The sequence below is a fragment of the Salmo salar genome, chromosome 05 (assembly GCF_965601325.2).
Source record: "Salmo salar chromosome 05, fSalSal1, whole genome shotgun sequence".
In the NCBI taxonomy this organism is placed as follows: domain Eukaryota; kingdom Metazoa; phylum Chordata; class Actinopteri; order Salmoniformes; family Salmonidae; genus Salmo; species Salmo salar.
Genome location: NC_138295.1, coordinates 52,635,786 through 52,847,379, shown reverse-complemented (window position 1 = coordinate 52,847,379; position 211,594 = coordinate 52,635,786). Strand labels below are relative to the sequence as shown.

General features: G+C 42.4%; 3 protein-coding genes across 13 annotated transcripts; 2 read left to right on the top strand and 1 right to left on the bottom strand.

Annotated features, from left to right (window-relative positions):
• Positions 1-11,347: 11,347 nt before the first annotated feature.
• Positions 11,348-107,143, top strand: LOC106605070 (zinc finger protein 236). 2 transcript variants are annotated; one of them, XM_014200335.3, is made up of 32 exons: positions 11,348-11,540; positions 15,533-15,666; positions 16,648-16,812; positions 17,291-17,469; positions 17,711-17,841; positions 28,461-28,633; positions 32,346-32,468; positions 32,932-33,105; positions 35,515-35,692; positions 37,556-37,828; positions 49,875-50,078; positions 50,176-50,308; positions 56,464-56,724; positions 57,037-57,293; positions 61,816-61,917; positions 65,195-65,334; positions 66,135-66,244; positions 72,523-72,674; positions 74,404-74,580; positions 76,042-76,330; positions 83,332-83,435; positions 84,519-84,920; positions 87,132-87,277; positions 87,527-87,749; positions 90,347-90,550; positions 91,980-92,123; positions 93,747-93,913; positions 94,217-94,345; positions 94,465-94,659; positions 96,850-96,979; positions 98,329-98,502; positions 104,906-107,143. In XM_014200335.3, the coding sequence occupies exons 1-32, from the start codon at positions 11,489-11,491 to the stop codon at positions 105,046-105,048; spliced, it is 5,568 nt and encodes a 1,855-aa protein (XP_014055810.1). In that variant the 5' UTR covers positions 11,348-11,488; the 3' UTR covers positions 105,049-107,143. The 2 variants fall into 2 exon arrangements, with proteins under 2 accessions (XP_014055810.1, XP_014055812.1); XM_014200337.3 differs by lacking the exon at positions 11,348-11,540 and adding an exon at positions 11,734-11,835.
• A 495-nt stretch (positions 107,144-107,638) lies between these two features.
• On the bottom strand, positions 107,639-176,931 carry LOC106605072 (myelin basic protein). Of its 10 annotated transcripts, none has more exons than XR_001328786.3 (9): positions 176,644-176,931; positions 165,510-165,568; positions 146,615-146,708; positions 123,964-124,488; positions 113,919-114,014; positions 113,569-113,595; positions 111,828-111,902; positions 111,614-111,632; positions 107,639-109,279 (listed from the first exon to the last, which is right to left on the bottom strand). XR_001328786.3 is itself a non-coding variant. In XM_045718338.2 (7 exons), the coding sequence occupies exons 1-6, from the start codon at positions 124,075-124,077 to the stop codon at positions 111,630-111,632; spliced, it is 354 nt and encodes a 117-aa protein (XP_045574294.1). In that variant the 5' UTR covers positions 124,078-124,330; the 3' UTR covers positions 107,639-109,279; positions 111,614-111,629. The 10 variants fall into 10 exon arrangements, 6 of the variants coding, with proteins under 6 accessions (XP_045574294.1, XP_045574297.1, XP_014055815.1 ...); XR_006769902.2 differs by lacking the exon at positions 176,644-176,931 and adding an exon at positions 149,994-150,068 and having other exon boundaries at positions 165,510-165,548; XR_006769901.2 differs by lacking the exons at positions 165,510-165,568; positions 176,644-176,931 and adding exons at positions 149,994-150,068; positions 150,193-150,210.
• Positions 176,932-188,828: 11,897 nt separating this feature from the next.
• On the top strand, positions 188,829-198,936 carry LOC106605071 (galanin receptor type 1). Its single transcript, XM_014200339.3, has 3 exons — positions 188,829-189,857; positions 190,114-190,179; positions 195,961-198,936. The coding sequence occupies exons 1-3, from the start codon at positions 189,183-189,185 to the stop codon at positions 196,276-196,278; spliced, it is 1,059 nt and encodes a 352-aa protein (XP_014055814.1). The 5' UTR covers positions 188,829-189,182; the 3' UTR covers positions 196,279-198,936.
• Positions 198,937-211,594: the final 12,658 nt, after the last annotated feature.

Below are 211,594 nucleotides of genomic sequence, written 5' to 3'. Positions count from 1 at the left end.
CACAATGAACATCGATCTCTTCTTCAGTCGGAGTCGAGAGTATGGCTTCAACTGGGAGCCACACTGCATTCCAATAACTATACATAACAGAGATGTAAAGTACATGTAAACACATAAAACCAAGTTATGTAGGGAGTTACTTTCATGTCCACATTTATAAATGCAGTTACATTTATAATGTAAGAGAATTGCCATGCAAACCCACAACATCATATTATCAACAAGCACTCAAAGGCTATGGAATACAAGTTTTTGAGTTTTCTTTTCACTCTCTCCCCATGCTTCCCCCTCTCCTTTGTGTTCATATGGCTGTGAGGCTCCTCTCGCTCCCTCTCTGCCAGCTCGGTTATAATGGGCTTGATTCCACAGAGCCACTGTGTTTGTCACACTGAATCAGAAACATCAATTCTCCCAACTTCCTGTCATTGTCAGTGTATGAAAGCGTTGTTATTAATACTCGTCACGGGTCATTCACTGCCAAGGACAAACATTTAACATTCAGGTGATTCTCCCTTTGAGCAGGAGTGACTAAGCAGAGGATTGTAATTGCCCGTTTCTCATTTAGATTTGCTCACCTCTGTCATCTCTCCTCCTTCCTCTCTGGCCTCCTTAAAAGGTCAAAGGTAATCGGGGAGAGGCAGCAAGAAGTGGACGAACATGCACTTGTATGAAATGATACTCTCATCCAATTGCGCGTTATCAGGCAAATGAAGTGTACAGGAATCCCAATGTAAATGTATAAAGTGATCAAAACAAATGTAGCTAGTTGTGCAAGTTTAGATAAAAGGATAAGTAACATATCGTTTTGAAATGTTTGCATGTTTTCCTCTTTCCAGAAAACAATAGCTGATTCTAAAGGGCTCTGGCAAATTTCAAAAGTCTTCTGTGAAGGACTCAGGTAGGATATACTTGTCCTTTCTTGCCAAAAGGAGACTATCGAGGAGGTGAGGACCGACAACTAATCATTTTTGCAAGATACAGGAAGTTGAGATTGCCTCTCTAGGCAGAACAACTGATCTCAATGGACCGTATTTTATTTTAGCAGCAATGGCAGCCTGTTGACAATTTCCAGATTATCCCTTCTGTAGCAACTATGGCAAAAATTCACAACTCACTGCTGTCCTCTACTGGTAGATATATTGACCTTTTTCACACACCAAAACCAATCCAAGATACTGTGTGTGTGTGTGTGTGTGTGTGTGTGTGTGTGTGTGTGTGTGTGTGTGTGTGTGTGTGTGTGTGTGTGTGTGTGTGTGTGTGTGTGTGTGTGTGTGTGTGTGTGAGGTTTATGCAATCTGGAGAGCATACATGCGTGTGTCCACCAGAAGTGCTTTGTTTTTGCCCAGTGATGGATATAGAGGTGCTGTGTGACCTCAGTGTGAGGGAAAGGGAAAGGGTCACATCAAAATAAAGGGTATTTTAGTGCTCCAGTACAAGCACAGCACGAAACATAGAGACTAATGACTCCAAGGGAATTGTACCCCTACTGAAAGTTTAATTAAATAATAAGTTACATTATATTTTGAAATGTAGGGTGGTAAATTCAAAATATATTTAAATATATTTGCAATATGTTCATAAAATACTGTATATACAGTAGCAGTCAAAAGTTTGGACACACCAACTCATTCCAGTTTTATTTATTTATTTATTTACTATTTTCTACATTGTAGAATAACAGTGAAGACATCAAAACTATTAAATAACACATGGAATCATGTAGTAACCAAAAAAGTGTTAAAGAACAAAAAATATATGTTATATTTGAGATTCTTCAAAGTAGCCACCCTTTGCCTTGATGACAGCTTTGCACATTCTTGGCACTATCTCAACCAGCTTCATTAGGAATGCTTTTCCAACAGTCTTGAAGGAGTTCCCACATATGCTAAGCACTTGTTGGCTGCTTTTCCTTCTCTCTGCGGTCCAACTCATCCCAAACCCTCTCAATTGGGTTGAGGTTGGGTGATTGTGGAGGCCAGGACATCTGATGCAGCACTCCATCACTTTTATTGGTCAAATAGCCCTTACACAGCCTGGAGGTGTGTTTTGGGTCATTGTCCTGTTGAAAAACAAATGATAGTTCCATTAAGTGCAAACCAGATGGGACGGCGTATTGCTGCAGAATGCTGCGGTAGCCATGTTGGTTAAGTGTGACTTGAATTCTAAATACATCACAGACAGTGTGTCCGAAGCAAAGCACCTCCACACCTCCTCCTCTATGCTTCACGGTGGGAAACACAAATGCAAAACAATTATCCGTTAACCTACTTTGCATCTCACAAAGACACTGCGGTTGAAACCAAAAATCGCAGATTTGGACACCAAAGGACAGATTTCCACCGGTCTAATGTCCATTGCTTGTGTTTCTTGGCCCAAGCAAGTCTCTTCTTCTTATTGGTGTCCTTTAGTAGTGGTTTATTTGCAGCAAAATTGACCATGAAGGCCTGATTCACAGTCTCTTCTGAACAATTGATGTTGAGATGTGTCTGTTACTTGAACTCTGTGAAGCATTTATTTGAGCTGCAACTTCTGAGCATGGTAACTCTAATGAACTTATCTTCTACAGCAGAAGGTAACTCTGGGTCTTCCTTTCCTGTGGCGGTCCTCATGAGAGCCAGTTTCATCATAGCACTTGATGGTTTTTGCGACTGCATTTGAAGAAACGTCAAAATGTCTTGAAATTTTACAGATTGACTGACCTTCATATCTTAAAGTAAATGATGGACTGTCGTTTCTCTTATTGGAGTTGTTCTTGCCATAAAATGGACTTGATCTTTTACCAAATAGGGCTATCTTCTGTATACCACCCCCACGTTGTCACAACACAACTGATTGGCTCAAACGCATTAAGAAGGAAATCAATTCCACATATTAACTTTTAACAAGGCACACCTGTTAATTGAAATGCAATCCAGGTGACTACCTCAAGAAGCTGGTTGAGAGAATGCCAAGTGTGTGCATAGCTGTCATCAAGGCAAAGGGTGGCTACTTTGAAGAATCTCAAATATAAAATATATTTTGATATGTTTAACACTTTTTTGATTACTACATGATTCCATATGTGTTATTTCATAGATTTGATGTCTTCACTATTATTATACAATGTAGAAAATAGTAAAAATAAAGAAAAACCCTTGAATGAGTGTGTCCAAACTTTTGACTGGTGCTGTATTTATTCTAAGCAATGTTGTGCTGCTTTTTTTATTGACTTGGCCAAAGCTTTTGATACAGTAGACAATTCCATTCTTGTCGGCCGGCTAAGGAGTATTGGTGTCTCTGAGCGGTCTTTGGCCTGGTTTGCTAATTCCTCTCTCAATGAGTGCAGTGTATAAAGTTAGAACATCTGCTGTCTCAGCCACTGCCTGTCACCGAGTGAGTACCCCAAGGCTCGATCCTAGGCCCCACGCTCATCTCAATTTACATCAACAACATAGCTCAAGCAGTAGGAAGCTTTCTCATCCATTTATATGCAGATGATACAGTCTTATACTCAACTGGCCTCTCCCTGGATTTTGTGTTAAACGCTCTACAACAAATCTTTCTTAGTGTCCAACAAGCTTTCTCTGCCCTTAACCTTGTTCTGAACACCTCCAAAACAAAAGTCATGTGGTTTGGTAAGAAGAATGCCCCTCTCCCCACCGGTGTGATTACTACCTCTGTAGTACTTGGGAGTATGGCTAGACGGTGCACTGTCCTTCTCTCAGCACATATCAAAGCTGCATGCTAAGGTTAAATCTAGACTTGTTTTCCTCTATTGTAATCGCTCCTCTTTCACCACAACCCTGATTCAGATGACGATCCTACTCATGCTAGATTACGGAGACATAATTTATAGATCGGCAGGTAAGGGTGCTCTCGAGCGGCTAGATGTTCTTTACCATTCGGCCATCAGATTTGCACCAATGCTCCCTATAGGACACATCACTGCACTCTATACTCCTCTGTAAACTGGTCATCTCTGTATACCCGTCGCAAGACCCACTGGTTGATGCTTATTTATAAAACCCTCTTAGGCCTCACTCCCCCCTATTTGAGATGTACTGCAGCCCTCATCCTCCACATACAACACTCGTTCTGCCAGTCACAGTCTGTTAAAGGTCCCTAAAGCACACACATCCCTGGGTCGCTCCTCTTTTCAGTTCACTGCAGCTAGCGACTGGAACGAGCTGCAACAAAACACACAAACTGGTCAGTTTTATCTCAATCTCTTCATTCAAAGACTCAATCATAGACACTCTTACTGACATTTGTGGCTGCTTTGTGTGATGTATTGTTGTCTCTACCTTCTTGCCTTTTGTGCTGTTGTCTGTGCCCAATAATGTTTGTACCATGTTTTGTGCAGCTAACATGTTGTGCTGCTGCCATATTGTGTTGCTACCTTGCTGTGTTTTCATGTGTTGCTGCATTGCTATGTTGTTGTCTTAGGTCTCTATTTATGTAGTGCTGTGGTGTCTCTCTTGTCGTGATGTGTGTTTTGTCCTATATTTCTTTAAAAAAATATATTTTGAATCTCAGCCGCAGGAGGTCTTTTGCCTTCTGGAAGGCCGTCATTGTAAATAACAATTTGTTCTTAACTGACTTGCCTAGTTAAATAAAGGTTAAACCCCAAAAAACGAGAAAAGAAATGTCAAATCAAATTTTGTGGCATCCCAATTTTAAATATTTCTGTTCCCAAGAACTTTGAGCCCCTGGTTGTAGATGTGTCCATAAACCAGAATACACATTTATTTGTTGCTGGGCTTTACCGCCCCCTACTGCCATGGCTGACGCTATCTCACTCAATATCAAAACCTACACGACTAACTGTGAAAAACCTTGTTAACTCTTCATTGATTGATTTAATTATTACTAATAACCCCCATAAATATTTGTCTAGTGGAGTATTTGCATATGATCTCAGTGATCATTGTCCTATAGTATGTATTAGAGATAGGAAACAGCAAAATACTAATCTTTGTTTAATTAAGATGAGCCATTTTTACATGACATGTTCTGCTCTGATTTAGCCACTGTCTCCTGTATTCCTGACCCTGAGTTAGCTCTAGAAAATGTATCCTCCATATTTATTTCTCTGGCAGATAAACACGCCCCATTTAAACAAATCAGTGTCAAAGATATCTGAGCTCATTCAGAGGAGAAATCAGGCCTGGGCCAAAGCAAAGACAACTGACTCTTTAGTGGACTGGCAATCTTTCAGACAATTGAAAAACAGATGTACAGTTGAAGTCGGAAGTTTACATACACCTTAGCCAATTACATTTAAACTCAGTTTTTCACAATTCCTGACATTAGATCCAAGTAAAAATCCCTGTCTTAGGTCAGTTAGGATCACCACTTTATTTTAAGAACGTGAAATGTCAGAATAATAGTAGAGAGAATGATTTATTTCAGCTTTTATTTCATTCGTCACATTCCCAGTGGCTCAGAAGTTTACATAGACTCAATTAGTATTTGGTAGCATTGCCTTTTAATTGTTTCACTTAGGTCAAATGTTTCAGGTAGCCTTCCACCACCTTCCCACAATAAGTTGGGTAATTTTGGCCCATTACTCCTGACATAGCTGGTGTAACTGAGTCAGGTTTTGTAGGCCTCCTTGCTCGCACACGCTTTTTCAGTTCTGCCCACAAATTTTCTATAGGATTGAGGTCAGGGCTTTGTGATGGCCACTCCAATACCTTGACTTTGTTGTCCTTAAGCCATTTTGCCACAACTTTGGAAGTATGCGTGGGGTCATTGTCCATTTGGAAGAGACATTTGAGACCAAGCTTTAACTTCTTGACTGATGTCTTGAGATGTTGCTTCAATATATCCAAGTAATTTTCCTCCCTCATGATGCCATCTATTTTGTGAAGTGCACCAGTCCCTCCTGCAGCAAAGCACCCCCACAACATGATGCTGCCACCCCCGTGCTTCACGGTTGGGATAGTGTCCTTCGGCTTGCAAGCTTCCCCCTTTTTCCTCCAAACATAACGATAGTCATTATGGCCAAACAGTTATTTTTTTTGTTTCAACAGACCAGAGGACATTTCTCAAAAAAGTATGATCTTTGTCCCCATGTGCAGTTGCAAACCGTAGTCTGGCTTTTTTATGGCTGTCTTGGAGCAGTGGCTTCTTCCTTGCTGAGCGGCCTTTCAGGTTATGTCGATATAGGACTCGTTTTACTGTGGATATAGATACCTGTACCTGTACCTGTTTCCTCCAGCATCTTCACAAGGTCCTTTGTTCTGGGATTGATTTGCACTTTTCACACCAAAGTATGTTCATCTCTAGGAGACAGAACGTGTCTCCTTCCTGAGCAATATGACGGCTGCGTGGTCCTATGGTGTTTATACTTGCGTACTATTGTTTATACAGATAAACGTGGTACCTTCAGGTGTTTGGAAATTGCTCCCAAGGATGAACCAGACTTGTGGAGGTCTACAATTTGTTTTCTGAGGTCTTGGCTGATTTCTTTTGATTTTCGATTGATGTCAAGCAAAGAGGCATTGGGTTTGAAGGTAGGCCTTGAAATACATCCACAGGTACAACTCCAATTGACTCAAATTATGTAAATTAGCCTATCAGAAGCTTCTAAAGCCATGACATCATTTTCTGGAATTTTCCAAGCTGTTTAAAGGTACAATCAACTTAGTGTATGTAAACTTCTTATCCACTGGACTTGTGATACAGTGAATCATAAGTGAAATAATCTGTCTGTAAACAATTGTTGGAAAAATTACTTGTTTCTTGCACAAAGTAGATGTCCTAACCGACTTGCCAAAACTATAGTTTGTTAACAAGAAATTTGTTGGGTGGTTGAAAAACTAGTTTTAATGACTCCAACCTAAGTGTATGTAAACTTCCGACTTCAACTGTACTATCTTGATTAAGAAAGCTAAATTAAGCTACTTTTTAATCTCTATTTCTCACTCTGCTGGTGATCCTTCTAAATTTTGAATAACAGTAAATGTACTGAAGTGTAGATTCCTCTTTTTCTCTGCCTAAGCAAGTCCTGACTGACTCTGACATCATAACTGAGAAGAATGGGATAAGTGATGCTTGCCCTCTGATTGCTGAATCATTAACCCATATTTGTAATTTGGGGATTATATCTGGTACTATCCTCAAGGTTGGAAGGTGGCCCATGTTCTCTCTCTTCACAAAGGTGGTGACCCTTGTGACCTAAATAATTATCGGTCTATTTCTAAACTTTCTTGCCTAGCTAAAATATTAGAATCCCTAATTACTTCTCAGCTAAGATCTTTCTTATCTTTGAAATGTATTCTAAATGTACATCAGTCTGGTTTTTGACCAGGTCATAGCACTACCTCTGCTGCATTCCTGGTTGTACATGATGTGGTTAACTTTATGGATAAAAGGCAACATTGTGCTGCCCTCTTCATTGACCTGTCAAAGGCTTTTGATACTGTTGATCATTCATTGCTAATTCAGAGGTTTTTGACAGACAGAACTCAATGTATTGCTACTGATGGTATTAAATCAGCTTTCCAGGATATTATGAAAGGTGTCCCTCAGGGGTTGATACTGTTCACATTAACAATATTGACTTGTCTGTAAAAATTTTAATCTGAGTACAGGTAAAACTAAGTATATGTTGTTCTCTAGAGCACCAAAAAATAAGTCTGATGATTTAAGCTTAAGTACTTTGGATGGTGTCCATATTGATTGTGTCCGTGATTACAAATATCTGGGCATCTGGATGGATGAAATGCTGTCTTTTAAAAAGCATATTGATAAGTTATTTAAGAAGCTGAGAATAAAAATGGGCTTCTTCTATAGAAATAGGTCCTGCCTCTCGCTAAATAGTAGAAAGGAGATTATTCAGTCCTATACTATGGCGACATCATCTATATGAACGCAGCTACCACTTCATTAAAGTCGTTAGATGCAGTTAATCATAGCGCACTGCACTTTATTACGGCAACAATTTGTAGTACTCATCACTGCATTCTCTAACAAAAAGTTGGTTGGCCCTCGTTGATGTCACTTAGGTTGATACGTTGCTGTGTTATAATTTATAAAGCCATTTTACAAAATCCCACTGTACCTAACATCATTACTAAACTTTGGACATACAGTAGGAGTTACCACACAAGGCCTCAGGGATGGCTAATTCTGGAAATTCCTTTGGTCTCTACTGAGTTAGGAAAATCAGCTTTTAGTTTTCTTGCACCTTATCTATGGAACAATCTTGAAAGTGTTTTTAAATTTAAAATTTGAGGACCTTGTTACTGATTAATGTGTTTTTTTTCCCCCATGACCATGATTTTCTTTCTGCTTGCATTTTGCATTGATATTTTGATGCATGTATTTTCTGTAATTTATTTAATTCAGTGCTCATCTGTAAAAGAGACCTTGATCTCAGTATGACTCCCTGATAAAATGAAGGTTAAATAATAAAAACAAATATTTCCTTTTTTTTTTGTGTTTGGAATGCCATAGTTGCTTTGGGAGATCATGCTGTCATAATGAGAACGCTGTAAGCATTTGTTGGCCAATTTTGAATCTGAAGTATTAGTACATTGTCCATAATGCTCATTGACTGGATATTGAAAATTGCCATGGCAACTACGCATCACAATAGTAAACCATGGCAATTATGCATCACAATAGTAATTATATTTATATTGTGTAGGGCAGAGTTTGGCGTTCGACAAACCACGTGCGACATGAGCGCCCAGTTACAAGCGGCAGGCTGACGAGCAATATTCCCCGTCGTAGAACAGATGAAGCCTGAGCGGGAATGTGAAGCTACATGAAGCTGGCTAGCTTTATAAACCCCTGAGGAAATCTAGCTTCTTTCGTAGTATACCTCTCTAACCAGTAACTTTTGAAACCTATTTTACTGTGCCAGGTCACATAGAGACCGTTGATTGATTGACTGAATTTATTTGACAATTTGTAAAATCCATACATAAGGGCGCTCCAGCTGGTGCCACCTCCACATACAATTTAAGAAAATCACCAAGGATAACACAATAAAGTTTAACAGCTTATTTCCATTGTGGTCCTTTTGAAGAGGGAAAGGGGAAGGGGGAATACAACAAGGTTAGTGTCACGTCCTGACCAGTATAGAGTATATTTGGTTATTGTAGTTTGGTAAGGACGTGGCAGAGGGTAGTTGATGTATGTATTATGGGGTTTGTCACTGGTCTATGTCTGTGTTTCTATGTCTAGTTGATTGGGGTTGGACTCTCAATTGAAGGCAGGTGTGTTGAGTTGCCTTTGATTGGGAGTCCTATATAGTAGGGTGTGTTTGTCTTTGTTTTTCGTGGGTAGTTGTTTGAGAGCACTGCTTTTTGTTGAGCCTGCTTTCACTGGTTCATGTCGTTAGTTTGTTTATTGTTTTCTTCCGTGGTGTTCGCATTATTTTATAAATAAATATGTTGAGCACGAAACCCGCTGCGCATTGGTCCCTTTCTCTCTACGACGACAAGCGTGACAGTTAGGCAGCGATCGTAATGACAACAGACAATGGCAGACACCATTTTTGTTTGTTTCACAGCATCCATAATTAACATAGTTTCTGTTCCTAATAAACAACTATGAACAGGTATATATTCCTTGTCACACATAACCTTAATATATGAACAATCAATCCCTAATATATATGTATATATATATAAACAATCAATCCCTATGTAAACTCAGCAACAACAAAATTTTTCTCCCTTTTTCAGGAACCTGTCTTTCAAAGGTAATTCGTAAAAATCCAAATAACTTCACAGATCTTCATTGTAAAGGGTTTAAACACTGTTTCCGATGCGTGTTCAATGAACCATAAACAATTAATGAACATGCACCTGTAAGACACTAACAGCTTACAGACGGTTGGCAATTAAGGTCACAGTTATAACAACTTAGGACACTACAGAGGCCTTCCAACTGACTCTGAAAAACACCAAAAGAAAGATGCCCAGGGTCCCTGCTCATCTGCGTGAACGTGCCTTAGGCATGCTGCAAGGAAGCATGAGGACTGCAGATATGGCCAGGGCAATAAATTGCAATGTCCGTACTGTGAGACGCCTAAGGGAGACAGGACGGACAGCTGATCGTCCTCGCAGTGGCAGACCATGTGTCGGTACATCCGAACATCACACCTGCGGGACAGGCACAGGATGGCAACAACAACTGCCCGAGTTACACCAGGAACGCACAATCCCTCCATGAGTGCTCAGACTGTCCGCAATAGGCTGAGAGAGGCTGGACTAAGGGCTTGTAGGCCTATTGTAAGGCAGGTCCTCACCAGACATCATCGGCAACAACGTCGCCTATGAGCACAAACCCACCATCACTGGACCAGACAGGACTGGCAAAAAGTGCTCTTCTCTGACGAGTCGCGGTTTTGTCTCACCAGAGGTGATGGACGGATTTGCGTTTATCGTCGAAGGAATGAGCGTTACACCGAGGCCTGTACTCTGGAGTGGGATCGATTTGGAGGTGGAGGGTCCGTCATGATCTTGGGCGGTGTGTCACAGCATTATCGGACTGAGCTTGTTGTCATTGCAAGCAATCTCAACGCTGTGCATTACAGGGAAGACATCCTCCTCCCTCATGTGGTACCCTTCCTGCAGGCTCATCCTGACATGACCCTCCAGCATGACAATGCCACCAGCCATACTGCTTGTTCTGTGCGTGATTTGCCATGGCCAACGAATAGCCTGGATCTCAATCCCATTGAGCACGTCTGTGACCTGTTGGATCGGAGGGTGAGCGCTAGGGCCATTCCCCCCAGAAATGTCCCGGAAACTTGCAGGTGCCTTGGTGGAAGAGTGGGGTAACATCTCACAGCAAGAACTGGCAACTCTGGTGCAGTCCACGAGGAGGAGATGCACTGCAGTACTTAATGCAGCTGGTGGCCACACCAGATACTGACAGTTTCTTTTGATTTTGACCAACTCTTTGTTCAGGGACACATTATTCCATTTATGTTAGTCACATGTCTGTGGAACTTGTTCAGTTTATGTCTCAGTTGTTGAATCTTATGTTCATACAAATATTTACACATGTTAAGTTTGCTGAAAATAAACGCAGTTGACAGTGAGGACATTTCTTTTTTTGCTGAGTTGACATCTTAATACATGTATTAATGCATCAATGTTGCTTTCCCCCCCATCCTATAGTAGCCCATTCTTGCTTTTTCTTGCATGATTTTGAAAAGGAATTGTGCCTACTTTATAAAAGTCCTAATTGTATGCTGCCATTGGACATGAAAAAAAAATCGAATAGACTTTATTTCCTATTCTTATTAAGAATTTGATGACACTCCTGCTCCTCCTTGAGGCAACGCACATACATATACGCTAGATGTCTCCCTCCTCCATGCATCGGAGCCTCACAACAACTAGCCTAGCTAGACGTGCACTACCACCGCACTGAAGAGTTCATGTGTTCGCTGATTACTGTGTCCGCGAGGTGTTCGTCGTGAGGCAGTCGCCATTTTGAAACCCAAATCGTTCACAGTACACCCGCCCTGAAACCTGGAACTATGCCGCGGGGCCGGCCTCGCAAACTGAGGGATAAAACCAACGACGGAACAGGTAATCAGTTCCAAAATGTCACGAATAAAAAAGGCAGTGACCATGCTGTTTACACAAGTTCATAATGAATGAACAAGTTGTTGCGTAGCTGAGATAAACTCACTTGAATATAGTGTATATAGTCCCCGGATATAGTATTGCGGGTGTCCATTGCTTTGTGCTGTAAAGTAGTGATTGAGGCGGAATGATATTAATAACATTTCGGTGGCTCTACTTATCCAGATTCAGTCTAATTTACACTTCAGTGAGGCAACAGCTCCTGTAGAGTCCTGTGAAATATAGGGCATTTGGCTAGGTAACGTCAGTGTTTTTCTGACTCATGTGTTAGCATGTTGATGCTTGGCAGTTGGCTAACAGGCTAGCCTTTGTTTTTAATTTGTGTGTGCGAGAAGACCGCTAGCTAGATGTCACTCTGCTAGCCAAACCATCAGGAAAGTAGTGTTTCACCATCCAGTCTCTCTCGGTTCGCTGCAGTTCGATACGATAGCCACATTTGCGAGTTAGTGAGTTAGCTAGTTAACGGTTCTAGTTATCTAACATTAGTTTAGCTAGTTAGCATCCAAGTCGAGTGATCAGACGATAATGGGGTTTCTGCATGTGGCTAAGTTAGTTTGTTGCTATCCTATAGCTAACTAACGCGTTGCTAGCTAGATAGCTTGCTAGCTCAGGTGTAACAGCACAGAGAAACAATGCACTCCAGCTGCAAATTGTCTTGGCTAGGTGTAATAAAAAAAAAACGAAGAATATCCCTATGCCAAAATTAAGTCAATTGGTAGTCAGCTAGCTAGTATCGTAAGTGTAGTAACGTTAGTTAGACAAGAGCTAGCTATAGTACAGATTATTTTGTCATGTTTAGTTTTATGACAGCCTACTAACTCGTCAAGGTAACTAGCTAGCGTAAAGTATTATATTATAAACCCAGGGTCGTCACAGTATGTTCAACCAGCTAGGCCATCAGGTGTGTAATCATTACTCCTAGAAAACTAGCGTTTATTGGTCATATTCAGGTAGGTCTATCCCTATTTGCTGACCGGTCCAATAGAAACGCTAGTTTTCGTTCAACAGTTTGATGATTACACCCCAGTAATATTCTGTGGGTTTGTTTGGTGTAGGCAGTTGTCACCAACCTTTTCTGTGTCACAATGCAAGGTGAGATCTATCGCTCAAATTTGTTTTGAACATGACTTTAAAAAAAGTAAGCCTATGCAACGTTAACGTTTTAGAAACAGTACTGTAGCAATGAGGTTTGTGCACTAGCCTATAGGCCCAATACATTATCACTACATTGCTTGAATTGCCCTGCCAATGCATGGTTGTTTGGACCATTTAAAAAATATATACTGCTCAAAAAAATGAAGGGAACACTTAAACAACACATCCTAGATCTGAATGAAAGAAATAATCTTATTAAATACTTTTTTCTTTACATTGTTGAATGTGCTGACAACAAAATCACACAAAAATAATCAATGGAAATCCAATTTATCAACCCATGAAGGTCTGGATTTGGAGTCACACTCAAAATTAAAGTTGAAAACCACACTACAGGCTGATCCAACTTTGATGTAATGTCCTTAAAACAAGTCAAAATGAGGCTTAGTAGTGTGTGTGGCCTCCACGTGCCTGTATGACCTCCCTACTTTCACAGAAGTGTGATTGACTTGGAGTTACATTGTGTTGTTTAAGTGTTCCCTTTATTTTTTTGAGCAGTATATATATATAAAATCTCGTGATAAGTTAAAGGATCACACCGGTAATAGTCAGTTGTTGTATTACTTGTGAGGTACAGCTGAGTGAGCATACATTTCAATAATTTGCATTTTATTTTACTGGGCTGATGGTGCCTGCTTCTGGTCAGTCTCAGTGGAGAGAGAGGGCAGAAGACTTAGGGTCTGCCTCTTAACATCCCTACACTCTCCCTTTCCTCCTATGACACTGACCAAAAAGTGACTATCTTCTAGTTGATGCTGAAACTCGAGTCACACCGCATTGTCTGCTTCATGCACAAATTCATGTTACTCCTATGAACAGAGTGAAATATTCCTTGATATAAAAAAATAATTAAAGACCTATGCTGCTAATAGTAATGTAAGCCTATCGATACACTTTCCTACTCATTCATTACAACTTAGTGCTGGTTGTAGCGCAAGTGGAAGTAGGAAGAACCCACATTTTATGGCTTTTAAAAGTGTTGAATAAAAGGTGTTGATAGTGCGGTGTCAAAACAAGAACTCACTCATAAAAACATCAGCTCTTTGATGTATTCGTTGACACTCTCTAGTAATGGCTTTAAAAGTTTTGAAATCTCACAGTATCGACTTTTCTGTAGCTTTTACGCCTGCTATGTTACTGCAGACACTGTAATCTTAGCCATCCGATTGGTTAGTGTTAGGCCTGTAGTGCACTTGATTTGCTCTCCGGGCACACCAGGAAGGCAGAGTTCATATCTTCAGACACATGAAATGGTACAAAATCAATGTTGACAAAACAAAATACGCTAGACAAGGTGGGATATTTTTGGGTCAATTGCGGTGGAAACCCTTTTATGTGCAAATATGGATAGAAAAACCATCATGTCACGTGATATTGTAGCCTACTACCACCACGACATATGACCTGCCCATATGATCATTACATGCAACATGCGCAATGGCTGTAGATATAATTACAGTGACCTATTTCAAAAATAACTTGTGTACCTCTAATTTTATATCAATGAGCTGGGCACATGTAGTAGTTCCAGAAAATATACAGGCCTATACATGTACAAAATGACCAAGTTGAGTGCAATTATGAGAGTGCAACAGTTGTCATAAAAAGTAGGCCCAATCAAGAAAGAACTCTTAGTCCCCCTGATATTCATATTTGGCCCCTGACATTTCATGTGGTGTTCACTAATTTCATAGACTTAAATAAATCATTTTGAGCATTGTGCATACTGTTGAAACTGAACTCCATATTTGCTCCCTAGCCTGTGCCCCTGGCCCTAATCCTTCAATGTTTGCAGATCTGTAAGGTCAGCCTGACCTGGTCAGGTGTATCAATATGGTGGTAGCATCACCACTGCACTGCGTAGGCTACCTATCCAGACCTTTCAGATTTGCAAACGTTGAAAGATTAGGCTAGTACCAAGGGGAAGGGGTTGGTAGTGATTTGGGACAGGCTCATATCTGTTACCCTAGGTAGGCCTGCCCATTACCTGATTTGGCTACCAGATAAAGACCAAAACATATTGGTGGATGCTCTGTTTATTTTACCTTTTATTTAACTAGGCAAGTCAGTTAAGATCAAATTCTTATTTTCAATGACGGCCTAGGAACAGTGGGTTAACTGCCTTGTTCAGGGGCAGAATGACAGATTTTTACCTTGTCGGCTCAGAGATTCGATCTTGCAACCTTTCGTTTACTAGTCCAACGCTCTAACCACTAGGCTACCTACCGCCCCTACCGTCTTGTATTAACCTTCTTTTTAGTTTAGGTATAACAATTACAATGAATGTGATTATTAGGCTATTACTTTGCTTGGCTGTTTGTTATTTGGATTAGTTTAGTTCGAAATATCTCCTTTCCACACATCAATCAGACTGAAAAATGCATACAAACCCAGGGTCTTCCCCAAAGAATGTAAGTGGCGCTGTGCCACCTTGTGGACTGGCTGCACCACTATGTGAATATATATGTATATATTTTTAAACTGTGATATCATATAAGGCCATTATTTTCTCTAGATTACATGAAATGGCAGTTGCAGGTGTTCAAAAGCTGCCCCCCTCTGGGTCTCCCGTTACCAGACTTAGCAGCACCACCCTGTTAAAGAAATCCTGGGGAGAACCCTGCAAATCCTAAACCTAATATTTTACTGTCTGGAATCTGCTGGGAAATAGGCTGGTGGACCAAAACATTAGGGAAATTGCAGGTACCGTTTAAGTAACCTAATTATGAACACCATGGTAATATGAGTGTCTTTGTCTCCCTCTCTCTTTTTGTCAACAGAGGGTATATCTGGAGCCAAGCAGGACAACAGCCATGGGGATTCCAAGGAAAACAAGTGCACTGTCTGCTCCCAGAGCTTCACCACTGAGAGCCAGCTACAGAGGCACCAGCGCGACCATGAGGCCAACGACAAGGCAAGCAAAGGGCCAGACCAGGCTGTTTGACACAACATAGGCTGGACAGACCTAGCCTGGGTGCCAGTCTCTTTCGCCAACTCCTTATGGAATTGTCATGCCAATGTTTAGCTTGACAATGACAATGGAGTAAGCAAAAGCATAAACCCATCTGGGACCGGGCTAGTACAGACCTACCTTAATGATCTCATTTGATATGGATAGAAATGTCCTTTTGTATATGATTGATTTTGTATATGTATGAATGGTGTGCCGGATGTGAAAACATTAGATATACGTTACATCCATTGTTGATTAAGGTGAAGAACCCCAAAAAGTACCAGCATATAGGCCTAGTTCTTTTACTGATGTTTCTGCCTGACACACGGATGAGTTGTCCTCAGATGACAGTTGTAGCTTGTCCACAGAGATGCAGTATGAGTGGATTTAAGTTTGTGTATACTATTCATTATTCAGCTGTCAGAGTGGGAGAGCCTCTTTGCTGGCCAGTGAACGAACGGACAGACAGACAGACAGACAGACAGAGAGGGAACATCCTCTTCAGACAAATAGCCCAGTGTATGAGGGAAATGTAGTGGCACTAGAGGGCAAATGCAAATGAGTTATTGAATAAATAAATATATTACAAATATACCCAGGAAATAAGACCTTCAGCCAAACAGACCAACTGGCATTTGACTGAAAATTATAACAGGAGAGAAAATGTACTGGCTGGACTGTTATTGTAGGACTCAACTTTTAAGTCATTTAGCAGACGGTCCTATCCAGATTGACTTACAGGATCAATAAGGGTTAACCTTGCAAGTGCACGTCGGCAGATTTTTCACCCAGTCTGCTTGGTGATTAGAATCAGCGACCTTTCGGTTACTGGCCCAACACTCTTAACCACTAGGCGACCTGCAGCCCACACAGTCACTCACTTGCGTACACTCGCTCACTTACTCACTCATGAACTGTCTTTTCTCTCTTGCTCCCTTCCAGCTTCACCGGTGCGACCAGTGTGCCCAGACGTTTAACGTGGAGTTCAACCTCATGCTCCACAAGTCCACACACGCCACCTCGAACCCCACCTGCCCGGTGTGCCACAAGAAGTTCTCCCGCGTGGCCAGTCTCAAGTCCCATATCATGCTGCATGAGAAGGAGGAGGTCTGCCAATCATTGATATGATTAAACCCATTCAAACATATTAAAAAAATGTGATTGTCTTGAATCTGCTGGGAAATATGGTTTATCGAAGCTAAAAATGTAATTCGTAGCTGGTGGATTAGCCTACTACTTTTATCTTATTAATTCAACTAATCAATAAACATCTGGACTTTTTCACATCAGGTCACAGCCATTCTCATAATAATAATGATAATCTTGTTATTATTATTATGATAATCTAGTTTTTCTGGATCTATGTCAAGTAATGCAAGTGGAAGAAATGGCACAGCAGCCATTTTGGGAGGAGGTGTGGATGACCACACACCATAGCAGTCACCTTTTTTATAAACCGCAAAGACGCTTATATGATCGACTCATGCGTGTCTTCTGAATTGTGGTCCTTCTCCATCCTCCTCTCGTCTGTGACCTCATCTTCTCATTTCTTTCCCCCCCTCTGTTCTTTCCCTCTCGCCTCTAGAATCTGATCTGTACAGAGTGTGGCGACGAGTTCATTCTCCACAGTCAGCTCATGCTGCATCTGGAGGAGCATCGCAAAGAGCTGTCTGGGGCCAAGGTGTACACCTGCAAGACCTGCAGCAAGGAGTTCAAGATGGCGGGCCAGCTCAAGGAGCACATCAAGACCCACGTCAAGATGAGGTTAGAGAGCGAGGGGACAGTAGCAGAGGGTCTCGGGTTGATTGATACTTTTGTCCAAAGTGCTTGTTTAGCAACACATTACTACGTGTATTGAGTGCTCTTATCTCCCTGTGTCTTTCTGTTTCCTATTTTTCATTTGGAGGACCAGCAGTTAAATTGTGTTTCAAAAGAACAACCTGACCAAAGACTGTTTCCACATTTGGGTTGATTTCTGTTTCTCTACATTTGTTTTTTCCGTTAGGCCACTCAGTTCAAATTCCAGAAACTACAAGAAGAATATCGATCGGAGTGGATTCACCAACAGCTGTCAGCACTGTGGCAAGACGTTTAAAAAGCCCAGCCAGCTTGTTCGACACACACGAATACACACAGGTAAGCAAAAGACAGCTGGGTCATGTTCATTATGGCACACATCAAAAAACATTTTGCAACTGAATATGAATCCCTCCTTGTTTCAGTTTGTTTACTTCCGTTTCATGCCTAATGAACACGACCGAGGCTTGTTCTGCTTCATACAAGATTTTGATTTGGAGTTGTTGATTTTGAAAGGGAATTAAATGAAGAACATGAAATATAATAATGGCCTCAGTCAGTGTGGTGTATCACTGTTGGACACCAGGGGTCTCCACCATGATTGGGAATGATCCTTGCCTCTCATCAAGATATCCAAGATAGCGTAGCAGTAAGACGTGTTTGTTTTTGTCCCGTGTAAATATTCCGTATTTTTCCCCCATTTTTTTTTGTATACATTTCAATATATTTCAATCGTTTTTTCCCATTTTCTGATTAAATATACCTTCCTGCAACCCGCCTCACGCAATGTGGTACGGATCTGCTATTTTTTTTTATACCTTATAACTGGAACCTCCATGAGAAGCTAGCCAGCTAATTAGCTACTAGCTATTTAGTCATTGTTAGCCACTGCTAACGGTATTTACCTTTAGCTCAGACACCAGCTGCTTTAGCCCGGATAGCCTGGATAATACCTGCCAGTCTGCACAGCGCGATATCAGCCCTGAGCATATGGGACTGCTTTTTTTCCCACTACATCACCGGATTCCTGTCGCAAGCTCTGGACCATTACACCGGATCTTCGCAGCTAGCTAGCTGCTACCGAGTGGCTATTTTGGCTATTGCCCTTGTCCAGAAGCAAGCACCAGTTAGCCTTGAGCGAGCCTCGAGCTAGGCCCATCTCTTGGCAAGCAAACGAAGTACACCAACTATAGAACCTCTCTTGCCATTCGGCCTGGACCCTTTGTTGACACGGGGCCCCGCCGAGCCATCACGACTGGTTTGCTGGTCTGCTGACGTAATCCGGCCGATGTGCTCTCAACCGACCTCTGCATCGTGGATGTCGGTGAAGACCCATCTGCTAGCCCCGGCAGCTAGCTTTTCTACGCTCGCCTAGCGTAGTAACGACTACTGACCCGCTCCCTGTTTCATCTATTGCTGCTCATTGGACCCTATGATCACTCGGCTACACTGCTGATGCCTGCTGGACTGTTCATTAACACAGTACTTTGTTTTCTTTATCTGTCGGCCCCAGTCTCAAACTCATGCCCTGTCTGTAGCTAACTGACCCTCTCTGCCCATTCATAGCCATTTACCTGTTGTTGTTGTTTACCCATTGCTGTCTTACCCGTTGTTGTCTTAGCTGTCCCAATCAACACGTGTGATTGCTTTATGCCTCTCTCTAATGCCTTGTATACTGTTGTTTAGGGTAGCTCTCATTGTTTTATTTTACTGCGGAGCCCCTAGTCCCGCTCAACATGCCTCAGATATCTCCGTTGTCCCAACCCCCACACATGCGGAGACTGCACCTAGCTTAACTGGTGCCTCCAGAGATGCAACTTCTCTCATCGTCACTCAATGCCTAGGTTTACCTCCACTGTACTCGCACCCTACCACACCCTTGTCTGTACATGATGCCCTGAATCTATCCTACCACGCCCAGAAATCTGTTCCTTTTATTCTCTGTTCCCAACGCTCTAAAAAAACAGTACTTATAGCCTTTAGCCGTACCCTCATCCTACTCCTCCTCTGTTCCTCTGGTGATGTAGAGGTTAACCCAGGCCCTGTGTGTCCCCAGGTGCTCTCATTTGTTGACTTCTTTAACCATAAAAGCCTTGGTTTCATGCATGTTAACATCAGAAGCCTCCTCCCTAAGTTTGCTTTATTCACTGCTTTAGCACACTCCGCCAACCCTGATGTCCTAGCCGTGTCTGAATCCTGGCTTAGGAAGGCCACCAGAAATTCTGACATTTTCCATCCCCAATTACAACATTTTCCGTCAAGATAGAACTGATAAAAGGGGCGGAGTTGCAATCTACTGTAGAGAGAGCCTGCAGAGTTCTGTCCTACTATCCAGGCCTATGCCCAAACAGTTCGAGCTACTACTTTTACAAATAGACCTATTTCCATCCTGCCCTGCCTTTCTTCGAAAGCCAAGTGAACAAACAGATCTCCGACCATTTCAAATCCCACCGTACCTTCTCCGCTATGCAATCCTGTTTCCGAGCTGGTCACTGGTGCACCTCAGCCACGCTCAAGGTCCTAAACGATATCATAACTGCCATCGATAAAAGACAGTACTGTGCAGCCATCTTCATCGACCTGGCCAAGGCTTTCGACTCTTGTCAATCACTGTATTCTTATCGGCAGACTCAACAACCTTGGTTTCTCTAATGACTGCCTGGCCTGGTACACTAACTACTTCTCAGAGTTCAGTGTGTCAAATCGGAGGGCCTGTTGTCCAGACCACTTGGCAGTCTCTATGGGGGTGCCACAGGGTTCAATTCTCAGGCAGACTTTTTTCTCTGTATGTATCAATGTCGCTCTTGCTGCGGGTGATTCTTTGATCCACCTCTATGCAGACGACACAATTCTGTATACATCTGGCCCTTCTTTGGACACTGTGTTAACAAACCTCCAAATGAGCTTCAATGCCATACAACACTCCTTCCACGGCCTCCAAATGCTCTTAAATGCTAGTAAAACGATCGCTGCCCACACCCGCCCGCCCTACTAGCATCACAACTCTGGACAGTTCTGACTTGGAATATGTGGACAACTATAAATACCTAGGTGTCTGGCTAGACTGTAAACTCTCCTTCCAGACTCATATTAAGCATTTCCAATCCAAAATTAAATCTAGAATCGGCTTCCTATTTTGCAATAAAGCCTCCTTCGCCCCTGCTGCCAAACATACTGTCGTAAAACTGACCATCCTACCAATCCTTGACTTCAGCAATGTCATTTACAAAATAGCCTCCAACACTCTACTCAAATTGAATGCAGTCTATCACAGTGCCATCCGTTTTTGTCACCAAAGCCCCATATACTACCCACCACTGCGACCTGTATGCTCTCGTTGGCTGGTCCTCGCTACATATTCGTCGCCAAACCCACTGGCTCCAGGTCATCTATAAGTCTTTGCTAGGTAAAGCTCCGGCCTTATCTCAGCTCACTGGTCACCATCGCAACACCCACCCGTAGCATGCGCTCCAGCAGGTATATTTCACTGGTCATCCCCAAAGCCAACACTTCTTTTGGTTGCCTCTACTGCCATTGACTGGAACGAATTGCAAAAATCGCTGAAGTTGGAGACTAATCTCTCCCTCACTAACTTTAAGCATCGGCTGTCAGAGCAGCTTACCGATTGCTGCAGCTGTACACAGCCCATCGGTAAATAGCCCGTTCAACCAACTACCTACCTCATCCCATATTTGTTTTTGTTTTTCTGCTCTTTTGCACACCAGTATTTCTACTTGCACATCCTTATCTGCACATCTATCACTCCAGTGTTAATTGCTAAATTGTAATTACTTCGCCACTATTGGCCTATTTATTGCCTTACCTCCTTACTTCATTTGCACTCACTGTATACAGATTTTTCTATTGTGTTATTGACTGTACGTTTGTTTATCCCATGTGTAACTCTGTTATTGTTTTTGTCGCATTGCTTTGCTTTATCTTGGCCAGGTCGCAGTTGTAAATGAGAACTTGTTCTCAACTGGCCTACCTGGTTAAATAAAGGTGAAATAAAAAAGAAATAAGTAAAAATAATCAACAAGGACTCCTTTTTCACTGTTGCACCAACTAAGGATTCTGTCACAGGAGACTGCTGAGGGGAGAATGGCTCATAATAATTGCCGGAACGGAGCGAATGGAATGGCATCAAACACCTAGAGGCTCTGTGTGGATTTATTTGATACCATTCCACCTATTCCGCTCCAGTCATTATTACTAGCCCGTTCTCCCCAATCAAGGTGCCACCAACCTAGTTAATACACAGGAGGCAAAGGCCATATTTGCCCTGAGAAATATAACAGGGCCATACAGTTGTCTCATACATGTTTCTACATTTTCCCCTTGTAAAATGTTTTGAAATAGATATGACATATATCCTTAAAAAAATTCCCCTGAAACATCCACTAAAATATAATAGTCATACGCTACATGCACGGGGGCATTGTCATGCTGAAACATCAAAAGGGCCTTCCCCAAACTGTTGCCACAAAGTTGGAAGTACAGAATCATCTAGACTATCATTGTATGCTGTGGCGTTGAGATTTCCGTTCACTGGAACTAATGGGCCTAGCCTGAACCATGAAAAATAGCCCCAGACCAATTATTCCTCCTCCACCAGACTTTACAGTTGGCACTATGCATTGGGGCAGGTAGCGTTCTTCTGGCATCCGCCAAACTCAGATTTGTCCGTCGGATTGCCAGATGGTGAAGCGTGATTCATCACTCCAGAGAACGCGTTTCCACTGCTCCAGAGTCCAATGGCGGCAAGTTTTACACCACTCCAGTCGATTCATGGCATTGCGCATGGTGAAATCAGGCTTGTGTGTGGCTGCTCGGCCATGGAAACCCATTTAATGAAGCTCTCGACGAACAGTTCTTGTGCTGACGTTGCTTCCAGAGGCAGTTTGGAACTCGGTAGTGAGTGTTGCAACCGAGGACAGATGATTTTAGACGTTTCCACTTCACAATAACAGCACTTATAGTTGACCGGGGCAGCTCTAGCAGGGTAAAAAATTGAAGAACTGACTTGTTGGAAAGGTGGCATCCATCCTCACTGAGCTCTTCAGTAAGGCCATGCTGATACCAATGTTTGTCTTTGGAGATATCATGGCTGTGTGCTCAATTGTATACACCTGTCATCAACGGGTGTAGCTGAAATAGCAAATCCACTAATTTGAAGGAGTGTCCACATACTTTTGTATATGTACAGTAGTGTAGCTTGCCAGTGGTGTGGAGAGTGACCCTGTTTAAACCCACAGCATCACACACAGCTACTGACAGCTGTGTTGACGCGCGCACACACACACACACACACACACTCGTATGATGCTAAGATGGCGCCGACAGAGATGGTCGCTTCGAGTCCTTAGGAAACTATTCGGTATTTAGTTTTTTTAATGTATTATTTCTTACATTGTCTGGGATAACAATCTTAAGTGTTATTTCATACAGCCGGGAATAACTATTGGATATAAGAGCAACGTCAACTTACCAACATTACGACCAGGAATAAGACTTTTCTAAAGCGGATCCTTTGTTCGGCCCACCACCCAGGACAGTGGATCTAATCCCAGAAGCCGACCCAAAACAGCGTCGCCGCAAAGGGAGTGGCCTCCTGGTCAGGCTCAGTAGGCGTGCACACCGCCCACTGCTTCCGAGCATACTACTCGCCAATGTCCAGTCTCTGGACAACAAGGCAGACGAAATTAGAGCAAGGGTTGCCTTCCAGAGACATCAGAGATTGTAACATTCTCTGTTTCATGGAAACATGGCTCTCTCGGGATACGTTGTCGGAGTCGGATCAGCCACAGGGCTTCGTCATGCGTCGGGCTGGGCTTCTTCATGCGTCGGGCTGACAGAGATAAACACCTTTCTGGAAAGAAGGGCGGGGGTGTATGCTTCATGATTAACGACTCATAGTGTAATCATAACAGTATACAGGAACTCAAGTTCTTCTGCTCAACCAACCTAGAATTCCTTACAATCAAATGCAGGCCATATTCTCTCCCAGGGGAATTCTCGTCAGTTATCGTCACAGCTGTGTATATACCCCCTCAAGCAGACACCACGGCGGCCCTCAAGGAACTTCACTGGAGTCGATGTATACTGGAAGCCATATATCCTGACGCTGCATTTATTGTAGCAGGGGATTTTAACAAAACAAATTTGAGAACAAGGCTACCTAAATTCTATCAGCATATTGATTGCAACACTCGCACGGGCAATACACATGATCACTGCTACTCTAACTTCCGCGATGCATACAAGGCCCTCCCTCGCCCTCCCTTCTGCAAATCCGACCAAAACTCCATCTTGCTCCTACCGTCTTATAGGCAAAAACTCAAGCAGGATGTATCTGTGACTTGAACCATTCAGCGCTGGTCTGACCAATCGGAATCCACGCTTCAAGATTGTTTTGATCACGCGGACTGGGAAATGTTCCGGTCAGCCTCTGAGAATAACATTGATCTATACGCTGACTCTGTGAGTGTATTTATAAGGAAGTGCATTGGAGATGTTGTACCTACTGTGACTATTAAAACCTACCCTAACCAGAAACCGTGGATGGATGGCGGCATTCGCGCAAAACTGAAAGCGTGAACCACTGCATTTTAACCATGGAAAGAGGACTGGGAATATGGCCGAAATATATAAACAGTGTAGTTATTCCCTCAGCAAGGCAATCAAACAAGCAAAATGTCGGTATAGGGACAAAGTGGAGTCGCAATTCAACGGCTCAGACACGAGACGTATGTGGCAGGGTCTACAGGAAATCACGGTCCACAATAAGAAAACCAGCCACGTTACGGACACCGACGTCTCGCTTCCAGACACACAAACACCATCTTTTCCCGCTTTGAGGATAATAGTGCGTCACTGTCGCGGCCCGCTACCAAGGACTGTGGGATCTCCTTCTCTGTGGCCGTTGTGAGTAAGACATTTAAACATGTTAACCCTCACAAGGCTGCAGACCAGCTGGCTGGTGTGTTTACGGACATATTCAATCGCTCTCTATCCCAGTCTGCTGTCCCCACATGCTTCAAGATGGCCACCATTGTTCCTGTACCCAAGAAGGTAACTGAATTAAATGACTACCGCCCCGTAGCACTCACTTCTGTCATCCTGAAGTGCTTTGAGAGACCTGTCAAGGATCATATCACCTCCACCTTACCTGCCACCCTAGACCCACTTCAGATTGCATACCGCCCCAACAGGTCCACAGACGATGCAATCGCCATCACACTGCACACTGCCCTATCCCATCTGGACGAGAGGAATACCTATGTAAGAATGCTTTTTATTGACTACAGCTCAGCATTCAACACCATAGTACCCTCCAAGCTCATCATTAAGCTGGAGGCCCTGGGTCTCAACCCTGCCCTATGCAATTGGGTCCTGGACTTTCTGATGGGCCACCCCCAGGTGGTGAAGGTAGGAAACATCTCTGCTTCGCTGATCCTCAACACTGGGCCCCCACAAGGGTGCGTGCTCAGCCCCCTTCTGTACTCCCTGTTCACCCATGACTGCGTGGCCATGCACTCTTCCAACTTAATCATCAAGTTTGCAGACAACACAACAGTAGTGGGCTTGATTACCAACAACGATGAGACTGCCTACAAGGAAGAGGTGAGGGCACTTGGAGTGTGGTGTCAGCAAAACAACCTCTCACTCAACGTCAACAAAACAAAGGAGATGATCGTGGACTTCAGGAAACAGCAGAGGGAGCAATCCCCTATCCACATCGACGGGACAGTAATGGAGAAGGTGGAAAGTTAAGTTTCTCGGTGTACACATCACAGACAAACTGAATGGTCCACCCACACAAGAACATTTCTAAGTGACCTCAAACTTTTGAACGGTAGTGTACATATCCTTATTCCTCCCTTTTAGATTTGTGTGTATTAGGTAGTTGTTGGGGAATTGTTAGATTACTTGTTAGATATTACTGCACTGTCGGAAATAGAAGCACAAGCATTTCGCTACACTCTTATTAATATCTGCTAACCATGTGTATGTGACCAATAAAATTTGATTTGAAATAATCTTAACATTTTCAGAAGTTGCCATTCTTGGCCAATACACCTACTGCTTTACTTTCGGACATATCACCTGAGATAAGTGCACATTAAGTGCAGACTCCCAGCCCAGACTCCTCTGAGTTCATTCAGATCTTCAGCTATCCTTCCTCACTGAGCCCCTCCATGCCACCTCATCTTAATGTTAATTTGTGGGCTAGATGGATGACTAATGCTGTGCTGGAGATGGTTGGCCTGTGCTTTGAATCTCAAACAGCACATTAAGGGGATGTGCTGAAGTGGAGCTATGGGGCTTCAAGCTCAGCCTGCAGGCTCTAGTCAGCTATCTGAAACTAAAGCCGGTATCCTCAGCTAAGTATCCACCTCTGCTCTGATTCTACATCCTCATTGTCTAAAGCAAGGCAGGTTAGTCCCTGTGGGCTTCTCAGTTTAGCTAAACTCAGATCTCCCTGAGCAGTCAGGCTTCAAGACAGGTTACTCAAACAAGACTGCTCTTCTCAGTGTCACGGAGGCTCTCCGCACTGCCAAAGCTGACTCTCTCTCCTCAGGTCTAGGAGGTTAAGAACAATCTCCTGCCTTTGACACCGTGAACCATCAGATCCTCCTCTCCACCCTCTCAGGGCTGGGCGTCTCATGCTCTGCACACTCTTGGATTGCATCCTACCTGGTAGGCCGCTCTTACCAGGTGACGTGGAGAGGATCTGTGGCTGCACCACATACTCTACTGGTGTCTCCCAGGGCTCAGTTCTAGGCCCTCTTCTCTCTATATACCAAATCACTTGGCTCCATCATATCCTCACATGGTCTCTCCTATTATTGCTATGCGAATGACACTCAACTACTTTTTTCCTTCACCATTTCTGACACCCAGGTGACGACATCTCTGCATGCCTGGCAGATATCTCAACTTGGATGTCGGCCCACCACCTCAAGCTCAACTTAGACAAGATGGAGCTGCTCTTTACATAGGAAGCGGCGCAGGTCCTAATCCAGCCATTGTCCTCTCCCGTCTGGTCTACTTCAACTCGCTGTTGGCTGGCCTCGGCTTGTGCCATCAAATCCCTGCCACATATCCAGAATGCTACAGCCCGCCTGGTTTTTAACCTTCCCTAGTGCTCTCATGTCACCCCGCTCCTCCACACACTCCACTGGCTTCCAGTCGAAGCTCGCATCCACTCCAAGACCATGGTGCTTACCTACGGAACAACAAGAGGAACTGCCCCTCCCTACCTTCAGGCTATGCTCAAGCCCTACACTCCAACCCGAGCACTCTGTTCTACCACCTTAGGTCTCTTGGCCCTCCCACCCCTATGGGAGGGCAGCGCCCACACAGCCCAGTCCAAGGTCTTCTCTGTCCTGGCACCCCAATGGTGGAACCAGCTTCCCACCTGAAGCCAGGACAACATCTGCCCATCTTCCGAAAACATCAAACTCTACCTCTTCAAACAGTATCTTAAATAATCCTGCTCCTCATCTCGGGACTAAAATGTAAATGTAAGCAGTGGTTTTCCTGCGGGATATAGACCCCTTTCTGTGTTTGCAAACATTGCCACACGAGGGCGATGTGTGCAAGTTGGTGGCAGAATAAGGGGGAGTTCTAATAGAATGCCAGCAACAAAAAAAAAGCCTCTATTTACATGTTGCTTATGAGTGCATTTCACAGTACTTTTGGATTATAATTGGATATTTAAGGCTCTTATGAATTTCCTGCTTAATATAATGTTTGGTCCTCGCAAATCAACTGCATTATATTAACACTTCAACTTCAACCAGTAAAATGTGTTGTGTGCTGGGAAAGGGTCTATTTACTGGTGTGTCCATCCTTTCCCTTTGTACCCGCCAGGTGTATCTCTACCCCCTCAGGTGTATTGAGCAGTGTGTGTTATCTCTTTACCATTATCTCCCTCTCTTTCTCTCCATACCAACGAGGTATACTTAAGCAATAAGGTCAGAGGAGGTGTGGTATATGGCCACGGTTAAGGGCTGTTCTTATGCCTTAGCCGTGGTATATTGGCCATATATCACCCCCCCCCCCCCCCCAAGGAGCCTTGTTGCTATTATAAACTGGTTACTAATGTAATTAGAGTAGTTAAACTAAATGTTTTGCCATACCTGTGGTATACGGTCTTTCAGAATTCAGGGCTCAAACCACCGAGTTTATATTGAGTTTTATACCATGGGATTGTTGAATACTTGTTTCTGATTGGCTTGAATGGCATTCTAGAGTGTGCATTTCCCTATAATGCACAGTATAATTGCACGGTATAATTCAATGGCAATGAAATTCATTCTTACATTTTTATAGCTGCTTTTGAAAGCAAAAGTTCAATTGAAAATATAATAGTAAACTTGCTAGCCACTTCAGTGGATGTTGTCATATCTCTACTGGCAAATATGTTAAATTATAGCCATGGTATAAAATAGATAATCACCTCAGGGCCCTATGCATTCTCTGCAAAATAATGCAATAACGCACAGCCCCTCATTGATTATCCCTTTCGAGTTCTTTCAGTTTTAAAGCAAATTTTCTTTGAATTCTATACAATTTGCAATGTCTAATGTGTATTCATGTGTTATTTGAGTGACTCAAACATTACAACAAAATCTATGGGCAAAAACACATTAGCTGACATTGGCTTGTTGATCTTGAAATTTCTTACAAGTTATAAATAGCTCTCTGAGGTATGCAATAACTGACATGACAACAGGAAAACTGATGATGCAATACCCAATTTCGAAATTGCACTTTTTCTTCTTCTACAATTACAACTTTCAAGAGTAAGTTGAAAGCCTGACTGAGTTCCTTAAAAATTCAGGCCCCCCCCCCACCTGCCGACCTAGAATTTGGGAACCACTGATCTATACCACCCAGGTGTATTGAGTTGTGTTCTCTCTCCCACTTATCCTCTCTCCTCTCCCACCCAGGCGAGCGGCCGTACAAGTGCAGCCACTGTAGCAAGGCTTTCAACCAGAAAGTGGTGCTGCAGACCCATATGGTGAGGCACACGGGAGAGAAGCCCCACCTCTGCATCTTTTGCCCCGCTTCCTTCTCGCAGAAGGGCAACCTGCACTCGCACGTCCAGAGAGTGCATTCTGAGGTAAACAACCAACTAACTACATCACCTGGCACATCTCTGTTGCCTTTGTCTTTAGTCAGTAGGCTGGATGGAATTCTTATTGTTATCGACAAATAACTTTCACCAATAATAGTGAAGACCCCAAAACTATGAAATAACTCATATGGAATCGTGTAGTAACCAAAAAAGTGTTAAATAAATCCAAGTACATTTTATATTTGAGATTCTTCAAAATAGCCACCCTTTTCCCACTCTTGGCATTCTCTCAACCAGCTTCATGAGGAATGTTTTTCCAACAGTCTTGAAGGAGTTCCCACAAATGCTGAGCACTTGTTATCTGCTTTTCCTTCACTCTGTGGTCCAACTCATCCCAATCCATCTCAATTGGGTTGAGGTTGGGTGATTGTGGAGGCCATGTCATCTGATGCGGCACTCCATCACTCTCATTGGTCAAATAGCCCTTACACAGCCTTGGTGTGTTTTTGGCCATAGTCCTGTTGAAAAACAAAGGATAGTCCCACTAAGCGCAAACCAGATGGGATGGTGTATCGCTGCAGAATGCTGTGGTAGCCATGCTGGTTAAATGTGCCTTGAATTCTAAATAATCATCCGTTCACCTACTCTGCGTCTCACAAAGACACCAAAACTCACAAATTTGGACTCATCAGACCAAAGGATAGATTTCCACCGATTTTAATGTCCATTGCTCGTGTTTCTTGGCCCAAGCAAGTCTCTTCTAATTGGTGTCCTTTAGTAGTGGTTTCTTTGTAGCAATTTGACCATGAAAGCCTGATTCACGCAGTCTCCTCTGAACAGTTGATGTTGAGATGTGTCAGTTCAAGTAACAATGTGAAGCATTTATTTGGGCTGCAATCTGAGGCTGGTAACTCTAATGAACTTGTCCTCTGCAGCAGAGGTAACTCTGGGTCTTCCTTTCCTGTGGCGGTCCTCAACAGAGCCAGTTTCATCATAGCACTTGATGGTTTTTGCGACTTCACTTTAAGAAACGTTCAAATTTTCCGGATTGACTGACCTTCATGTCTTAAAGGAATGATGGACACTCGTTTCTCTTTGCTTATTTGAGCTGTTCTTGCCATAATATGGACTTGGTCTTTTTCCAAATAGGGCTATCTTCTGTATACCACCCCAACCTTGTCACAACACAACTGATTGGCTCAAACACATTAAGAAGGAAAGACATTGCGCAAATTAACTTTTAACAAGGCACACCTGTTTATTTAAATGCATTCCAGGTGACTACCTCATGAAGGTGGTTGAGAGAATGCCAAGAGTGTGCAAAGCTGTAAAGGCAAAGGGTGGTTTCTTTGAAGAATCTAAAATATATTTTGATTTGTTTGACACTTTTCTTTGGTTACTACATGATTCCATATGTGTTATTTCGTAGTTTTGATGTTTTCACTATTATTCTACAATGTAGAAAATAGTAATAATAAAGAAAAACCCTGGAATGAGTAGGTGTGTCCTAACTTTTGACTGGTGCTGTATATTTTAGCGATTACACTTACTTTTGATACTTAAAGTACATTTTTAAACCAAATACTTTTTAGACTTTTACTCATTTGGTATTTTACTGAGTGACTTTTACTTGAGTCATTTTCTATTAAGTTATCTTTTACTCAAGTATGATAATTGGGTACTTTTTCCACCACTGATCTTTATCAAGGGTGTCCATAATTTCGGACCCCACTGTATATGCCATTTAGGGTAGAGTCTAAGGCTCTCTGGACTGACTTTACCACTCAGAAAAGAAGGCTTCCATTCTATTACACCGTCTGCAACAAAGCTTGTTCATTTAAAAAAGCCTCTGCATGCATTCTGATTACAGACAAAATCGTACATGGTCATTGGTTAGAAATGGATTTGATATGGGGTGGGTCTTGTGTCTTCAGACCTTTGACCCCCCCCCCGCAACAGTTAGACCCCCCCTTTGTCTTTTAATCAGTTAGATATACAGAAATAATATAGAACATTATTATGAAACAGAAGCTTCTATTTCTGATGTAGCAACGTTGCACACATCTGTGATATTTTCACATATTTGACGTTCCATGGGAAAATAATGAGCCTAAATGAAAAGCAGTCTCTGGGTAATTCTGTGTGATGATTGCAGTCGAGGAGTTGGTGTTTATAGGCAGAAGTTTTGAGTGGCTGGCTGTACGCTCTTCTGGACCTGACTGCTACTTTCATCGGATTTGTGTCCGCTAGTCACCATTACTTACATCTGTGCAAATGAGGACATGCAAATGTGAGGCTTTGTCCTTTTTATTGAGTGGCCAGCTCAATCAGCTAGCCTTTCAATTTTCCCCACCCCTCACAACAAATACATGTGATCATTTTATCAACCAAACATTTTTTTACGGAGCCCGTCAAATTATTATTTTGTTTAACAAATGGGGAAGAGATTCTAAAGAGCGCCCGTAGCGTTTTTTTGTGTCCGTCAGTGCTAACTGGCAATGACGCAGTGAGTTGATTAGAATCTCCCCCGAAGCCCCAAACCGCAGCTGTTCAACGTTTTTGAATAATGCATGTGATTCTCAGCATACTCTGGCAGTCAGGACCTCGGCTTTATGAACGGATTTTATGAATATATTAAAGTCAAATGTGAGTGGGAATACATTTCATAATATGGACAGGGAAGTGGGACTGTTTTTAGATTACCCCAAAGTTTTTGCATGAAATTGTTCTCTATCCTAATCGCTGCCTTATATTAGATTGCCCTTTTAAAATAATCAGAAGATGGATATTTGTAATATCTGTCTTGGCTGAAGATAAAATATGTATAATGTATACACTGATTGTACAAAACATTAGGAACACCTGCTCTTTCCATGGCATGGACTGACCAGGTGAATCCAGGTGAAAGCTATGATCCCTTATTGTCACTTGTTAAATCCACTTCAATCATTGTAGCTGAAGGGGAGGAGACAGGTTAAAGAAGGATTTTTAAGTCTTGTGACAATTGATTGTGTATGTGTGCCATTCAGAGGGTGAATGGGCAGGACAAAATGGGTGGCAGGTAGCCTAGTGGTTAGAGCGTTGGGCCAGTAACCGAAAGGTTGCTATATCGAATCCCAGAGCTGACAAGGTAAAAATCTATCGTTCTGCCCCTGAACAAAGCAGTTGTTCCTAGGCCGTCATTGTAAATAAGAATTTGTTCTTAACTGACTTGCCTAGTTAAATAAAGGTTAAATAAAAAAAGACTTCAGTGCCTTTTGAATGGGTTATGGTAATAGGTGCCAGGCGCACTGGTTTGAGTGTCAAACCCAGCAGTGTTGCAGTTATTTTCACAGTTTCCTGTGTGTATCAAGAACCCGCCCAAAGGAAATTCACAGGGATGCTGGCCTGCATTGGATTCAACATAGGCCAGCATCCCTGTGAAATGCTTTCGACACCTTGTAGAGTCCATGCCCCAATGAATTGTGGCTGTTCTGAGGGCAAAAGTGGGAGGTGTTCCTAATGTTTTGTACACTGTGTACTGCATATCTTAGTTGGTATTATAATGACATGGTATTAGGTAGTTTTGTATTGTTTTTACCTAATGTAAAATAATTTATTTTTAATATAAAAATTTACTGAGAATGTAGCCTTCAGTTAATTCCCAACGGCATCATATCCAATGAAAGCATTTAGGCCTTTAACAGCGCATTAATATTAATTGATAATCACAGTTGTATGTGTACTGACTTTGTTTCCTGTATATGTGTCTCTTCAGCTTACGGGAGTACCACTGTTCCCATGCATGGACTGTAGCTGTGTGTTCAAAAAGCTGGGCAGTCTCAACGCCCACATCAGCAAGATGCACATCTTGCTCATAGAGGAATCGGCCAACACACAGGTGAGTGAGTGCATGCAGATGATGTGAACTTCTAGAAGTTTCTCCTGATTCGGTTTCTGACCTCTGCATTCAGTTTGTTGCCTCACGCTGCAGCTAGCTTGATGTTGAGTGATCAGACACACACACCCACACTGGAACCTCCCTGTAGCTCTACCACTACATGCAGATTTCTATGTAATTATTTCAGAGTGGGTCTCAATATAAAAAGCCTCTCATTTTCATAATATGTCGTTGTGTTTTTGTAAGTAAATGGAACCTTGAAAATCAGGTGTTCAGGTACACTATTAATTAGGTGAACTAGGCTTCCATAAAAAAAATTGCTCATCTATGATGCACTGCAAAAAAACGAAACAAGATAGAAAATGCTCTACGCTGCTCAGATCAGCTCACCTCTGCCATTCTCAGTATTCCCTTTTCTCCTCTCATTCTCTCCACCTTCACACCTTCCCTCGCTGTCCCGTAGGAGGTGGAGGAGTCGGGTCAGGGCGTGGCGGGGTCAGAGGGCAGCGAGGTGGTGACTGACGTGATCCAGCAGCTCCTAGAGCTGTCAGAGCAGGTGACAGGGGAGGGGACCCAGTCACAGCCCCAAGAACAGACCATCACCATGGAGACGGCCCTCAACCAGGACATCCTACAGGTGGGAACCATAACACAGGAATACACGTAGATACACATGTGCAAAAGCGTACACGCACAGACACACAAACACACTCACTCACTCACTCACGCATACATGTACACACACATACGTCTTACTATACTTGAGAGGACTTTTTGGGGTCCAATTCAAAGTCCTATTTTCCCTAAACCTTACCCTTACCCTAACCTTAACCCTAATTGTAACCCTAACCTTAAACTTAACCCCTAAGCCTAAAATAGCCTTTTTACAAGTGAGGACTGGCAAAATGTTAGAATTTCTCTGAATTTTAGTCTACTAATTTTAGTCTACTATTCTTGTGAGGACTTCTGGTACCGATTTCTAGAAAACAGTAGGCTATATTGATATAAACTGGTGTTGAGAACAACTTGACAGAGGTGGACGGCAGCGGAGTGAGGAGACTGGGAAACAGCCATTGGGCCTAGAAAAAGCGCAGAGAGGAAAACTCACCTTAGTTATGATCAACTGAATGATGAAAATATTAGAATAAAGTAGGTTAATGCAATTGAAGGCATGTATCAAATTCTTGCTTGGACTGAAACTCCCGAAGTTATATCCAACCGTTATACTCATTTAAAGCAATAGTCGTGTGTGTGTGTGTGTGTGTGTGTGTGTGTGTGTGTGTGTGTGTGTGTGTGTGTGTGTGTGTGTGTGTGTGTGTGTGTGTGTGGTCACCTAGGTGATCATTTTAGCACTGTTTTGATTGGAACAAGCCATCGCACTGCTTTGAGACAAGCGTGGGGGATTTAATTTTTTCTCACTGAATCTCCGTTTGGATATTTGGTAACAATTAAGCTGGGGAAATGTTAGTTAAATTGAGGTGAGTGCTAATGATCATCTTTATACTAGTTTGCTCATTATATTAGCTGATCAGAACATTTTGCTAGCATGTTATACAAGTGGATTTTGCTCTTCACTTGCGTAGTAGCCTGTCTTACTCCCGTCCAAAAGCCTGGGACTTGTCTCATAATCAATCAATGTGATTTTGTCTGTCTGTATATTTGGTTAATTGATCTCTGGCTGGACAAGTGGAAGTGGTAGCTCATTTATTCGTTCACTGATCAGAAACATTTAGCATGAAATAATGTAGCCTAAATCAAGTGTGTTAGTTATCTATTGTCTTACATAGTAGCCTTATATAGAGCATAGGCTATTTTCGTATCATCCCAATTCCATTGAAACCCAAAATCCTGACTCCTGTCTCGTATGAAAAATCCGAACTTCATTATGTAATCCAGGGGTTGGATTATCAAAGCACATCTCGCCTATGGATGTCAAAATACCGCTATAACATTTCACCCACTTCTCTGCGCTGTCTCATATTGCTGCCCATGTGAGAGCTTCGCTAGAGAATGTGTGACCAACAAACGGTGGGAGTAGTTATGGATATTTCACTTTTAAACATAGATAAAAAATATAAGATACCTTGATATTTAAACAATTTCCTCTCTTCATCTAGCCGTTATTCATGAGCTGATCTGCGATCTGTATAATCATCAACTCGATTTAGCCAAATGGGAGATATTCTGTCATTCGTAGGAGGTTATCTAGAATGTTTTTGCAATTTTGCTCAATTGACTTTTGTTTGACTGCAATTACAACGTTGGTATTATTTGACAACGCTATAGCCCGCTCGGGGTTCAGTCTGTGTGTGCTGTGTGTCGAGATAGCCTATGCCTACTGCTGAAATGTGCTGAATTAATTGAGGAACCTGATTTTGCAATTCACAACAATGTCATTGGCAATCAAAGTTACTGTGTCATTACTAAACGTCAGTTTCACTTGCTGTGAAATCTTTAAATAGTGGCACAGTGACAATCTAATTTTGTGAGAACCCTGGCATATCTTGGTTTTAAACTTGGTTTTGAATGGGAATCGGTTTCTGGCTCATTTAAATGTCGGACCAGGCTTGGGCTTCAGCTCACCAGGTTTGGGCCGGACCGGGATCAAATTTTCAGTTCTGCTTCTGATGAGACCTCCATTTGGGTCTCGTGTGCAGTCTGGCAGTGTCAGTTATGCGTGTGCTTTGAATTTATGACGACTTTGTGTGAAGTAAATACGCTAGGCTAAAGGCTTCTATGCAACAACCTGTTTGGATAATGTGCTATTCTATTTTTTGCCAATCTGCTGCTGCGCATGTTGTGTATTTCGTGGAATTGCATTAGTGCGACATTGGGGGAAAGTGTTGTAATTTCCCTTTTTTGGGAAATGTGAAGAGTGGGCCCAGGGCAGACCCGGGATCCCGGTTACCGATGTTAATCCCTGGTGTCGTGTAGCCTAGCTCGGCATACAGCACAGTATTGCCCAATACTATGGATGGAAAAATGTACTCGTACATAGTATTAGTTACAGTTTTTGTTAAACCCTGTCACCTCTGAACCCACACAGCAAGCCCTGGAGAACAGTGGGTTGAGCGTGGTTCAGTCCCAGACCAACGGAGTGGCCAGACAGACTCCGAGCCATGCCTCCGAGGGGGCTCTACCTGACAGTAAGAAGTTACCAGGCCAGGACAAAACCACCAAGAAGGACAAGAGAAGTATCTTCAGAAAACCGGTACAGATGCCAGGTAGGGCATACCCCAAATAATGTCCATGTGTGCTTGTGTATGTCACCGTCTCTCAGTTCCATTTCAACTCCATCAATTTACTTGCTCGTTAAATGTCCCTTGACAATAAACAGATATATTGCATACAGTGCATTCGGAAAGTATTCAGACCCCTTCCCCTTTTCCACATTTTGAAGTTACAGCCTTATTCTAAAATGGGTTAAATAAATGTTTTTCCTTATCAATCTACACACAATACCCCATAATGACAAAGCAAAAAAAGGTTTTTAAAAGTCTTTGCAAATGTATTAAAATAAAAAACAGAAATACCTTATTTACATGTATTCAGACCCTTTGCTAGTAGACTTGAAATTGAGCTCAGGTGCATCCTGTTTCCGTTGGTCATCCTTGAGATGTTTCTACAACTTGATTGGAGTCCACCTGTGGTAAATTAAATTGATTGGAAATGATTTCGAAAGGCACACACCTGCCTATATAAGGTCCCACAGTTGACAGTGCATGTCAGAGCAAAAACCAAGCCATGAGGCTGAAGGAATTGTCCATAAAGACAGGATTGTGTTGAGGCACAGATCTGGGGAAGGTCTACCAAAAAATGTCTACAGCATTGAAGGTCCCCAAGAACACAGTGGCCTCCATTCTTAAATGGAAGAAGTTTAGAACCACCAACACTCTTCCTAAAGCTGGCAGTCTGGCCAGACTGAGAAATCGGGGGAGAAGGGCCTTGGTCAAGGAGGTGTCCAAGAACTTCATGGTCACTCTGACAGAGTTCCTCTGTGGAGATGGGATAACCTTCCAGAAGGACAACCATCTCTGCAGCACTCTACCAATCAGACCTTAGTGGTGGAGTGGCCTGACGGAAGCCATTCCTCATTAAAAGGCAAATGACAGCCCATTTAGTTTGCCAAAACGCACCTAAACGACTCTCAGACCATGAGAAACAAGATTCTCTGGTCTGATGAAACCATGATTGAACTACTTGGCCTGAATACCAAACGTCACGTCTGAAGGAAACCTGAAACCATCCCTGCGGGATCGAGGGAAAGATGAACGGAGCAAAGTACAGAGAGATCCTTGATGAAAACCTGCTCCATAGCACTCAGGACCTCAGACTGGGGTGAAGGTTCACCTTCAAACAGGACAACGACCCTGAGCACACAGCCAAGACAACGCACGAGTGGCTTTAGGACAAGTCTCTGAATATACCTAGAGTGGCCCAGCCGGACTTGAACCCAATCTAACATCTCTGGAGACACCTGAAAATAGCTGTGCAACGACGCTCCCCATCCAACCTGACCGAGCTTGAGACGATCTGCAGAGAAGATTGGGAGAACCTCCCCAAAACACAGGTGTGCCAAGCTTGTAGTGTCATACCCAAGAAGACTTAAGGCTGTAATTGCTGCCAAATGTGCTTCAACAAAGAATGGAGTAAAGGGTCTAAATACTTAAGTAAATGTGATATTTCAGTTTTACATTTTTTATACATTTGCAAACATTTGCTTTGTCATTATGGGGTACCAATAATTTAAATCATTGTTGAATAAGGTTGTAACATAACAAAATGTGGAAAAAGTCAAGGGGTCTGAATACTTTCCAAATGCACTATATATCGGGAGTTTCAATTGATTCCCTGAATTTAAGGAATTTAAGTGTATTTGGTCTCAGCTCTGTGCCTGCTCATCTCATGTGGGACCAGTGTCGTATCCATTAGGGCACCCTACAACAAAACGTTTTTAAACGTAACACGAAAAATAATGTTTATTGGACAGGTCCAGGCAGTCTCTCCCTGTTTCAGTCTGTTTTCTTCCATTTGGTGCCTAATAGAACACAACCCATGTCACCTCTTTCTGTCCCCCCTTCCCCTAGGCTCCATCAGGGAGGAGAACGGCGTGCGGTGGCACAGCTGCCCTTACTGCAACAAGGAGTTCAAGAAGCCCAGCGACCTGGTGCGCCACATCCGTATCCACACACACGAGAAGCCTTTCAAGTGCAAGCAGTGCTTTCGCGCCTTTGCCGTCAAGAGCACCCTTACTGCCCACATGAAGACGCACACAGGCATCAAGGCCTTCGAGTGCCAGTGCTGCATGAAGTGCTTCTCCACGTCGGGCAGCAGGAAGGTCCACATGCGCCTACATACAGGTGACTGATATTATGGCGTTGTTATTATGGAGTGATACTTTGATTGTATTCATAGATACACATTTAGTTATGGTTGGCACCTATATCACTCCATAATGGTCATCAAGATTTATTATGATTAACGTTGGTGTCATAATCTGGTTTTGACGATTTAACTTGATTAAGTTATCGATTTTTTTTATTTTTTTTTACTTTAGTTGTTCTACAAACGTTGGGCTATATGTGTTGATGTTTAATACATTGTAAGGCTGCATGATGCGACTCTAATGATGATTTGAAAAAAGTAGCTTGAAAGGAATGAGCTCTGCTTTGTTTTTTTGCGCAGGCCGTACACTTTACATCAGTCTCTCATTCAAAATTTGAGAAGCACTTGTTAATGTCTTTGTGTGGCCATAATTCACCCTAAAATAATCGATGCCTTTTGCGGCCCTTCTCCCTGAGTGCTGCCTGCTCCGAATCACCTCTCACTCACACGGCTCTCCATCACGTGATCGGGTCTTTCTCACAGGCTACAAGTGAAGACCGACACATCGGGGACACAACTGCACACGTCCTTATCCAATTCCGAGGTGCATATTGGAGATATTGGAAGAACTGTCCACATTTACAGTACCAGTCAAAAGTTTGAACACATTCAAGGGTTTTTCTTTAGTTTTTACTATTTTCAACATTGTATAATAATAGTGAAGACATCAAAACTATGAAATAACACATGGAATCATGTAGTAACCAAAAAAGTGTTAAACAAATCAAAATAGATTTTAGCTTCTTCAAAGTAGCCACCCTTTGCCTTGATGACAGCTCTGCACACGTTTGGCATTCTCTCAACCAGCTTCGCCTAGAATGCTTTTCCAACATTCTTGAAGGAGTTCCCACATATGCTGAGCACTTGTTGGCAGCTTTTCCTTCACTCTGCGGTCCAACTTCTCCTCCCAAACCATCTCAATTAGATTGAGGTTGTGTGATTGTGGAGGCCAAGTCATCTGATGCAGCACTCCATCACTCTCCTTCTTGGTCAAATAGCCCTTACACAGCCTGGAGGTGTGTTGGGTCATTGTCCTGTTGAAAAACAAATGATAGTCCCACTAAGCGCAAACCAAATGGGATGGCGTATCACTGCAGAATGCTGTTGTAGCCATGCTGGTTAAGTGTGCCGTGATTTTTAAATAAATCACCAACATTGTCACCAGCAAAGCACCCCCACACCACCACCTCCATGCTTCACGGTGGGAACCACACATGCGGAGATCATCTGTTCACCTACTCTGCGTCTCACAACGACACGGGAGGTTGGAACCAAAAATCTAATTTGTACTCGTAAGACCAAAGGACATATTTCCACTGGTCTAATGTCCATTGATTGTGTTTCTTGGCCCAAGCAAGTCTCTTCCTCCTATTGGTGTCCTTTAATAGTGGTTTCTTTGCACCAATTTGACCATGAAGGGCTGATTCACGTGGTCTCCTCTGAACAGTTGATGTTGAGATGTGTCTGTTATTGAACTCTGTGAAGCATTTATTAGGGCTTCAATTTCTGAGGCTGGTAACTCTAAAGAACTTATCCTCTGCAGCAGAGGTAACTCTGGGTCTTTCTTTCCTGTGGCGGTCCTCATGATAGCCAGTTTCATCATAGCGCTTGATGGTTTTTGCGACTTCACTTGAAGAAACGTTCAAAGTTCTTTAATTTTCCGGATTGACTGACCTTCATTACTTAAAGGAATGATGGACTGTCGTTTCTCTTTGCTTATTTGAGCTGTTCTTGCCATAATATGGACTTGGTCTTTCATCAAATAGGGCTATATTCTCTATACCACCCCTACCTTGTCACAACACAACAGATCAAACACATTAAGAAGGAAAGAAATTCCACAAATACATTTTTACAATGCATGAAGGTGGTTGAGAGAATGCCAAGAATGTGCAAAAACCTTTTTTAGTTACTACATGATTCCATATGTGTTATTTCATAGTTTCATAGTTTCTACAATGTAGAAAATAGTAAAAAATTAAGAAAAACCCTGGAATGAGTAGGTGTGTCCAAACTTTTGACTGGTACTGTACTTTTCGTCTGTCAACAAGATGAGTAGACCTAACGAACAGCAAAAGCACTAGCCTATGTCAATCTACTATCCCCCATAAGGCAAGTTGACCTATTCTGTGTGAGAAGTAAATATTCCATACATAGTCTGGGACAGTTGTGGGACACAATAGATCCCAAATTAATGCAATCACTAGCATAAAAAAACAGTTTTACTCAATGAGGCTGACGCAACAGATCAGAACGTTTAGCTTAAAATTTTGATAAACTATTTGGCTATTTCTTCACATTATAAGCGCAGCAATACGCACGCAGTTGTAGGCTATATGCGCAAATCTTCTATTAGTGGGGACAACACCATTATCAAAAGTGACCGCAAATGCAATTATGCATGTAATGCTTTTATTATAAAGGTGACATTTTTTATGGTGAAAAGGATCTTCCCCAAAGTTGAAACTCACGCTGCTTATGTAAGGTTCTACACCCCTTGCGAAGCGGATTAATGTGCTTCATTTTAAGAAGTTATTTGGCCAGTTTAGTTGTGATACAAACCTTATCAAAACATATAGGCCTATGGCCTGGGCTACATGAGGTGTGCGATTTTGATTAGAAAAGTAGTAAAAAAAAAAAGGCATTGCCTCTTGCCTTACGCTGGGGCATCATTCACAAGTGATAATATATAATTCACATGTGATATGCTAATATTGGCACCCATCAGACTATTCTTGATTTAATCTTGTATTTACATATACTAGATAATGTGTGGGAAATTTGATTTAGAAGAATGGATCATTATCTATTCTAAAAAAAATATCTCTACACTTAAATAACGAATGAAGGATGATTTTTCTTGTGGTTAATCTTCATGCCAGCCAGGTAGGCCTGTTGTAAAGATAAGCAATGTGCTTAATATTTGCTTAATATTAGGAAAGATGAGAAATAAATATAGTAGGCCTAGCCTATAGAAAGCTGATGGGATCCTCCTCTTTTAGTTTAGGCCGTCACTCTGTTTTCTCAATCAATTGCATAGCCTACAGAACTGTTGCGCAACATGAGCTCGTGGGCACTCATGAAGTGTTTGATTAGATTTTCGATTACATTTGCATTGATGTCAGAGTGATTAGAGGGACAATAGAGTGCTGAGTACCAGGCAGTTATCAAGTTTGGCAGGCTACTAATGACCATCAGCAGCATCAGAGTTTGGAGAAGCCTAATTACCGTGACTAAATGGTTATGTGGGATTTGACTGCCTTCATGACTCGTGACCACCGGTGTGGAGATAATACGGTCAACGCAACAGCCCTACTCTTAGTCGAGCAGTGAATATCAAAAACCAGATTCAGCCACAAAGACTTGGGAAGTTTTTCAATGCCTTGCAAAGAAGGGCACGTATTGGTCGATGGGTAAAAACAAAAAAACCATTTGATTATATAACCCTTTGAGCATGTTGAAGTTATTAATTACATGTTGGATGGTGTGTCAATACATCCAGTCACTACAAAGATAAAGGGATCAAATCAAACTTTATTTGTCATGCACTGAATACAACAAGTGTAGACCTTACCGTGAAATGATTACTTACAAGCCCTTAATCAACAGTGCAGTTCAAGAAGAGTTAAGAAAATATTTACCAAATAAACTAAAGTAAAAAATAATAAAAAGTAAGAGACTAAAATAACAATAACGAGGCTAAATACAGGGGGTACCGATACCGTGTCAGCGTGCGGGGGTACAGGTTAGTTTAGGTAATTTGTACATGTAGGGGTGAAGTGACTATGCATAGATAATAAAGAGCGAGTAGCAGCAGTGTACAAAACAAATGGAGGGGAAGGGGGGGTGTCAATGTAAATAGTCTGGTGGCCATTTGATTAATTGATCAGCAATCTTAAGGCTTGGGGTTAGAAGCTTTTAAGGAGCCTTTTGGTCCTAGACTTGACGCTCTGGTACCGCTTGCCATGGGGCAGCAGAGAAAACGGTCTATGACTTGGGTGACTGGCGTCTCTGACAATTTTATGGGCTTTCCGCTGACACCTCCTATTACAGTTGAAGTCGGAAGTTTACATACACCTTAGCCAAATACATTTAAACTCCGTTTTTCACAATTCCTGACATTTAATCCTATTAAAAATTCCCTGTCTTTGGTCAGTTAGGATCACCACTTTATTTTAAGAATGTGAAATGTCAGAATAATAGTAGAGAGAATTATTTATTTCAGCTTTTATTTCTTTCATCACATTCCCAGTGGGTCAGAAGTGTACATACTCAATTAGTATTTGGTACCATTGCCTTTAAATTGTTTAACTTGGGTTAAACGTTTCGGGTAGCCTTCCACAAGCTTCCCACAATAAGTTGGGTGAATTTTGGCCCATTCCTACTGACAGAGCTGGTGTAACTGAGTCAGGTTTTGTAGGCCTCCTTGCTCGACACGCTTTTTCAGTAGTGCCCACAAATATTCTATGGGATTGAGGTCAGGGCTTTGTGATGGCCACTCCAATACCTTGACATTGTTGTCCTTAAGCCATTTTGCCACAACTTTGGAAGTATGCTTGGGGTCATTGTCCATTTGGAAGACCCATTTGCGACCAAGCTTTAACTTCCTGACTGATGTCTTGAGATGTTGCTTCAATATATCCACATTATTTTCCCTCCGTCACGATGCCATCTATTTTGTGAAGTGCACCAGTCCCTCCTTCAGCAAAGCACCCCCACAACATGATGCTGCCACCCCCGTGCTTCACGGTTGGGGTGGTGTTCTTTGGCTTGCAAGCCTCCCCCTTTTTTCTCCAAACTTAACAATGGTCATTATGGCCAAACAGTTCTATTTTTTTTCCCATCAGACCAGAGGACATTTCTCCAAAAAGTATGATCTTTGTCCCCATGTGCAGTTGCAAACCATAGTCTGGCTTTTTTAATGGCGGTTTTGGAGCAGTGGCTTCTTCCTTGCTGAGCGGCCTTTCAGGTTATGTCGATATAGGACTCGTTTTACTGTGGATATAGATACTTTTGTACCTGTTTCCTCCAGCATCTTCACAAGGTCCTTTGCTGTTGTTCTGGGATTGATTTGCACTTTTCACACCAAAGTACGTTGATCTCTAGGAGACAGAACGTGTCTCCTTCCTGAGCGGTATGACGGCTTCGTGGTCCCATGGTGTTTATACTTGCGTACCATTGTTTGTACAGATGAACATGGTACCTTCAGGCATTTGGAAATTGCTCCCAAGGATGAACCAGACTTGTGGAGATCTACAATTCTTTTTCTGAGGTCTTTGCTGATTTCTTTTGATTTTCCCATGATGTCAAGCAAAGAGACACTGAGTTTGAAAGTAGGCCTTGAAATACATCCACAGGTACACCTCCAATTGACTCAAATGATGTCAATTAGCCTATCAGAAGCTTCTAAAGCCATGACATCATTTTCTGGAATTTTCCAAGCTGTTTAAAGGCACAGTCAACTTAGTGTATGTGAACTTCTGACCCACTGGAATTGTGATACAGCGAATTAGAAGTGATTTAATCTGTCTGTAAACAATTGTTGGAAAAATGACTTGTCATGCACAAAGTAGATGTCCTAACTGACTTGCCAAAACTATAGTTTGTAAACAAGAAATTTGTGGAGTGGTTGAAATACGAGTTTTAATGACTCCAACCTAGGTGTATGTAAACTTCCGACTTTAACTGCATGTAGGTCCTGGATGGCAGGAAGCTTGGCCACAGTGATGTACTGGGCCGTACGCACTACCCTCTGTAGCTCCTTACGGTCAGATGCCGAGCAGTTGCCATACCAGGCGGTGATGCAACTGGTCTGGATGCTCTCGATGGTGCAGCTGTAGAACCTTTTGAGGATCTGGGGACCCATGCCAAATCTTTTCCCTCCAAGGGGGAATAGGTTTTGTCGTGCCATCTTCACGACTGTCTTGGTGTGTTTGGACCATCATGATAGGTCGTTGGTGATGTGGACACCAAGGGACTTGAAACTCTCGACCCGCTTCACTACAGCCCCGTCGATTTTAATGTGGGCCTGTTCGGCCAGCCTGTAGTTCACAATCAGCTACTTTGTCTTGCTCAAGTTGAGGGAGAGGTTGTTGTCCTGGCACCACACTGCACGTTCTCTGACCTCCTCTCTATAGGATGTCTCGTCGTTGTCAGTGATGATGGTGTTGGAGTCGTGTTTGGCCACGCAGTCGTGGGTGAACAGGGAGTACAGGAGGGGACTGAGTACATACCCCTGAGAGGCCCCAGTTTTGAGGATTAGCGTGGCAGACGTGTTGTTGCCTACCCTTACCACCTGGGGGTGGCCCGTCAGGAAGTCCAGGATCCAGTTGCAGAGGGAGGTGTTTAGTCCCAGGGTCCTTAGCTTAGTGATGAGCTTCGTGGGCAATATGGTGTTGAACTCTGAGCTGTAGTCAATGAACAGTATTCTCACATAGGTGTTCCTTTTATCCAGGTGGGAAAGGGCCGTGTGGAGTGCGATTGAGATTGCGACATCTGTTTGGGCGTTATGGGAATTGGCGTGGGTCTAGGGTGTCCGTGATAATGCTGTTGATGTGAGCCATGACCAGCCTTTCAAAGCATTTCATGGCTACCGACGTGAGTGCTACGGGGTGGTAATCATTTACCTTTGCTTCTTTGGGCACAGGGACTATGGTGGTCTGCTTGAAACATGTAGGTATTACAGACTCGGTCTTGGAGAGGATGAAAATGTCAATCAAGACACTTGCCAGTTGGTCCGCGCATGTTTTGTGAACACGTCCTTGTAATCCGTCTGGCCCCGCGGCTTTGTGAATGTTGACCAGTTTAAAGGTCTTGCTCACATCGGCTATCGAGAGTGTTATCACACAGTCATCCAGGATCCTTCCTAACTCAGATGCAGGAGAGGAAGGAAACTGCTCAGGGTTTTCACCATAAGGCCAATAGTTGACTAAAACAGTTAGAGTTTAATGGCTGTGATAGGAGAAAACTGAGGATGGATCAACATTGTAGTTACTCCACAATACTAACCTTAATTACAGAGTAAAAAGAAGGAAGCCTGTACAGAATACACAAATCCTGTATAAGGCACTAAAGTAAAACTGCAAGAAATGTGGCAAAGAAATGTACTTTATGTTCTGAATACAGAGCGTTATGTTTGGGCAAATCCAACACAACACATTACTTAGCACCACTCTTCATATTTTCAAGCATGGTGGTGGCTGCATCATGTTATGGGTATGCTTGTCATCGGCAAGGACTAGGGAGTTTGTTTTTTAGGATAAAAAGAAACGGAATAGATCTAAGCACAGCCAAAATTTCCTCGAGGACAACCTGGTTTAGTCAGCTTTCCAACTGTCACCTAAAAGACAATAACAAATATACATTGGAGTTGCTTACCAAGACATTGAATGTTCCTGAGTGGCCTAGTTACAGTTTTGACTTAACTGGGCTTGAAAATCTATGGCAAGATTTGAAAATGTCTAGCAATGATCAACAACCAACTTGACAGCACTTGAAGAATTTTAAAAGAATACAAACAGAATGCAAATATTGTACAATTCAGGTGTGCAAAACTTAGAGACTCACCCAGAAAGACTCACACCTGTAAACGCTGCCTAAGGTGACTCTAACGTGTATTGACTCAGGTGTGTGAATACTTATGTAAATGAGATATTTTTGTATTTCATTTTTAATAAATGTGCAAAAATTATGGGATATTGTGTGTAGATGGGCGAGGGGAAGAAAATAATATATTTAATCAATTTTGAATTCAGCCTGTAACACAACAAAGTGTGGAATAAGTCAAGGGAATATAGTGAAAGCGCTGTATAACCTGTCAGAAATATCCAGTTGATCAACTACTAGCCCATGTTAGCTAGCTAGATAGGTCAGTTAGGCTAACCCGTTATCAAAATCCTGTAGTTATCATGGCCAGATTACGTTCCTAGAGGCCTCGCTCCCCTGGTGGGCCCAATTTTTATATTTTGATTTTGTTGAGTCAGTCCTATGAACACACAAGACATGGCAAAGGTGTAGAATTACTTTTAAATTAGCTTTAAAACATTAGCTTTAAAACATTTTCTCGCCGCCCCATTGCAAAAGGTGTAAAATTGCAGCAAATAAGATTTAAAATGGAAATATTTTCTCTATGCAAACGCAGTGTGTGAACAGTTTGAACAGTTTCGGGTCGTATGGGATGCGAGGTGGGGGTTTATTACTATGCTGATAAATATCCACCTAGGAAGACCAGACCTTTTCAAATAGTAGTTGAATACCCCTGTTTTAGATTGAATGCACAGTGGTGCACCAAAGCTATGATTAGCATTAATTAGCCTAGTGTTGCCGGTGAAAAGATAGTGTGATGTAAAGCTTTTGATACGCGGTTGTTTACAGAGGTGACGTTCGTGGTCCCCTTTCACTGATTGCAGTAGTTGGGATTTCGTGTCACAGCCAAGATTAAGATGTCTGGGTGAATTATGTGGTGCAATGTAACGCTTGGCCTTCCATAATTATTTAATTAACACACACACACACACACACACACACACACACACACACACACACACACACACACACACACACACACACACACACACACACACACACACACACAATTAATGCAGATGCCTCTAAACCCATGGCCTCATCTCTCATTTGCATGAAGATTTGATTACTGGTATTGCTTCGTCTTTTAGAATGTTGCCCTTAACCTTTTAGGGACAGACGTTCTGCTAGCGGAACGCCTCACCAATATCCAATGGTAGAGCGTGGCGCGAAATACAAATACCTCAGAAATGCTTTAACTTCAATTTCTCAAACATATGACTATTTTACACCATTTTAAAGACAATACTCTCGTTAATCTAACCACATTGTCTGATTTCAAAAAGGCTTTACAGCGAAAGCAAAACATTAGATTATGTCAGGAGAGTACCCTGCCAAAAATAATCACACAGCCATTTTCAAAGCAAGCATATATGTCACAAAAACCAAAACCACAGCTAAATGCAGCACTAACCTTTGATGATCTTCATCAGATGACACTCCTAGGACATTATGTTATACAATACATGCATGTTTTGTTCAAACAAGTTCATATTTATATCAAAAAACAGCTTTTTACATTAGCATGCGATGTTCAGAACTAGCATACCCACCGCAAACTTCTGGTGAATTTACTAAATTACTCATGATAAACGTTCACAAAAAACATAACAATTATTTTAAGAATTATAGATACAGAACTCCTTTATGCAATCGCGGTGTCAGATTTTAAAATAGCTTTTCGGCGAAAGCACATTTTGCAATATTCTGAGTAGATAGCTCGGCCATCACAGGCTAGCTATTTTGACACCCACCAAGTTTGGTGCTCACTAAACTCAGAATTACTATAAGAAAAATTGGATTACCTTTGCTGTTCTTCGTCAGAATGCACTCCCGGGACTTCTACTTCAACAACAAATGTTGTTTTGGTTCCAAATAATCCATAGTTATATCCAAATAGCGCCGTTTTGTTCGTGCGTTCAAGTCACTATCCGAAGGGTGACGCGCGAGCGCATTTCGTGACAAAAAAAATCGAAATATTCCATTACCGTACTTCGAAGCATGTCAAACGCTGTTTAAAATAAATTTTTATGCTATTTTTCTCGTAAAATAGCGATAATATTCCAACCGGGCAACGTTGTATTCATTCAAAGGCTGAAAGAAAAAAATGGAGTAGTCTCGTGGACGCGCATCTCCAGTGTCACTGTTCCCAGCCTGACCACTAACAAATACTCCTGCTGTTCTTCGCCCAGACACCCCATTACACTGCAGACACCCCATTACACTTTCTGGCGCCTTCTGAGAGCCAATGGAAGCCTTAGAATATGTCACGTTACAGCACAGATGCTGTATTTTCGATAGAGATGCTACAGAAGGACAATAAATTGTCAGACAGGGCACTTCCTGTATGGAATCTTCAGGTTTTGGCCTGCCATATGAGTTCTGTTATACTCACAGACACCATTCAAACAGTTTTAGAAACTTTAGAGTGTTTTCTATCCAAATCTAGTTTCTGGGCAGGAGTAGTAACCAGATTAAATCGGGTACGTTTTTTATCCGGCCGTGAAAATACTGCCCCCTATCCCAAACAGGTTAACGTATCCATCTGTTGGTGTTAGAGTTGATTGATGCAAAGTAGAGATCTTCACAGATCCACCTGTACCCAAATACCCGAGACCCGATCCGGGACCAGAGCGGGTCTGGATCCAGAAAACTAAATAATGACACAGGTTTGGGTCGGATCTGATATGATTATCACAAGTCTCGGGTATGTGTAATTTTAACTGACGTGTCCGAAAGGGCCCGTACCGATCCGAATGCAACTGCTGCAGTCGAGAGAGACATTGTATAATTTATGCTGCTGCTCTTGCTTTTCACGAGAGAGGATTGTGGCGCGTGTAGCTTGTTGTTGTAGGTAATCATAAGTCATTAAAGCCGCAATAGGCTACAGTCATAGAACCTCCGTGAGTGGCAAAGGTTAGGCGATATCTAATCAAAGGAAGATGGAATGAAAATGATGGAATTAAAAGTTAAAGGAGAAGGGTAGGCTACAACGACCAAGAGCCAACCGGTAGGGTGCTGCTTAATATTCCTCATGTAGTTGTTGTTATTTGGAACTCTAGACATGGGAGGAATATGTCTTCTGAAATATGATACTTGTTATTTGGCCATTGGGTAGTTTTATTGCAAGGAATTCTAGTTGGTCAACCACAGGCTAGGGCTGGGTTATAAAACTACATGCTGTCCCTTTTTCTGGGGAGTGAACCCCTGGAGTGAACCCCTGGAGAGAACCACTGGAGAGAGCATCACTGAGGACAGGGGAGAATGACCATCTACCTCCCAGTATGATTTGTCCTCTTCGAATAAACCTATTTTCCTCCCCCTGATTTGCTTTGGGGTCTGTGTTATTAAAGAATAACATAAATTGCTAACACTAGCTAACGTCAAGACAGGTACTACGTAATCATATTTGATGATAAATAACCTAGCTATGGCAGCTATTAGTCTACTATAGTGCGAGTCGGCTTGTTGGTTGGTTGCTGTCTCTTGTCTCTCCCTCCCTGCTCCCCGTGTCACTCACTCACAGTATGGCCCTTCCCCACCTGCTAGAGCTGCACCTCTCTTGTGCTTTATCAGCTTCGGTTAATCAAGTAGCTTAAAAATGACTTTTCTGCTGCTTCCATCACTCGGATCAGACCGTGTCTGGATCCGACCAGGTCTACACGGAATGGGTCATGAAAACACACTTGTTTTCATGTGTAGCTGAGCTGTTATGGGTGTTTGTGATTTAGTTCAAATTCAAGTTTATTTCATTTAATCACATGTCATATGATTAGATTCTGAATTACGTAATGCATGATTTAAAAAAGGATATTAATTTAAAAAAACAACAACAATGCAACATTTAGGTTACTGTGGTTTAGTCTGTTAAGGCGTCCTCATGTTTCCGAGTTTCTCCATATATTATGACGACATTTTGTTAGTTTTGGCAGTTGGAGTCAAGCCGAGTCTACGCCCCTTCGTCTGTGATTGGTCAACAGTAGGGATACTTCAATAAAGTCTTTGTCATTCAAAGAGAGACGACTTGTTTTCATGCAAAATAAAATTATTGGAAAATACTGCACCAAACATCTTAGTTTGATGTAAATTGCGCAACTAAGATCTCTTCGGCAAAAACATAAAAATGGATGACCGATTTCTTGAGTCATAATTAGATTAATTCTAGTTTGGTTCGGCTAGCTGAACTGAAGCATGCTGACAACTTTAGGGGTTGGCGTTCCACAGGTTTCTTTTGATTTTATCTAATCTCTCAGGAGACATTGGTACGTTAAATCGATTTCGGCCTACTCAATACGACACTGTTATAAGTTTATTTTCTCTAGCTTGTCTCTTGATTTAACTGACATGAATACATTTCCATTTCAAAACTGATGCAGTTCTCGTTATTGTCTGAATTTAATTCTACATGCTATTTGAGGTTTATGTTCTTGTTGTCAGGTGTGCGTCCGTTCCCATGCCCTCACTGTGACAAGATCTTCCGTACATCGGGCCACAGAAAAACACACATCGCCTCCCACTTCAAGAGCCTGCAGCAGAAGAAGCACAAGTTCCCACGCAAAGCCCATAAAACCAAGGTGTCCAAGAGCAACATACCTCTGCCTGATATCCCCCTGCAAGAGCCCATACTTATCACGGACCTCGGTAACGCATGCATGCTCACTCGCTCCCTCACAAGCACGCATGCACACACACACACACACACACACACACTTTGTTCATATTGTCCCCTCCTCCCCAGGTCTCATCCAGTCCCAGAACCCTCGCCTGGCCTTTCAGACGTACCTGGAGATGGTGGACAATGATCGGCCATACAAGTGTCCCTGCTGTAACAAGGCCTATAAGAAATCCAGCCACCTCAAGCAGCACGTTAGGTACAGCTATCCTCTACACGTGTCACACACACACACAAGCATTTCGCTACACTTGAAATAACATCTGCTAACCATGTGTATGTGACCAATAAAATGAGATTTGATGCACACAGCAAATGTTTTACAGTCCTTGTGGGGGCCTAAAATTGATTTCCATTGAAAATCCTGGTCTAACCATAACCCTAAATCTAACCCCTAAGCCTAAAATAGCCTTTGTCTTCGACGGAAATGTCCACACTAGGGAGAATTGTCCTTGTTTTACTATCCTAGTGGGGACTTTTGTGGATCTCCGGTACACACAAGGATAGTAATACAAGCCCCCCCCGCCCACACACACACACACACACACACACACACATTTAGTTTGTATTCCCATGTATTCCTTTCGAAATATCATCCTCTCTGAAGCAGCTGACAGTGAATGTATTTCTGATTGAGTGCATCGATATATAGTTGTGAGCGGAAGCTGTATATTTAGCCTCAGTTTAGATCCTCTTGTACTTTGTCATTTGGGCGGCAGGTAGCCTAGTGGTTAAAGCGTTGGGCCAGTAACCGAAAGGTTGCTAGATCGAATCCCCGAGCTGACAAGGTAAAAATCTGTTGTTCTGCCCCTGAACAAGGCACTGTTCCTAGGCCGTCATTGTAACTAAGAATTTGTTCTTAACTGACTTGCCTAGTTAAATAAAATAGAAATGTAAAAAGAAAAGTGGGATAAGCCTGCTATAGCATGTCAGAGAGCTGCTGCTGTTATCAGTGGCGTTAGAGTCCACCCCTGTGGCTTAGTGGCATTAGCTCCTCATTTGATGCTAGAGGGATGAGCTGGGCTGAGCAGAGCATGGGGATGGACAAGGAGGCAGGGGGAGGAAGGCTCAGCACATGGCAGACGGTTTGAGCCACTGGCAGACGGCTGGGTTCAAGTAGTATTTGTTTTCTTTCAAATACTTTGAGGGTTTTATTGAGCCTGCCTAGAGTGCCAGGCAAACTCGATCAAGCACAGCTAAAGTAAACTAGATATACAGTTGAAGTCGGAAGTTTACATACACTTAGGTTGGAGTCGTTAAAACTCTCGTTTTTCAACCACTCCACAAATTTCTTGTTAACAAACTATAGTTTTGGCAAGTCAGTTAGGACATCTACTTTGCATGACACAAGTCATTTTTCCAACAATTGTTTACAGACAGATTATTTAACTTATAATTCACTGTATCACAATTCCAGTGGGTCAGAAGTTTACATACACTAAGTTGACTGTGCCTTTAAACGGCTTGGAAAATTCCAGAAACTGATGTCATGGCTTTAGAAGCTTCTGATAGGCTAATTGACATCATTTGAGTCAATTGGAGGTGTACCTGTGGATGCATTTCAAGGCCTACCTTCAAACTCAGTGCCTCTTTGCTTGACATCATGGGAAAATCAAAAGAAATCAGCCAAGACCTCAGAAAAAAACCTCCACAAGTCTGGTTTATCCTTGGGAGCAATTTTCAAATGCCTGAAGGTACCACGTTCATCTGTACAAACAATGGTACGCAAGTATAAACACCATGGGACCACGTAGCCGTCATACCGCTCAGGAAGGAGACGTGTTCTGTCTCTTAGAGATGAACATACTTTGGTGTGAAAAGTGCAAATCAATCCCAGAAGAACAGCAAAGGACCTTGTGAAGATGCTGGAGGAAACAGGTACAAAAGTATATATATCCACAGTAAAACGAGTCCTATATCGACATAACCTGAAGGGCCGCTCAGCAAGGAAGAAGCCACTGCTCCAAAATCGCCATTAAAAAAGCCAGACTATGGTTTGCAACTGCACATGGGGACAAAGATTGTACTTTTTGGAGAAATGTCCTCTGGTCTGATGAAAAAAAATAGAACTGTTTGGCCATAATGACCATCGTTAAGTTTGGAGGAAAAGGGGGGAGGCTTACAAGCCGAAGAACGCCATCCCAACCGTGAAGCACGGGGGTGGCAGCATCATGTTGTGGGGGTGCTTTGCTGCAGGAGGGACTGGTGCACTTCACAAAATAGATGTCATCATGAGGGAGGGAAATTATGTGGTTATATTGAAGCAACATCTCAAGACATCAGTCAGGAAGTTAAAGCTTGGTCACAAATGGGTCTTCCAAATGGACAATGAACCCAAGCATACTTCCAAAGTTGTGGCAAAATGGCTTAAGGACAACAAAATAAAGGTATTGGAGTGGCCATCACAAAGCCCTGACCTCAATCCTATAGAACATTTGTGGGCACTACTGAAAAAGCATGTGCGAGCAAGGAGGCCTACAAACCTGACTCAGTTACACCATGTCAGTGAGGAGGAATGGGCCAAAATTCACCCAACTTATTGTGGGAAGCTTGTGGAAGGCTACCTGAAACGTTTGACCCAAGTTAAACAATTTAAAGGCAATGCTACCAAATACTAATTGAGTGTATGTAAACTTCTGACCCACTGGGAATGTGATGAAAGAAATAAAAGCTGAAATAAATAATTCTCTCTACTATTATTCTGACATTTCACATTCTTAAAATAAAGTGGTGATCCTAACTGACCAAGGACAGGGAATTTTTACTAGGATTAAATGTCAGGAATTGTGAAAAACTGAGTTTAAATGTATTTGGCTAAGGTGTATGTAAACTTCAGACTTCAAACATACTTGGACACCCCTTCATATCTGTGGATTCTGCGATTTTCCATTGCCCACGACTTTCAACGTGGCACCGTCATAGGATGCCACCTTTACAACAAGTCAGTTCGTCAAATTTCTACCCTGCTAGAGCTGACCCGGTCAACTGTGAGTGTGGTTATTGTGAAGTGGAAACGTCTAGTAGCTGCAAAGTGGTAGGCCACACAAGCTCACGGAACGAGAGTGCGGATTGCTGAAGCGTGTAGCGTGTAAAAATCGTCTGTCCTCGGTTGCAACACTCACAACATAGTTCCAAATTGCCTCTGGAACCAACGTCAGCACAATAATTGTTAGTCGGGAGCTTCATGAAATGGGTTTCTATGGCCGAGCAGCCTAAGATTAGCCTAAGATTACCTTGCGCAAAAACCAGAGCATCGGCTGGTGTGGTGTAAAGCTCGCCACCACTGGACTCTGGAGCAGTGGAAACGCGTTCTCTGGAGTGATGAATCACGCTTCGCAATCTTGAAGTACGACGGATGAATCTGGGTTTGGCGGATGCCAGGAGAACATTACCTGCCCCAATGCATAGTGCCATCTGTAAAATTTGGTGGAGGAGGAATAATGGTCTGGGCTAGGCCCCTTAGTTCCAGTAAAGGGAAATCTTAACGCTACAGCATACAATGACATTCTAGACGATTCTGTGCTTCCAACTTTGTGTCAACAGTTTGGGGAAGGCCTTTCCTGTTTTTGTATGACAATTCCCTCATGCACAAAGCGAGGTCCGTACAGAAATGGTTTGTCGAGATCGGTGTGGAAGAACTTGACTGGTCTGCAGAGCCCTAACCTCAACCCCATCGAACACCTTTGGGATGAATTGGAACGCCGACTGCGAGCCAGGCCTAATCGCCTAACATCAGTGCCCAACCTCACTAATGCTCTTGTGGCTGAATGGAAGCAAGTCCCCGCAGCAATGTTCCAACATCTAGTGGAAAGCCTTCCCAGAAGAGTGGAGTCTGTTATAGCAACAAAGGGGGGACCAACCCCATATGAATGCCTATTCTTTTGCAATTCGATGTTAAACGAGCAGGTGTCCACATACTTTTGATCATGTAGTGTATTTCAAGTATAGAAAACAAATACTATTTGAGCCCAGTTCTGGCTAACGTCTGTGCTGTCTTTGCCCTGCGGGCCTGGTTTATGATAAGACAGGCCAGGTAGAGAGGAAAAAATGTACAGAAGGAAGAGATCTGAGGGGATTTAGGTACAGAGAGTGGGAGAGAAAATGGATAAGAGCTAGTAACCATAACAGTAATTGCTCCTGTAAGTCACTCTGGATAAGAGCTTCTGCTAAATGACTAAAATGTGTGCTAGGCCATTTTATTTTTGTCTGGTTTAATCTCCAGGTTGTTGTCAGGAATAACGTGTAATGTCACAGTGGTGGATAGGTCTTATTTTTGTTTTCAGTAGCCTAAGTCATTATAGCTCCATTAACTAGCAAATGTATCTGGAAAATGTCACCCTGCCATTTACCGCATGAAAAAATCCCTCTAAAATGAGTATTGTATTCAGTTTCTGCCTTTTTTCTTAGGATGAGAAAAATGGGAGATTGAAGTTTAGGGCTCCAAGGAGTAATTTCCCGAGCGATATTCATTGATTCTCTCAAGATGTCTTTTTGCCCTTTGGGCTGACACATCGAATCATCCCCCTCTACTAAATATAAATATTTCTTCATTTTACAACTGTGAGGAAAAGTATAGTAACAGCCTATTTATTAAAGGTCACAGTCTCGATAAACGAGGAAACAAAAGTCAACCTTAATAACAACGTTGCCTTCGCTGCTCCACTCAGCATATCTGAGATTGATGTTCTGTATTCCCTAGTGTCTGTTTACCTCACACTATGACAGAGCCCAAGTCAAAACTCTGTCACATTATACTAATAAACGTGTTCCTCAGTCAGAGGGAATTTACTGCATACACCATGCACAACATATAATGCTTACTGTTTTTTTAGGATTTGCAAATTAGAGACCCTTGACATTTATAGAACTTCCTAATTTGAGCCATTTGACTCAGACCATAACACACCCAGTCATAGCATCACCTGTCATTACATTACATTACATTACATTCATAACATTCTACTACACTCAGGGTTGATATGCAAAGTGTTTGTGACATGACCTGAGGAAGATCCTTGTGGATTGAAACGTTGTCAGTAAAGGTGGTAATTGGGAGCATATTCAGTGTGCTGGCCTTTCTGTTCTTGTGTTGATACAGTGCAAGCTCTGTCAGGTTGGATGGAGAGCGTCGCTGCACAGCTATTTTCAGGTGTCTCCAGAGATGTTAGATTGGGTTTAAGCCCGGGCTCTGGCTGGGCAACTCAAGTACATTCAGAGACTTGTCCCGAAGCCACTCCCGCATTGTCTTGGCTGTGTGCCAAGGCGAACCTATGCTCTAGTCTGAGGTCCTGAACGCTCTGGAGCAGTTTTTCGCCAAGGATCTCTCTGTATTTTTGCTGTGTTCATCTTTCCTTCGATCCTGACTAGTCTCCCAGTCCCTGCCGTTGAAAAACATCCCCACGGCATAATGTTGCCGCCACCATGCTTCACAGTAGGGATGGTGCCAGGTTTCCTCCAGACAAAGACTACAATCTTGGTTTCATCAGACCAGAGAATCTTGTTTCTCGTGGTCAGAGTCCTTTAGGTGCCTTTTGGCAAAGTCCAAGTGGGCTGTCATGTGCCTTTTACTGAGGAGTGGCTTCCGTTTGGCCACTCCACCATAAAGCCTGATTGGTGGAGTGCTGCAGAGATGGTTGTCCTGGAATGTTCTCCCATCTCCACAGAGGAACTCTGGAGTTCTGTCAGAGTGACCATCAAGTTCTTGGTCACCTCGCTGACCAAGGTCCTTCTCATTTTGGCCGGGCGGCCAGCTCTAGGAAGATCTTGGTGGTTCCAAACTTCTTCCATTTAAGAATGATGGAGGCCGCTGTGTTCTTGGTGACCTTCAATGCTGCAGAAATGTTTTGGTACCCTTCCCCAGATCTGTGTCTCGACGCAATCCTGTCTCGGAGCTCTACTGACAATTCCTTCAACCTCATGGCTTGGTATTTGCTCTGACATGCACTGCCAACTGTGGGACCTTATATAGACAGGTGTGTGCCTTTCCAAATCATGTCCAATCAATTTAATTTACTGCAGGTGATCTCCAATAAAGTTGTAGAAACTTCTCAAGGATGATCAATGGAAACAGGATGCACCTGAGCTCAATTTCAAGTCACATAACAAAGGGTCTGAGTACTTGTGTTAATAAGGTTTTTCTGTTTTTTATTTGTAATAACTTTGCAAAAATATCTGCAACCTGTTATCGCTTTGTCATTATGGGGTAATGTGTGTAGATTGAGGAGATATATAATTCTTTTTTTTAATCCGTTTTAGAATAAGGCTGTAACGTAATAAAATGTGGAAAAGTCAAGGGGTCTGAATACTTTTCTTAATGTCTCATGATATTAACATTGTTAGGTCATCTTCCATCAGGTCTCACACGGGAGAGAGGCCGTACAAGTGTGTCCAGTGCAGTAAGGGCTTTGCCTCCTCGGGGGTGCTGAAGGCCCACATCCGGACCCACTCGGGCCTCAAGGCCTACAAGTGCCTGATTTGTGACACCACCTTCACCACCAGCGGCAGCCTGCGCCGCCATATGACCACCCACAGTGACATGCGGCCCTACATGTGCCCTTATTGTCAGAAGACCTTCAAGTCCTCACCCAACTGCAGGAAACACATGAAGACCCACAGGTTAGTAATGCGCATGTGTTGTCAGGCACAGAGTTGTTTTCGGTCATGTGATCTGACCAGGTGGAAAAAGCTAAAAACTACAGGCCCTAATTCAGGTCGAGTCATCAGGAATACTGGCTAGCTAAGTGGCTAGCGAGAGTGTCGCTCTCCCAATTTGGTTATTGTCATGTTGCTGACATTTGTGTGAAATTTTAACTTTCAACTCTAAATCTCTAGGTGTCAAATCTTTCCATAAAAAATGGCTGATTTCTGTTTGTTTTGTAGATCAAAGTAGTGAACAACCTGAATCCACCTCCCCATTCCCCCTCTCAGGTATGAGTTGGCCCAGCAGCTCCACCAACAGCTGAACCCAGAGCCCTCGACGCTGGACGACCCCATGGATGGCACCACCGTGACCCACAACCTGCAGGTGGAGCTGGAGGATGGCACCCTACAGCAGGAGGCTCCTCCCACGGTGGGCTCAGAGCAGCAGGGCATGCTGGGACTGGGCCAGGCGCAGGTGGTGGACGGCGGCCAACAGGTGTCGCTGGAGACCCAGCTAAGTGACCAGCCCCTGGGCCAGGAAGAGGGTAAGAGTGCCAGCGTGTTAGAGGGCATCAGTTTGGACAAGGCACAGACTCACTGGTCTTGAACACGTAGTACGTTGTTATTAGGGACGCATGGGGATTTGAGGATCAGTGATTCTGTGCAGTCTGATGGCGATATACTTTGTAGTTGATCTCAAACATAGTCTTTTAATGTCGATGCCAATCATTCCATAACGTTATAGGCCTGCTGCAACAGCCCTCTAACTTTCAATGGGGGATCCACGTAGTTCTATGTTGGATGTACAAAGGATGATGTGAACAAAGTGATCCACCCTTAGGTATCTGAACCCTTCCCAACATCAACAGACATTTCTACGGAGATACAGTCTTGCTCTCCACCCATCTCTCTTGATCTTAGATTGTATTTTTCATTTGGCCAGTCTACGCTGCAAGGTGTTTCATTTTCAGGGACAATGGTTGGCTCTAACTGCGTTAGCAAATAAAGCAAGGAACTGTTGAATATGGAATCTTATTAATATTTTGAATATCAAATCTTTCTAAATGGCACTCCTTTAAGATAGCAAAGGGCAAACATCTGGGTTTCTCATCTCGTCCGTCTGTATAACTCCTCCATCTCTATTCTTTCCTCCACTCCAAATAGTGTGTCCATTTATTTAACTCTTTCAAGACTTTTTATCTGTCCATTACTCAAACGCTATTTCCATCCAAATTCTGGATCTTCAAAAACCTATTTTCTTATTGATGGCTTTCTTGGAATTGTTATTTCAATGGGTTTTTCTATACAATGGGTTTCTGGATACATCTCATTAGGACTCATGGTGTGTGACTGACGTAACCACCTCCTTGACCTTGTAGCTTTAATTTTTAAAACAGTTCCAACGTATACTATATTTAACCTCAGAACAAAGAGAGAAGAGCATAGCACAACAAATGAAACCGGGCCAGAGGTCAAGCTTCAATCCTCATTAAAATTGCTACACTCACCTTTCAACCTCAAGAGTTCACGGTGAGTAAAAGAAAAGAGAACTGAAAGAGGGAAAAATAAAAAATAAACTTACCCTAGCTTTACGATCGTATGTGATTTAGATTAGTATTTGTCCCACCTACTCAACAGCCAGTGTAATCCCGTGGCGCGTTATTCAAATTCCTCAAAAATGCAAAAACTTCAATTTTTCAAACATATGACTATTTTACACCATTTTAAAGACAAGACTCGTTAATCTAACCACACTGTCCGATTTCAAAAAGGCTTTACAACGAAAGCAAAACATTAGATTATGTCAGCAGAGTACCCAGCCAGAAATAATCAGACACCCATTTTTCAAGCTAGCATATAATGTCACATAAACCCAAACTACAGCTAAATGTAGCACTAACCTTTGATGATCTTCATCAGATGACAACCCTAGGACATTATGTTATACAATACATGCATGTTTTGTTCAATCAAGTTCATATTTATATCAAAAACCAGCTTTTTACATTAGCATGTGACTAGCATGTGACTAGCATTCCCACCGAACACTGCCGGTGAATTTACTAAATTACTCACGATAAACGTTCACAAAAAGCATAACAATTATTTTAAGAATTATAGATACAGAACTCCTCTATGCACTCGATATGTCCGTTTTTAAAATAGCTTTTCGGTGAAAGCACATTTTGAAATATTCTCAGTAGATAGCCCGGCATCACAGGGCTAGCTATTTAGACACCCAGCAAGTTTAGCACTCACCAAAGTCAGATTTACTAAAAGAAAAATGTTCTTACCTTTGCTGTCTTCGTCAGAATGCACTCCCAGGACTTCTACTTCAATAACAAATGTTGGTTTGGTTCACAATAATCCATAGTTATATCCAAATAGCGGCGTTTTGTTCGTGCGTTCAAGACACTATCCGAAAGGGTAAATAAGGGTGATGAGCTTGGCGCAATTCGTGACAAAAAATGTCTAAATATTCCATTACCGTACTTCGAAGCATGTCAACCGCTGTTTAAAATCAATTTTTATGCAATTTTTCTCATAAAAAAGCGATAATATTCCGACCGGGAATCTGCTTTTAGGTAAACAGACGAAAGAAAATAAAGCATGGGGTCGACTCGGGCACGCGCCTAAGCCCATAGTACTCTGATCGGCCACTTGCCAAACGCGATAAAGTGTTTCAGCCAGAGGCTGCCTCGATATCGTTCAGCTTTTTCCCGGGCTCTGAGAGCCTATGGGAGCCGTAGGAAGTGTCACGTTATAGCAAAGATCCTAAATCTTCAATAAAAAGAGCCAAGATGAAACACAACTTGTCAGACAGGCCACTTCCTGCATGGAATCTTCTCAGGTTTTGGCCTGCCATATGAGTTCTGTTATACTCACAGACACCATTCAAACAGTTTTAGAAACTTTAGGGTGTTTTCTATCCAAAGCCAATAATTATATGCATATTCTAGTTACTGGGCAGGAGTAGTAACCAGATTTAATCGGATACGTTTTTTATCCGGCCGTGTCAATACTTCCCCCTAGCCCTAACAGGTTAAAAAAAAGGCTTAAATGCATGAGGTAACCCCCGACCCATTCACAGAGAGAACAGATAACCTCTTGATTTGATTCACTGATGCCTGTGGAGTGAATAAATATATATACACTACCGTTCAAAAGTTTGGGGTCACTTAGAAATGTCCTTGTTTTTGAAAGAAAAGCAAAAAAAATGTGTCCATTAAAATAACATAAAATTGATCAAAAATACAGTGTAGACATTGATAATGTTGTAAATTACTATTGTAGCTGGAAATTACAGTTTTAAAAAAAATCGCAATGTCTACATAGGTGTACAGGGGCCCATTATCAGCAACCATGACTCCTGTGTTCCAATGACATGTTGTGTTAGCTAATCCAAGTTTATCATTTTAAAAGGCTAATTGATCATTAGAAAACCTTTTTGGAGTTATGTTGGCACAGCTGAAAACTGTTGTCCTGATTAAAGAAGCAATAAACCTGGCCTTCTTTAGACTAGTTGAGTATCTGGAGCATCAGCATTTGTGGGTTCAATTACAGGCTCAAAATAGCCAGAAACAAATAACTTTCTTCTGAAACTCGTCAGTCTATTCTTGTTCTGAGAAATGAAGGCTATTCCATGCGAGAAATTGCCAAGAAACTGAAGATCTCGTGCAACGCTGTGTACTACTCCCTTCACAGAACAGCGCAAACTGGCTCTAACCAGAATAGAAAGAGGAATGGGAGGCCCCGGAGCACACATGAGCAAGAGGACAAGTACATTAGTCTCTAGTTTGAGAAACAGACGCCTCGCAAGTCCTCAACTGGCAGCTTCATTAAATAGTACCCACAGAACACCAGTCTCAACGTCAACAGTGAAGAGGCGACTCCGGGATGCTGGCCTTCTAGGCAGAGTTCCTCTGTCCAGTGTCTGTGTTATTTTGCCCATCTTAATCTTTTCTTTTTATTGCCTAGTCTGAGAGATGGCATTTTCTTTGCAACTCTGCCTAGAAGGCCAGCATCCCGGAGTCGCCTCTTCACTGTTGACGTTGAGACTGGTGTTCTGCTGGTACTATTTAATGAAGCTGCCAGTTTTCAGCTGTGCTAACATAATTTCAAAATGGTTTTCTAATGGTCAATTAGCCTTTTAAAATAATAAACTTGGATTAGCTAACACAACGTGCCATTGGAACACAGGAGTGATGGTTGCTGATAATGGGCCTCTGTAGGCCTATGTAGATATTCAGTAAAAAATCTGCCGTTTCCAGCTACAATAGTCATTGGGTCGGCAGGTAGCCTAGTGGTTAGAACATTGGACTAGTAACCGAAAGGTTGCAAGATTAAATCCCAGAGCTGACAAGGTAAAAATCTGTTTTTCTGCCCCTGAACAAGGCAGTTAGTCCACTATGCCGTCATTGAAAATAAGTATTTGTTTTTAACTGACTTGCCTAGTTAAATAAAAGTTATATATATATTTTTACGACATTAACAATGTCTACACTGTATTTCGGATCAATTTGATGTTATTTTAATAGACCAAAAATGTGCTGTTCTTTCAAAAACAAGGAAATGTCTGTGACCCCAAACTTTTGAACGGTAGTGTATATTTCCACTCTATGAGGTTGGAATAATAGTGTGAAGATGTGAAAGTGAAGATAATGCCCTGTTAGTGTAAGTGCTGTTTGAAAATACCATCATCATCCGTCATGACATCACCATTCAGTAAATGAGTTAATAGACCAATAAGAAAGAGTTCCAAACCTCTCTGCCTATAACTGCACATTTGTTTGTTTTCCCGTCCCCACTCAAATCATTCCCATACAAGTCCTAACCCCAAAAAATGTTTTTTTTTTTTTCTTGCTTGAGACATTTTTCTTTGCAAAGAAGCTACAGTATTTTTGGTTTTGTTTCTTTTTGACCATTTTAATTGGACAAAAATCCCAGTAATTGTCTGATATTGAGATAAAAACAGCTACATTGGACCTTTGGCCTTCATTTATACAGTTTAGCCAGACTAACCTGCTTTATTCCTCTGTCCTCTTATCTCTCCCCCTCTGAATCCAGACACCTTTGTGACTACCCAGCATGCTCTGCCTCAGAATATTAGCCAGTTTGAGACGCAGACACTCCCACAGCCTGGCTTTGACCAGCAAGCACTTACTCAAGGTAACGAATGCACGTACACACAAAAACACCCCCTGCATGGTGGTGGCACACAAACCTTTCTCTCAGAACATTTAACAATGTCTGTGAGTTAACCTGGGGTAAATTATGCACTGACAGACACACTCACACACACACACACACACACACACACACACACACACACACACACACACACACACACACACACACACACACACACACACACACACACACACACACACACACACACACACACGTTGGCAGCCCGCGACTGTCTGAATCCAGTGTAATGGATAACGCCATGGTTGTCTCTGACCTCTGGCTGAGAAGAGCCCATTTACAGCGAGGACTGTCAGAAAGCATCTGCTTGGCACATCAGATATTTAATTTTCACAATGGGTAGCTTAACCTTTTGTCTCCGTGATGATTGCATCCAGCCTCTATCGCCCACAGCAGTATGCTCTACTACAGAGGTGCATTAATCAGAAGAACACTTTGTTTTTCGACAGGTTTCCCACCTCATCCTAGGCCTCCTGTACTCTCTGTACAGTTTTGCTAAAGTAGAAAGTTTGATGTCATAAATAAACCATAGACCAACAGCAGGGCGGATATTGATGTCTGTGTCTGTATGCGTGTCTGTGTTTCTCATTAGCGTGGCACTCCACGAGATGGACTTCTATACATTTCCTCTCCTCTCTTGTTCTTTTCAAGAAGGAAAGTAAGGAGTTATTTGAAAATTCCTAGAACTTCTCTCTGCCGTCTGCCAGTATTTAATGAATCGTGGCCATTCATTAATATCAGTGAGTGGAGCTTTAATGAATGACTGTGTGGTTCAGAGAGTCCCCTAATTTACACCCTAAGACAATCCGACTGGTGGCGTAGGCACAGAAAGTTTCCTGCACAGTCTTTGTCCCCACACACACACGCACGCACGCACGCAGACTGGCGGCATGGGCTCTGGAAGCATCAGTCTGTTAATGGCGCGTTTTAGAAGGGTGAGCCGTAGCAATCCTTAATTAGCTTTGGTTTAACTTTTCCAATCACACTTTTAGTCATGTTTGCAGTAATTAATTAATGTCCTCCTCCGACTCTTCTAATTTGGCAAAGGCTCTAGCCTCTAGCCAAATATACAGGTATACAGGGTTAACTCATTTTGTGCTGTGGTGCTGAATGTGTGGTTTATCCATAATAGGCTTTTCAAATCCACTTCTGTGTAATCAATTCATCTATTCTAAGGTGCAATGTGTGTACCAGTGGAGGCTTGTTGGGGGGGAAAATCAGTGGACAGATTCCTGGAATTAAAATGAATGGAATGGTATCAAACACATTCATTCCCTTACAGCCATGACAGTGAGCCCGTCCTTCGATTTCAAGCCTCCACATGTGTATACAGTGCATTTGGAAAGTGTTCAGACCCCTTGACCTTTTCCACATTTTGTTACGCCTTATTCTAAAATTGATTAATAGTTTTTTTCCCTCATCAATCTACACACATACCCCGTAATGACAAAGCAAAAACGGGTTTTTAGAAATTTTTGCAAATGTATTAACAATAAAAACTGATATCACATTTACATAATATTCAGACCCTTCCCATTCTTCTCTGCAGATCCTCTCAAGCTCTGTCAGGTTGGATGGGGAGCGTCCCTGCACAGCTATTTTCAGGTCTTTCCAGAGATGTTCGATCGGGTTCAAGTCTGGGCTCTGGCTGGGCCACTCAAGGACATTCAGAGACTTGTCCCGAAGCCACTCCTGCATTGTTTGCTGTGTGCTTAGGGTCGTTGTCCTGTTGGAAGGTGAACCTTCATCCCAGTCTGTTTCTATCAAGGATCTCTCTGTATTTTGCTCCGTTCATTTTTCCCTCGATCCTGACTAGTCTCTCACTCCCTGCCTCTGAAAAACATCCTCACAGCATGATGCTGCCACCACCATGCTTCACTGTAGGGATGGTGCCAGGTTTCTTCCAGACGTGATGCTTGGCATTCAGGCAAGTAATTCAATCATGGTTGCATCAGACCAGAGAATCTTGTTTCTCATGGTCTGAGAGTCCTTTAGGTGCCTTTTGGCAAACTCCAAGCAGGCTGTCATGTAACTTTTACTGAGGAGTGGCTTCAGTTTGGCCAATCTACCATAAAGCTGCAAAGATGATTGTCCTTCTGGATGTTTTTCCCATTTCCACAGAGGAACTCTGGAGCTTTGTCAGATTGACCATCGGGTTCTTGGTCACCTCCCTGACCAAGGCCCTTCTGTTCCCCGGGCGCCGAAGACGTGGATGTCAAACAAGGCAGCCTCCCGCACCTTGTCGATTCAGAGGAGTTGGGTTAAATGCAGAAGACACATTTCAGTTGAAGGCATTCAGTTGTACAACTGACTAGGTTTTCCCCTTCCTCCTCCGATTGCTCAGTTTGGCCTTGGCGGCCAGCTCTAATTTTATTGTATTTTTTATTTAATCTTTATTTAACTGCACAAGTCAGTTAAGAACAAATTCTTATTTACAATGACGGCCTACCCCGGCCGAACCCTCCCCTAACCTGGACGACGCTGGGCCAATTCTGCGCCGCCCTTTGGGACTCCTGATCATGGCCAGTTATGATACAGCCCTGGATCGAACCCGGGTCTGTAGTGATGCCTCTAGCACTGCGATGCAGTGTCTTAGACCGCTGCGCCACTAGGTCCCCAAAAGAAGATTCTTGGTGGTTCTAAACTTCTTCCATTTAAGAATGATGGAGGACACTGTGTTCTTGGGGACTTTTAATACTGCAGAATTCTTTTGGTACCCTTCCTCAGATCTGTGTCTCAAAAAATGTATGTCTCTGAGCTCTACGGACAATTCCTTCGACCTCATGACTTGGTTTTTGCTCAGACATACACTGTCAACTGTGGGACCTTTATATAGACAGGTCCAATCAATTGAATTTACCACAGGTGGACTCCAATCAAGTTGTAGAAACATCTCAAGGATGATCAATGGAAACAGGACACGCTCAATTTTGAGTCTCATAGCAAAGGGTCTGAATGCTTATGTAAATTAGCAAACATTTAAAAAAATAAATGATTTTGCTTTGTCATTGTGGGAGTATTATGTGTAGATTGAGAATTTTTTTAATTAAATAAAATTAAAAAAGTTAATACATTGGAATAAGGCGTAGCAAAATGTGGAAAAATTCAAGTAGTCTGAATACTTTCCGAATGCACTGTACATCCTCCTTTAGAGTTGCTAGGGTTCCTTAAGTTCTCATACAGGGTTAACCCATTGTATGCTGTAGTGCTGACTGTACCCCTTTGTGTCCTCCTGCAGGTTTTACCATCACCGCAGAGGGCTATCCCCAGGCCCAGTTCTCCACGGTGCAGCAGCTACAGGACTCCAGCACGCTGGAGTCTCAGGCCCTGTCCTCCAGCTACCACCCCCAGAACCTGCTCCATGTGCCCAGCCAAGAGGTGGTGAATCCAGCACCGTCAGCCTCTACCTCCACACCTTCCAAACTTTTCCCAACGATGCAGAGTTTTTAAAAATTATAATAATAAATAAAATATTAACTAACACAAAATAAATAAAATACACAAGAATGGAGCTCTATACAGAAAGTACCAGTACCAGATCAATGTGGATCTATATACAGGGAGTACCAGTACCAGATCAATGTGGAGCTATATACAGGGAGTACCAGTACCAGATCAATGTGGAGCTATATACAGGGAGTAGCAGTACCAGGTCAATGTGCAGAGGTACGAGGTACTTGAGGTAGATATGTACATGAAGGCAGGGTAAAGTGACTATGCATCCAGATAGATAATAATGCGTGTAAAATAAAGAACAGTAGCAGCAGAAAATTGTGTGTCTAAAAGTCTGTGTTACGTGTGTGCGTATGTAGTGTTTGAGTGGGGGAGGGACAATGTAGTGTGTGTGTGTGTGTGTGTGTGTGTGTATATATAAAGTCTAGTGAGTGTGCGTAGGGTCAGTGCAAGATAAAGTCAGTGCAGATAGTTTGGGTAACATTAATGAACTATTTAGCATTCTGGCTATTAGCAGTCATATGGCTTGGGGGTAGAAGCCGTCTCAGAACCTGTTTGCCACCCTAATTTAGCGGGTGTTCTGTCAAGCCAAAAACGACAAAATTAAATGTAGCCTGAAGTAGTCAGTTCAAATAGACTGTATAGCATATTGTCAAGTAGTTCTTTTGTATTCGGTGATTTAATCACAATGTAGTTAATTAATGGTTGCGTATATTTCTGTTTAGACAAGTGGCCTGCTCCAGGAGACTAGCCAAGGAGACCTCCAGCTGTCTGACCAGACGCAAGACTACCAGGACCCAGAAGACAGCGAGGACAACAGCAAGAGGGCTTACAGGTGTGTGTGTGTGTGTTTGTCCAATGGCTGTGTCTGCGGTGTGTGTGTCTGTGTGGCTCAGTTGGTAGTGCATGGCGCTTGCAATGGTTGTGGGTTCGATTCCCCCCGGGGACCAGTACAAAAAGAACAAGTTTGAAAAATGTATGTACTCACTGCTGTAAGTCGTTTTGGATAAGAGCCTCTGCTAAATTACTAAAATGGAAATGTCTGTAAGTGACAGCGAGCCTATAATTTACGGCAAGTAATGGATGCATTTACTTTCTGTCATTGTTCCCGGCTCGTCAACAGATAACACTGTTATGCACCTTTATCAAAAGTTGTGCTCTAGGGCTGTAACAGCATTAGCAGTCGACACAGAGGAATGCAAAACTAAGTTAACACTATCAGAATCGCTCCTCCGTTGCTGTTATTGACCCCTGATAAAGTGACCATTTTGAGTGCGAGACATGTCAAATCAAATGTTTAGTCACATGCGCTGAAAACAACAGGTGTAGACCTTAGAGTGAAATGCTTACTTACAGGCCCTAACCAACAATGCAGTTAAAGAAATAAAATTAGAAATAAAAGTAACTAGTAATTAAAGAGCAGCAGTAAAAACAATAGCGAGACTATATACAGGAGGGTACCGGTACAGAGTCAATGTGAGGGGGCACCGGTTAGTTGAGGTAATATATACATGTAGGTAGAGTTATTAAAGTGACTATGCATAGATGATAATAACAGAGAGTAGCAGTGGTGTAAAGGGGGGGGGGGCAATGCAAATAGTCTGGGTAGCCAATTGATTAGATGTTCAAGAGTCGAATGGCTTGTGGGTAGAAGCTGTTTAGAAGCCTCATGGACCTAGACTTGGCGCTCCGGTACCGCTTGACTAGTGTGGCTGGAGTCTTTGACAATTTTTGGGCCTTCCTCTGACACCGCCTGGTATAGAGGTCCTGGATGGCAGGAAGCTTGGCCCCAGTGATGTACTGGGCCTTACGCACTACCCTCTGTGTAGTGCCTTGCGGTCGGAGGCAGAGCAGTTGCCATAGCTGGCAGTGATGCAACCAGTCAGGATGCTCTTGATGGTGCTGCTGTATAACCTTTTGAGGATCTGAGGACCCATTCCTGAGGGGGAATAGGCTTTGTCGTGCCCTCTTCACAACTGTCTTGGTGTGCTTGGACCATGTTAGTTTGTTGGTGATGTGGACACAAAGGAACTTGAAGCTCTCAACCTGCTCCACTACAGCCCCGTCGATGAGAATGGGGGCTTGCTTGGTCCTCTTTTTCCTGTAGTCCACAATCATCTCCTTTGTCTTGATCACGTTGAGAGAGAGATTGTTCTCCTGGCACCACACGGCCAGGTCTCTGACCTCCTCCATATAGGCTGTCTCGACGTTGTCGGTGATCAGGCCTACTACTGTGTCATCGGCAAACGTAAGGATAGTGTTGGAGTCGTACCTGGCCGTGCAGTCATGAGTGAACAGGGAGTACAGGAGGGGACTGAGCACGCACCCCTGAGGGGCCCCTGTGTTGAGGATCAGCGTGGCGGATGTGTTGTTACCTACCCTTACGACCTGGGGGTGGCCCGTCACGAACGAAGTCCAGGATCCAGTTGCAGAAGGAGGTGTTTAGTCCCAGGGTCCTTAGCTTATTGATGAGCTTTGAAGGCACTATGGTGTTGAACGCTGAGCTGTAGTCAATGAACTGCATTCTCACATAGGTGTTCCTTTTGTCCAGGTGGGAAAGGGCAGTGTGGAGTGCAATAGAGATTGCATCATCTGTGAATCTGTTAGGGCGGTATGCAAATTGGAGTGGGTCTAGGGTTTCTGGGATAATGGTGTTGTGAGCCATGACCAGCCTTTCAAGCACTTCATGGCTACAGACGTGAAGGCTACGGGGTGGTAGTCATTTAGGCACGTTACCTTAGTGTTCTTGGGCACAGGGACTATGGTGGTCTGCTTAAAACATGTTGGTATTACAGACTCGGACAGGGAGAGGTTTAAAGTGTCAGTGAAGTCACTTGCCAGTTGGTCAGCGCATGCTCGCAGTACACGTCCTGGTAATCCGTCTGGCCCTGTGGCCTTGTGAATGTTGACCTGTTTAAAGGTCTTACTCACATCGGCTGTGGAGAGCATGATCACAGTCTTCCGGAACAGCTGGTGCTCTCATGCATGTTTTTAGTATTATTTGCCTCGACGCGAGCATAGACGTAGTTTAGCTCGTCTGGTAGGCTCGTGTCACTGGGCAGCTCTCGGCTGTGCTTCCATTTGTAGTCTGTAATTGTTTGCATGCCCTGCCACATGCGACGAGCGTCAGAGCCGGTGTAGTACGATTCGATCTTAGTCCTGTATTGACTCTGCCTGTTTGATGGTTCGTCAGAGGGCATAGCGGGATTTCTTATATGCTTCCGGGTTAGAGTCCCGCTCCTTGAAAGCAGCAGCTCTAGCATTTAGCTCAGTGCAGATGTTGCCTGTAATCCATGGCTTCTGGTTGGGGTATGTACGTACGGTCAATGTGGGGATGACGTCAACGGTGCACTTATTGATGAAGCCAATAACTGGTGTAGTGTACTCCTCAATGCCATCGGTGGAATCCTGGAACATATTCCAGTCTGTGCTAGCAAAACAGTCCTGTAGCTTAGCATCTGCTTCATCCGACCACTTTTTTTATTGATCGAGTCACTGGTGCTTTCTGCTTTAATTTTTGCTTGTAAGCAGGAATCAGGAGGATAGAATTATGGTCAGATTTGCCAAATGGAGGGCGAGGTAGGGCTTTGTATGCGTCTCTGTGTGGTTAAAGGTGATCCAGAGTGTTTTTCCCTCTGGTTGCACATTTAACATGCTGATAGAAATTTGGCAAGATGGATTTAAGTTTCCCTGCATTGAAGTCCCCGGCTACTCGGAGCGCCGCCTCTGGGTGAGCTTGTTTGCTCTTGTTTGCATATGTTTGCTTACAGCTCATTCAGTGCGGTCTTAGTGCCAACACCGGTCTGTGGTGGTATGTAGACAGCTACGAAAAATACAGATGAAAACTCTCTAGGTAAATAGTGTGGTCTACAGCTTATCATAAGATACTCTACTTCAGGCGAGCAATAGCTCAAGACTTCCTTAGATATCGTGCACCAGCTGTTATTTACAAAAATACATAGTCCGCCGCCCCTTGTCTTACCAGACACCTCTGTTGTGTACTGACGATACAGCGGACAACCAGCGAGCTCTATGTTGATAATGTCGTCGTTCAGCCACGACTTCTTGAATCATAAGATATTACAGTTTTGAATGTCCCGTTGGTAGTTTAGTCTTCCGCGTAGGTCATTTTATTTTCCAAAGATTGCACGTTTCCTAGCAGAATGGAAGGAAGTGGGGTTTTATTCGATTGCCTACGAATTCTCAGAAGGCAGGCCGCCCTCTGGACCCTTTTTCTCTGCATTCTCTTCACGCAAATGACAAGGGTCTGGGCCTGTTCCGGGGGAAGGTGGTATGTCGTTCACATTGGGCTCGTCGGACTCGTAAAAACGCAAAGAAACGAACAAAAAAACACAATTTGGTTAGGAATGTGTCAAACGTCAGCCTTGTTCTCCAGTGCCATCTTGTGTGTATATGACACAATGTTTATTTAGAATTTGCTCAACTTAATAACTGTCCCAAATGGCACCCTATCCCCTATCTAGTGCACTACTTTTGACAATGGCCCATATGTTGCCATTTGGGAATCAGACAATGAGTTAACTCTGCTAGCTTCCTATCTGTGACGGTGACTGTGGCAGCTTGTGTTGCTCCAAGCTTTTTGTTTTGTGACTGACTTGTGCGTCAGATGTCTGGCGAGGTGACGGTGGCAGCTTGTGTTGCTTTTTGTTTTGTGACTGACTTGTGCGTCAGATGTCTGGCGAGGTGACGGTGGCAGCTTGTGTGTCAGATGTAGCGGAGGACACTAGCCACTGATGTTGTTGCGTTGTGGAAACAGAGTGGGACAGGAAGGGGACTGAGTAATGCGTCATGCTTTTATTCAGTTTTCCCTCAGTTGTTCACCATGGCACTCAGAACGGATGCAAAAATAAGACTTACAAAATCCCTACCACGTCAGCGCACAATGCATTGTTAATGCATGTCTAGGATGAAACGACTAGCGGTATAGACAAAACAAGAGAAAGGAGGACGTAGATAGATAAGGGGAATGTGTATTTGAGATTGTAAACTACTGAACTTTCTCCTTCACATACGACACAGATGTAATCAAGACCAAGGTTTTAACAGTGAGAAAAGAGTATAGTGTGTGGTATAGTGTGACTTCAGTTTGGGTGTAATGCTCTGTATGGAGTCCTGTATATGTATCAAAATTAGAATCCACATTCTGTTTAGATAAGTACACACATACACCTCATATATATATGGGGAGATTATCTCTCTCTGTCTCATTCTAAAGGCTGTGCAGACAGTGGTTGCTCCACTAAAGGTTTTGTGATTTATGCTGCGGGATTTAGAGGTAATTTGTGGTTTAGTACAGTACCCTGCGTCACCACTTCATTGCTCCAGACCAGCGCAAGTGGGGAGTTAGAGCACTGATTATGCTTTTGAGTCCTACTGTGTCTCTAACTGACAAGGAATGGGCAACATAAACCTAAATGGAAACTGATAATTGTGGACGACTTCAGTATTACTAAAACTGTTGTTACGCTAAGGTTTTTATTGTTTTATTTTGTTAGGATTATTTTGCTCTTACTGTAGTACTGTAGGCCACTCCCGACCGGTCATGTTAGACCGTTGCGCCACTCAGGCGCTGTATAAGACAGTATTATTAGCTGTGTTGCTACAGATGCTGGTTCAATACCCGTGCCGCCCTCTACTGGGAGACCCATGAGATGATTGTGGGTTTTTGGTTTCTCTCCCTCTAAAAACAGAAATAAATAATAAACTGGCTTTATTTACAAATTAGTAACAATGTCTCACCCCATGTTCAAGATCGCCTTTTTCTCGCTCATTTTACGTTATTTGAAAACAAAATCATCTCCAAAATATTGTTATTTTTTTAAACAATTTGATTATTATTATTAATTTAGAAGCAATAGCCTACAACTATTTTAGCACCGTTTCGCGCTGCTCTGAGACGGGGACTGGACTTGATAAATCAAGGAGATTTTTATTTTCACTGAATCTCTGTTTGGGTATTGGTTAGACTAGAATTCGAAAATTAGGGTGAAGAAATGTTATGCTCTTAGTGTAACCTTTATTTAACTAGGCAAGTCGGTTAAGAACAAATTCTTATTTACAAGGACAGCCTACTCCTTCCTCCTCGTCGGGGAATTGAACGCCGGTCTCCCGCGTGCCCGCATGGCACGGGGATTCTTTAGCTAAATAGCCCAGTAATGTACTCCCGACAGTCACGTTGTACATCGTGATGTTTTCCGTTCCATTCTAACGGAAACCCAGAGGGTTTTTCGTTTTTCTTGGAATAGAAACAACATAATATTAATCAAATTAAATAAGCAAGTACCAATCAAAAGTTTAGACACACCTTCTCATTCTATGGTTTTTCTTTATTTTGACTATTTTCTACGTTGTAGAATAATAGTGAAGACATTTATGAAACAACTATGAAATAACACATGGAATCAGTTATAAACAAATTCTTATTTACAAGGACAGCCTACTCCTTCCTCCCCATCGGGGAATTGAACCCCGGTCTCCCGCGTGCCTGCATTCTCTAGTACAGCCACTATTGAAGGCTATCAAATGCTTCTCAAAGATGCTCTCTGGTAGTCAAACGAGCGCTAACTAGAATCAATGATACCATTGGTTCACACTTAAATAACGTGCCATAGAATTTTGCTGCACCATGCATGCTGCGCCGCAGTACGCTGCAATTTTTAAAGCTTCAACCCACAACTCACACCTTCCAAACAGAAAGCACAAACAGATGCCATAGGGCTGAGTTAGTGATCTTTCCAAAGAAAGGTTTGGTTTTCAATTATTCCACTCTTCACAAAAAGTCTGATGTACTTTTACAAACCCCAACTTGCTTTGTGAATTGGTGGTGGAATTTTGAAATTATTCCTGTTGTCAGTATTGTTAACTGATGATTTGTGACTTTATAGGAGCTTTATTGATACACATCTCATTGACAAAAACAGACAGTCTCTATATAATGGTCGTGTTCATTAGGACACGCAATGGAAAGGGTTTTGCAACAGACCAAATAAGTGTTTCCTTTTGGTGGTCAGTTAATCCCTCGCTGTTTTAATCTGTTTTTTTTCTTCAGTTTTATTCCTAATGAACACGACCTGTGTGTTTGATTCTCCCCAGGTGCACCATGTGTAATAAACCTTTTAAGAAGTCCAGCCATCTGAAGCAACACGTGCGCTCCCACACCGGAGAGAAACCCTACTGCTGCAACATTTGTGGCCGATGCTTCGTCTCAGCAGGGGTCCTCAAGTCCCACCTCAACACACACACAGGTAAGAACAGTGTACCTCAGCACTGCCTGCATACAGTGGCAAGAAAAAGTATGTTAAGCCTTTGGAATTACCTGGACTTCTGCATAGATTGGTCATAAAATTTGATCTGATCTTCATCTAAGTCACAACAATAGACAAACACAGTCTGCTTAAACTAATAACGCACGTTTTTTTTATAGGGCAGGGCAGCACTAACAAAAATCTCCAATCTCGTCTCAATGATTGTACTCCAGGTTAGGTAACTCCTGACTCCAATAAACTTTTGGAGAAGTCATTAGCCTAGGGATTCACATACTTTTACCAACCTACACTGAGGTCTTTGCTGATTTCTTTAGTTTTCCCATGATGTCAAGCAAAGAGGCACTGAGTTTGAATGTAGGCCTTGAAATGTATCCACAGGTTCACCTCCAATTGACTCAAATGATGTCAATTAGCCTATCAGAAGCTTCAGAATCCATGACATCATTTTCTGGAATTTTCCAAGCTGTTTAAAGGCACAGTCAACTTAGTGTAAACTTCTGACCCACTGGAATTGTGATACAGGGAATTATAAGTGAAATAATCTATCTGTATACAATTGTTGGAAAAATGACTTGTGTCATGCACAAAGTAGATGTCCTAACCGACTTGCCAAAACTATAGTTTGTTAACAAGAAATTTGTGGAGTGTTTGAAAAACGAGTTTTAATGACTCCAACCTAAGTGTATGTAAACATTCGACTTCAACTGTTCTACTTAAGTAGTTTTTTGGGGGGGAATCTGTACTTTTTTCGACAATTTTGATCTTTCTCATCGCTGCAACTCCCCAATGGGCTCGGGATGCAAAGGTCGAGTCATGCGTCCTCCGAAACATGACCCACCAAACTGCGCTTCTTAACACCCGGAATCGCTTAACCGCTTAACCCGGAATCCAGCCGCACCAATGTGTCGGAGGAAACAACGTTCAACTGACGACCGAGGTCAGCCTGCAGGTGCCAGGCCCGCCACAAGGAATCACTAAAGCGCAATGAGCCAAATAAAGCCCCCCCGGCCAAACCCTCCCCTAACCCGGACAGCGCTGGGCCAATTGTGTGCTGCCCTATTGGACTCTCGATCACAGCTGATTGTGATACAGGCCGAGATAGAACCTGGGTCTGTAGTGATGCCTCTAGCACGGCGATGCAGTGTCTTAGACCGCTGCGCCACTCGGGTGACTAAAAGATTTTAACACTTTTACTTCATTACATTCCTAAAGAAAATAATGTAGCCTTTACTCCATATATTTTCCCTGACACCCAAAAGTACTCGTTACATTTTGTATGCTTAGCAACACAGGAAAATGGTCCAATTCACTTACTTGTCAAGAGAACATCCCTGGTATCCCTACTGCCTCTAATCTGGCAGACTCACTAAACACACATGCTTTGTTTGTAAAATTAGCCCCTGGCTATCCTTAAATAAATGAAAAAACAAGAAATCGTGCCGTTTGTTTGCTTAATATAAGGAATACTTTTGATACTTAAGTATATATTTTGCAATTACATTGACTTTTGATACTTAAGTATATTTAAAACCAAATACTTTTAGATTTTTACTCAACTAGTATTTTACTATGAAGGTATCTTCACTTTTACTCAAGTATGACAATTGGGTACTTTTTCCACCTCTGGGGAAACCCAAACCTTATTGGTCAACACACTGATGAAACATATGGTTATTTATATTTCCATCTCCTTTGCTCCCGCTCCTAGGAGTGAAGGCCTATAAGTGTAACATGTGTGACACTTCCTTCACCACCAACGGCAGTCTGAACCGTCACATGGTCGTCCACCTGAAGCCCTACAAGTGTCACATGTGTGAGGACAGCTTCCGCAACAACGTGCTGTATAGGAAGCACTTGAAGAAGGACCACGCCGAAGTGGACAGAGGTACAGACATAGGCTGCGTCCGAATAATATCTCCTTTCTCCTAAAGTATGCATTCGTTCACTACTTCCCACAAATCTAAAAGCATTGGATTGATGGAGGTATGGGCTAGTAGGAGTTTCTATGATATTTCTTATACCAGTCATGTCCTTCCAAATCAGTGAAGGGAAGTGAACAAGTGCACACTTAGGGAGGAAGGAGAGGAATTTGGGACATAGACATAAAGATATACACTAGACAAGCATTTCGCTACACCCACAATAACATCTGCTAAATATGTGTATGTGACCGATACATTTTTTATTTAGAGTGGCTAGTGTCATAGATCTGTTTTAGCTCTAGATTTGGCTGATAATGGCAGCCATATCGGTCAGTGTTCCATTTAATTATATAAGTACAGAGATGTAGTATATACCAAAGTATGTGAACACCCCTTCAAATTAGTGGATTTGGCTATTTCAGCCACACCCGTTGTTGACAGGTGTATAAAATTGAGCACAAAGTCATGCAATCTCCATAGACAAACATTATCATTAGAGTGGCCTTACTGAAGAGTTCAGTGACTTTCAACGTGGCACTGTCATAGGATGCCACCTTTCCAACAAGTCAGTTTGTCAAATTTCTGCCCTGCTAGAGCTGCCCCGGTGAACTGGAAGGGCTGTTATTGTGAAGTGGAAACGTCTAGGAGCAACAACGGCTCAGCCGTGAAGTGTTAGGCCACATCTGCTCACAGAACGGGACCGCTGAAGCGCGTAGCGCGTAAAAATAGTCTGTCCTCGGTTGGAACACTCACTACCGAGTTCCAAACGGCCTCTGAAAGCAACATCATGACAATGACTGTTTGTCGGGTGCTTCATGAAATGGATTTCCATGGCCGAGCAGCCGCGCACAAGCCTAAGATCACCATGCACAATGCCATGCGTAGGCTGGAGTGGTGTAAAGCTCACTGCCATTGGAGCAGTGGAAATGTGTTCTCTGGAGTGATGAATCATGCTTCACCATCAGGCAGAAAAGTGAGGATAAAATGAGATTCAGCTTTCGTGAAGTTTTTTGTGGATTTTGACACCAAGGCAATATACACCATTTTCATTTTGGACCTCCAGACCTCTGCAAAGAAAGAATTTGGCCTCCTGGGAAAAATGAGTTTGACACCCCTGGAAAAAGGCAATCAGCCATGATTACATAAAAGTTAAAGCAGACCTGGATCACATACGGTTTCCAAATATTTGAAATACTTGATTTTAGCTTGGTCTGCTTCCATATAGAGTGTGCACTTTTAGTAATATTCTATTTGATTCTATTCTGCCTGACAAGCTTACATTGACAGGCAGCAATTATTTGAAATGCATCTGAAATGGACCCAGGTCTGAGTTCGAGTTGTGGGCGTGATGTTGTGGGCGTGATGTTGAGTGACACTTAAGAAGCATGTGAATCCTTTCCTCCTATGTGTCTCTCCCCTCGCAGGGCTGGAGGATGAGGACGGCGAGGAGGAAGAGGAGGGCGAGCAGACCGTGATGAAAAGGAACCGGGCCAACATCATAACCTTCACGGAGGAGCAGGCGGAGGAGCTGGCCAAGAATGACCCTGGTGACGAGGCGTCAGTGTCAGAGAAGGTGCTGGCCCAGTCGGCGGCGGAGCGCGACCGCATCAGCGAGATCAAGGACAAGGCGGTGGAGCTGGAGACGGAGCCCAAGTTCGCCAACTGCTGTAACTTCTGCCCCAAGAGCTTCAAGAAGCCCAGTGACCTCGTCAGGTGAGCTGAGTGTCGGAGAACTGTCTCCCTCTGTCCTGTACACTCTTATATGCTCTTTCTCACTCTCTCTTCATCTACTTTCTGTCTCTCTTTCTCTGTCCTATTCAGGGCCTGAAACTAAGGTTTTGTTCCGCCAGCCATTCTGTGGCAGGTAGATTTAAAAATTGACCAGCCACTCATTTTAACTAGCCAAAATGTTTTTTCTCCATAACTACACCAAAACCTTCCCCCAAAAAACAGAGGAGCATGCTTCCAAAATAAGAAATGTATTACTAGTAAGAAGTGATGTGGTATATTGCCCAATGCTAATTCATTTTTTGTGACCTTAGTCTTTTAATCAAAAATATCACAGATGAGACAAAAAAATTCAGCTGCCCCTTTAAAGGAAAGATTCACCCATTTTGAGCGATGTTCTATCGATTCCCTGGGTCATTTCATGTTTACATGTGTCTGAGCTATCGCTGTTCAAGCAGGCAGAAATTCGGCTGGTATGAAGCATCTCACTACACTGGAAGTTAATAGGAATTTGACTTTTAGATCACAAAAACGTCTGTCAAACATGTCAGATTTTAAATACTGGCCGAGAGGGTTGTATTCGAATGAGCCATTGATCATATTTTTGCAAAATTCCTACCTGGAGAAATGTGTAATTTAAGAGAGGGTCTAGCACATTTCTCCTGTTTGTCTGCCTCTTCAGTCCAGGATGCATTGCATGGTGCTGTTGTGAATGTCAGACTGCAGGTTGAACATGGTGAGATTGTAGACTTCTAAATTGATAGTGCAGTTTGTTTAGGCAATTTTACAGCTAATTAGCTACTTCACATGGTGAACAGATTTCCATTTTTCCACATCAATTTTCATATGTTGGTACCAACCTTTTTATAATGATAAAATAAAACATTTGTTCACAAAAATATTGTTCTCACATAATATTGTTATTTAACACTATAAATTATAGGAATTAGTGGTTTTGGGTGGATTTTTCATTTAAGGGAGGGGGTTACCATGGCAACCAGGGCAGTCATGTCATTCTTTAAAAGTAATTTCCTCACCATCTTAAATAAGTATGCCTCAAAAAATTTAGAACTAAAACTGACCATCCTACCAATCCGCGATGTCATTTACAAAATAGCCTCCAATACCCTACTCAATAAACTGGATGTAGTCTATCACAGTGCCATCTGTTTTGTCACCAAAGCCCCATATACTACCCACCACTGCGACCTGTATGCTCTCGTTGGCTGGCCCTCGCTTCATACTCGTCGCCAAACCCACTGGCTCCAGGTCATCTACAAGACCCTGCTATTTAAAGTCCCCCCTTTTCTCAGCTCAGTGGTCACCATAGCAGCACCTACCTGTAGCACGTGCTCCAGCAGGTATATCTCTCTGGTCACCCCCAAAGCCAATTCCTCCTTTGGCTGTCTCTCCTTCCAGTTCTCTGCTGCCAATGACTGGAACGAACAAAAATCTCTGAAACTGGAAACACTTATCTCCATCACTAGTTTTAAGCACCAGCTGTCAGAGCAGCTCACAGATCACTGCACCTGTACATAGCCCATCTATAATTTAGCCCAAACAACTACCTCTTCCCCTACTGTATTTATTTATTTTGCTCCTTTGCACCCCATTATTTCTATTTCTACTTTGCGCTTTCTTCTACTATAAATCTCCCATTCCAGTGTTTACCTTGCTTTGTTGTATTTACTTTGCCACCATGGCCTTTTTTGCCTTTACCTCCCTTATCTCACCTCATTTGCTCACATTGTATATAGACTTATTTTTCTAGTGTATTATTGATTGTATGTTTGTTTTACTCCATGTGTAACTCTGTGTTGTTGTATGTGTCGAACTGCTTTGCTTTATCTTGGCCAGGTCGCAATTGTAAATGAGAACTTGTTCTCAAATTGCCTACCTGGTTAAATAAAGGTTAAATAAAAATAAGAACAGATATAGCCCTTGGTTCACTCCAGACCTGACTGCCTTCGACCAGCACAAAAACATCCTGTGACGTACTGCACTAGCATCGAATAGTCCCCACGATGGGCAACTTTTCAGGGAAGCCAGGAACCAATACACGCAGTCAGTCAGGAAAGCAAAGGCCAGCTTTTTCAAACAGAAATGTGCATCCTGTAGCTAACTCCGAAAAGTTTTGGGACACTGTAGAGTCCATGGAGAATAATAGTACCTCCTCTCAGCTGCCCACTGCACTGAGGCTAGGTAACACGGTCACCACGGTATATCCACGATAATCGAGAATTTCAATAAGCATTTCTCTACGGCTGGCCATGCTTTCCTCCTGGCTACCCCAACCCCGGCCAACAGCTCCGCACCCCCCGCAGCTACTTGCCCAAGCTTCCCCAGCTTCTCCTTCACCCAAATCCAGATAGCAGATGTTCTGAAAGAGCTGCAAAACTTGGACCCGTACAAATCAGCTGGGCTAGACAATCTGGACCCTCTCTTTCTAAAATTATCCGCCGCCATTGTTGCAACCCCTATTACCAGTCTGTTCAACCTCTTTTGTATCGTCCGAGATCCCTAAAGATTGGAAATCTGCCGCGGTCATCCCCCTCTTCAAAGGGGGTGACACTCTAGACCCAAACTGTTATAGACCTATATCCATCCTGCCCTGACTTTCTAAAGTCTTCGAAAGCCAAGTTAATAAACAGATCACTGACCATTTCGAATCCCACCGTACCTTCTCCGCTGTGCAATCTGGTTTTCGAGCTGGTCACGGGTGCACCTCAGCCACGCTCAAGGTACTAAACGATATCATAACCGCCATCGATAAAAGACAGTACTGTGCAGCCATCTTCATCGACCTGGCCAAGGCTTTCTACTCTGTCAATCACCATATTCTTAATGGCAGTCTCAACAGCCTTGGTTTGTCAAATGACTGCCTCACCTGGTTCACCAACTATTTCTCAGACAGAGTTCAGTGTGTCAAATCGGAGGGCCTGTTGTCCGGACCTCCAGCAGTCTCTATGGGGGTACCACAGGGTTCAATTCACGGGCTGACTCTTTTCTCTGTATACATCAACGATGTCACTCTTGCTGCGGGTGATTCCCTGATCCACCTCTACGCAGACGACACCATTCTGTATACATCTGGCCCTTCTTTGGACACTGTGTTAACTAACCTCCAAACGAGCTTCAATGCCATACAACACTCCTTCCGTGGCCTCCAACTGCTCTTAAATGCTAGGAAAACCAAATGCATGCTTTTCAACCGTTCGCTGCCTACACCCGCCCGCCCGACCTAGCATCACTGCTCTGGACGGTTCTGACTTAGAATATGTGGACAACTACAAATACCTAGGTGTCTGGCTAGACTATAAACTCTCCTTTCAGACTCATTAAACATCTCCAATTCAAAATGAAATCTAGAATAGGCTTCCTATTTCGCAAACAAAGCCTCCTTCACTCATGCCGCCAAACATACCCTCGTAAAACTGACTATCCTCGACTTCGGCGATGTCATTTACAAAATAGCCTCCATCACTCTACTCAGGATATTGGATGCAGTCTATCACAGTGCCATCCGTTTTGTCACCAAAGCCCCTTATACCACCCACCACTGCGACCTGTATGCTCTAGTCGGCTGGCCCTCGCTACATATTCGTCGCCAGACCTACTGGCTCCAGGTCAGCTATAAGTCTATGCTAGGTAAAGCTCCGCCTTATCTCAGCTCACTGGTCACGATAACAACACCCACCCGTAGCACGCGCTCCAGCAGGTGTATCTCACTGGTCATCCCCAAAGCCAACACCTCCTTTGGCTGCCTTTTCTTCCAGTTCTCTGCTGCCAATGACTGGATCAAATTGCAAAAATCGCTGAAGCTGGAGACTTATATTTCCCTCACTAACTTTAAACATCAGCTATCTGAGCAGCTAATGGATCGCTGCAGCTGTACATAGCCCATCTGTAAATAGCCCACCCAATCTACCTACCTCATCCCCATATTGTTTTTATTTACTTTTCTGCTCTTTTGCACACCAGTATTTCTACTTGCACATCATCATCTGCTCATCTATCACTCCAGTGTTAATTTACTAAATTGTAATTACTTTGCTACTATGGCCTATTTATTGCCTTACCACCTCATGCCATTTGCACACACTCAATATAGACTTTATTTTATTCTATTGTGTTATTGACTGTACATTTGTTTATTCCATGTGTAACTCTGTGATGTTGTTTGTGTCGCACTGCTTTGCTTTATCTTGGCCAGGTGGCAGTTGTAAATGAGAACTTGTTCTCAACTAGCTTACCTGGTGAAATATTTGTATTTATTTATTTTTTAAATGTGTCTTCGCTAGCAGTTGAAGCGAACTCTAGCATTGAAAAACAACCTAGTGTGTGAACAAAATAATGTAAATAGCCAAGAAACAAGCCTTACTTTAGTAGACTTCGTGTAAATTAGACCAACTTGTATGCTTGTGCACAGCACTTCTAAAAATGAGTCTTCAGCTCCCCAGCCGGGCAGTGTTGCGCGAGGTGGGACATTATAGGATTTGTAGTTCTTTGTGTGATTATCTACCAGCTATGAAACAAAATGACAGAAACACTTTGAAAACAGCTACTGCAGCGTTTATTTTGCTATAAATCTGATCATACTTGACTTCTAACTCTTTTTTTTTTTATTCACGAATGTGAGTGAAATGCTTGCACTGTTGAGCCCTGACTACCTGACAACGTGGCTGCTGAAATGGACATGGCAGGTGTTCGTTTAGGCCCTGGTCCTATTCCCCCTCATGCTCTGACTCTGAGCGACTCAGACTCTCTCTGTGTCTCTGAATATCTTGCTCTTGGGGTTGAAGTTTCCCCCACCTCTCTGAGCTCTATGGGAGGGGCTCCTCTCTGTAGTCATGTTCAGGTGCAGTCCAGCCCGTGAGTCCACCTCTACGTCCATCTCCACCTCTCTCTCTCTCTCTCCTTCTCATTATTCTGTCATGATTGTCTTTCCCAGCGGATGAAGAGTTACCTTGACGTTCCAGCCGCCCTCTCCTCCTGGACCTCTCAGAGAGCAATGCCCAGCTCATTTTTTCCCACCCACCCACGCCCATCCTATATCCCAGAAGAGCCCTCCACCACAGAGAGCCCAATTACAGGGCCCTGAACAGGCTCCAAACTGCAGCCCTGACCCAACCTCTTTCCCAGAAGAAGAGCCCTCCTCCCAGTCACTACAACAGTTTCCACTGCAGACCTCTGCTCTGAGAGAGGCTCCACAATAGACCCTACATGAAGTTATTAACACAGCCCACAGCACTCACAGGCTGGCTGACAGTGTTCGTGTTATTGGGGTGCTTATCACCTGCCAATACACACACACGTGTTTACTGGGGAGTTCATTCGTGAGATCACCGCCAAACAAGCTGTTAAACAGCCAATTTAATTTTTTTATCTCCCCTGTGAACGATTGTCATCGTCAGGCGCTGGAGAAATGAGTTGTTTCCCTCTTCATTTCCCTCTTGTTTGGCACTAGTGTTGCACCGGTGTGTGAACAGTGCGTGACAGGCGAAATGTTTCTTAAAGCGTCAATCTGCAGTTCAAACAATAACACAGCGGTCCCCCATCGCTGTTTGGGTAAGACGGCTGAGTGATGGGGCTGGAGAAATGTAACCACTCTCAAATTCAAAGAAAGATGTTTGGATGCAAGGACTGACCATTTATATTGCAAATGTTTTGAGGCTATACAGTGTTCTTTTTTACAACTATATTGTTTACAAACATTGGAGTAAAACAATGTTAGATTTTGCTTTCTGATGGGGTACGACAGTTGAACTAAGCTCATGAAGCATGTGATGTTCTTCAAAAATCAATGGGTATATATCATGGGCGTAGCAATCACAGATTGCCCCTTTTAAGGAATGATGCCTCCGCTTAACATGAGCGGAGCTGTGTGAGGAGAGGTAGGATCTAGTTTGACAGCTGGAATTGTCCCAGCGTTTTATGGAGTCATCTTGTCAGAAGAAGAAAAAATACTGCTATGAAATGGACAGAGGTGCCATATCAACTGCTAATTTCTTTAGTGCAGTGTTTTCGGGCAGTAACTTTTAGTTAGTGAAATTTTGGTCCATCATTCATTGCAATCCGAGCATAAACTGTTCTGCTACCAAGAGAAAAGGTTTTATTGGACCATAAAAGTTTGGTTGCAATTAATGGTGAGGAATATTAGATTGGGGTATTAAGATATTAAGTAATGAGCTTGTCAGATCTTAAGTAATGATCATTATGGCTTCATCAATCAGCACCCCCCCCGACCCCCCCCGACCAGCCCTAACTCAAGGCCATATTGAAGTATTTATGGGATAGGCTTAGCTTTTAATTTCGGAAGCTCTTCAAAAGTAGCCTAATATAGTTATCGAGTCACTAAGCCTACCGAAAACAAGGGGAAATGACAGCAACACCTCAGGGGGATGGCTGCAACAAAGATGTATTCACTTCATTTCATGGTGCTCTTTTATCAAAACAAGAAAGCTGACGTGTTTTTGACAAAGACAAGTTACCCTGACAAGCTACCCATTCTCATAGAAAACGTTCTGCTTTGTCAGCAAAAAAATGTCATCATATAAAAATAAACGTATCCCTGCTCAGGTTATGAGAGGGAGTAAACTAACCATTTTGCTGAGTCAGTGACCTTGTGCCTGAAACTTGCAGATTCAAATTCAGGAAAGAAGACATCCAGGTGTTATTTAATTTCCTGGGAGCCTTGGTAAGCACAAAGCATGCCAAATTAAAGTAGGAAAACATCAGAATGGCCACAGGTGAGAATTGCATTGTGTGTTGTACTGTATTTTTTTAATGAAAAGAATGTGAACCTTCTTTTTTTAATTAATCTTCTTTTAATTAATCTTCTTTTAATTTAACTTCTTTTAATTAATTCTTAGACTCTGAAACTTAACCGAAAGCGTTCCCTTGACACGCTCTCCATTCTAACAGGAATGTTCATGAGTAACTTGCTCGCTCGCTCTTTCTCTCCCTCCCTCCCTCGCTCTCTCTAGACATATCCGGATCCACACAGGAGAGCGTCCTTACAAGTGTGACGAGTGTGGGAAGAACTTCACCGTGAAGTCCACCCTGGACTGCCACGTAAAGACCCACACAGGTCAGCGTGTAGTGCACAGCGTGTACTTCCACTCCATCTGATCAGAGGGCTTGGGAGGGATCAGAGGAAACACAGTTGGAGGGGAACGTTAGTTCAAATGCCACCGTGGGAGTAGCGTAGGCTGATCTGTCCCTGTTAATTAGTTTAAGTGATGTTAGGGTTGTTACTACATTAGCTGCAATATGTTCTCAATATGGTCCAACTCTGTGGGTGTAGTGTACTTTGATCCATGATTTAAGAGTTACATTATGTAAATCAATCAGTAAATGCAGTGAAAGCGGGTCCGTACTCAAAAACAACAGTTTATAAATTCTTGGATACGTAGTCCTAATTTATTATAAACAAAATTTAAATCGGCCTCATTTGCATGTCTTATCGTCTAACGGCGCCGTGGGGAGTAATTGTGCCCGATGATTTATGGGACGGAGTTGTAGGTTTGATCGCCGGCGCAAGATGGCAGCAGAAAAGTTTTGTTATTCAAGGGATATTAGGAGATATCTCTTCACACCTTGTTCTCTTTCGGTAATTACTGTGGTTTGACACTCTGACCCTGGAGCAGACACACTCACTCTCCATGATTAATGAGAAGGCCCAGGCATTAGTTAAGTAGGTCTAATAATCCAAGTTATTGTTGAAGAGCTGTGGATTAGTATTCTCTGTAGGGACGGCTGAATTAACTTTAGGAACTGCAGTAATTAGAAAAGTGACTCGTTTTATTGGTACTCTCGGGGAGAAATCGGGGAAAAGGCGTCTTGTCAGCCAGTCAGAACGGAGGTGCGAAACGTTCTTCAATGGAACAATGACATTCAAACTCTCTGTTTCAGGACGTCATTGGCAAACGTTTATTGGTTCACATCAATCTAGAGTCACAATACACATTTTGGACCTAACACCCACTCCAAAAAAAACCTGGCGGCCCTCACTCGATCCCAGACCTCAGCCACATTATTGCCAAACCTACCACTATGTTAAATAATGAGAATTAGTGGTACACAGTAAAGCCCTGTTAGGGCTACATACTATAGGGGAAAACAAGAAGAAACCTACCGTTAACAATGCTATCATTCTGTTCTCTCCCTGCAGGTCAGAAGCTGTTCAACTGTCACATGTGCAACACATCCTTTTCCACCAAAGGGAGTCTGAAAGTCCACATGCGTCTCCACACGGGCTCCAAGCCCTTCAAATGCCCCTTCTGCGAGCTCCGCTTCCGCACCTCAGGCCACCGCAAGACCCACATCCAGTGTCACTACCGGCCCAGCTCAGAGGGTCGGAAGGCCAAGCGAGCGGCATCATCCAGAAGTAACCAGAACCAGCAGCAGCACCCGGCTGACCCAGAGACCCTGCACCCTGTGGGCCTGCTCCAGGCTACTACCACAGACCATAACATTTACCTCCCAGCCAATCAGGTCCTCGCAGGCCAGTTTGACCAGAACCTGCTGCAGCAAGGTCTAGTGGGCCAGGCTATCCTGCCTACCTCCATGTCCGGTAAGGGCCCACTCAGTCACTCCTTCACTCACTCACATCAGGGTTGGGGGTCAATTCCAATTCAATTAATATATTGAATTGCACATGGGTTCCTCTCCATAAAATGTATAAATACAATTCAATTCCTGACTTGAGTTTAGGTGGAATTCACCCCAACCCTGGCACACACACACATTCGCGCAACCGTTCACTGCCACAAACACATCATTATTTCATTCTTATTGCCAATACTTATTACCCTATGCAAGCCTAGCTCACCCCTTCCACTATTGACATGAAGCATGCACCCAAGGCTGCTAAGCACAGCAACCATATTTCACCTGAAGAGTCAGCCCTAGCCTAGTCTACATTCAAACCATAGTTTGAGACTGAGAGGAGAGGTTTGAAACCTGAGTCCAAGTACAGTCTGTTCTCAGTAGCCAGCCAGGAAGAGCTAATGACTGGTGTTTACAGCTACTGGGCTAGTGTCATATCACTAGGCCTGAGGCCTTGCATGCTTAGTGCTAAGGGGTGCTTCATCACTGCACACCACAACCTGCCTATTCTGCACTAGGTGTGTTTGGCTGTAGATGCACAGATACACTGGGAGAGGGAGGATGAGAGCTGGATATTGCGAGAAAATAGAGCTGGACATTGTGGGACATTACATCGAAATGACGTCATACTGTCGTCATTTCAACCAGTTTCAGGTTGCAACAGTGTCATTTCAACTGTTTTGCCTGCTCTGTCTCATTTCCAGGCAGAACTGTCACTGTTGTCATATTCTGGGATTTCAGGGAATTGAGAGTGAGGTCAAATAGTTTAGTCCAGTAAAATGGCAAAAGTATTCATACTTTAGGAGGACATGCTTGTCTTTCATAGCCTGATGACTCACACTAAATTATTCCACTGCTCTGTCGTTCACTACATACTTTAGTCTGAGACTGCCATCATTGAAATTGTTTGTGGTGAAGAGGGGCACGGAGGGGTGTTGTACAAAACAAAGTAATCAGCGATTGGATCATCTTTAACCAATCAGAGTATCAACGCCAATGACAATTTTCCAAACTGACGCTTTACCAACTTGTGTTCTGGCTCTGGCCCAACCCATTGGTTTCTGGACCAATAAGACGGCCCGAATGTGTTTGAATTCGGTGAGGGGTCGAGGAGGCACTCCGATCCAGACTCATTGTGGAGAAGAAACTAACGTCCATTGGCGTGGTGTAGTATTTGGCTGGAGCAAGGAGTCTGGGTAGCCAGGCAACGTCTTTCACGCCTGGTTCAAAAGCAAGACCAATGTTCTGCAAATATTGAAAGCACTTTTCCTGTAGTTTTCCTGGTGTGAGCCTCATGTCAAAGACAAGTTTCCATCTCATGGAAAATAAATATTTTTTCAGTCCAATTTATTAAGACATTCTAGGCTTCAGCTACAGTATGACGTATCTGTTGGTTAGCTCTACAGACTAGGACGGAATAAGGAGTCTGAAACAACAGTTGTGGAGTCTGAAAAGCATCAACACTTAAGAGTTGGAATGTTTTGACTGAACTCTGGCTCACTTCACCTCTAATCTGTCGTTTGTTCAAACTGGCGGCGAGGGGGAAGCCATCCAAAAAAGCAGCCATGAAATGAATTCCCCTCACAGCGCTGTTCGAGAATCTAGTAGGGATTCGAAATGACTTAGAAATGGCTTCCACACACCGTGCTCATTGCTGGCACACAACTCGGGGTGCTACTGGCAGCCTCTCTCGCTCTCCGCATGTAGCTCGAAGATGCCCCATTGGATGATAAGTTGCTTTGAGCCGCCACTCTTATCTGTTTGAGCAGACAGAAGGCACATTGAGCAAACACAGAAAAATCAGAATTATTACCATTCGTTTTTTATTACGTGAATCTGCATTAAATTAAATAATTAAAGTTATTTCTCAAAGTCCCACACCTTATATTTTGGTTTATGGTGGGTTTAGTCTAGACAGTTGAATTGGGCTCATCATGCATTTCTAAGTGCCATTCTTCCAGAATAGATGGGTGTTTGTCATTCATTTAAATGATAGAAAATGTCTATAAATATCACAGAATGGGAGTCTGCTTTTTATATGTTGTGTTGTGTATAAACTTGATGACATTTTGTGCCTTACTGATGTTGTGAAACTTAAAATGCAAATCGAATTATCCAAGCTTGGGGCAATAAAGGTCTTCTAATCTAATGGTGTGGTTTTGTGATTGTATTGTAGCGGGTGGTGACCTGACAGTGTCTCTGTCGGAGGGTCTGGCTACTCTGGAGGGCATCCACCTTCAGCTTACCTCTGCCAACCTAGTGTGTCCCAACGTCCAGATCTCTGGCATCGACTCCAGCAACATCAACAACATCACACTGCAGGTAATGAGGGGTGTGTGTGTGTGTGTGTCACTGCCAGTGTCACCTACTTCTCACCCTCTCTCTTTCCTCTCTCTCCTTTGCTCCACCTCTCCTTCTCCCTTTGTTCCCTCTTTTTCATCATCTGTCCTAACTCCTCTGCTCCCCTCTCGCTCTCTTTTCACCTCTCTCTTTGTCTCTCTCTCTCTCTCTCTCTCTCTACCCCCACCCCTCTCTTGTGTTGACTCATTGGTATTCTCCCATCCCCTCCAGATTGACCCAGCCATCCTCCAGCAGGGAGGTCTCCTCTCCCACGCCCTGACAGGAGACGGAGGCCTGACCAGCCACCCTGGTGCCCACCTCATGGCCACGGGAGACCCCTCGGCGTCCGGCTCCAATGTGGTCCTGCACCCGCTCACCAGCCTGGCCCTGCAGCCCCCCGCTATCGGCCCCGGCCACATCACCATGGGCAGCCTTGGCGAGCACGACATCACAGGTGCATGGTGGTCCCGTCTTCACCCCAGAATTTTGTATTTCTGTTCCTATACTAACATGATCACTCAGGAGAATTGAAGGGGTAGTTCCCTCGGAAAGTTCACTTGTGTTATCAAATCAAATTCAAATCAAATGTATTTATATAGCCCTTCCTACATCAGCTGATATCTCAAAGTGTTGTACAGAAAAACCCAGCCTAAAACCCCAAACAGCAAGCAATGCAGGTGTAGAAGCACGGTGGCTAGGAAAAACTCCCTAGAAAGGCCAAAACCAAGGAAGAAACCTAGAGAGGAACCAGGCTATGAGGGGTGGCCAGTCCTCTTATGGTTGTGCCGGGTGGAGATTATAACAGAACATGGCCAAGATGTTCAAATGTTCATAAATGACCAGCATGGTCAAATAATAATAATCACAGCAGTTGTCGAGGGTGCAACAGGTCAGCACCTCAAGAGTAAATGTCAGTTGGTTATGTTTATTAGTCCATTACAATCCCAAAGCATTGTGCATGTCAGCATTCACCTTTTTCAAGATGGAGCATTTTCTGTACAAAGCAAAAACTGTGGTGCCTTTTCGATTTACACATTTTCTCCCTCCTCAATGTACCTGTTCCTTCAGCGGATGCATACATTTTCTGTGACAACACAGGTGCATGGTACTCCCATCTTCTCCCCCATACCTCTCATATGCATTCCTATACTAACATTGGCCACGTTTACATGCGCACAGTATTCCAGATAGTAGTTCATATCCCGCTTAAGGTCTTATCCCTGTAACCATGAATAAACAGAATGTTTCTCATTTTAAGGTCATATGGGTTAAGTCGAATAGTAACTCAAACATTGACACTGACTTTGGCTTCTAACCTTTCACATGTAGGGTAATATCATTTTAAATGCTGCAGAATGTTGCATTTCTGGCAGTGAAATTATACAACAAATGTCAATTTTGTCTCGAACAGGAGTGGAGAAATTTGAATTCTTTCTTTCAGCATCTCTTGAGAAAATGTGACTGCGTGTGTAATGTGTTATATTTGACACTGTTATGCAAGCAGGACAAACAGAAGTCTTTTCATAAATGTGTTTCGTAATTTTCTCAGCTTTTAATTTCCTTAAAACCGGTCAAACTGATAACATTTGGACATTTTGCACAGGACTGTTTTGGAGTTATTGCGCTTTCTGCCCGGTCCCTAAACGAAACCGACAACTTTACAGGTGTTTACTACATTACTACTGCATTCATTCTATCGACGTAAGACATTATTCTGGTGAGCACTACTTTATTTCATCTTCTGGGGCACCAAGTTATGACAGAAGAGAAGCTGCATGTATCAAACTTTAGTTGACAAATGGACTACCAAATGTCGGGAATTATAATATGGCTTATCAAATGTCGGAAATTATAATATGGCTTATCAAATGTCGGAAATTATAATATGGCCTACCAAATGTCGGAAATTATAATATGGCTTACCAAATGTCGGGAATTATAATATGGCTTACCAAATGTCGGAAATTATAATATGGCTTACCAAATGTCGGGAATTATAATATGGCTTACCAAATGTCGGGAATTATAATATGGCTTACCAAATGTCGGGAATTATAATATGGCTTACCAAATGTCGGGAATTATAATATGGCTTACCAAATGTCGGAAATTATAATATGGCTTACCAAATGTCGGAAATTATAATATGGCTTACCAAATGTCGGAAATTATAAGCAGAATAAAAAAATATATATATTTATATATATATATATATTGTGGTGGATGGAACTGCACAGGGAGCCTACTTTTTGAAGTGATTTGTTTGACAATCAGATGAAAACATCACACAACAGCCATGAAAAGCAGAACTCAGCCTGCGCAGACCGCAAAAAGAACATTTAAACGGGCTAAGATTTTTACATGCCACAGTATCTCGTCTTCGATCTGCATATCCCAGGCATCTTTTTCCGGGTTTCTCATAACCGGGATGGAAGCTTTTTCGGGTTATTGTACACGGGATATGATGTTTATATGCATCAACTCAAAAACAGAATACTTGAGTATTGAGTATAATAACAGGATATTGGTGTGCATGTAAACGTGGTCATTATCACTCAGAATTATTCATGAAATTCTGGATTTTCCTCGAAGACACCGAATCCTTTTTGCTTCCTTGCAGCCAAACTCGATAGATGTTTCACTAAAGTGTTTCTTAAATAACTGTATGCAGCTGACGGTGTCTCTTCTACTCATATCCTCTCCTCTCCTTTGGGCTCCACAGCTTTCTGTTGTTGATATGAGTGGTATGTGATGTGTGGCCCCACCTTGAGGAAACTGTCACAATGAGTTTGTTCCACAGCCATGCTTTCACACCAGCTGGACCTACTTTGACGGCATAGGGTGTCAGCCTAAGCCATGGGAGAAGGAGGGAGGGACGGGGAGAGAGGAGAGGAGAGAATAGATGGAGGGAGTAAAAGAGGGATAAGGAGAGGAGGGATGAAAAGGGGAGAGGATAGGAGGGGAAAAAAGAGAGGAATGATAGAAGTGAAGAGAGTCAATTAGTTAATGATGGCTTCTGTATCTCCCTGTTTTCTCTCCTTCCCCCTTTAGGTTCTCATCAGGACCTGAGCCATGTGATGAGTGCTCCAGGCCTGGTGTCCAGTGGGGCTCATGGTGCTCAGGAGATCACCCTGACCATCAACAACTCCAGCCTCACCCAGGCTCTAGCTCATGCCCAGGCCCAGGCCAACGCTGCTGCTGGGGGCAACACTGCTGCAGGCAACCACCCCCAGGAGATCACACTCACCATATCAGGTAGACACCCACAAATGATCTGTCCATATTCTCCATACTTCTTCCAAAGTGTACACTTGCACGCTCCCCATCATGGATTTAACAAAGAAGGAAACTCTCCAGCTAATGCTTGCACCAATCCAATATGCTTTTAAAGATGCACTAGGCAGTAATTGCTCTGACATTTCCTGGTTGACTTAATGTCAGTTTATGCGACAAAACAAGCAAGTATAGTGTAGCAAATCATTGTATCATCTAAACCGCTGAGAAATATATTTTCCATAACCACTTTTTTTCTATTTTCATCTGTTTGAAGCTAGTGTGCAAAACCGAAAGTAAAAGACTCAAAAACTAAACTTAAGAAAGGGAACCATAGAAGAGGGGCACATAGAACAGATCTACCGCTTCTTAGGCTTGCTTTCAATGAGAATGACATATCTATAACACACATTCTTATGTGAATTTGGTCGGGTTGCCCAAAAAGTTACATATCGTACACAGTGCACACTTTGGGAAAACACACACACACGCAGCTACAGACAAACATGCTCACAAGCAGACACTCACCATAGGCACTCACTCGCTCATGCCCACACACACACACACACACACACGTGACAGCTAAACAAGCTGGCTCACAGGAGCACAATCATCTATTTTTCTCTTCACCTTAATTCAACAAAGTGATTGTACGGATAAAAAGGTCAGTAACACATCTTTTCATGAGACTATAATTGGTATACTGTACAGATGCGTCAACAGCGCTTCAAGGATACTTCGTCGTGATATACACAAAATATGTATGAATAGAATTCTCCTCTCCTATTCTCCCAAATATGTCATTGTGGCACTCACATTCCACAAAAATGTAAGTTAGGTGTTTGTGTGTCAGTTGACATACTGGACACACACACACAGTCACACACTCACAGGCACTCTGATGCATACACACTCAAACATCCTTCTACAATACCCAAAACTTAATCCGGGATACCTATATCCAGCTCAGAATCAGTTCCCCTCCACTCTGCCCGGGAATTAAATTTAAGTCGTAAAATGTCATTTAAAGTGCTTCATCACAGAGGGGCAATTTCACGGTAGCCGAGTGATGCTGAGACTAAAAAAAAGGTTTTATGCCAAACGAAAACCAATGATTTCAAAGTTAAACATACAACTCTATGCATAAGTGCTACTTTTAACAATTTCCACAGAAAAAAATCCCAAAACACATTTACTTGACGAACAGTGCAGATGCAAAGTTTGCTAACAGAATGCTGGTTTGTGCTTCTTATGCCGTCATTCTGTTACCAGAATTTGCATGAATGTAAACAAAGCCAAAAACGGAGAGATGAAGACTGCAGACATAGAAAGAGCAAAAAGGGGCGGGGGAAGATCATTTAGTCACGTCACTGTGGGCTGGAGATCAAATGTATTTTCTCTCTTCCTGAAGGTCAAGACCTCCTCCAGCAGCACAGCACCCATGGTGGCGGAGAGATGATTGGCGGGATCAGGCTGGGATCCCACCAAACCACAGGTGCCACCCTCACCATTGGCAATGACCACCTTCTACCTCAGAGCAACGCGGGCATGACTGGTAAGGATTGGCAGCAGCACTGACTGCTGTGTGTGTATGTTTGCATCTACTCACCCGTTGTGCGCACAGCGAAGGGCCTGTGACATAAAGTGTGTTGAGTGATTTGTTCAGCGGGAGAGATGGGTCAATTAACACACTGATTGCAGTACCTCTCAACGCTCATCACTTGTGGAGTTTCGTCAACTTCTCTGAGCCGTCGACATCGCTCTCCTCTCAACTCAAGCGGACAACGTTCTGTGACAAACAATGAATAGGCGTTGAGAGGAGTTTGGTCATTTTACAAATGTGTTCTTATTTAACAACGGTGAGTCATCTAATCGAGAGGATATTATGAAAGGATGAGACGATAGTAAAGCTTTGGTTGGGTGGAATTGTGTATTTGTATGCCAAGGCAGCAGCTATTCTTCCTGGGGTCCAAACACATTAAGGCACTTACGTCACGCATAAAACAAAAGATGGAACAGTACATCATATAACATTACACCACTACATATCTACAGATCAAAACGTATAATCCCACCGTACAACAATATACTTGTGTGCGTGTCTGTTCCCGTCTGTTTGTATCTCTTCACAGTCCCCGCTGTTCCATAAGGTGTATTTTTATCTGTTTTGAAAAAATCTGATTCTACTGCTTGTGTCAGTTACCTGATGTGGAATAGAGTTCCATGTAACCATCGCTCTATGTAGGACTGTGAGGATTGTGAAGAGACCTCCGGTGGCATGTCTTGTGGGGTATGCATGGGTGTCCTAGCTGTGTGCCAGTAGTTTAAACGGACACCTCGGTGCAATCAGCATGTCAACATTTCTTACAAAAACAAGTAGTGATGAAGTCAATCTCTCCTCCACTTTGAGCCATGAGAGATTGAAAGGCATATCATTGTTAGCTCTCTGTGTACATTTAAGGGCCAGCCGTGCTGCCCTGTTCTGAGCCAATTGTAATTTTCCAACGTCCCTCTTTGTGGCACTTGACCACACGACTGAACAGTAGTCCAGGTGCGACAAAACCAGGGCCTGTAGGACCTGCCTTGTTGATAGTGTTGTTAAGATTATAGACAGACTTCTCCCCATCTTAGCTACTGTTGTATCAACATGTTTTGACCACGACTGTTTTACAATCCAGAGTTACTCCAAGCAGTTTAGTCACCTCAACTTGCTCAATTTCCACATAATTCATTACAAGATTTAGTTGAGGTTTAGGCCTAAGGGGTTCTTGGCCTTTCACATTTTTTACACTGTGGAACATAGTTGCCAAGATTCCTTGTAGTGGTGAGTGTGGGAAAGCTGCTAGGCCTAATTTCCCTTGACACTGTCACATCACAATTTTAAATGATACCGCAGAGAAGAAGTAAATTATCTGATGACTTCTCATAAAATGTCCTTTTTTTTTTCACGTATTTGCTGTTCATGTGTCGTTTTCAGGCATCTGCCCAATCCACTCCCAGTCAATTTCCGCTGGCTTGCTCTCCTTGCGATTATCATATGCCACAGTGCATCATTCTACCCATTTGAAAATGCATTGCCAATTCATTTTCAATGTCATGGCACAAAAATGGCTTTTTAAAATCTCGCAAGTATTTCTGTCAAGTTAAATTCTCACCTACTTCCTGTCTCTCCTGTCAGTCACCAGCCTGCCGCCTAGCACCTCCCTATCGCAGACGGCTGGTTCCCAGAGCCTAGTGATGTCATCATCAAGCATGGCCAGCGACGGCAGCGTCACTCTCACACTGGCAGACACACAGGGTATGCTGGACGCTCAACCTCAATTCACGCTCAACTTCAACGCACAGGTAACGACTCTGAAACACACACACAATCATGCACATACACATTCGCACACACACACATACACAGGTAACCACTCTGAAAAACAATTGATTCCCATTCAAAATCACATTTTCCCTAAACACTAACCTTAACTCTAACCCTAAATCTAAACAAAAGTCTAAAATATACTTTTTACAAGTGAGGACCATTTCTCTGAATTTTGGTTGGTTTACTATTCTTGCGAGGACTTCTGGTACTCACAAGTATAGTAAAACGTGTTACACACGCACGCACACACAGTAACAGTGAGTATCTTCTCTCCATAGAGTCAGCAGTACCAAACTGTGCTCAGTGACCAGGATCTCTCAGGACAACAGGTCGGCTCCACCCAGCAGGTCATACTGATCAGTCATCACCCCCAGGCCGCTGAGGGACAACCTGACAATGTATACAGGGTCAGTCAGTCACTGTGCGTGTGTGTGCGCGTGTACCTGTACGTGTGTTGTGTTGTTAACCGATGTCTAAGAAGGACCGGGTGGTGGGTAGGATAATGTGTGTGTTGTGTTGAAACCAGTTGTCAGAGGAGGGCCAGGCGGTGGGGAAGGAGGACCAGAGGGAGAACCAGAAGCAGAACCAGTGTTTCTACTGCGATCAGGTGTGTCAGAGTGCCAACACGCTGCGGCGCCACTGCAGGCAGGCCCACGGCAAGGACCGGTGCCATGTCTGCAGAGTGTGTGGCAAGGCCTTCAAAAGAGCTACTCACTTAAAGGTAAGCACGGACAGACACACAGTCACCAACACACACTGGAGACTGGACTATAGCATGGAACACTGTCAAGTTTGCGGAGTGTGTGGCAAAAAAAAGCACCGTAGGCCTGGGCAGACACACACACACACACACACACTACAGCACATTTATATGTTGTATGTATTCCTTCCATTCCATGATAGTAGTTGCCCTGTCTTGCCCTCAGAGCAGTGTTAAACTCTGGATAATCGTTTCCTGTAGGGCCAGCTCTGAGTACTCTTGAGTGTGTTCTGGGCGGTGGGACGGGGTTAGGAGTGGGTTACAGGAGTCAAACGGCTGAGGGTTTCTCAGCATTCAGGGGAGTATAAACATAATCGCCTTAGAGGACCTGAGCACAATGACTGAAACCTTTTCTTCTGCTGCTTCAGTTTCTGACGGGGTCTCGTAAAAACGATACACCAACTGTCACTCTTCCCTCTGTGTCCCAAACGCCTTCTGCCTCCTGACAGAGTAATAAGCCCCGGAAGGAGCGAGAGGTAAAAGTGAGTGCACAGCTGAGTGCACACTTTTTCTCCTCTGACAATGCTGTCGTAATCTACTCATGAGGATAAGGCTGCAGAGAGGCTCTCCATTTAATAGCTCCACTCCAGCACGTAAACAGTGGGAAGCATTGAGGAGAGGCCGGAGCTTGACCTAATTTGTGGGTCAATATGCAGAGATCAGCCCCCTACAAGCTGCTCTCATCCAGCCTGAGAGCCATGCTGTTCTGCAACTCCTCAACGTCCTCCTCTATCTTTGGCTGTGTGTGTGTGTGTGGGCTGTGTGTGTGGGCTGTGCGTGTGTGCGGGCTGTGCGTGTGTGTCTGTCTTTACCTGATATGACACGTGTGATCCCCTGATGGTGTGTCTGTGTCCATGTGTATGAACAAGAGAGAGAGCATATTAGATGTGTGTTTGATTGTGCGTCATTCAGAGAGCGTTCGTGTGTGTTAAGATACTTCTATATCTTCTCTGGCTCAGTGACGCCCCCCTCATTTCTTGCTCATCCTGCTCCCAAAAGCTTTCCTCATCTCCTTTACGGAATTCAATGCTCCTTTGGGTCGGTGGAGCACGGCTAGAACCGTATCAAAGCCTGTTCCGTGCTAATCAGCAGTCCCATGTAACCCCAGAGGGGACATTTGGCCCATACACTTCCCTGAAACTGGCTTGAGTTTCCGTTTAGAGGGGTGGATGCTTTGTTAGTACATTAAGCTTATTAAGCATTTGATGCAATTACGCAACAGATTTTAGTTCTGGGTGTCCGAGATTAGAGAATGATTAATTCATGTTTTGTTTTATTTCTCCACTTTACAAACTGTTGCTGGGTTCATGATGTAATTTAGCGATGGAGAGAGACAAATGGCAACACTTTCAGCAATAGTTAAGCGGGAGATACCAGTACTTTCAGCAATAGTTAAGTGGGAGAGACCAGTACTTTCAGCAATAGTTAAGTGGGAGATACCAGTACTTTTAGCAATAATGTTAAGGAGTTGAGTAGCTTTTATTTAAAGGTCAATACCAGGGCTGCTCAAAGTGAGGCCCGCAGGCCAAACTTCACCCTGGACAACATTTGGCCCGCCAGACCAAAGGTTTGGGCGCATGTTCATACGCACACACACCCTCACACTTGTTTGTCTGTGTAGTTGGTTTGCTTGCTCAGACTTTCCTATGACTCTGGGGACATGCAGAGAAAGTTCTTTTAGAAACGTTCAGTTGCTGATAGCGTTTAAGATCAAGAAAAAAGTTATCGGGGCTACTATGCTATCCTTTTCATTCATCACACTATCCTATGACGAGACCGGCCTTCTTGTTTCTTTGTTCATGACTAGACAGGAGTTTTCTTCTGTCTTTTTCATTCGACTTCGGAGTTTCTTGATACTTCGTCATTTTGTCAAATATTGGAGTTTCTTGATGGTTTGTCAGTAGACTTTGGGGTTTCTGGATGGTTCATCATTAGAATCGGTGGTTTCTGGATGGTTCTGCATTAGATTTCTTTATTTTTGGGGGGATGGTTCGTCAATAGACTTTAGGGTTTCCGATGGTTTTAAGTGTACGCTGGCGCAATTGGCCGGCCAGTTCTCGTGCAAATTGTTTTTTTTTTTTTTTTTTTGTAACATATTTGCTCTGTTTCACATTTTCTGTCCCCGGGACCTCTGACCTCTTTCTCCTACAGGAGCACGAGCGTGTCCACCAGCGAGGACCCTCACTGGGCTCCCAAAGGCCCAAGTTCTTCAAATGCTCCTCCTGTGATAAAGCCTTCGCCAAGCCCAGCCAACTAGAGAGACACAACCGCACACACACAGGTAATCCCGCACGCGCCCGCACACAACGCTCACTCGAATAAATCTCTGACTAGTATTCTATTTAGAACTATTGTACAGCCCAGCCTCGAAGGAGCGAAAGTGAAAATGTAGCATATGAATGAAGTTGCCATCCGAGTCCTCGACTAGAATGACCTTCCATCAGGCATTTGGGACACTTCAAAGACCTTAGGGAAATGATTTAATGTATATGCCTCAATGGCAAAATGACAAATTCACTTCTTCAGAGCACATCAATCATGTTCTCTCCTAATGTGAATTTAACACAACCCGACACGACGAAGTGGGATGCGCCTTTGCTTCTTTTGAATTGTGGCCTTTTGTTCTGTAGAGGTAAGTATTAAGGTGAAGTGCGACTTGAACGTTTTGACTCGTTGGTACTTACTGCCTACTCTTATGGCCACCCACTCAATGGCTGTGTCAGTGGCAGGCCAGGGTGAGATTACTGTAATGGTGTGTGTTGAAGGGCCCACTGGGGCAGCTGAACCGGTGTGGGGGGGGGGGGGGGGGTCCTGTCTTACCACTTATCGTCCCCAGCAGGAGAGACTGTAAGGGAGCTTGTACACACGACATGTAATGACAGCCTAGCTTGCTAGTGTTACATCAGCAAGAGAAAAGCATCACAACCGTTGTTTTTAGCCCATCTTTAAGCTAACGGGGGGCCTCTTCGTACTGGAAATTGGTTTTACTCTCCATCGTCTTCAACAAATTGTGTGGCTGTTTTCTCACAGTGCAGTTTTTCATGGTTTAGATTGAGGCAGAGGTACTTAAGTAATGGCCATGGACTTAGTTGCAGACATAACAGGTCTCCTTAATTTCAGTCAAATAAGTCAGTGTATTTTCACTGTAATGGTCCCAATTATGGCAGGTCATTATGTTCCACGATTATTCTAAAGGACATATCCTTTTTAAATGGGAGGCATCTCCTGGCAACGCCATTATTCTGATTGGCACAGTAGGCTACAAGTTATATTGGTAAATCTGATTTACACTTTGCCAGCGGTTCACATCTTTCAGCAGATAATGTAAGCTGACAAGGCCTTTAATTTGTTATAAAAATGTTATTAAATTGGATGTAAATTGCTAATGCTTGCCGCAATATACTGCAACTCATCAATTACTGTAAGCGCATTCACTTTTTCGAAGTACTTCTGTTCCGTATTTCAAACTTATCTTAGTGTGAGACAACTTTTTATTGCCTTCACCGCACACAAGATTGAATTAGAATGTGTGTTTTGTATTCATCCGGCGAATTGCACCGCCATTTGCAAGCAAGTAACCTTTTGTACTCATTTAAAGTCTTGAGAAGGTGTCTATCTGTGTTTGTGCAGGTGAGCGTCCCTTTAAGTGTTCCCAGTGTGACAAGGCCTTCAACCAAAAGAGTGCCCTACAGGTACACACGGTCAAACACACAGGGGAGAAGCCCTACAAGTGTGAAATCTGCAGCGTCAGCTTCACACAGAAGAGCAACATGAAGCTGCACATGAAGAGGTCGCACGGCTATGGTGAGTCACAGACACTCAAACACTCAAAACACGCACAGTACTTCTGCTCTCTCTCTGAGGAGGCGATTCCATTATTGATGGGGACCGCAGCCCAAATTGGCACCCATTTCTCTAAATTCTTGCGGACTGAGATATGTTCTGGGTAGCTTCTGAGAATAATGTTGACGTATACACGGACACGGTGACTTGAGTTCATCGGGAAGTGTATAGGGGGTGTAGTTCCCACGGTGGCTATTAGCCTCTTCTGAATAGGACCCTTCATCTCAATTTCCGCCTAAAATGACATACCCAAATCTAACTGCCTGTAGCTCAGAACCTGAAGCAAGGATCAAATCAAATGTTATTGGTCACATCCGCCGAATAAAACAGGTGTAGACCTTATGGTGAAATTCTTACTTACAAGCACTTAACCAACATTACAGTTCAAGAAAATATTCACAAAATAAATTAAAATAATTTAAAAAATAAAAAGTATCACAATAAAATAACAATAACGAGGCTATATGCAGCGGGTACCGGTACCGAGTAAATATGCGGGGCTACAGGTTAGTCGAGGTAATTTGTACATGTAGGTAGGGGTAAAGTGACTATGCATAGATAATAAACAGTGAGTAGCAGCAGTGTAAAGACAAACGCTGGGGGGGTGTCAATGTAAATAGTCCGGGTGGCTATTTAATACATTTTTCAGCAGTCTTATGGATTCGGGGTAGAAGCTGTTAAGGAGCCTTTTGGACCTACACTTGGAGCTCTGGTTCCGCTTGCCGAGCAATAGCAGAAAGAACAGTCTATGACTTGGGTGACAGGAGCCTTCCTCTGACACCACCTAGTTTATAGGTCCTGGATGGCAGGAAGCTTGGCCCCAGTGATGTACTGGGCCGTACACACTATCCTCTGTAACGCCTTACGGTCGGATGCCGAGCAGTTGCCATACCATTTAAGTCATTTAGCAGACGCTCTTATCCAGAGCGACTTACAAATTGGTGGATTCACCTTATGATATCCAGTGGAACAACCACTTTACAATAGTGCATCTAAATCTTTTAAAGGGGAGTTAGAAGGATTACTTTATCCTATCCTAGGTATTCCTTAAAGAGGTGGGGTTTCAGGTGTCTCCGGAAGGTGGTGATTGACTCCGCTGTCCTGGCGTCGTGAGGGAGCTTGTTCCACCATTGGGGTGCCAGAGCAGCGAACAGTTTTGACTGGGCTGAGCGGGAACTGTGCTTCCTCAGAGGTAGGGGGGCCAGCAGGCCAGAGGTGGATGAAGGCAGTGCCCTTGTTTGGGTGTAGGGCCTGATCAGAGCCTGAAGGTATGGAGGTGCCGTTCCCCTCACAGCTCCGTAGGCAAGCACCATGGTCTTGTAGCGGATGCGCGCTTCAACAGGAAGCCAGTGGAGAGAGCGGAGGAGCGGGGTGACGTGAGAGAACTTGGGAAGGTTGAACACCAGACGGGCTGCGGCGTTCTGGATGAGTTGTAGGGGTTTAATGGCACAGGCAGGGAGCCCAGCCAACAGCGAGTTGCAGTAATCCAGACGGGAGATGACAAGTGCCTGGATTAGGACCTGCGCCGCTTCCTGTGTGAGGCAGGGTCGTACTCTGCGAATGTTGTAGAGCATGAACCTACAGGATCGGGTCACCGCCTTGATGTTAGTAGAGAACGACAGGGTGTTGTCCAGCAGTGATGCAACCGGTCAGGATGCTCTCGATGGTGCAGCTGTATAACCTTTTGAAGCAAAGAAACACGAGCAATGGACATTAGACCGGTGGAGTCCAAATTTGTGATTTTTGGTTCCAACCGCCGTGTCTTTGTGAGACGCAGAGTAGAGGTGAACAGATGATCTCCGCATGTGTGGTTCCCACCGTGAAGCATGGAGGAGGAAGTGTGATGTGTGGGGGTGCTTTGCTAGTGACCGTGATTTATTTAGAATTCAAGGCACACTTAACCAGCGTGGATACCACAGCATTCTGCAGCGATACGCCATCCCATCTGGTTTGCGCTTAGTGGGACTATCATTTGTTTTTCAGCAGGACAATGACACAACACACCTTCAGATGGCCTGGCCTCCACAATCACCCAACATCAACCCAATTGAGATGGTTTGGGATGAGTTGGACCGCAGAGTGAAGGAAAAGCAGCCAACAAGTGCTCGATATATGTGGGAACTCCTTCAAGACTGTTGGAAATGCATTCCAGGTGAAGCTGGTTGAGAGAATGCCAAGAGTGTGCAAAGCTGTCAAGGCAAAGGGTGGCTACTTTGAAGAATCAAAAAATATAAAATATATTTTGATTTGTTTAACAATTTTTTGGTTACTACAGGAGCAATACCTGTAGTACAAATGTGTTATTTCATAGTTTTGATGTCTTCACTATTATTCTCAATGTAGAAAATATTAAAAATAAAGAAAAACTCTTGAATGAGTAGGTGTCCAAACTCTTGACTGGTACTGTATATTTTATTCAGCTTTGTTCAATTGTATTCTTCATGCTATAAAATAATGCCACGGAATTCTAAGCTAAATGAACTATTGTAGCCCACAGCCATTTGGCATAGCCACATCAGGACCTAACATAAGGACAACTCAGAGTATGCTATTATTTTCTCCAGAAATAGACTACATATCATGCTTCTTTAGACCTGTCTAAAATTAAAAATGGATTTATTGGGAAGGTGTAGGCTATATTACATGGATTTATTAGACTTTTTCAAATGGCTTGTTGGCTATGTGTAGAAGCCAGGAGATGCTAATTGTTAATTAACAGTAAATTACCATGAGACCGACAGTTATTTGCTTGACAATCACCGGCCTGTTCACCCCACTATCATCCGTACAGGTGCATCAAAGCTGGGACCGAGAGACTGAAAAACAGCTTCTTTCTCAAGGCCATCAGACTGTTAAATAACCATGACTAGCCTGCTACCACCCGGTTACTCAACCCTGCACCTTAGAGGCTGCTGCCCTATATACATAGACATGGAATCGATGGCCACTTTAATAATGGAACACTAGTCACTTTAATAATGTTCTCATACTGTTTTACTCATCTCATACAGTACAGTGCCCTCAACTAATATTGGCACCCTTTGTAAATATGAGCAAAACAGGCTGTGAAAATGTATTCTTTGCGGGTTATACTCTTGGTCTTTTATTCAAAATATTCACAAAAATTGAACCTTTCATTTTTTTTTTTCAATAAATGTGAAAAAATACATAAATATTTTTCTACGAAACAACATGTGTGCCACAATTATTGGCACGCCTAGAAATTCTTATGAGTAAAATCTAACTGAAGTTTATTCCCATTCATTTTTTAATGTTTTTAAGTTTGCCTGAGTGATTAGGAACACTTAAGTGGTAAGCCATGACTTCCTGTTTCACTGGGGTATAAATACGATGTGACACACAGGCCAAGTTCCCATAGTTATCAATCACTATGGGAAAGACCCGAGAATACAGTAGTGATGTGCGACAAAAAGTTGTTGAGCTGCACAAATCAGGAAATGGCTATAAGAACATACCTCAACAGTTAAAAATGCCCATTTCCACTATCAGGGCAATAATTAAGAAGTTTAAAACAACTACAGATGTTAACAATCGGCCTGGAAAAGGACGTGTGTCTAGATTGACCCCACACACAGTGAGGAAGATGGTTCGAGTGGCCAAAAAATCTCCAACGATCACGGCTGGAGAATGGCAGACGTTAGTTGGGTCTTGGGGTCAGAAAGTCTCAAACTACGATCAGACGCCACCTACATAACCACAAGTTGTTTGAGAGGGTTGCCATAAAAAAGCCTTTGCTGTCATCAAACAACAAACTCAAGCGCCTACAGTATGCCAAACGTTACTGGAACTTTCAATGGGACCGGGTTCTATGGTCAGATGAGACCAAAATAGAGCTTTTTGGAAACAAACACCAGAGGTGGGTTTGGCGTAGACAGAAAGATATCCATGCAGAAAAGTACCTCATCCCCACTGTGAAGTATGGTGGTGGATCTTTGATGTTGTGGGGCTGTTTTGCTTCCAAAGGCCCTGGACTTGTTAGGATACATTGTATCATGGACTCCATCAAGTACCAGCAGATATAACTCAAAACCTGACTGCCTCTGCTAGGAAGCTTAAACTGGGCCGTGGTTGGATCTTCCAGCAGGACAATGATCCAAAGCACACCTCAACATCAACACACAAATGGTTCACTGACCACAGAATCAAGGTTTTGCCATGGCCATCCAAGTCCCCTGACCTAAACCCCATAGAAAATCGGTGGGATGAGCTGAAGAGGAGAGTCCACAAGCGTGGACCTCGGAATCTGATGGATTCTGAGAGATTCTGAATGGTCTCAGATCCCTTGCCATGTGTTCTCCAACCTCATTACGCATTATAGGAGAAGACTCAGAGCTGTTACCTTGGCAAAGGGAGGTTGCACTAAGTATTGGCTGAAGGGGTGCCAATAATTGTGGCACACATATATTCTATTCTATTGTATTTTAGTCAATGCCACTCCGACATTGCTCGTCCAAATATTTATATATTTCTTAATTCCATTCTTTTACTTTTAGGTTTGTGTATTGTTGTGAATTGTTAGATACTACTCCACTGATGGAGCTAGGAACACAAGCATTTCGCTACATCCGCAATCTGCTAAATATGTGTATGTGACCAATAAAATGTGATTTGATTTATGGACTACTTTTGACCAGGGCGCATAGGGATAAAGCACACTACTCAGGCTGATACTCCATCTCTCAATTCTGCTGCATTTCCTTGCCTGACAGGCCTTTTTGACAGAGAAGGTGTAACCGATGCGAAATGGCTAGTTAGTTAGAGGTGGTGCGCGCTAATAGCGTTTCAATCGGGTGACGTCACTCGCTCTGAGACCTGAAGTATTTGTTCCCCTTGTTGTTGATGTGTGCACAGGGTTCCCTGGTTCAAGCCCAGGTTGGGGCGAGGAGAGGGACGGAAGCTATACTGTTACAAAGGCAGCCAGACTTGTGATGACAGAACCTGTCCTTTTCGTTCTCATTCTAAGATGGATACGGAAGGCCTAAATATTTCAACAGCCACCGAGCTGATTGACTGGAGCTGTAAGTCAGTGCTCTATTAGTTGACTTTGAAACGGGGAGACCACACACAAACCAAGGGGATGTTGGTTTTAGGACTGTCTGGAATATGCAGTTCTTGTCACTAACTTTTTGTGACAAAACGGATATTACGGTGGCAAACGTTTGAAAATAATTTGGCATTTTCAATGGATTATTGTGTTGGTTGTTGGTGTTAGGACTGTCTGGAATATGCAACCCTGTCACTAACTTTGTGATATAAAGCACTTCTAATTCCATAGTAAATATGTGAATAGGGCTTTTTTTCAATGGATTATTATGCATTTCATTTGACATTCTAATTAATTAATCCTCATTATAAACTGGGTGGTTCGAGCCCTGAATGCTAATTGGCTGACAGCCTTGGTATACCAGCCCGTGTACCACGCGTATGACAAAACATGTATTTTTACTGCTCTAATTAAGTTGGTTACCCGTGTGTAATAGCAATAAGGCACCTTGGGGGTTTGTGGTATATGGCCAATATACCACAGCTAAGGGCTGTATCCAGGCACTGTTTGTGTGTGTGGGGGGTGAGTGCGAGCATCAGTCCTTGCCCGCTTATAGGGGAAGGCTAGCAACAAAGAAAATCCAAGGCGATTTCTAACAAACATTCACCTGCAGACATGTTTGGATGATTCACAATAGCTCTTTTATTGAGAGTGTCTGAGAGAGAGAGAGACAGTAAAATGAAGTGAGTTCATTCAATAGATAGAATGGGCTTAATTATGGACCCTTGCGGTGACGCACTCTCCCGTTCGTGCCTGTTTGGTTCTGTATACCTCCATTTAAACATTTGATGGTTAGTACAAAGGAAGTGTCCTCTGCTGAACTGACTCGAGGCTAACTCGCATGTCTATTGATGGATCCCAGACACAAAGGCTCTGTCTCGACTGCTTAAAACGTCTGTCCTCACCACCTCTTCATCTGCACTGATTGGGGAAAAACAATATGGCTGAAGGCAAGTCATCCTCCTCAGGCTGACTCATCATCACCTTGTCAATTCTTCCAGATCAATGCATCGAAGGAGAGGATTTTTTGGGGGGGACAATTGAGAAAAAGCTCTGGTTAACTTTCACCTGTCACTCACCCCTTCCTCTAACTTACTTCACAGGTGATAAATGTATTGCGTGTTGTACTGTATTTTTTCATTCTTAAACTCTCTCCAGTCTAACAGCAACGTTCATGAGTAACTATGTCCCTCTCACTCTGTCTTCTCTCTCTCTCTTTCATTCTCTTTTTCTTACTCTCTCTCCTTCTCTCTTTCTGTGTCTCTCTGTCTGTCTCGCCGTCTTTCTCTTGGGACACAGGTCCCGATCGGACCCAGGAGGTGACTTTGGAGCAGGGGACAGAGACGGAAGTGGATGTCCCTCCCGAGCTGAATGACATGGAAGAGGTTGTCCAGGAGTCTTCTGGAGACTGGCACTGTGGCATTCCCAACGTCTTCCCTTAGATCCCAACTCAGACTTGAATTGACCATCCCGGTTCATCCCAGCATAGACTCTTTACTAGCAGTTTGTGCACTGATGACACAAAGCACTGATTTTACCACTAAGTAGGTGTGGAAAAACATAGCACTCAGATCAACCCCCCCCCCGCCAAAAGCTTTTTAATTGAGTTGGACAGTTCTGCACTTTTTCTAAAGCATACCCACGTTAATGTTGCCAATCAAATACTGGAAACAGAAAGCGTGTGCGGCTGTACCTACACACATTGGGTCTTAGCAGCAGCTTTTAATGCCTGTTTCTCTTGTCCTCAGATATGCAGTAAAGTGGCAATCTGTGATTGCTACATCCATTTTTGAACTTTTAAATTCATGATATACACCCATTGATTATTGAAGACTATAACTTAAAAATTCCTCATGAGCTTAGTTCAGCTTGTTCCTCTTTTTTTGTAAAAAGCAATTGTAATCAAACATTTTATAGTCTCAACATGGTTAAAACTATCCTTTTGATACCATGGTTGTTCAGGCCTGGCATCCATAGCTCTGTCTCATGAATTTGAGAGTGGTTACAGTTTTCCAGCCCCATCCCTCAGCTATTTACCAAATCAGTGGCGGGGTGACCGCTTTTGTTATTGTTTGAACTGCAGATTGTCCCTTTAAAGGCAGAGAACTGGTCCTTCCATTGAACTAAATTGCTGAATCAGCCTGCGCTCTGATTCTCATTAGTACGAGTCCCTTATGAGACGTTTTCGTCAATAAGACGTTTAGTAATCAGCCGCTGACCTCCCAGTGCAATTCACCGGTCGGGGCTGTAGCAAGCTGAGGTAGGCTACCGGCGGTTTGTTCCTAGACTGTTGTTTACTCTGTTTGCCAATAAGAGGAGCAAACACTATAGATCTGCATGGCTGCACTGTCAGTCCTGCGGTACTGGTTCATGTCTCCCTGTAGAGTAGTATAACCACTCACAAGCCCCATCCACAAACAGCATCCTAGATCCTACCCTCCCTAGGCACCCCTGTAGATCCGCAGTCCGTAAGTCAATCAATATAATGTATTTTTTTAAGCCCTTTTTTACGTCCGCAGTAGTCAGTCACAAACGGCTTCATATTACCTATTTCGGACTGGACTAGGTATAAGCAATAGTGTGAGAACTCCACCTTGCCCGCGGAAAGGCTGGATGAAACGTTAGCCTTATTGCTTATTCCTATCCAATCATTTCAGATCTACGCTAGCGTATAACGGGCTGGGTGCAGGGTGTAGGGGTTGTTTCTAGACGAGGAACTCCATCTCTCCCGTGCTCCTGGGGCTGCTCCACAAACTGCAAACAGGCCCCACTATTAACTGTTTGACAATTGAGCTGTGCTTTAACAGACACACACATTGGAGTGCAGTTTACCAGAAAAATACATTTCTTTTTGCATATTTATGCTATACCCTTTTCTAAAAGGCAAGCTAAAGGTTTTGTTTTTGATGAATTTGTTGTAAAAAAAAAAATCTATAAAAATTTGCCATAAAGTTGAAGGTAGCCTTGAATGGTGAGACTATAAAGTGCTAAGGGTCATATGGATCAGACCTGGGTTCAAATACGCTACTCTTTGAAATCATTCGCTTTAGTCTGCCTGGTGTGCCAGGTGGGTGGGTTTCATTGTGCCAGGCAAGCTCGATCAAGCATAATGATTTTGAATAGTATTTAAACCTAGGTTTGGTGTGGATTTGAGCCCTCTCTTCTTAAATGTTATGCCTGTACTTTTGACAATGATGATGACCTGTGATACCACTGTTATTGGCTGCTGTAAGAGGGCTTCTGGGGTTGACTCTCCACATTCACAATGTGTTGCATGAAATTGTAATTTAGTTGTAAGCTTATGCACAGCCATTTTGTAATCTGATATTTTATTTTGCAATGTAAATAGTGTATGAAAGATTGCATATATTTTTGGATTCCTTATCAAATTGGTTGTGAACAAGAATTCATTTTTTTGTCAATTGCTGAACCAGTTTACAGACTTTAAGCTGTTAAGTGTTTTTGTTTTTTGGGGCAGGAATGTATTTTGTAATGTTGAAAAGTATTTAATTAATAAAACCAGTCATTTTTTACAGATTTAATGTGTGCCAATTGTTTTAGAAATTAATTGCATTTCATCTATGTTTGATTTTCTGTAATACGTGAAGATCTCAGTATGTCTCTGCGTCAAAACCTCGTATCTAGAAAAGGCAGGTGTTTAGCAAATGAAAAATCCATTGTCACATAGTCAAAATCCATTATTGTCCCTCTCTTTCATTAGTCCCAGAGTTAATAAACTTTCACAGCATATGGAATGACTACTTTCAACTTTTATTCATTCAAATGTCGCTTCCCCCACGTTGAGGCATTGATTATGCAATTATTGAGCAAACACAATTACTCTTGGAACCAGGAGTGAGATGCAGCTCTGTCATGAGTCTGCTTCAAACGGCACAATCACCTGACCTAAACAAAGATGGATACCGGTATAGTGTTGAATGTTTCATCACTTCTTGTACCCTACATTTGAAAGTTACTGCATGTGTGTACACTACTTTTAAACTTCTACCAAACAACACAACCAGAGACCCATAACGGTTTTATGATTTTTAATTCCTTTATTTTTTTTTTCTTCTAGTTATTAAGTGGCTGGTCGTACATCTTTTTATTACAGATACAACAATGAGGGTCTCAAGAGTTTCATTTACATTCATTCACAGGACCCATACAAAAACGCGCGCACACACATTAAGACATGGGGGGAGTGGAGACGGGGGCAGGCAGAGTATGCTACAGATTACACACGTTGGTTTTTAAACGAATGGAGGAAAGACACTTCGGTGTGGGGGTATTTGACAGTACAGTGGCAGTAATAAGCTGTTTATGCAAGTCGTCGCTCGTGCCTTGGTCGACAAACTCCGCGTCCTCTCTATCCATCTTCATCTTTTTTTTAAAATAACGTTTACACAGTTAAATAACGAGCACCTTTATGACAGTGTTGGTCTTTTAATATCCACACAGAGTAAACACAGCACATTGTTTTTGGCAGTCAGAAATGGCATTGCTTAGCTAGCTGTTTTGTATTCATATTTTGTGCAGTGCTTCGATAGATAGTATATAAAGCAAGAGATACTTAAGACAGAGAAGACTACACTAATGGGGGAAGGGTCTGAATCTGTCCTCCCGTTGGAAGTGCCATGCTTGTAGCAGGTCCAGCGTGAGCTTGGTTTCAGAGCAGTCAGTGTCTGCTTTTCAATGGTCAAAACAGTGCACTTCAGACGCATCTCAGTTAGATCTGGATGGGGAAACTCCCAATACCATACCCATTAGTGTCTTAAACAATCTACATGTACTGGAAATCAAATGAAAACAACATTAGAAATGATGACATCATCCATTGACTTCTACAATTCAGTGGATACTACAGACAGAGAATTTTAGTAGGTTAACCGCTTTCAGTAGCTCGATGTCATTTTGCCACCAAAGATCACAGCCAGCCATAGACCCTAATGCAAAAACATGGAAAGACAGCAACACTTAAGACAGGACACTTACACTGATGATACAGGAGGGTAGACATACAAACACATGACCAACTGGCCATCACAACAACCCATGCAAGCTTAGTAAGACAATGCTTAGCTATGAATTCATGTCAGGATGTACGGAAATGGGAGAGGGTGTGGGGGGGAAATGACAAAGACAAGCATGACAAGACAGATAATCACTCGTTTCTGAACCAGAACCAGACCTGGTCACACTTTCACAACCACAAGCGGTCAGGGCCAGGTCAATTGGACCTAAGCTACTTCAGCCAGGTCTGGTCCAGTTAGCCAGCCTTGTTAAACGACTCTATACAGACAGACAGAGAAATAGAAATGAAGACACAGGTACTGTAAAGCTATGACAGGGGTCCTTTAGGCTGTAAGAGGGGGTCCGGATGACTTCGGCAACAGTTCACATCCAAGATGGTTGCACAGGAGAGGCGGGAGGGAGGAGCAAGGGGCGGGGCGGGGGGGCACAGATTGTGTCGCTATATCTACCAGCCGGGTGCGGTGAGGGAGGCACTTGAGTTATAAAATGAAAGTGTTAGAAAAGCAGGGAGAGGTGTGTGAGTCGACAAAGATCTGTTCTTTGTTTTCCCCCCACTTGCGTCCCTTTTCTTGACATCTGCCTTTGTGCTCTTGAAAGGGGACTTCATTTTTTGGGTAGAGACCCAGTCCGGCTTGCGCCCTGCAAGAGAGTGAGAGACGAAACATAAATCAGGAAATGGACTGCTTTTGTCTTTCGCTAACGATGCTCACTGAAGGGACCTGCTGATTAGGACACAAATGTCCAGCTGTATATTGTCGTACAGTCTATGTGGCCTTGAGCATTGTGTACTATTGTTTTGTTAGAATAAGTGGGTGAGTTCTAGGTATTATCAGAATTATTTATTTTGTGAATTCTCGGCTATGCCCTAAAAAGAAACATCTCCAAGTTCAAATGTGCATGTTGTTCCCAAAACTGATCAATGACGTGTTGTACCAAGCTCATTCCCTAAGAATAGATTGGGGATATAAAAGTAGGAGAAAGAGGGAAGGATTGGAACGGAACAAAGATTATACAAATGAGACAATTCTTTACGGAGAACTATTGGAATGAATATAATCCATAACGTACAAAGCCTTTAAATCTCCTAAAACAAAAGGAGATGGGAGAAACGGGCCAAGCTCTGAGCCATTCTTACAGCAATTTCAGCTTCAAATCATTATCGGTTCGAAACAGACTAATTAGAATGCAGTAACAGAACTGGAGAATGGAAAACACCAAACAAATGAAAAGAAAACATTTTAAATAGAAGTCCGTCCCCAGATAATGATTCAAGATAGCGGAATCAGAAGCGCTAGAGATGGTGGCTTTAGGCAGAGAGATTGTGGGGAAACGAAGAAGAGAAGATTGGTGTACTATTTACCCACACATTCGTCATCTTTTAGTTATCGTAATGCCACATAGTCCAGCTAGCAAAGACACCATGTGAATATATACAGCGACTCTAAACATTTTTAAAAGTAGGCCTACTGTAGGGTATGCTGAAGATGACTGTGCTTGGTTGCCTTGCTAATCAACACACCCACTGTGAGTGCGCTGACTGTACCTATGGGAACAGAAGCTCCCTGTGCCTATTCTGCCTAATTAAAATAACTGTATCTGAAGCTTGGGACAGACTGGATAATTAAAACTGCCAGAGACCTCCAGAGCATGTCCTAGAGATTAGCATTCACCATGCCATGGATAACGCAAGGAGAGACAAACAACAGCCTCTCAGAATGCAGGAGCTCTCCGAATCAACACTCAGAGGAGAACTTGAGTTTATTGACAGAGTGAGCGGAGAGAAAGATAAGCGGAGAGCGTAAGAGAAGGAGAGAGACAGGCGGAGGCGGAGAGAAAGAGAGGCAGAGACCAAAAGAGAGAGGTAGAGAGAGACACAGTAGAGACAGAAGGTGGACAAAAAGAGACAAAGACAGGCAGAGACTGAGATGGAGAGAGACAGGCAGTGTGCCATTGCTCAACAATGGACATGTTCCCTCTCTACTGTTAGGGAGCGTGTCGGCTGTTGCTGACAGCTGATTACAGTAAGTGAATGCACTGCTTATGTATGTGCTCCAGTTCAGAGCCTGTCGCGTTACAGCGGAAGCAGAGGGAGAAACGTGGCCTGGAATAAACAGGGAGAGTCTGTCAATAGTGGCTGCTGCTGATTGTAGCAAAAAATATCTAAAATCTCATACGGAGGGTATACTCTCTGTTCAAACACCTCAGTCATCTGTTTGAGATGAACACATCGGGGTACTATGCTGCTCCTCGAAAAGTCCGGAAATGTTCACTCAAGTGCATGTAAGTGTGTCTGCCTTGCCTTTGTGTGTGGCCTACTGTGTCGGAGAAAAACCTCATGTATAAGTCTGTGTAGTAATACATCCCAGTATCGTATACAGTGTACTTGGTACACACGTGCATGAACCAGATGGTCAATGTAATGAAACGTGCAATGACCTAGTTGTAGAAAGAATGAACGGCACTGCTTCCATAACAGCTTGGCTTACCTTATGGTGTGTTTGCAGTCGCGTAAGCCATCGGCAAAGTGAGCAAAGCTACCACATGCCACAATTGTAATTGCTAAGCGTATCCCATTGCAGTTAGCACAGCTCCTAGAACAGCCATTAAGAGTAAGCAGGACTACTATCCCGAAAGCTTGTTTCTAATCCATTCATTTCACAGCCGGGTGTAGGCCCACAGGTGCAAGGTCACTGTCTGCGAGTAAGCAGCCAATTATGTTAGGCGCTACATGTCGGTATCAAGCCAAAAAATAGCACTACCTTTGACATCGAACTGCACTCTTTAATGCATGAAGCCTGTAGCATCAGCCAGACACTGTAATTATCACTGTCTAGAGGCTGTCTCAAGGTGCAGTTATTCTGCTGGTGGTATGATAGGCAATGGAAGGTGTCACCTTAGCCTATCAACGTTGAATAAATTCATAGCAAGTAAGAGTAAATATATATTGCCGCTCATGACTCATCCGTTACTCACTGAGTGCTGGGTATCATCACTGGGGTGAAAGAAGAAGAGAGAGACAGAAGGGAGGAATAAAAGAGAGAGATCCCATCTGTTTAATCAAGTGCACATTCTGGAATTAGTTTCAATAACATACAAAGGGGATTATATAATGAGATATTCCCTTTTTATGTTAATGTCAAAGGCAGATTAGAGGGTTTTTGTCACTTAAAAATTTGTTTTCGTTTACCATTTTGAAGATCTTGGACAGGGTTCCGCTGTCTCCTGCACCGGCCTTCTTCGCCTTAGCGGATCCTGTTGACTTCTGAGACCCCTGGAAGAGAGCAGGGGTGAGGTAAGACACCGGGAGACATTGTTGTTGTCACCTACCATGGTGGCCCAATCAGTGTGCTTTTGCCAGCTCATCTCTGGTTTTGTTCATCTAAATGATTTACTAATGGCTAAAAAGCGACATCATATGTCCATATCTTACGTGGGTACTGCATGGTCGTTTAGTACAAAACAAGATTTTCTGATAATATCATGTTGCATGAAAACAACAGAAGCGATAGCCTCGTCCCCGAGCTCAGTTGAAAGCCAGCAGGTGACGAGGTTATAGAAGAGATGGCTATTGAGTCAGTGACTCGCATCACGAAGTGAAATTTTACATGCAGTATTGAACCAGCCTCGATCAAAAAGGGGCTCCTTTGTGGTGGCATTGAAGCAGTGGAGCAAATCAATCTGAGTCAAAGTGGAAGTCTTTCACTTTCTAAATCAAATTCAATCTCAGTAACAGCTGAGCTGTGGCTGCTCTGACTCTCAAAAGGGGGATTAGACTGAGAACTGTTCACAATAAACATGCATGAGGATGAATTAAAGGTGGGGAGGAACACTTCAAAGTGTTATTTAAAGATCCCTTACCTCAGAGAAGAGCTTTAAAGGTCTCATCCCTTATCACGCTGTTATTTTACCCCCACACAGTGTTAGCTGTTATGTGTGGCCCATAACATCCACAACACACACACACACACACACACACCAGTGGAGGATGCTGAGGGGAGGCCGGCTCATAATAATAGCTGGAATGGTATCAAACGTGGTTTCCATGCAGTTGATACAATTCCATTGAATCCATTCCAGGCATTACTATTAGCCGTCCTCCCCTCAGCAGCCACCACTGACACATACACACACAGAGACATACAGAGACACACACAAAGACACAAACGCATGTGCGCACACACACACACACACACACACACACACACACACACACACACACACACACACACACCCACACACACACACACACACACACGGGCCAAGAGAAGAGGACAAGACTTCAAATTCAGCATGGCAAATAAGAAAAAGCAGGATTAAGTTGCTGGTTATCATACCGAAAAGGAAAAACGACTTCAGCAAATAAAGAACTGGATATTCAATTGAGCCGGAGGCGGAGAGCTTGCCAAACAAAACTACTCAAAACATGATTTAATAAAAGAGAGAAACGGATGAGGGCGTTATGCATGTACGCTTGGATTAGAACAAGCTCTCAAGCCTTAAAATGGCTACAGAATATACTGTTTAAGGAACGGCCTGGGATTTTTCCTCTTAGTTTTCTTTAGCTGTAGCGTTTAACCACGTACCAGGCCTAGTTTCGCAGTCATTGCCGTCCACTGGACAAGGACATGTAAGAGACAGAGACAGGGAACAGACAGGGGTGAGGGGAGGAAAGTTAAACACTCAGGTCTTACTCAGAGCAAAGGCAGTGCAGCAGGAAGAGATGGGTCCACATCCAGGGTCGAGCATAGCAGAGTAAGGCAGACGCTCGCGTCATCAGAGAGAGCACAGATTCAGTGACATACAGTACACGACATTCAGTGACATCATATGTTAACAAAGCCAAATACACAATCATATCCAAAGACTAAAACAACCTTCAACTCCTCAATTGGACAATATTGACAAAGAGTAATGTAAATGGGGCTCACCCTAGACTTAGGAGGGGCAGGGGACACCTGAGGGGAGAGAGTGACACAGACCTTTAGAAATACAATTACATTTTAGTCATTTAGCAGACACTCTTATCAAGAGCGATTTACAGGATCAATTAGGGTTAAGTTCCTTGCTCAAGGGCACATCAACAGATATTTCACCTAGTTGGGTCAGGGATTCGAACCAGTGACCTTTCATTTACTGGCCTAAAGTTATTTATACCACTAGGCTACCTGCTCTTAACCACTAGGCCACCTGCTCTAAACGGGTAGACTACCTGCCGCCCTCATATCAACAAGTCAAACGTCAACAGTAGTAGGCAAACTATGCAGATGTGGTGACTCACGATCGTTCTGAAGAGGCGTACAACAGCGTTCTCTCCTCCCTTAGGGGCTGCCTTGGCAGGTCTGGCAGGAGAGGAGGACAGGCCACGGAAGGAACCCTGGAAGGGAGGGAGGGAGGGATGGAAGAAGCAAGGGAGGGAGGGATGGAAGAAGGAAAGGAGGGGAGGGAGGGAGGGATTGAAGAAGGAAAGGAGGGAGGGAGGGATGGAAGAAGGAAAGGAGGGAGGGATGGAAGAAGGAAAGGAGGGAGGGATGGAAGAACATTATAAAAGGCACAGCGGGAATACATATAGCCCAACACAACCTAACAAGAAAGTGTGCTCCCTGAACCAGACCAGGCTCTACTCTGGCTCCACTCTCCAGCTCCTGAAAGGTGTTACCATTGGAAACAGCTGCTGACATATTGCCAAACACCAGGGATGCTGGAGCACATTTTCTGGGGCTGTAGAACGGCTTCTTCTTCAGCTGGATGGACTACCTGGGGAGCTCTTACATCACAGAGGACCTGAGATAAGCTCTCCGAGTCATTCACAGCAGACTCACGTAGGCGTACACAGATAACGCCCATCCAAAACTCATTCAAACTGAAAACAAGTGATTAAAAACTAACTGGATGAAGGAATTATAAATAAATGAATAAAGTCAGTAAGAAATGTTTTGGATCTTTGCAAAGTGTGATAAATATCGACACTAAATGCTGTTGAAGGGGAAGTTAAGTAGAGATCAATACAATTAACTACTTCAGACAAATAAACCTTTAGAGGATTGGATAGGGATGAATGCAAAATTAGCTCTATGTCTCATTCTCCTGAACTTGAATAAATAGCACCCCCCTCTCTCTCACAATAGGCTCTAACATGTCCCTTCCCGACACACACAACTGGGACCTTAATTAAAATGGTGTGAATCTGCAATGATTCATTGTCATTTTCTCAATAATAACCCTGATTATTTCCAGTCGGCTATTTAGGGGTATGTTTGTGAGTAACATCCTTTGATATAGCGAAACCCATTTCATCCTAATGAGTGCCTCTCTCTCTGTGGTATTTTGTGGAGTGAGAGCGAGGGGACCTTTATGCCCCCATTCAAGTCAGTGAGCGAAGAGACTGGAGAAGCTGAGGCTCTCACTGAATCACTGCGATTATCCCTATGAAAGAACTTTACCAAAATGAGAGGGCAAACTTTCACCCCTGTACATCGTTCACAATATAATAGTCATTAGTGCTTCCAATTGCATTTCATTCACTGTCTTTTCTGCCCATATATGGATGGATAGTTGGATGGATGGAAGCAGACTCAAGCAGACAATGACCTCAGGAAAGAAACACATTAACATAGAAAATGTGTTTGTTCTTAGGAGCGTTATCCTCTCCAATAAATAGGTATCTAACCCGTAGGACCAGAGGGAATTTAAAATCTATCAAACTATTGGAAGTGGATGATAATATCCAACACATTTATGAATACAGAAGGTGCTCAGTAGAATAGCCAGGTAGCATGGTTGTAGGTCGGTCAGTTTGTTCTCCATGAGAAAAAGATGTTGAAAAGACGTGGAAAATAAGTTATTTTCAACCAAACAAATGCTCATTGGGTTTGTGGTGGAGCCGGTACAGGTGAATTCATCTCACCACTTGTAGTTGTTGTGAAGAACTGATCTGCCTCACAGCTGCGACTGGATGACTCAACGGTTATTCTTTGTGTGTTCCAGCAGCTCTGTCACCAAGATGGAGACAACTGGGGATACGTCCCAAATGGCACCCTATTCCCTATATAGTGCACTACCTTTGACCTAGGCCCATCAAAAGTAGTGTACTATATAGGGAATAGGGTGTCATTTGGTATGCACCCTAGGGGTTCATTACTGATTGCCATTGCAGAATCCTGTCCGCAGTTGATTAGGAATGATTCATTTTGAACATCGACTTGACATCAGAAGTTCCACTTATGTTACCATTAAATACAGTTCCAGAGATTGAGCAGCCCGAGAGAGAGTTAGGAAGAGAAAGTTGAGTCAGAAAGTGGAAGGAGAGAAGTTAGAGCGAGAGAGACATTGAAAGATTAAATTCTGAATTTAGAATCCGTTTGATTTATTTGTAAAGAAGGATCACAATACTCAGTTATGAACTTCACATGTCCTTTACCGAACCATCTTGCATTGGATGTTGTCAGTATCGGTTTTCATTTTCCAACACAAGAGGAGTGTTCAAAGGACAACGTCATTCTGACGCAAGGAGGGTCCTTTCAGGATAGAGCAGAGCAGGGGATTATTGTGTAGGGAGGGAGGAAGGGATGTTCTCCTCTCTATGGTTGATGTTTGAAGAGTATGAGAGATAAGTGTGTGTTCCTGGCACGGAAGCGCATTGTTATTTACCCACAATTCAGATTTCACAAAAGTAGCTGTGCTCGTTCCACAGCGGAAAAGAAAAACAATAAAAATGCACCACACCGTCATCACACTTTCATAAAGCTACAAAGCCCGTTTCATCCTCAACATACACGATTGGATTTACATCACAGTGGACGTCCGTGCATCATTTCATAATTCAGCTAGCTGCTAGAGTGGCAGGCCAGCCGGCGTAGAGAAAGTTCGGTAACACGCAATTTGATACTTCGTTTCAACTCTGACACAGAGGCTGTTATCCAGGCGTGTTAGGCCAGCATAGTCATAATGCAAAACGTTACCTCTATCATGACAACAGTCATACGTTATAACTGCAGTCATGAACGGATTTGACACAAGATTACACCTTCGTGTTAATGTCATAGTGGCGTGTCAAATGAAGTGTAACCAAAAGTTTCCTGCAGTGAAGAACAAGGTCACCTAAAACCCAGGTAGAAAGAGTATTCAGGACTCATAGGACACCTTCTCCCTGAGGATTTAATTACTGTTAAAACTCTCTCCTCAGAGGTGCAGGAGGTCAAACCTGGACAGAAGCTGACTCCTTTAAATGGACCACGGTCAATAATTTATTCTGGAATAAATTAATTGAAATAATGTATTATTTATGAAGGAGCGGGAGGATATGAGGGCCACATAGTGATTACTACATCCTATCCTATTGAGACAGTGTGCGAGCTTATTGTGGACACACAAATCGCCCACTGTCAATTGAATAGATCTTACCCACAATAGGTGAAACATCCATGCGCCATACGTTACAATTATTCATATACAGTGCATGCTCCTTCTCAATCCATCACAGCTTTACATTTGACTTGGGTTTTGATTGATCACAAAGGTCAATGTCCGTCAGTGTCACAACAGACAACTCGGCGATTGATTAATAAGACTCACCGGGTGCAGATCCACCAGCCACTGACTGACTCCTTCTTTGGAGTGAAATCCACGTTCAACAGTTGGTATTCTCAGGAGGACAGACTTTTTTTTAAAGTACTTCCACTGCCAGATGACCTCTTCAGTTGTCTCTGTGCTGCAACTTCTCCAACTATTTAGGAGAAGCTAGCAGGAATTGGACGACTGCCTCAGGGGGGTTGACAGTTTACGACAAAGTGTCATATTAGAAAGCGGTGGAGCTCTAGGTCATTCCCTAACACTGACAACAATAAGACAAGGTTGTGGACTACAATCTACTAAACCATAGTTGAACTGGTTCTTTACCGTCCAAAGCCAGGGTACTGGACCGGACGTCTAGTAAGACCTAGCTCTTGACATTGGACAGTGCTTGTCTTACAGTGCCAGGTGGATGTAAGTTAATAGCAGCTATCCTCTACACTCCTCAGTTCTCATCAACTCTGAATAAATAAAAACGGCAACTATACCACTGTCTGACATCAATGTCAAATAAATGTAGTGCTCAGAGGAAGTTAAGGTTATTTTTCTTGTCCTTGTTTCACTCAAGTACGAACACTTTAGAAGAAATGCAAATGAGACTGCACTAACTTGACTCTGGCTATCGCTATTGATGTCTTACATTTTGTAAAATATGCACATAAAAAAAATTCTGAACAAGGTAGGCTTGACTCCTTGACTCTTTCATTTTTGACCATGAGGCACATCTAATGAATTCAATGACAAGTAGCATCTCATTGGCAATTCCAGTCCACTTATTCATATTCAGTTATGAATGAAAATACTTAACTGGAGGTCTCCAAAAAGTGAGATGGACAAAGTGAGACAGACTTTCTTATTTTGATTTTGTATTCAGGTTGATTTTTGAAAATAGCTGTCATTTGCCCCTTTGCTAACCTGAATACAAAATTAAAACAAGAAATAAACACTTGTTTTATCCTGATTTACCGGATCTCGATAAACTTTCCAAGATGTTCAATTAAAGACCAATTCAAAAAATACTTTCAATTATTGACAAAAGCATCAAATACAAAATGTGACTGAAATATAATTTTCAGTTGAATAAAAGTGATAAGGCAGACAGTACTAAAGATGAATTTCCCCCCAAAAAATTCAGCAAATGAACCTGGTCCCAGATTTGTTAATGCCGTCTTGCCAAATCATACGGTCATTGTCATGCCAAACATGATTAACTTCTCACTGTGCCCATCAATGACAGAATGATCAGATATGGAGATTGAGGTGAGGCCAGACTGTTTGGCATGACAACAATCATTTTACATGGCCTCAAGCTACTTAATAAAAGCTGAGCTAAGAGTAAGCCTCATATTTCCATTAAGTCAACACAACACTTCTCCCAGCCTCATCTAGACAAGTATGCCATTACTGCAGAGTGTAGTCTTATCCACTCAAGAAGTGAAAGGACAAATCAATTGGGAATAGTTTGATGATGTACATTCCATTCCCTCTTCAACTGGGCCTGATTCTCCATTGGCTATTCCTAGCATAGACCACCTCAGCCCAGCATGAGAGGTTTCTCCTCAAACTAGACAGGATCGAAACGGAACTGTCAGCCAACGTCACTGATTGAGATAATACAATGTGAAAATCAGCAATAACCACTACGCTCAAATCAGTGTGATCGTGTCCAGTTGTGTTGTCGTTCCAAACATTCTGTGGCGTGACTGCACCTGTTGCATCAGAGGAGGGTTATTAAAAGTGACATTACATAATAAAAACAACAATACAAAAGCCAAAAAAAATGCTGCTCAGGGTGGGTGTTTAAGAGCGTTTAATCATGCCATTTATCCAAAAGCTCAGAACAGGATCAGGTTAGGAACAGATGTTGGTCATTACAATTCACAGGAAATACAAGCATCGCAAGCATTACAAAAGGGATCAGCGAATAGGATCAAACAGACTCCCACACACACACAGTTCCTGACAGGGTAAAGGAAAACCTGGGTTCAAATACTATTTGAACTCTTTCAAATACTTTTAACATTTGCTTTAGTCTGCCTAGACTTCCAGATGGCCAGGTTTTGCACATTGGCGACTATTCTATTGGTTCCATCGCGCCAGGCAAGCACAATCAAGTGCAGCTGAAGTATTTGAAATTATTTTAAATAGTATTTGAACCAGGTCTCAGAAAAAGACACCAGTGAACCTGAGAGGTGCTCCATCTAGCTGGCGAGAGGAGATCAGCTCTTAGAAGCTTTTAGCCAAGACACTGGGTTTTAGTTAGCCCGGGTATGAGTCTGCTTCTGTTATCATGCCACTCCTTGCCATGCAAACATTTTTTGACATGTTTGGCATGATGGCACAAACAGACTGGTACTCAGGCCAAGGACGAGTGCAAAACTTATTCTGAATCATAAACGGTTGTTGTACTCTAACATTCTTCAGGCTATCGGGTCCTAGTTCTGACAAAGTTACCCAATAGACCCCATATTTAAATGTGCTTATTTTCCTGTCATGGGGTTCAGTTCCATGGTGACTGCACATACTCATTTATCCATCAATTTAGTCTAATAAGGTTTTCCCCTTTTTGAATAATATGGATTATCAATTAGCTTTGACATGTATCAAATTGGCTTCAGTTCCTGAGGTTAAATCAGTTGTGTCTTCATTTTTTGGTGATATCTTAAAAATATATATATATAAATATGACATCACCATGCAGATTCCCATGAACTAGTTTCAAACCAAAATCAACTAATGAAAAGACAAAAAAAATACAGGTGAAACCAAGACAAGAATGTACAACAGAAAGCGCAAATTCCAGTTTGTAAAAGAATCAATGGCTCAATAGTGAACGTTCATATCTGTCAATAACAGCCCTTTCCTACAGTCAAATGACCTACAGTAGTGGCCTTATAGGTGGAATGTTATTCATATTTTCAGAATTAATAATAAATACAATTACGCGGCAAATCTCGTGTTTCTATGTCAAATGGTTTTGTTATGGAGTCTTCTGTGATGTATATACAATTTAATATTGGGACATAAACTCAAAATGTAATACATTTCAACTCTATATCTGACGTGGTACAGAGGTCTTCTTTTTTTTTTAAAGACCATAACCAGGTGTAGGCTTTTGTTTCAAAGAAGATTTGGTTAAGACTACCAAGAAACACTGTGACCCTGATTTAGCCACCGCAGTAAAAGGTTAAAGGGCAATTCTACCACTTTTCAACTTCATTTTCACTATCTCCAGCACACTACCAGTGTCTACATATGTAAAAACAGCTAATTTCAACGTTGTTTAGGAACAAATATAAAGTCAATAAGTTCTACCCAATGACATTTTAAAAACAGTGATTTTCAAACAGCATGAGATTCGCAGTGACATGGGGACATAGAAACTTGTTGCAGGTTTCGATAATCAGTTTTTTTATCCTACCCTGTGACCATGAGAAGCATTGCATATTTTTAGGACCTATCGTTTTATTTTTTAACCACAGATCATAGAAACACACTGTTTTTACATATGCAGACACTGGTTTGGTGCTGGAGATAATGAATACGAGGTTCCCATACCAGGTGAAAGCAACTATAAAGGTATGACTCAATCATGCTCAAGAGTACACAGCGACAACATTTGATACAGTGCTCTACATGGCATTCTTTCAACACTAATGGACATGGCCACTAATGCTGATTTTCTATGGAAAATATGCATTGAAAACGTCATAACTATTTTGTTTTGTTAAACTATTTTTATAAAACGTAATTCCCAGTGCAGTCAAAAATGTGATGTCCCTGTGTTTTATATACACTGAGTGTACAAAACATTACGAACACCTGCTCTTTCCATGACATACATTGACCAGGTGAATCCAGTTGAAAGCTATGACCCCTTATGTCACTAGTTAAATCCACTTCAAATCACTGCAGATGAAGGGGAGGTGACAGGTTAAAGAAGGATTTTAAAGCCTTGAGACAATTGAGACGTGGATTGTAGAATGTGTGCCATTCAGAGGGTGAATGGACAAAACAAATTGAAGTGCATTTGAACGGGATATGGTAGAAGGTGCCAGGCACACCGGTTTGAGTATGTCAGGAACTGCAACGCTGCTGGGGTTTTCACACTCAACAGCTTCCCGTGTGTATCGAGAATAGTCCACCCCCCAAAGGACGTGTTCCTAATTTCCACACTATAGGTTTGGAATAATACTGTGAAATGGTGAAAATGATGACAATTCCCTTTTAGTTTAAAAGCTGTTTGAAAAGACAGCCTGAAATTTAAGCCTGTTTTGGTGGGATTACCAGACGGTCAATTAGTTAATAGACCAATAAGAGTTCCAAACCTCTCTGCCAATAACAGCTAGTTTTCTCCCCACTCAAACCACTCCCACACAGTCCTAGCTAAATTCTTGCTTGAGAAATTACTCTTCGCTAAGAAGCAATTTTTGTTTCTTTTTACCATTTTAAATGAAAACAATCACAGTAAAGGTACTTGATTGTTACCCAGAAATGCTTTGATATTAGATTTTTAAAAAACGGCTACATTGGACCTTTAAGAATAAATAAAAATGTTTAACCTGTTTTATCCTTTTTCAAACTTTGATCAGTGCAGAAAAAAACTATTATGCTCGAGGCAACGGAGAGTTAGGTATCATATATTTGAAATACAAAACACTTATCACAAATCTGAAGGCAACCCCTTGGTAAAAAATATTTTTTATGTTTCTTTTAATCATAAACTAACTGCTCTGATGTAGAAAACTATTTCCTGAAAGAGCAGAGAGGTGACAATGACATTCAAAGAAATAGATCGAATAGATAAAAAAAACAAAAAGCTAATACTGCCTCTTTTTACAATAATTTTGTTCATTCAATTTTGACAGGCAAAAAAACACTGACATTTTCACTAGTGGCAGATGTTTCAGCAGTACATTTCAATGTCGTTTAAAATGTGAAAGAATCTGATCTACAATGCACACAACCAAATCACTCTGAAACTGAACAAAAAAAATTACTTCTAAAATTACTTTGAGTTGGGATTTAATTATATGCAAAAGTCATAAGATTTTTGTCCTTTCTGAAGTTGTTATAAGGCTTGGGAGAATGTATATTGTTGAGACTGTTCAGACCACATTCTGCAACCTATTGGATCATCATCTGAAACTACCATTCTCCTCTCTGAACCAATGAGGAACTAACTCCAAATCCCCAGAGTGGACTGAAACAGAGCTGGAAAACATAACAGCGTTGGACTTGAACTCTCTCTTCAATACACTGTACCAACTTCAACACATAACTGTTGAAATATACAGTACGTTTTGTGTTAGACTTTCCTCTGCTTCCAAAGTTGACAACTGATCCACAAACAGTGCCAAGCTGACTGAAATGTGCACTGCACTGGGTTGTTATATCAATTTATATCTACAGTACATCCCTTGTCACCAGCTCAAGGAGAGGCTTTGGGACTAAGCATTAGCACATCACAGAGAGACAGAGAGAGAGGGCGAGACAAACAAAGGCAATATGGGCTCAACTATTCTCACTGTACCACAACAGTTATCTCCACACCACACACACACACACACACACACACACACACACACACACACACACACACACACACACACACACACACACACACACATCTGGGTCCAGGTGGTGGCATGCTACGCCAGGATAGTGGGTTCAATTCCCGGGACCACCCATACTTAAAAATGTATGCACACATGACAGTAAATCGCTTTGGATGAAAGCGTCTGCTAAATTACATATATTATCTGAACCTGCTCTCCAACTACACAACGCAGCATCTTGAATTCTACACAAACCCATATCAGATAAGGATTAGCGTAGATAAATGTTTGTTTTCCTATTCTATGGTATATTATATTATTTATGTTGGATTATGTACAATATTATGGTCTAGAGTTGTCTTTGTAAAGAAGGAGTGAGAGAATCCTAGTCAAAGACACTCTGCACCCAATGGAGGTCCATGCAAGGCATTTAGGTTATAGTTCTCCACCATGGACTATCCACAGTTAAAATGGCTAACAACTAAAGACTCATAAATCAGGAAAATTGGTAGCCTAACAATCATAACAGTCTCTCCCAAAATACATCTAAGTAAGGGTGCTGACATTTATTCCAATTTCCCCATGAAATCGCCAGAATCATTATTCTCTCTTAAAAATACCTGATACACAACTTTAAAATGGCTCCACTTTTAGATATATTTATGAGTTAAGCATACAGTATATTTGGAATGAAAGCAAACACACATTTAAATGGTAACAATTCAATCATTCACTTGTACTATACCACAACTATGACCATATATGTACCGCATATGCTTTGAAGCTCTAACTGAAATAAAATGTAACATTTTAATGATAGTACCACGCTAAAATAACAATTACAAAACAATTATTCGAAAGACTAAGTCAAAGCCTCTTTGCGCTACACCAATCTCAAACCAGACCAAAATCAGTTATCCAGTTTCTAAATATAGTTTTCAATGCCATTAATTTGCAAATAAGCACATTTCAGGTGAATGTCTTAAACTTTGGCAGATCGCATGAATTTTATTTTTTTAAAGACATACATTCGAAGCAAATTGAAACAAAAACTTGTGACAAATTCTTCCAGCTCACAATCTGCCAAAACCACAAATCAGACATCAGTCCCTCAATTTAAGGCTGAACACAAAAATGAACCATGGTACATTAGAGGTGAATCTTTCAAAAAAAAATCAAACTCTCTCCTTTCCTCACCTTGCTCTTCCTCTTCTTGTCCCCTCCAAAGAAGTTCCCAATTTGATCCATAAGGCCAGGGGCCTTCTTTTTCCTTCCCAGGCTAGACAGTCCAGAGGAGCTTGCAGTTGCCATGTCAGTGGTTTTTGTTGGGTAGTGCAGCTAGTATCTCTGTAAGTGGGGTTCTGTCTCTCAGGTAAGAGCGAAGGGGGTATTAAGAGAGAGAAAGGAGAGCAAAGAAACAAACTTAGTCTAGATCCTGATCCTCTGAACCACACTCTGATCCCGCTCCGCTGTGCTCTTGGATGGTCTGTAGCTCATCTGATTCAGAAGGGCGGTCTTTGAAGGTGTTGTCCTCGCGGCCCGGGGCATCTCGGGAAAAGAGGCGGACCAGGTGGGGGCGTGGCACAGCGCTGTCGTCAGCATCAGCTGTGCTGGCCTCGTTCCAGGAGCTGCTGGGCCCCTCAGTGCCCGTGGAGTCAGTCACCGCCGCCGCCTTCTCAGAGGGGCAGCCATTGTTCGGGTTCACATCTGCCTCATCCAGGCCTGCGCAGAAACAAACAAGGGTTATCTATTGGACCATGGGCCTGCATGGCGCACAAGAGCCCTGCACAATGAGTCCCTTTGACAAGACCCTGCCCTTTCTGCCAGAGAAACTCAACAGAGAATGGATCCTGAGTGACATGCCCTGTAATAGATCTAGAACACAGATCAAATAAATAGCTAGGAGATTATTGCAACTGGGAAAACCATACATGGTTAGCAAGGGTCATTACCTACTATCAAAATAGTTTCACAATGTCTCCTCCTCAGTCCATGCCAAAAAGTTCCTTATAATACTGTATAAAAGTAACATAGCACACACATATCCTTCCCTTTACCCCCACCACAAGCCCAATAGTAGTACATGAATCATTTTACCAGGTACGTTGACTGAGAATACATTCTCATTTACAGCAATGACCTGGGGAATAGTTACAGGGGAGAGAAAGGGGGATGAATGAGCCAACTGGAGGCTTGTGATGATTAGGTGGCCATGATGGTATGAGGGCCAGATTGGGAATTTAGTCAGGACACCGGGGTTAACATCCAACCCGAAAGACGGCCCCCTTCACAGGGCAATGTCCTCAATCACTGCCCTGGTGCAATGGGAAATATATTTTTTTAGACCAGAGAAAAGGGTGCCTCCTACTGGCCCTCCAACACCACTTCCAGCAGCATCTGGTCTCCCATTCATAGACCGACCAGGAACAACCCTGCTTAGCTTCAGGCCAGCAGTGGGATGCAGGGTGGTACTCATATCCCTAGGTCAGTCATTTGTCAGTGAATGTCCAATGCTGACACGCTAATTCACAACTTTCTCCATTTGTTTTCCACATGTGCAAATGGACATTATGGCCATTAGTGTGATGCTGAGATCTACGGCATTAACTGTAACTTATCCCCTCTGACAGAAGCCACCATGCTAGCTAGCTCCCGGAGAACAGGGCATGGAGTGCAGCGCTCCCTGAAGAACAATGCAAACACTATACTGGACGAAATGGTGTAGAAAAAACAACAGTGGAATCTGCATGCTAATATTTCCTCAACAGTGGTCTATTGTCAGAGCCACATAGTTATTTATGTGGGACAAGGAGGCCAGTGTCACTAAAATAACTCCTATAAGTATGGATTTTCAACCCGATTCACAGTGACACTTATCTGATGCCTGAGCAACTGCTAGGCAGGCGTTGGTTTGAGCCGGTTTGAGCACATCATTGGGTTCGAGAAAGACCTCAACAGTATTTATATATTTAACCTTTAAATAGGCAAGTCAGCTAAGAACAAATTCTTATTTACAATGATGGCCTACCGGGGAACAGTGGGTTAACTGCCTTGTTCAGGGGCAGAACGACAGATTTTTACCTTGTCAGCTCAGGGATTCGATCCAGCAACCTTTCGGTTACTGACCCAACGCTCTAACCACCAGGCTACCTGCCGCCCCAGTAACTCAAAATGGATCAACAAGGCGTTCAGATGGAAGAATATCACTGCATTTTGAATAAAAAAAACGAAAACTTTGGAGAACCAAAGATCTGGATCTACTGACAAATGTTCCGATTCTATGATCAAAGAGACGTATTACATTCCTGATCAGCTATCTTCCAAAGGGCGGTCATGGATCCGAGTACAATTAAAGCACATAAGCCGAGACTGTTACAGTTGTGTGAATGATGTACATGGAGGTAGAGCCATACTGCTCGAGTCAGCTACAACGACAAATCACAGGCACTTGAACTGGCACAATGAAATGAAATATCTACCACGAAAGCAGGTTTACTGTAGCGGAAGCTATTTACTTGTTAAAACAAATTGCTCTTAGATATGATTGTGAAAGGATGGCTGGTCTCAACCAAAGCTCAAAGCCCATTGAGGAACCAGGACGCCACCAGCACATATTTTCTTATTTCTCTAGGAGTCACTAAGACCTTGATACTTCCCCAGTGAACAAATCACAGAACCAAACATCCCTTGTCACCTTGGTGAAAGGCAACTGTAATTGTGACCCTACACCTCACAACATGAAATATGAGAGACTAGAAGTGCAGGAAAGGGAAAAGAAAGGTCGAGAGAGAGAGAGAGAGAGAGAGAGAGAGACAATGGAGAAAAAAAAGAGGGAGAGGGATACATTGATATAGTATGAAAAGGAGGGAGAGATAGAATGAGAGAGAGGATGAGGGAGAGAGATATTTTCCCAGTAGATGTGATTGAGGTGTGTGCTGCTGTGACAGTGCTATAAAGACACAGTGATTTGATGTTAGAAAATGATGAAAGCAGTGCCTGTGCTCCGGTGCTCCAGCAGCTCCACAATATGAGCAAACTGTTCAGACTTATCTCCTCCCGGCAGTGGCCCTGTTATGTTACAGAGTCATCTCACACCACCACCTCCATCAACTGCCATCAAACCCACTACCTCAGCTAAACAAAACCCCTAGCATTGTTCTGTTAAGCACTTTCCACTGCACTTACAGTATGATGACAAGTCACTTTGCATCTTGTATGCTTGGCAAACACAAAAACACTGAATAATCTGTCTAACTCCCTTTCCTTCTCCCTCTCTCTGTGACTCTGAGAAAGGAACTGTATACCTATCTGTGTGTGCATAACCCAGTGTTTTGACATTGAAACGCCTCTGAAAATTAAACACCAACAAATGTACAAGTGTATAGTTTTGCATTGCCCATCTATTCCACGTGTGCATTGTTAGAAAATAATATAGTTATGAATAAAGTTTATAAAGATAGTCATCTTGACATTAGACTGCTTTAAAAAAAAAAAAAAAAGTCTAAAAACATCTGACTGACTTTGATTTTGAAGTGGAATACCCCTTTAATGCTTTGTCTTTGGTTCCCTGACAGCAATACTGTGACCGAGACCTGAACAGGACTCTGTCTCCATTAGGCTCGGCCACTACTTGCAGATACACTCAGAATACGTCTGCACCGGGCCACCGTCTCCACTTTAAACACATCAGTCATTCAATCAACAGGGCTGAATGCTGATTAAATAGTCTCCCTCACACACTCTCCCTGCCAAATAAGTTAAGAGCACTGTTCCCTCCACAGATAACAGAGCTTAATATAACTCCATTTTCTATTAGGAAATGCTGTTAGTCATATGCTCAGAGGGTGGAGCACGGCGACGACGCCTTTAAAAATTGTGGACGATTGCATTTCATTAACGCTCCCTATATTGCTGTGAGACACTGAGTTGTGTCAGAAACGTCGGCAAGAGATGAAAAGTGAGATACAGGGATCGAAAGAGAGTGAGAAAGAGGTGATTTATCCACAGTGTGCACCTTCATTGCATTAACAAAACCATGCTTACCCCTCTCCCCAAACAAAGATGCAGAGATAGCGGGGATGATAAAACACTGGTGCTTGTCAACAACATTCAGGGAAATGAATTTGCGGGCTGATGCATAACACTGAGGAGGGGGTAGAAGATAGAAGGGTCTCTACAGAGTTGCTCAGGGTTTGCAATGTAGCACACTGCGCTCACTTTTCTTGATCTCTTGGTCCCGCTCAATCAATTTCGTATTATTCATGTGCTTTTACGATGAGAACATTTAATGAGGCTCTCACGGCAACGTGTCCGTCACAGGGTAGGCTGAGGCAGGCACAGGGCCTGGCTGGAGAGAGATGATAGGCCTTGGTGAATGGATGAAAAGCACACAGCCACTCATCATGATACAGTACATATTCGCTGGGGAGACGGGCCACTTCAATCAGGCCCGTTAATGATCTCCGCTCTTAGAAAAAAAGTTGCCAAAAAGGGTTATTCGGCTGTCTCCATAGGAGGAACCCTTTAAAGTAGGAGAAGCCTTAAAGAATCCCATTTGGTTCCAGGTAGAACCCTTTCCACAGAGGGTTCTACCTGGAACTAAAAAGGGTTCTCCTTTGGGGACGGCCGCTGAACCCTTTTGGAATCCTTTTTTCTAAGAATGCACTTTAAATATGTTTATTTACCAAGCTATGACCGTTCCATAAAAAGAAGCTCTGTAGTGCCGAGTGAGAGGAGAAGAAGGAGAAGTGACAACCCACAGTGACAAACTCTTGACAAACAGACAAGACGAGGAGAGGAGGAATGCAGCGAGTGGGCCTTGGCTCTCTCCCTTTCTCAATCGCTCTCCTTAAGGCCCCTGTAGAGCAGAGGACGTTTGGCCTTCTGGTGGACCAGCGTCTGGAACAACAACAAGGAGCCAGCTAGGATCCACATACAGTGGTGGGACCCAGGCACGGGAAGTATTCCTCTCAGAAGCAGTGCAGTTATGTGGCCCTTGACCAGACCTCCCACCCAGGAGTAAAAAACTGCCACCGCCCACTCTGCCACAGCATTCATCATGGCTCACAGACCTTCACCCACAGGCCCCGGGTAGAATGACCCTCTGTCTTCAGACTCATCTGGCATTCATGGTCAGGCCATCCTCCGGAGATTTTTCAGCGGCAGATAGAGACGCTACAGCTAAACCCCTTATTTTTCGCCTCTGTCCTTGAAACCCCAAGCCCCTTGCATGACCTCTGTGACCTTCACTTCCTGCAACTGCTCAATCCAAATGGGGAATAATGTGTACGTCAGAGTTCAACAGTTCAACCAAACCTGCGTACACTCTTAAAGGAACCCTTTGAAGAACCCTTTTTGGTTCGAGTTACAACCCTTTTGGGTTCCATGTAGAACCTTTTCCACAGAGGATTCTACCTGGAACCAAAAAGGGTTCTCCTATGGGGACAATGAAAGAACCCTTCTGGAACTTTTTTTTTTTCTAAGCGTGTATGTGATATCAACTTTTACCCAGGACAAAAATCTATAAAAATGTGTCAGTGGTAGTGCCAATCTTTACTATTTCAGCATGCACTCATGCAAAACCACATCCAATTTGCTGGGTTACACTTCCTGTTCTTATTTAGCATCAGTGTTGAGGTTTACATCGTAATCTGATCTAGTCCCAGTGAGGCTGGCACCACTGCCAGCGATGATGGAACCTCAACTCTGTTCTGTCAACACCGCCCAACGCTTTTCGCACTAATCTGTTTACTGGCCAAGAGCATTCTCTCTCTCTCAGACTCCCTTTCCTTCAGTATTTTACTCTCTCCCACTCTGTCTTTTACTCTCTCTATTTCTCTCGCTCTCTCTCTCATGGGGTTTCTAGCCCATGATCTCTCCTCTCTCAGGTAAAAGGTGTTAGGTAACAACAGCACAGAACAGGCAGATACGGCATCAACAGGTTGCTATTGATCAATCCACAGTGTGTGTGTGTGTGTGTGTGTGTCTGTGTGCATGCATGCGGGCGTGCGTACAGGGACTTTGTCTCTAATGGGAAAGGGCAATTGCCTTGCCATCTCAACAGGACAGCCGTGAGCTGTGTGAACGTGAGCTAACGCAGCCTACATTTACAGTATGCCCAGAGAATACACTAGCTAGTTTCCTCTCCCACCACCACTGTCCTGGATCACTGGCACATTTAGACAGAAAAGGACTAAATCCAGTCGGTGACAATGGCTTTTGTTTACGCCCCGAGCACAATGCACCATTATTCTGCTTTAGATGAACATGCACTGTGGGCATTCGTCTAATTACTTCATTTCTTCTTGTTTAATGACATTTCCTCTTTACGTCATGTTTAATTCTTTAAAGTCTAAGACGTTGGGGGAGGAGGGGGTGCTAAGCTGACATATGGAATTGTTTTAAGATGGTCAAATTACATTTTTCAATTTTAGGACCTCTTTTAGGTATATATTTTTTATTTTATAAAAAAAGAAGCTATCATTGATAGAGCCGCCTCTTCACTGTTGACATTGAGACTGGTGTTTTGCTATTTAATGAAACTGCCAGTTGAGGGCTTGTGAGGCGTCTGTTTCTCAAACTAGACACTAATGTACTTGTCCTCTTGCTCAGTTGTACACCGGGACCTCCCACTCCTCTTTCTATTGTGGTTAGAGCCAGTGTGCGCTGTTCTGTGAAGGGAGTAGTACACAGCGTTGTATGAGATCTTCAGTTTCTTGGCAATTTCTCGAATGGAATAGCCTTCATTTCTCAGAACAAGAATAGACTGACGAGTTTCAGAAGAAAGGTCTTTGTTTCTGGCCATTTTGATCCTGTAATCAAACCCACAAATGCTGATGCTCCAGATACATAACTAGTCTAAAGAAGGCCAGTTTTATTTCTTCTTTAATCAGGACAACATTTTTCAGTTGTGCTAACATAATTGCAAAAGGGCTTTCTAATGATCAATTAGCCTTTTAAAATGATCAACTTGGATTAGCTAACAACATTCAATTGGAACACAGGAGTGATAGTTGCTGATAATGGCCCTCTGTACGCCTATGTAGATATTCCATAAAAATCTGCTGTGTGTGTGTATATATAAATATATGAGAAGAAATATACTTCCATTCGTTTTAAAATAAATCTGTACCGGTTACCTTCAGATGCATCCCGTGACAATTGTGGGGGTACTACAGCAAAACGGAGAACACCATCGTGTTCGTTAGAATCTCTCCTTTCCACAGTGGGGTCTCGTTAGTTTGTGTTCCGACACTACCAAATAGTAGGATTTTGATGTTATTTTTTTTTTAAATGTACTGTAACTTAGATTGATGCACCGGTGTGTCAATCGACTCTAGGGGGTTAATTTGATTCCTGTAATTGATTTCGCTTACAGGTTTTACAGATAGGGGTGTTACCAAGTTAGTGTTTTGCTCAAACATACCTTGGGGATATCTCAACCTGCAACTTGTCGATGGTAATTCACAAAATGGTGCAAAAAATTTTTGGTTAAGCTGTTTGTCCATATATCAAATATGGCTTGATAAGACTTGGAGTCTTTTTTTTAACTCAACATTACAAAAAAGATACATTCCATTGTATGAGCCACACCAGTTAACATAATTTGAATTAATATTCTACATTACCATGGAAATTGTTGCATCACCATACCAGGTAGCCATTATAAATGTAACCATGAGTTTACTAGTCAACTTGCTAGGGTAAGAGGTGCCAAGTCCATCCTATTCATTCTACTTCTATGTGTGCTGCTGTTGCAGGGAGGGGGGGGCGTTGCCGAGACAACCAAAGACTTGTTTGCTACAACGCCTTGCCTGATTTAGCAAGGCGCAACAAAGCTTCGTTACGTTGTTCAATACGCTATCTGACCACTGGCATAACTAACTCATCATCCTGAGTGCTTGTGTCAAGAGGAGAGTCAGAAGAAAAAAAAACACCATAAAAACAGACCATCTAGACACATCTATATCTACCATCAGCACTTGTGACTCGCTCAGAAGAAGCATCAGAAAACTGTACATTTTTTGGGGGAGGCATTTACAGTTCTATTTGTATGTCAATCATTTGAATCAATTTTGGGATAGGTCCAAATGCTTTCCCAGAATGATGGGTGACAGATGTCCAGTCCTTCCTCTACAATAGCCATCGTCCATCCATCACCAGCTATTCACACACTCCCTGATTGTCCAGCCAGATGGTCAAGGCAAGATGACGTGGACCCTGGGACTCTGGACCCACTAACTCACACACATGCAATGCACACACACAAACTCCCACCCAATGCATGTAGTCCCATTACAGAAAGAATGACTCTATGAGACATTGCTGACCATTCTCATGTATAGTGTACATTTCTCTAAAATCGGCCACTCTCTCGCTCTGTGGAAGCATTATGTGGACCCAGGTCCTATACTGCGCCTATTGACCAGTCCCTCCAGTGAAGCACACGGTTGGTCAGATGGATATTTACTTAGTATGCGTCCATAATGGTACTCTATTGCCTGATAGGAAACTCTGGCCAAAAGTAGTGCACCAACTATAGGGGTTAGTAAGTTCACTGTCGAACCACTTCTCACATTCGCTTCAGCTTTTCTCACACGCACACAGAGAGAGGGAGTGAGAATGAGAGAGGGAGTGAGAATGAGAGAGAGGGTGAGAGAAAAAAAAAGAAAAGACAGAGATAAAGACAGAGACAGTGAGAGAATCTGAACAATGGTGTCAAAGCAGAGAACACTGGCCCAGTGATGAATGGTGGCTCTCAACAATCAACGCTTTTGAGTGGTGAGGAGCTCTGCTGTGGCAGTGCCAGGGTCTAGTGCCCACTGTACCAGCTAGTGGTAGCCCCAGCCACCGAGACAAATGCCTGAGCCTTCAGCCTCTTTTATATACGGCCTGACATAAGGCACAGCGAAAGACTGTAGCTAAATGCAAATAGGGAGACAATACACATGCACAGACAGACAAACACGTACAGTAAATGGATGATCTACTTCTACTGATGAAAAAAAAAAAAATGTTTGAGATAGCTATAGCTAGCCTAATCTACCATATAGCTGTACAAAGATAGATTACATATTTTTATTTGTTCCCAATAAAGGCCAGGCATGAAGTATAAATTATTCCTACTGAATAGACATTGGACTAACAAAGAAAATATATTCAGTAAGTACAACAAAGACAATATTGAGCACACAGCCAAAGGAATCCTTATCATTTAATGGTTTTATATCCAATTCAACAGTTCTTCCATTTCAAAATAATAATATCACAAAATAAATGGAAACCTGTTAACAGATTATTAACGGACCTTTCCCCTGTGGTTGGAACTGAAAATAAAATGTCATTACAGTTATTATTTATTTTAATCTACAGTTTTTTGAGGTGAAACACAATGGATGTCAAGGAGCCAAAATGTTATGTCCAACACATTTGAAGGTGAAACGAAATAACTTACCGTAGAAAACTGACAGCCTGATGAAAGGCCCAGTAGAGCTGAGCGATTTACCGGAATGTTGTTTTTTAAATTTTTAAACTAATTGACCTACATCGGTTCAATTATTTGAACTCCATTTCATTTAGTTTTTTTCTGTAAGCTCATTGCGCTCATTGCACAGTTTCTCTAGAGATAAATCAGATCCAGCCTGAACTGTGCGATGTAGTAGGGAGTTGTAGTTTCCAACAGGCCAATATTCAACATTGTTTTATGCACTAAACTTTGTAAATAACTACAATGACTCGAATCCATTGCGCATCCACCTGTCCGGTCTGTGTTTCTTTTACACCTGCTACGGAAGAGGCGAAAGAATGCGCAATCACGAGGGGATATAGAGCAGCTGATGCGTCGTGATGCATCTCTACCTGAAAGTACATGGTCTAAGTGATTGATAGATGGTATTCAAATGTATGCCTTATTTACTTTGAAGAGCTACAAAATAGTGATTTTCTAAGACAGCAGCTCTATAGAGATGAGATGACTTGGAATTAAACAATAAAGTCATCAAATAAAACCAAAGTAATATACACAACTGAAATATTTGATTAAAGTAAAGAAATGTGAATAAATGATGGTTAATAAGTGATAAGCAGTAATGGGCAGTCACTACTATCATGTATTAATTGTTTTATTCTGTGTTGTTACAGCATTCAAACCACATAATCGAAACAGAAATCCAGGATTATTTTTTATAATCGAACAGAAACCGAACAGCTCAGCACTAAGGCCCAGTGCAGTCAAAAATGTAATTGTCCTGTGTTTACATTTCCACACTATGAGGTTGGAACAATACTGTGAAATTGTGAACATGACGATAATGCATTTTCAGTGTAAGAGCTGTTTGAAAAGAACCCCTGAAATCTCAGCTTGTTTGGCATGGGTGGAGTTTTGGCATATCGCCAGGCGGTATAAGTTAATAGACCAATAACAAAGAGTATCAAACCTCTCAGCTAATAATAGTTCGTTTTCAGGTCACATATCCCTCCCATTAGGCTCCTCCAATAAGGCCCCTCACTCAGACCACTCCCAGAAATTGCATTTTTGTTTATTTTTGTAAGGTACTTAATTGTTTTAAAGTGTTCATTTTTTTCAGGTGAACACTTCTGGACTGGAGGTGAAAATGCTTTCATAAATCACACTTCTATTCTAGTCTTGTTTCAGATAAGAGGTTGAGAATCCTTTAGCAGTCAAATGGGAAATGATGGATTTAACTCTCATTGAAAACGCATGCTGATGTAGCAGGCGCAGGAGATTACATACACAGCACACTGACCCAGCCCTGCAGTGTCCTCAGGTTTAAGTCCAAAAGACCTCGCAAGCTTCAACAACCCCCACAATAGCCATGTAATGGTGTAGATCCACACACCATACCATATGCCATATCTAATTTCCGCCACAGCTGCGTAAATGAAAATAAATATGCCATGGATCTACTATTGTAATAATGATAATAATGTATGCATCTACCAGCAACTCTGGTAACACAATCCTATAAGTACTGATACTCTGTCACTCCCGAGAGGGGGAGGGAGGAAGGGCAGAAAAGCGAGAGAAATGAAAGAAAAAAAGGGGAGGAATAGGGATGGAGGGCAAGTCTTATATACAGTACTAATGAAAAGTTTGGACACACCTACTCATTCAAGGATTTTTCTTTACTTTTACCATTTTCTACATTGCAGAATAACTATGAAATAACCCATATGGAATCATGTAGTAACCAAAACAGTGTTAAACAAATTCAAATATATTTTATATTTCAGATTCTTCAAAGTAGCACCCTTTGCCTTGATGACAGTTTTGCACACTTTTGGCATTCTCTCAACAAGCTTCATGAGATAGTCGCCTGGAATGCATTTCAATTAACAGGTGTGCCTTGTTAAAAAAAGTTGGAATTTCTTTCCTTCTTAATGCGTTTGAGCCAATCAGTTGTGTTGTGACAAGGTAGGGTGGTATACAGACGATATCCCTATTTGGTAAAAGACCCAGGAAAGGAAGACCCAGAGTTACCGTTACTGCAGAGGATAACTTCATTAGAGTTACCAGCCCAAATAAATGAATCAGAGTTCAAGTAACAGACACATCAACACCAACTGTTCAGAGGAGACTGCGTGAATCAGGCCTTCATGGTCAAATTGCTGCAAAGAAACCACTTCAAAAGGACACTAATAAGAAGAAGAGACTTGCTTGGGCCAAGAAACACAAACAATGGACATGAGACGGGTGGAAATCTGTCCAAATATGAGATTTTTGGTTCCAACCTGCCTTGTCTTTGTGAGATGCAGAGGGTGAAAGGATGATCTCCGCATGTGTGGTTCCCACCGTGAAGCATGGAGGAAGAGGTGTGATGGTGTGGGGGTGCTTTGCTGGTGACACTGTCAGTGATTTATTTAGAATTCAAGGCACACTTAACCAGCATGGCTACTACAGCATTCTGCAGCGATACACAATCCCATCTGGTTTGCACTTAGTGGGACTATCATTTGTTTTTCAACAGGACAATGACCCAACACACCTCCAGGCTGTGTAAGAGCTATTTGACCTAGAAGGAGAGTGATGGAGTGCTGCTTCAAATGACCTGGCCTCCACAATCACCCGACCTCAACCCAATTGAGATGGTTTGGGAGTTGGACTGCAGAGTGAAGAAAAAGCAGCCAACAGGAGCCCAGCATATGTGGGAACTACTTCAAGACTGTTGGAAAAGTATTCCAGGTCAAGCTGGTTGAGAGAATGCCAAGAGTGTGCAAAGCTGTCATCAAGGCAAAGGGTGGCTATTATGAAGAATCTAAAATATATTTTGATTTGTTTAACCTGTTAGGGCTAGGGGGCAGTATTGACACGGCTGGATAAAAAAACATACCCGATTTAATCTGGTTACCACTCCTACCCAGTAACTAGAATATGCATATACTTATTACATATGGATAGAAAACACCCTAAATTTTCTAAAACTGTTTGAATGGTGTCTGTGAGTATAACAGAACTCATTTGGCAGGCAAAACCCTGAGACATTTTCTGACAGGAAGTGGATACCTGATGTGTTGTATTACCTTTAAACCTATCCCATTGAAAAACACAGGGGCTGAGGAATATTTTGGCACTTCCTATTGCTTCCACTAGATGTCACCAGCCTTTACAAAGTGTTTTGAGTCTTCTGGAGGGAGATCTGACCGAACAAGAGCCATGGAACGATGATGGCCCATTAGACACCTGGCGCGCGAGTTCATGTTGGGTACCCTCGTTCCAATACGTTATAAAAGAGTATGCATTCGTCCACCTTGAATATTATTCATGTTCTGGTTAAAAAAGGCCCTAATGATTTATGCTATACAACGTTTGACATGTTTGAACGAACGTAAATATATTTTTTCCCCTCGTTCATGACGAGAAGTCCGGCTGGCTTAGATCATGTGCTAACAAGACGGAGATTTTTGGACATAAATGATGAGCTTTTTTGAACAAAACTACATTCGTTATGGACCTGTGATACCTGGAAGTGACATCTGATGAAGAGAATCAAAGGTAATGGATTATTTACATAGTATTTTCGATTTTAGATCTCCCCAACATGACGTCTAGTCTGTATCGCAACGCGTATTTTTCTGGGCGCAGTGCTCAGATTATTGCAAAGTGTGATTTCCCAGTAAGGTTATTTTTAAATCTGGCAAGTTGATTGCGTTCAAGAGATGTAAATCTATAATTCTTTAAATGACAATATAATATTTTACCAATGTTTTCTAATTTTAATTATTTAATTTGTGACGCTGACTTGACTGCCGGTTATTGGAGGGAAACGATTTCCTCAACATCAATGCCATAGTATGCATGCATTGTCTAACATAATGTCCTAGGAGTGTCATCTGATGGAGATTGTAAAAGGTTAGTGCATCATTTTAGCTGGTTTTATGGTTTTGGTGACCCTGTCTTTGAATTGACAAAACATTACACACAACTCTTGTAAATGTACTGTCCTAACATACTCTAAATTTATGCTTTCGCCGTAAAACCTTTTTGAAATCGTAAAACGTGGTTAGATTAAGGAGATGTTTATCTTTCAAAGGGTGTAAAATAGTTGTATGTTTGAAAAATTGGAATTTTGACATTTATTTGGATTCAAATTTGCCGCTCTTGAAATGCACCTGCTGTTGATGGAGTGCACCACGGGGGGGACGCTAGCGTCCCACCTAGCCCATAGAGGTTAACACCTTTTTGGTTACTAAAGTGAGGGAAAAAAGTATTTGATCCCCTGCTGATTTTGTACGTTTGCCCACTGACAAAGAAATTATCAGTCTATAATTTTAATTGTAGGTTTATTTGAACAGTGAGAGACAGAATAACAAAAAAAAAATCCAGAAAAACACATTACAAAAATGTTATAAACTGATTTGCATTTTAATGAGGGAAATAAATATTTGACCCCTCTGCAAACCATGACTACTTGGTGGCAAAACCCTTGTTGGCAATCACAGGAGGGATTTTGTCCCACTCCTCTAACTCATTAAGGTTTCGAGGCTGACGTTTGGCAACTCGAACCTTCAGCTCCCTCCACAGATTTTCTATGGGATTAAGGTCTGGAGACTGGCTAGGCCACTCCAGGACCTTAATGTGCTTCTTCTTGAGCCACTCCTTTGATGCCTTGGCCGTGTGTTTTGGGTCATTGTCATGCTGGAATACCCATCCACGACCCATTTTCAATGCTCTGGCTGAGGGAAGGAGGTTCTCACCCAAGATTTGACGGTACATGGCCCCGTCCATCGTCCCCTTGATGCGGTGAAGTTGTCCTGTCCCCTTAGCAGAAAAACACCCCCCAAAGCATAATGTTTCCACCTCCATGTTTGACGGTGGGGATGGTGTTCTTGGGGTCATAGGCAGCATTCCTCCTCCTCCAAACACGGCGAGTTGAGTTGATGCCAAAGAGCTCCATTTTGGTCTCATCTGACCACAACACTTTCACCCAGTTGTCCTCTGAATCATTCAGATGTTCATTGGCAAACTTCAGACGGGCATGAATATGTGCTTTCTTGAGCAGAGGGACCTTGCGGGTGCTGCAGGATTTCAGTCTTTCACGGCGTAGTGTGTTACCAATTGTTTTCTTGGTGAATATGGTCCCAGCTGCCTTGAGATCATTGACAAGATCCTCCCGTGTAGTTCTGGGCTGATTCCTCACCGTTCTCATGATCATTGCAACTCCATGAGGTGAGATCTTGCATGGAGCCCCAGGCCGAGGGAGATTGACAGTTCTTTTGTGTTTCTTCCATTTGCAAATAATCGCACCAACTGTTGTCACCTTCTCACCAAGCTGCTTGGCGAAAGTCTTGTAGCCCATTCCAGCCTTATGTAGGTCTACAATCTTGTCCCTGACATCCTTGGAGAGCTCTTTGGTCTTGGACATGGTGGAGAGTTTGGAATCTGATTGATTGCTTCTGTGGACAGGTGTCTTTTATACAGGTAACAAACTGAGATTAGGAGCACTCCCTTTAAGAGTGTGCTCCTAATCTCAGCTTGTTACCTGTATAAAAGACACCTGGGAGCCAGAAATCTTTCTGATTGAGAGGGGGGTCAAATACTTATTTCCCTCATTAAAATGCAAATCAATTTATAACATTTTTGACATGCGTTTTTCTGGATTTTTTTGTTGTTATTTCTGTCTCTCACTGTTCAAATAAACCTACCATTAAAATTATAGACTGATCATTTCTTTGTCAGTGGGCAAACGTACAAAATCAGCGGGGGATCAAATACTTTTTCCCCTCACTGTACATGATTCCATATGTGTTATTTCATAGTTTTGATGTCTTTACTATTACTCTACAATGTAGAAAATAAATAAAAACCCTTGAAATGAGTAGTTGTGTCCAAACCTTTGACTGGTACTATATATAGATAGATACATGTGAAATAAATAAAGGAAACACCAATCAAAATAAAGGAAACACCAACAAAGTTCCTTAATAGGGTGTTGGGTCACCATGATACACAATAGTTAAAAAAAAGAAAGAAAAAAGGTTTTATTTTAGGGTAAAATGACAGAGAACACATTCTCATTTACAGCAAAGACGTAAGAATAGTTACAGGGGAGAGGATGGGGTGGATGAATGCACCTTGCAGTGTCTGGAACTCTATTGTAGGGATTCGACACCATTCATCCATGAGAAATTCCATAATTTGGGGTTTTGTTGATGGTGGTGGAAAACGTCGTCTCGGGTGCCGCTCCAGAATCTCCCATAAGTGTTCATTTGGGTTGAGATCTGGTGACAGACGGCCATGGCATATGGCTTACATCGTTTTCATGCTCATCAAACCATTCAGTGACCACCACTCATGCCCTGTGGATGGGGGCATTGGTATCCTATGGGGGCATAGCCATGGTAGTCAAAATAATGGCCTGCCAAGCATTTCTATTATTGACCCTAAGCATGATGGATGTTAATTGATTAATTCACTCAGGAACCACACTTGTGTGGAAGCACCTGCTTTCAATATACTGTACTTATATACCTCAATATACCTCATTCACTCGTGTTTCCATAAAATTGTCAGTTACCTGTCGATATAAAAAGAGAAAGGAACAGAGGACGGGAGAGAAAAGGAGAGAGCGAGAGAGACAAAACTGAGGTATTCTCCCTCAGTCTGTTGTTAAAGTGCAAGCAGCAAACAATAAACTAATAAAATACACATTCCTCGCAGTCTTGTCTGAGACAAGACAACTTTTAACAGGCCCAGAAGAAAATCGAATTCCCCGGCATGTTGTGATTCACTTTTCATTTTACATCCTGACCCTTGGAGCTTTTCAATGGAGTTAGTAACGAACAGACAAACGAGCAAACGACGGATGAAGGGAAGGGAGCCAGGTTGAAAAACAGCAGCACCCACTCATATCCTTTTCTCCTTCAGCCAGAACAGAAGAGCATAGAGCTCTAACACAATCAGTCCTGGGACAGACTAATGCAGTCTGCTGCAGCATAGGCCAGGCAGCAGCACGCCCATTAGAAAGGCAAAGGACGGGCCACGTCCCAAATGCAATCAGAACCGAGACGCGAACATGAAATAAGTAATAATTGACTTATGGTGAAATCATTACATTTTCTTGGAAGAGGCAAGACGGTGGAGATCTTGAACAGGATTGGTCATTCATAAAAAAGGTATAAAACCAATGTCTATTCCGCTCTTTTTTCCCATTGGATTTGTATTTTCTCTGTATAATCTTTTATATCCAAGAACTTCAGCAATTCATTCCAGTTGCTTTTGAATTAAAATTGAATATCTGAATAGAGTCATTCTAGCTATTTTGACTTTCAAGGCTGACTAGAGAACACAGTTTTGGTTTCATAATGTCGGTCCCACAAACTTTGGCCAAACTTTCCTTGAGCCTAAAGAGCAAGTTCAAGTTGATAGAAAAATACACCCACATGGTCTGAAACCTTCTACAACATGAGAAAACATTTACCTGCAATGGGATGTGCTCAGAGAGCCTAGACCACCCTGTCCTCAGTGAAAGAGAACCACAGTGACAGCACCACGAGACATCCAGATTAGAATCTCCCAGTTGCTGTTTGTTTAATTCTATTCTGAGGAGAGTGGACGGGGGGGGAGTGACAGACTGAAAGGCAGGGGAGAGGGTCAGCTAAGGTAACCCAGACAGGTCAGGAGGATCTGGAGTCAGGGCGGACACAGACATACCAAGGGGACTGTGGCTACAGTCTGAGTGTAGGCCCCGGAGTAGACCTAGGTAATGGAGGCATAATGGCCTTTTAACAGCAGACAATGCTGACCGGGTGTGTTTGCTCAGGACTGGAAAACGAGCGCAAAGTCTGTTAACAGAAAGTGCAGCATGGATACGTTGGAGACCTTAACGCTTGAGAGGCCTCAGCGATCAGAGCGGTTCGCTGATGACAACTCAAACAGAACAGACCACTAAGCTGGCTCTCATAAACTACTTTAACCGTGGCAATTTGGTGGGAAATTCCATATTTTTTACTGTCTGTACCAAGCCGTCAAATGGTTTCGGTCAGCGTGCTTACTTCACAGGAAGTTGAGAGCAATAATGAATGTTCTTTCCTCTCTCGAAGTTGATGAGTTCTAGAAAGAGGTATTTTACAAAATAACAGAGTGCTAACAGCCTGTTAAGAATGGTTAATATTAACAACGCCTGATAAAATAGCACACAATAAAAAAAGAGCCTGGACTTCAGACTGACTCGAGATCAGCATACACCAAACCTGAACGTTACATACCTGTTGCATTATGCCCTAAGAAAGCCCTACACTTCTAAAAAATTATAATAAACAACAACAATAGTAATAATAATTTATCTCATTGACATAAAATCTCAAAGAGAGCTGTCAATGCAACAACAAAAAAGATCAAGCCTCAAAAGCTCTTCCTCTGTCCTTTGGCCGGTTTTTCTCATCTTAATGAATCAAAAAGCCAATCCAGTGATTTTCTCTATATAGGTTGCAGCCAGGTGGGTTGTATAAGAACAGCTTTGAAGTACATCCCTATAAAATTCTGATAAAGGGCTGCAAGGATAATAATTGTATTTGATGTGCCAGGTAAGTGTCCCTTTTCTTCATGAGATCAACGACATTCACTTGCATCGGAACTCTCTCAAATCCCTTAACACTTTATAGCAGAACCTGAGCCAGGCTAACGTTCCAATTAAAGGAAGAGTTTCCACATTTTCAACTTTGTACAGTATAAACAAAAGGGTATCATCCCCACCTAATCCCTTCTGCACCACCTTCATAATTTGTCACTGGCGTACCTTGCTGAACGTCACTGGTGAGCAATTTATGCCTTCCAAAATATGTTTTCCCTCTATCTCAGAATCAGCAAGGTACACCGACAGACAAACATTTATGTTTAATAAATGACAAGTTGTGTATAGGTTGTCTGTGTGTTATTCTAGGATCAGGTGATATTATATCTGATCTCGCCATGTTAAAACAGGGTTTTCTTTAGGTGGGGGTTTGAAACAACTGATTTTCAATTGGAGAGCCTAGGCCTACTCAGCATTGATCAATGGCAAGTGTTGATCTCATGGGACATGAATTGGCTGCAGGAGGATATCTAGTTATGGATCAATCTAAATTCTCTGCACTGTAACATCCACTGCTGATAACAAGGTGCATTATTGAGGATGAAAAAATACCTGCCCATAACAGAACATCTCACTGTCAGGTACATGCATACAGACTCACCCGCACAAATGTACACATATAAGCAAGAACGTGCAAGCACACAGACACACACACTAGATCAGTCAATAATCCCAGTTACATGCTTCTTAACCTGTAGTTAACCTTGTTCCCCAACCCTGAATCCCTCCCTCTGGCCATTACCTCTCCTCCACACACACCCCGACCAGATCACTCCATCGTGCAAACAGGCTGTGAGAGATGCAGAGAAAATGGCTTTTCTATTGATCTGGTGCTCATGGTAACCAAGGCACAGTGAGCTTTCATCTCTTGTTCTGCTACTTGGGGGCACTCTCTACCTTCCCCCATCCCCCTTCCCTCTCTCGCTCTCTGTTTCTCTCCTCCCTCCATCTCCCCGCTTTCTCGCTCTTCCTTCCCTTCCCTCATTCCTGGCCCCTCTCTCTCCCTTCCCTCTCTCGGTCTCCCTGCCCCATCTCCCTTCCCTCTCTAACATACAGCTCTCTCTTACCTGGTTCTCTTTCAGTGTTCTCTACCTTTCCTCTCACTTCCCCCTCTGTCTTCCCTCCCTCCCTTCCTTATCTTCCCTTCCCTTCCCCCTCTCAATGCAGACGTGACGAAAGTCCTAAGACCTTCCTTTGCTCTGTGCCACAAGATAAGCACCAGGGTCATCATTACCATTACAGAATAACAGGCAGCGGCCTTCTCCGCCCCCTCCCTGCCTCCCTCACACCGCTCCCCATTAATTAGTGTTGTCTTTGTGTCTCCATGTGCCTCCATGTGTATAGTGATCAGAGGCAGTGGTGCGCCACAGGGGTCGGCAATGAGCTGCTTGTTTGTTGTTCGGCTCCCAGTCGATACGGTGTTCCAGGGTTGTGCTCATGTGCAGGAACACAAAGAACATTACTCCAACGCCCCGGGTGCAACAGCCAGACCTCAGCTCTTTTAATCAAACCTGATAAAGGTGAAAAGGGGAGAGGATGACCGTTTGCTGTTCAATTCACAGAGTCTCTGGTGTGCTGTGACTAAGGCTTTTGATGTAGGATTGGTGAGACGATCAATTAGATGTTGATATTCTATATGAATGTGTCTGGTTAAACATATGCTCAAATACGTTGAGGCTACCTTAAATTGGCATTTCTGCTTTGATCGTTAGGCGCAGCCATTGTACGAGGGATAAAGAAGGGGGTTCTCAAAACATATTGTTTTGGCCATGTAGTGTAGGTTTCATCCATTACACATGGGATCTAATTACATATACAAAACAATTCAATTCAAGTATGCAAAGCACCATTGTTAATAACAAGCAGATAACGAGACGTCTTGTTTCTTCTCATTGAATAAAAACGTAATTACAGACAGATGTACAGTACCAGTCAAAAGTTGACACACTTACTCATTCCAGGGTTTTTCTTTATTTCTACTATATTCTACATTCTAGAATAATAGTGAAGATGTCAAAACTATGAATTAACACATGGAATCATGTAGTAACCAAAAAAGTGTTAACAAATCAAAATACATTTTATATTTGAGATTGTTCAAAATAGCCACCCTTTGCCTTGATGACAGCTTTGCACAATGTTGGCATTCTCTCAACCACCTTCATGAGGTAGTCACCTGGAATGCATTTCAATTAACAGGTGTGCCTTGTTAAAAGTTAATTTGTGGAATTTCTTTCCTTCTTAATGCGTTTGAGCCAATCAGTTGTGTTGTGACAAGGTAGGGTGGTATACAGAAAATAGCCCGATTTGGTAAAAGACCAAGTCCATATTATGGCAAGAACAGCTTCAAATAAGCAAAGAGAAATGACAGTCCATCATTACTTTAAGACATGAAAGTCAGTCAATCCGGAAAATGTCAAGAACTTTGAAAGTTTCTTCAAGTGCAATCGCAAAAACCATCAAGCGCTATGATGAAACTGGCACGCATGTGGACCGCTACAGGTAAGGAAGGCCCAGAGTTACCTCTCCTGCAGAGGATAATAAAGATGTAACCTTTATTTAACTAGGCAAGTCAGTTAAGAACAAATTCTTATTTACAATGACGCCCTACACCGGCCAAACCCGGACGACGCTGGGCCAATTGTGTACCGCCCTATGGTACTCCCAATCACGGCCGATTGTGACACAGCTTGAATCAAACCAGGGTGTCAGTAGTGATGCGTCTAGCACTGAGATGCAGTGCCTTAGACCACTGTGCCACTCGGGAGCCCAAATAAGGATAAGTTCATTACAGTTACCAGCCTCAGAAACCGCAGCCCAAATAAAAGTAACAGACACATCTCAGCATCAACTATTCAGAGGAGACTGTGAATCAGGCCTTCATGGTCAAATTGCTGCAAATAAACCACTACTAAAAGGACACCAATAAGAAGAAGATACTTGCTTGGACCAAGAAACATGAACAATGGACATTAGACAGGTGGAAATCTGTCCTTTGGTCTGATGAGTACAAATATGAGAGTTTTGGTTCCAACCGCCGTGTCTTTGTGAGACGCAGAGTAGGATGATCTCCGTATGTGTGGTTCCCACTGTGAAGCATGGAGGAGGTGGTGTGATGGTGCTTTGCTGGTAACACTGTCAGTGATTTATTTAGAATTCAAGGCACACTTAACCAGCATGGCTACCACATTATTCTGCAGTGATACGCCATCCCATCCTGTTTGCGCATTGTGGTACTATCATTTGTTTTTCAACAGGACAAAGACCCAACACACCTCCAGGTTGTGTAAGGGCTATTTGACCAAGAAGGAGAGTGATGGAGTGCTGCATCAGATGACCTGGCCTCCACAATCACCCGACCTCATCCAAATTGAGATGGTTTGAGATGAGTTGGACCGCAGAGCGAAGGAAAAACAGCCAACAAGTGCTCAGCATATATGGGAACTCCTTCAAGACTGTTGGAAAAGCATTCCAGGTGAATCTGGTTGAGAGAATACCAAGAGTGTGTAAAGAGGAAAAGGGTGGCTACTTTGAAGAATCTAAAATCTCAAATATATTTTGATTTGTTAAAAAATAAAAAATAAATAAAAATGTTTCTACATGATTCCATGTGTTATTTCATAGTTTTGATGTCTTCACTATTATTATACAATGTAGAAAATAGTAAAAATAAAGAAAAACCCTTGAATAAGTAGGTGTGTCCAAACTTTCGACTGGTACTGTATGTCCAAATAATTTGATTTAGAACACTTCATGGGAAACCTCAACTGCATGTAAAAAATGAAACTAACTCACATCAGCATTTCTAAAGTGCACCGTTTGCCTCCTTACTGGTAGCCATCTCCACCACTGTAGAGAAATCAGTGTAGTCAACCAGCTAGGACTCTGACAGCTTTCTGTGGTTCTGCTATAACACAATGGATTCTGCCCTCACCTGTTAGATTGGAGTACTACGTTTAGGGCACAATCATCTTTTTATACATTTCTTGTATTTCTATATTTCTTATTTGTCTAGTCATATCCTGGGATGCATCCGCAATGAATACAAAATGTGCAAAGCTCTCAATTTAATATTAGATCAAACAGTCCAAGTAGCCTAGAGGAATAGAGGTAGATGAAAAACAACCTCATTTTACAGGTTGACAGCGTGCGGAGGGAGGGAACAGGTGATGTATCACTCTTTCCATTCCCAGGTTGGGTCACACCCATCACCATTAGCAATGAATCCCTGGGCCACGGATACCTTGTCATCACCTGGCCCCTTAACTGAAAGATACCCCGCATTGAGAGATGGTCTGCATTTGTGTTAAGAAGCACCGTTTTTTTCCCTGCTGCTGAAAAGGTTCACGCTGTCTAAATCATTTAAGAGAACTGCTTGAAGTGGGACGTTGCTGACTGGTATAGAGTACCAGCAACTCAAATGTTCTACTTTAGTACCAGAAACCCCTGCAAAATATTGCCACCCTAGAGTACCGGCACCCAAAATGAGTACTGTCGCCTATTTTATTCCACTTGAAGCAATGTTTAAGACAGCTTTCGGGTGAGGGGCTTTCAAATAAGGAATTTAGGGAACACCTTTTACGACAACCTTTAATCATTATGAAGCAACAGTATTGTAGCATAGGAAAAATAATATTATTTAATCAAGACAACCCTTTCCATCTTTTGTAACTGTATGTATTAGGGCTGAATTTGCTTTATGTCTGCTTATGTTCTTTACCAAAAATTACAAAAATGACAAATAAAAAGAAACTCCTTACCAAAGACCTCGTCTTGTGATTCGGGTTCTACCATGGTCTCACCAATGGGGGCTGGTTCTATGGTCTGTTCTGCTTCTGGTTCTGCTGACAAAGGCTTTAAAAGAGAGAGAGCACAAAACAGAAAGAGGTGAGCTGAGATACCATGGCAACAGAACAGAGGCTTTTCATTATCAGCCACATGGAGCCGAATCTGATATTTGTTTAGAGCTTTACCCGAATTATCGCAGCACACAAAAGTCAGGCACATTTGCAGTATTTTGGGGACGTACATATTAGCATAAAAACATTGCTAAATGCATTAACCCCCCTCTCCTCTAGACACTTACACACCCACACGCCCTCACATACACTACTGTTCAGTTGTGCACCGGGGCCTCCCACTCTTTCTATTCTGGTTAGAGCCAGTTGTGCTGTTCTTTGAAGGGAGTAGTACACAGCGTTGTACAAGATATTCCGTTTCTTGGCAATTTCTCACATGGAATAGCCTTCATTTCTCAGAACAAGAATAGACTGATGAGTTTCAGAAGAAAGGTCTTTGCAAAAGGGTTTTCTAATGATCAATTAGCCTGTTAAATGATAAAGTTAGATTAGCTAACACAACGTGCCATTTGAACACAGAAGTGATGGTTGCTGATAATGGGCCTCTGTACACCTGTAGATATTCCATAAAAAAAAAAAAACATCTGCCGTTTCCAGCTACAATAGTAATTTACAACATTAACAATGTCTACACTGTATTTCTGATCAATTTGATGTTATTTTAAATGGACAAAAAAATTGTGCTTTTCTTTCAAAAACAAGGACCTTTCTAAGTGACCCCAAACTTTTGAACGGTAGTGTACAAAACATTAAGGACACCTTCCTAATATTGAGTTGCACCCCCCACTTCTGCCCTCAGAACAGCCTCAATTCGTTGGGGCATGGACTCTACAAGGTGTTGAAAGCACTCCACAGGGATGCTGGATGTTGACACCAATGCTTCCCACAGTTGTGCCAAGTTGGCTGGATGTCCTTCGGGTGGTGAAGCACTCTTGATACACAAGGGAAGCTGTTGAGTGTGAAAAAGCCAGCAGCATTGCAGTTCTTGACACACTCAAACCGGTGTGCTGGCACCTACTACTATACCCCGTTCAAAGGCACTTAAATATTGTGCCATGCCCATTCACCCTCTGAATGGCACACATACACAATCAATGTCTCAATTGTCTCAAAGCTTAAAAATCCTTATTTAACCTGTCTCCTCCCTTTCATCTACACTGATTGAAGTGGATTTATCAAGAGGCATCAATAAGGGAACATAAATAGCGTTCACCTGGATTCACGTGGTAAGTCTACGTCATGGAAAGAGCAGTTGTCCTTAATGTTTTGTACACCCAGTGTAAATGCGCACACAAACACAAAAACGCACGTGCAAACACACACATGCGCACACACGTCAACCAAAAAATATACATTAGAAATATAGAAAATTGGCCCTCTGAAGAAGCTGTTTCCTGGAACCAAGCTCATGGTGTGTTCAGGATATTATGGTGACTCAGCTGGACTGAAATTGTGTTCTTTTTAAGTATACCTTGAAGTCAATAGCGTCTTACGTAACCCGTTCAATAAAATCCTATTAAAATTTACCATTATCTGAGCACCGGTGGTACATTAACTTTACAATATACTGTATTAATTTCCCATTACTCACCATTCGAAACATTTTGAAATCCCCTTTCCAGTCACATTTCCCCATCTCCTTCCAAAAAGATAACACCCCAACTCGCTTCTCAGACTGCTTTTTATCACAAACCGTGGAGGACTTTGAAAACTTGGCTATTTCTACAAAGTGGGCTATGCAGCCACATGAGCAGCGGCCTAGCCTTCTTGTCACCATCCGCAGGTAGAAGCTGACGACGTGACTTTGCACCTGCTTATCATAATAGAGGGATAATATTTCCATCTTGTTGAGAAGAGCGTCCCAGGGGCAGAGGACTGACGGAGGGTAGCAGCACAGCAGTACGGGCCCCTGGGGCTTCGCTGCCTCTGCTACACAGCACGAGATAAGACCAGCCTCTCGCACCACAATGACAGGGGAATAAAATTCACCTTTTTGAGGAGGGCCGAGGCGGAGGTTAATGCCAAATCAAGCAGCATAATACCTACTCTTGCTGCAGAAACAGGTAGACTGGGAGAGAATGCAATCTCAACCGGAATCTGTCTGTTCTCTATATTCAAAGAGGTTCTTCATATAAAGCATGCCAATCTATTTCTCCAAGGTTAGGCCTATCAGTCTGATACTTCTTGAAATGCTACCTTTTGAAAATGTCTTTATCTGATATCAATTGGATGGGCTTTCGAATGGATGTATATAAAAGACGAGCTAGTTCTCCTTTTTTCCATTTGTAGTTTCCAAAAGCTTTCTAAGCTCTTATAGTCTGGGGGGGGATTTGGAGTGTAGTGATTGGAACCTCTCATGACTTGGAGGAATTTCTTAGAGAGTCAAAGGTCACGGTCTTATCCGTTTCCTCTCTGATAGCTGTGCCCTTAAGCGTTTGTGTTCATCCCCGAGAGGAATGGTGAATGGGGACTTGGAGACTCCATCCCACAGATTTCTTCTCAAACAGCAGGATGTGCTCACACTGCAAATGTTCACAATATCGCACAGACCTACTCACATGAAGTATGATTGCTCACAAGTCCCCCGCCTCAGGCTCCTCAAAGCCTCTAACTTGAAAAATATACTTATTTCAAACCACCCGCAAGCAAACTATAGGGTATAGGGTAATTAGCCAAAGGTCTTAAGCACCCATGACATGGCAAATAATGTGGCCACCTAGGAATTTGACATTGTTCTTAGAACAAGAAAACAACAATACTCTATTCCCAAGGGATACTTATAGCCTATAGCTCATCATTACCAAACAAAAAGCCTGGCCTCGACGAAAAGGATGTAGTCTTACTGAGGGATCGTACAACTTCTAATCCGCTTCCTGAGGAATATATTTCAAACAGAGAGTAAAGCAATATTGCTGGCCACAGATATAAAAATCAGTGTCAGGAAATAGACAAAGAAGGATCACATTGAACTTAAACTGTAAGGATGTTTTATCAGAGTACCAAAATGCAATTACTTGAGATAAGTGAAAATGATAGCCCTCAGCAAATTGTATAATTATTAATTGTAATATTAAAATTGTCAAAGAGCTGGTAATTTAACAGCATGTATCCCACTTTAATTATGAGCAAAACAAAATTAGTGGTCAAAAGTATATTCATGCACAAAATGTAATAGAATAAATGTCAGTGGTGCTGTGACATTAATGGTGAAAACAAGTATCAGCATCAAACAATACTCATCTGTACAACTCCAAGGCACCCTTAGTCTCATGAATATTACCTAGTCAAAGTCTTTCTGCTGTGCTTGTCTGCTGTGTTCGACAGGTCGTCGTTGCAAATAAGAATCTGTTCTTCTCTGTAAAAAATAAAAAAAGTGAAATCCGAAATAAATATATCTGATGTATTTGTCCCTACGTAGGTCTCCAAAATGTGGAATGTATTTGCGTTCTGACAGTAATATCCGGAGATACTCTCTTTACCTTAAAGGAATGTTGTGGGGAGTTTTACTTCCTTGTTTCGGAGAGCAGTGAACATGAATGTTACTATGGGGAATGATTGCGTAACATGGGGGAGAGCAAGTACAGGAAGGGTAGCGCTTCTGCTGCTACCCATGCATGAACGAACAGGTTTGGAACAAATGAGAAGGAGCTATTTACGACCCCCTTAGCTTTAGGGAAAGATACTGAACAAACCTGGGTTCAATACCATTTGAAATCATTTCAGATACTTTATCTGTGCTCGATTGCGCTAACCTGGCTTAATGAACCAATAAAAAAAATCCCAAAACTGCAAACCTCGCCCATTCGGCACTCCCAGGCAGACTAAAGCAAACACTCAAAGTATTTGAAAGCTTTCAAATAGTATTTCAACCCATATCAGCTACTGAACACAATTCCAGTCAGGCAGGAACATGAGTGTGTGTAAGTTACAGTACAACACAAAAATAAACTCCTCTCAGGGCGGAAATGCGTGGACAATAGCCTAACTTCAGGATCACTAACTGGGCCTCAGGCTCCCTCCACTGGAGACTGGATTTACATGCTGCCTCTCCTCTTAATCCACAATGCATTTACTCAATACAACATGACTCTTGAAACTGAGAAAAAGCCAATAAAGGTGGCTTTCAAAATGGCAGAACATGATCAACAGCTCTGGAAGTTGGACATGGATAAGGGTCTCCACAACAGTTCACAGGCTTATCAGACAGGAGATTGGATTCTACCACAGGCCTGATAATGCATTACATTTTCCTCAGACACAACCACGTTTCCCAAATCGGCTTTGTGAGAATGGATAAATAGTCCTATCCCCGATGTACGTGTGTCTCAGTGTATGCATAAGGTCTTATAGCCAGCACCATAGTGGTTGGCTTGGAATCAATGTTGTGTGGGGGGAGGGATATATCAGCGATGATACAAGCAGGCAGATTAGCCTATCAAATAGCAGTACTTGCATCATTTTTGATCCCCTTTCTTTTATTTCCTACCACGCCCTCCCCTGGTTGGATCACCTGGTGAAAAATATTACAACTCAACATACAAAACATTAGGAACACCTGATCTTTCCATGACATAGACTGACCAGGTGAATCCAGGTGAAAGTTTTGATCTCTTTATATTTAAGTGCCTTTGAACAGGGTATGGTGGTAGGTGCCAGGCGCACCAGTTTGAGTGTGTCACCACCCAAAGGATATCCAGCCAATTTGGACACAACTGTGGGAAGCATTGGCTTCAACATATGTGACCTCCACTGACTTCTCGAAACATTATGTGGTCCTCTCGCTTCCACTCAGCACTGTCACAATGTCGTGTTGACAAAACACCAAGTCGACGCTCTGATTAATGTGAAGACGACACTGCCAAAGTGAAAGACAGCCGTCAAATGAGCATGCATAATAGTAAATGCATACTACTAAATCATTTGATACGTGTAATACTCTAAATGTATTGTTTATATTGTATACTTTGTGTTTAGTCCATCCACTCCACTGAAAATGTAATTAAAAAGACGATAATTCTATTGTGCCATTCATTTTTAGCTAGGTTTCCATCCAATTGGCGACAGTTTATCATGTGAATATTAAAAAATCTGCATAAATAAAATACGCACATTTTCCCACCAGAGATGTGTTTCCATCAAATTAACTTGTTGTGGATAAAAAGTATGTGCGTGATGACATAGTCAACATAAAAATAACTTTTGCGGTTAAATTCCCATGTACTGAATAAAAATACAAGTTAAATGGGTTTCCATCGCCTTTTTCAACTCTACTGATGGTTTTGTCACTAACAATGTGTTATATAGCGAATGTTTCCCCTCTGGTACTGGCACGTGCGCCTTAGCCAACAGCTTGCAGATACATAGCCGACTTGCGGGCATAGCCTACATGAGATTATCAAGGACAAAATAGCAAGATTAGTTTAGTTTGTCAAATGGCAACCAAGCATCGATCATCATGTTACCAGAATAAGACCCTCTAAATTTATTGGAAAGGAGCATCAAGGTCATCACCTTTCACGTTCACCACCCGGTGAAGTTCAACATAATTTATTTCATCTGTAGCCTAATAATCTGCATGCTTTAGTAATGGGAGGACCACGCAACATGTCATCGAGTGACTCCAAGTTTACTTCAATATGATGGCTATTATAGAAATACACTGCTCAAAAAAATAAAGGGAACAATTAAACAACACAATGTAACTCCAAGTCAATCACACTTCTGTGAAATCAAACTGTCCACTTAGGAAGCAACACTGATTGACAATAAATTTCACATGCTGTTGTGCATATGGAATAGACAACAGGTGGAAATTATAAGCAATTAGCAAGACACCCCCAATACAGGAGTGGTTCTGCAGGTGGGGACCACAGACCAGTTCTCAGTTCCTATGCTTCCTGGCTGATGTTTTGGTCACTTTTGAATGCTGGCGGTGCTTTCACTCTAGTGGTAGCATGAGACGGAGTCTACAACCCACACAAGTGGCTCAGGTAGTGCAGCTCATCCAGGATGGCACATCAATGCAAGCTGTGCCAAGAAGGTTTGCTGTGTCTGTCAGCGTAGTGTCCAGAGCATGGAGGCGCTACCAGGAGACAGGCCAGTACATCAGGAGACGTGGAGGAGGCCGTAGGAGGGCAACAACCCAGCAGCAGGACCGCTACCTACGCCTTTGTGCAAGGAGGAGCAGGAGAAGCACTGCCAGAGCCCTGCAAAATGACCTCCAATAGGCCACAAATGTGCATGTGTCTGCTCAAACGGTCAGAAACAGACTCCATGAGGGTGGTATGAGGGCCCGACGTCCACAGGTGGGGGTTGTGCTTACAGCTCAACACCGTGCAGGACGTTTGGCATTTGCCAGAGAACACCAAGATTGGTAAATTCGCCACTGGCGCCCTGTGCTCTTCACAGATGAAAGCAGGTTCACACTGAGCACGTGACAGACTTGACAGAGTCTGGAGACGCCGTGGAGAACGTTCTGCTGCCTGCAACATCCTCCAGCATGACCGGTTTGGCGGTGGGTCAGTCATGGTGTGGGGTGGCATTTCTTTGGGGGGCCGCACAGCCCTCCATGTGCTCGCCAGAGGTAGCCTGACTGCCATTAGGTACCGAGATGAGATCCTCAGACCCCTTGTGAGACCATATGCTGGTGCGGTTGGCCCTGGGTTCCTCCTAATGCAAGACAATGCTAGACCTCATGTGGCTGGAGTGTGTCAGCAGTTCCTGCAAGAGGAAGGCATTGATGCTATGGACTGGCCCGCCCGTTCCCCAGACCTGAATCCAATTGAGCACATCGTGGACATCATGTCTCGCTCCATCCACCAACGCCACGTTGCACCACAGACTGTCCAGGAGTTGGCGGATGCTTTAGTCCAGGTCTGGGAGGAGATCCCTCAGGAGACCATCCGCCACCTCATCAGGAGCATGCCCAGGCATTGTAGGGAGGTCATACAGGCACGTGGAGGCCACACACACTACTGAGCCTCATTTTGACTTGTTTTAAGGACATTACATCAAAGTTGGATCAGCCTGTAGTGTGGTTTTCCACTTTAATTTTGAGTGTGACTCCAAATCAAGACCTCCATGGGTTGATAAATTGGATTTCCAATGATTATTTTTGTGGGATTTTGTTGTCAGCACATTCAACTATGTAAAGAAAAAGTATTTAATAAGATTATTTCTTTCATTCAGATCTAGGATGTGTTGTTTAAGTGTTCCCTTTATTTTTTTGAGCAGTATATTTGCACATAAAAGCATTTCTACCTCCATTTCACAATACATTTTAGACATAAAAAGACCCCACCTTGTCTAGCATATTTAGTTTTTTCGACAAATTTGCTGTTTCCATTAGGCCTGTCGTGACATGTTTTTATTATCCAACGTACTTTACGAGCATAAAAAGGTTGGATGCCAACCTGGATATTGTCTCTAAGCACATACTGACCTAAGGTAAAACAAAGGCAGCGACACAAATACATATTTTTTAAAAATGACATCAGTTTTTGATTTGACGCCTTATCTAGCAGTTGCTAACTCTCTTTATCCACTTTCCTCCTCCCCACTCTGGTCTCAGCTCTCTCAGAGTGTGCCTTGCAGAAAGGAGAACCAATTGAAATCTGTATTTGGTTGCCTGTCTTACCACTGTGAGCCTGCCTGGGCTGGGTTCTCCTGTTTTTTTCTGGTACCCCAGCAGGCCGGCTGATTCTGACAGAGCCCCATACATCATCAACCCCGGGACAGGTGGCCAGGACAGGCAGGCCCAGCCCGGGTTTCCCTGTCACTGTCCTGTTGTCTATGTAAGCCCATGCCAGGAACATTAAGGCTTCGTTATTCTGTGCTTCTGACACCGTTCAAAAAGGCTGTCTTCCCTTTTTCTCTCTTTTTTTTCTCCCTCTGTCTTTTCTAATACCATTATGCGATGGAGGAGGAGAAGAGCGGGGAAAAGTTGATTGCAGCCGCAGCTGAACTTTAATGGCGCGCCTATTTTCTCTGCTGTAATTTGAAAACCTGTGACAAATTGACTTCGGCAAGGCGGAGGTTAATTACCTGATGTCTTTAAAGTACTTTACTTGCCATTTAAAGCCCCCTCTTTCCTCCCCACCCACACCGCAACAGACAGGAGCAATAGGTGGGGTGCAATTTCGGGATTCGGAGAGCGAGACACAGAGAAAACAACTCACCTCTTAATCATCTTTGTTCTGTTCAATTGCGGCGGCATCGCATTCTGCTTTTCTTTTTTTTTTTCAGTAAAGTAGCAGCTCTCAGACCCAACCTGACTGAAAACAGTGGTGTGTTATTGTTAAATAAGCCTCTACTTGTCCTTATCGGTGGACCACACAGCATTAAGGCAACAACTGTATATGCAAAACACAGGTAAGTGTTCAACTAAAACCATGGAAACACCATGCACACATCCCCCATCGGGGATAGATCCAGAATCTCTCTCAGTGCAGACCATCTAAATTAGCCTACATTTATTTATGTGAATTCAACACTATGTTGGGGTACAAATCTAAGTATGAGGCTTGTTTGGATGTCAACCTCAATATATGTTAATTTCATAATCACCAATTCACGGCATTACAGTAAAAAATTACTTCAACTTCCACCACCGATTTCTATTTGGCTAGCTACCACCTTAACCAAGTGGGAGCTAACCATTAGCAAAAATAAATAAATGAAACCTGAAAAGGACAACTTCTAAATATTATGCATCGAAAACAACCAAATATACAGTATATGTAAATCAGATTTTAGTAACCACATTGTGGGCCTGTTAGGACACAAAAATAACTACGGATTTCACAAATATCCACTTTGTTAGATCCGTTTTTTATTTTTTGCCGCCAATGACGGCGTCCTTATGCTATCCCCCATGATCTCTGACCGCATGTATAGAGCAAATGGAATAACAGCAGATTAAACCTCCTCAGAAAACTGTTTCATGTATAGGTCTACCATCTATAAAAAGACAAAATATTTTGTTTGAGCATGGACCTCAAAACTATAAAATGTAGGCCTTTAAGTTAGACTTTTAACCATAGGTCATATTGACAATTCTTGAGATATAAATATGAAACTCAAATGAATCAAACAAAGATGAGAACGTTGTTTTTAATCATACGTGTTGTATTCACTACCTACAGTACAACGCCACCCAAGGCCTTACAGACATCAAACCATAGAAATAGAATAATTACTATTCTCTTTCTATGAGTCAAGCAACCTCACAGCCAAAGGTTTTATCTTCATGTTTATAAAACAACACGCCAGCCTATAGGCTAAGATGAATGAGTTCATCCCCAGTAGTCATCAACACTGATATAATGTCCAGTGTCTTTGAGAGCAAAAGTGTTTGACACTGTCCCATTTTGATTAGGTGTGTTATACAGCAAACGGTTAGAAGTCAAAATGGCTACGTCAAACAAATGTCATCCATCAGCGAGCACAAAGGCTCTCTAAGGCTTTGGCTTAATCCGGTTTATTCTACTGAGTGGACAGGACAAATCACAGAGGGCTAACCAGCATCAGAACGACCACCCAAACACTAGGTCTGGGAATTGCCAGGACCTCACAACACGACATTGTCACGTTACTTAGGTGTCGATATGATACATATAGAATGGCAATACATACTGTATCACAATTCTAGATGTTTTTTAAAATGTTATTTCACGTTTACTTAAGCAGGTAGGCCAGTTGAGAACAAGTTCTCAGTTACAACTGTGACCTGGCCAAGATGAAGCAAAGCAGTGCAACAAAAACAACAGAGTTACACATGGGATAAACAAACATACAATAGAAAAGTCTATATACAGTGTGTGCAAATGTAGTAAGATTAGGGAGGTAAGGCAATAAATAGGCCATAGTGGCGAAATAATTACGATTTAGCAATTAAACACTGGAGTGATAGATGTGCAGAAGATGAATGTGCAAGTAGAGGTGCAAAGGAACAATAAATAACAATATGGGGATGAGGTAGTTGGGTGGGCTATTTACAGATGGGCTGTGTACAGAAGCAAAGATCGGTAAGCTGCTCTGACAGCTGATGCTTAAAGTTAGTGAGGGAGATAAGACTCCAGCTTCAGTGATTTTTGCAATTCGTTCCTGTCATTGGCAGCAGAGAACTGGAAGGAAAGGTGGCCAAAGTAGGAGTTGGCTTTGGGGATGACCAGTGAAATATACCTGCTGGAGAGCGTGCTACGGGTGGGTACTGCTATGGTGACCAGTGAGTTGAGATAAGGCGGAGCTTTACCAAGCAAAGACTTATAGATGACCTGGATGCAGTGGGTTTGGCGACGAATATGAAGCGAGGGCCAGCCAACGAGAGCATACAGGTTGCAGTGGTGCGAAGTATATGGGGCTTTGATGACAAAACGGATGGCACTGTGATAGCGAATTGGATGTAGTCTGAGTAGAGTGCTCAAGGCTATTTTGAGAAACCAAGGCTGTTGAGTCTGCCGATAAGAATGCAGTGATTGACAGAGTCAAAAGCCTTGGCCAGGTCGATGAAGACGGCTGCACAGTATTGTCTTTTATTGATGGCGGTTATGATATCATCTAGGACCTTGAGCGTGGCTGAGGTGCACCCATGACCAGCTCGGAAACCAGATTGCATAGCGGAGAAAGTACGGTGTGATCCAAAATGGTCAGTGATCTGTTCATTCACTTGGCTTTCGAAGACATTAGAAAAGGCAGGGTGGGATAGATATAGGTCTGTAACAGTTTGGGTCTAGTGTCTCCCCCTTTGAAAGGGGGAATGACCGCGGCAGCTTTCCAATCTTTAGGGATCTCAGATGATACGAAAGAGGTTGAACAGGCTAATAATAGGGGTTGCAACAATTGCGCGGATCATTTTAGAAAGAGAGGGTCCAGATTTTCTAGCCCAGCTGATTTGTAGGGGTCCAGATTTTGCAGCTCTTTCAGAACATCAGCTGTCTGGATTTGGGTGAAGGAGAAATAGGGGAGGCTTGGGCAAGTTGTTGTGGGGGGTGCAGAGTTGTTGACCGGGGTTGGGGTAGCCAGGTGGAAAGCATGGCCAGTCGTAGAAAAATGCTTATTGAAATTTCGATTATCGTAGATTTATCGGTGGTGACAGTGTTTCCTAGCCTCAGTGCAGTGGGCAGCTGGGAGGACGCGCTCTTATTCTCCATGGACTTTACAGTGTCCCAAAACATTTTGGAGGTTGTGCTACAGGACGCAAATTTATGTTTGAAAAAGCTAGCCTTTGCTTTCCTCACTACCTGTGTATATTCGTTCCTAACTTCCCTGAAAAGTTGAATAGCGCGGGGGCTATTCGGTGCTAATGCAGTACGCCACAGGATGTTTTTGTGCTGGTCAAGGGCAGTCAAGTCTGGAGTGAACTAAGAGCTATATCTGTTCTTAGTTCTATATTTTTTGAATGGGGCATGCTCATTTAAGATGGGGAGGAAAGCACTCCACCCTCTTTGGCAGTTCTATCTTGGCGGAAAATGTTGTAGTTGGGGATGGAAATTTCAGAATTTTTGGTGGTCTTCCTAAGCCAGGATTCAGACACGGCTAGGACATCAGGGTTCGCGGAGTGTGCTAAAGCAGTGAATAAAGTAAACTTAGGGAGGAGGCTTCTGATGTTAACATGCATGAAACCAAGGCGTTGATTGCGCCTGGGGAATTGGACTGGATCTGGGGGCTACAGGGCCTGGGTTAACCTCTATATCACCAGAGGAACAGAGGAAGAGTAGGATAAGGGTACGGCTAAAGGCTATAAGAACTGGTCTTCTAGTGCGTTGTGGACAGAGTATAAAAGGAGTCGATTTCTGGGCGTGGTAGAATAGATTCAAGGCATGGTAGAATGTGAGTACAGTGGAGGTAAACCTAGGCGTTGAGTGACGATGAGAGAGGTTTCGTCTCTGGAGGCACCAGTTAAGCCAGTTGAGGTCTCCGCATGTGTGTGGGGTGGGACAAAAGAGCTATTTAAGGCATTTTGAGCAGGACTGAGGGCTCTACAGTGAAATAAAAAAATAAGAACTAGCCACGGCAGCAATAGACAAGGCATATTGACATTAGAAAGAGGCATAAAGCAATCACAGGTGTTGATCAGGAGAGCTAAGACAACGGGTAAATAGCGATGAAAGGGCAGAGCGGGACAGTTCGGTACATACAGGACCTGAGTTCGAGGCTGGGGCCGACAGGTAAACAAAATGAGGTACCGTGTTATTGAAACAGTCCAGGGGGCATCAGCTATGTAGCCGAGTGATCATAGGGTCAAAAGAGCAGCAATAGGTGAGTCAGGGTGCCGTTTGGTAGTCACTACTACGCTAGGCGAGCAGGGGACACAGCGTTCAGAAAAGCTAGCGGGCCCAGGACTAGTAGATGGTTCTTCGGCGACATCGTAACAGAATAGCCTGTTGAGACCACATCGGGCAATCACATCGGCAGTCCAGTCGTGATGGATCGGCGGGGCTCCGTGTCGACAATAAAGGGTCCAGTCCAATTGGCAAAGGAGGTATTGTAGCCTTAAAATTAGCTGGTATATGGGCCTAGCTCGGGGCTAGCTCAAGGCTAGCTGGTGCTTGCTTCGGGACAGAGGTGTTAGCTAACAGTAGCCATTTGTTTACAGCTAGCTAGCTGCGATGATCCGGTGTAATGATGCAGACAGGCAGGAATCCGGTGATATGGTAGAGAGAAGCAGTCCGATATGCCCTGGGTTGACATCGCGCTGTGCAGACTGGCAGGTGTTGTCTGAGCTAAGGCTGGCAGATGACCGGGAAAAAGGTGAAGACCGCTAGCCGTGGCTAACAAAGACTGGTAGCTAGTTAGCTGGCTAGCTCCTGATGGAAGTTCCATCATGTATTGCAATTTGAAACTGCAATTTTATTTTATCAATTCAAACATATTGCTCACTACATGTCTGAGGCAGAGGGACGAGAGATTTTTTTCAGTCATGGTAATAAAAAAATGCTGAAAATGTTGGCTAACCTTTTAAAAGGAAGATGGAGAAAAAGCTATAGAAGGAAAAACACCTGAGTTTTTGCACAGGAAAAGCTAACTAGCAGTAGCTTAATTTAACCTTCACCTAGAGAATTCATAGTTGGAGTCAGAGTCTATATTATTTTTTGCGATATTATATTGCGACACTCAACTGTATCGATTTATCTCCCCCATCCCTACCAAACACCCCCATTGACTGATTATACTTTTGACTTTTAAAAGCTCTTTAATTTAATCATTCATGTAGGCTAGTTCAACAGAAAAACATAACAAATTAACTGATGATGGAACTGACAGACTTTCCCCAAAAGGGTAAAAGCACCAGTGTTTGAGACATGATATCAACCATGACATCACTCACTGTGTAGGACGGTTGAGATGAGCTCAATGTTATTGGACAGCTGGGCTCTTTGGGTGGGACTGCTGAATGGGCTCTCGTGGAACGTTGGCCCTGAGCTAATGATAGTATGAAATTGACCATAAGCTGATTCATACGAAACAAAATATGAAAATGTATGCACTCCCTACAGTAAGTCTCTCTGGATGAGAGCATCTGCTAAATGACTAAAATGTCAAATGTAATTCATAATAATCTGCCCGATAGTCCATTCATCCTTACAGAAGGAAATGGGTCACTGATGCTTCTTTCGTCTCTGTGTATTGTGCGATGATGAAAGTAGCCGCTGACATTGAATGGCCTAACATAACGCATCAGCTATCACCACGGCAACATATATGCCTACCAAGAGTGAGAATTTCATTGGTGGGATGTCTAAACGACCATCTGTCAATAAACGCATCGTGCCATGGAGATACTGCTTTGTCCTTCCCATTTTGATGAACACATAACACACAAATGACTCTTGAGTTAGTAACAACACTGTGCCCTCCACAGCTATACTCATTACAGTTTAATAAGTTCTATTTTATGAGTGAGCAGTTTAGCTTGCATAGGGGTCCCACCCATGGCAATGACAAGCAAGGAAATGTAATCTCTCTGAGGTGTAACAGGGTAATTTTCAAAATGAAATGTGAGTTGGGAATCAGTCCATCACCAGGAGTGTTCTAACAGTCATCAGTGTGTCACTTGAAACGCCTCGTTCTGATTCAGTGACCCGAACAAGAAAGGGCTATGAATCTGCTGAAAATGATGAATCAAAGATACTGTGCACCACATCCAACATTAACCTGAAACAGCCTAGTTATATAACCAGGCTGGCTCCTGAGACCTGATCTTACATAACCTTTCCTCCTCTCCCTGGGCCTCCGGGCTGACCTGCAGAAGTAGCAGGCGAGCTTTGTCATCACTTACTGAAATCCTAGTGTCCTGACCACCCAGGCGCACTCTGATGCTCGCTAATCAACCACTGCCTGGCAACACCAGTCCGCCACTCTAAGATCTGGCAAGTCGATAAGAAGACTCAGCGGCTCTGAGTCGCAACACTCCCACTGATATAAAAAAAAGCACCTCTCTCAGGACTGGACTGCCCATGAAGAAAATAATCTCCCCAGAAGCATGGAGAGAGAGAAGGAGTAGGGTAAAAGAGAGGGAGTGATAAAAAAAAAATGGAGAAGATTGTTCTGTCTATAGCAAGGGTGTCAAGCTCATTTTGCCCTGTGCGCCGCAATCAGACTTCACCAAGGTCTGGAGGTCTGCACTTACAACTTAGTATATTTCCTCGCCGTCAAAAGTTATAAAAGAATTGTCCTCTATCCATCAATTTTGGAATTTTTGATGCTCCCTGACTGTCTAGATTTAGTTTTGATTACTTTTAGCAAGCTTGACAGGGTGAAAAGTTTATAATTGTAGGTCCATTATCACTTCTACACAGTTTCGAGTTATTTCAATGTCGATAATATTCTATTTTTTTTATGAGAACAAATATGTTTATTTATTTACTCAAACCACCGTGGGCCAGATTGAATGGGCTCGGGCCATATGTTTGACACACCTGGTCTATAGCTACAGTATAGCATCAGGTAACTGCTAAAGTAATGGAAACTCTTCAGTAAATGTGGTATAAAAAGTATATTGAAAGCAGGTGTTTCCACACAGGTGAGATTCCTGAGTTACTTAAGCAATAAACATCCCATCATTCTTAGGGTCATGAATAAAAATGCTGAGCAGGCCATTATTTTGGCTACCATGGCTATGCCCCCATAGGATGACAATGCCCCTTACCAAAGTGCACGAATGGTCACTGAATGGTTTGATGAGAATTAAGAATGTAAACCATATTTACATTTAAGTCATTTAGCAGACGCTCTTATCCAGAGTGACTTACAAATTGGTGCATTCACCTTATAATATCCAGTGGAACAACCACTTTACAATAGTGCATCTAAATCGTCTCAGTCACCAGATCTCAACCCAATTGAACACTTACGTGAGATTCTGGAGTGGTGCCTGTGACAGCGGTTTCCACCACCATCAACAAAACGGTTGCATCCCTCCAGTAGAGTTCCAGACACTTGTAGAATCTATGCAAAGGTGCACTGAAGCTGTTCTGGCTCTTGGTGGCCCAAAACCCTATTAAGACACTATGTTGGTGTTTCCTTTATTTTGCCAGTTACCTATATGACTAAACATTAAGTCAACACATTTCAAGAGGGGACTTTTTAAGTACTGACATAAAAATCATAAATACAAAAAGCTAACTTTCACATTCTTCCAAAAACACGGGGAAAAAATGGAAAAACTGTAAAAAACATAAGGCTACAATGATCTTAAATGACTTGCTTATTTACCAAACACCACATCCTTACTCAGTGGTTAACAACTGTGTATACAAGCTGGCCCCTACAGCAGAACAGTCACCACAACCCCATTCCCCTTTACTTGTGCTATAACTGAAAGGAAAACGCCACTCAGCTCCAAAAATGAAAGTGCACTACATAAGGGAAAAGGTTGTCACTTGGAATGCACCCTTTGTCAGGCATTCATTTGAGGGTTATATTATTGAAGTACCCCACCAGACTCTTTTTGAAGCCATTTGTATTTTTCTGAGTGCTTCAGATTTGATTGAGAGCTTCTTTATGGTCATAACTCCATTGTTCTGACGGAGGACTGCATGAATAAACTACAGCAGGGTCCCTGATAAATGCTTAACCTGTGAATGATATAAGAGGCTCTACAGTCTACAATCACATTGAACTTCACCATTGTCAGTATTATTCCCATAAAAACAAAAGGATCAAACTTCTTACACACAATGCACAACCACAGTTGAAGTTGGAAGTTTACGTTCACCTTAGCCAAATACATTTAAACTCAGTTTTTCACAATTCCTGACATTTAATCCTAGTAAATATTCCCTGTCTTTGGTCAATTAGGATCTCCACTTTATTTTAAGAATGTGAAATGTCAGAATATTAGTAGAGATAAATAATTATTTTGGCTTGTATTTCTTTCATCACATTCCCAGTGGGTCAGAGGTTTACATACACTCAATTAGTATTTGGTAGCATTGCCTTTAAATTGTTTAACTTGGGTGAAACGTTTTGTGTAGCCTTCCACAAGCTTCCCACAATAAGTTGGGTGAATTTTGGCCCATTCCTCCTGACAGAGCTGGTGTAACTGAGTCAGGTTTGTAGGCCTCCTTGCTCGACACGTTTTTCAGTTCTGCCCACAAATTTTCTATAGGATTGAGGTCAGGGCTTTGTGATGGCCACTCTAACACCTTGACTTTGTTGTCCTTAAGTCATTTTGCCACAACTTTGGAAGTATGCTTGGGGTCATTGTCTATTTGGAAGACCCATTTGCGACCAAGCGTTAACTTCCTGACTGATGTCTTGAGATGTTGCTTCAATATATCCACGTAATTTTCCTCCTCATGACGTCATCTATTTTGTGAAGTGCACCAGTCCCTCCTGCAGCAAAGCACCCCCATAACATGATGCTGCCACCCCCGTGCTTCACGGTTGGGATGGTGTTCTTCGGCTTGCAAGCCCCCCCTTTTTCCTCCAAACAAAATGATGGTCATTATGGCCAAGCAGTTCTATTTTTGTATCAGACCAGAGGACATTTCTCTAAACTGTACGATCTTTGTCCCCATGTGCAGTTGCAAACCAGTCTGGCTTTTTTATGGCGGTTTTAGAGCAGTGGCTTCTTCCTTGCTGAGCGGCCTTTCAGGTTATGTCAATATAGGACTCGTTTTACTGTGGATATAGATACTTTGTACCCGTTTCCTCCAGCATCTTCACAAAGTCCTTTACTGTTGTTCTGGGATTGATTTGCACTTTTCGCACCAAAGTATGTTCATCTCTAGGAGACAGAACGTGTCTCCTTCCTCAGCGGTATGACGGCTGCGTGGTCCCATGGTGTTTATACTTGCGTACTATTGTTTGTACAGATGGACGTGGTACCTTCAGGCGTATGGAAATTGCTCCCAAGGATGAACCAGACTTGTGGAGGTCTTGGCTGATTTCTTTTGATTTTCCCATGATGTCAAGCAAAGAGGCACTGAGTTTGAAGGTAGGCCTTGAAAAATACATCCACAGGTACACCTCCAATTGACTCAAATGATGTCAATTAGCCTATCAGAAGCTTCTAAAGCCATGACATCATTTTCTGGAATTTTCCAAGCTGTTTAAAGGCAGAGTCAACTTGGTGTATGTAAACTTCTGACCCACTGGAATTGTGATACAGTGAATTGTAAGTGAAACAATCTGTCTGTAAACAATTGTTGGAAAAATGACTTGTGTCATGCAAAGTAGATATCCTAACAGACTTGCAAAAACTATAGTTTGTTAACAAGAAATGTGTGGAGTGGTTGAAAAACGAGTTTTAATGACTCCAACCTAAGTGTATGTAAACTTCCGACTTCAACTGTATGTGCACTAAAAGTGTATACTGTGTATGTCCTGTAGTGCTGAGCGATTAGTGCTTTTTGACATTTTCAATATCGGTTTAGATTTTTTTAACAAATGCATTATGTGGGTTCACTGCTGCAACAACACAGAATAAAATAATTGATGGTAGTGACTGCCCATTACTATCACTTATTAGGCTCTAACCATCATTTATTCACATGACTTTACTTAAATAGAATATTGTGGTTGTTTATATTACACATTTGTTTTTAGTATGATATTATTTCATTAATACAACTCCAATGACTGCACATCACTTATTAATAAACCACCCTTCATTCATATTACTTTCATAAAATATTTCAGTTATGTATACAAAAAATATATATATTTGATGACTTATTATTTTATTTCAAGTCATTATCTAATCTCTGCTCAGGCAGTAGCAGCCAGCCAGCCATCTACCTCTGTTTCCCCAAAGAGTCATCCTTCAGGCTAGCAGGCTAGCCTAGCTGGCTAGCTGCCTGACAAAATCACTATTTCAGCATTTCTTCAAAGTAGATTTTAAGACTGCTAAATAACTCCTATCACTCCATTAGATAGATTGTCAGGTAGAGATACCTAAGCAACTGCTCTCTATCCCTCCCGTGTCTCTCTATCGCTCTTCCCCTCAGCGTCAGTCTGCCAGCCCTACAGGCAGGCTTGAACCAATGAAAACAGGTAGCTATAGGCGTAATGGATTCTGGTCATTGTAGTTAATTACCACTTTTACTTCACTTAGATGAGTTGGACAACATGTCCCAGAGAGTAATCTCTCTAGAGAAACGGCACAAATGCCTCGTTGAGTGCACAGAAAAACATTTTACTAAGTGTAATTCAAATAATTTAACTGATGTTGGTCATTGACTTATTTTTTTTAAACGTAAATAAACCAACATTTCGGTTAATCGCTGAGCACTAATGTCCTGTATACTTGCACAAAATCATGCATACATACACTTCCAACTGAGATGCTTACCTTGCTCTGCGGCTGTAGCTCACGTTTTCCTAGATGCTGTCCCATGTTGTCAACAGAGACTGTGAAGAAAAGAGAAGAATGGTATCAGACCCATCTGGAAATACAACACTCCTTTAAAATCAGAGACTGTCGGTTTCAGTGGCAGCAGAACTGACATTAAAAAAGAGAAACACTACTTCATAAATCACTCTCCCTCCATTCCCCACCCCATGCCACCATCCCCCAACACGCCAACAAAATGAAGAGGAAAAAGAGAAAAACGAAAACAGATAATGCAAAAACAAAAAACAGCAGCAAGGCACTGTATACGTTTCAGTGCATGTGTGGCACTATTTACATGTGTGTATGTGTGTGCACATGTGTGCGTTTGAATGCAAGTTTGTGTATATGCATGTGTACAAGCACCTGCACAGCCTCAGGCAAACAGGCATAGTGTCATTCAAAACGTATTACTTAAAAACAAAAAATTAAGACTTTTATTTTTGACCGTCATTCTATCCCGGCCCAGCAACTCCACTCCCACTTGTCTCCAGTTCCACATCCCAACCCTCAGTTCCCTTCTGGCTATCCCACCTATCTCTGCTGCCACCCTCTTTGTATTTCTACATGCCATATATCTTTCAACTATGTTGTGATGTTTAACATACAATTTTCATCTAATCAAATAGAATCCACAGATTGCGACTTGAAGATAAATACTTTCACTAATAAGAGTATTAGTATATTAGAAACTGACTGCCCAAGTCTCTCCAGATGTCCAAACAATGCTACTTCTAGGGTCAATTTTAGATTGTTATACATTTTCAGCCATTCCTGAACCTGAGACCAGAAACAAGCTACCTGAGGGCAATACCAGAACAAATGGTCTATTGATTCTGTATCCTCACAACAAAATCTACAGAGCTGTGATGATTGTATGCCCCACATATTCAACATTTTGTTGGTGGCAATAATTCTGTACAATCATTTTAGCTGAAAGGCACAAAGTCTTGAATCTTGCGTTGTTTTATATATCCACTCATACACCCTGTGCCATGGAATTAGTACATCAACAATCACTTCCCAGCTATTTTGCAATCTGTATGGCACAGCTGTCAACATCCTGGTCCTCAAATGAAACTGGTATGCTTTCCTGTGGGGAAGCAGGGGGGCGGCAGGTAGCCTAGTGGTTAGAGCGTTGGACTAGTAACCGGAAGGTTGCAAGATCGAATCCCCAAGCTGACAAGGTAAAAATCTGTCGTTCAGCCTCTGAACAAGGCAGTTAACCCACTGTTCCTAGGCCGTCATTGAAAATAAGAATTTGTTCTTAACTGACTTGCCTAGTTAAATAAAAAGGTAAAATTAATAAAATAAAAATCCTATTTTTGTTCCTCTGCCAGTTTTGATCCTTTATATTGGGCAGACAGACCAGTTCCCTACCTCCTCCCGCTGCCTCCTCGATTTTTGGGGTGATGCTTTAATCAGTTGGTTGTAATCTTGGATTGAGCAGACCTTCCTATACAATTCCGATAACTCAACCATTCCAACTTACAATATAATTTAAAAACAAAATACAATTTTCAAACATCTTTTCCATAAATACAGGTCTTTTATCAACTAGCACATTTGAGTTCAACCATAACAATTTGTTGTAATATTTGTTCTCGCTTTTCTGGGGGATGAAATTGTAACCAACTCTGCAATGCTTGTTTGAAAAAGAAATACTTTGTTCCAAGTTTCACTTCATTAATTAAATTGAAAATTAGGCATGGCAATCTGCACAAAAGCAAAAAGGCAATTTTGAAACAATGGATGAGCTTTTCTTAGTAATCTACTTGAGAACCATTTTGGGTTCAAGTAAAACTTTTGTAGAAATGAAGCTTTTAGAGAGAGGTTTAGTGCTTTTATATTTAATAACATCAATACCCACCAAGTTCATGTTCATTATAGAAATAGGCACGCTTTATCTTGTCAAAATTAGGTTTTAGTCCAGAGGCCAGAAAATAATGAAGAATTAAATCAATTGGCTGTGTCCTGTAATAACATCGATCCAATTGACAAGGTAATGAAGAATAAATCCTGCATCAATGTCCCAATCTCATCTTTACCTTAACAAAAGGTCAATATCATAAAGCACACATCCTCCCTCATGCACGAAGCAAATATTACCACATGAAACATTGAGCAGAACAGTCTGGAAATAGAGACAAAGCCATGGACTGTGCGGCTGATGAAACTTTTCATTGTTCTGGCAGCAGCGGAGCGCTGTTTACCGTACATTTCGAATTCAGAAAATACACTTCCAGTGTCTCAGAGTGAGATCATGATTAAAAAAAAGCACTGAGCGTGGTGCCCACACTATGCTTGGTATAGCGTTTGAATATCACAAATCTCAGGGCCTGTACCCAAGGGGGTTGGCACAGCACTACGCACTGTTGATCGTAACAACTGAAGGATACTTTTGGACAATGAAATAATGAGAAATAATGAGTGTGCTGAAACACTTCATTTACTTTTAATGGCATTGAGTTAATGGCATTGAGTGAATCCGAGATGTGATCCCTGTGTGCTGGCAGCTATGATGCCTTTTTGTTACATTGTCTTTTGTTGGGACTGAACTCTGCCCTAAGTAGGTGTGACAGTAGCCTAAACAGTACGAGAGGTGAGATGGTTGTTTTCTGTCACATGAGGCTTCAAATGGGTCCTGATATCATGTTGTAACAGGGAGCTGTTTCACAAGCTTTAGCATTCACAGTAGGGGGGAAACAGGCTTTATTTTACCTCTACATAAATGCATGGATCTGCACTAGAAATAGGCCTACCTAAGGGGCAATCTGTGATTGCTACATCCATTTTGGGCCTTTTAAATTATCTATCTATCTAGTACACTCATTGATTATTGAAGAAAATTACTTAAATACCTCATGAGCTTAGTTCAACTGTCATACCCCATCAGAACGCAAAATATAAGTTTGTTTTACTCCAATGTTTGTAAATGTAAACAAACACTGTATGGCCTCAAAACAAGAATATTTTTTATTAAATGGATGGTTGGTCCTTGAATCCAGAGCTCGGTCTATGAATTTCAGTGGTTACTTTTCTCCAGCACCATCCCTCAGCTTTTTCCCAAAACAGTGGTGGAGAGAAGCCTTATAATTATTTGAACTGCAGATTGCCCCTTTAATATTCACAATATTGCAGCGGCAACAATCTAATAACTTTTCGGTTAGGATTACCATGTAGCGGATATGATTGTAAATGTGAGTTTAAAGTAAGGTGCGGGAACAACCTTTTCTCATGGACATCATAAAAGAAAGTTACAAGATGATTACCTCTGCAATATAGTGAGTATTACCTACAGCATTGTACAGTCTCAGGATGATTACCTCTACAATAGTGAGTATTACCTACAGCATGTACAGTATAAAGCAGATTAGTGCATTTTTGTAGCTGCCAAATGTAGCCCTTGACGTCTCATACAGTATACTACTGCATATGGCTTAAGATTATAAACAGTAGAGTACAAAGCAGCATCTTGATAGGCATTCAAATGAAATATGTCTTTCAGATCCAGAGCCAAAAGCTCCAGCTTTGTTGCTACGGGCCTTTTCAGAAGACTGCTGAAAGCAAAGAGAGGAGTGTATGCGAGTTTCTCTGCGAATTCAACTTTTCCCTTCAAAACAAAAAGAGGTCTTAGCAGATCAGAGTAGCCTGGTGATGGTTCCCCTGTCCCTTTAAAAGGGCAAAAAATATATCATCACAATAGTAGCGAAGTAGGCTCATTTACAGTAGGCTCCCAAACACATGAGCTTTGTATTTTCTGATTCCTAAGAACCTTGGTAGTCACGCACAGCCACGACCTCAGCTTACTACAAAACGGAATACACGTTGGCTTCGGAATTAATCTACTGTTACTAACAGAAAATTACATACTTTGTACAACTGCCATATAGCCTAAGCTTTGGCTAGCTCAGCTCTCTTATGGAGCAAGGTCCTGAAACAAGTTCTAATCCTTTCTTAAAGCAACACTCTCTGGTGTGAGAGGGCTCAAACCTGTAAGCATGGTTAAGTAGTTCAGTAGCTATATCCAAGAAAGACAAACAACCAGGCTAGATGAAAATGCAACACAGAAAACAAATTGACAAAGACTAGCAAACCAAAGTAAGACACCGACCCTTCAATATGCTTTTTCATCCTTCTCCAGACTAGAAAGATTAAATGTGTCCACGGCTTTGCCTGTGAACAAGACCACTTTTCCAGTAACCACACTGACAACGTGTTAACATTCTTCCCAAGGTTGTGAGTGTGAGAAACTCTGAACGCATTATCCGCAAGATTCTGGGAAACCAAAATAACACCCAGAGAAAGAGTGGCGAGAGGATACAGATGAGATTTCCCCCTCACAAAAATATTACACAACCACAGCTGGAGCCTGCGAGGACTTGCAAAACATGTGCGTTGCAGCACACTGAAAGAAAAATCCATGCTGTAATTAAACTTCTACACAGCAGCCTCCAATCCAACAAAAAGAAGCTCCGGTCCTTGCCTTTTTGCACATAGGCCTCTATAAGATTCTATGACTCAAACACTTTGCAAATCAATTGGGGGGGGGGTAGACTACAGGCAGGGGAAGAGAACATACAGAGACTGAGAGACACAGTGGATGAGAATGATAAGGGAGAACCATATAGGTCTTACTCTCACACACACATACCCCTCTGGGGATATGAACTTTGCCTATTCTATTTGAAGGTTGTATGGGAGATACAGCACCAGGGAGGCATGCTAATTATAGGACAACCTTCCTCACATATAGGCCAGCACTCACAGCACTGCAGCACTCAGAGCCATCAACGCATATGAGCAATTATCTATATTCCCTCTGACTAAGTTCTGCTTGTGTGATTGCTCTGCTGCTGTCCGTTACCTAGGACCATGAGACTCAAATACTGTGAAAATCAAACAAAATTTTGATTTGGTCTGGCTGAGAGGCTTAATTCATTGCAAAATACCTCATATCAACATACTGCCTTCTGACTTGGTTGCCCATCTACTGTCAGCTGGTTGTTTGTTTTATAGCTAGTAGTTAATGTTTTCTTTATTTAATACTAGTCCCATAAGAAACTGGGAGTTTGTTTAAAATGAATGTTCATGCTCTATCCAGGGAGGATGTAAGTGACTGCTCACCCATGGTGTAAGAGAGGGGAGCCCATCATTTAACATGTACCAACTTGGAGATAAAGGCATCGCAGCTCAATTCATGAGCCATACCTCCATATCTCCATCTGAGAGTGATGGTTTTAAGTATCAACAGAAAAAGCAATCTTCCTTCTCTACAGTGAGAAACGGATAAATAAGTATTCATTTCTTCTGCTTCCCAACCTGCGAGACTGAAACGGATATTACTTTCCTGCAACATAAATTGCCCTTTAGGGATAAACAGCTATTTATGATTGCTGACAGAAGGAACTATGGATTACCCTGTAATGCAAACAGCGGGCACAATAAAACGAAGACACAATGCGATAGTTCTGTCAAACTTGAGAAGTGTAACACATATTCTTGTTCACATCATCATACACTTTACAGGCTCAGAGAACAACAAACCTAAACGTTGTTCTAAACATTTGAGTTTCTATTTAGCCTGCATGGGAATCCTCCTCTTTCGCACGTTATTCTGGCCACTGTACCAAACACAAGGTCAGCGAGCACACTGAGTGAAGGAGACACTCTATTTGGAGTTAGCTCCGGAGACTGGGAAAGACAAGCAAACAATTCACAGTGCTGCCGAGCAGTTTTTCCATGGGACTAAGATATCAGGGTATATCGGTCCCATGACTCGCTCCCTCTAAGTCCTCATATCATCAGTGTTAACTAGCCACAATGATAAACTCCCGGAAGGTTTAGCATGCCAGTAGCATCTCCCAGCTGTGTGTGGTCTTAGTAGGGGTGAGAAACACTGCCCTCTCCATGGTGCTGAATGCAGACCAATACACTCCCTCATCATCTCGGTCTCTCCCTCTCACACACACACAGACTTCCTGTCATTATATCAGATAATGGATCCATAGGTGCCAGGAACGTGTGGGGCTGGTGTGCATGTGTGTGGCTCTTCCATGGAAAATGAGCTAATATACAGTCGTCCTTGTGGATGGTGGACAAGTGCTTCATTTAACCCTCCAGGTGCCCTTGGTTGCCCAAGGGCTTATGTAACCCACTTGGAGATACTCAGTGATACTAAGTCCCTGGTAGTGACACTAGAGCCAGGGTCAGAGGTCAACATCTGTCCTTGGAGAGAGCATCTGGTGTACAGCAATCAGGGTCGTGTTCATGAGGGCACACAACGGAATTTATTTTGCAACACAAAACAATGTTTCTTATTGGACAAGTCCATGTTATCCCTTCCTTGTTTCAGTACATTTTTATTGCATTTAGTGTCTAGTGAACATGAACCTGGACACAGAGTTGGATGGAAGAAAACTTTACTAGGAAGAGATGCTCATGTTTCTCTATACCTCTCTCTTTAGGTTCTCCTCTTTCACTTCTTCCTTTTCACTCTGCAGTCGTGGCCAAAAGTTTGGAGAATGACACAAATATGAATTTTCACAAAGTTTGCTGCTTCAGTGTCTTTAAATATTTTTGTCAGATGTTACTATGGAATACTGAAGTATAATTACAAGCATTTCATAAGTGTCAAAGGGCTTTTATTGACAATTACATGAAGTTGATGCAAAGAGTCAATATTTGCAGTGTTGACCCTTCTTTTTCAAGACCTCTGCAATCCGCTCTGGCATGCTGTCAATTAACTTCTGGGCCACATCCTGACTGATGGCAGCCCATTCTTGCATAATCAAAGCTTGGAGTTTGTCAGAATTTGTGGGTTTTTGTTTGTCCACCCACCTCTTGAGGATTGACCACAAGTTCTCAATGGGATTAAGGTCTGGGGAGTTTCCTGGCTATGGACCCGACCCACTTAGTTATCACTTTTGCCTTATGGCAAGGTGCTCCATCATGCTGGAAAAGGCATTGTTCATCACCAAATTGTTCCTGGATGGTTGGGAGAAGTTGCTCTTGGAGGATGTGTTGGTACCATTCTTTATTCATGGCTGTGTTCTTAGGCAAAATTGTGAATGAGCCCACTCCCTTGGCTGAGAAGCAACCCCACACATGAATGGTCTCAGGATGCTTTACTGTTGGCATGACACAGGACGGATGGCACCTTGTCTTCTCCGGACAAGCTTTTTTCTGGATGCCCAAAACAATCGGAAAGGGGATTCATCAGAGAAAATGACTTTATCCCAGCAGTTCAATCCCTGTACCTTTTGCAGAATATCAGTCTGTCCCTGATGTTTTTCCTGGAGAGAAGTGGCTTCTTTGCTGCCCTTCTCGACACCAGGCCATCCTCCAAAAGTCTTCGCCTCACTGTGCATGCAGATGCACTCACACCTGCCTGCTGCCATTCCTGAGCAAGCTCTGTACTGGTGGTGCCCCGATCCCGTAGCTGAATCAACTTTACGAGACAGTCCTGGCGCTTGCTGGGCTTTCTTGGGCGCCTTGAAGCCTTCTTCACAACAATTGAACCGCTCTCCTTGAAGTTCTTGATGATCTGATAAATGGTTGATTTAGGTGCAATCTTACTGGCAGCAATATCCTTGCCTGTGAAGCCCTTTTGTGCAAAACAATGATGACGACATGTGTTTCCTTGCAGGTAACCACGGATGACAGAGGAAGAACAATGATTCCAAGCACCACCCTCCTTTTGAAGCTACCAGTCTGTTATTCGAACTCAATCAGCATGACAGAGTGATCTCCAGCCTTGTCCTCATCAACACTCACACCTGTGTTAACGAGAGAATCACTGACATGATGTCAGCTGGTCATTTTGTGGCAGGGCTGAAATGCAGTGGAAATGTTTTTTGGGGGATTCACTTCATTTGCATGGCAAAGAGGAACTTTGCAATTCATCGGATCACTCTTCATAACATTCTGGAGTATATGCAACTTGCCATCATACAAACTGAGGCAGCAGACTTTGTGAAAATTAATATTTGTGTGATTCTCAAAACTTTTGGCCACGACTGTATACTCATCTCAATCTCTGGGAAAAGGAAGGCTATTGTTTAAATATCTCTCATCCTTCCTTTGCCCTCTACTCATTGCTCCCTCAAGCTCTGGGAAGAGAGATTTGTGAGTGTTTGAATGCCTGTGTGAGTGTTCGAATGTAATGTTTGTGGGCAAGGCACTGTCCTACTCCCCTTATCACTGGGCTTCAAGACGTTTTTGTCATTTTAGAAGTTCACAGAAAGGATGACCTTAAATACCATGGTCACACCACAGTCCAAAATTAGCAGAAATGCCAGTATAGACCCCATTGCAACATCACTGTCCTGTTCTACACAGCAAGCCCATCATTAGTGGCAGAACCAAGCTTTGCTTTAGGCCCATTCAGTCAGCACTGAATCATTGATACGGACAGCTGTGTCTTTTACAGTAGGAAGTTTGGGCAGTTGTTCTCAGCTCCATAACATCTTGTCTTGATACTCCATATGACCTGTGATATTTCCAGTTCCAAGCAGCAGCATGTCCATCACTTAGCTCTCATACTGCCACACAGTCTCTCCCAGACCCTGGGCAGAAGAACCAAACACTGAAGACTATAAAATGTGATTTCTGGAGGACCTTCACAGCAGAAAAATGTGTTTGGGGTTAGCAGTATCCTTGGGTTATGTTCCGTAGAATCCTCCAGAACTAATCGGAGATCAAAAACCACCCTGATGCTTTTGAAGAGAGAGATTGTATCAAGTGGTGTATCACTAGTCTTCTCATCAGAATAAATAAGAGTGCAGCAATATAAATCTCAGCCCTAAAAGCCGGTGTCGACGTTTGTGTTTATTTTCTTATTTATAGACATGCCTAAATCCTGTGATATGCATCTATTGTGGTCGCTGAGAGCAGCGTATGTTGATACTGTCTGCCACAGCTTACACAACCCACAACTACCTTGGGTTCACCACTAAAAGCTGTGAATTCTAATCTTGGCATGGGTGGAATGAAAACGATCCCTGCCATCCGTTTCTAGTGCACGTTGTCGACGCTACGCACAGGCCTACCACGCTGGGTGAACTCAACACGTCAGACAACTATGCCGTCATCCTCGTGGCTTTCTGTGGGCACAAACAGTCGGGTTGCACCATGCAGTCTGGTTGCACCAGGCCTTTAGAAAACTCTCTTGCGTCACATGACGAAGCTCAAGGTGACATGACTCAACCTGCCCGAAAGCAACACCAACTGGCGCAGACAGGAGAGGAAGTGAGATAGAAGGGAGGAAGTTGGAAGTTACCTTGGTGATTCATCTACTTGCACAGGCATGCACATGCAGACACGTACACGCATACACGTTAGACATGCAAACAGGAGTCTATCTAACACACACACCTTCAGTGTTCTTTCCCACACAGGACAACATACACACACATGCATTAACACACATTTCAAGTCTTATATTGTATCTGTAAGCTACTTCATACGCAGATATATGCATGTCTAATATGGACCAGCTTGTGGAAAGAACTAGAAGACTTTACTGTTGAGCTGGTTTCCTGTGTATCACAGACATTCCCCTGGGTCTCTACAGCAGCAATGACCAAAATACTATGAATAGTCACAAAACGTCCCAACTTATATCAGCACAAGCTGAGGGTTATAGCCAATATAAGGGCTTTATAAATACATTTGATTGATTGCTAATAGACACACTCAAAACCATGTTCACACAGTGTGTCAGGTGCAAGAAGGAGTGCTTTGTGAAAGGCAAATTAAGGAACGTTAAAGCACCAAGACATGTGACTGTTAAACAAACAGCTGAGAATTTGTGTCTGACTGAGTTAAAACCTCTGTAATACATTATGGAATCTCTTCCAATAACCTTGTAATTCAGTAGAAAATCTAGAACTATCACATTCCTGTCGATTCTGTTCAAAACTACAACAGAGAGTGCAAAGTTCCACTTAAGCAGAATGGTCTCTTCTCCACCACAAGATATGTACATTAAGCATAATACATTGATCTTACAGATTCCTTTTTTTCAATTAAGTTGGGGGTTAGTGTTTTGTTAATTTACTACTACCAGATGCCTTCTTTGAAAACAGCACATAGAAGAGGATACATGTCGATGACATAAGTCTGTCAGTTTAGACCTGGCCTCAAATAGTATTTGAAATGTTTTGGAAATAGTCCCAAAAGTGCACTGTGCGCCCATCTGTGTCCAGTTTGAGCCCACCTGTGTGCAAGTGTTTTTATTTATAGAACGCAGCACATCAAGAAAGGATGGCTTTGGGGTCACATGTTTTCTTCTGATCCACATTAGCCTGGTTAGGTGACTAACCTCCATGTAAACAAATCATTTCAAATCAGTAAAAGGGAGTATGTCTATGCCTTGCTGTTTGTTTGGTTCCCTCTCTGTGTGCAAGCTCACTAATTATGTAACAGATGTCTTGTAGTGTGAAATGCATTCTGAAAACAAAGTCCATCCATTAACACTGTAGATAACGCCAGCTCTCACCAACTAGAATAAAATAGGCTTTAGATTATAAAACAGCAGGTCCAGACAGTGCATCTCATTGTGGACTACAGGTAGGTTATATAGTGTTAGTATTGTTTACATCTTCCTCAGCAACCTGTTTATAACTCGGTTTTTAATGTTATTGTTTTCCGCAGTGGGCTGCTCTCTCCATCCACTCCGATATGTGATAGGTCTGGCCAAGGTGCCTAGTCCTAGCATAACATTCAACTGAGAGTTGGTGTGAGCACTGCTTGGAGGAAAACGTGATATTCGAGTGACAGTCTAGCCCATTTTGTTCTGTAGGCCTAAGTGAGGCTATAGAAATATTACTATTGACAATAGGCACGATGTGTCGCTTTGTCAAACATTCAACTGAATTAGTTAACAACACGACATTCCTCGACATTCTTACGCAGGTCGAAACTTAACAAGCTCTTATAGGCCAAAGACAACGTACATGTATACTAAATCGGTTGATGCAGCGCAACAAAACAGCTGTCAACAGAATTGCACTGTATCGGTCACATGGACGGGCGCTACTACAACCACAATTTACTATCATTTGCGTTTCGTTTTCGACTGTCTTTTACATACCCTTCTCCGTTTAGATTGAATCAAATGCATCCACAATAAGAGGCTGTGATGTTGATGTGAAGTTTCTCTTCTCGTGGACAATAACGTTTTTTCTTCCACGGTTTGGCGTTGTTTTCACTGTCTTCGTGAACATGTATGGCTCGTTGCTTCCTGTTTTACGTACAGTGATGGTTGTTTCTTCGGGGTGGGGCGGAATGTTGATACAACGCAAAGAAATGTGGGCAAAAGACCCGAGCATGCCCGTACTCGTTATTGTAACATCTGTGTCACGAGACACGTTCGTTCGAAGTATATGACAGAGTGGTTGCTGCCCTTGTGAGTTTGTGAAGAAAATATATGTTGTTGTAAGACAAGGTACATCGGGCAACACATAAGCTGCGGCAATGTACTCTATTGCTTTAGAAGGCTAAGCATGTTATTACTGCAGATAGGATAAGATTCATACACAGGCTTTGAATTCAATGGAATTGGACATGGTGAATTCTGTTTGTTATTCAAATCAGTTATGGCCACTAATTACACAGTATTAATTGCACAGGAATTAAAATATTGTGCTGATCCACGCTATTTGAGCCAGGTTACAATTATCTACAAGTGAATTAATCCTATTGGTACGATGTGTAGGCTGTTTGCCTTTTACACCAACCACCTGTGTCCACTTCCCTGCCCCGCCGTTCGCTACACTGGTGTCAGAAGCAGGATGGCGGTCGTGAGGCCTTTACGTATGAGGGGACCGCGCCTTCCTGTTTGGAGGGGTTTAGCAATCCTGCAATCTGAGGCAAGTAATAATTTGTTAGAAACCATTACAACTATATTGAAGGATGAGTAGGGTGTTTGCCTGTAATGATAGCAACTCAGGTTCATATTCCCTGCCCTAAAGTTTGCGACAATATTATGTACACTGAACAAAAATAAGAATGCAACATGTAAAGTGTTCCTCCCATGTTTCATGAGCTGAAATAAAAGACCCCAGAAATGTTCAATAGGCAGGCACTAAAAGCTTTTTTCTCTCAAATTTTGTGCACACATTTGTTTACATCCATGTTAGTGAAAATGTTTCCTTTGCCAAGATAATCCACCTGACAGGTGTGGCATATCAGGAAGCTGATTAAACAGCATGATCCTTACACAGGTGCACCTTGTGCTGGGGACTGTAAAGGACCACTCTAAAATGTGCAGTTTTATCACACAGCACAATGCCACAGATGTCTCAAGTTCTGAGAGGGCATTCAATTGGCATGCAGGAATGTCCGCCAGAGCTGTTGCCAGAGAATTGGATGTACATTACTCTGCCATAAGCCACCTCCAACGTCGTTTTAGAGAATTTGGCAGTACGTCCATCCTGCCTCACAACCACAGATCACGTGTATGACATTGTGTGGGCGAGCGGTTTGCTGATGTCAACGTTGTGAACAGACTGTCCCATGGTGGCAGTGGGGTTATGGTATGGGCAGGCATAAGCTACAGACAACCAACACAATTGAACTTCTTTCCTTCTTATTGCGTTTCAGCCAATCAGTTGTGTTGTGACAATGTAAGTGTGGTATACAGAAGATAGCCCTATTTGGAAAAAAACCAGGTCCATATTATGATAAGAACAGCTTCAAATACGTAAAGAGAAATGACAGTCCATCATTACTTTAAGACATGAAGGTAAGTCAATCCGGAAAATGTCAAGAACATTGACAGTTTCTTCAAGTGCAGTCGCAAAAATCATCAAGCACTATGATGAAACTGACTCTCATGAGAACCACCACAGGAAAGGAAGACCCGGAGTTACCTGTGCTGCAGAGGATAAGTTCTTTAGAGTTATCAGCCTCAGAAATTGCAACCCAAATAAATGCTTCACAGAGTTCAACTAACAGACACATCTCAACATGAACTTTTCAGAGGAGACTGTGAATAAGGACGTCATGGTCAAATATCTGCAAATAAACCACTACTAAAGGACACCAATAATAACAAGAGACTTGCTTGGGCCAAGAAACACGAGCAATGAACATTAGACCGGTGGGAATCTGTCCTTCGGTCTGATGAGTCCAAATGTGAGATTTTGGGTTCCAACTGCCGTGTCTTTGTGAGACGCAGAGGAGGTGAATGGATGATCTTTGCATGTGTGGTTCCCACCATGAAGCGTGGTGGTGCTTTGCTGGTGACACTGTTGGTGATTTATTTCAAATTTAAGGCACACTTAACCAGCATGGCTACCACAGCATTCTGCAGCAATACGCCGTCCCATCTGGTGTGCGCTTAGAGGGACTATCATTTGTTTTTCAACAGGACAATGACACCTCCAGGCTGTGTAAGGGCTATTTAAGAAGGAGAGTGATGGAGTACTGCATCAGATGGCCTGGCCTCCACAATCACCCGATCTCAACCAAATTGAGATGGTTTGGGATTAATTGGACCGCAGAGTGAAGGAAAAGCAGCCAATAAGTGCTCAGCATTTGTGGGAACTCCTTCAAGACTGTTGGAAAAGCATTCCAGGTGAAGCTGGTTAAGAGAATGCCAAAAGTGTGCAAAACTGTCATCAAGGCAAAGAGTGGCTACTTTGAAGAATCTCAAATATAAATTATATTTTGATTTGTTTTACACTTTTGTTTGGTTACTACACAATTCCATATGTGTTATTTCATAGTTTTGATGTCTTCACTACTATTCTACAATGTAAAATAAAGAAAAACCCTTGAATGAGTAGGCGTGTCCAAACTTTTGACTGGTACTGTATATGATAATTTCTCAAAAATATAGACTCTTCGCTTTCATTTGTCACCCAGTTTCACATGCTCCTATGAACTTCACATGTTGGTGCTCATGGGTCCTTTTACATGGAAATTGCCTATGTTAACAATATGTATTTGTTGTCAATGTCTTGGCGTCAAACTGGTGGCAGTAGAGAGTTGTAAGAGTTAATTGCAAATGTGTCTTTCTTCATTAATTAGGCTGTTTTCTCTTTAACCATATGGCCTATCTACTAGAAACCCATGGACAATATGGACACAGAACTATATTTGAATATATTTGTTATTTTGTTATTCAAGTATAAATTAACAAAGTTACAATACATTTTATAGATTTTCTGTTAAATACCAAAGCTACTGAAGATTCTGGTAACGTTGGTAAATTACAGGTAACTTTGTTACCCTAATTGCAATGTTACAAAACACCATACCGTAGGCTGAAGAATAGTAGCCATTATTCCATGATGTTTAAAAAGTGGGGTGGGGGTTTCTACTAAGCTATATGGAATTGTTTTAAGAAGGTCATACCAAGGATCATTTAGCTATTGGATTTAGAATTTTATGACCCCTTGCAGTATAAAAAATATACACTGCTCAAAAAAATAAAGCGAACACTTAAACAACACAATGTAACTCCAAGTAAATCACACTTCTGTGAAATCAAACTGTCCACTTAGGAAGCAACACTGATTGACAATACATTTCACATGCTGTTGTGCAAATGGAATAGACAACAGGTGGAAATTATAGGCAATTAGCTAGACACCCCCAATAAAGGAGTGGTTCTGCAGGTGGGGACCAACAGACCACTTCTCAGTTCCTATGCTTCCTGGCTGATGTTTTGGTCACTTTTGAATGCTGGCGGTGCTTTCACTCTGGTGGTAGCATGAGACGGAGTCTACAACCCACACAAGTGGCTCAGGTAGTGCAGCTCATCCAGGATGGCACATCAATGCGAGCTGTGGCAAGAAGGTTTGCTGTGTCTGTCAGCGTAGTGTCCAGAGCATGGAGGCGCTACCAGGAGACAGGCCAGTACATCAGGAGACGTGGAGGAGGCCGTAGGAGGGCAACAACCCAGCAGCAGGACCGCTACCTCCGCCTTTGTGCAAGGAGGAGCAGGAGAAGCACTGCCAGACCCCTGCAAAATGACCTCCAGCAGGCCACAAATGTGCATGTGTCTGCTCAAACGGTCAGAAACAGACTCCATGAGGGTGGTATGAGGGCCCGACGTCCACAGGTGGGGGTTGTGCTTACACTGGCGCCCTGTGCTCTTCACAGATGAAAGCAGGTTCACACTGAGCACATGTGACAGACGTGACAGAGTCTGGAGACGCCGTGGAGAACGTTCTGCTGCCTGCAACATCCTCCAGCATGACCGGTTTGGCGGTGGGTCAGTCATGGTGTGGGGTGACATTTCTTTGGGGGGCCGCACAGCCCTCCATGTGCTCGCCAGAGGTAGCCTGACTGCCATTAGGTACCGAGATGAGATCCTCAGACACCTTGTGAGACCATATGCTGGTGCGGTTGGCCCTGGGTTCCTCCTAATGCAAGACAATGCTAGACCTCATGGGCTGGAGTGTGTCAGCAGTTCCTGCAAGAGGAAGGCATTGATGCTATGGACTGGCCCACCCGTTCCCCAGACCTGAATCCAATTGAGCACATCTGGGACATCATGTCTCGCTCCATCCACCAACGCCACGTTGCACCACAGACTGTCCAGGAGTTGGCGGATGCTTTAGTCCAGGTCTGGGAGGAGATCCCTCAGGAGACCATCCGCCACCTCATCAGGAGCATGCCCAGGCATTGTAGGGAGGTCATACAGGCACGTGGAGGCCACACACACTACTGAGTCTCATTTTGACTTGTTTTAAGGACATTACATCAAAGTTGGATCAGCCTGTAGTGTGGTTTTCCACTTTAATTTTGAGTGTGACTCCAAATCCAGACCTCCATGGGTTGATAAATTGGATTTCCATTGATTATTTTTGTGGGATTTTGTTGTCAGCACATTCAACTATGTAAAGACAAAAGTATTTAATAAGATTATTTATTTCATTCAGATCTAAGATGTGTTGTTTAAGTGTTCCCTTTAATTTTTTTGAGCAGTATATATAAAACAATTTGATGAAAAATTATTTTTGGTCTCACTGCCCATACAAACGCGTTGAATAACAGATTCACTACATGGAACAACGAGTGGCTCCCAAGTGGCACAGCCGTCTAAGGCATTGCATCTCAGTGCTAGAGGCGTCACTACAGACCCTGGTTCGATTCCAGGCCGTGATTGGGAGTCCCATAGGGCGGCGCACAATTGGCCGGCCCAGCTTTGTTAGTGTTTGGCTGGGGTAGGCTGTCATTGTAAATAAGAATTTGTTCTTAACTGACTTGCCTAGTTAAATAAAGGTAAACAAAAAAACAATAGTCCCAAAAACATATTAAAAGGAAGTTTGTTCTGAAGTGTCTCTCCTATATCTGAGAGATATAAGAAAGATCAGGATCCATTTGTTTGTTTCTTTTTTTTTTTTTACATGTATTTAACCACACATTTTGGGCATTGAACAGTCTCCACATACTGTAGACTTCCATTCATTTTTTAGACTGGTACCAGGAATCTTGTGAGGCCTGTGGGCGTCATAGAGCAAAACAACCGACATATACAGTGCCTTCGGAAAGTATTCAGACCCCTTAACTTTTTCCACATTGTGTTACGTTACAGCCTTATTCTAAAATTGATTACATTTAAAAAATCCTCAGCAATATACATACAATACCCTATAATGACAAGGCAATTTTTTTTGCAAATGTATTACAAATAAAAAACAGATACCTTATTTACATAAGTATTCAGACCGATTTGCTATGAGACTCGAAATTGAACTCAGGTGCATCCTGTTTCCATTGATTATCCTTGCGATGTTTCTACAACTTGATTGGAGTCCACCTGTGTTAAATTCAATTGATTGGGCATGATTTGGAAAGGCAAACACCTGTCTATATAAGGTCCCACAGTTGACAGTGCATGTCAGGGCAAAAACCAAGCCATGAGGCCGAAGGAATTGTCCGTAGAGCTCCGAGACAGAATTGTGTCGAGGCACAGATCTGGGGAAGGGTACCAAAACATGTCTGCAGCATTGAAGGTTCCCAAGAACACAGTGGCCTCCAACATTCTTAAATGGAAGAAATCTGGAACCACCAAGACTCTTCCTAGAGCTGCCCCCCGGCCAATCTGAGCAATCGGGGGAGACCTTGGTCAGGGAGGTGACCAAGAACCCAATGGTCCCTCTGACAGAGCTCTAGAGTTCCTCTGTGGAAATGGGAGAACATTCCAGAAGGACAACCATCTCTGCAGCACTCCACCAATCAGGCCTTTATGGTAGTGGCCAGACAGAAGCCACTCCTCAGTAAAAGGCACATGACAGCCCACTTTGAGTTTGCCAAAATGCACCTAAAGACTCTCAGACTATGAGAAACAAGATTCTCTGGTCTGATGAAACCAAGATTGAACTCTTTGGCCTGAGTGCCAAGCGTCACGTCTGGAGGAAACTTGGCACCATCCCTACGGTGAAGCATGGGTGGCAGCATCATGATGTGGGGATGTTTTTCAGCGGCAGGGACTAGGAGACTAGTCAGGATCGAGGCAAAGATGAATGGAGCAAAGTACAGAGAGATCCTTGATGAAAACCTGCTCCAGAGCGCTCAGGAACAGACTGGGGCGAAGGTTCACCTTCCAACAGGACAACGACCTTAAGCACACAGCCAAGACAATGCAGGAGTGGCTTTGGGACAAGTCTCTGAATGACCTTGAGTGGCCCACCCAGAGCCCGGACTTGAACCCGATCAAACATCTTTGGAGAGACCTGAAAATAGCTGTGCAGCAACACTCCCCATCCAACCTGACAGAGCTTGAGAGGATCTGCAAAAAAGAATGGGAGAAACTTCCTAAATACAGGTGTGCCAAGCTTGTAGTGTCATTCCCAAGAAGAATGAGGCTGTAATCACTGCCAAAGGTGCTTCAACAAAGTACTGAGTAAAGGGTCTGAATACTTATGTAAATGTGATATTTCATTATTTTTTTTATTTTTATAAATTAGCAAAAATGTCTAAAAAACTGTTGTTGCTTTGTCGTTATAGGGTATTGTGTGAACAGATATCTCTAGTTTAAAATGACAGATTTTTATGTGGATTTTCATTGTGCTAATTGAATTTCTGCGCAGGCACAGACATCAACCTTATTAAAACAGACTGAACGCTGTGCTCATTGTTTCACTAGTAAAACAACAGTATCATTGGATCCTAGGGTAAGCAGTATCATTGGATCCCAGGGTAAGCAGTATCATTGGATCCCAGGGTAAGCAGTATCATTGGATCCCAGGGTAAGCAGTATCATTGGATCCCAGGGTAAGCAGTATCATTGGATCCCAGGGTAAGCAATCATGCCCTTTTTGTCTGTTTTGACACAGTCACTGGTAGTATCCATGGTCAAACTTGCTCAACTTCATACGAACAAAAAGAGCAAGAAAGTCACGCCATATTAGGTAGGTGTTGGCAATAAGTGCACACACCTGTTTTATGTTCTACATTGTTTAAAATGAGGTGCACAAAGTAAGGCCAATAACATTGTCAGCTCTGGAGAGCTCTTGAACTATAGAGGGCTAAACTAGAAAATATCACTTTCACTTTTAACAATAATTGTTGCTATATTTAAAAAATATATATTTTGGGGGGAAAGATCGTAAATGAATATTACACTGTGCATTTATTATTTGTAAGTTATGTCGTCCTGTGACAACCCAGGCACCCTTATTGTGAAATGACCAAGTCACATCAAGGTCTCATACAAAAAATTCACAAGTATTTATTTTTCCAATTTCTCAAAAGACTATACTTGAATTCTAATCAATCCCAGAATTGAAATTGCTCATGCAAATATTTGATCAAATTGCTTTTCCCACTCTGCCACATTTTCTATCTGTTTGGGGGCTGCATCAAAGCATATAACGCAGTAGACCCACAGAATCAGGTGTTCAGAGACAAATACAAAACAATTTCGCCATTCAATTTCCTTGAAAGTATGTGCTTTTCTGCCCCTCTATAATTGTCAGATGGAATCAATTACACAGTAAATATTAAGTTAAAAAAAAGCAAGGTATGGTAGAAATGGGTTGCAATAACTCATATTCTTTCTGAGTTCCAGATCTCAGTCCAGAGATCTCTGGTTTTAATTTGCATGTAAGAAATTACCAACTATTGTATGGAAATGTCACATACTGTAGGATTAATTTGCAATAGACCATACAGCAATCCATACAATCTTGGGTCGTATTCATTAGTGCACACCATTGCAAAACAAACAAAAGCGAGCGATTCAAACTGAACAAGTTGAGGTACAGTAGTCCCTCTCGATGTCAGTCTGTTTTCTTTCGTTTGGTGCCCGGTGAACAACCTCTTTATGGTTATTACAGGAATCCGTGTTTGTCTCTCATCAATAATGACCAACGCAATTATGCTGATTGGAGACTTTTGGACACAGATGATGTGTTTTCCATTCAGATAACCTAGGAGCAGGAAATATAGAGATTGCAAATAGAGATTTTCCATCTCATGTTACTCAGTTTTATTGTTGTTTTCCACCCTTTCCACATGAAATGTCTCTACGTTGAAAATCAGTAAATGACGTCCTCGTAAAACCCTGATCATTATCAAGAAGGCCTGGCTTCTCCTTTGGCAGGCAATCATCTAGAGTGCGTGTGTGTTTTTTTTTGGGGGGGGGGGGGGGCTGACACCACCATTAAGACAGTGAAATTTCCATTTTAGGGCTTCACGTTGATTTGTTAATTGTCATTGTGTTATTGATGCTACAATCTGATTGAGATGGAAATGTGTTCAGTTGGCTATTGACATTGTCCTCACTATTGCACATTTGCATATGGCTAAAGCCTCAATAAGTGGCCTTTACAAGTGAGCTGCTGTTCTGTTTCCTCTATGTCTGCCACTTAGGAGTATGTTAGGAGTATGTGCTGATACCAGAACTGTATACTGGTAGCCTATAATGCCCAAAACGTTTCCTGCATGCTGCTAGCCAGCTAGCTTCCTTTCCTGGACAACAACAAGCAGGTAATTGCCATATCATTGGAGTCTGAGGCACCTTCACATCAGAAGCAGTGATTTTAAGGTGCTCTGGATAATGAGTCTCCCTCAGAACACTCAGGCAATGTCCACTGCAACAACACCGGAAGAAAATTGACAGGCCATTCTGGCGGTTTTCCACCTAGTGCTCAGAAAGCCTGTAATGGGCATTCTATCTGTAGCTAGGTGAGCCAAGGATGAAATAGCATAAAATAGAGGCACAACACAAAGCTCTGATATCTGACAAAATGACGGACCAATCACAAAGGGAACAGTCTTATTTGTATTGCGTTGCCAGCAACATGGGGTGTTCACAATGCAGCTTTTAGTGCTCACAGCCTAGGAAACAGTATCTGTTGGTTGTTCAAACCAAATATTTGCATATACATTCTACGTACTTATTTGATTATAAATGTTTGCTTTTATTCTCATTGCATGTTTGCTCCTGTAAGTACAGAGAAAGCTCACATCTTAAACAGACGGCACCAATTTGACATTTTGGTGCACTAGCCTTGATGAAAACACATTTATTTCACACCAATTAGGTGGCCTGTATTAAGCGTTGAATTAAGTAGTTCAGTTAATCAGCTCATAAATTACAGTCACAGCTGCTTTAGACAACCCTATCTCTTCAATATAGAATACCCCCATCTAGTGGAAGTAAAATTCCATACTAACCACGTAGTCTTATTTTTCTACAGCCTATAATCTTAGTTATTTGTTTGGCAATACGAAAAATTCTGAAATGGTTGATGCCGAGAAGTTGATACTGTAAATGGATGTTGTTGTATTCATCAATCTGTTTTAAGTATATTGAAGAATATTCTTAAATGTATTGTGTTTATAGGCATTTTGGTGCGTGTGTTATTGATGCTGTACATCATCCTGTCTCAATGTTGCTGTCTCTTTCTGAACCATGAACATCATCTGGAGTCATAAGGCTCACACATAAACCAGATCTAAAATCCAATAACTATATAAAACCTTACTGTTTACTCTCATTTAGAAATAAGATTTACTTGGGAAATAATCTTTACGATTGCTGTCATTCGTTTGGTGTCAATCTGTTTACATCGTTCCATTTTAATCTCAATCACATTAAGCCCTGTGAATAAAACCTGCATGTTATTGATCATTTCTTATGAAAATACTAGGGCTGTCTAAAGTACATTTTCCTTGTGCTCATTGAATGAAAGAGTGCAGTAAACAATGACAATGACAGCTAAATGAAGAATAAGCTATAGTTTATAAATCTACTCTCCCTTGTCCAGAAGTATCAGAAAAAGCAATAAAGTGGTCTAGGTGCCTGTATTTGTTTAACCACGTCAGACACAATGCCTTTGTTGTCTGTGAAGCAAAAGGTCTTGAAGCCAATGGAGTGATTCTGACTCAAATGGCAGGTTTACCTCTTCCTGCCGTTGTTGTTGACGACTCTTTGCTGATGTGGGTAAACACAGCTGCCATGATTTGGGATGATATGGGTTCTGTGCGGAAATGTGTGTTTGGGTATGCACTGATAGCTCGGCGCTAGCCGGACTGAGAAAAGCCACTCGACCCTGACCCAGGACAATGACGGAAATACACTCTACCTTGCATCGTGGCTCTGTTGCCATAGCTTCTAGGGCAGCGCTCGCTGAACTTCTGGGTCCGTTCTACTTCATCGCCCAGCTTAGGCCAGCGCCGTAGCATTAACATACAGGTAGGTATAGAAAAAGGAACCTTCAGAATGCCTGGATGTCCTGAGAAGAGATGGTGGTCAGTTCCATCTCAATTCCAGTTATAGCATGGTTATTGTTGTTCTTTGATATCTACAGGTATACTGGTAAATCATACCCCAGAGCTATATGACACCCCAACAATAGGCTACAGCAGGGTTTTTGTGTCGCACTGTCTAATCTTAACTAACAGCCACAATCTTGGACAACAGGTCATAACTCACAGTGTACTATAGAGTCCTATACGCTATCAAGGAACTGTACAAGTCCCGCATGTGTGTGTTTGTGTGTGCGTGCATGTATGTGTGTGTGTGTGTGTGTGTGTGTGTGTTTTAAGCATGATCCACCAGTCATAAATCTCATCTGTGCTGTTTAGTCCTGCACATATGTGAGAATGAAGGAAGTGCCCAACTGAAAAAGTACATTAACCAGAGGGCTGTAACATCAATTAGTAAATTATATGGGCGAATGGAAGCAAATTGAAGGATATCAGAGATAACTGAAATGATTTGTTCTAGAGAGCACACTTTTCTTTATCCTGATGTTGTTCAGCAGAGGCGGAATGGCACCAACGTTTGGCCATCCAGTGGGGAGAACATTGGGGGATATACTAATGGGCTAATGTGGATTCTGTACCCTTTACTGTAAATGCCTCCATCTCATAAAGTAGTCTGTCCCTAAATACAAGCTCTAGGCCTTCTGCCAGAACAAGAGCCAGGCACAACCATTTACCATTATCAGAGAGGAGCTAATGCTTGTCGTTTTTTTAAATAATACTTTGGGATGAGATGATGTTTGTCAGGCCTGGCCCACTACACCTTCATTGGCTAAGCACAAATCCAGCACCTTGTTTCATAAGCCAACAGCCCATTTCACAGAAATGATGAATGCCAACTACACTGAGTGTACACAACATTACCAAGAGAACAATTTAATGCTGAACAATTAATCAAATGGCCACTGGGACTATTTGCATTGAACCATGGATTGAGACATGGATTGTGTATGTGTGCTATTCAGTGGGTGAATGGGCCAGACAAAATATTTAAGTGCCTTTGAACGGGGTATAGTAGGAGGTGCCAGGCGCACCGGTTTGAGTGTGTCAAGAACTGCAACGTTGCTGGGTTTTTCACGCTCAACATTTTCCCGTGTGTATCAAGTATGGTTCACCACCCAAGGGACATGCAGCCAACTGTGGGAATCTTTGGAGTCAACATAGGCCAGCATCCCTGTGAAATGCTTTCGACACCTTGAAGAGTCCATGCCCCGACATATTTAGGATGTTCTGAGGCCAAAAGGGGGTGCAACTCAATATTAGGACGGTGTTCCGAATATTTTGTACACTCAGTGTATATTAGACTGCTGTTAAACAATTGCAATCACCCCACATGTTAGCCTACAAGAGAATGATGTCATTCGATGTCTTATACATCGCATTGTGCATAATTATGGCCACGAGAACGTGGACAGGCCAAATTTAATTTTGGAGTGCTTTTTAGTACATCTTGGGCGGTAGTACTGAAAGCTGACGTGAGACGCGCAGCCCAGCCCCTTCTATAATATGTAGGGGGAAATAGGGCGAGGAGGGATTTGAGCGAAGCCATCCTGCGACTGAGGACGCATCAGGTGGAGACAGCAACTGCATTACGCACCAAGAATATATAGAACAGTACACTCTGGGCAGCTAACTTCAGACATATTGACAAAATGTCTCATAAAAAGTATCTTCACTTACATTGTATCGAAAAACAATGAGGAACATTGCAACGAATTGAGATACAATATTGTGTGATGGCTGCATTCAAGAGACTCAAGAGACTTTGAAACAAATTATGCTTTAATTATCTGAATAGGCAAAAACGCCTGCCAGCTACTGTCAAACGACCCAGGAAGACATAAGAAGGCATTTGTGCCCCATTCACTTACATTTGAAAATAGTTCAGCACTAGAAAAAGTGATGAACTCGTCTGGTTTGGACAACCTAACCGAATTTGCACCATGGTATGTCAACAGAACGGATGTCGAGGAGGAAAATCAGAAACTTTTGTTCGGGATTGGCATGGACAACTTCATTACGCTTTTGGTTTTCGGACTCATCTTTACACTTGGAGTGTTGGGAAACTCCATGGTTATCACGGTGCTGGCCCATAGTAAACCCGGAAAACCACGGAGCACCACCAACATATTCATCCTCAACCTTAGCATCGCCGACCTGTCCTACCTGCTTTTCTGCATCCCTTTTCAGTCAACTATTTACATGATGCCGACATGGGTTCTAGGTGCCTTCATCTGCAAGTTTATTCATTATTTCTTCACCGTTTCCATGCTGGTCAGTATTTTCACCTTGTCCGCAATGTCGGTGGACCGCTACATTGCCATTGTTCACTCCAGAAAATCGTCCTCCATCCGCGTGTCAAAGCACGCTTTGATCGGAGTGGTGGTCATTTGGATACTCTCTTTGGCCATGGCAGCGCCAGTCGCGGTCATACACAACATATACCAGAGAGACGAGAATCACACCTACTGCTGGGAAGTGTGGCCGGATCAAAACCAAAAGAAAGTCTATGTTGTGTGCACGTTTGTTTTTGGTTATGTACTGCCCCTGTTGCTGATTTCGTTCTGTTACGCAAAGGTAAGCAAGCAATCAGAGCTGATTTATTTATTATTGTATTGATAGATAATTGTATTCGCAATGAGTTATGAATTCCTTTACATATGTCAATTTCTGAGTTTGGGTAATCTAAAATGGGGACAACTAAGACATAAATTAGATAGCCTTTGAAAAGAAATGATTTCAGTATAATGTTATTACAGATTTTTTTTTTTATAGCATAGGCTTTAATGAATCGTTTTGGTATGTCATCACACAATTCTTTATGCATTTTCAGGTTTTAAATCACCTGCACAAAAAACTCAGAAACATGTCCAAAAAGTCAGAGGCGTCCAAAAAGAAGGTATGTAAAACCATTCATCACATTTACATATTGACTGTTGATGGTGATCATTAGTTGTATGGTGGACAGCCCCACAAATGTAGTATGTTGGAGTATTACAGCCTCCCACACCAGTTGTCCAGCAGCAGTCTAGGATTTAAAGCTGCAGTCTGGGATTTAAAGCTGCAGTCTAGGATTTAAAGCTGCAGTCTGGGATTTAGGAAGCTGTGCATTGGTATTTTCAATTCTTAATATTTACTTAATGATTCTTGAAGAATATAACTTATACATGTCTCACGAGCTTAGCACTATGACCCACTATGGTTTTATCATAACCCAAAAATAGAAGGTTTTATTACTTGTTTACAAACACAAAGAATGTAAAGAAACATTGTATAGCTTCAAAATATGGTTTAAACTATATCTAGGAGTTTAACCATCTTGGCCTGTCAGTCCTTGCATTTAAAGAGCATTCTATGATTTTGAGAGGAGTTATGCCTCATCACAACTCAGCTACATGGCAAACAAGTGACGGAGACCCTGTTTTGTTGGTTTAAAAAAAAAAATCATTTTTACGTTAATACTTTTTCTAGACGTCATGTCTAGAGCTCTAGGAGTCTAAAAACACTGTTTGGCTAAGATGTTTTCAAAGATATAATCATATCAAACATATCATTCAATGTGCAATATCCAATCCCTCTTACTTCTCAATGCACTTTATGATGATGTTTATCATGATGTTGATTATCAATTTGGTTCAAGTCGTTACACAATCTCAATGTAATTTGAGAAAGCCCATGTTTAGTAATGTGCCATCTTCAGAGACATTGTGTATAGAAGCAGAGAGCCAGAGGTGTCATGCCCAATATCCGATTTGTCCTGTTTAAAACAATTAAATATAAAGGAATAATATATTTTTGACTGTTGTTTCTCTGTAACACCACTAGCCACCTAGAAATGTTATGAAGTTGGCTTTAGCGGGCACAGATAAGTTCCCTATCTCCCAAACTCATAACTAGCTACCAAGAAGCCATTTCATGCTATCAATCAAGTTAGAGTAGCTATCTTGTCTATCTTAGCTGACATGTCTTCTGGCAAGATTGGTAGACTTTAGAAAAGCAAGCAATAACTACATGTACTGAACAAAACTCACATTCCTTTCAATCTTTTACCCAGATTTTAGCAGAGATGCAGAGAAGCATATTTAGTTTCTTTAAAAGAAGAACCACAGACACCTCAAGAGATATGCAGACAAATCTACATATTATTGACATAGAATTAATCCTAATGATTATGGCTCTAGATTGTAGGATAAAGCTATTTCAGGTGTTTGAAAAAGGCAAACATCTCCAACCTTCTGGACTAGCGGCCTAGCCCCCCTCCGGACCACCCCCTAGCCATCCTCACGTACTTTGTGCCAGCTCAGATTTTTTGGGGGTGCATGATGCACCTGCGTAGAGCTGCAACGTATACCATGGAAGAACCAACATCCCATTGCAAAAATAATAGTCTAGTGAAGAAAAATAACCGATAAACTTAGTCAGTATTATATGTTGAATATAAGGCACTTGGTATTGGCAGTACATTCCATCTACAATGTCCCTGAAGCGCCTGTCAATTACCACACTTGAGTGAAGCAGCACGGTGGGAAAGTGCAATCAAACTGGACTTTCAGCCATTACTCTTCTTAATGGCCATTTGCCTGTCTAAGCCAACCCGCTGCTGCTGCTCACCTGGTGCTGACCGTCTGTCAGAACTGCATCACACACCAAAATATGGGCCTCAAGAGATCTATATTTGTTCTAGCCAGTATGCTCCAAATAAACGGTTCAGTAGTGTCCTCAGATTGTTTAATACATTGGATCATTAGTGTTGGCAATTATAATATGGCCAGACACTGGTCCATATGGCTTACACATAACTAAACAATAAAATATTAATGATGATCTGAACTAAGTGTTTACAAAAATGTATTCTCATTTTTTCACATCTAGACAGTTTCAATGTCATTCAATAAGTATAAACTCTGATTACTGAAATATTTGTCTATAGGAATAGCTTCACTATAATCAGGTTTCCATCCAACCTTTTCATGCGAGTAAAGTACATGTCGGATAAATGACACAACAGGCCTGATGGAAACAGCTAATTTGTCGGTAAACTTTCCAAATGTCAACAAAACTAAATACTTTAGACAAGGTGGGATCTTTTTGTCAGTAAAATTAATTATGCGAGATACGCTTTTAATAATAACCATCATATCACGTAATCGCGTGACTCCATTACATGTTGTGTGGTCCTCCCACTACGACTCAGGAAATAATTCAGTTTATTAGGTAACAAATGAAATAAATTATGATGAACTTCACAGGGTGGTGAAAGTGAAAGGTGATGAACTTGATGCTCCTTACCAATAAATATCGAGGGTCTTATTCTGGTGACATGATGATCGATGCTTGGCTGCCATTTGACAAATAAAAACAATCTCGCTATTTTGTCCATAATAATCTCATCATGTAGGCTATACCCGCATTGTATCTGCGAGCTGTTGGCTAAGCCGCACGTGCCAATACCAGAGGGGGCACATTTGCTATATAACGCAATTTATTTTGTGGCAAAACCATCAGTAGAGTTGAAAATGTGATGGAAACCCATTTAACTTATATCTTTTTTTTATCTGATACATGGGAATTTAACCACAAAAGTGATTTTTATGTGCACTACGTCATCACGCACAGCCACAAGAAGCCAATTTGATGGGAAACACATCTCTGGTGGGACAATGCACATATTGTTTTTATGCAGATTTTAAAATATACTCATGAAAATATGTCGCCAATTGGATGGAAACCTAGCTGATGAGTTACTGCTGCCTGGTTCAAATCGATGCGCATGTTTGAGTCGTCAATCATCTCACCCAACCAGCCTAATTTATTTACAGTTAAAGCTTTCACTGTGGATACAATTCAATGTGTCAAATGAGTAAAGTAAACTGAGGCTGTGTCCATAGGCAGATCAAGAGACAAGGTGTTCAATTAAAGGTATAATCAATTGTGTGTCTGTGTGTACAAAACATTAGGAACACCTTCCTAATATACAGTTGCACCCCCTTTTGACCTCAGAACAGCCTCAATTCATTGGGGCATGGACTCTACAAGGTGTCAAAAGGTTCCACAGGGATGCTGGCCCATGTTGACTCCAATGCTTTCCACAGTTGTGTCAAGTTGGCTGGATGTCCTTTGGGTGGTGGACCATTCTTGATACACACTGGAAACGGTTGAGTGTGAAAAACCCAGCAGCGATGCAGTTCTTGACACCAACCGGTGCGCCTGGCACCTACTACCATACCCTGTTCAAAGGCACTTAAATAATTTGTCTTGCCTATTCACGGTCTGAATGGCACACGTACACAATCCATGTCTCAATTGTCTCAAGGCTTAAACATCCTTCTTCAACCTGTCTCCTCCCCTTCATCGACACCGATTTAAGTGGATTTAACAAGGGATCATAGCTTTCAACTGGATTCACCTGGTCAGTCTATGTCATGGAAAGAGCAGGTGTTCATAATGTTTTGTACACTCAGTGTATGTATGTATGTATGTATGTATGTATGTATGTATGTGTGCATGTGTGAGGAGTAGGAGGAGGCTGGCCTCGATCTCCAGCCATCAGTTCAGTAACTCCTCCAATGCTGTGAAACGGAGCAGCTGGGAGGAGCAGCTGGGAAAACAATGCTACTCTCTTCCACTGTTATAAAACATCTCCACTTATCAGCCCTAGGTACACACAGAAGGAGGACAGGGTGTTTATAGACTGTCGTGTGTGGCATCCAAGTGAGCACAACAAAAATACGTATTTTCAACATCTTGTGCTCATAGGGATATCTCTAAAGCTCCTGTAATCCCCTGGGACAAGCGTATTGAGTAAATGTTGTACTTTCAATCCACTCCTGAAAAGTAATCTTGACAATGTGTTTGGATTATTATAAAGGGATTTGTGACACGAGGCCAGATAAACCTGGATTTTTGTATCATGCACTTGGTTATAAATGTGATGTGTCATATCAATTCCAGTACTTTCTGACACTTCATAATAAACATACTCAAAGAAATGAAATGTCAACAGACGGTTGTTAGCAATTGCAGTCTTAAAAAAAAACATCTTTAGGCTTTTCTGCAAAAAAAAAAGGTGTTCCTTGAAGTAGGTAATGGGTTTGTTTTTGATTGGCATGCCACTATGATTGAATTAATTCCCTGCGTAGGAGGTGTGAGGCACAGTTAATTAGCAGATTTAACAGTTTTACTCTCAGTTATTTCATTCATTTAGGCATTTAAACAGCACACAGGAATTGTTATTGATGCCAATACTGGACTGGTTCTTCCACAAACCTCTAAATGAGGAGCTAAAGCCCTTCAATGTGAGGATGTCAGAGGGGAAGTCACAATCTTCTACCTCCACTGTTTCACTTCATTGATTTTATCTTTTGGGGGATTTTTAGCCCGACTGTGTGTGTGTGTGTGGGCGTGGGCGTGTGTGTGTGTGGGCATGTGTGTGTGCTGTACTATACATACAGATTCAGATTCCTCTTCTATACCATATAGAGTAGCTTAAGAGAGAGATTTATATATTTAGATTTCCATATATGAGCCCAATAACTATTTACAGATTCACAAGTTGTCACCGTCAAATTAGCTGTGCTCGGTCTTCCAGAGAAACACCACATAGACTCAAACACCTAGACTTAACTAATGATGATAAAATAAATAACAGTGCAAGGTTATTTCCGTTTTAAATTTGGGATTTGACTGTTGAATGAGTAATTGAACACTACACATACCAATTTGACATCTCTGAATGATTGAGAGTTCAGTGTACAGTCAGTTCTGCTAGTCTTCAAAGGAGACCTGGGAACAGGTGAAAGGGAGATTTTTTTTTATGTGGCTGTGCCTTTTGCAACAATGTGGTTGATGTTGATTTTGGGCTGGTTGTAGTGCTAAATGGTAGGCATTTGAGCTGGACTTATGTAAATTTTCATGATACCACCAAGCTTACTGAAAACCTCAGTTCATCAATTCATTACTTAGTTACATCTACCCCTCTGTGTCTGTATGTCTGATCTCTCTGTCGTTCTGTCTTTTATACTACAGGTTTGTTTTTTATTCTGCCTTCCTGTCGGTCTTTGACCATATCTTTCTCCCTGCCATCCCTCCCTCCTTTTTTCTCAGCATCATTTCCCAGTTTCCTGTAAACGCTACGTGGGCTACCCTGTTAGTGGCGCTCGGGGACTGCTGTGGCAGGCAGACACTCGAGCCTCCCTTTTACCCAAATAAGCAGTGGAAAGCAAGCAGACACATTTGTAAACATCTCCAGCCCAGCCCCAATGCCTTTTTAGTATGTCCACGCTCTTTAATATATCTCCCATGTTGTGTGCTAATTATTTAACACAACGGTAAATCAATCTGCAAGCCAGGAATGCAGGGGAAAGGCAGAGCAGACCAGCAAGCATGAAATTGGCATTTCAGCTGAAAGGTGCCACCTTTAACTCTGCTAGTTTTGGAATAAGACATGAGAACATCCCAGATTCTACTGAAAGATAATCTCATAAAGAGACAAGGTTATACATGTCACAAGCTTATTAGACGCACACCGTTATAACAAATAGACATTGTATTGACATTAAAAGATGCATTCAGAATTGTTTTTATTTTTATGAACGATAAAACTGTAGTGGACAAATGCCACTCTTCATACTTGGAGACCTCTTACCCTGTGCCCCCCCACTCCCCTCTCTCTCCCCACTAGACTGCCCAGACGGTTCTTGTAGTGGTGGTGGTGTTCTGCCTGTCATGGCTCCCCCACCATGTGGTCCACCTGTGGGTGGAGTTCGGCAACTTCCCCTTGACCCAGTGGTCCTTCTTGTTCCGGGTGGCGGCCCACTGCCTGGCCTATAGCAACTCCTCCGTCAACCCTGTCATCTATGCCTTCCTCTCGGAGAACTTCAGAAAGGCCTACAAGCAGGTGTTCAGGTGTCAGATTACCAACTCCCCTCTCAACGAACTCAAGGAGTTCCGCAGCAAGGTGGACAACACACCACCCTCCACCAACTGCACCAACGTCTGATTGGAGGTCACCGAGTGCCAGCTCAACTACGGCCATGATGATTGGTTGTTTTCAAGGGGCCTTCTGAGACGTATAATGCTATGAGATTCCATGTTTCGATTCAGAGATTGTATGAAGACAATATGAGGAAAACTGGATATGCACTCAAGCTACATAGTTCCACATCAGTGCTGTTCCATCATCAGAATAACGCCACGCCAGACGATGTGCCATACTGGACATACGATCATACGTGTAGTGAGCAGCTCTCTTTCTTTCTCTCTTGCTCCCTCCCCTCTTCTATCTTGCTTTCTCTCTCGTGCTCTCTGTCATTATCACAGGAGGATTGCTGAGTCTGACTCTCAGGAATAGAAAGAATGTGGACTTTGATATCTCACTGACCATCTTATTATACATCAAAACTGTGACTGTTTGGTAATTTGCCTTCTTATATGTGCAGATATTTTGTGCATGTGCATATTGTTGGTCCTTCTTAATGCTGTATTTCTGCTGTCTTAAGTAGCTATTGAAATGAGCGTCTATAATATAGCTTCACTCTACACATTAAAGCCTGAGGTTACTGCTGTATATTGTACATGGTATGCTATTATGGAGTACTTTTGAATTGTTAAAAAATATTAGCTATTGCTCTATTAGATATTGCCCAGAATATAAGAAATGCACACAGTGTGATTTTCTCTTTAAAGTTGAATATCTTTTTGAAGAGAAAGCTTTTTGTTGATTGAATGTAATGGCCAATTCTCTTGTTGCGAGTTGCTAATGTGTATACAAGGGAAATGTTGTCCATATAACTTAAACCTGTCTTGCAATCTGTAATAGAGAGTTTGCAATGGAAAAAAACACATGTTGGGATTTTTAATAACGCTATTGTATAAACTATTTAAAAATACTATAATGTGTACTCAATATAAGCCTACTTTATCTTATTTATTGAATTGGTGTATGATATGGAAAGCTTAAGTCCATGTTTTCTGGCGTATTGTTTTGTGATGACTTTGGCTTGTACATTAGAACTTGTACAGGTACCGTATGTGGTTTTATCTTAGTGCTGGATCACTGAGCAACCTTGCTTCAAAGGCATTGTGTGGGATCTCGTTACCCTTTGACTTCCATTTCCCCTCATCATTACAGAGTAAACTAAAGAAAAAATTCAAAGATCAGAGACTGCCAAGATTTTGTCTGTGGTAACGACTTACAATCAGAAGTAAACAGAAAAAACATAATTATTCTCACAAAAGTATATCCTGCCCCTTTTCACAGCTAATACCACATCCATGTTTGATAGTTTAGTATATGTGAGAGGGATTTGAAAAAGTCACTTCTCATTTTATGTGTCGAAAGCTAGCTAATACTTTAAATATTTTGTTTGGTTAACATAATCCAATCAGGGATTGTCTGCTCTATCAATCAATCAATCAAATTGATTTATAAAGCCCTTTTTACATCAGCCGATGCCACAAAGTACTATACAGAAACCCAGCCTAAAACCCCAAACAGCAAGCAATGCAGATGTAGAAGCACGGTGGCTAGGAACTACTCCCTAGAAAGGCAGGAACCTAGGAAGAAACCTAGAGAGGAACCAGGCTCTGAGGGTTGGCCAGTCCTCTTCTGGCTGTGCCAGGTGGAGGTTATAACAGAACATGGCCAAGATGTTCAAACGTTCATAGATGACCAGCAGGGTCAAATAATAATAATCACAGTGGTTGTAGATAGAGAACAAGAATGAATACAGTAAAAAACATGGAAGAGACAGCACTTTGGTTATTTCTATCCATGGTACAGGACAAAACTATCTCATACAGATTTGTATATATTTGAGTACTGCCATGGGAAACTCACTTTGTGTACATTGTACGGTGTGTGGCTATCTCCATAGCGAGGTGCTGTTGCACACTCTTACTTAGCATAAACAAATATCAGTAATGAACATCTAGAATGGGTTAGGTTTAGGCATGCTATTAAGTGGTTAGGGTAAGTGGTAGGCAGGGTAAGGTTAAGTTTAGGTATGCTACTGTAGCAAGTGGTTAAGGTAAGTGTTCGGGTTAGGGTAAGGTTAGAAAACAAGAACATGCATGGAGTGGAAACTTCTGCTACTCACAGATTGCAAATCCTGCAATTTACATTCCCCACAACCAACCAACCAACCACCTTGCAAATCAACGTGACTCTTGTCATGTTTTCACTCACCACCACATAAGGGCGTCAGCAAATTTACAATTACACTCAAACTCAGCTGCCCATAGAATCGTTGGAACCACTAATTATTTCATTCTGTATTTACGGATTAATGCAACCCAGAGACTACCAAGTGATAATCATGTTAAATTATTCCTTTTAATCCCTCATTACTCATTATCAGTGTGTTTAATATTAATGAAGACTCTCTTGATGAATTAAGACTCTTGATGATTCTTTCAACCCCCCACAATTAGTTTCTGCTCCAGAACACAGTGGATCAAATATTTACTTTCTGGAATGGAAGAAACTTTCTACACGTGTCACTCTGTAAAATATCTATCCGTATTTGAATTTCTAAAATGTTTGGGCAAATGTAAAATGCTTTTTTTTGTGCCATATTATGCTGAAAAAAATCTACACTTTTATAATTTGCCAATGTAGTGCTTATACATGTTCATATCACATTAAACTGTTGATCATGTTCGTGACAAGCAATATGTTTCCTCATGAAAAGACTCACTGATTTAATTTGTTGTATTTTTGTCTACTATAAACATACAATATACAGTATTGTGATGAAGGTAGATGGATTTGACCATCTGTAGTTCACTTTTATTCCCTCAACCAAGTCTTCATTTCCATTGAGGTAATAGGAAACAACCAGCTGGCCCATGAGAGAAGAATCAATTTCCCAAATGTGGCATTTGGCTAATGTGCTGAATTGGACTGTTTAGCCCAAGCAATGGACCACTGGCATCGCTCAGAATAGATTGGTTTGCAAGGCATGAATACAGAATGTGCTTATCTTTTTGCACTAGAAAGCAACCAATCATCAGCCACATCATCCAGCGCCACCCAGTTCTGCAAGAATAAATGTCTCACATCAGAAAGCGTGAAAAATGCCATCTCTAGTACTTAGTAGTCTTAGTAAACACACTTGGAGCACAAAACATACATAAAACATTAAACATGAAAACGATCTCATCCCGGAAGCATAGCCCTCCAAGAATGTGGAGATGAAGTTGATTCCAGAACCAATTTTTCTTGTGAACTTTTTGTTGTGAATTATTTTGTTGGTAGCATGCTCCCTTCAGGACAATAAACACCACTAGCCCCCATCCAAATATACACGTTATCCTTACTCATAATCTTATTGGCTAGCTACTTACTTTTAAGGGTCACCATGGGTCATCATGCATGGGTCACCATGCTCAGCAATAAGAATAATAAATAATGCTGTCCCCTACAGATGTAGGATCTTAATTTGACCAGTATTGTTGCGGCATAATCCTGCAGCAAATGGATTTCAACTTTTAATCCATAATGTTGCTTGAATAGTGGTTAGGCATTTAGCCAGCTAAAATTAGGCTACATGAAAAGTGCAATACTGTTAAAATAACCGTGTGCTAGTGCAGGTTCTCAGTGAATTTATGCAAATCACGAAACTCATCTGCATTTCCTGCGGCTCAGGAAAATTCTCAGCAACAAATTAAGATCCTACATCTGTACCAAAGTTATTAGGCAATAAATAAAACTCTTTGATCATGCAGAGAATATCCATGGTTCTAGCGTACAGTACTGTATCAAGGTCACTCTTTTTCTCAAAAGCACAAACACACTCCAACCACATCTTGTACAATTGATTTTGGAGGACTGAGATATATTTATTTAAACCTGGTTTCATCCTGGGTATGCTTTTGGGATACGTTTTTTGGTACAAGGTCATGTTCTTTCTACCCACGTTGAGGTACAAATTTTAATGTGTAGTTAAAGTATATTTCGCACATTTTGTGCTTTCGTGGATGGGCTTGTATTTTGTGAGTTGATAAGATATCTGCTCTTTGAATTCTAGTTTATCGACTCAGCAGGTAGATAACAGCAGACTAAACAAGCTATCTGCTCCCTCCCTTGCATGTAACATATGCTAGCTGTATGTGAGGGTTTTTATCTCACCCACCCACCCACTTATGTTTCCACACAGCTTTGACTATTTACTTATGATTAAACAGCATCTGTACTGTCCTGGTGGGCAGGTAGTTTGCCCTCCAGGACACCTACAGCACCCGATGTCACAGGAATTCCAAAAAGATAATCAAGAACAACAACCACCTGTCACGTCCTGGCCAGTAAGGGGGTTATTTGTTATTATACACTGCTCAAAAAAATAAAGGGAACACTTAAACAACACAATGTAACTCCAAGTCAATCACACTTCTGTGAAATCAAACTGTCCACTTAGGAAGCAACACTGATTGACAATACATTTCACATGCTGTTGTGCAAATGGAATAGACAACAGGTGGAAATTATAGGCAATTAGCAAGACACCCCCAATAAAGGAGTGGTTCTGCAGGTGGGGACCACAGACCACTTCTCAGTTCCTATGCTTCCTGGCTGATGTTTTGGTCACGTTTGAATGCTGGCGGTGCTTTCACTCTAGTGGTAGCATGAGACGGAGTCTACAACCCACACAAGTGGCTCAGGTAGTGCAGCTCATCCAGGATGGAACATCAATGCGAGCTGTGGCAAGAAGGTTTGCTGTGTCTGTCAGCGTAGTGTCCAGAGCATGGAGGCGCTACCAGGAGACAGGCCAGTACATCAGGAGACGTGGAGGAGGCCGTAGGAGGGCAACAACCCAGCAGCAGGACCGCTACCTCCGCCTTTGTGCAAGGAGGAGCAGGAGGAGCACTGCCAGAGCCCTGCACAATGACCTCCAGCAGGCCACAAATGTGCATGTGTCTGCTCAAACGGTCAGAAACAGACTCCATGAGGGTGGTATGAGGGCCCGACGTCCACAGGTGGGGGTTGTGCTTACAGCCCAACACCGTGCAGGACGTTTGGCATTTGCCAGAGAACACCAAGATTGGCAAATTCGCCACTGGCGCCCTGTGCTCTTCACAGATGAAAGCAGGTTCACACTGAGCACGTGACAGAGTCTGGAGACGCCGTGGAGAACGTTCTGCTGCCTGCAACATCCTCCAGCATGACCGGTTTGGCGGTGGGTCAGTCACAGTGTGGGGTGGCATTTCTTTGGGGGGCCGCACAGCCCTCCATGTGCTCGCCAGAGGTAGCCTGACTGCCATTAGGTACCGAGATGAGATCCTCAGACCCCTTGTGAGACCATATGCTGGTGCGGTTGGCCCTGGGTTCCTCCTAATGCAAGACAATGCTAGACCTCATGTGGCTGGAGTGTGTCAGCAGTTCCTGCAAAAGGAAGGCATTGATGCTATGGACCAGCCCGCCCGTTCCCCAGACCTGAATCCAATTGAGCACATCTGGGACATCATGTCTCGCTCCATCCACCAACGCCACGTTGCACCACAGACTGTCCAGGAGTTGGCGGATGCTTTAGTCCAGATCTGGGAGGAGGTCCCTCAGGAGACCATCCGTCACCTCATCAGGAGCATGCCCAGGCGTTGTAGGGAGGTCATACAGGCACGTGGAGGTCACACACACTACTGAGCCTCATTTTGACTTGTTTTAAGGACATTACATCAAAGTTGGATCAGCCTGTAGTGTGGTTTTCCACTTTAATTTTGAGTGTGACTCCAAATCCAGACCTCCATGGGTTAATAAATTGGATTTCCATTGATTATTTTTGTGTGATTTTGTTGTCAGCACATTCAACTATGTAAAGAAAAAATAATTTAATAAGATTATTTCTTTCATTCAGATCTAGGATGTGTTGTTTAAGTGTTCCCTTTATTTTTTTGAGCAGTATAGTTTGGTCAGGACGTGGCAGGGGGTATTTGTTTTACAATGCTCAAAAAAATAAAGGGAACTTGGTAATGTGTCTTGGTAATTGCCTATAATTTCCACCTGTTGTCTATTCCATTTGCACAACAGCATGTGAAATTTATTGTCTATCAGTGTTGCTTCCTAAGTGGACAGTTTGATTTCACAGAAGTGTGATTGACTTGGAGTTACATTGTGTTGTTTAAGTGTTCCCTTTATTTTTTTGAGCAGTGTATATGGTTCGGGGTGTGTGTGTATGTAGAGGGGTGTTTGATTTATGTATTTCGGGGTTTTGGTCTATGTTCTATGTTTGTATATTTCTATGTCTGTTCTAGGGTGTTTAATTCTATGTTTAGGTATTTGGTATTGGGGCCTTCAATTGGAGGCAGCTGTTTATCGTTGCCTCTGATTGAAGGTCCTATAATTAGGAGGATGTTTGTTTTGGGAATTGTGGGAGGTTGTTCTTTGTACTGCTGTGTGAGCCGACAAGACTGTTCGTTCGTTTATTGTTTTGTTTATTAGTCGTGTTCACAATAAAAGTTAAGATGAGCACTCAACCCGCTGCGCCTTTGTCCATTCACTACGACGACCATTATACCACCCGAGCCACTGCCTGTTCACCCCTCTATCATCCAGAAGGCGAGGTCAGTACAGGTGCATCAAAGCTGGGACCGAGAGACTGAAAAACAGCTTCTATCTCAAGGCCATCAGACTGTTAAACAGCCATCTCTAACATAGAGAGGCTGCTGCCTACACACAGACTCAAATCTCTGGCCACTTAAAGAAATGTAATAAATGTATTTAATAAAGGTATCACTAGTCACTTTAAATAATGCCACTTTAATAATGTCTACATATCCTACATTACTCATCTCATATGTAAATACTGTATTCTATACAATCTACTGCATCTTGCCTTTGCCACACGGCCATTGCTCATCCATATATTTATATGTACATATTCTTATTCATCCCTTTACATTTCTGTGTATAAGGTAGTCGTTGTGAATTTCTTAGATTACTTGTTAGATATTACTAAACTGTCTTAGCTAGAAGCACAAGCATTTCTCTAGCCTCGCATTAACATCTGCTAACCATGTGTATGTGACCAATACAATTTGATTTGAACATGGCACTGTTTGGTTAAAGACTGCTGCCACTGTTTCGCCAGCACAATTATGACTCATATTTGACTATACACCGGGTAGGGGAGTTTTTGTACACACCATGTTATGAGACTCTAAACATTTTAGAGAAGCTGCCCTCCAAAGCTAATTAATATGAATAAGATCATTATGCATCTGTCTCCTGTGGAATAAAATATATTAGCTAAGGGATACTCTGAACAGGCAATATACTTTCCGATGACAGCTTTCTCCTAAGGATAATGGATAATAAGGATTATCTCTGGAAAGTCTGAAATATGTTTGGTCAATATTTACGAGGCCAGGGCTGTTTTGTGTCAGCTTCCTGTTACAAAAAAACTGTGAATCGCAGTAAGCCACACACACAAATCAGAGCTTTATAATGGGCAGAGACACAGGTACAAGCCCCACATTAGAGCTGAGATAACAGCACAAGTTACTGTATTTCATCATACAAGTTTGTAATGATGTCAGAGGACCATGTTGCAAAGAAAGATGGATTTGAAAACGAGGAATCCAGCACAATGAAGACTATGAATATTGGGGGTGGTGTTGGTGCTCAACTCTCTGTACATCTTCAGAGGTGGAAGAGGCCCTCCAGAGCTATGTGTCTGGGGCTGCTGCGTGTTCTCCTAATGGTTGGGATCATAGGACTGACTGTTCACTAAAATGGACTCCTTGCTCAGTACTACTATGCAGGGAAAAACCAACAGGCCAGACTCAACACCCTCACGAAAGAGAGAGACCAGTTACAAGGAAAAGGTGAACAAACTGGACACGGAGCTCAATGGAAAGAGGACGTTTGGAGAATCCATCTTCTACCTCTCCACTGAGAAGAAATCCTGGCAAGAGAGAAGACAGGACTATCAGAAGAGAGGGTTAGACCTGGTGATCATAACAGCGAAGCGGAACAGGAATTTATATATGGATTCAAAGCATTTCTGAAAGTCTGGATTGGCCTGCATCACATCAAATAGAGGGAGACTGAGAGTGGGTTGATGGCACATCAGCTAAAACTACATATTGGATGAAAAATGAACCCAGTAACTATGACGTTGAGGACTGTGGTACGTTCGGTGATATGGAGTTGAATTTGGATATCCATGTAATAATATATATATATTTTTTAATTTCAGTCACTTTAATAATTTGTTTCAGTCATTATATTCATTATGCAACATTTGTACAAACTTAGTTTAGATCAGGTTGTGGGCAATGGTAATTAGTAAAATGAACTAAAACCTGTCTTGCATGTCTTTCGAAAAACATGCCACATAACACCATAAATATATATACACACTGCATTCAGAAAGTATTCAGACGACTTGACTTTTTACACGTTTTGTTACGTTATAGTCTTATTCTAAAATTGATTAAAGTAATTTTTTTCCTCATCAATCTGCACCTAACACCCCATAATGACAAAGCGAAAACAGGTTTTAAGACATTTTTTGGCAAAAAAACAGAAATACCTTACTTACATAAGTATTCAGACCCATTGGTATGACACTCGGAATTGAGCTCAGGTGAATCCTGTTTCCATTGAACATCCTTGAGATGTTTCTACAACTTCATTGGCCGCATGTGGACAGAAACCTGTTTTTGATGTCTTTGGAACTTGTTTATCGCAAAACATGGAACAGAACCTTAGAATCTGAAATGTGTGATCCAGGAAGGATTCTGCAGGTGGATTTTGAGATCACATGCTGAGCTCCTTGGGCTGCCCAGAGTACACAGGAAAATTGTTGTCCCTCTCCTTCAGTGAAGAAAAAAACATGTACAGTTGTATGTGCACAGATATAGAAACAACAGATAAATGTATATTCTTTCAAATAGATAAGACCGTAGAGTTTCAGGCCTCAAGTCTGATGTCTGAGGTCACAGTGATCGTACAAGATATTTGCTCTGCCAAAACACCCCTGGGCAAAAAAACTATTACTCCAACAATGCCACATTTCCCAGAAAGACATTTGGGAAACAACGTGTGTCCCCAACCTGAAGGTGCACTCAGTCGAACCTACCCGTTGCTCATAACATTTAGCTTTTTCAGACTTTCCTTTTCCCCTTTCAGAGACCTAAAACAGAAATTAAATTAAATCAAGGCATAACATTGCTAACATTGCAAAGATGTGTTGTGCATATTGTGTGGTTCAATTGAACTACATGCATTCGGTTTTTAATTAACACCATAGGTTTCATACTCTGCATCCTGAGTACTTTGGGTTTGTTCCTTCCAGGGATTACTGCTCTGATTCTCTCTCCTTCTAATCACGAGAGAGATATAAAAAATGACTTGTGTCCCAAGGCGCTTTCATCGCTCACAAACAGCCTGTGAACGCAAAATGTTCTGCCTACACCTGAGATGTAGCCATGATTTACTATTTTACACCTAGGGTTACCATACATAACTTTAACCCATTTCATAAAGACATTCTCCAAAATTGAAGTATTCCAGGCATTTATATATAAACTCCAGTCGTACTTTATCAAACGCCTTTTCAAAGTCAGCTATGGAAACCAGGCCTGGTTTCCCTGATATTTCATAGCGTTCTATTGTTTCCAGTACTTGTCTTATATTATCTCCAATTTTTATTTTATTTAACCATTATTTATCGCCATGTAAAAAACCTGTCTAATTAGGATGAATCATATCTGACAAAACCTTTTTAATTCTATGCGCTAAGCATTTAGCTATAATTTTTGCATCACAACATTGAAGTGTAAGAGGCCTCCAATTGTTTTTATATATACCACTTGAATCCTGTTTCAGTAATAATGAAATCAGACCTTGAGTGTTCGATAATCTACCAATTATATAGGAGTGGTTAAAACTTGCTAATAATGGTCCTCTGAGTATATCAAAAAAAGTTTGGAATACTCCCACTGGTATACCATTCAGCCCTGGAGTTTTCCCAGACTTAAAGGCTTTAGTTTAATTGCAAGAAGTTCCTCCTCTGTAATTTGGACTTCACATGAGTCTTTTTTTAAAGATGTTAATTTTACTTTATTAATAGGAAAACAATCCATACAATTAGCTTCGGTTAGTGGCGATGGAGGAGACGGAAACAAAAACATATGCTTAAAGTACTTTATTTCCTCTTTCAAAATATAATTCGGTGAATCATTATTGACTCCATCATTTGTAACAAGTTTCAGTAAAACAATGTTTGTTAGCATTTCTATTGTTGAAGATTGAAAAATAATTTGGTGCATTTTCCCCCATATTCCATCCAGTTCGCTTTATTTTATAATATATTACACTGGATCTTTCCTGAATAAGTTCCTCCATTTCTTTTTGTTTTTCCTCTGACTTATTCTGAGCCTCTGTGGTACAGTTTTTATTGCTATATATCTGTACTGTTAGTCTTTCTATTTACTTTGTTAATATGAACTCATTTGGCCTAAATTGCTTTTGTTTTATAGATGAGTACTGAATTGCATGGCCTCTAAAGGCACATTTAAAAGTGTCCCATACAATAAGGGGATCTGCTGTACTTATGTTATGTGGGAAAAAGTAAGTTATAAATGATTCTGTCCTAGTTAAAAGTCCAGTACACTTTGGTTACATTTCCAATATCCTCGCCCACGTGGAAATTCTGTAAGAGTAATATACACCAACGTTCAAAAGTTTTGGATCACTTAGAAATGTCCTTGTTTTGAAAGATAAGCAAAAAAAAATTGTCCATTAAAATAACATCAAATTGATCAGAAATACAGTGTAGACATTGTTAATGTTGTATGTGACTATTGTAGCTGGAAACGGCTGATTTTTAATGGAATATCTACATAGGCGCACAGAGGCCCATTATCAGCAAACATCACTCCTTTGTTCTAATGGCACGTTGTGTTAGCAAATCCAAGTTTATCATTTTAAAAGGCTAATTGTTCATTAGAAAACCCCTTTGCAATTATGTTAGCACAACTGAAAACTGTTTTGTCCTGATTAAAGAAGCAATAAACTGGCCTTCTTTAGACTAATTGAGTATCTGGAGCATCAGCATTTGTGGGTTTGATTACAGGCTCCAAATTGCCAGAAACAAAGACTTTCTTCTGAAACTCGTCAGTCTATTCTTGTTCTGAGAAATGAAGGCTATTCCATGCAATAAATTGCCAAGAAACAGAAGATCTTGTACAACGCTGTGTACTTCTCCCTTCACAGAACAGCGCAAACTGGCTCTAACCAGAATAGAAAGAGGAGTGGGAGGCCCCGGTGCACAAGAGGACAAATACATTAGAGTGTCTAGTTTGAGAAACAGACGCCTTACAAGTCCTCAACTGGCAGCTTCATTAAATAGTACCTGCAAAACACCAGTCTCAACATCAACTGTGAAGAGGCGACTCCGGGATGCTGGCCTTCTAGGCAGAGATGCAAAGAAAAAGCCATATCTCAGACTGGCCAATAAGAAGAAAAGATTAAGAGGGGCAAAAGAACACAGACACTGGACAGAGGAACTCCGCCTAGAAGGCCAGCATCCCGGAGTCGCCTCTTCACTATTGATGTTGAGACTGGTGTTTTGCGGATACTATTCAATGAAGCTGCCAGTTAAGGACTTGTGAGGCGTCTGTTTCTCAAACTAGACACTCTAATGTACTTGTTACTCTTGCTCTGTTGTGCACCGGGGCCTCCCACTCCTCTTTCTACAGAAAAAGTTCCACAGAAAAAGTTAGCAACCTTCCCACTAGCCATGATTGACTGAGATAATGAGTGGGCTGGACACGCAGAGAGAGGAGTTTGGATTGGTCTGCCATATTGAAGGCTGCCGTCTATTTGAGCTCATCAGTCTGTGTTGGTAATCCTGTCGAACGTGGCTTTTAATTTTTTTTTATTGTGTTTTGGAGCTGCATAAGTGTTACTCTCCACTTTCTGGAGGATCAAGTTTTGAAATCAGTGGAATTAGAGTATGATAGCTAAAGAGATAGAGAAAACACCTGTCTCCGGATTACATCTTCAAACTAAGGGCAACCGTGGTATGGCATTCCTGACAGGGAAACACGCCCATCATGCATGATGATGTATACAGGTAACAGTGTAGCGTTAGCTAGCTACATTTTCAGATATTACACGTTTCTAATTTTGACAGAAAATGATTTCATTTCAAGTTAAAGTGTACTGTTAGCTAGCTAGCTAATGTTAGCTGGCTGGTTTCCTTGCTGACATTATTATTTGTTTTCCTAGAGATGTTTGCTTTTCTAGTTAGAGCCTAATGTTAGCTAGCTAACATTGGACCTGGTTGGTTAGCTCCCAGCACCGTGGCATTATTGGCACTTTGTTCATTGTTGTTTAACTAGCTAATGTTAGCTGGCTGGCTCATTAGCTAACGTTACGTGATGCGTGTGATCTTAAACGTTGTTTACCTTGCTAAGTTCATTGTTTATCTAGCTAGCTAGCTATATGTCTTAAGCTAAAGTGTACTGTTACCTAGCTAGCTAATTTTAGCTGGCTGGCTCCCTAGCGGACGTTATTATCACATTTCAGGTAAGACCCAAATGCAGACTGTATTGAAGTAACAATGTTTATTACAGCAACAGGGGCAGGCAAATGACAGATCAAGGCAGGCAGGGGTTGACAATCCAAAGTAATCCACGGTACAGGACGTCTGGCAGGCTCAGGGCGGGCAGAAAAGGTCAGAACAGGAAGAATCATTAGACAGGAACAGAGGGGAAAATGCCGATAGGCTTGATGAAACAAAATGAATTGGCAAGAGACAAACAGAGAACACACGTACAGTATAAGTACCCAGGGGATAGTAATTTGCTCCCCATTTATCTCTACTTGCACATTCATCTTCTGCACATCTACCATTCCAGTGTTTAATTGCTAAATTATCATTTCTTCGCCACCATGGCCTATTTATTGCCTTAACTCCCTTATCTTATCTCATTTGCACTCACTGTATATAGACTTTTTGTTTTCTTTTGTTGTACTGTATTATTGACTGTATGTTTTGTTTTTTCCATGTGTAACTCGTGTTGTTGCATGTGTCGAATTGCTACGCTTTATCTTGGCCAGGTTGCAGTTGCAAATGACAACTTGTTCTCAACTAGCCTACCTGGTTAAATAAAGGTGAAATAAAAAAATAAAACAAAGACCACGAAGCAACTCCTTGTGTCTACCAATGAGGGCTCTTTGGGAGGAGATGGCGTTGCGGATCTGGTCCAAGTCTGTTGGGTCAGACAGGGACAGTTCGTACTATCACGTTTCAGGTAAGACGCAAATGCAGACCGTGTTGAAGTAACAGTGTTTATTACAGCAACAGGGGCAGGCAAACGACAGATCAAGGCAGGCAGGGGTAGATAATCCAGAGTAGTGGGGCAAAGGTACAGGATGGCAGGCAGGCTCAGGGTCAAGTCGGGCAGAGGTCGGTAATCCAGAGTAGGGGCAAAGGTACAGGACGTCAGGCAGGCTCAGGTTCAGTAAATGTCGGCAAAAAAAGCGTAATGAAATTGTTGCCAGCAGAGCTGGCTAGGCTCTTTTCATGTTATCAAGAGGTAAATAAATCATTGGTCAGAGCATCAAGTGTGCGCTCCGAGAATGCTCCGAGATGGGTGGGACTAAAGTTTAAGTGGGAACGATGTGAATGTGTGTAGCCAAAGAAGAGCTCTTCTCTAGATACCAAAACATCTGTACTTTTATCCAATGTAAAAAAACACCATTACACATTTTCCTACATAAGACTGAATCCAGGTGGTGAGTCACATAACTCTGTAAATAACATGACATATGGAAGAGATCTCTTCTTGAACTAATTACTCACTTGAAATACTCTGTTTATTATGAACTTGACAGGGTTGAGTCAAGTCCCACTGTCCCACTGTTTTGGGTAGTATTTACAGTACTTGGAAGTTACATAGTGTAGGTTCACATTAATGCATAGTTATTACAACTGTGATACCTTTGCAGTGTAAACTTTTGCTTCAGTCTCAGAACATTTCAGAATAAGCCATTCTAGTCAATTTCACTGCTTGTGCTAGCTTGGAAACTCGTCACAGCAGCTCTCTGACATACATTGGTATCGAACATGTTAATAATTCTAGGAGGGGGGAGATACTGATAATCTATTATTGAGGAGGGAATTGTATTTGATTTATCGTTTGTGCATCATGACTCCTAAAGGTTTGAACCAAGAGTTTGATATCAGACCATTCCTTACAAGAATACGTCATGTTGATTTGTCCTGCCTTTCAGGTCTCCTACTTGGTTATTTTGTACCTATACAGTACCAGTCAAAAGTTTGGACACACCTACTCATTAAAGGGTTTTACTTTATTTTTTAAATGTTCTAAATTGTAGAATAATAGTGAAGACATCAAAACTATGAAATAACACATATGCAATCATGTAGTAACCAAAGAAGTGTTAAACAAATCAAAATATATTTTATATTTGAGATTCTTCAAAATAGCCACCCTTTGCCTTGATGACAGCTTTGCACACTCTTGGAATTCTCTCAACCAGCTTCATGAGGTAGAATGCATTTCAATTAACAGGTGTGCCTTGTTAAAAGTTAATTTGTGGAATTTCTTTCCTTCTTAATGCGTTTGAGCCAATCAGTTGTGTTGTGACAAGGTAGGGTTGGAATACAGAAGATAGCCCTATTTGGTAAAAGACCAAGTCCATATTATGGCAAGAACAGCTCAAAATAGCAAATATAAATGACATTCCATCATTACATTAAGACATGAAGGTCAGCCAATCTGGAAAATTTCAAGAACTTTGAAAGTTTCTTCAAGTGCAGTCGCAAAAACCATCAAGTGCTATGATGAATCTGGCTCTCATGAGGACTGCCACAGGAAAGGAAGATCCAGAGTTACCTCTGCTGCAGAGGATAAGTTCATTAGAGTTACCAGCCTCTGAAATTGCAATCAAAATCAATGCTTCACAAAGTTCAAGTAACATACACATCAACATCAACTGTTCAGAGGAGACTGCTGCAAATAAACCATTACTAAAGGACACCAATAAGAAGAAGAGACTTGCTTGGGCCAAGAAACACAAGCAATGGACATTAGACCGGTGGAAATCTGTCCTTTGGTCTGACGAGTCCAAATATGCGATTTTTGGCTCTGTGTCTTTGTGAGACGCAGAGTAGGTGAACGGATGATCTCCGCATGTGTGGTTCCCACCGTGAAGCATGGAGGAGGAGCTGTGATGGTGTGGGGGTTCTTTGCTGGTGACCCTGTCAGTGATTTATTTAGAATTCAAGACACACTTAACAAGGATGGCTGCCACAGCATTCTGCAGCGATATGCCATCCCAT

Excerpts from the sequence above, each read along its gene's own strand:
- LOC106605072 (XM_014200340.3), bottom strand. The coding sequence starts at position 124,077 with ATGGCAACTGCAAGCTCCTCTGGACTGTCTAGCCTGGGAAGGAAAAAG. Across the intron at positions 114,015-123,963 it reads ACAAGAAGAGGAAGAGCAAG|GGTTCCTTCCGTGGCCTGTC; the intron begins GTGAGGAAAGGA and ends CCTCCCTTCCAG. Across the intron at positions 113,254-113,568 it reads CTGCCCCTCCTAAGTCTAGG|TGGACGGCAATGACTGCGAA; the intron begins GTGAGCCCCATT and ends GTCCTTGTCCAG.
- LOC106605070 (XM_014200335.3), top strand. The coding sequence starts at position 11,489 with ATGCCGCGGGGCCGGCCTCGCAAACTGAGGGATAAAACCAACGACGGA. Across the intron at positions 56,725-57,036 it reads AAACACATGAAGACCCACAG|GTATGAGTTGGCCCAGCAGC; the intron begins GTTAGTAATGCG and ends TCCCCCTCTCAG. Across the intron at positions 76,331-83,331 it reads AAGCCCAGTGACCTCGTCAG|ACATATCCGGATCCACACAG; the intron begins GTGAGCTGAGTG and ends CGCTCTCTCTAG.
- LOC106605071 (XM_014200339.3), top strand. The coding sequence starts at position 189,183 with ATGAACTCGTCTGGTTTGGACAACCTAACCGAATTTGCACCATGGTAT. Across the intron at positions 189,858-190,113 it reads TTTCGTTCTGTTACGCAAAG|GTTTTAAATCACCTGCACAA; the intron begins GTAAGCAAGCAA and ends ATGCATTTTCAG. Across the intron at positions 190,180-195,960 it reads CAGAGGCGTCCAAAAAGAAG|ACTGCCCAGACGGTTCTTGT; the intron begins GTATGTAAAACC and ends TCTCCCCACTAG.